The sequence below is a fragment of the Lynx rufus genome, unplaced genomic scaffold (assembly GCF_022079265.1).
Source record: "Lynx rufus isolate CCGP_SWC_20201006 ecotype Redwood Valley unplaced genomic scaffold, mLynRuf1.p SCAF_45, whole genome shotgun sequence".
In the NCBI taxonomy this organism is placed as follows: domain Eukaryota; kingdom Metazoa; phylum Chordata; class Mammalia; order Carnivora; family Felidae; genus Lynx; species Lynx rufus.
The window spans coordinates 603710-873387 of record NW_025814862.1 but is presented as its reverse complement, the minus strand read 5'-3'; the positions used below and the strand labels follow the sequence as shown (position 1 = coordinate 873387).

General features: G+C 51.6%; 6 protein-coding genes and 1 non-coding gene across 18 annotated transcripts; 3 read left to right on the top strand and 4 right to left on the bottom strand.

The window, feature by feature from the left end:
- Positions 1–19286: 19286 nt before the first annotated feature.
- On the bottom strand, positions 19287–78675 carry GNB1L (G protein subunit beta 1 like). Its single transcript, XM_047098263.1, has 7 exons — positions 78605–78675; positions 51706–51851; positions 51107–51232; positions 45295–45457; positions 41080–41178; positions 36027–36242; positions 19287–19716 (listed from the first exon to the last, which is right to left on the bottom strand). Exons 2-7 carry the CDS (start codon positions 51828–51830, stop codon positions 19399–19401), a joined length of 1047 nt encoding a protein of 348 aa, XP_046954219.1. The 5' UTR covers positions 51831–51851; positions 78605–78675; the 3' UTR covers positions 19287–19398.
- Positions 63528–63600, top strand: TRNAK-UUU (transfer RNA lysine (anticodon UUU)). The gene has a single exon. It is a non-coding gene; the product is annotated as a tRNA-Lys (tRNA).
- On the bottom strand, positions 74089–78692 carry RTL10 (retrotransposon Gag like 10). The gene is given in 6 exon segments (XM_053722207.1): positions 74089–75293; positions 75295–75331; positions 75334–75466; positions 75469–75777; positions 75779–76479; positions 78605–78692. Coding segments are annotated over 5 exon segments (1200 nt in total). The 5' UTR covers positions 76241–76479; positions 78605–78692; the 3' UTR covers positions 74089–75034.
- Positions 78693–100793: 22101 nt separating this feature from the next.
- TXNRD2 (thioredoxin reductase 2) lies at positions 100794–152513 on the bottom strand. Of its 8 annotated transcripts, none has more exons than XM_047098276.1 (18): positions 152315–152513; positions 148181–148249; positions 140746–140802; positions 140256–140400; positions 139568–139642; positions 137653–137731; positions 137033–137095; positions 132415–132485; positions 123190–123209; positions 122308–122399; positions 119857–120031; positions 109785–109921; positions 106480–106575; positions 106075–106167; positions 104415–104486; positions 104140–104237; positions 102168–102389; positions 100794–101070 (listed from the first exon to the last, which is right to left on the bottom strand). In XM_047098276.1, the coding sequence occupies exons 1-17, from the start codon at positions 152421–152423 to the stop codon at positions 102266–102268; spliced, it is 1575 nt and encodes a 524-aa protein (XP_046954232.1). In that variant the 5' UTR covers positions 152424–152513; the 3' UTR covers positions 100794–101070; positions 102168–102265. The 8 variants fall into 8 exon arrangements, with proteins under 8 accessions (XP_046954232.1, XP_046954231.1, XP_046954233.1 ...); XM_047098275.1 differs by having other exon boundaries at positions 102181–102389; XM_047098277.1 differs by having other exon boundaries at positions 102181–102389; positions 148181–148246.
- COMT (catechol-O-methyltransferase) lies at positions 152447–172636 on the top strand. 2 transcript variants are annotated; one of them, XM_047098285.1, is made up of 5 exons: positions 152447–152530; positions 166626–166905; positions 167675–167868; positions 168227–168358; positions 171787–172636. In XM_047098285.1, the coding sequence occupies exons 2-5, from the start codon at positions 166626–166628 to the stop codon at positions 171985–171987; spliced, it is 807 nt and encodes a 268-aa protein (XP_046954241.1). In that variant the 5' UTR covers positions 152447–152530; the 3' UTR covers positions 171988–172636. The 2 variants fall into 2 exon arrangements, with proteins under 2 accessions (XP_046954241.1, XP_046954240.1); XM_047098284.1 differs by lacking the exon at positions 152447–152530 and adding an exon at positions 153880–154399.
- Positions 172637–173469: 833 nt separating this feature from the next.
- ARVCF (ARVCF delta catenin family member) lies at positions 173470–223560 on the bottom strand. The gene is made up of 18 exons (XM_047098274.1): positions 223376–223560; positions 217864–217917; positions 194919–195146; positions 185621–185779; positions 184919–185442; positions 183388–183887; positions 182538–182721; positions 181588–181705; positions 180984–181155; positions 179152–179223; positions 177650–177777; positions 177181–177331; positions 176696–176894; positions 176496–176607; positions 176287–176377; positions 175916–175969; positions 175431–175516; positions 173470–174262 (listed from the first exon to the last, which is right to left on the bottom strand). Exons 3-18 carry the CDS (start codon positions 195126–195128, stop codon positions 174236–174238), a joined length of 2787 nt encoding a protein of 928 aa, XP_046954230.1. The 5' UTR covers positions 195129–195146; positions 217864–217917; positions 223376–223560; the 3' UTR covers positions 173470–174235.
- A 16811-nt stretch (positions 223561–240371) lies between these two features.
- TANGO2 (transport and golgi organization 2 homolog) lies at positions 240372–264774 on the top strand. Of its 4 annotated transcripts, none has more exons than XM_047098246.1 (9): positions 240372–240463; positions 249187–249275; positions 253001–253120; positions 253662–253776; positions 257284–257354; positions 260075–260116; positions 260459–260612; positions 262081–262185; positions 263734–264774. In XM_047098246.1, exons 1-9 carry the CDS (start codon positions 240408–240410, stop codon positions 263852–263854), a joined length of 873 nt encoding a protein of 290 aa, XP_046954202.1. In that variant the 5' UTR covers positions 240372–240407; the 3' UTR covers positions 263855–264774. The 4 variants fall into 4 exon arrangements, with proteins under 4 accessions (XP_046954202.1, XP_046954203.1, XP_046954201.1 ...); XM_047098245.1 differs by lacking the exon at positions 260075–260116 and adding an exon at positions 244873–245535 and having other exon boundaries at positions 240380–240463; XM_047098247.1 differs by lacking the exon at positions 260075–260116.
- The last annotated feature ends 4904 nt before the right edge of the window (positions 264775–269678 follow it).

Genomic DNA, 269678 nt, shown 5'->3' with positions numbered 1-269678 from the left:
GCCCCGAGGGCCACGGGGTCCGCGCCCGCCAGTGCCAAAGCGCCCGGTCAGCGGCGGAAGGAAGTGATATTTATTGTTCTCCGCGAGACCGTGTCGCCCCCCCCTCCCCGGCCCGGCCGGCAGTTGCAGTGTAGACGATCCGAGAGCCCGTCTGCAGGCGGTGTAGATACGTGTAGATATTTGTAGATACTGTAGATACCGCGCCGGCGCCGACTTGATAAAGGTTTCGCCTCTTTTGGAAGCTGCCTGCGTGTCCATTTATTTGCGTCCAGTTAGATCGCACGGGGATGTCGGGGGGAGCGAGTCCGGTCGATACAGGGACTTCGGGGTCTCCCCAGCTGCAGTCCCCACGGGCCGATGCTCCAGGCCCCACAGCTCCAGTCCCCACAGTCCCCACTGTGTCCCTACAGTGCCCTGCGAGCGCTTTCTCCCGGCTGGTTTCCAGAGCCTCTTCTCGGCCACGCCCCTCTCCGTCCTCTCCCCGCCCCCTCTGCTGTGGCCCCAACCGGGTTCGCTCCCAGGGTCTCCTCCCGGCTCTGCCAGCCAGTTCCCCGCCCCCACTGCCACCTCGCAGCTTCATCCCACCCGCCCCCAGGCTGAAAGTACCGGGGCTCCGCCCCAGTCCCAGGTGTACATAGGGTCTTTTTACTTAACTCTGGCATGCAGTCGTCGCTGCTCTAGGATTTAGGCAGGCACTCCTCGCCTGTTTTCAGGACCAATGCCTGTACTGGGTGCTTTTCCACGGAAGCTGGAAATAACCATCACGACAGGACACTGCCAGTTGGGGGCTGGGAAGGGGAGAAGCTCTGACTCTGATAGCAGAAAGACAAAAACAGGCAGTTCTGCTGTTCTAGCATTTCCCCTGGCTGGACCTAGCCCAGGCCTGCGTTTTCCCCTGTTTATTGACTTTGTTCCCTGTGAATGTCCCCACGGAGTGACCTGGACAGGGGGTACAATGACAGTGGTCATGAGTCATCTTGAAACCTGTCTGTGAAGCATTTTCCCCAGGCCAGGTGGTGACGGACCTCTCCCCATTAACTCAACACCAGGGATGGGGCCAGAGGAACCCTTTGATCCCTCCCTTCCTGAGTCCAGGCAGGAAAAGCTGACAACCGGTCAACGTCAAGGCTGCTAACTTGGACACATGATGGACGGGAAATGCAAGTGGCTGAGGTTCTATCCCCCTTCTGTGTCAGTCTCAGTATGTTTGTGGCAATTGCTGCAACCTGGTGCCACCTCTCCCCAGCACAGCCAGGCATTTCCCAGTGTCCGTCCTAGACTGGATGGTTTCTTCCAGGATGTGTTCACCCATCTGATGATATGAAGTGACTGAAGTCTTAGCAATTGGACGTTAGAAAGTGTTTCCATGAGGCAGGTCTACAAAGGGTAACCAAGGCTGCTGAGGAATGAGCTCTGGAGCCAGGGTCCCCCAAAGCTTCAAAGGTCATCTAGTGCCAGGGTGTGAAGACGCAGCATATGATTGAATGGGCTCTGTGGATGCAGCTTCAGGGACTCCTAAGGACAGCTCTGGACACCCATCCCTGATGGACACTCTGCTGTCACCTGCTGCAGACCTCCCTCTGGGTGAGCCGCATGCACCACTGGGCTCCCCACTCATGCAGCCTGCTTCATATTAGTGCCACAAATGTGCCCTGCATCCCTTCTTGTCCTGGGAGGCCTGCAGGAGTGATGGGCTATGCCCAGCAGAGCTGGTCTCTCTGCATACTTTCAAACACTCAGGCCATGGTGAGGGGCAGGGGGTGAGAACCACAGTTGGAGAGATCTCCACTTTGGTTTCATTTAAAGCTAAAATGAGAAGAAGCTTCCCTCTGAACCAATGATGGTGCGGCCTGCAGATGAGAGGTTGAAGCTGAGCATATGGGCCTCTGGTGCAGCCGGCCAGCCTCCTGCATGTGGACCCCCTCCCATGATCATCACCTACTCAAGACGGAAAGCTGCACTGCTGTCCGACACGGTGGCTGCTAACCATAGTGGGCCACTTACATGTTAATGAACAAAAATAGAATAAGATTAAACATTTGGTTCCTCACTGGCTGCATTCCGAGTGCTGGACAGCACATGTGCTGCAGGTCAGCTCGCTGGATGCTGCAGATGAGGGCTGCCCTGCGCTGGGGAATAGCCCCCCACAGGCAAGGTTTTCTGCCCTCTGCCCCCATAGATGAGTTTGCCTGCCTTAAGAACTTCTCATAAATGGGATCGTGCAGCGGGGCGCCGGGTGCTCCCTGGTGTGGCAGGGCTGGCCCACACTGCTGCCCACCTGTCAGTTCTTACTGCTCACCAGTGTCCAGTCTCCTGTGAAGGGCACTCGGTTGTTTTAGGATGATGGGTGCTGTGATGTCCAGCACTGCGTGGGGGTTGGGGGGGGAGGGCTGTTCCTCCAGGCGGTCCTACAGTGTGTAGGTCCTGTACAGTGTGTACAGGCGGTCCTACATGCAACACCTCAGTAGGTGGCCATCACCCATCTTCCATCCTGGGGAGAGGGCGAGGGAAGGGTGGCTCAGGTCACCCAGCTTCTGCTGGGGGCTGCGCATTTCAGAGCCCCTCTTGGTCACTCATTCCTGGAACAAGTGCCTGGTGAGTGCTGCCAATGTTGTCACTTCTGACTGCCGTGTGGGGCTGACACTCCCATGGGCAGCTACCCCAGACAGTCCCTGACTTCCCTGTGAAGCTACTGTCCTGGCAGCTTCTGTGTCCCTCGCTTTGGGCTCCTCTGTGAGCACACCTGGCCTGCCCCTTCCATGAGCTGCTGTGCTGCACTGTGTGGGTCTCGGGTCCCATCTGATCTGCTTCCTCATGGGCTCGTGCCTCAGTGTCTTCCTCTAGGTTCACCAGTTGGCCCAGAGGTTCCGTTCTGCTCCCTTCACTTGTCTCCAGGTGTCCAGCTGCCAACTCAGGATGAGAAGAACTTGGATTAGAAGGGACCTCAGAAATCTGGTCCAGGGACCCCAGACTCCTCAACCCTCAAAAAACAATGGATGTGCAATGGATGAAACAGGTGAACTCTTGACTAAGTAGAGGAGGGCTGGGGCCTGTCCACTGCCTTCTGCACTCCTTTGGGTCCCACATAAGGGGTCTAGGGGACCCAAAGACCCTGGAGTGTGGTGGGATGACACCCCCAGCAGCCCAGCTCACTGTTTTTAGAGGAGAAAGACCAGGGGCGCTGGGTGGCTCAGTTGGTTGGACGTCCGACTCTTGATTTCAGCTCAGGTCATGGTCTGCATTGGGCTCTGCTCTGAATGTAGAGCCTGCTTGGGATTCTCTCTCTCTGTCTCTCTGTCTCTCTGTCTCTCTCTTTCCCCCTCCCTCTGCCCTTCTTTTCCCCACTTCTCTCTCTCTCTGCCTATAATAAATAGATAAAATAAAAATAAAATAAAATAAAATAAAATAAAATAAAATAAAATAAAATAAAATAAAATAAAATAAAATATAAAATAAAAAATAGAGGAGGAAGACCAGACCACAGCCATAGGTAGGATCTGCTGTCCTGCTTTCCTCCAGCGCTGGAGCCTCTGTCTTTGACATAAACCTTCCAGATTCCTAGGAAGGCTGGAAATGTGTGTGGGATACCCCAATACAAACGACTAGCATTTTTACAGGACTTACCAAGTGTCAGGCACCCTGGCAAGCCCTGTGGTTGCCACCTCCTCACAAGCACTCTAACAACCCCACAGCCCATGGGGTCTTATCCACAGGCTCATGGCTGGTGCAGGGATGTTCTGGAATGGGACCCTCCCCCAGTACTACCACTAAGTAAAGCTGGCCAACATCACATGCCTTTATGGGGACAAAAAGAAAGTGCCCAAACAAGCGTGTCGGGTGAGTCATAGGGCACAGGCAGATGTGGACACAGGTCTCTGATGACAAATAACCTGAAGGGGCTGGTTACACAGGGAAGCATTTGGGGTGCGGAGGCAGAACACTGAGGTTGTGGCATGGATGAGGGGAGTGTGTTTGGCGGCACCTCAAGCCTGGAGTTGCAGAGGCAGAGGAAGCCTGGTTGTGGGGCTTCAGCCACCCCTTCCCTCTGGCTGGGGGACGTCCGAAGAGTGTGTGGGACCTGTGTGGTGACAGTTGGGTGAATGTGAGGCACTGATCTCCAGGTGTGCTGCAGATCAAAGCGCCTGAGCACTAGAGAATTCCATGGGGCCACAGCTGCCAGGGGCAGCGCCGGCAGAGCCAGGGGAGCCATGTGCAGGCAGACAGAGGGAGGGCAGGGGCCCAAGGAGCTTCTTCCTGGGCCAAAGGAATGATTCCAGTGGCCCAACCTGGAGCTGGGTGTAAGGGAGAGCACACCTCCCAGGTTCTGCAGCCTCTGTGCCTCAGTTTCCCCTTACTGCTGGGGTGCTGACCCTTGCCCTGTGGGAGTGGTATGAATGGTGGAGGTCCATGTGAGCAGTGGGGACCGTCCTCTCCTCCTCCGTGTGGGTTCCAGTGAGGCTGTACAGTTTCACAGGTGCCGGGGGGCAGGACCGGGCATCTATTTGGGCACATCTGATGCCTCTGCACAAACCCGATTCCCATATGCCTCCCTATCAACCTCCCTCACCCCCAAGGCCACCTCTGTATTGTGACATGGGCACAGCCGGGGAGCAGGCCAGGGGACATGGCCCCACAGCCTGGTGGTGGCACCCGGCCCTGGGAGCGGAGGATGGGACTGTTTCCTGGTCTACCCCACACATTTTCTGTATTGAAAAAAACACACAAATCTTGCCTTTGATTCAATTCCCTTCCCTGCTTGTCGTACTACTTCAAACCAGATGGGTTCACAAGATGAACCTTTGGAGTCTCGGCGCCGCTGTTTAACTGCTGCCAGGTCTGTGTGTGGGGAAGAGCAGAACCAAAGGTATTTTATGAAAAGCAACCCACATGGGGGAGAAGCTTAGGTTTTAATAGCAGTAATTAAGTTATCTTCTTAATTATAAAGAGGAATGGCATTGCTGACATCCTTTATCTATCAGCTTTCAATTGCATAAAGTAAGTACTTAATCCTCCGCTTCCAGTGGCTGCCACCCGTGTCTTCCCCCTCCGCTCACAGAGAAGGCCGGCCCAGCTCTTGCTGCAGAGACCTGTGGTGGGGACACGTGAGGGTCTAGGCCCACCACTCTTGCTCACACCGCCAAGGAGAAGGCCTTCCGATCACACCGTGACCGCCTTAGACTGAAACACGTCCTGACTTCAGAGATGCTGAAGTTTTCAGTCTAAGGGGGTCACAGTCTGATCAGAAGAACTTCTGGTGGGCCTTACAGTTGCTGGGGGCCTGGACTTGAGGGACATTCTTTCAGCCACATACTTGTGACTTTCGGGGCCAGGGCCTGGAGCAGCTCTGGGTACTGCATCTCAGGTCACTGGGAAGACAGCAAAGCCCCACCCTGGGAGACTGGGCTCCTGGGGCTCCAGTCTCCGAGCCCTTCCCACAGTGGCCCTGGCCTTCCAGGATGGATGCCCCCGCGCCCACCCCTGCACACACCTGTCTTCTTAACTTCCTCCTCACTCCATCTGTGTCCCCATCTCTGAACCTACCTTTCATCTCAGAACATGTTTTCTAGATTCTTCCACAGGATGGCTTCTTTTGTGACCTCATCACACAGTGAAGGTGGTAATGGCAGCCAGGGCTGATGGAGGCCAAGTTAAGGAAGAGGCCATAGCTCGTGGGCTCCCCACGGCTGTTTGGCTGCATGTGGCTGCAGCTTGGATCTTTTCCCGTTGGGCAGTACATGCGCTGGAGGACGCGGTAGGCTCTTCACTGCAGGGCTGCCCTCTCCGAGTCCTCCCTCATGGTAAGGTAGGCTTGAGTCACTGGCTGGGACACAGGCCCTTCCCTGTGTCTGCTAAGGCTGCCCAGCCTGGCCGGCTCCTGCATGGTCTGCAGGTGGGGCTCAGAGCTGCAGAACGGCTGGCTGCAGTGTGTCCTCTGCCATTCATCTACAAAGGGCACTAGTAGGTCAGCTCTTCCAACGTGGCAGTGGGGACCAGGAGCGCGTGTGTGTGGTGACAGGCAGCAACAAAATAAGGAAGCAGCAACTTCCATGCAAAGAATCCGTCTTTTGATAACGTAAGTAAAGTCTTAAAAGGACTGAGAAAAACAAGCAGTTTAATTAAGATGCCGCTGGCCAGCTTGGCCCTTCTCCTGGAAGAAACTACAGGGCACAGAACTGCAGAGACCAGGAGCTGTCAGGCTATACACCTGGCCTGAGGGCATCTTGGCTAAGGTGGGGAGTGGGCTGCAGGGAGCTGCCAGCTGCCAGCTGATCGCGGAGGTGGACACTCATATACACACATTCCCCACACACCTGTCACCCAGCAGCCTGGCTCTGTGAGGGAGCAGGCACTCTGGGCTTTTGAGGCAAAGTCACCATCCCCACAGGCGGAGCTGAAGAGAGGCCACTGGACCCCAAGCGTGCCTGCTGTCATCTCCACTGAGAAGGACTGGGCAGCTCTGCTGGGCAGCGAGGGGCAGTGGGCCTCACTTTCCCCAGCGCCCCATGGAGGCTTCTATAGCGGGCCCTTGTAGTCCTTGGTGTTTTTGGTCATGTCTCACCCTCTCGGCACCGATGATCAAGCCCTCCTCCCCTTTGGGTGGACAGCCAGGAGGGTCCGTTAGAGGCAGGGCCCAAGGCAACAGTCAGCAGGCACCCTCTTCTGGAGACCTGGACTCCCAGAAGCTATTGCAGGACTGTCCCCAGAGCCGCAGCTGCCGCTGGCCTCTTCACTTGCCATTGTCATTTCCCTGCCACTTACCAGTCCTGCTCCTTGAACAGGTGAGCTGCTGGCGGGAGAGGACTCCACCAGGAAGAGGACTGGTTTCAGTCCTGTGTGGACCAGGACACACGAGGGGGCTGAGGTGCCTGCTGTGTGCTGATGAGGCCATTTGGCTCCTCAAAGACTGCCCCCTGCTCCCCCACCCCCCACCCCCCTGCACACTGCCACTGGGTTTCCCTCCAGTTTCCAGCTACTTCCCATGCAGGTGTCTCATTCCAGTGAGATTTAAGTTTCCAGAAGACAGAGATCCTATTACACATACACCTGGGAAATAATTTATGATGAATTAAAAATTTGGATTAAACCACAGAGAGAGACCACTTTGTGCTCATAAGGACACACACACACACACACACACACGGAGAGAGAAAATAACAAGGGTTGGTAAAGATGTGGAGAAATTGGAACCCTTGTGTACTGCTGGTGGGAATGTAAAATGCTGCAGCCTCTGGAGAAAACAGGATGGAGATCCCTCAAAAAGTTAAACTGAGAACTACCATAGGACCTGGCATTCCCACTCTGGGTCTGTGTCCCAAAGAAGTGAAGCAGGGGCTTACGCAGGTACTTGTACACCCATGTCCACAGCAGAATCAGTCACAGTAGCCAAGAGGTGGAAGCAAACATAGTGTCATCAACTAATCAATGGATAAACGGTGGACTGATAAATGGATAAACCTGTGGGATGGCCATACAGTGGGACATTATTGGGTCATAAAAAGGAAGGAAATAGTGACCTGTACTACAAAGCGAATGAACCTTGAGGACATTATGCTCAGTGAAATAAACCAGACACAAAAGGACAAATACTGTATGAACCCACATAAATGAGGTCCCTGAGTCAGATCTATGGAAACAGAAAGTATTGGTGTGTGTGGGGGGGGGGCGGTGCAAGGGGCTGGGGGAGGAGAGAATGAGGAGTTAGTGTCTGATGGGGAGAGAGCTGCAGTTTGGGCAGATGACAAACTTCTGGAGGTGGATGGTGGGGTGGCTGCACATGAATATACTTAATGCCACTGAACTGTACACATGAAATGGTTAAAATGGCATATTTATATTTAAAAAAATGTTTTTTTACTGTTTATTTTTGAGAGACAGAGAGAAAGAGTATGAGAAGGGGAGGGGCAGAGAGAGGGAGACACAGGATCTGAAGCAGGCTCCAGGCTCCGAGCTGTCAGTACAGAGCCCCACGAGGGCTTGAACCCATGAACCATGAGATCATGACCTGAGCTGAAGTCGGACACTTAACCGACAGGTGTCCCAAATTTATATTTTTTAATGTATACTTATATGTGTTTAACAATTAAAGAAACCCTGGATTATCCATAATCTACAAAAGCCACTCTGTTCACCTTGGATTGACCAAGTCCTAACCTGTCTCTAAAGTGGTTTTTAATGTGGAAATTTCATCCTGAAGGGGCATTCGGCAATGTCTGGAGACACTTTTGATGGCCATACTGGGTGGGTGGATGCCAGGCATGCTGTTCAGCACCCTGTGGTGCACAGGAAGGCCCCAACACAGAATGATTGGGCCCAGATGTCACAGAGTCTGGACCAGCTAACAGCCACAGCCCCAAGTAGTTTGAGCCCCACATCCTGCCTGGCAATTAGCTGGACGGCAGTCAGACGAGTGAGCACCCCTCCTACTGGGAGCCACTCTCTTGGTGCTACCTCCCTAGGCTGAGTCCACCCCAGGCTCTCTCCATAAGCCTCACTGGTGCCCAGGGACCCAGACTCACCTATGAGGCAGGCAGTTCATCTCCCAACCTGAGCGGTGGGTCCTGCACCCTGGGGGAGCTGGTGACAGCTCCGGGTGTGGGGTTGACAGCCCCGGGAGATGCCTCTCCCAAGTGCCTGTGCCCTGGCCAGTGCAGCTATCTCTTGTGTCTCTCTCACAGGGACATTGTCTCATTTTGTTTGTGGGGGTCCATAGCTTCAGTTAGGGACCCCAAGTCTTCAGGAGGGTGGGCAAGGCCATTTAGCTCTGGGAGAGCCCAGCACCACCAGCCCTCTCTCTTTCAGGGGAGGCAACAGTGTGGTGTGAGGTGGGGAGTGGAGTCACATGTTCACACTTCCACATGTTAAAGTGGGTGCCACACAGCATATGTTGAGATGCAGTTTCTGCTCTAAGAGCTCCCATGTTCCCACGGGGAGGGACAGATGGAGGCCACCATGCTGGCCAGGTCCTCTGGGGGGGATGGGGGTGGCCAGTCGACTCTATGGAGCAGGGCTGAGGGGCTCAGGACAGGCTCCACAAAGACCACCTCAGGGGTAAGTCCAGTTGCCTGCCGTGCTCAGGAGCCCAGTCCCCCAGGCGTGAGGGTCACTCTGGGAGAAAGGAACCGTTTCTTGGGGGGACAGCCATTAGACCCCAAACACAGAATTGCGGGTGACCAGAAGGGAGGCACCACACTGTAGGATTCCGTCTATACTCATTCTGAAAGAGGCGAGGCTACAGGGTGAGAGAGCAGACCCATGGGTGCCAGGGCTGTGGTGGGGGCCAGCAAAGGGGCAGGAGGGTATTACTGAGGCGGGGAGGGAGTGGAACTTGTGTTACAGTTCAACACAACCATCTTCAACAGAGAGTGAATGTTACTGAGTGTAAGTTCTCCTCTGACATGAGAACCTGCTGTCCCTTCCTTGCCCCTTTCTTCCGTTTTGAGCCCATTCTGGGGTTTGTTCTTTCCCCTCTCACCCCCTCTCCACTCTCCTCCCTCTTTCCCCCTATAACTGAGCTGAGCGGTGTGTGGGGAATGGCTGTAGGATTTGTTCTTCCTGATTAGCAAATCTAATCTCGTTCTTTTACTTCTCCAATGAGGGAAGGGGGACGTTGAGTTCGCGTGTTATGGGTAGGAAATGCGTGTGCTGCTGTGGGCTTCGTCCCCATGGCTGCGGACTTGGGCAGAATCCCAAGAATCCCCCCACCCGTCTGCACATCAGATACCTGATGTCTGTCTCGTCTACAAGGAGAAGGTCATGTGTTTCATGCAGAACTTTGTCCACTCCCATCTGATGGGATCAGGAGATTAGGAGGTCACTCCTAAGTTCTTCATGAGCAGCTGCAAACTCCAGGTGTCCAGAGCTCACCTCAGATCCCGGGAGCCCTGGCTCCAAGAGGTGCCAAGTGCCTGCTTCGACACTACAGGCCCAGTGGCCACCAGCAAGGTCTCAGTTTAACGTTGAAGCCGGGTGCTGGCTCCCTGGGGTTTGCTGTGTTTCCTTCATCATGGCCTTTGTTTGAGATTTCCAAAATAGAAAAAAATATCAATGGTTTGATAAATTCTCAAGATTTATAAACTGTATGTTGTATAATAAAGAATTCTCACTATAGTACACCCTAACTTGGGTGATATATTAAAACATGTCAGGTATACAGATATAACAGAATAAAATTTCCCCGACATTTATACATTGGTTGGAAATGCATCAAAAACACTTGTAAATATTTAACAAAAGTGACAAGCCTAACATATAGATCTGAAAATGTCTTAACATCTTACGAAAGATACACACACCATATGAGATTCACAAAAGCTTGTGCTAAAAGCACTGAACTATGTTTAGTTTCTCTTTGGATTGTTTCTTATTCTTCCTTAGGTGTGTTCTCAGCAACCCCAGGGCTCAGACTACCCACTGGGTCAGCGGGCTGTTTGGCTCCAGGCTGGGCACCACAGGAAGGCCCAGTGCTGTCACTGAGTGAGTCTGGCCTACCCTGTAACAAAACTTCTCCACAGGTTGAGGAACTCTTAATGACAGCCCCGCCCTTCATATTTATTTTCAGCTTCTGACCCTTAGCTTCTCTCCCTGAGATGAAGGATTCTTTGGTTTCATGTGGATGGGAGGTCCAGATCTGCTGTCCATTTATTTGGAGATCTAGCCTGGTGTTTTGGGATGGGTAACCTTCTTCATGAGCAGTTCATCACACCCTGCAGGGTGGAGTGAGGGGTGCTCCGTATGCATGGCTCGGTGCTCCCACCTGGTGATGGTAGGGGGCCCAGGTCCTGTCCTGGGCTCCTTCCCCCTAGTCCTCGGGTCTCAGTTGTCTGTGCTCACTCTTTCTTGCTACCCAAAGAGAAACAAGGACAAGCCTCATTTTGTAAAGGATGAAGACATTTTGGCTTTCTTCCCTCATGAGGTGGGGTCTTGTGTCCCTTTTCGGATACCAGGGCTGGGCAAAGAAGGCTCCTTGCTGGTCTGCTGGATAAGCTCTTGGAGGCCCCATGTAAGAAGCCTGGCTCCCCTGAGACTGCCAGGCTGAGAGGCCATGCAGAAGCGTTCACATCGACAGTGTCCTCTGTGCCCAGTCCTCTCTGGTCTCTACTGCCCTGCTGAGCCCTTCCCAAATTCCTGGCCCCTGGATTCCATGAGTACAGATGACTGCTGGACACTGCTGAGTTTGGGCTGGTTTATTAATGGCACATCTTTTTTTTTTTTATGTTTATTTATTTTTGAGAGAGGGTGCACACGCACAAGTTGGGGAGGGGCAGAGACAGAGGGAGACACAGAATCCGAAGCAGGCTCCAGGCCCTGCGCTGTTAGCACATAGCCCGATGGGGCTCAAACCCACGAACTGTGAGATAATGACCTGAGCCAAAGTTGGACAGTCAACTGACTGAGTCACCTAGGCGCCCCTTAACATTCCACATCTTAAAAAAACAATAAAAATATAACATTTTGTCTCAGTCCGTTCAGGCTGCTATGGCTTATAAACAACAGAAATTCATTTCTCACAGTTCTGGAGGCCAGAAGTCCACAATCAGGGCAGATCCAGTGTGTGGCGAGAGACCACTTCCTGTGTCCTTGAGTGGCAGAAGGGCAGAGGGAGCTCTCTGGGCACTAATCCCATTCACAAAGGCTCCACCTGTGACCTAAGCACCTCCTGCTGCCATCACCTGGAGGGTTGGTTTCAGCCTAGGAACTTGGAGGGGGACACAGACATTCAGACCATAGCAGTGTTCAGACACACTTGGCCTACTTAACTGTTACAATATTCTTCTGGTCTACTTCACGTTAACTTTTCTTGTTTTCGTGTCAGTGAGAATTCTTGGCCTATCACAATCTTACCAGTTTGAACAGATGACTGTTGACTATCTGCTTGATGCATCCCAGACCTGTGTGGGAGCCCCCCTTGGTCTCTCGTGCTGCTCTTGGCACCTCTGACCACATCCGGGCCTTGTGGCTGTGGCAGGATTCCCCACGTCTGCCCTGTGCCACAGAAGCAGCTATTCTTTAAAGAATGTTTGGGGGCCAGCAAACATGAATACTTTTGGCTTTGTGGGGCCAAGGTCCCAGACGCTGTTGCCCAAGGGTGTCTGTCAATGACACACAAGGTGTACTTTCCTGACCCTGCTCCAAGATCCGAGAGCCCAAGTCGGGTGTCAGGTGTGCACATGGAATGGCTCTAGGCACTCCCCCCTTGGCAGGGATATTTCATTTAAAACATTTCATTTAAAGGCCATGAGCACCTGTTTCAGTTTAGCACACAATATAGGTACACCCTACTTCCTATGGTTTGTGGCTCTGTCTCCCACTCAGATGTTTTCCTGCATGGATTTCCTCAGCGCGGTTTCGGAACTTCCTTTGTAGAACTGACAATCCTATACGTGGTGGGCATGTTTCCGGGTGGGCTGGGTGTATGTCTGCCCCACTCAATAGCAGCCTCCTGGCTCCCGGGATCTTGTTCAGCTCTGTCCAGCCCAGGTGCTTCCTTCCTGCCTGGCTCCTAAGGGAGGTGCCAGACAAGCTGGTGAGCTTGGCCTGGGGAAGCTGAGTCTAGGCAGGGTGCGTGTGAAACCGGGGGGCAGTGATGCTGTAGGAGAGGGGAGTGGGCTGGACATGGGGCGGCTGCGCCGCTGGAGCTGTGGGGCGTGGTGGGGAGCAGCGGTTCGCCTGCGCTGGAGCACAGGTGCACGGCACACTCAGCTTTAAGGTGTTCGTCTGTGCCAGCTCGTCTTTGACACCAGGCTTTCCCATGAAGTTATAGCTAGTTGAGTATCAAGCGTTTCTAAAGAACCCCCTGAAGGAATGTTTTTTCCTTTGTGCAAATAGTCCTTTTGTGCAGAGGGTGTTCTGTGGCTTCTTGGCACAGACACAGGTGGGTAACACCTGATTGAACATCAGTCACTCGGGAGTGTAAAGACACGCACTGCACGTCAGCACAAAGCCAGACTGCCGAGCGAGTGCAGCGAGGTCTCCCTGGACACTGTGCCACAGCAAGCCCTTCCTCGGGTAATCCTGTGTGTGTGTGCCTTGTCCAGCTCTCTGGGGCTCACCGCCCCCCACCAGACGTGGAGGCTGGTTTGCGTACTTCCAAAGCACATGGCTGTTCGACGTTACCCCATCTATGAAACTCAGGGAGCGCAGGAAAAGATGATGAATTCTCAACGACTGACCGTGGTCCTTGCCAGGTCTGCTGTTAGCTTCCTGCTTGTCCGAGAGGGACCTGGCCTGTGGTGGATGCTGGGTAAGCGCTGCCCACCTGCTGGGTGGGAATGGCTGTGAACCCTTCTTACAGGGTTACCAGAGGTCTGGAGGGGGATCTGCAGAAGGTTCCTGAGGCAGATTCAGATGCACATACCGGGCCACCCACTTGCCCGAGCTGGCTGGCCAGAATGGCACAGCTGCTTTGCCTTTCAGGGCAGGTGGCCTTGAGGTGGGACCTGCTGCAGTCCCAGCCTTCCAGAGGTGCCCTCTGCCCTGGAGGTGGTGGCAAGGGGATGCTTGGACTCCCCAAAAGAACATTCAGATCACACCCTGGGCCCATGAAAGTCACAGCACAGAATACCCCAAGGCCACGCCTGCTGGCCGTGAAGGAGCCTCAGGCCTTGGGCATCAGGCATCTAGCACAAACTTGTGGATTCTGCTAATAACCAGGAGGGCTGGAAGAGGACCCGGTCCCACTGATACCTAACTACAGTCTGTGAGGTTCCCACCAGAGGCCCCGGCTATCCTGTGCCCGCACTCCTGACCCATGGAAGCTGTGCCAAGGACAGGACAACAGAACACACTGAGCAGAGGGGTGCCTGGTTAAGCGTCCGACTCTTGGTTTTGGCTCAGGTCATGATCTCACGGTTTCATGAGCTCGAGCCCCGCACTGGGCTCTGTGCGGATAGTGCTGCGGAGCCTGCTTGGGATTTTCTCTCTCTCCCTCTCTCCCACTTGCGCCGTCTCTGTCTCTCTCAAAATAAATAAATAAAACTTAAAAAAAAAAAAAAAAGGACACACTGACCAGAGCTGCACACAAGAAACGTCTATAGCTTCTCCCAAATGAGTTTTCTCCGATTGTGTGCAGCTTCTCCACTAAGAGAGTATTAACGAAGACTTCTTTGAGACACTAGTGAGCCCCTCTCAGTGGCTGGGTTGGGCTGGAAAAGGTCTTCCTGAGGGTGAGGGTGACTGAGGACACATGATGAGTGATGCTTGTCTAGTGACATTCCCTTGGGGAACCACAGGTCTCTGCCTGGCTGCATTTCCTGTCCCCTGGGCACCCGCGCCATGGTCTTCCTCATCTTTCTGGATGATAACATCGATGTCGGTGATGAAGAAGCACCAGTTGGGCCACTGTGGACTGTGCTAAATCAAAGTGACCTCTGAATGAAACAGTGCTTAAGTGGAAGTCCTGAAAAATGTTGCTCTGCTAGGAAAGGCACTTTGGAAATGGGGAGAAAATCACAGGGATGATTTCGAAGAGCCACCCAGATGCCACGGACAGACGTGGCTGGGTGTGCGGAGATGCTGGTGGGCTGGGAAGGGTCTTGATGAAAGCAACTTACATGAAGGAACACAGGCATGGCCTGGCCCCCAAGGTACCATGTGGACACGCAGACATGGCCTGTCAGCAAATGTGGTTGTACTGGCCTGCAGGCAGGTGACCGGAAGGGAGTAGGGCTTCCCACATGGCCTGGGGTGAAGGCCAGGAGGCCCAGCCCAAGCCCTGCTCTCATTCTTTTGTCTGTTTAATAGGTTGAGGAACACCATTGGTAACTGGACTTCCAAGGACAGGTTTTATTGGCCAACACGAGGCATGTGGAAACATCTTTAAGGAAAAGCAGGCCTTTTGTACTGTGGTAAAACGGAAAGTGGAGAAAACTCTGTCACAGGGTGTGAGAGACCTCCTATGGGCCTCTGCCCGAGGCCATGCCCAGATCAGTTTTGAGGTGTCACCCCAGGGTGCCTCATGCAGACATCCTGCACAGCCTGAGGGAGATCTGGGGATGGGCTGGACCTTGGCAGACTGTAGTTTCCACCCAAGCCCAGTTCCTCAGGGTCCATCCAGGCTCCTCTTCATGGCTGGCAGGACTGCACGTAGTGATGCACCACAGTTTGCTTCTCTGTCCCTTCATCTGTCAATACATTTGGGGTGTTTCTAGTTTGGGGCTGTTATGAATAAAGCTGCTATGATCATCCATGCAAAGGAAAAGAAGCCACTCCCAGAACATTAAGGTCCCTAAGTTAACAGTAAAGGGACTGGCCATGAGAATGCACACACCCTTCTGGTAAAGCACAACTGTGGATCTACACAGAGGCTCCTCCTCATCGAGCACCTGCCTGTCATTGCGGGAGAGCTGCAGGGACGCCGCTGTGCCCACTCTGTAGCCCACCCTGGGATGGTCAGGGAGATCAGCTTAAGTGCTTCCAGCAAGGGGGCCGCACAGCTGTTGGAAGACAGCAGTGCTCCTGCACACCTGGGTCCCGTGGCGCAGCCAGCCACCGACACCAGGTCAGGTCTGAGGAGGGACATGACAAGGACTATCTGGGACTTTGCAAACATGAAGCATCTTCTCCAGGCTGGGCGTCAGAGTGGGGCCCCTGTTTTTGATGATGCTGCGGGGAGTCTGAGACTGGTCAGGTCTGTGGTGATTTGCTAACGTCCTCAGATCCTGTTGTACAAAACCTCGGGCCCCATGGTGGGCCGAGAGGAGAGCCACGCTGGTTCAGACACCAGCGTTTCTAATACAGTTGGTGCCACTGCGGTTCCAGGTGGCTCAGCTGAATGGACAAAAGTCCTGGCCACCAGTCTTTCCCTATAACATCCATAAAGCCTGGCTGGCCTCAGAACATGCTTGCCTATCCACAAGACCCCATGAGACACACAGGGCCTGCAGGGCTGTCACAGCCCAATTTGGCCCCCATAAGTAGAGATTTGGCCACAAGACGTCCCCGGACACTGCTCACCAGCATGTGACCCCGGTGGGACAGCCCAGAGCCCAGTGCACGGTCAGTTGCCTGTGATCCTCTATGCACCTCTGCTGGTGCCTTTAACAGGAAGGTGAGGGCCAGGTATGGACGCCAGGTCTGCGTCTGCCAACACCTCCTCTCTACCATCTCCAGGGGCAAGACACAGGCAGTCAACACACACAGCGCACCTCAGACATTCTGGAAGTATCTCTGGCTTTAATAAACCTCATGCTGACTTGCACTACCCTGTCCCTTTGTCTGGAACACACACCTCCATGGCTGTTTTTGTAAATATGGTGATTCTGCCAAGAGACAGAGTCCCCAAGATTCCTGATGAACTGATGACACAGGCATATACAAGGGGCAGGGACACCATTTCCTTGGCCATTGGGCTCACAGCCTCTTGAGGTTGTACCAGCTCCAGGCCTGATGCCTCAGGGCCAGAGCTGAGGCAGGGTGGACGGCACCCCCACACAGGCTTCCCAGCCATGGCAGTGGGTTCTGGCAGGGCTGCCTGAAGGGCATGCAGAGTAACTGAAGGGGCTCGCCTCTCCCTTCCCCTGCTGTACAGGCATGCCCCTCCCTCCCGGCAACTGCCTGCAGCGCAGCCCATTCCCAAAAGTGCTGGTGAGGGTGGGATGTTGACACCACTCTGTGCGTTCACAGCTTTGCTTTAGCAAGGAGGCTAGGTGCGTTCCGAGACTCATCCAACAATCCTTTGCTGTTTAGCATCAGCCTGTGGCTGCCTGGCCGTGGGCAGGATTAGCAAAGGTTCATTTTTCAGAATGACCACCCACAACCCAGTGTCCCACTGCCTGTGGTCATGTCACCAGATGGGTGCTTCTTGCAGAGAGAAAGAGAAGGGAGGTGAGCAGCAGCACTGAGCAGCCCACGGCTGCTGTTCTAGAACGTCCTTGGTATGTGGGAGTCATGGCAGGGCTGTGGCTCAGCCAACCTCCATGGTCTCTGACCTGACAGCCTCCCTGTGAGGAGCACCCCGAATGTGGCTCACTCGGCAGTTCCCCTCATGTCTGGTGAGGTTCAAGTGCCTGCAGCCTAAACAGAGCCTCTCCTTCGGATATTCATGATGTGGAAATCCCTCTAGATGGGTCCCCCAACATCTGGTAGCCTGGCCACAGGACACTCTGGGGCCAGCGTGGTCCCTCCCAAAGGTGCCAGAGGACAGCACCTCTGTCCAACAGGGCCCATGTGGGTAAGCCAGTCCCCAGGCAGGGCTGTCAGTGAGCTCCAACAGTGTGCCGTCCCCTCGGGAGTAGCCGTAGGTCACTGGGGAGGCTGGGCAGAAGATTCGAAGTATACGTGGTCAGCAGTGCAGTGCGATCTTTCCTCACAAGGCCTGGGTCTGTGATGGAGGGGCTGTGCCTCTGTTTTGGTGGCCTGGGTCAGACATCTGTCTGCTAGATCCAGAACGCTTCCGCTCAAGCAGACCAAGCCAGATTTGAGTAGGCTTCCCATCAGCTCCACTTCCAGGGCCCCAAGGCCACCAGCCCACACCTGCACCTCTGTGAGTCTGGCTGCTGGTGGCTGCAGTGGTCCCGCTGCCCACCACACAACCACACCTACCATGTCTTGGGTCATGAAGTGCCACCACTAGGCCTTGCCACTCTGAGATCCACGGACTCCACTGCATTTAGAGATCCTTGCTCTGTGGCAGTGGCTCCAACTGACCTGCAGAGAAGAGAGACCACAGAGCTCTTCAAGGACGCTGGGCTCCCCTTGTGGATGTATTCCTCCAAGACATGGGGAAAGGCACATGCTCCAGCCCCTCTTGTGGAGGGTGAGCAGGTCTCAGTGGTAAGTGCCCTAGAGCACCCCAATCCCCCTGAGCCCTCAGGTCATTCCCTCTGCAGTACACGGAGGTTGTTCTGGCATTTCAACTGCACTTAGCAAACCTGCCTTGTGGTCCATGTTTCAACCAAGCAACCAAACCCTGGGGTCCTTTCTAACTCCTCAGGCTGCAGTGAGTCCAGACCCTCTGTTAGTGGCCCTGTTTCAATGGGTTTGGCCTCATGCATCTCATATTCCTGCCACCTGGATCCCACACGTGTTCTCCAGATTTCTGTCTGCATGAGGGTCTTCTGGAGCACTGCCACTTCATCACGGGCCACACTTTGTACCTCACCCTTTGGGGCCTCCTGGGGCCTGAGTTTAGTTATAAGGCAAGCTGTGAGGTGGGGGAGCTGGTCCTGAGTATCCCACATGGACCCTGACCCAGGGGAAGCCCTTCCACGTCCTTTAGGTAAAGAAGGACTGACCTCTTCAGGCAGGGACCAAAGGGGGCTTTTCTGGCAAAACAGCCAGTGCAACAAAGGGGTTTGAGGCCCCCAGCTTTCCTACCTGCCCACAACCTCCATCCCAATTTCCAGGGCCAACTTCCTTCCCAATCAATAGCCCAGCTTTGACGGCTGGGCCCAGCCATGCATGGAAGGAGACTGGGTGCACTGCCTACTTTGGTTGCTAATTCCCAGTTGCCCTGAGTGCACGGCACTGGCTGGGACTGTGTCATTGATGGCTGTGTCAGCCATACTTAATTCTGCTATGCTTTTCACCCTGAAGCTGCCCTTGCCATCCTTGGTCTTCCCCTCTTTGGGGTGGGACATCCTCCCATGGGTCCTGCGTTTGGCCTGGCCCTGAACCATGAGCTCTCTCTGCCCAGAGTTACCTTTGCCATCAGCCGTGGCCACCCTGCTTCTGCCGTGTTCTCTTGAAGGGTCTGGTCACTTCTTTCTACTAGTTCTGGCTTCAGCCCTGTGCATCAGAAGCTCCTGGCCATCCTTGGGTATAAGGAGCCACATGGAGTCAGCAGGACCTGGGGACCACATTCGGTACCCCCCACTGGACAGGGGTCAACTGTCCTGCCCATTGGAAAGTCTGAGGATGGCTCTCAGAGCTAACTCTAAGGGGGAAGAAGGGTGTCACCTTGGAGAATTTGTACTTTGAACCTGCAGGTTTGCAACCGGAAGTTTATTATAAAATAGTATCCCCAGGTTGGCCTCTCACCTGGACCACAGATGCCCAGGTGTCTGGCCCGGTTACTCTTTGTAAACTGCAGTCACTGTCAGACAGAGGCTGTATTTCACAAAAGGAAACATAAGCCGGGGCGTCTGGGTGGCTCAGTTGGTTGAGTGTCTGACTTAGGCTCAAGTTATGATCTCACGGTTCGTGGGTTCAAGCCCTGTGTTGGGTTCTGTGCTGGCAGCTCAGAGCCTGGAGCCTGCTTCGGATCCTGTGTCTCCCTCTCTCTCTCTCTCTCTCAAAAATAAAGACATTTAAAAAAATTAAAAAAAAAAAAAAAAAAAAGGAAACCCAAGCCTTGTGAAGAAAATGAGGACTCCAAGGACTGGACACCTCTCGTAACTGGAGGAAGATAACTGTGACTGGTTGTCCTCAAGGGTCCTGATGCACGGTTACTACATGCCTGGGTCAGGCCAAGGCATGGGCTCCCACCTCCGTGTCCTCCACATGTCCTGACAAGGGAGTGGATGAGTCACTGCTAATCGGGTAGAGTGACCAGATGCTGATGCGCTGATCCCCGGACCCTGCAGCAAGCAAGCCATTGGCAGCGAAGGCCACACAGTGGACAGTAGCACTGTGGAAGGACAGTACAGCCAGTGGCTTCATTGTCCGCCAGTGAAACACACGGACACGATGGTCCCAGCCTGCAGTGGCCAGGATCTTGCGGTCTGGCCGGATCTTGACATCAGCAATCCCGGGATTGGTGAGTTCATGAGTTTTGCATACCTACAAGATCAAGAGCAGCAGAGAGAACCATGAAGTGGCTTTAGACTTGTCACAGGGGCTCCCACCTGTGGACATCCCCGGTCTGGCAGCTGGAACAAGGAGGGAAATGCAGGCTGCCAAGATGATTGCATGTTCCTATAAACTTACCCCCTACCTCCCAGGAGCTAGGCACAGACCTCCTGAGGGGAGCAGCCTGACCACTGCCCTTGGCTGAACCCTTGGGTTATGAGAGGAGACTTCAGCCCCTTCCCTCAGAGAGCCCTTGAGGCCCCACAGAGCTACTCTGCTTCCCTTTCTATCAGGCCCTCAGGAAAGACCTCAGTGGGCTGGGTCCTGGAGTCCTTCATCACAGAAATACACTGCACTCTAATGAAATGCAAGAGGCATTTCCTGCTTGATAGAAGAATAAAGTCTGCATTTCTCCCTTCTAGGGAAACCTCACACCGACCCCAAAGCAAGAGGAGTACAAGAAACAAACTCCATCTTCAGCAAGAGGGGTTGAAGAGCCACCAAGAAGGGGAGCCAGTGGGTGCAGGTAGGAGGAGTGGGGGACAACAGGAAGGTGCAGGTCACAGGAGCACCTGCAGAGCCTGCCACACTGGCCATGGCTGAAACCTTAGTCCCTAGCCTGGTTCTGAGAAGGGGGCAGGCAAAACAAAACAAGGAGTTGCACAGACGCATTCTATCTGTGTTGAGCCATTGGAAGCCAACCGCTCTCTGGGGGCTGAGCGCTCCCACAGTCAGTGCTGTGTGATGACCCCTCCTCGACACGTGCCTCCTGCAACAGGTAGGGATCCAGAGCTGCCTTTGTGGTCACAGGACCACTTGTGGTTATACAGCACTATCTCATGCATGGCAAGGCAATCTGGCATCTCTGTCCCACACACTAAATGACAAAGGCACTCTGCCATCATTGTGACAATGCACAATGGCCACTTTCTTCTACTGATCCCATGATTGGTCTAGCCCTGTGCACCACAAGCTTTTGCTGCCCTGAAGTTTGCCGTCTCACCAGCACACCCTTTTCTCCTAATTCACTTCCTAATGGGGCCATAGCAGTCTTGGTTAAGAATTCCTCATCTCTGCAAAGATAAAACTAGGGAAAAGGAGGAAAGAAACATTTTAAAACAAATGGTAGGGGCACTTGGGTGGCTCAGTAGGTTGAGTGTCCAACTCTTGGTTTCAGCTCAGGTCATGATCTCACAGTTTGTGAGTTCCAGCCCTGTGTTGGGCTCTGTGCTGACAGCATGGAGCCTGCTTGGGATTCTGTCTCTCTCTCTCTCTGCCCCTCCCCACTTGCTCTCTATCTCTCAAAATACATACATACATACATACATACATACATACATACATACATACAAATGGTAATATTCCTTGGAAGCAAACAAATATTGCCACCAAGCATTTTTGCCATAATTTAACAAAACAAAACTTCATGAAGCAATCACCTCTATAAAAGAAGAACCCAAAGTAGCAAACACAGAGGGAGGAAAGCTGAACTGACAGAGCACAGGAAAGAAGTGGAAGAAAGAACTCAAAGAAATGAAGGGGAATGGGAACAGCAGAAGGAGACTGGAACTAGATAGGAAGAGCAGGAAAGATACAAAGTGAGCAAAATGAAAGAGAAACAAAAAGTTACAACAGACTGGAGAGAAAACAGCAGATGTAGAAGACAGGTGGAGATGCTCTAACACTCAATGATTTAGAAAATCAATTCTAATTTCTAGAAACTGAAGTCTTACAATCCAAATCCAAAGACAGGCTTCAGGATGGTCAATGTTAAGATATGCCTTAGGAAAATCACCAGACTGAGGGGGGAAAAATAAAAGCCCTTTGGTGGTCAGGCAAAAAGATCAAGTTGACTGTGAGGTAAGGTTTAGGCTGTCCTCAGAATGTTCCATGGCCACATCTGTGGCAATAGACAGAGAAGGCTGTGAGGGCAGGCACGGTCCAAGAATTTTATATCTAGCCAGACTGCTGTTCAAGTATAAAAACAATAGACAAGCATTTTTGAACATGTAAGGACTCAAAGAATATGTTCCCATAAGCTCTTCTTGAAGGACTGGAAGATTAACTCTAGTCTCATAAGAGATAACCAGAGAACTTTAACAGATGATCTGGCAGAGAGTATGGAATCTACTTACCAGTGGGATTAGGTCTAAAACAATATGTGGATTATGGCTATAGAACTGGTTATGCAACTAACTGAAATATGGGAGGATACTGAGAGAGATGGAATTTTTGTTAAATTCATTGATTTGTTCATCTTTTGTCATTTGGGGCCTAAGATAAAATAGTCAACCTCATACTTGACAGATTATCTGACAACCCACTGTAAGTAATGACAAAAACAACATTACTTCCTTCTCCACCCTTGACACTAGGTGCCATGATTTCCTAGAACTTGCCCTTGTATTTCTCCATACAAATATACTCAACAGATTTATAACTGGATTCCAAAGTTAAATCCAAATCTGTGCTATGTGTAAGAGAGACACCAAAAGAATGACTGGCAAAGATATACCAGGAGAGTGCACACAAGAGAAACAGGGGTACAGTGTCAGTAACAGGAAAGGTTGAATTCAGAGCCAAAAGCATGAAGACAGACTATATACCATACTTATCAATGATAAAGGGTACAATTCACAATGAAGAGCTATGACTATCTCTTTAAGAGATAAATAGGCATATCATTTATGAAGCAAGAACAATAGGAATGTGGCTTTGATGGAGTAATAACTGGTACCAGACCAGTCCTCATGCTATAAACAACTATCAAACTGGACAAAATATACCAAGCAACTGTGTCTAGGCAGTGGACAATAGGTGGGGAAGGGCAGCTGATGAGGTGGGCCTCTCAAAAACCCTAGCAGCAATCTGCCCAGGGAAATGTCCCAGCCATGAAATCTAGGTGGTGCACCTCTGTGCACATGAAGCTGAGGAGGCAGAGATCACAGAGTGGGGCAGCTGGAGCAGCTAAATCTGTGGGGTGAGCCAGCAGCATGGAGGGAACTGGGGGAGGGACGGAAGGCCATGTCTGGTTTCCCTATCCATCCTCGTGTGGAAGGCTGGGCTGTGCAAGCTCAGGACAGCACACAAGTTCACCAGACAGTGGCTGCAGCAGGGTTAAATAGAATAGTTATAAGAGATTCGACAGTGATCTCCAGTGCATCCAGCCACAGTGCAAACACTGCCTGACATCCCAAGACCAACTGAGATGACACAATGGTCTTACTTCAGGAATGAGGAACATACCTTTGGGTAAGGCCTACCCTGGACCTACTGTAACAATGCTAGAGACAGAGCTCTACATGGTCTGAAGGGGAGGCAGAGTTTGGAAGGTGAGTTCCACCACTTCGGAGGAGCCTGGGAAGGACCTTGGGCTTTCCACATATCTGCCCTGACAGAGCATAATGCCAAACCTACATAAGTTCAAGGTCAACAGCCAGTAACTGAATTGCCTGCAATAACAAAAGTAAACACTCTTCAGCGCAAAAGACTAGACTGTATTACAATGTCTAGCATGCAAACAAAAAATTATTAGACATGCGAAGAAGCAGGAATATATGACTCATGGTCAACTGGAAAAAAAACACTAAATAGAAACTGACCCAGAATGACACAGATATTAGACATATCAAAGACTTTAAAGCAGCTGTTTAAATGTTTTTTAAAAAATGAAAGAAAATGCATTCAAATAATTACTAAAAATAATTGTCTTGATGAGTGAATAGACAGGAATTATTAGCAGAAAATGGGAGATTATATGGGGTGCCTGGGTGGCTCAGTAGGTTGAGCGTCTGACTCTTGATTTCAACCCAGGTCATGGTCCCAGGGTCGTGGATCGAGCTGTGTATCAGCTCCACACTGAATGTGGCGTGCTTAAGATCCTTTCTCTCTCTCTCCCTCTCTCTCTCCCCTCTCCTCTGCTTACACTCTCTCTCTCAAAGAAAGAAAGAAAGAAAGAAAGAAAGAAAGAAAGAGAGAGAAAAAAAGGAAATGCAGATTATAAAAAAGAACCAACCCAGAACAACCAACAATATTTTAAAGGAGACGAACAAAGTTGGAGACTTAACGTTACCTGACTTTAGGACTTACTCTAAAGCTACAGTAGTCAAGATAGTGTGGTTATTGATGAAAGAGACAGATTAAGGGAACAGAATAGAGAGTCCAGAAATAGACCCACATAGAGTCAACTTGTCTTTGACAAAGGAGCAAAGGAAACATAATGAAGGAAAAGACAGTCTTTTTAACAAGCAGTGCTGGAACAACTGGACATCCATGTACAAAAATATGAATATAGACGAATACCTTACATCCCTAATTCACAAAAAATAACTTAAAATGGATCACAGCTCTGAATATGAAACACAAGACTATAAACATCCTAAAAGATAACAGGAGAAAAACCTAGATGATCTTGGGTTTGGCAATGACATTTTAGATGCAACACCAAAGGTACGATCCATGAAAGAAAGAATTGAGAAGCTGAGCTTCACTAAAATTAAAATTTTTCTGCTCTGTGAAAGACAATGGCAAGAGAATGAAAAGACAAACCACAGAATGGGAGAAGATATTTGCAAAAGATGTATCTGATAAAGGACTGTTATCTAAAATATACGACGAACTCTTAAGACTCAACATTAAGAAAACAAACAACCTGATTAAAAAATGGGCCAAACACCTTAACAGACACTTCACCAAGGAAGACATAAACATGGCAAATAAGCATAAGAAAAGTGCTTCTGTCATACATTCTCAGGGAAATGCAAATCAGAACAACGACTAGGTTAACATTGTATGTCAATTATACTTCAATAATAAAAATTAAAAAAACCAACATCAGTGAGATACCCACTACACATTTGTTAGAATGGCCAAAATCCAGAACACTGACAACACCAAATGCTGACAAGGATGTGGAGCAACAGGAACTCTCATCCACTGCTGGTGGGAATGCAAAACTCTACAGCCACTTTGGAAGACAGCTTGGTGGTATCTTACAAAACTAAACACAATCTTGCCACATGATCTAGAAATTGGACACTTTGGTATTTACCCAAAGAAGCTGAAAATTTATATCCATACAGAAAACTGCACATGGGTGTTTATAGCAGCTTTATTCATAATTGCTAAAACTGGGAAGCAACCAACATGTCCTTTAATAGGTGAATAGATAAATAAATGGTGGTGCCTCCAGACAATGGAATACTATTCAGTGCTAAGAAGAAATGAGTGGGGTACCTGGGTGGCTCAGTCAGTTAAGTGTCTGACTTCAGCTCAGGTCATGATCTTGCAGTTCATGAGTCTGAGCCCCGTGTTGGGCTCTGTGCTAACAGCTCAGAACCTGGAGCCTGCTTCAGATTCTGTGTCTCCCTCCCTCTCTCTCTCTTTCTCTCTGCCCCTCCCCCACTCATTCTCTGTCTCTCAAAGAAAAAAAAAAACATTAAAAAGAAATGAGCTATTGGGGCGCCTGGGTGGTTCAGTCAGTTAAGTGTCTGACTTCGGCTCAGATCATGGTCTCACAGTCTCCAGGTTCGAGCCCCACGTTGGGCTCTGTGCTGACAGCTCAGAGCCTGGAGCCTACCTCAGATTCTGCGTCTCCCTGTCTCTGTCCTCCCTGGCTCACACTCTGTCTCTCTCTCTCTCAAAAATAAACATTAAAAAATATGAGCTATCAAACCATAAAAAGACATGGAGCTATCAAACCATAAAAAGAATCTTAAATGCGTATTACTCAGTGAAATAAGCCAATCTGACCCCGCCATGATGTTCTGGAAAAGACAAAATCAAAGAGACAATAAAAAAAATCAGTAGTTGTCAGGGGTTAGTGAGGGAGGAAGAATGAACGGGCAGAGCACAGAGGATTTTCAGGGCAGTGAAAATACTGTGTGTGATACTATAATGGTGGACACATGTCATTATACACTCATCCAAACCCACAGAATGCACACCACCAAGAGTGAACTTATGTGAACTGTGGACTCTGGGTGATAACATGTCAATGTGGGTCCACCAGTTATTTACTTTTTTTAATCTTTAAAAAAAATTTTTTTTACCATTTATCTATTTCTGAGAGCGAAAGAGAGAGAGAGCGCACACAAGCAGGAGAGGGGCAGAGAGAGAGGGAGACAAAGAATTCGAAGCAGGCTCCAGGCTCTAAGCTTGTCAGCACAGAGTCCGATGTGGGGCTTGAACCCACGAACCGTGAGATCATGACATGAGCCAAAGTCGGATGCTCAACCAACTGAGCCACCCAGGCACCCCTCATGTGGGTCCACCAGTTATAATAGCTCTCCTGCTCTGGTGGGCTGTGGATAACAGGGGAGAGGCTATACATATGTGGGGGGACAAGGGGCATATGGGATATGTCTATACCGTCCTCTCAATTTTGCTGTGAACCTAAAACTGTTCTAAAAAAAAGCCTTTTGTTGGGGCACCTGGGTGGCTCAGTAGGTTGAGCGACTATCTTTGGCTCAGGTCATGATCTCAGTTTGTGAGTTCAAGCTCCGTGTTGGGCTCTGTGCTGACAGCTCAGAGCCTGGAGCCTGCTTCTGATTCTGTGTCTCCCTCTCTCTCTGCCCCTTCCCCACTCATGCTCTGTCTCTCTCTCAGAAATAAATAAACATTAAAAAAAATTTTTTTAAAGCCTTTTGTTAAAAAAATAAAGAAGAACTATAATAGAAAATGTAGAACTGAGAATCTCAATCGTTGAAATGTAAAATTTGTAGAATAGGTTTAACAGCAGACTGCAAATCATTAAAAATTAGTCAGTAAAGCAGAGGACAAATCAATCAACATTATTCAACCCGAAGAGAGAAGAGTGAATGAAGAAAACTCAACAGAGCTTCAGGAGCCTATGGGGTGATATCCAACTGTCCAACTGTCGAACTTATGAAAGCCCCTACATCGTCAAACTCTGAAAACTACAGATGAAAAAAATCTTGAAAGCCGCCGTGGAGTGAGACACGTGGTGCATCTGGGAATAATGATAAGATATGATGAATTCTCATCAGAAACTATGAACACCAGATGACAACAGAACACCTTCTTAAAATTAATAAATTAAATTAAATTTTATTTTTTAAGTGGACTTCACACCCAGCATGGAGCCCAGCACGGGGCTTAAACTCATGGTCCTGAGATCAACACCTGAGCTGAGATCAAGAGCTGGATTCTTAACTGACTGAGCCACCCAAGTGTCCCAGTACAACAGCTTTAAAGTGCAAGAAGAAAAACAAAAGCATCATCCCTAGGTCCTATAGGCAGAATTCTTTTTATTTTATTTACTTACTTACTTATTTATTTTAATTAATTTATTTATTTTTAACGTTTATTTACTTTTGAAAGTGAGACAGAGCGTAAGCAGGGGAAGACCAGAGAAAGAGGGAGACACAGAATCTGAAGCAGGCTCTAGGCTCTGAGCTGTCAGCACAGAGCCCGATGTGGGGCTTAAACTCACGGAACCGTGATATCATGACCTGAGCCGAAGTCGGACGCTTAACCGACTGAGCCACCCAGGCGCCCCCAGAATTCTTTTTTAAAAAAGAGGGTGAAATAGACATTATATGTATTATATACTACATACTCTTACAATAAAGTAAGCTAGAGAAGAGAAAATATTAATAAAATCACAAGGAAAAGAAAACACATTTATAGAACTACACTGTATTTATTAAAAAATCTGCATATAAATGGACCTGCACAGTTAAAATCTCTTGTTCAAGGGTCAACTGTACTATGCTTTTTTTTTTTAAGTTTATTTATTTTGAGAGAGAGAGAGAGAGAGAGAGAGAGTGCGACTGGGGGAGGAACAAAGAGACAGAGAGAGAGAGAGACAGACAGACAGACAGAATCCCAAGCAGGCTCCACATAGTCAGTGCAGACCCAGATGCAGGGCTCAAACTCATGAACCGTGAGATCACGACCTGAGCCGAAATCAAGTCAGACGCTTAACCAACTGAGCCACTAGGGTGCCCCTATACTATTTTTATTTCCTCTAAGTTCTAATAAATAAAAACTGATGATTTAGCACAAAACCAATAACACTGTAAAGTGGAGTTTAGACGGTGTATAGAAGTAAAATGTATAACAGCGGCAGAAGAAAGGGTGGGAAGGTGGTAACTGGTATCCTAGCATGGGGTTATGACGCACATAGGGGGAGTGTGGCAACATTAAGCAAGATTGGGAATGTCAATGATGCATACTATGGGCCTGCAAGGGCCTCAGAAGAAAATGGCAAAAGCTATAGCAAAGAAACCAAGAGAGAAAATAAAATGGAAAACTGAAATATGAATACTTGATTAACACACAAGAAGGCAGGAAAGGGGTAAAAGAGGGTCAAAACAGAAGTGACGAGTGGAAAACAAGTATCAAGACGGCAGCCTTAATGCTGGACACATCAATAATTATATTAAGTGCAAACAGACTAAGTGCTCCAATTAGAAGGCAGAGATTGTCAGAAAGGATTAAAAAGCAAGACTAAGAAAGATGCTTTTTAAATATAAAGAGATGGACATTGGTTGAAAATAAGGGAGATGTGGGAAATGTGCCTTGAAAAGAGGAAACAGGAGAAAATTAATGCCACTTTATTAGCATCAGACCAAGCCGACCTCAAGACACCTGAAACTAATGTAACATTCATTGTGTGTCAACTATGCTTCAATTAAACAACGACAAAAAAAGACATGACAAGAGCTACAGAAGGATATTTCATGATGACCAATCAGCAGGATGTGGGAACCATCGTAAATGCGTGTAATGACAGCGCTTCAAAATTCATGAAGTAAAACAGACAGAACCAGAGAAATAGGCACATTCACAGCCACACTCAATGATTCAAAGACCTTGCTCAGTAACTAGCAGAAAACTGGACAAAAAGATCAGTAGGGATATGGAAGACTTAAATGCTACCAACTACCTTGACCGAGGTCACGCTGACGGAACACCCCACCCACCAACTGCAGAACACACGCGTTCACCAAGATGTAGCATGTGCTGGGCCAAACACAAGCCTCAATAAATATCGAAATGTTGACATCATGCAAGTTCCTTCACTGACAGCAGAATTAAGCTAGATGAAAGATATCTACAAAATCAACAAATATTGGCAAATTAAATAATTTACTTCTAAGGAATAACTGGATCAAAGAAGAAATCACAAGAGAAAATAGAAAGTATTTTGAACTGAATGGGGCACCTGGGTGGCTCAGTCAGTTGAGTGTCTGACTCTTGATTTCGGCTCAGGTCATGATCTTGAAATCTGTGGATTAGAGCTGCACGTTGGACTCCATGCTGACAGCACAGAGCCTGCTTAGGTTTCTCTCACCCCTTCTGTTTCTCCCCAACTTGCGCATGCGCTCTCTCTCCCTCTCAAAATAAATAAATGAACCAAAAAAAAAAAAAAAAAAAAAAAGAAAAGAGAAGAAAAGAAAGAATTTTGAACTGCATAAAAATGAAGATACAGAAATCAAAGTTTGTGGGACAAGACCCACAAAGGCTGGTGAGCTGGCTGGGAGCTGGCTTCCCCACAACCCAGTGAAGGGCCAGTACAAACCCACAGAAGCACCTAGAACTGTAGGCACCATCAGTGTGCAGATTCACACACTCAGAAGCTCCCAGTAAATGTTTCCTAACAGGTGGCTGTATCAGCTTCTGGAAGAAGTACCTGAGGAGTGAGACTGCCTGGACAACATTTACGGTTATGAAACAGCAGCGATGAAATGCATTCCATGTGCAAAACCAGCTCTGTGAGAGAGATACCTACATCTGAAGAAAAGTTGAAGGCAAAAGATTAAAAAAAAAAAAAAATCTACAGGGGCACCTGGGTGGCTCAGTTAGTGGAACATCCGACTTTGGCTCAGGCCATGATCCCACAGTGTGTGAGTTCAAGCCCTGCATCGGGCTCTCTGCTCTCAGTGCAGAGCCTACTTCAGATCCTCTGTCCCCGTCTCTCTCTGCCCATCCCCCGCTCACACACGCTCTCTTTCAAAAATAATTGTTTAAAAAATAATTTAAAAAATTTTAAAAGCTATAAAAAGAAGTAGTAAAGTCAGAAGAAATCTGGTATGAACCATATTAATAGTTGGCAAAATAGGCTTTTAGGCAAAAATCCTTTTCAGAGATAATGAGGTCACTAAAGTATAAAGCTTCATTTCCCTAGGAAGATGACCACTCTAAATCTGTATGTTCCTAAGCCAGCTTCAAAATGCAGAAGCAAACATGTCTAGGATGCAGGAAAAATTACGGAGATGTGCCTCAGCATGAGGGTCTCCCTGCCGCTTCCAGAGGTGCCCAGTCCCGGGTGCCAGGACTGCCTCAGTGTGTGCAGGTACAGCTGCGCGTCTAGCAACGAGAGGCACTTCCTTCTCACATGTGGAATACTTATGTCAACTGGACCGGCCTCCACATTTCAAAGAGCTGATATCATTCAGACCTTATTCTCTGAACACACAGCATTAAGTTAGGAATTGAAAAATAAAAAAATAACTAGGGGGAAATATCAAACATTTGGAAACATAAATCTGATCAGCTCAGCAGTCAGAGAACAAATAAATATCGGGTCCACCCAAAAGTGAGCACTGATGAAGATGGTGACATCTCCCAACATGGGACACAGCTAGAGGGTCACCGACAGACTTCAGCTGCTGTGGGGAATGGATGGCAGAGAATGAGTGGGCTCCATACCCAGTTCAAGTCAGAGAAACAGACCAAGCTCAGAGAACACCGGATGAAAAAAGGGAAAGATCAGAGCAGAAATGAAACAGAAAAAGACTTTTAAAAATCAACAAAGAGGAGTGCCTGGAAGGCTCAGTCGGTTAACCATCCGACTTCAGCTCAGGTCATGATCTCATGGTTGGTGAGTTTGAGCCCCGCATCGGGCTCTCTGCAGTCAGCACAGAGCCTGAAGCCTGTTTCAGATTCTGTGTCTCCCTCTCTCTCTGCCCCTGCCCTGCTTCATGCTCTGCCTCTCTCAAAAATAAACACTTAAAAAAATTAAAAAGAATTAAAAGGAAAACAAGTAAAGATCAACAAAGATAAGATTGATAAAGGATAAAAATGGAACAGTTTTATAAATATAGCAGAAATCTAAACAATCGTTACAAATAAAAAAGGCAGTATGAAAATACCTTGGAGGTTTTTATGCTCATAGACAAATTAGTTCAAGAAGAAAATCAAGCCTTCCTTGCAAAGAAAATGCCTGCCCCAGTGGGACAGGCCAAGAGTGACCCATGGCCACTCACAAAACTGACCTCCTGCCAACTTATCCAGAGATCAGGAGAGGAGGGGACGCCTGGCTCCAGACTCTAGGGCTCCTGATACCCCGACACCATAAGCAGAGTGGGGTAACAAGAGAGGGGGTGAAACTTAGTCTACTGAGAGACAGACAGATGGTCCTGAACAACTCCGGCCCAGCACCACAGTGCGGAAATGGTCATGCTATGTAGTGGGTTATTTTAGCACTATGTAGTTGTTTTAATATTATAAAAACCAAAAACATGCAATATATTAAATTAACTGACTTGAGAAGAAAAGCCTTGAGTCTGACAGCTCAACATCCATTCACAATCCAGATTCTTTCCCCGCTAGGAGTAGAATGAGGATCTGATATGACGGGAACCTGCTAAAATCCCACAGCAAATGGGGTGTGCCATCCAACCCATGGCATGGCCAGGATCCTTGCCACAGTCCCAGCCTCTACTTGGGATGTCCTGGGTTCCTAGCCAGTGCCATCAGCACATGGGCAGCTCTGCAGTGACCTGTCCAGGGACCTCCATGCCCACCCCGCATCTCCTGGTCAAGGGCCCCCTCCTGCTCTTCCAGGGCTCTGTCCAGTGCCTGGTTCTACAGTTCACGGACCGCAATTGCCAAGCCTGGCCTGCACTGGAGGACTGTGGGAGCCGAAGCCTCTGTGCAGGTGTGAGAAGGCAAATGCTATGTGTGCCCGCACGTGAGGGTGTGCATCTTCCTGAACCTCTCTCCATTCTCAAGGACCAGACAGGGTGGCTGGGAATGAGGACTGATGACCATCACTGTCCCTCATACTTTGCTCTTCTGTGGACTTTGCCTTAAGCCAGTGGTTAGCCAGGGGATTCCTGGGCTCAGAGCCATGGACTCCCTGGAACCCACCTGGGGCCCTGCTTCCAGATTTCCTCCTTCATAGTCCATCTTCATGTGAATTTGTTAACAGGGGGAGTATTTCACAGAGAGATAAGGGCTGCTTTCAAGTTTGCTCTCTGCTGATGAACACCGAGAGTCCAGGACAAATGGAAGAGGAATGTGAGTTTCCAGAGAGGCCCCTGAACTGGGGTTCTTACACATTGGGAGCTGGGTGCAGGGCAGAGAACACCTTCCATGCCAGTGTCGCCACCTAGAAGGGGCTAAGACACCCAGTGCTGCCCACGGGGGCAGGAGTGACTCTGGCCCTGAGGCAGAAGCACAAGGCAGGCTCCCCTGGCAGGAATGAAGAGAAGCAACTGCAAAAGCTTTGATGGGGACCTAAACCAAATGAGGCCAGTCCCTGTCCCAGGCTTGTATTCCAGAGGAGGAGGAGGAAGAGGAGGAGGGCGGCCCAACAGGGACTGTTTGTGGTGATGGTGGCCAGAGCTTTGTTGGTTCTGCTATGTTCCTGAGATGCATATGGTGGGTTGGGTTGTGGCCACAATTTTCTTGGTCTTGGGGCCCTCCAGTCTCCTTCCTACCTGTCCCACATGACCTGCTATTGATACTTTTGAGGAGAAGAAGGTCAGGGAGAAAGAGGGCAATGGCCACACAGCAGGACGGGAGGATGCCTGGCCAACCAGCTGCCGGTGCAATGCGGGGAAAGTGTGGTTGGTCTGATTCCTGGCCCAGGCTGCCTGGGGTTGGTGGGGGGGGGGGGGCTTAATATTACTTAAAGGCCTAAAAATACTGCTGGCTGTAAATCAGTCCCTGCTTCAAGGCCATGGGCCCTGCCCAAGTGTGGGAGGAAGGAGCAGGTCTGCACACCACCTGTGTCTGACGACAGCCAAGGCCCAATCCCCTGGAGGCTGGAGGGAAAGCCACCTCTGGAAGGCAGGCGAGTGGCCCAGTGTCACCACGTGCTCCTGAGGCCATAGTGTCTGGATGAGAGTGGCTGAAGGCCCTTGGTCACTGCTGTGGCCCCTGGCCGCACCCATCCTGGATGAGGACCCTCTGGGAAGGATCCGTGGCCACTAGTGGCTCTCATAGCACATGACCTCAGGTGCCAGGAATGCGCACGCAGCAAAGCCGCCATCTGGTTCCCATTACCCACGCTCTGCTGCGGGAAACCTCATCTGCGTCTTTGCTCCCAGCGCCCGCCGGGGAGAGATTGATTTGGGCTCATTAGAGAGTCCAACAGCAGGCTGTGAGGTGAGGCACATCTGTGCCCACGTGGCTCAAGGACTAGGGCGGGCGGCCACATCGCAGGGCCAGCACGGTGTGCCGAGGGCCCTGGGGCGAGGATGCCTGTGGATGCCCGTGGGTGCTGGCCCCTGATACTTCTTCCTCAGAGGCCTGTGCGTCACAACCTGAAAATTTCCAGGGCCTCTGGGGCCAACTCTGAAACTGATGTGCAGTTGTTTCTGGGTGAGGCAGCCGTTTTTAGTGACTGTGCTCAGCAGGAGAAGCACTGTCCTCCTCCTTTGATGTGTACTACTGAGTGAGCCCCCCTAGCCTGGCGTAACACCATCATGTAACCACCACGTCCATTCCACAATGCATGGCTCCCCTTCTGCTTTAACTTTCAAATTCATTAATAATCCCCTGTGCTTCAACTTTTCAATTCATCAGTATAATAAAAGTTCATCTCTGGACTGGAACATGCACCATAAATTTAAGTCTTAAGTTCCAGCAGCTGTTTCCCGAAAAAGCCAGCAGAAACCAGGCAGATCTGGGCCAGGTCAGCAGAAGGGGACCCTTCCAGAGGTCCAGGGGCTTGGGGCGGGGTTCTCAGGGAAGCCACTTGAGTCTTCAGCTCTTTGCAAGGTCAAGGCTCATGAAGTTCAAGCCACAACAGGATGGAGCACTGGACCCCACAGTGGGAAGGTGGGGGCACTGCCTGGTCCCCACCAGGCTCGAGAGGCAGAGAGAAGGGTATGAGGGAGAACTCCACTGCCCACCTGGCTGGGCTTGACACCCAGCAAGGTGACCTCCACTGCTGAGGACATGAAGACCCAGAACCAGAGTGGCTCTGCCCCATTCTTAAAGATGACAGCCGGGGTGCCTGAGTGTCTCAGTCGGTTAACTAACTCTGGATTTTGGCTCAGGTGGTAATCTCACGGTTCATGAATTTGAGCCCTGAGTTGGACTCTGTGTTGACAGTGTGGAGCCTACTTGGGATTCTCTCTCTCTCTCTCTCTCTCTCTCTCTCTCTATCTCTCTCTGCCCTCTGTGCACTCACACGCTCCTCTCACTCTCAAACTTTAAAAAAAAAAAAAAGATGACAGTCATCATGAAGCCATCATGAAGACATTCATTCCCATCCCCACCCAAGTCCACAATTTCAATGCCTTGGGACCCTTCTACCAGGATGGAGGCATGAGAAACTTGGTCCTTGACAGCCAGCTCGGGCCCCATTTGGAGGCTTGTCTAACCCTGCTTCCTGCAGGGCCTCCGTGGACTCTCTGAGACAACATAAGGACAGAGGACAGATGGGTAGCAGGCTTTACAACAAGTCAGCCATGTGCTGACACAAGCCGGTCTGCTGGAGAGGAGTAATGCCAAGGAAGCATGAATGTGTGCCCTGTCCCCAAATGTGACATATGACCCCCCCTTTCCCCTCTCTCTGGGCTCTGGCTGGCTGTTCCCCATCCTCGGGTCCCTGCTCAGGTCCCACCTGGAGAGATACCAGGACAGCATGTACAGTTCCAGCCCTGCTGCTCCTAGCTCTGATTTTCACCTCTGTTCTCTGATGGGACCACTCTTTTTAGGATGCCAGTTCCAACTCCAGCTTGGACATGAAAGGCCCCTCCCAGGTCCCACTCTGCTTGACTTCAGTGTTCCATCCTCGGGTCTCTCTATTATGGAGAATGGCCATTACCATTCTCTCTAGCACCCTCTCACCTCGCTCGTTCTCAGTTTCCCTTTCCCTCAGGACTTCTCACCCACCATGTGAAACCCCTGCCCCTGCTGTCCTCACTCTGTCCTGCCTTTGGGATGATCTGGTGGCCATGTCCCGCCCCTGGGTTGCACCCAGGACCCATGATACCTGCTAGGCACTGCAGTCTTGTGCCCTGATTTTCCTCAGGGGCCCACCCCTCTGCCCCAACTCATGTGCCTCAGGGGCTCGTTGGCCACTGCCCAGGGCCTCTTCCTCTGGCTGTGGGGGCCTGGGCTGGGCAAGTGTGAGGTGAGGCAGGCTTGCCAGGCTGTGGACAAGGCTCTCCCATCTGGAGAGGGGCCCTAAGGAATGCCTTCATCCTCGGCCTCCTGTCTCCACCAAGCTACTGCAGAAGAGGACAAACATGATCTCTAGTACTCTAGTGATAGCACCCAGGTGAGGCCAGGAGCCAAGCCTGCTGCTGCTTCTGCTGGCAGTCTCCCTGAGCGCCACACATCTCCCATGCAGGGCTCTGTTCCGCCACCAGACCTGGGTTTACGTCACTGCCCTTCCATGCAGCTTCCACTCGCAGCCCCCCGGGACCTGCCTTAGTGTGAGGCTTCCCGCCCGCCCTCCCCCCCATTCTACCCCCCAGGTTCCAAACAGGGCTGAGCGTGCAGGCTGGGCCACCACATGCTGAGCACCAGCCACAGGCCCAGACCTGGTCTCCCGGTGCTCCACGAGTCATGTGGGAAGGGAAAGTCCAGTGAGACATTATGGGAAGGTTTTCAGCACCGCCCCGCTCCGCCTTGAGGCCTCACACCCCTTCCTGGCTGTGGCCTCTGGCCGTGAGGAATGGCTTCCCTGGGGTTGGCTTACAGACTGCCCCGGGGGCGTGACTCCGTGGATTTCTCCACACTGGGTCGGTTTTTGTTGATTAATCAGTTCCTTACTGACCGAATTCCTCTGAGTTTTTGCAAATGGGCTTGCCTACTCCTGGACTCTACATGCCTTTTCTCTAGATGGACAAGACGTGACTGCTGTTAACCCAAGGTCTGAGAGAAACCCAAACCATGTGAACGGTTCACAAACGCCCACGCCCCCTTCTTCCTGCACCGGCCCCGCGGACAGGCTGGCCTGCACCCCGCCTCGCAGTGATTAATTAGCCAGGGATCTGCAACAACTCCTCTTCATGCCTAAATATTGTTTCAGCCTATCAGACTGTTAGTGCAAAGCAGGATAAATGACACTTCGGGTCTGGCGCACTGACCTGCAGGGCCTGCTGCTCATCCAGGCTCCAGACAGCCAGCGCCTTCTCCGCAGAGCCTGAGACGCCCCTGGCCTTTTGGGAGTCAAAGTCAAAGCCCATGACGGGCTCTGTGTGGCAGGCGACACGACTGCACACCTTCCGCTCAGAGACGTCCCACAGGGCCACTGATCCGTCCTCATAGCCGGCCAGGAGGAGTGGGCGGGGACTGGACTCGGCCTGCGGGGACAGCACAGCAGTCAGCTCCCAAAAGGTCCTGGTATGTTTTGGGGGAGAAGGGGCTCCAGAGATGGGTGAGCTCCCCCACTGGGCCTTGGGGGTGGCCCAGCCGGGGAGCTGTTTCCCGTGTTCCCCACACCGGCAGTAACAGTTCGGAGGTTCTGCATGCCACCCTGATGGCCAGCACCATCGGCACAAAGCTGGCATGGGCCGGTGCTGGGGCACCCCGAGGACTCACCCTGGGGGAGGGGGGGGGACAGAGCCTGGGATAGCCCAGCACGGCCCCCGCCTCACACTGCCATGCCACTGCTCGCCAGCCCGGGTGCTGCCGCTTCTTCATGTCTCCTTTCTGCAGGCTGAGACTTGTGGCCACCCCTTCGTGAGGCGGTCACCTGTCTAGAACTGCCAGCCAAAGGAAATCGTGAGCTCCATCTCAATGAAAAATGAACTTTCTGTGCTTTGTCAACGTCGCCGCGGAAGCCCCCCACCCCCCAGGCCTGGTGAGTCGCCAGGGCGCTGACTGGTGTGAGCCGAGCTCTGCCGGCCCTGAGCTATTGTGATAAATGAGGACGCGGGTCAGAGGGCTCCGCACCCTGGGCAGACGCCTCGTTTATCTAGCCTCGGCAACAACTCCAGGGGAGCACCGCGGGACTCCATGTCACCCCAGCACTGAGAGCGGCAGTCCCATGCTTGGTGCCCAGTCTCCAGCACAGGCGCCCAGGTTGCTCCTGGGACAAAGCACACGCCAGCTGATGCCTTTTGCTCTTCACTCATCTCTGCATTTCCTGCTAAGCTGCCTGGGGTTGGTGTCACTCAAGTGTCAGAAATAACTGAGCACATCCCCTCCCCAGTGAATTTTCCAAGGGCCAGGAGCTCAACTGAGCCTTAGGGAACTCTGACTAGGCTTGGCCCCCAGCCCCTGGATGGTCAGTGGTGAGGATGGGGCCTTAGGGGCTGGTCAGAGAGAGGCTGCCTCCTGCATCACCTGCAACCTCCAGGATGGTCTACTGCAGGTCTCAAGGCTGGTGGTGAGCAGAGTGCCTGGGCCTCACTGGTCATGGGCCGACAAGGCCATGGAGGCCCTCCTTGTCCACCTGCTGGAGCTCCTTGTTACTGAGCTGCACGGGTGCTTCTATCTGCCCAGAGGGGCTCTGGGCCTGGATGCTGTACGCACCACACAGAGTGCCTCTCCACATTTAGGAGTGCTCAGAAAGGACAGGCTTGTGCAGCTAAGTAAGGTAACTGGGGTTAGCCAGAAGGCACGAGGACTTGTGTCTAACGAGTGGATACTACAACCTCAACACACGGAAACAAGGCTTTCTCCGTGTATCAGAAGGGGAAACTGAGGCTTCAGGGTGTGCTGTATGTCACTGGGGCCCTGGTTAGTGATGGGAGCCAGGGGGAGTCTGACACAGCCACTAAGACTTGCACACAGCACAGTGAATCCTCCCAGGCCGGAGCTAGTCTGGAGGACACCTCCTACATTTCCTCGGAAATAGCTTATACATTTTTTCTGATGATAATACATGTTCATACAAACAAAAACAGAAAGGCTTCCTAGTTTCACTTAGCCTGGGGCAGCCTGTGCTCCTCCCTGGGGCCTCTTGCATGGTGACTGCCTCCTGGCAGGCCCGACTGGGCAAGCAGTCAGGATATGGGCCCTGTGACCATGAACCCTGTGTGTGCACAGCATCTGGTGATGCCTGCCATGCAGGGGCCAAGGCTGGGAGCAGCTAAGCGTGGTCACTGGTTCCGTCTAACCTCCCGTGCAAAGCCATGACAGTGTTGGTGTACTTTCCCTGTAGTTTTAAAATGGAGAAAAGCTCCATTTTGTTATCTTTCAAGTCAACTGATTGGAACTTAGTTGTGAGGTATAAAATTGTTTACACCACTTTTCTCCAAGGATGGACAGACTACTTTAAGAAGCGGTCAGGCCCTCTGCTCTGGCATCCCCCTTTCAGGTAGCTGTACCTCCCCAGGCAGGGCCTCCCCTCATGAGCAGCCATATATATCTGGACTCAAGGAAGGGTGACAGCCAGGTGAGAACAGCCCAATGCTCTGCATGCCAACCAGGAACTCATGCCAACCTCCTAGACCAGATCTGCTGGACCCCACCCCACAGGCCAGGTCTGAGGAACTTACCTGGGGCCCACTTGGGTTTGTTCCCCTCAGGGCAGTGATCTGTCTTGTTGCCTGCTTTCCATCCACCCTGCTTCAGCCCAGTCTGCTCCTCCCCCAGGGATCTGCCACCCTCTGATCCCCTGGGTACATTCTTCCCTCATCTGGGGCTCCTCCCAGTGCCAACACATTGGCTTTGGTCTGTCTCTGTAGCTCAAGTCCACATGATGCCTGTGGTTTCTGGGTTCTGAGCATCCCAGCTAGTTCAGGGGCAGCATGCTACTCACCCACCTATCAAGGTACCACAGGGGGTCCAGATCAGAAGCCAGACTGACCTGCAGCGACTCACCTTGTTGTTGCCAAGGGTGACCAAATGCTGAGCTCCAGCCCTGATGGCTGCCGCCCCCCACCTGTGCTGCAGGGCCCCTGTGGTCCCCAGGGACAGACACCACAGGCAGGACAGTGGTCTCATGTCCTCCGGCCTTTGGTGACAGGTTGCTCTCCACAGGACGAGGACCTGAAGTTTCTAAAAGGACTTGCTTTGTGTCCTGTCCTATCCTGTGCTGACTGGGTGGGACTCCAGTGGGCTGGGCAGGCCATGCCTACAGTACCTCCTGGGACCAGTCCTGTGGGAAGCTCCCAGCTCACTGGAGGGATCCCTAGGCCCAGGGGTCGGGAGCCTCTTAGAGCTACTGTGATGGATATTCCTGATCTTTTGTATGATGATCATCCTAACAATGCAAGTCAACAGCTTTAAAAAGCAAAACAAGGGGCGCCTGTGTGGCGCAGTCGGTTAAGCATCCGACTTCAGCCAGGTCACGATCTCGCGGTCCGTGAGTTCGAGCCCCGCGTCAGGCTCTGGGCTGATGGCTCAGAGCCTGGAGCCTGTTTCCCATTCTGTGTCTCCCTCTCTCTCTGCCCCTCCCCCGTTCATGCTCTGTCTCTCTCTGTCCCAAAAATAAATAAACGTTGAAAAAAAAATAAAATAAAATAAAAAGCAAAACAAGAATACATCTGAATGTTTCAGTGAAAAATACGTCAGGCCATTCTGCCACACTCAGATTAATAAATTACAACCTGGGCCTTCAGGTTTGGAGAGGGGAAAAAAAAAGGACCTTTCAAATTAGTGTTGACTTTTTTTTTTTTTTTTTAAAAACAGAATGCCCTGCGTTGGATCTGTATCAACTAACAAAAACTCGATTTGTCCTTCTGTCAACTATATTAATTACCTTAACAAGTTTGTACATCCCATTTCTACACATTTTTCTGCTGGAATTTTTACATGATTACACAATGGCAGTGCTTCCAGGGCGCGGAATATGAGCGGATGCAGCCGGGATGTCCTCCCTAGGACCTGTGAGCACCACGCCAAGGCCCAAGGCGTCACGGCCTCGGGGTGTTCCCCGCCATATACCAGCTGGGGCCAGGAGCTCTGTCATTCAGGCAGGCCTCTTGGAGCCCCCACAAACTCAGCTCCCCGTGGGCTTCTTTCTGAGAGATACAGCAGCAGCAGGACACCACAGGATCAGCTTGTCAGAGATTTCCAACTGGAAACAAATTCCAACTGGAATGTTCTCAGATAAGAAATTGCAAGGGGAAACCAATGGCAAGAAAGAGCAGGTCCCTGGAGGGTCAAAAAGCTTGAGGCAGGGTCTCTGGGGTGCCTGGCCCCCTGGGTCCTGTTGGTCCCACAGACACCTCCAAACTGCCCAACCCCATCTTATGAAAAGTTCAAATGAGCAGTGAGGCAGGAAATCACCTCCTCCTGATCTCAGGCAGGCTCAGGGTGGCTTCTCAGAAGGTGCTGCTGAACTGAACAGAGCTGGGAAAGTGCCTATAAACTGCACTCCCAGGCAAGCACTGGTCAGTGACCTATTCACCACGGTTTCTACCATGGCCAAGATACTGCCTGGGTTCTTTCCAAGTGAGCACACCAGACCATTTGCTTTGCTGCCCCAAACACTAGCAGCCGTGAGGAGCAGAAACACACACTTTGAGTCACTACTGACCCCTGTGGGGGAGAGGAGGCTGTGCCTTGAGAAGAAATGAGGCCTCTGGTAGAGGTAAGTGGGTGGCCCCAGGAGGAATCCTCCCAGGCCTCAGGCTTGGAGCTCAAGCCAAAACCAGCACTCAGGCTTGCGACCCACTCCCCAGCCCCAGGCTTCGGCTGCCAGCCCCAGGAGATGCCTCCGGACTCTCTCTAATCAGAATAGTCAAGAAACAAGGAAATGGCTTAGACAATCAGAAACGCCAAGTGTGGCTGCAGGCAAAGACAACGTGTTAAGCCCACTCTTGCCTCTATGAGGCAAAGAAGTAACACAAAGTAATCCCAAGCAGAGCAGGGGCCAGGCAGGCTTGCAGGGTTAGCCAGCACTTCCCTCCTAACCCCGTGCACAGTTGCAGGGCTGCGGACTGGTGTGCAGAGAGGAGCGGAGCTTAGCTGACCCAGCTGTCCCTCCTCACCGCATGGGCAGGGGGGCACCCTGTGGAGGACAGCACAAGTTAGGCCTGTCCTGGGCAGTTTGCACGAGTAGCAGCAGCGGCAGGAGGACAACAGGAGCTGGCTGGGATACCGAGGCTGCGGAAGGCAGTGTGTACACGTATTCCCAGGGGGCTAATTGTCCTTTGGTTTGACGATAAACCAAATCCTGAATGGGGCATGATTCACGGCCCGGAAGGCGTGGCTGGCAGGGCGTGGTTGGCGTGCGCTGGGCCTTACCTGCCACAGCTCCAGGCACATGGGCATGCCCGGCTTGGCATCTGCCTCCGGCTTCAGGGTGCACACTGACGTCTTGGATGGCATCTCCAGAATCTGAACCTGACAGTAAGAAAACAAGTTGATTTGGGCCGGCGCCAAGTCGAGCTTGTGCTATACAAACAAGAGACTTTTAAGGCGATTAGCCAAGGCTGCTGCGAGTTTCTGTCTGCTCCCCGTAGGAACCTGGGAGCCGAGCCTCCTAATTAGGCCGCACAGGCTCGTGGGCTTGGGCACTGCCGGGTGTTGCAAAACTCACGCGTCATTCCTGAGTGACCGGCATGTCCCTCTAACCAGCATCACCACCTGGCAGCCGCCTCCGGCCTCTCCCAATTTTACCTTTTCACTGAGTGGGAGGCTTGCTCGGCACTGACTTAGTTTGCCCATTCGCCTGATCTCTGCTTCCTTCTCTTTCCTGGTGTGGGTTTTCATGTGAACAACTCTGAACCATCACAGGAGCATCAAACGGTTTACAGAAGTTCCCTGTGTAGGGAACATGTGGAGACCACCAGTAAGCCTAGGAAATGAACATGGTGTGCACCAGTGGGAACTCTATTTGGAGCCTGGCCGTTCCCAGCACCCCTCACCTCTATACTGGGCATCACAGTGGTGTTTTGTGTCACCAGGCCCTCCTGCGCCTGGGCTGGAAGGTATGCCTTTTTGGTCCACATAGCCAGGTCATACTCAGGCCCTGGCTCACCATTGACCTGACATGGGCCAGACTCTGCCCCACACTATCTGGAGGGGACAACTGCAGCCACAAGGAGCAGGCTTGGGTGCTAGAGTACCACAGACCAGAATTGGGTCCCCAGCCATCTGCATCCCTAGTGTCTCACCTCCCTCATCCACCACACAGGGACAATGACGCCCCCTCCTGTGGTGCTTGGAAGTGGAGGGGATTCTGTGCAACGTAGGTCCACCACTCCATGGTGGGGAGGCTCCACTGTACAGATAATGTCACGACAACGTGCAGTCATCACGGAGTCACACATAATCCCTTGTCAACAAGAGGATATCCTCCGGTTTGCAGATGAAGAATCTGAGGTGCAGAGGGGTTAGGGATGTTGAAAGGACAGGTGGCCTGCTCTCTGATGCCTAGTGAACTGGAGGTGTGTGGGTCTGGGCTGGGCTGCTTCACTAAGCCACAAGGGAGAATGAGCCCAGGGTCTGGGATTAAGTCACGAGTATGAATTCCAGATCTGCTACATGCATGCTGGGTCCATGCAAGGGGACACCGCAGGCAGTGGTACCAGAAAGCCAGTGGTACAGCCTGGTCCTCTCAGCTGCAGGCCCATGTGGGGGCGCCACCCCCACAGGCTGAGGCTGTGGGTACCTTTTGGGCAGGGCTCTCGCCAGAGGCCCACACTGTATCCTAACATACAGGTTCCCCCACCCTCTGCAGGATCAGTGTTGCGCCTGCAGGATCGGTGTCCATGCCAGCCACTGTAGCCCTCACTGCCCACAAAAGAGACACAAAAGTCTCTAAGTGATGTGAGAGGTTATTACTGTCGTGAAGTAAGAGGATGCTAGAAGGAGACCCCTGGAACAGCAAAGATGCTCAAGGAGAAGCTCTAGCAAAATGGAAACAAATACAAGAAAGAAGTTGCACGGGGTGCCTGGGTGGCTCAGCCAGTTAAATGTCCAACTCTGGATTTCAGCTCAGGGCATGATCTCACAGTTTGTAGGTTCAAGCTCTGTGTTAGGGTCTGCACGGACAGTTTCAGGGCCTGCTTGGGATTCTCTCTCTCCCCGTCTCTGTCTGCACCTCCCCAGCTCTCTCTCTCTCTCTCTCTCTCAAAATAAATGGAGGAAGCAGAAGTCACCGGACGCACAGCCTGCACAGGCCTGCACTCTGGATGGCCTGGCATAAGAGCCCACAGGTACAGTGAGGGATGGCCTATCCCAATTTGTGGGCCCAGGAAGACTCCTCTGGTGGCAGAGTGGAGGGGCATGAAGATAAGGGGATCAGGTAGCGGTGAGTCACCCAGCAAGCCTGCTCTAAGAGGAAAGGGAGAAAACCAGGATAGCCCTGAAGCCTGAGCTAGGTGCTGTGGAAGGAAGTGTGAGTGGCAGAACCCACAGCCACATCCCGGGTGCAGGGGAGCAAGGAGCCCAGGACCTGAGGACCAGGGCAGGCCCAGGGGCCTCCGTGATTCTGAAGTGGAGCTCTGGGCTCTGGCAAAAGCCTGGATGCCTGTGCCCAGAGCCTCCTACAGACACCAGTGTGCTTTCCATCTGGCACTCAACTGCAACTTTTATTTCCAGAAGGTAAAATGTTTGGTTTGGGCAAGTGTGGCCACCCAGACGGCCAAGCGGGGTGGGAGCACGTCCTCCCCAGGCATTGTCTGGGCATAGGCCAATGATGCTTTTCCAGACAGATTCAGTCCAGGCAGATTCCACGTGGGAACATGGAAAACAACCATTTTCCCAGAATATACGAGGTCCCCAAACTGGCTGTTCCTGAAAAACATAGATGCCTCCCGCACGGACAAATGGAGAACCAGCAAGTCAGTTAAAAACAGCATCAAGCTGGGGCGCCTGGGTGGCTCAGTCGGTTGAGCGTCCGACTTCGGCTCAGGTCATGATCTCACGGTCCGTGAGTTCAAGCCCCGCATCAGGATCTGTACTGACAGGTCAGAGCCTGGAGCCTGCTTCAGATTCTGTCTCCTGCTTTCTGCCCCTCCCCCGCTCATGCTGTGTCTCTCTGTCAAAAATAAATAAAACTTAAAAACAAAAACAAAAACAGCATCCAGCAGGAGATGTGGGGTCTCGGGGGCCAGGCCCGGGAGAGGGACAAGCAGCCAGGAAGACTTGGGGTGGCTGAGAAGTGGAGGACAGCCTAGGGCACCCCCCACCTGAGCAGGAAGGGCTGGCTCAGCCCGGGCTGGGTTCTGAAGTGCGCAGCACATGAGCAAGGCTTGGCGCTGCCTGGCCCCGGCTGTCCGGGAGGAAGCACAGCCCTCTCTTTTCACATTAATAAAACTTTTAACAGGTTTTTGGCAAATTGGCAAGAAAAGTGTATGTAGCTCCTAATTGGTGATTTAAACGCAATCATGAACAAATAAATGCCTGTTCCTATCTCATTATTTATGAACTGAATCTGCTTTAAGACAAACGAGTCTTCTTGGGTGGGGGCCAAACCTCACTGTGTGCACGCGGCCTCGGGTCCCTGCGCAGCGCTGCCTGCTGCACTGCCTCTTGGGGCCAGCAGGGGACAAGGAGCCAGGAGGCTCCCTCCCCTTGTACGTGTGCACACCCCAGCCCTCCCTGCCCATACTCAGAGCCCCTGACCCCCTACACTCGGCCCAGCCCTTGAGCAGCCATGCCCCGACACTCACCAGGCCTGTCTGGTTGCTGCTTCTGGGTTTTTTCTTCAATTTCCTTTCAGCTCCCCAAAAGCTGGCACCTCCACCCATACCCACATCTTCCACCTTACCCTCCCACCCTTGCGTCCCACCATCTGTTCCCATGTCCTGGGCATTGCTTCCCATGGTGGGCTCTGCCTCTCCTGCCTCTGGGGGTGTGGACATGCTGTCTAGCCTGCCCAGCTCCCTGTCACCAACTACTGCTAGCTGTTCTGGCCGGAGCCCCATATGATGGTGACTTCCGAGGCTCCATCACGCCCACCCGAAGCCCCATTCCCTGAGTTCCTCTGCTCACCTGTGCCCTCTATACTGAGCTTACTGCCCTGGTACCAGTCTTTGCCCCCAGCATCCCACATCTGACTGAGGTCTCTCATGCCAGGACCCAGTTCAGCTCCCCAGAAGGCCGCCCTCCCCTGCTGCCCTGGCTCCGACGCCCAGACTTCCATAAGGCCTCAGTTTCTCTCCCACCACCTCCTGCTGGCCTGCCTGGGACATCCCCCCATGTGTGTCTCCTCCTAAGTCCTCTGAGGACATGTCTGAGCAGTCTCTCCCCTGACATTCGCCCATCCCGTGCCATATGGTACTGGGTGCTGGGGCCTCCCTTCCTGACTCTCACCACTGGACACCTCACAGGAGGCCAGGTCAAGGCCCCTGGAGCTGTGATCCAGCAGACAGACCTAGACCCACCACTCTGTGGGGTTCTGTGGTGGGCACAGGGTTCCTGTAACAGGTGCTTAGGATGAGCATATGTGTTTAGGGAAACCAAGTGCCAGCAGCTTGTGGAGCCAGGGGCACCACATGGGCTGGTGCTCACCTCGTCACTGCCTCTCCCCGGCATGGCCAGCATCCAGTGCCTCTGACCCCTGGCCAGGACGGTGCTCCTGCAGAAGCCCATGCTCTCCAGGCGCATGGAGTCCACGACAGCGTTTCTGCCCTCCGCCAGGTCCCATAGGCACAGCTTCAGGTCCCGGCCCTGACTGCCAGACCAAGAGGAGACAGAACATGAGCCTCCCAGGTGAGCAGACTGGGTGTCCCACCTGGACGAGCATGCCAGGGCCAGCCTGACGCTGAAGGCAGGCAGGGGACACTTTCCAGAGAGGGACCTAGAAGGCCTCAATTATCTGGCTGGGTAACTGCAGCCAAGGAAGGGCTTTGCATCCAAGATGCCTGATGCCTCACACATTCATGGGTCATCCCAGGGGTGCACTATGAACCCAGGCCCAGGGAACCTCATGGCCCCTGCCCCAAGCCCAGCCTCCCGCGCCCTTTCTGCCACTCCCTATGCTGCCAAAGCATGAGTTCACCCTCTTCCTTCTGTTTGTGAATGAACTTTGACAACCCAGCAATCCCACCCTCACGAATTCTCCCAAGTGAATTTAAAACCTATATTCACATAAAAGCCCATACACAAATGTTTACAGAAGCTCTGTTCATAACTGCCTGAGCCAAACCAGAAACAACCTTTCAACAGGAGACTGAGAAACCAGTGACGCATCCACACCACAGAATTCCACTCAGCAACAGACAGGGACAAACTGGGGCGCATGCAACCACCTGTAGGAACATCTGCTAAGTGAGGGGAGCCAGAGCTTAAAGGCCACCTTGTGTACGATTCCCTTGGTGGGGCGTTCTCTGTGTGTGTGGTGGGGGGGAGCATGATGGCATGTGGAGGACTAGGGGTACCACCTACAGGGGGTGCACAGAGGCCCTGCAGCGTGCTGACCGCCCTGTGTGGCCCTGGGGTGGCCCTACGTGATTGTGGGCATCGTCAAGCCCACAGGACGAGTCCACAAAGAGCAGACTTCGGTATGTACACATTTAGAAAACAGCCAGGGTGTCAGGGTCCCAAGACAAACTGCAGACTATGACAAATGTGTGACACAATGTGACCAAGGGGAAGGGCACCCAGGAGCCGACCTGCGGGATGTTGGAGAAGCATGTCGACTCGATACTGAAAAGTTAAAGGAGAAACACCTTTACAAAGACACAGGACTCTAGTTGTCAGTCTGTATCCTAACCCTCAAACAGCTCAGCCTTGGCACACAGCAGGGCTGCCCACCTGTGCTTGAGGCCTTCACAGCCACTGGTGGGTGACTCCCAAGCCCACCACCTTCTACAATTACAAGGTGCTATCCCACAGGAAGAACGGACTTTCGCCTCCCCATTGCTCTGGACTTACACATTCCTGTGTTACTCAGTGGGTTGTCATCTACACTTCTCATTATTTATTTTTGTGCTAAACCATCCCAGATCGGCCAATGGGACCCCCTTCAAGCTGGCTCAGAGTCCTTCTGACACGTGTCCATCAGCAAGATATTCCAGACCTAGTATCATTTCTCCAAGGGACCCTCATTCCTTTCAGTGCAGAGAGATATTTGCAAACCAAGATCTGGATGCTGGTGTTGTTCACTGTTGTGAGGTGCTGCCGCCACCAGGCCCTCTCAGCAGACAGAGCCAGGAAATACACACACACACAGCTCACTCACACGCGCAAACACCTCCCCACACACACAGACTCACACAGGCGAACATATTTCACACACGTACCTCACACATGCAAATACCTCATATACACACTCACACATGCAAAATACCTCATACACACACTCACACATGTGAAATACCTCATACACACACTCACACATGCAAACATACCTCACATACACACAGACTCACACACGCAAACATACCTCACACACACTCACACATGCAAACATATCTCACACAGACTCACACATGCAAACATACCTCACATACACACAGACTCACACACGCAAACATACCTCACACACACTCACACATGCAAACATATCTCACACAGACTCATACATGCAAACATACCTCACACACACATACACAGATTCACACATGCAAACATACCACACACATGCAAATACCTCACGTGCACACACACACACGCAAACATACCTCACACAGACTCACATATGCAAACATACCACATACACACACACACGCAAACATACCTCACACACACACACACACACCTCACACACACTCAGACTCACACAGACTCACACACGCAAACATACCTCACACACACACATGCAAACATACCTCACACACACACTCACACACACAAACATACCTCACACCCACCCACAGACTCACACACAAATGTACCACACACACACAGACTCGCACACGCAAACATACCTCAGACACACACACATACACACACACACAAACATACCACACACACACACAGTCACACATGCAAACATACCACACACACACACACACACACACACACAAACATACCACACATACAGACTCACACGTGCAAACATACCTCACACACACAAACACGCACACTCACACATGCAAACATACACACACAAGAATTTCTGTATCTATCTTTGTGTATATATTTTCAAAATGCCACAAGTTCATGCTGATGCCCTGAGGCTTCTTCCTCCCCACCTCCTCCTTCTCAGGTTTGTGACTTCCTTCTCTGACCCATGAAAAATCTGCCTCCCATTTTTCCTCAAGATATTTACTGCCACGCTCCCCCAACAAGCTTGCTTGCATGATGCAGCCAGTCTCCCAACCTCCCCAGCCACTCTGAGACCTCGCCCCCATCACCCTGGTTCTCTGGCCACTGGGCATGCCACTCCAACATCCCTGCCTGGAAGCCACTCCCCACTACCTACTTCCTCAACTGCCCACGTCACTGAACTTGGAGGGGAAATAAGGGCAGGGAGGACAAGACCACCGGGTATCCAGATGGAAACAAAGAATGCTCATCCCTACCGACAGGAAATTCCAAATGAAGTGTGGGCAAAAAGAAACAAGGGTGAAGCTCCAGCCATAAGGGAAAGATGGCAAATTTGATTCCATTTCAATGGCTAACTTCTGCTCATTAAAAACACCATTAAGTGAGTGCAAACTGTAAGCCACCATGTGGAGAAGTAACTGGTGATATAAAAATATCAACCATATCCAGAATATAAAAAGAACTCTCAGTAAGAAAAAGGTAGTCAATCCAATAAAGAAATGTGCATTTAAGGAAGACTTTGTCCCAGTGGCTAACGAACGCAGAAGAGGGCTGGCTCATTAAGTGGTCAGGAAAATGCAAATGAGGCCACACCAGAAGCTCCCAGGCCCCAGGGGGCAGTGGAAGGGTGGGATCACCTACTGCACTGGGGACAGCCTGCCACCTTCTGAGCAGCCCAACATGTGCACACCCTGTGGCCCGGACAGCCCACCTCTGGATATAGGGTCCCACCTGCAGACACGGCACACCTGGCACCAGGAGACCCAGATGGGACTCTTTCTTTTTAAGATTTTTTTTCTTCTCTTCTCTTTTCTTTTTTTTTTTTAAGTAGGCTCCATGCCCAGCATGGAGCCCAATGAGGGGCTTGTGCTCACACAACCCTGAGATCAAGACCTAAGCTGAGATCAAGAGTTGGACGCTTAACTGCCACCCAGGCACCCCAGATAGGAGCCTTCCTAAGTGTCATTCTCAGCCCCAAGTGGACAACCGAGATCTCTACTGACAGTAGAATGGTAAACAATCCACATCCAGTGGAATACCACACAGGAAAAACCCACACAATGCACTGTGTAGCATGATGGTGGATCTCACAACATAAAGCTGAATAGAAGAAGTCATATACAGAGGAAGCTGTTCTGTATGGCTCCATTTTTTTAAGTAGAGAAAAAATTAGACATGACGACTCCATGCATTTTGGAAATGCACATTCAGATGATACAGTGAGAATAAGGTGCAAGGAGCTGCCTCCCGAGGCCAGGAGCGGGGCAGACATCATGCCCGGCAGTGTTGTGTTTCCTGACTGGAGTGGTTACCCAGGTGTCCACTCTGTAATAACACAACGGTCTGTAAACATGTTATGTGCACTTTTCTCTAAGTATGCACAATTCGCAATGAAAAAGGGAGGAAACAAATCCACCCAGGTGGCTGTCACTGGCACAGGTGTGCTCTCAGGCACGCAGGCGGCAACTAACTCTCAGCCTGGCTCCCAGCTTTCTGTCCTCTGGCCTCCCCTTGACATGAAAGTGTACCTTCCTTTCTCAAGGGCCACTTTAGAGAGACTTGGCTCCAAACACAGCTGGGTGCACGGCCTCTAGTGCAACGTAAATGCACCTGGGCATTCCAAGTACCTGCACAGTCTGTGCTGTGGACCTCCTGACCCATGGGCCCCCTGCCCAGAGCAGGACCACCGCCGTGCCATCCAGGTTGGAAGGGGAGGTACCATCAACATTTATTCCCCACACAGCATCAGGCCAGCTCAGGGAGCAGAACTCAGGGCCAGGAGTTCCCTGAGAACAGCCCAAGGTATCTGGGCCCTGGAGGAGCAGGAGACCCCAAAGGGTCTAAGGCCTCAGCTGAAAACTCAAGAGGAATGTTTACAAATAGGAACTTCCAGTGCAAGTGGGGTATTTGGACGCAACATCTATTCTGAGGATCAGGGAAAGACCACAACTGTATGGAGGGCCTTCCCTACCAACTGGAGATGGGGGCCAGCTTGGCCAGGGAGGGGGCAAGGTGCCGCAACGGCCCTGCAAGCACATACATCCGGGGCCACTGCCCTTCCGGATACCTCCAGTCTGTCAGGCACCTGCAAGCCACCTTCAGGGTGGTGGGAACGGCATGTCTGGCACAAAAGTGCTTTGAAGATGGGTGGGGGCCTGACAGGCCTCCTCCTCTGGGGACTGGGAACCATGGTACCCAGATGTCTGGGCTCCAAATCTAGAGAAGGAACACAGACCTGCCCTGGAGGGCATTCAGGAAAGTTTCACTTAAACTTGATAGACATAAACTCATTCTCTTACCCACCTGCCCCTTCCTGCTGCCTCTTGGCCCACCTCTCACCTGGAGTCCCCAAGCTGGTACCTCCACAAAGCTGTGGTGGCAGTGCCAGAACACAGCCCCTCTGGGCTCTGCTGCCCGGCCTCCATCCCTCACAGCCCCCATGACACGCACAGGCTGGGCCTGCAGTGGCTTTGGCACACGCAGTTTCTTCTACCAGGAGTGCCAGACCCCACCTCGCTCTCGCCATCCCATCTCACCCTGCACTGGTCAGCCCAAATGCCATGGACCTGGGTGCCTGTGTGGCACTGTCAGTGCCCCTAGGGGTGGCCACACTCAGGGTTTGGAGCACAGCCCCAGTCAGTGGGTAGGCATTAGGTTTAGGCTTTGCACCACCCTGGTGACCAGTCCTAGCCACCTCGTGGGAAGGTGGCCACCCATCAAAGCAGCCGCTGTGACACCAGAGCCCTGGGGAAGGGAAGCTGAGGCTCCTCTAAGGAGATGCCTTGGGCTCAGCCATTGAGCCCCCAGCTCTTGCCCCTGGAGAGGCCTGCTCAGGCCAGGGAGGTGTGGGGCTGTAGACAGAGCTGCTTTCTGTGTTCATCATCTCAGTGGGCCTGGATAGCGCAGTGGTCACAGACGCTGCAGTGATGGGCACCCAGCCCACCTACAGTCTCAGGGCAGACCAAGGGCAGAGGTCACACTGCTCCGCACTGGGAGGGGCTGCCTGGCAGCTGGGGGAAACCCCAAGAGCCTCCACTGGCAAGCTCTTGGCCCCTGGTGAAAGCCACAGCTTAACTCCTTTGGGACTGCACTCACCGCCACCAAGACCCACCTGAGGAGCTGGTGCCCTTGGGGCAATGAATGCAGCCAGGTTACACACTGGCCCCGATGGCCGTCCAGGGTAGCAACCGCCCTCCGTGTCTGCAGGCTCCAGATGTGCACCAGCCCACTCAGGGATCTGTTCTGACAAGTGCAAGCACAGACTCAGGAAGAGGCGTCAGCGGAGGACATTCCCAGCATGCTCTGTAGGGCTGGCCTGGAAACCACCCAGCTGGTGGACCAGACGTTCCGTTGTTGGGTTTTCGTTTAGGTGATGGCTGTACATGTGAACTAAGGGTAAAAGTGGCACAGTGCTCTTTTTCCAAGGATGGTGGGCAGAGAGTCCCTCAGGCAGAGTCTACTTCTCTGGAGAGGAATGGGGGAGCTCCATCGTCACTGTAAACTGGATGGTGTCTATAACAGAGAGGGCATGTTCCTACCTCCTCCGAGGGGGGCGGGCCCAAGGGACAGCTTGTCGAGTAGGCTCTGAAAGGGCAGTCTGAGCCCTTCACTAGGACCCCCAACTGAGTGCCGGGCTCGTTGCTAGCCCACCACCTTCTGAATTCATCCCGGGCTAACCCCTGGGGTTAGGTTGGGACCGCAGCTACTCACCCTGAGAGGAGGAGCGGCTGCCCCTGCCCTTCGGCTCCTCCGAAGAAATGCAGCGCATGTACTGCCGACTGGGTACCTCGGAGGACAAACCGCGGGTCTGGCGGTGGGAGCGGCGAGGCTGCCATACTGGAAGGAGGTGCAGTTACCTGGGGACCAAGGGAGGGTGTAAGTGACACACCTGTCATCCTTCAGGAAGGTAGTCAGTAGGAGCCCCCCTGGATGCTGCCCACCCCCTTCAGCCTGTCTTCCATCCTGCCTACTGGCCTCTACACTCAAATGGCATCACCGTGGCCCCAACCTATACTGTCTCTGGGTGGGCACCATGGCACCCACACCCTTTTGAGGCCACTCTTACCCTCAGTGTCCTGCGTAGAGCCAGCCACTGGCCTCCAGGCCTCCCTGTCCACCCACCGGCTGTAACCTCTGGCTCCCTGGACCCCACTGGCTGCAGCAGCACTGCTCTAGCCAGGGAAGACTCCTCCTCACTTGGGCTCTCCACACACCCAGTCTCATCTCTGGACCTAGCTGAATCCTGCAAATTCAGTCTCCCTTCTCCCTCACGAGGCCCATCTCCTCTCCTCCCTGCAACGGGGCAAAGACATGCCGGGACATGCTGCCCACCTAGGCCCCGCAGCAAGCTTGTGAGAACAGGGGCCACGTTGGTCTGCTCCCCCCAGACCACAGGCCTGGCCAAGCACATAGCAGCTGCTCAGCAAGTGTATACTGAAGGGATGAACCAATGGACAGACAAGAGGTGTGTGGGGTCCCTGGGCAAGCAGGACCCAAAGATGGAGAGGGCCCTCTCCCTCACGTGTGCTAAAATATACCACCTGCTGGGTCCTGAAGGCCTGCACAACCACCCTTCGAGAAGGCAGCACCCCATTTACTGTTGGTGAAACTAGGGCAGAGACTGATCTGGTGAGCTGCCCCAGGCCACTCAGACCCAGGCCTGAAATGGCATGCTGCCACAAAGGGGCAGAGTGGTTTGGGCACTGGTGTGTGGGCAAGGGGCAAGAGACTGAGTCACCTTGCCACTCCCCTGGAGGACTGATATCACAGATGAGTGACCCTTCCTCAAATCACTGGTCCTATGTTTAAAGCCTGCTGGGGCCCACCCACCTGAAAGAAGAAGCCTCCCTGTGTCCACGCCTGAGCCTGCCCCAGTGATGGTACAGGGGTGGTTGCTGGACCAGAAGTGACCTGCCCCAATGACCAAGGGGCAGGTCCCAGGCCAGGCTGAAGGTTGAAAGGGAAAGGCCAGGAGCAGACCGCTGGGGAACTGTAGTAACTTCATCAGGAGGGCCTCTCCTGCTGGGCTCTGAGACACTTCCCAACCTGCCCATCAGGGAGGAGGCCACCCGACCACTGCAGCAGCCACAGCCACAGCCACAGCCACCAGAGGAATTGGGGCAGGGAAAAGGACAAGAGCAGAGAAGACAGCATTCCTCCAGGAGGGGGCTCTGGCCTATGCCAGAGGTTAGAGAGGGTTCTAGGCCAAGGACGGAAGAGGCCCATGCAGGAGAGGGCTGCAGGCTGAGGACAGGCAAATGCGCAGGCGCAGAGGCAAGAGAGGCATGGGTTTCTCCAGCAGATCAGTCCAGGCACTGCTTCATCCACACCCTTAACAGCGAAGCCCTGTGTACCTCCCCTCCTTGAAACCATCCCAGACCCTTTCGTTCTCTCTCTCCCGTCAGAATAGAGCCAGGAGTAGCTTGATTAAGCAAAAGGTTCAAAACACCTAAGAAATGCCACCGTCAAGGCAGCTGGGGACTTGCAAACCAGGGGGCTCCAAGTCACCAAGGCAGCACAAGGCGGTCAGTGACCCGAGCCTCTGGAGACCACAGGAACCTGGGAAACGCTGCATAGACCCGGCAGGAGGCCATTGCCAGCACCAGGCTGGCTGAGGCCTGGCCCATGTGAGGGCTGGAAGTAGGGCTGGGGGCTGAGATCCTAATGACCCAGAGCAGAGACTACAGGGCCAGGGCCAAGAAGGGGCAGATGCTTACCCTTAATGGTGAGAGACCCCAGGAAGCCACTCTACAGCTCCATCCTGCCTTCATCGAGGGGTTTCAAAGAGAAGGAAGGGGTCCCTCGGAATGTGCCTTACAAATAGCCAAATCCTTGTTTGTTTGTTTGTTTGTTTGTTTGTTTCTTTCTTTCTTTCTTTCTTTTTTAGGGTTTTCACTCTAAAAGCCCCTCTCACCTTTGGCTGAAAACCAAATGACTCTTCTCAAACATAAGGACAGCCTCCTGTGGGCAGAAGAACCTGACCCCACACTGCTCCACAACCCATGGCCCCTGCTCTGCTGTGGGACAGGTAAGCTGCCTGGAGATGCTTCTGGGCTGGGGCTACAAACCCTGCTAGGCTACCCTCAAGCAGGTGGGCTTGGGACAAGTTCTGAGGAGCAGCTATTGGATCCTCAGAAGCTACTGACTGTCTGTGCTATGCCTGCTCTGCAAGAATAGCTGATCAGCTCCAGGATCTCAGATTTGGAAAAACCCAAGAATAGAGAACCCCGCTAATGCACATCAACCCACCAGAAAAGCCCTGGTCCCTAGGGACTAGGGAGTGGGGAGCATTCCACCCCACAGTCCAGGCCTTGGAGTCCTACAGGCCACTTCTGTGCAGGTTCCCACGGTACAGTCCCGACTTGCACACACACCATGTTCAAGCGCGTGCTTGCGTACATGCACAGGAGGCACACACATTCACATCCACTCACATATACATACACACGCATGCACATGCATGCACATACTCACACACACATTCATAGACAGCACGGGGGCCTTGGGCAGTGCCAGCCGAAGCCCAGCCCACACTTGCCACCTGCCTGCAGCCTGATGGGAGTTTCCAGAACCTCACCAGCACAAGGCTCAGTCTGAGGTGATGAAATCAAGTTCTCCTCTATTGTTTCCTCAGAACTGCAGGGAACAAACCCGTCACGTTGTTACAACAACCAAAATGTTCAGGCCAAAATGATGCATCGGCAATTAAGGGCTCCATCATTTCAAGCAATTAAAATAAATGCTTTATTTGAAAACTAATTAATTCTAGCTACATATTTTTCCCATGACAATATCCTATGATTACTTGATTTATGACATCTAATTATTCTTTATTAATCTAATTGAGAATAATCGCGTTATCCTATCTTCCCTGGCACTGGGCCGCCCGGAGCGGAGGCCACAGCCCCTTGTGCAACACCAGTGCGTGATACCAGCCGCCCGCCGCTGCTTCGTTTCCCTGTTCTGTCACTTGTCTTTTCCTCCCAGAGGGCAAAGGAACATGAAACTTAATCCACTGAGCACAACTTCAGATTCTGCCTGCTCCTCAAGATGTCAAAGAGAGACACATTCTTTTCAAAATTAATAAGAAAGACAATCTGACACAATTTGCGCAACTCTGACAGCCTTTCCAACTGATGTTATGAACCCCCCACTCCCCCACCCCCCTGAAAGCCCCTCAGGCCCTTGGCCCATGGATGGAGGATGACAGCGCCCCCCTACATCCCATCTTAGAAGCAGCAGTCTGGCAGGGTTTACATAGGGTCATCCACACAGAGAGGGGCCCCAGACCCTCCCTCCTGGTGTGGACAGCAGCAGGGGCAGGGGCGGGAGCAGGGTCCCATGTGGAAAGGCATCAGGGCTACATTTGGAACTTACCGTCCCACAAAGCCATGTGTACCTTGGGCAGGTGCAGCAGCCACAGGGACCCAAGGACGCCCCTCCTGGGGGGGTGTGCGCAGGAGAACACACACAACCAATCAGTGACTGGCAAACACAGAAGAGGCAGGGCCAGGGGAGAAGCTGGTACCCAAAGACCACGGGTCCCTACCTCTGTGTGCCCCACAGCCTAACCTGCAAACAGGTCCCACTCAGTCACAGAATCCTTTCCTTTTACTGCCCCAGAGCCACTGGTCCCAGAAGAAGCTTGGAATCAAAACCAGCATGAAGTGAGCCCAAGCAGGGGAGCCACCACCCAGAGATAGATACCCATGCACTGCTCTTGCCTGTCCCTGCCAACCGGGTCCTGCCTGCTTGGGAGTATAAGGACAGACTACACAGGATGTTGGGAGTGCCTCAAAGAGGACCCCAAGTCCTCTCACACGTGTGCCTAGAACAGCTCCAGCAGCCCCAAGAGGCACTAAGAATTCCATAACCAGCACAGACTAGGGAAGCACTACTACCTGGCAGGATAGATGCCCACAAAACAACTAAAAATGCTAATAAAATAAAAAACCAAAATCTTCAGTACATCACTAAGCTGGTAAAAACAAACAACAACAACAACAACAGAAAAAGTTTAGAACCTTCACAGGCCCAACACTTCAGTGGAATTAAACCTAGTGAGGTCTGTGGAGCCCCCAGTTGGTGCCTGCCCTGAGGGCATTTGCTACATTAGTGACCCAGAATTCTGGTTCTCAAGCAAGGCCTCTGAATCCATGAAAGACAATGCTAGGGCTCTCCCAAAGTGGGCAATCTCACAGGAGTATCTCCATAAAGATGAGACCCCCACAAGGCTGAATTCTCAGTGTTAGACTGAACCAGAGGTAAACCTACAACCAGAGTTGCCAGAATAATGCCAGCTCCCAGGGTTTAGTCCTAATTTACACCACCTTGGGAGGTCCTCAAAACTTCAGTCTGTAAATGTCTCTCAGAAGGAGCCCACCTTCAACACCGGCCTGAATGAATTCATAGATAAAGCCCTATGAAATGCAAGTAATCAAAACTCATAGAAACAAAAAAGGAAAAATTGCACCATGAGTGAGAGCCATGAGAAACAACAAGAGGCAGAACTAGACCTCTAGTGCACAAAGCATTCAGGCATATAAAACAGGGATATTTAATGCTCTTAAAGAAATAAAAAGAGGGAGCTAAAACTCCAAGTTGAGAGCATAAAATCACCACTCAGATTTGAAAAAAGATCCAGGCAGGTGAAAGGTTGTTGGGAAACAGGAGATCTACATTGTGCCAAGGTATTACACTACAGATTATTTACTGATCACAGAAGGAGAATGTTCCTTAACAATGGAGACATCTGGCTGTCACCACCTTCACCATGAGATCGAAGCTGGCACCGCCAATTGTAAACAAACCAGCATCACTTATCTCCTGAGGTGATGCCAGAAGACACGGCACCATCCCTGTACATCTGTGCCAACAACCTGCAGAAAACAATCAGATACATCTAGATTATGGGATACTGGGCAAGATAACTAGCTCCGACTTATCATAAAGGTCAAGATCAAGAGAAAAAACAAGAGCAAAAAGCAGGGTGAGTGTTCTAAATTGAGAGACTAGAGGCATCGTGACCAAATCTAACAGGTGAACCTTGATTAGACTCTAGATCAAAAAAGGTGGGGGCTATCAAGGACATTTTGGTGACAAATGGGAAAATGAGAATATGGACTACAGATAATATGGAATTATTGTTAATTTTCTTGGGCAGCAGGACAGTGGTATTTTATGGAGAAGAACGTCCTTATTCTCAGGCAATGGTGTTGCAAGGGTGAAACATGATGTCTGCACATTGTTTTCAAATGTGGCAACATGTTAACAAGTGGTGAACACAAGTGAAGAGTATGCAAGTATTTACTCTGCTACACTTGCAGCTCTTCTGTAGGTTTACAATTATAAAAGCACTCTAGATGAGGGGAAGGAAGATAAATCTGCCCTGGACTCATAACCAGAATAAGGAACACATAGATCAAGAAGAAAGCAAACAGCAAAAAGGAAAATAAGTGAAAGAATTTGAATAGATATTTCATAAGAAACATAAATGGCTAATAAACATATGAAAGAGATGTTTAACCTAATCTTGGAAATGCTTGTCAAAACCAGTGTGATAGAATTACACTCCTAGCAGATTAGCAAAAAATTAAACAATCTGTCAAATGTTGACTACAATGTGGGACAACCAGAAACCTTTACCATGCTACCGGCAGCATAAATTGAAAGAATCACTTTGGAAAACAATCTGGGATTAGTTTGCACACGTTATGATGCAACAGTCCCCTTTCTTAGATAAACACACTAAAGAAATTCTCACATGTGTACAAGGAGAGATTTGTAGAAGAATGTTCATAGCAATATTATGCATGCTAATAAAAACTAGAAACAACTCAAATGGCCCTCAACTGCAGAACAGGATAGAATTGATATATTCATACAATAGACTATTCCACAAAATTGAAACTGTATAAACTCCAGTCTCACATGGATGAAACTCAAAATCCTAATTCTCATCAAGAGACATTAAGGGTGTAAAAAATGAGGCTATAGACAGGGAGAAAATATTCATGACACATATATCTGATGAACAACCATACTCAGATTATAAAGTTAATAAGCAAAAGTTAAAGTGATTCTAAAAGGCTAAAATTAGAGATGGACAAAGGTATTTCAGGCAAAAGAAACTAAAAAAAGCAGGAGTTGAAATACAGATGTCAACAAAGTTGAATTTTAGCTGAAAAGCATTAGAATTGACAAACCCAGATACTTTCCAATACTGAAAGCTGCAATTCACAATGAATATATGATAGCTGTGAATATCTATGCGCTAAACAACAGAAACACTACCTTTATAAAACAGAAACTACAGGAAATGTAAAGAGTCACAGAAAAAACTCATCAATAATTGGAAAACATGATATACTACTACTCTCAGTACAAGTCATTATCAAGTGGATGATACTAAGTAAGGAGATAGAAGACTCCATGAGGTAAATATTATGGATCCATATGGAACTTTACACTCTGCTAACAGAGACTACATCTTCTTCTTAAGTGCACATGAACATGTGTAAAAATTGTATATTGGGTCACAAAGAAAATACCAGTAATTTCCATTAAAAAGAAATATTATAAACATATACTATAACCACAGCACAAACTAGAAATTAACAAAATAAAAACTAAAGTGTCCTCCCAACTAAAAATTTAAAACCATTTATTAAACGTGGGGCGCCTGGGTGGCTCAGTCGGTTGAGCATCTGACTTTGGCTCAGGTCATGATCTCGCAGTTCGTGAGTTCGAGCCTCGTGTCGGGCTCTGTGCTGACAGCTCAGAGCCTGGAGCCTGCTTCTGATTCTGTGTCCCCCTCTCTCTCCACCCCTCCCCTGCTTGTGCTCTGTCTCTCTCTGTCTTTCAAAAATGAATAAACAAAAATTTTTTTAAACATTTATTAAACAATAGATTTTAGGTAAAAGGGGAAGTACTTAATCCACAAATTTTAAAAATGACAATGAAAAACACTGTAAACCAGAATTCGTGAGATATATTTAAAGCTTGACCAGAGGGAAAGTAGAGACCAGTATAACTTAGGAATATCATGCAAAAATAGTAAAATATTAGCAAACAAAATATAACATCAAATTAAAGAAATAATACATGATGACCAAGTGGAATTTATCCTTGAAATGCAAGGTTAGCTCAATTAGAAAATCCATTAATGTCATACAACGTATTAATAAATCAGTGAGAAAAATCATATAATTATCTCCATAGATGCAAAAAAAAAAGCCTTTGACAGTATTCAATACCCATTTAAAAAAAATTTTTTTTAACATTTATTTTTATTTTTGAGACAGAGAGAGACAGAGCATGAACGGGGGAGGGTCAGAGAGAGGGAGACACAGAATCTGAAACAGGCTCCAGGCTCTGAGCTGTCAGCACAGAGCCTGACGCGGGGCTCGAACTCATGGACCACGAGATCACGACCTGAGCCGAAGTCGGCCGCCCAACCAACTGAGCCACCCAGGCACCCCTCAATACCCATTTTTTACTAAAACACCTAACCAAATAGAAACTGACTAAAAATGACTAAAATACACACACACACACACACACACACACACAAAATCCCCTCCTTAGTTCTACAGACATTACTTTATGAAGGAATACTGGAGGTATTTCCTCTAAGATCAGAATACCCAACATCTATACTACTATTCAACACTGCACTGGAGGTTTAAACCAATGCAATTAAATAAGAAAAATCAATTAAAGGCATATGACTTAGAAAAGAAAACATTAAATTATTTTCCAGATAACATGATGATATACATGAAAACCTCAGATAATCAAACATAAAATAGAGTCAAACATTAAAAAAAAAAAAAACTTTAGTATGGTAGCAGGAAAAAAAACTCACAAGGAGAACTCAATAGCTTCCTTATGCCCAAACAGTAACCTGTTAAAGAAAAGTCCATTCATAATACCAACTTAGAAGATAAAATACCTAATAAACTTAAAATTTTTTCCATGTCAAAAGAGATAAAATTCTAATATTTCTAAAATATACAGAAATCTTTGGGGCACCTGAGGGCTCAGTTGGGTAAGTGTCGAACTCTTGATTTCAGCTCAGGTGATGATTTCAAGGTCATGAGATCAAGCCGAGTCGGGCTCCATGCTAGGTGTAGAGCCTGCTTCAGATTCTCTCTCCCTATAACCCTCCCTTGCTCTCTCAAAAAATAAAATAAGATAAAATACATAGAAATCTTCAAAATTAAGTAAAGTCCAAAGACCAAATAGGCAAAAGACATGAATTCACATACACAAGAAATGAAAATGGCCCTTAAACATATAAAAAGATGCTTAACATCACTCATGCAGAAATGTAAATTGAAACTACTTTGACAGATTCTGGCCAGGATGCATAAGCTCACTATAGCCTTTCTCTCTCTGGCTGACCGCAACTATAAAAACTCCAGACAAAATATGAGGAGCAATTACCTAAAAATTTTGAAAAGTGAACAATAGCAGACAGACTTTGGAGGCAAAACTTTGGAGAAGTGACCTGTATGGGGATGAGTTTTCTGTTTTTATTATTATGTCTTGAGGCACTGCCTTGAGGATAGGCCCAGCTTGCATAGCTGCCATGCAGCAGTGGCTAAAACTTAGACTAACAACTTTACAAAGAGTTTAAAGAATGTGAGAGGAAATCCCTGATGGTTTGTTTTCTCTCTCAGCACTGCCCCAAGAATGGGCCCCAGACATAGAACTGTGTGGGAGAAATGACTCTGAGAGAAACTTCTGTCTTTTTGGCCAGAGAGAGAATCCTGCAGGATGGAGTGTGAGTGGGGGGCAGGGGAGGGAGGGAGAATTGCAGAGAGGAAAGAGCTAAAGAAAAAGGTCTCTCAATTCTGTGAATGAACCCACAAAAGTCCCAGGCTCACTGCTGAGATTCATAAGCCTGGGACGGACCCAAAGGAACATCTCAAAAGGTTTGAAAATTGAAAAGAGATTAAAACCATAGCCCACAAAGGGCAAGACAGAATTGTGTGGCAATTCTAACTGGATTGACTGCCTGCTAATATAAAACTCAACATTCTCCAGAGGGCCCAAAGTAATACTCAACCAGGACATGTCTAGGATACAATACAAAATTATTCAACATATCAGGAACTAGGAAATGAGACCAGTTCTCATGGGAAAAGACAACTTATAGATGCCTACCTTGAGACGATTCAGATGTTGGGAGTATCATTAAGGATTCTAAAGCAACTTTTAGGATTATGCTCCATACAGCAAAGGTAAACACACTTGAAATGAACAGAAGTAAAGTTCTCAACAGAGAAATAGAATTTTTTTAGGGCCAATTTTTTTAGGGCACCTGGGTGGCTCAGTCAGTTAAGCGTCCAGCTCTTGATTTCAGCTCAGGTCATGATCTCACGGTGTGTGGGACTGATCCCTGTGCTGGGCTCCACACTGACAGAGCAGAGCCTGCTTGGGATTCTCTCTCTCCTCTCTCTCTGCCCCTCCCCTGGCTTGCATGCACGCTCTCTCCCTCTCTTAAATTAATAAATAAACATTTTTAAAAAGGTAGTTTTTTTTTAAAGGAAATGTCAAAACCAAATAATACAATAATCTGAAACAAAAAAATTCAATATGGAATGGGAGATGACAAAGGAAAGAGCCAATGAACATGAAGATTAATAGAAATTATCCAATAAGAAGACAGAAAAGAAAACGATTGAAATAAACGATTAGAGCCTCAGTGACTTGTGAAATAACTGTAAAAGGTCTGACATTTGTGTCACTGAAGTCTTAGAAGAAGAGAAAGAAATGGAGCAGGAAAATTACTTGAATAAATCACTGCCTGAAATTTTACAAATTTGAGAAAAGACAAAAATTTATAGATCTAAGGACTCAATGAACCATAAGCAGGATAAAAACTACATTCAAACACATCATAATTAAACTGTTGAAAATAATAAAGAAAAATAACTCAACATTGATGACACATACATAGGGAAATAATAATCTGAATTAGTGTGGATTTCTCATCAGTAACCACAGAAGCCAGGAGACGGTGGGGTGTCTTTAAAGTATTAAAAGGAAAAAAAAAAACCCTCTATATCCAGTAAATTCTCTTTTGGGAATGAAGGCAAAAATATTCTCAGATGAAGGAAAACAAAGAGAATTTCTCACCAGCAGATATAGCCTAAAAGAAATACTAAATGAGGTTCTACAGCTCAAAAATAATGAGAACCAGAAAGAAATATGGGCCTTCAAGAAGGCAGAGGAAGACAAACAGTAAATATCTGGGTAAATATAAAAGCAAAATTTCACCCCTTAAGTGAACATGTATATTACTAAAATAACACTGTCTGGTGGGGTTTTCAGTATGACAGCTATCACATGAAGGCAGGAGAGTAAGAGGACCTATATGATTGTAAGGCTTTGATATTTTACTTGAAATGAAAAAAAAAATTAACTCTAAGAAGACTGTGAAAGGTTGAGAATGTACGCTGCAATCTCCAGAGCAACCATTAAAAACACAGTATATAATACAAAGAGATACAGCCAAAAGCCAATAGAAAAATTTAAACAAGAGTATTTGAAAATATTTAAATAATTCATAAGGAAACAGGAAACAGGGAGAGGGGAACCAAAAAACTAGAGGAAAAAGAGAAAATAACAAAACGGTAGACCAAAATAGAATCATATCAATGATTATAATAAATATAAATGCTCTCAACGTGTTAATTATAAGATCCAACAATGATAAGCTATTTAAAAAAAGATCCAACTATAAGTTATCTGGCAGAAACCCACCTTAAATATAAAAACACAGATTAAAAGTAAAAAGATGAAAGAGAATTACTATATGTACAATAAGAGAAAGTTGGTTGGAGAAAATATATTAATATCATGGAAAGTAGACCTCAGAGAAAGGAATATTATCAGGGATAAGGATACATAAAAATAAAAGGTATCAATTCATCAAGAAGATATTAAGAGTGCTAAATATGTACTCAGTTAATGACAGAATTTCAAAATGCATGAAGGAAAAACTGATGCAACTGAAAGTAGAAATAAACAAATATGTAATTATAGCTGGAGACTTAAACACGTCCTTAGTAATTAGCTGAATAAGTGGCCAAAAAGTCATACAGAACCCTGACTAATACTATCTACCTACGTGACCTAGTTGACATTAAGAGAACACTCTATCTAACAGAAAAACACATTCTTCACAAATGCACATGCAATATTCATCAAGATAGACCATATCCCAGATCATAAAACAAAACCTTAAAAAATGAAGAAGAAACAAAAGCATACAAAATATATTCTCTAACGTTATGGAATTAAGCTGGAAATCAATAGTGGAAAGGTAAATGGAAAATCTCCACATATTTGGAAAATGAATAATACACTTTTAAATAACCAATTGGTCCAAGAAGTAGTCAAGAGAAATTAGAAAGTATTTTACATGCAATAAAAATGAAAACCAAAATAATCAAAATTTGTAGGATGCAGCTAAAGTAAGGCATGGAGGAAAATTTATAGCATTAAATGTCTACATATGGGGTGCCTGGCTGGCTCAGTTGGTAGAGCATGAGACTTTTGACCTCAGGGTCATGAGTTCAAGCCCCATGCTGGGTGTAGAGATCACTTTATAAAAACGCCCACATTAGAAAGAAAGAAAGGTCTCAAATCAATGACCCAGTGTGCACCTTAAGAAACTAGAGAAAGAGGCTCAAAATAAGCCCCAAAGCAAACCAAAGGAAGAAAATAATAAGGATAGAGCAGAAACGAATACAACAGAGAATAGTAAAGCAACAGAGAAAAATCAACAAAATCAGAGATTGGCTCTTCATTTTATTTATTTAATTTTATTTTAGAGAGACAGAGAGAGCACATGAGTGGGGGAGAGGGGCTCATTCCCTCTGGAGAGAGAGAGAATCTTAAGTAGGCTCCAATGCTCAGTACGAAGTCCAACTCAGGGCTCAATCCCACAACCTTGGGATCATGACTTGAGCTGAAATCAAGGGTCAGATGCTCAACCAACTGAGCCACCCAGGTGCCCTGAGATTGATTCTTTAAAAAAGATTCATAAAATTGATAAATCTCTATCTAGACTGACAACCACAAAAAAGGGGGAAAGAAACAAACTATCCTCATGAAAGAAGGATTATCACTCGAGACCGACACACCACCAACATTAAAAGGGCAGTAAGGAAATGCTATTAACAACTCAATGCACAAAAACTCAACAACTTAGATGAAATGGAACTTAGGGCCACAAACTACTAAAATGGCTACAATAAAGAAGAAAATCTGACAAAACCAAGTGCTGACAGGAATGTGGAATAGAATTCTCATATATTGTTTGTAAGGATGTAAAGTGGTACCAGCATTCTGGAAAAGTTAGGTAGTTTCTTACAAAATAAAATATACATGTATCATATTCCTGGCAATCCTACCCCTAGGTGTTTACAGAAATGAAAACTTATGTGCAAAGAAAAGCCTGCACATGAATGTTTATAGCAGCTCTGTTCATACTGCCCCAGAGGTCCAACCATGGGTGAACAAAATACTCTTGAGCAATAATAAGGAACAAACTATTGAAAAACACAACTAAACGGATGGCTCTCCAGAGAATTATGGTGAGTGAAAGGTTACATATGGCATGAGCCTAGTTATATGGCATTCCAGAAAAGGCCCAACAAGGTAGAGAGCACAGATGGGCAGTGGCTAGGGGCCAGGGGTGGGGAGACAGGCTGACTACCGAGGGGGAGCAGGAGGAAAGTTCTGAGGTAATGGATCAGTTTCCATGCCAGGATTGTGGACATGCTGGTGTGCGCAGGTGTTACGACTCACTGTAAGTACATTTCATAATAATGATCATATTAATAACAGATACTTAGGAGTTCAATCTGATATAATAAAAGGACTGAAGAAATAGACAAACAGGAGAGAGCAGACAAATCTTGCATGCAGGAAAATTCCAAATAATTTGTATGGATATTCCGCCCTCAAGGATGTGGAACAGAATTCCCACCCCTGACGCAGGGGCTGCGCATACTGACTGCCTTCCTAAGAGGACAGTCTGCAAAGGGAGAGAAAAGAATAACTTTAACAGAAAGGAAACCTGACAACCACTACCTCGGCCAGGTGACCAAGGTCAACATCAACAGTGATGTCATTTTGACAACATGTACCATTAATATGTGATGAGACAGCACTTTACCTTTGAGGTCTGGCTCCCAGAAACCCACAACCCGTCTAACTGTGAGAAAAACACATGACATATCCTAGCTGAGGAACACTCTACAAAAGACCCAACTGGTACCCCACAAAATTGTCAAGGCAATAATAAAAATAAGGAAAGTCTAAGAAACTGTCACAGGCCAGAGGAGACTAAGGACACATGACAACTAAATGTAATGTACTGTCCTGGATAGGATCCTGGGACAGAAACAGGACATTAGGTAAAAAACTCAAAATATCTGAATAAATTGGGACTTAAGTCCATAATGATGTAGCAATATTGGGTCATTACTGTGACAAATGTACCATGCTAATAATGTAAGATGTTAATAAGATGAGAACAGGGCTCAAGCATGCACTAGGTCACTGCTCTTGGCCATTTTCTGGAACATTATTTTTTTTTTAATATATTTGACAATATTGTGCTGTTTTTTCTTGAGCTACAATTGATTTGATTTACCACTAACATGCTATGAAAACCATTTCCTGCTTAGACTTTTCTGGCTTATAGCCAATTTCTATCTAATTCTACTCAGGTGACTCTAAACAGATTTAATGCCAATTTTTAAGTGTTTATCCCATTTAAAATAATACGCCATCTTATTATGGTGCCCTAATAGATTTAAATTCATTTAGTGTCCCTAATATAAGGTAGGCAGTATTCAGTTAGGGAAATTAGCCGATGACTGTTACCAGCAGCAGCAGCAGCAGCAGCACCATAGTTCCATAGTTACTTCTAGAAGCAGAGTAGCATGCCAGGGAAAGAAGGCAGCTCTCCACCAGGCTGACCAACTCATTCTCTCCTTGAAGTACACAGCCATCCTAGTGGGAAGCTTCTGAATTGGCTGGTCCTTCAGGCTGCAGGAACAGAGACCCACTCACTTTATACTTCCCAGGCTACACCTGGAACCAGAAAGATGCTCTCTGGACAGGCCCATCCTGAGTGCTGCCTTGTCACCCTCCCACCTTCCTGATCAGGACAGACTATAGCAAGAATCCCAGAACTGGCCCCTCGAAGCCACATCACAGACACAGTGACCTGGGCGGTCTAGGCCAGGTCACTGGGAAACTTCCCAGGGCTGCTGCTTCATACCAGGGAAGTGGGGTTCTGACCACTGCCATCCACAGTCTTTGAAATGCAGGGAGTCCCAGGGGAGTCAGCAGGTCCACATAAGGGCATCAGAAGCCAGCCTACAACTTAGGATAACCCCTCTGCAAGTGGTCACCCTATTGTTGAGTCTCCTGGGGGTCAATATCTCTCCACGGCGTTGGCTCACCACTCAAGCCAGGGGTGGGGGCAGCCCAATGAAGGATGCCCAGGCCCCAGAGGGGTGATCCTGCCATAAAGAAGGCCAAGGGCATAGTCCCTTCCAGAGAGCCCAGACCTGCCCATGTCAGCTTTAGGAAAGCATGTCCAGAGGAGACAAGGGAAGGAGCAATTCTACTGGGATAGTAAGATTTCTATCCCATTACATACAGCTCATGGCCACAAAGAACTGGACACACTCCCTGGGCCAAAGAAAGCATGCTGCACCTCCCTGCTTGGGCCCCATGGGCTGCCAGGCACAGGCCCAGCCTAGAAGGGACCTGGGTGGGTTGGGCCAGCCCCGGCACCAACCCAGCCTGCGCCCACAGCAACCCTCCCCGGCCCCGAGCCAGGGAAGCAGGTTTGCTGGGGTAACTCAAACTTCACAAAGAAACCATTTCTGGAATGGGGCTCCGTTTGGCTATTCGGAGTCAAAGGCGCACTTCATAGCTTCTTTCCAAACCCTATGCATTGTCAGGGCCCTTTCCCCTTTGAAGCCTCGGTGAGTGATTGAAGCGTCTACTTTCTGAGGGGCAGATAGCACCGGGCTGGTAATCTGACTCTAAGCCTGGGGATAAAGGTAGTTTGTTTCCTCTCAGCCCGTCTGTCAACACCTCCTCAGTAATTAGCCCTAATTATTACCAAGGGCCAGCCTCCCATTCGGTTATTAAATCAGAAATAGTATCGTGGCCGGGCATCTGTCAACGCCCGACTGGCGACCTTGGATTCATTGAATCCTCTGTCAGTATCCGTGGCTTCAAAGATGCAGATCCTGGGGAGGGGTTCCGGGGACGCAGTGCGGCCAGCCCTGCCTGGGAGGGAGGGTTGAGGGGAGGGAGGACACGGCCACGAATAGCCCTGGCCTCGGAGTCCAGGGGGAGGTGGGAGCCAGGCACCATCCCTGCACCCTCCTTCTCCCTGGGCAGCAAGTGCACACCGCAAACATGGCCATCTCCACCTCCCCAGGCGACTGAGGGAACACTGTGTGTATGGTGTGGGGGTAGGGGGGTGTAAGGCATGCCCTCCAGCAGCCCTTCCCCTAGGGGACCAAAAGCCAGTCCCAGGCCTGCTTGCCTCTGGCATAGCCATCTCCCAGGAGCAGCAGGTGGTGGTGGCCTGAGGCCCGGCAGGGTCCTGTGCTGGCTTTTTTCTTGAATGCACAGGTAAAACAGCCAAGCCCTGGGGCCAGGAACCCCTTCTGAGCTTCAAGTACAGCCAGGACATCTCCCCATGGACCAGAAAGTCCACAAACAAGATCTGGGGGACAGCTGTAGAAACAGGCTTCTGTGGTAGAGTCAAGGGTGCTGCACTCCTGAAGGCCTGGGGAGATACACTGACAGCCACCTCCATCCTTTGCCTGAAGCTTCTCGTTCTGTCCAAAAGCAGCAAGTCACTTGCTCCATAACTGGAAACCTTCTGCTCCCACAGAGCTCAGGCATTCCCGGCTCCTCGGAGGGGGAAGATTTACCCCCTCAGGCAGGAGTGTGCCAGGCCCCATGGGAGCTCCTTGCCTGCAGTTAACCACAGCAGTGTCCCACACTGTGTCTGGACATTCACCACTCCCCTCCCCCCAGGTCCGCAAGCACCCCTTCTGGAAGGGCCCCACCGCGTTTGGAGGGGAAGGCAACAGAAGCCAAGTTACAGCCACATCCCGTGGGACCTGGCTCCTCTGCTGGGGTCAAGGCCCACGTGGTATGATGGGTGACCAGGTAGAGGTGAGCATGACCCTCCCACCAGCGTGCATGTTCTCCCCTGCCACAGCACAGCCAAGTCCCTGCTGGGTGCTCTGCCAGTGCTCCCACACTGGCAGGGCCAGGCTGGGCTGGCTGGGGCAGCAGGAGTGAGCTTTATGGACAAAGGCACAGTGATATCTGACAGACTAGCAGCTGCAGCATATGAGGTGTGAACGACCAGTGTGCCCCAAGGCCAGCAGAGGCTTCCTGAGGCCGGGCCACTGAGGCCAGCAGTTGCACACTTCTCCTTGGGACCGAGAGACAGGCCAATCATGCTGGACCGAAAGGTAACGCCAGGGAGGGTGGCTGCGGGGCTGCAGGGCAGGCAGGCTGGGCAGGCAAGGCCGCTCCATAAACAGGCACCTCAAGCTGCAGCTGAGGATGCCTGTCACCCCCAGGAGCAAGTCCAGGGAGCTTGGCAAGATAGCAGGAAGGAAGTCCTACTCGGAAGCATTTTCAGCCAGCCTGCCCCCATGAACTTACAGGCAGGGGTGGGAACTCAGCCAACAAAAGGCCAGCAGCATTTTTGTCCGTGGTGAACACACGGAAAAGCTTGTTGTTTTACAGGAAGTGTGACCATTCCCATGCACCAGTGCCAGCCTCTGGGGCCCACTTCCACCAAGAGATCTGGTCCGCAGCAGCAAGCTGCCCAGGGCTGACAACAGCACCCAGACAACGCTCATCCTTAGGCATGGAATGGGGGCCAACCCCCATGGGCTTATGCCCAGGCAGCTCCTCTGAACCTGATTCCACTTGAAGAGGGGGTCCCTAAACACAATGGTGGTAATGCATTTTCTGACAGGGATCCATGTGTTTGCTCCTATGACAGAGGCTACCTCAGGCAGGGGGTCCCCCCCCCCACAACTCACAGATGTGCAAATAACATGCCTACAGATGCACCGCATGCTCAGAATGGGCTGTAGGGTTCTGTGCACATACACGTGTCTACGTGCACACATTCACAGGGAAGGGAAGGACAGGGAAGGACCGGGGACAGTGAATGCAGTCCTGAGGGGCCTGCTGCCTCTAAGCTCATGTGAGGCAGAAATTCTCTCCATTACACAGGTGGCAAAATGAGACTTGCCAAAGTTCAGCATCTTGTGCGGGCCAGAGGGGGATGGGATGCAGGACACAATGACAGGGACCAGGAGGCCACAGTGGGCATTGTGAAGTAGACACCTAGAGCAGGGTGGAAGCACAGGGGCAGAGCTGTACTGGCCCTGGGCTACCCTCCTGGCCACCACTATGCATGGCTCCCATTTGCACTCTGATTTTCAGGGGAGGAACATAGGGTCTTGGTGGTGGAAAGGCTGCCATCTCCCAGGGGGCAGCACCCTGGATTGGATACCTGGCCAACTCCATGCTTCCTGGCTTCCCCTACCCTGTAGGTCCTCACAGGCTGCCCACCTCCCTACTCGTGGCCTTCAGAAAACCTTGGCTATGGTGCAAAAGTGTCAAGGTGAACAACACTGTGCACTCAGGACTTCATGTGGCACTCCCAGTGGCCAGGAGGCATCCCTGCGCTGACCACACAGCACCTGCACTTCGCCACCTGTGTGGCAGAGTGTGGGCTGTCAGCCCAGGCCCCCTGTTGCTCAGGCACATAGAGGGAGTGCAGCCCAGGATACTCCTCTCCACTGTCTGGTGGCCCCACCTGGCAAGTGGATGAGCACCCATCACACACAGGCCCCAACCCTGGCTGTGCACCCCTGAGGCCAGGAGAGAAGGAATGGGCTGCCAAGGGCACCCTGCAGGACAGGGGCTCTTCCCAGGCTGTCAACACCCTTGTAACAGAGATCATGTCACCCATCTACAAATGAGGAAAGCACAGCCCGAAGAGAAAGTGAGCTCAAGACTCCCGCCGTCCAGGACAGCATGCTTAGCCAGGCAGTCCACCAACATGACGCCCCCGGCTTAAGAAATGACCACTGCTGGAGCCAAGCAAGGAACACACCACCTCTGTGTTTACGATAATATGTGTTTTTAAAATTAGACAAGACAATTTAAAGAACAGGGTGGGGAGGTAGTGGGAATGTTTCTCTACCAAATAATGAAGACTCACTATAAAACTAGATAATTGGTGGGGGACAGACTGGACCAGAGAGCCAGGTATGTATGAGAAAGATGGCACCTTGGACACATTGGGCCAGCACGGCATCCTGAACCTGATGCTGGCAGGTCCGTGCCCCGTGGGAAAAGGTAAGATGGGATCCTCTACTGGTTAGGGCAGAATAGGTCACACTGTGGAAAACCCCAAACTCAGAAGCTCCACACATCAGATTACATGTCCAGCACAGGTGGGAGGAGGAGCCCTGCTCATCACTGGCCATCTGATGGTCACAGCAGAGCCACGCCATTAGTTACAAGCTAACTCAAGAGTCGATGTAAAAGGTAAAACATTAAAACTGGGAAGTATAGGGTAATGTCTCTGTACCTTCAGGTACACAAAGATTTCTGAAAGAAGAAGAAAAAGTTCCCAGACGTTACTGGGCATATCCTGCTGCCGTGGCCTGGAAGGGCTCTGCACCTCAGCACTCAGCGATGCTCAAAGGGTGCTCACCACAACACTGTCTGCAATAGCAAAAATGAAAAACAAGAAATCCATCTTGGCCATTATTATGGGCAAACAGTGCTTCCCCCCCCCCACCCCCAAATTCACACTGAAGTTCTGACCACCACTACCTCAGAGGGTGACTCTATTAGGAGACAGGGTCTTCAAAGACGTAATTAAGGTTAAATGAGGTCATATGGGTGGCCTCTAATCCCATATGACTAGTGTCCTTATAAGATGGAGTTAGAGCACAGACGGACAACCATTTGAGGACACAAGGATAAGATGGCCATCATAAGTCAAGGGGACAGACCTCAGGAGAAACAACCCTGCCAACACCTTGATCTTGGGCTTCCAGCCTCCAGAACCGTGAGGAATACATTCTGTAGTTTAAGCCATGCAGCCTTAGTAAACAGGCATCTTCCCGTGGGTATTGACAAAGGCTGGCCCTACTTCGGTGATGGCTGCACCACTGAGCGTCCTGTTCATCTTCTCCATGCTGACGGCCCCACCTCACAGGGGGATTAGCTGCTTATCCCTCAAACTTAGGTGTGGTTTGGCAGCTTCCTTTGGGCATGGGAATGGAAAAGGAGGGACAAGTATCACTTGTGGTTCGCTGTGGTCTTTCCCTTGCCTTGGTGGTTTTGGAAAAATGTGTCCAGTGAGCTCCTGTCAACATGGTTCCTTTGTAACAGGCAGAGGGCACCCCAGCTGATCTGTGACAGGTAAGTGGTGAGATGTGGGAGGTTTTTACTGCAGCACAATCTGGCCCATCCTGATTGTTATGACAGGACAACAGCTCTATTTACCTTGTTCCTCACTATAGGACCATGGGGCTGTTTGCAGTTCTGCTGTTAATGCAGTGACTGCCCACTAGGCAGTCAACAGGGCTCAGATCACTGCGTGGGTTTTATCTCAATCCTCCCACTACCCTATGAGGTCAGGTGACAGCAAGGACCATGAGTTTGCAAGCGGAGCTCAAGTCCATGCTCTGAAGCCCTACACCAAGGAATAAACAACAGCCATCTGTGTGTAGGCAAGTGATCAGGGTCTGCACGCTTAGAAATGTTATGTGGGTGAATTGTAGTATTGTAGTATTTGACATTCTCACCAACAAGAAAAAGCCTATTTCTCCATGTCTTCAACAATTCTGGATATCTAGAACTTTTAAAGTCCTGGATCACAGGCAGAAAAAAAAATCACCATACTTCCCTGTAGTACTTTTATGATTTTTCAAATACTGAAATCTTTAGTCCATCTGGAGTAGAGCCTGGCAGAGTGAGGTGGGTATCCAGTTTTACCATTTTCCAGATGGCTAACCAGTTGTTCCAACTCCTTTTAGTGAATAATCCATTTCAGCCCCATTAATTTGAAACAATACCTTTAAGCATGAACTAAATTCCTGCATTTATTTGGCTTTATTTCAAAGTTCTCTATTCTTCTCTCTTCGTCCATCCACACCAAATTTCAAGTAACTTCATTGCTGCAGCTTTATAAAAAGTTCTGTATCTCATAGGACCTTATCCTTAATACTTCTGGTGTTAAAGTTTTCCTTGGAGACATGTATGTTAAAAACCCTTCCACAGAGCTCACAAATATCCATCTTTAGGAAATAAAATCTCCAGGTATTTCCAAGGCAAGTAAAGGACAGACCTGATGATCTGGTAGGTAGACCCAAGCACATCAGCTGGACCCTGAGCATATCTAGCAAACACTTTCAGACTGTCCTGCACCCAGGAGCACCTTCCTCCATCTCCCATGTGAGAGCCAGGAGTGGCAAATGGCCCAAGGATCCTCCTCTCATCATGCATGGCAGGGCCTTCTCCTTCTCCCCGCTCAGAATGGGAAAGGAGCTAGGTCACTGCATATGGCCAAAGACGGCACAGCATTGGCTGGCAGTGAAACTATCACTTTGCAATACCATATGCACTGCCTATCTACAAGGCCAGGCCAGAGCCCTCCCACCCTCTCCTGATCCCACCCTCACGTGGCCATTGCCACTGAGACCCTGACCTCCTTTCTTTTCCTTTGTGGCAAGGGCTCAACCACAACAGGAGACATTTTCCAAATTAAAACATAGGTCACCTACGCTCTCCACACATCCTCTTGGGCCTGCCTTGGGAGAGGTGGCCCTCAGGAGAGGTATGCCAGACTATAAACCAAGCTTGCAGAAGCTGTCTGGGGCCCAAGGGAGAAAAGGTCCACAGGGCCAGAGGGGCCAAAGGAAAATGGCAATCTTGAGCTGACGGGATTCATTTCAGGTCCACTAAATGTAGATGAGAAAGGTGGCCTGTGCAGATGCCAGCAATAGTGCGGGTGTCAACTAAGTGATTCGGCCATCATCCCAGAGAGCAACTCCAGGTTCTACTGTCAGAGGCATCTTACCAGCTCAAACAATATCGCCAACAATATCAGACCCATTGGCAGGCCAGGGAGTGGGAAGCAGTCTGACCTGGGTCTACAAAAGGAGGGTCCAGACATGAGCAATAGTAGAGGGGCAGCAGTGTATCTGGGGCTGGGCTACAATGTGCAGGGATTTCCCACACTTGATCAGAACCAGGCTGCACAGTCATTTCTTCTGTGGGCTTGCTTGTTTGCTTTTCAGGTTGTATCAGCTTCCCACCTATTTCTAAGATTTTCCACTGTTTTATTTACAAGCCAACTGTGCCTTAAAATAGCTCACGCTTAAAACCATGTGAACCCAGAGCCTTTTAAAGTGATAATTACTAAATAATCCCAATGGTGTCTATTTTACTTAAAAATTTTTACCAGATGTTTGCTTACTACTGTTTTTTCTCTAAAATAGTTTTAGTAGCAGTTCATGCTTCCACTTTATTTGTTCTTCCTACTTTCCTGGAAAAGTGTTGTTTCCAGCTGTAAAACTAAAGGGGCTTGACACTCTTGCCTAATTGTTCATCAGAGTAGGTGCACTGTACCCATCCTGTGTTAAACTTGGCTTGAGGGAGCTTCTGAGCTCAGTTCTCATTATTAGAAAACCCATCCTGTGCAGAACAGATCTTTCTTCATTCCAATCCTCTGGCCCCTTGGCCTCACAGCTCTGGTCTGCTTCCTGCTCCTTCACTCCAGCTCTAGGAAGTCAGTTTTCAAGGCCACATTCCACCTGCCAAGACTCCCATTCCCACCTATTCAGCCCAACTCCTTCCTTCAACCAGATCCTTCGATTTTCAAAGCCCCACCCACCAGAAACCTGCAACACTGAACCTAGAGTGCTCATGGCTAGGGCCTAGCCTGTTCTCAACAGAACAGACAACAGTGCTTCTGCCAACAAAATAAGGGCTCTGCTCATCAGCTACCACCACACCACAGGATCAGCCATGGATTTAACATGTTTAATGAGCACCAGTTGTGTACCAGGGACACAAAGCTGATTAGGATGGAGCTCCTGCCCTAGAGGCTCACAATCTACCCAAAGATACAAGTCATTTATAGTGTTATGGCTTAAGTGTTGAGTCAGCAATGCCCAACAGTGGGCAGGGAGGCAGGGAATGCTGAATAGCAGAAAGTGGGAAGGCAACAATGGGCAAAGGCACTGAGACACAGAAATTCATGCCAACTTCTGAGAACACCAGGTGTTAACTACAATGTTAATATACAGAAGGGGGAAATGCTTGGAACTTAGTTAAGACTGGCAAGGAGGCTTGTATCCCATCTCCCTAGCTGTCCCAGGCTCCTGGTATACCCATAGGGAAGCATCTTTCTCTGCCATCCCACTAGTACTAAATGATCAAAGTGGCCACTTCCTCCATGCAGCCTTCCTTAAATTCTAGCCCAGAGGACAAAGGTCACAGAGAGCCAAGATGGGGAAGGGGGCCTAAGAACAGATACCATCCAGGGACAGATCTAAACAGGGCTGGCATGGCAGACCCAGTCCAGTCTAGCCAACACTGAATGAGGGATCTGGGGAGGGGGTGGTTATGAAGACATACAGATATCTGAATGGGGACTGCTGTATGGAACTCTGTCCAACTAATGGCAATGCAGCTGGCAATGCATAGGGAGGCAGCCTCTGGGTGACTGGAGAAGTCAGAGAATGAGGAGCACATGGTAGAGCCCAATATTCTGCTACAAGAGGAGGTGGGATGGTGAGGACAAGGGGGCTGTCTGTGTTCAGACAGGGCAGAGCCCAAACAGGTGCACCTCCAATAAAGCAATAAAACAAGTGGCCCAGCAATAAAGCAAGTGGATAAGGCAATACCTGGCACACTATGGCTACAGTCATCTGGCAATGCCACTCTGTCCTGCTGGGGCACTGTGGGGCTTTTCAGCTATGCAGGCCACTTCATCACAAGGGGCACTACTGAATCTGCCTGGACTGTGTTCAGAATCCAGGGCTGTGGGGTAGGGAGCAAGAGAAACTGCTAGCTCTCTTGGGGTCTCTGGGGTGTCTGCAACCTGCTGAGGGGTACTTAAGGATGCCTTCTGGTCTTCCTCTGTCTTAGAAACTTCCTCCTTTGTCTTCTGGGTTTCTGGACCCTGGCGGAACTGGATCTGGTTTCTGGGTAGGCGGGTTACAGATCCTGAAAGTGCAGGGACAGGTGTGGGGACCGCCTACCCTGGATGGGATGAGGCTGGCCTCACACGACCAGCATCAGCCCTGCATGCGGAACTAGACAAGGTGAGGGACTCCACAGACCCAAGGCTGCTCTCTCCTTGGCCAGCTGCTACTCAGGGAGACCATTTCTGGATGTGGAGTTGGAAGTATAAACAGCAAAGGTGGCCACAGCAACCGGGACAGCACCCACGTTGAATGCCAGGACCTCCGAATACTTAGCTAAGTACTGCCTCACCACAGGCAGCTGCAGGGCCACTGGTGACTGGCTTGAGGCAGGGGCCAGGGGGCAAGGCGTTGCAGCATGGTACTCAGCAAAACTGTTCAGGTCTTGAATGACATCCTCGAGATCCTGGCAGAAGAGCTCATAATCGTCAGGAAGGGGCAGGTCCCCGACGAGGTAGGGGGGGTGCTCATGCCCGGGCTTGGCCGGTCGGGTGCCCAAGGATCTCACAGACGTGACTGAGGTTGTCCTGACAGTTCTCAAAGCAAAACGACATGTAATCACCCAATTGAGCCCAAAATCGGTCCACAAGCCATGGGGAGTCATCAAAGGTGCCTGGGTCCAAGCTTGGCACCTAGTAGAAGTCCACGCTGAGGGGCCATGGGCTGGGCATGCACAGAGCCAGGGGTCCTCTTTCTGTGGGCTTACCACCAGGAGCACTGCTGGCTGTGCTCTTCTGCTCCATGGTCGTATGCACGCATACGGGGTCCCCACAGCAGGGCCGCTCAATCCAGGGATCCACTAGGGGGGCATATGTGACCCCAAGAGAGACCTGGTCCATCTGCTGCCAAGGGTGTGTGTTGGCATAACTGGCTGCTGCTGGGATGGGATTGCAAGGGCCGTGCCGATGGCGCCAGCAACAGGGCATGCTGGGAGCAGAGGGGAGCTGCCACACCAACTAGAAGAGGAAGGGGGAAGAAAGGAAGAGATGGTGCAGCGGGGAGGGTGGGCAGGACACAGCAGGACAGAGATGGGCTGAAGAGGTGTCTGGCAAACCCAGATGTTCCAGGCAAGTGCTGAGGGTCAGAGGAGCTGACAGCTGTGGCCTCAGGAGAGCTGAGAAGAGCTGATGGGACAGTCAGATGCAGGCCACCATCCAAGGCAATCCTGTCCAAAAACAAGGTGGGGAAGAGCGGGAACTAGGCCCAACCATCTCCACCATGCAGCAAAAGGAGGCAATACGCAGGCAAACCCCAGGTACCCCACTAGGAGCTGTGACTGGAAGGAGGGCCCAAGAGGCAGGCCTGAGAGGCCTGAGAAGGTGGGCAAATGCCACCTGTGATGTTTCATGGGCAAGGTGTGATGGCAGATGCTATCAGTCCCAGGAGAAGGAAAAGGGGCCAGATCAGAAGCCCCTGGGCTTCCTTGGACAGCCTGGCTGGCTGTCAGGGATTTTCAGAAGAACAACAAAAGCAACCTTTAACTGAGTGCTCTATCTATGGCAAACACTGACCCCTTGATGAGGCTGATACTCTTATCGTACCAGAGGCAAAGTGGTGAGTGAAGTCACTTGTCTGCAGCCACACACCAATCAGTAAGTGACCGAGGCAGGTGAACCTGGCTCTAAAGACCATATGATTAACCACCACACATCACCATGCTGGTTATGAACTACGTTTCAATCCACTGAGAAGGAGCCCCCAGTCACCCCAAACACTGTGAGCGTTAAGTAAGCAGACCAGGTCACAAGATTCTTTTACATCAAAGCACTAAGAGCTTGGAAGGGGCTACCTGCATGCCAGACAGAAGCCTGGGGTCCCACTATTCTCTGGTGCCCACCAGCCTCTCTACCCATGCTTTCCAGACTTACCTCACCACTCAGAGTCCAGCGTGCTGACAACACCACCCTCATCCTAAACACCACCTCCCTGTCCTCATCCTCGTCAACAGCACAGGATCCAATCCCTCAAGTTTAATCTCACTCGCTGTGTCTTCTTTCACCACCTCAAAGTCACTCCAGTAAAGGGCCTGGAGGGCAGTGGTCATCAACCCTGAGCAGTCCAAAGAGCCCAGAAGTGGGAAAGGAGGCTGCAACCATTACCAAGTACAGTTCCCTTCCAATGCCAGGAGCCCTCTCTCAGGGCTCTCCCACTGCCTAACCTGACAGTGGCCACTTCCCAAGTATCTCTGCAAAGGGAGGTCCACTCACAGCTGCCACAGAACACACTCTGCAACCCCTCCACACATATCCCAATGTTCCATCTGCTCACATCCAGGGGCACCACGGTCTGCACACACCTTTGTGCACAGTTGCCTATGTGTTTATCTACCCCTGCCCCCATCAGAGTGAGTTCCTCCAGGGAGACACAGCTCTGCTGATCTTTCTGCTGAGCACCTCCCAGGGTGGCCTGCAGCATCTGAAGCTGCTAGGGCCACCAGCACCTACTTCTGCCACCTAAGTATCCAGGAACCTCTCAGGTATGGCCCCCACTCTGGGGGATGATTCTTCCACCTGAAAGCCTTCCCATCCTAACAGAGAAAAACAATATAACAGAGCCTGCCAGCAGCAGTGGCTCAAGTGGCAGCACACAAATGCAATCCACTCGGGACTCCAGTCCAGTTCCTCATCAAGCTCTGAAAACCAATGACGGTGAACGCCAGTGACCACGAACCACACTCCAAGCTCCTGCTACCAATCTAAGGTTAAGTGCCAGGCTGCGCACAAAAACCACATCCCATGCCCAATACACAGTGCACTACCCAAGTCTCTGCCCTGGCTTCCTCCCAGTCCCAAACTCCTACCCCGGGTCAGAACCCTAGCTGTCCCCTGCCTGCTCATCAGCATGCCTGTGTACCCCTGTAGCATCAGGGTGAAGGCTCCCCTGCGCCAACCAGCCAGCCCTGCTTGGCCGTGAACCTTCTTAAGCTTGGGTCTCTTAACACTTTTGAGAACCTTAGCCCTCCCAAAGCTATTAGTTTGTTGACCCCTCTTCCTTCTCTCCCCACCCTAACACTGAGGAATTTGGGCCCTTCTGGACTGCACAGCGCTTTACTCAAGGAACAGGTACCGGGACGCACACGCATTTGCCTCTGCAAAGCCAAAAGCCAGCACCTACAACGCTGGAGCGTTCTCGGCTCCTAGGAGACCAGGGACCCCGGGGGTAGAACAACTTGCCCAAAGCTTCGCAGCAAGTGGAGGGCAGACCACTGCACCATCCCCTTCTTAAACGCCATGCAGGAAACCGCGGGGATATGAGCTCACAAGTCCCACTGCAAAAAGAAGCCGACCGACCTGAGGCTCCACGAGGCGTCTGCGAAGAGGGTCCACGGATCTGCGACCGGAGACTACGGACCCGTCTCCCTCCCAGGGCGAGACTCCCAAGTGCCACCTAGAAAGCGCAGAACAAGATCGGCGGCCGTGAGGTGAGAAAGGGCGCGGGGGACACCTTCGAACACAGCTGGAACCACCAGAAAATGACTCCAGGCTCTCCCCCGCCCACGGCGCGGACCGAGAAACTGAGGCCCGCCTTTCCGAAGGGCAACAGGGACCCAGTCCGAGGGCTCCGAGCGCCTCTCTGCTGACAGGAAGTTGGGAAGGACGGAGGGGCGGGGCCCCCGCCGGGCACTCGGGTTCCCGCCGCCCCACTGACCCTCCGTCCAAAGTCTGCGACACCCGCGCCAGCAGGGGCTAAGTTCCAAGCCTAACCACTTCGCGCAGCCACGCCCCCAGCGTGCGCGTAGCCGCCCCATACGTCCCCGCGCCGGTACCCGGCGCGTCCCACTCTAGTCTCCCTGTAGGGCTGCGCCTGCGCTGTGAGCCTTGAGGCCCATAGCTGCGCAGGCGCTCTCAGGCCCTGCCAGCGCGGCAGTGAGGCGCGGGGGGTGATGGGAGCGCGCTCAGACCCGCGATGCCGCGCCAAGTGCTTGGAGCAGACCCGGCTGCGCGGGCAGGCGTGGGGTGGCCAGGGCCGGCGGTGTTCAGCGGGCCCGCGCGAAACGCACTGGGGCTGAGGAATGGATAGCAGGAGGGAGGGACGGGGCACCCAACTGGCTCTCCCAGGGATGTTGGAGCCGTTGCCACTGCCCTCAAATCAGCTGGGCCCTGGGGCGCTACCGAACGTCTGGAGGGTTGCTGGGAACAGAGCCCACCAGGGAGGGTTTGGCCATAGAGGGCCTTCGGCGCTTTGGTGGAAAGTGTCTCTCACCACCCAGCGCCCCATGCTTGAAAGTGGGGCCTGGTTCTGCCTACGTTCTGTGCGGGAGCCAGAGGGCAAAGGCTGGGCTGGCCGTGAGAACGCCCCACCTGGGTGCCTAGAGGCTGGTAAACCGGGGCCTGTAGGTTTTCTAGGGGGTGTGTTTGTGCTGCCCTACCCGGGTGGAGGCTAGACTGAGGGACAATGAGGGCAGGCTGCCAAGGCCAAGTTTGCTCCCCAGGAGTGGCATGCTCATTCAGCACCCAGAGACTTTGGGAAAGTGAGCAGAGGTTGGGTGCTCCTCATGTGCACCACCCCACGCTTCCTCTTCCAGTGCTTACGGTGCTTACGGTGCCTAGACAAGAGGTGGGAGAGGGTAGCTGCCCCTCGGATACCTAATGCCCTGTGAGCCAAGGACCTGGATGCAGGCCAGGAGTTATTGGAGCCATCAGCAGCCGAATCCCCTGGAAAGAGATGTTTCTCAAGGCGAACACATGCCTAAGAGACCAGCTCCCTTTCTGCCCTGGTCTAGTGACTCCTTTCATGAAACTATCTCTGAAATGTTATCTGCATTTACACCCAAACTCACTCTCTTTGATCTTTGAAACGCGAATCAAAGATCACATTGTACCTTTACTTGGGTCTGTGGGGCTTCCAGCCACCTCAGCCAAAAATAATAAAAGTGGCACCCAGCCAGGAAACGCCTCCTTGAAGTGTGAATGAAACTTGTATTTTTCGGTTGTATCTTTCCTAATTGACCTGATAATTTAAACTTCCTGCCTCAAAGGAGAGGGGGAGTTCCCGACAATTTGGCTTACCTCAGGCACTAGGCAGCTAAGGCCAACTCCAGGCTGGTCAGCAGAGAGCAGGCAGTATGCTCGTGTCAAAAACTAATCCAACTGGGCCAGGCCATCAGAAACCACTTTTTTTTGGTTCCAATTGCTTTTTTTTATTCAGGCCATGTTCTATGTATATATTTTTTTAATTGTAATAAAATATACATGTCATAAAATTTACCCTTTTAAAACCATTTCTAGATGTACAATTTGGTGGCATTAAGTATATTCACGCTGTGTGCAACCTTCACCACCACCCATCTCCAGAACTTGTGCATCACCCCAAACAGAAACTGTACCCATTAAACACTAGCTCCCCACCACTACTCCTGCCCCAGACTCTGGTAACCTCTATTCCACTTCGTCTATGTTAATTTGCTTATTCTAGGTACCTCATAAGTGGAACCATACATTATCATTTCATTTAGAATGTTTAAGACGTTCATGTCATAGCACCTGTCAGAATTTCTGTTCCTTTTTAAGGCTCAGTAATATTCAATAATATGTATACATCACATTTTGTTTATCCATTCAACTGTTGATGGCCACTTGGGTTGCTTCAGTCTTTAGGCTTTTGTGACTAATACTGCTATTAACATGGGTGTACAAGTACCTATTAGAGTCCTGCTTTCAGTTCTTTAGCTATATATCTAGGAGTGGAATGGCTGAATCATGGTAATACTATGTTTTTAACTTTTTTAAGAAACTGCCAAACTTTTCCAGAGCATCTGCATTATCTTATGTTCCTACCAGCAATGCACAAGTTTTCCAATTTTTCCACATCCTCACAAACACTTATTCTTTTCTGGGTTTGTTTGTTTGTTGTTGTTCAAAAATAGCCATCCTAATGGGTATGAAGTGGTATCACATGGTTTTAATTTTAGTGACTAGTGACTCCCAGCATCTTTTCATTTGGTTATTGACCATTTGTAGATCTTCTTAGGATAAATGTCTGTTCAAGTCCTTTGCCTGTTGGGTTTTTTGTTTTGTTGTTGTTGAGTTGTAGGTGTTCTTTACATATTTTATATATTAATCCCTTATAAGATATATGATTTGTGAATATTTCTCCCATTCTGTGGCTTATCTTTTCACTCTCTTGGTTTCCTTTGAGACACAAAATTTTTAAATTTTGATAAAGTCAAATTACCCATTTTTTTCTCTTTTTCTTTTGGTGTCATATATAAATCATTGCCAAATACAATGTTGTGGAAATTTCTGCCTGTTTTTTCCTAAGAGTTTCATAGTTTTATCCCTTATGCTTACATCTTTGATCCATTTGAGTTATTTTATATATAAATTGATATAAGATAAAAGTCCATCTTCTTGTTTGCATGTGCATATCCAGTTTTCCCAGTACCATTTGTTGAAAAGACTGTCCTTTTCCCATTGAATAGTCTTGTAACTCTTGTCAAAAATCAACTGATAACATAAGCAATAGTTTATTTCTGGGATCTCTATTTTATTCCATTGATGTCTATGTTTGTCTTTATGTCAGTCTTAAAAAAAATTTTTTTTAGGAGCGCCTAGGTGCCTCAGTCAGTTAAGCGCCAGACTTTGGCTCAGGACACGATCTTGCGGTTCGTGGGTTCTAGCCCCACGTTGGGCTGAGCCGGGAGCCTGCTTCAGATTCTGTCTCTCAAAAATAAACAAATGTTAAAATTTTTTAAAAAATATTTATTTATTTTTGAGAGAGAGAGACAGAGCACGAGCAGGGGAGGGGCAGAGAGAGAGACACACACAGAAACTGAAGCAGGCTCCAGGCTCTGCACTGTCAGCACAGAACCTTGATGCAGGGCTCCAACTCACAGATTGCGAGATCATGACCTGAGCCAAATTCGGATGCTTAACCGACTGAGCCACCCAGGTGCCCCAAAATGGAATTGAGGGACACCTGGACCAGTCAGTTAAGTGTCCAACTCTTTTTTTTTAATTTTTTAATGCTTATTTATTTTTGAGAGAGAGAGAGAGAACGGGAGAGGGGCAGAGAGAGACAGAAACACAGATTCTGAATCAGACTCCAGGCTCTGAGCTGTCAGCACAAAGCCCAAGGTGGGGCTTGAACTCATGAACCTTAAGATCATGACCTGAGCCAAAGTCCAAAGCCCAAACAACTGAGCCACCCAGGCGCCCCTCTTTATGTCAGTCTTGACTACTGTAGCTTCATGACAAGTTTTTAAATCAGGAAGTGTGAATCCTCCAATTTCATTCTTTTTTTCCCAACATTATTTTGGTTATTGGGGATCTTGAGATTCCAAAAATTTGTATTTTGAGGATCAGTTTTTCTATTTCTAGAAAAAAAGACACTTGAGATTTTGATAGAGATTGCATTTAGTCTCTATTTCACTTTGTATACTATAGATATTTCAGTAATATTAAATCTTCCAGTCTGTAAGTATGGGATGTCTTTCCACTTATTTAGGTCTTCTATAATGTCTTCCAGTGATGTTTTGTAGGTTTTAGTGTGCAAGTCTTTTGCTTCTTTGGTTAAATTTATTCTCTTAGGGGCGCCTGGGTGGCGCAGTCGGTTAAGCGTCCGACTTCAGCCAGGTCACGATCTCGCGGTCCGTGGGTTCGAGCCCCGCATCGGGCTCTGGGCTGATGGCTCAGAGCCTGGAGCCTGTTTCCGATTCTGTGTCTCCCTCTCTCTCTGCCCCTCCCCCGTTCATGCTCTGTCTCTCTCTGTCCCAAAAATAAATAAACGTTGAAAAAAAAAATTTAAATTTATTCTCATATTTTATTCTGCTTGATGTTACTATAAGTAGGATTGTTTTCTTAATTTCCTCTTCAGATTGTTTGTGGTCAGTGTATAGAGATACAGCCTATTTTTGTGTATTGATTTTGTATCCTGCAACTTTGAGAGTGCATTTATTAAGTCTAGCAGTGTTTTTGTGGAATCTTTAGAGTTTTCTAAATAGAAGATCATATCATCTGTGAACAGAAATAATTTCAATTCTTCCTTTACAATTTGAATTCCTTTATTTCTCTTTCCTGCCTTATTGCTCTGGTTAGGACTTCTAGCACTAAGTTGAATACAAGTGGCAAGAACAGGCATCCTTGCCTTGTTCCTGATCTTAGAGGAAAAGCTTTCTGTTTTGACCATTGAGTGTGATGTTGGCTGTGGGTTTTTTGCATATGGCTTTATCATGTTGAGGAAGTGTCCTTCTATTCCTAGTTTTATTGAATGTTATATCATGGAAAAGTATTGAGTTTTGTCAAATGCTTGTCCTATATCAATTGAGATGACCATGTTTCTTTCTTTCTTTCTATTGATACAATATACTACATTGATCTTGAAATATATATATATATATATATATATATATATATATATATATACATATATATTAATGACTTTAACTTCTCTGTGGGCTGGGTTCTTAACAGGACCAATTGCTGCCTTTTCACCCACACAATGAGGTGAGCTAACTTTGCTGAACCCACCAAGTGGGCAACATGTGAACTCAAGGTTTCATTGGATGATGAGGCAGGAGTCAGTCCATTTCACAGATGGGGAAGCTAGGCTTCATGAAGGCCAAGACTTACTTGAGGGATGGTACACTTGAGAGTCCCTATCCAACTAGCAGCCCCTCTTTGGAAATGCACCCCCTTGTGTTGGGTGCTGGATGTGAATGTTTGAATTAGGAAGCCCCAAAGCAGTGGTCAGGCAAGGGGCATTGGAACAAGGACTTTGGCTGTAAAGTGTTGAGGGTTGATGTTGGCACTACATCCCCAGACCAGGAAGGCAACAAGGAAGCAGGGACCAGCTACCTGAGAAAGGTGATGCCAGCTGTCTGAGGACTGTCAGCCTCTGAAGCCTATCTGTGCTCCTGGCACCTGGACCTTCATCAGGGGCCTTTACCTAGAGCCTGCTGATAGATGTGTGAGCCCAGAAACAGGAATGCCAGTGTCTCTCTATTCAGCCATCACCTTTCTCATTTCATTCTACCAACATTTTCCCTAAAAATATAGAGCTGAGTCCTTTGGTGCCTTCTCAAAGGTCCCACTTTCCAGAGAAGGGTCTCTTTCCTGTCCTGTTGGTAGGGCTGTGCCCTAAGTGATTAGCACAGATGCCTCAGAGACCCTTCCAACTTAGCCAGGCAGCTGGGCACCTGAGCCTGGTGCCCCTGGGGTTCCTTGTGCTTCATTGTTATGGACTGAATATTTGTCTCCTCCTAAGATTCACATGTTGAAATCCTAACACCCAATGTGATGGTATTAGGAGATGTGGCTTTTGGAGCCCCCATGAATGAGATTAATGCCCTTATAAAAGAGGCCCTACACAGCTCCCTCACTCCTTCTGCCATTTGAGGGTCCAGGGAGAAGTCAGCTGTCTATAAACAAGAAAGTGGGTCCTCACCAGACATCAAATCTGCTAGTGCTTTGATCTTGGATTTCCCATCCAGAACTGTGAGAAATTAATTTCTGTGGTTTATAAACCACCCAGTCTATGGTATTCTCTTAGAGCAGCCTGAACTAAAACAAGCTTTTGGAACCCATTGTTGTCTTTGTCAATTTCTTTTTTTTTTCTTTAAAGTTTATTTATTTGAGAGAGAGAGAGAGACAGCATGAGTGGGAGAGGGGCTGAGAGAGAGGTAGAGAGAGAGAATCCCAAGCAAGCTCCACACTGTCAGGGCAGAACCTGACAGGGGGCCCAAATCCGAAACCATGAGATCATGACCTGAGCTGAAACAAACAGTTGAATGCTTAACCAACTAAGCCACCCAGGTGCCCCTATCCATTTCTTTACATTCCCTCTCCTCTCTCTCTCTCTCTCTCCCTCCCTCCCTCCCTCCCTCTCTCTCTTTTTAATGTTTATTTATTTTTGACAGGGGAAGGAGGGGTGCAGAGAGAGAGGGAGACAGAAGCAGGCACTGCACTATCAATGCAAAGTCTGGTGTGGGGCTAGAAATCAAGAACTGTGAGATCACGACCTGAGCTGAAGTCAGATGTTCAACCAACTGAGCTACCCAGGTGCCCCTCTTTCTCTTTCTTTTTAAATTGAGGTAAGATTTACTTCAATAAAATATACAGATTTGAAAAGCACAGTCACACAAATTTTGCACAGTAAGCTACCACCACACACAATTAAGCTATGGAACATTCTGTTACCCAGAAAGTGCTTCCATTCCTCATAGACATTGTTCTGACTTCTACTGCTTAGCTTTATTTTGCCTGTTCTGGAAGGTTTTTTTGGTTGTTGTTTTGTTTGTTTGTTTGTTTGTTTGTTTTTTAAGTAGGTTTCATGCCCAGAGTGGAGCCCAACATGGGCCTCAAACTCATGACCCTAGGATCAAGACCTGAGTTGAGATCAAAAGTTTAATGCTAAATGAGCCACCCAGGCACCCTCCCCCCCCCCCCCATTCTGGAACTTCTTACATATGGAATCCTATAGCATGGACTCTGTGTCTGACCTAGTATTCGTAAGATTCATCTATGTTATGGTTGCATGTGTCTCACATTTTTTTATTGCTGTATGGCATGCTATTGCAGGACTATGCAATTTGTTCAGTCATTCTCATGTTAATGGACATTCACATGGTTTCTAGTTTGGAGCTATCATGAATAAAGCATGAGCATTCTTGAATAAGTTCTTTTTGTGGACATAGGGTTTCATTTCATTTGGGGGCGATATCTAGGAGTGGACTTTATAAGAAGCTGTCAAAAGTTTTCCAAAGTATCTGAAACATTTTTAAAAATTTTTTTAAATGTTTATTTATTTTTGAGAGAGAGAGAGAGCAAGTGTGAGTTGGGGAGGGGCAGAGAGAGGGAGACAGAGAATCCGAAACAGGTTCCACGCTGCTCATGAGGCTCAAACTCATGAACCGTGAGATCACGTCCTGAGCCAAAGTTGGACACTCAACTGACTGAGTCACCCAGGCACCCCCCCCCCCACCGACAAATATCTGGAACTTTTCACTTCCTCTAGCAATGCGTGACAATTTCAATTGCTCCACATCCTCATCAACATGTGGTATTGTCAGTCTTTTTAATTGTAATCATTCTGGCAGGAATGGAGTGGTATTTCATTGTGGTTTTGATTTCTCTGATAACTAATGATGTCCATGCTTTTATGTGGTTGCTTGTCATCTTCTATTAATTTATAAGAGTTTTTCATGCATTCTGAATTTAAAAATGTTTGTCAGATATGTGTATTATATATATGTTTTCTCAGTCTGTCACTTGCCTATTCATTTTCTTAAAGGTATCCTTTGAAAAGCAGAAATTTCCCATCTTGGCAGCTAGTGCTTTTTGTACCCTAAAAACTTAGCTACCCTAACATCATGAAGTTTCTTCCTATGTGTACTTCTGGAAGTTCTATTCTTTTAGCTTTTACATGTGAATCTGTGGGTATTTTGAATCAATTTTTGTGTATGATGTGAGTTACAAGTTGAAATTCATTTTTATCCATATGGGCATTCCATTTCCTAGCACCATTTGTTAAACAAAACAAAAGAAAACAAAACTATCCTCTTCCCAACTACATTACCTTGGCACTTTTCCAATTACTACATTTGTGTGGTTCTACTTCTGGACCCTCTACTCTGTTCTGCTGATCTTTGTCCTTAGGCAAGAAACACACTCTCTTACTTATTGTATTAGCTTTAGAGTAAGACTTGAAATCAGATAGTTAAGTCCTCCAATTATTTGTTCCCTTTGCAAAACTATTTTAACTATTGTAGTTCTTTTAAGACTTCCATGCAAGTTTTAGAATCAACTTGTCAATTTCTGTGAAAAATCAGCTTCTCAATTTCTAATGAGATTTTTTATTAGGATTGTGTTGAATCTGTAAGTAAATTTGGAGATAGGGAACTTCTTAACGATATGAAGTTTCCAATTCACGAACAGATTATATCTCTTTGCTTGTTTACGTCTTCATTAATTTCTTTCAGGAATTGTTACAGTTTTCAGTGCACAGTTTTGCATGTATTTTGTTAAATTTATCCCTAAGCATTTTATGGCTTTTCATGCTATTGTAAATAGTACTTTAACATTTTTTCAATGTCTAGTTTTTCTTTGCTAGTATGCAAAAAACTGAAATTGACATGTTATCTTGAGCTCTTGCTAAATTCACTTATTAGTTCTAGTAGTTTTATAATTTCCTTAGGATTTTCTATGTATGTGACCCTGTCATCTACAAAGAAAAACAATTGTGCTTCTTTTTTATGTATATGACACTTGCATATTTACATCTATATATAATGTGTATATGCATACACACATATATGTACATATACCTCTCTGATTTTTTTTCTTTGTTGCAGTGGCCAGGACTTTCAGTAAAAAAGTTCAGTAAAAGTGGTAAGAGTAGGCCTCCTTAACCTATTCTTAATCTTAGAAGGAAAATGTTTGGTCTTTGACCATCAAGTCTGGTGTCAGCTGCAGCTGTTTATCATAGATGCCTTTTTATCAGGTTGAGGGTGTTTCCTTTCAGTCCTAATTTTCAGAGTTTTGTTTTCTCATAAACAAGTGTTGAATTTAGTAAAATGCTTTTACTCCATCTGTTGCTATGATCACAGTATTTTTCTTTTTTTTTCTGTTAATGGATAAATTACATTGATGGTGTGTCGAATGCAAAACCACTTTGCATTCCTAGGATAGATCTCACTTGGCAATAACGAATTCTTTGTATGTATTGCTGGGTTCAGCTTGCTCATATTTTGTTGAGGACCTTTGCATCTAAGTTCTTGAGGGATACTGATTTGTAATTTCCTTTTCTTAGAATGTCTTTGTCAGGTTTTGATATCAGGGTAACACTGGCCTCATAAAATGATGGGAAGTGTTTCTTCCTCCTCTATTTGCTGAAATAATTGGTGTGATGTTGGCATTATTATTATCTTCCTTAAATGTTTGACAAAATTCATCAGTGAAACTCTCTGGGCCTGGAGTTTTCTGTATGGAATAGTTTGTAATGAAGAATTTAATTCTTTTAATAGATGTGGAGCTTTTAATATTTTATACTTCTTCCTGTGTAAGTTAAGGAATCTGTCCATTTTTAAATTGCCCAATTTAGCAAATTAAATTTGTTCATAATATTGCCTTATTTTTAATGCCTATAGACTCTGTAACAATGCTTATTCTCTCATCCCTGGTATTGGTATTTTTTTTTCAAATAATCAACATTTTATTTTATTGATTATCATTTGTTTTCTATGTTGATTTTCACTTTTATATTTATTATTTCCATCCTCTTTCCTGTGATCTGAATTTGCTCTTCTGCTGCTACTGCTTTCTTTAGGAGGTTGCATGAGTCAGGGATCATGAACTCAAGTATTTTTTTATTTTTTATTTAAAAATTTTTTTTTAATGTTTTTATTTATTTTTGAAGGAGAGAGAGACAGAGCATGAGCAGGGGAGGAGCGGAGAGAGAGGGAGACACAGAATTTGAAGCAGGCTCCAGGCTCTAAGCTGTCAGCCCAGAGCCTGATGCAGGGCTCAAACTCACGAACTGTGAGATCATGACCTGAGCCAAAGTCGGATGCTCAACCAACTGAGCCACCCAGGCACCCCTCAAGTATTTTTTTAAACACAAGTAGTTTTCTTTTTTACACAAGTATTTTTTCTTTTTAACACAAATTCTAAAGCTATACATTTGCCTCTAATGACTTCATTAGCTGCATCCCAGAAACAACGTGTTATTTTTTTTTTTTAACGTTTATTTTTGAGACAGAGAGAGATGAGCATGAACAGGGGAGGGTCAGATATAGGGAGACACGGAATCTGAAACAGGCTCCAGGCTCTGAGCTGTCAGCACAGAGCCCGACGCGGGGCTTGAACTCACTAACTGTGAGATCATAACCTGAGCCAAAGTCAGCCACTTAACCAACTGAGCCACCCAGGCACCCCACTGTGTTATGTTTTTATCATTAGTTCAAAATATTTTCCAATTTCTCTTGTGAGTTCTTTGGTCCTCAGATTACTTAAAGTATGTTGTTTAATTTCTAAATATTTGAGGGATTTTCAAGATATCTTTTTTGTGATTTTTTAAATGTGGTTTTGTCTCAGTGTGTGGTCTACTTGGTGAAAATTCCATGTTTGCTTGCAAAGAATGTGAAGAATAAAACAAATATGAAGAATGATGGTGGGAATCTGGTATAATCACTTCAGAAAAACTCTTTAGCATTCTTATAATGTTTTTATTGTTGCTGTTGTTCTTTGAGAGAATGGGAGAAAGAGACAGAGAGAGAGTGAAGGGGAGAGAGGCAGAGGGAGAGAGAGAATTTTAAGCAGGCTCATGCTCAGCATGGAGCCCTATGCAGGGCTTGACCCCACGACCCTGGGATCATGACCTGAGCCAAAATCAAGAGTCAGACACTCAAATGACTGAGCCACCCAGGTGCCCCAGCATTCTTATAATATTAAACATATACCTACCATATGACCTAGCCATTTCACTCCTAAATTCATATCCAAGAGATATGAAAACATATATCCACACAAAAAGCTGTCCATTAACATTCATTGCAGCTTCACTAATAACAGCCAAAAATGACCCAAATGTCCACCAATAGGTAAATGGATGAACAAAATGTGGTACATCTATACTACAGAACACAGTCTCCAAGAAAAAAGGAACCAGCTGCTGATACACAACTGAGTGAGAGAAATCAGAGCAGAGGAACATATACTGTATGAATCCATTAATAGAAAATGCAAACTAACCAATAGTGACAGAAAGCTGATCGGTGGTGGCCTGGAGCAGGAAGTAAAGGGACAGAAAAGGTGGAAAGGGGCATAAAGAAATATTTTGTGAGGAGTGGAAGTTTCTATATCTTCATTGTTGGGGTGGCTTCCTGAGTATATACATCTGACAAAACATATGAAATTGTACCCTTTAAATGGGTGCAATTTATTATATTTAAATTATATCTTTAAAATGTTATTAAAATTTTTAATAAAGCTACCCATTAGAGTATAGAAGCCAATAAAGTGGCTTTCTCTTTAAAAAAAGACTGTCTTGGGGCGCCTGGGTGGCGCAGTCGGTTAAGCGTCCGACTTCAGCCAGGTCACGATCTCGCGGTCCGTGAGTTCGAGCCCCGCGTCAGGCTCTGGGCTGACGGCTCAGAGCCTGGAGCCTGTTTCTGATTCTGTGTCTCCCTCTCTCTCTGCCCCTCCCCCGTTCATGCTCTGTCTCTCTCTGTCCCGAAAATAAATAAACGTTGAAAAAAAAATTAAAAAAAAAAAAGACTGTCTATTCCATAGTTATTGAGCATGTGTTCTATAAATGTCAAGTAGTTTTAAGTGGTTGATAATGTTGTTCAACTCTTCTGAAATATTTCTAGTTGTGGTGTCAATTGCTGAGAAACAGTTAAAATCTCTAATTATGATTATGGATTTGTCCATTTCTCATTTTAATTTTGAATTCTGTTATACATATTTATGCATACATATGCATACAGGTTGCATAGGTTGCATACATATTTATGATTGTTATGCTTTCTGATGAATTGAGTCTTTTATTATTATGAATAACCACATCTGTCTTTGGTGAAATTCCTTCTCTTGCAGTCTATCTTGTTTGATATTAATATTGCCACATCAGCTTTCTAATGCTTGACTTTTGGATTGTGTATCTCTTTTCCATCTGTTTATTCTCAGCCTGGATGTTTCTTTCTACATACAGATATCTCTTGTAGAAAACATAAAGGTAGATTTTGTTTTTTAAAATCAAGTATGGTAATCCTTGCCTTTTACTTGGAGAGTTTAATCCCTCCATTTATATAATGATTGATATTAATTAGGTTTGGTGAGTTTTAGGCCTACCATTTTCCTATTTGTTCTCTATTTGTCCCATCTCTTCTTTCTTTCCTTCTTTTTTTTCTGTTCTTCATTTTCTGTCTCCTTTTTAGTTTATTAAGTTTTTCTTAGTATTTCATTTTAACTACTCTATTGGCTTTTTATTTTTATTTTTGAGAGAGAGAGAGAGCACTTGTTCCTGTGTGCACGAATAGGGGAGGGGCAGAGGAGGAGGGAGAAATTGAATCTTAAGCAGGCTCCACACTCAGCATGGAACCCGATGCAGGGGCTCTATTTCACAAACCATGATATCATGACCTGAGCCAAAATCAAGAGTTGGACACCTAACAGACTGAGCCACCCAGGCACCCTTATTGGCTTTTTAGTTGTACTTCTTTGTATTGTATTTCCTGGTTGCTCTAGGAGTTTACAATATGCATCTTTAATTTACTGTAGTCTACTTAGAGTTAATATTGTACCACTTCACATTAAGTATAAGAAATTGCAACTGTATAAGTCCATTTGCAACCATCTTTTTGCTGTTATCATGTTTTTCATTCATATAAACCCAATTGCACATTGTTACAATCCTTGTTTTAAGTAATCAGTGTCTTTTAAAGAAAATAAGAAAAGGAAAAAAATAGCATTTTAGATTTACCTACATATTCACCATATCCGGTACTCTTTTTTGCTTTCTGTCATTATAAGCTTCCATCTGGTGTAATTTCCCTTCATCCTGAAGAACTTCCTGTTGCATTTGTTGCAGTGTGAGTCAGCTGAGGAATTATTTCAGCTGTCATTTAAATGTCTTCATTTCTCCCTCATTTTTGAATATTTTTACTGCACATAGATTTTCTGGGTTGGCTTTTTTTTTCTGCACATAAATTTTGTTCCATTGCTTCTGATCTACATTTTTTTTCTGACATAAAGTCAGATGTGTGATGTGTCCTTATCCCTCTGGCTTCTTTCAAGATTTTCTCTTTATCTTTGATTTTCAAGAGTTTGACCATGATGTGCCTTGGTGTGTTTTCTTCATGTTTATACTGCTTGAGATTTGCTGAGATTGTTGCATCTGTAAGTTGATCCAAAATTCATTACATTTTAGGTTATTGCTTCTTCAGATTTTTTTCTGCCCCATTCTCTCTCTTTTCTCCTTCTAAGCCACCGTTATATTAGACTTTCTAATATGGTCTCTCTGGTCCATATTATTTCTGTTGTCACTCTCTATTCTTTTGATTAGAGAATTCTTTCTCTGTCTTCAAGCTCATTGACCCTTTCTTCTGTCATCTCCAATCTGTTCTTAAGGTCAGTTAAAGTCCATCCAGTTGCATTTCATTTGTTGTACTTTTCAGCTCTAGTGTTTCCATTTGGTTCTCTTTACCAAGAGATCTCTGCTTAGATCCCCTGTATTCATTCATTGTGACCACTTTTTCCTTTGAGTACTTAAACATATTTACAATAACTGTTTTACATTTTAATTCAACATCTGAATCATCTTGGGGCTGTTTTCAATTGATTGCTTTTTTTCTTGGCTGGGAATCACATTTTCATGTTTCTTGCCCATCTAGTAATTTTTTATTGCATTCTGGACATTACAAATGGCAGTTGGTAGGGGCTTTGGATTGTTTTCTTCTGAAGCATATTGACATTGTTTTTGTTCCATTTTGAACTTTTGAAAGCTTAGTTTTATATTTGTTAGGATAGATCTGTTGCACTTCTGCCCTTAGTCCTAATTTCACAAACCCTTTCATCCTGGAACATAATTTTTTTCTCCTAAGGCATGGACTTCCTGAGGTTTCTATGGAGAGCCTGTGGTGTTTGCACAGTCTCTGTAGCTTGGCAGATCTTGAGATCCACACACTCTCTCCTTTGTAGTAGGCAATAGCTGAAATCTATGCTCAGCTGTTATCTTTCTACTGGACCCCTTGAGTCTCATTCATACATATGCAGTCCAGGACTTAACCGAGGATTTGAGGGGAGTTTATATGCACATTTTTTATGGATTTTCTTCCTCATTTCGAGATTCTCTGGCTGATCCAAACTCTGTTCTCTGGAACATCAAGCCAATAGGGTTATGGCTTTCTGCTCATATTTCAGTCACTGATGCTATGCCTCGGAGAAGGCCCTCAAGGGAAAAGCAGTATAAATATGGACCTCACCCAGTGCATTTCTCTCCTTTCAAAGGTTGGATTCCCTCTAGTTTCTGCCACTTTTATTTATTTGTTGCTTAGTGCCTTGAGATAGTTATCTTTTCTATTTTGTCTAGAGTTGATCATTATTAACTATAGCAAGTAAGCCCTATATAAATTTACCAGTCACTACTCAGGCCAGCCCCTCCTTACATTTATATTATAGGCACCAATCCTGCTGTGCCTGCTTTTGTGGGCACATGGTGCCTGATGAAATGCTTGGAGAAAATCTGGTGTTCTGTTTATCTCTTGCAGTCCTGGAATGTCAGAACCAGGAGGAGGTAAGCTGAAGTAAGTTGGGTCAGGTTCTAAGCCATAACCTCTTTCCCATGGATGCATAGTGTGTGTGAAGCACATGTCCTCAGATCTTACAGAGCAGGGCATTGTGGAAATTTTGGTATTGAAAATATAACATAAATATTTCATGCTAATGTTCATTTGACAGCCGTGCTCTGAGCACCTATTATGTGCAAGGCTTTGTGCTAGGAACAAAGATGTGAATAAGGGAGGCTTCTTAGGGGTGAGAGAGAAACAGCATTTCATGGGAGCCCTAAGCAGGCCCCTTGCCAGGTGTTAGGGAAGACTTTCTGCACTGAATCTTAACTAAGGAGGGGAAATTAGCCATGACAGAGGGTGGTGGCCCGGTTTGGGGCTGGGGGAACAGCATGGGCAAAGACTTAAGGGCCAGATGTGTGTTGTGGGAGAGGGTACAAGGCAGGAGTAAGATGAGCCACCCAACTCATTGAGTGCCTCCACTGCCGCCATTTGTACTTAGTAGCAGCCCCCCCGAGGGTGGGATGGGGGTCCGGGCTTGTTTGAGCTGGTGAAGGCAGGACTCACTCACACTGTGCCAGGGCCTCCTAGTAAGCCTCCCTCCTTGATGTGCCTGGGCATCAGGGAGCTGACAGGTAAGCATCTTTTGAGGGAAATAAGGTGCTGGATGGGACCCTGACTTGCAAAGAACAGGCCGACATGAACAACACACTCCATTTATACACCATCTCCCCTGCCAAAGACTTTGAAAATCAAATACTCCCCAAGCTATGGAAACCCAACCACTGGCTGATTGTTAAGACTTTATTATTATAATCACCCAGCCCAATTCCAGCCACCAAGGGCAGAACAATGAGCCATTGAAGCCGCACGGAGGTCTTGCCTTCTATCCACTCTCTCCCACGGCAGGGACTGGGCGCTGAGGCCTCCATGAGGAGGATGGCAGCATGCCTGTGTCCTGGCTGCACCATTGCACCCCATGGGGACTTCTGGGGGGTCTAGGCATCGGTCTCACTCATCAAGTGGGAGGCCCCAAGAAAACACATCTGGACGTTACTTTGATCTCCTCACATTCTGTCCCATATCTTGACCCTGGTAGCTTAGGAGCTAATTACATCTGCTTTGGGAAATTTATGGGTATGAAAATTCCTCAAAGATGCTAAAGACCACGAGGCACCATTAGCTGTTCTCACCACACGTGGCCTGCATGCCTCACTAATAAAATTATAAAAAGGGAGACTATGGGGTGCCCTCTGCTGGGGTGCTCACACCCATGTGCCTGGTGTCCAGTGCCTGAGAGCCCTGGCTGGGTAAGTGGCCAGTAGTGAAGGCAGGGAGCTGGGCCCACTTGGCTCTTGACACCCAGCTGCTGTGTAACAAGGTCACACCGTCTCTTGTTTATGGTCCCACTTTCTTCCCAAGCATTTGGTGTTATTTGATCATGAGTTATAAGCCAGATATCCTGATTTTATTAGGAAAAAAAAAAAAAAGCCCTTAATTTTGTGGAACTGCAAGGCCGGATCACTGTCCTGTGAAACTCTAGAGGCCAGAACCTCAGCAGTCTTGAGCTGGGCCTGCCTTGCCAGTCTTTTCTGCTGTCGCTGCTGGCTTTGCATTTCCTGCCTGGGAAGAGGCCGGAGCAGGACCAGCCAGGCAGCAGAGGGCTTGGCTGTTTCCTGAGCTCCCCTGAGTTTATCAGAGTTCAATTTTTACCCTTGAGTGCCCAGCTCTCTGCACTGTCCCAGAAGGTCAGCCCCAAACATGGTAGGCACATGGGAGGGGGTCCTCGTGCTGCCCATTCAGATGGCGCTGGGATGGCTGCTGGGACCCTGGCTTGGATTTCGGGATTAGGGAAACCCAAGCACCGTAAACCACGTTGGGGCTGGGATTAGACGGGCTCAGCTCTAAGATGCTTTGCTGGGCCCCATGGGCTGACGCAACGGCCTCTTCACTGCCCTTGAAGGCACAGGTGCTTGGCCGGGAACCAGGCCATGCAGGGCTCCCAGAGCCCTCGGGTGGAGGGACCAGTAACCTGAGAGCTTAGCAGTGGCTGGGCTGCGCAGCAAGGGCTGGTGGATGGGGGAGGAGTGGGCACAGGCAAGAAAGGGTGGCGAGTCCGACCTGCTCAGAGGGATTCTTCAGGGAAGTGCAAGAAGCAGCATGTGTAAAATGGTCCCCAAGTCCTGTGTCCTCCCTCCCAGGGCTGTCCCAGAGATCCAGAGCATCAACTGGAGCAAGTATGGCCCCCTGGTGGACCCTGGCTACTTGGCAGTGGGTGGCACATCTATTGTCACTCTTGCTCCCTGAACATCAGTCATGTTGCTAGCCTAAGGTGGGTGCTGTCTGTGGCCCTTGGGAGCCCAGGGAGTCTGCTGCATGTCCTTGGCCTTTGGCGAACTTTTGCCATCATGGTGGGATCTGGAAACAGGAAGTAGTGACACCAGTCACAGCTGCTGGGTGGGGAGGCTGGCCCTTCAGCCTAAGGTGAGGCCCAAGGAGTGCTGGGTGTGGGTCCTCCAGCAGAGAGGGGTGGGGGGGGGAGCACGGGCACCAGCCCCTCCACACTCACAGGTGTGACCTGGCCTGTATGCGTGAACTGCTGTCTCTTTCAGTTCTCTCAATTATCTATCTTGACAGTTCTTGCCTGTTGAAGAATCTTAAGAGACTAGCCTCGTTATCTCCACAGCTTGTGGCTGGGTTTTCCCCAAAGTTACCTGTGCAGCTCCCTCCTTCACCAGCCTGTTTGAGGGGGCACCCAGCAGCTTGCCCACCCCATCAGCCTGCCCAGTCGGAGCTGGGATGCCTAGCCTGGGCCGTGGGCAGCACAGAGCTGGTGTCTGCATAACTTTGGGGGAAGCACCCCACCCCCACACCTGTGAAAAAGCCCGGTAGAGAAGCCACTCACATGGAGCGTCAAGTACGTCCCTCAGCTTGGGTGTGCAGAGGGGCCTGGGGTGGGCAGAGCCTGTGTCCCATTCCTCCGCCCCTCCCTGACCCAGGAGGGCAGCATCCAAGGCGTATCTGTTTATTTATTGATACCCCTGCCTGGTACAGGATGACCTAAGGCAGTTCCTAGGAACACTCGGCATCCAGCAAGAAAGCCCAGGTCTAAGATGGTGGCAGAGGAAGAAACAAGGGTGGGGCATAAAGTGCTGCCCCCATGAGGCCTGTCGTCTGACTCTGAGCTTCCTCTACAAGGCAGCTGCTTGGCACTAGCATCAAGGGAAACCTGATGAGGATGGGGAGGAGGAAGGCCAAGGGAGGGAAGATGGGGGAAGGAGAGGAGGGTAAGGAGAAGGGGGAGATAGAAGCAGACCTCCAGCCCAAAGACTGTAGGGGCTACTTTCTCAGCCCAGAGTGCTTGTGACCCCACCAAGAGGGCTTGGGGCTGTGGCAGATCCTGGAACAGCAGCAGGAGCAACCTCTGGTGGCTCCCTACACTGGGTGGCCTGTCAGCTGAGGGTCAGGGCCATGGGTGGGCAGGCAATTGGGGTCCCTCATGGCATAAGGCTAAAGGCTGGCAAGGCTCAGTCCTGCAGGTGGCTCCAGGGGAGAGACACCTGGTCTTGCGTTGGGATGACTACACCCCTTGCCCTGTCCCTGATTCTGGCCTCTGTGCCAGTACGGCTTGGCCTGAGGTGAGGGAAAAGCCACTGACCCCACGTAAGGCTGGAGTCCACAGCCTGTGAGTTTGGGGCCAGGAGTGAGCATCTTCCTCTGAGGCTGGGGGGCTGCTCCCTAAGAGCCAGGCCCAGCTTAGGCCCCAGAGGTTGCCACGTATGCAAGCATCCTCACCATGTGGATCAAGAATTGCTTCACACAGAGAACACCCTACTGCTGCTTGCTCACCTGGGGTCGGGGGTGGGGGTGGGGGTGGGGAGGGGTTGGCTCCCGACCTGTCTCTGGCCGTGACTAGCCCACTGCATCTCCTGTGTACGCCCTGACCAGGACCCAAGGGTGAGCCAAGTGGGAACAGTGGGCACTGACAAGGAAGAAGGTAGGTAGATGGAAAGGGGCACTCAGGGGGCCCAGGGTGGAGAGGGGTGGGGGTGGTGGTTCCCAAAGGGACACAGAGATGAGTGGGAAAAGTCTGGGGCCTGGGATGCTTGGCTGCATCTGAGTGGGCCAGCTTGGGGAGATAGAAATGGCCCCTAGCAGCCCGGCCCCCACCCTGGCCTGGACCCCGATTATTAGTCCAGCATAGAGGAACCTCTTGTAATGTACTTGTAAGAACTAGATGCCTACATGGGTGCTTCCCGTGAGTGATATGAGTGTGGGGCCATGAGCCCTGCAAGGGAGCCCCCTGAATGGGCCAGGCGCCCTGAACAGGGTCTGGAGGGCTCAGTGACATGGCCTGGTGGCGCAAGTCTCTGGAGATGACACAGCTTGTGATGAGCATACTGGCCCTTGACTTGGGCATCCTTTTTTGCAGGGTTCTGGACTGCCTGCTCAGCAGCAGGTCCTCACAGCTCAGTATGAGCCAGGGCCGAGGGTCTCAGTCCTGCCCCCAGGGCCTGCTTCAGGCTGGGGAGTGGGCCAGGGCCCAGGGCACTGGTCACACCTTTGAGCTGCTGCCTGAGCCAAGTGAGGGACCCCAGGGACCTCAGGGGCAAGCCTGAACCCAAGGCCACTGGCACAGACACTGAGCTGCAGGTGCCAGCCGACGCCAAGCTGTTTCTCAAGGGGCAACTCCACCAGTGAGGGCCCCTGGCCCCTGGCCCCTGGTCACTTCCTCAGCCAGGCCTCCCCAGTCATGTGAAAACATGGCTGAGGCATGTGTAGGGACAGCATCTCCCACTAGCTACCCAGCAAGGCAGGGAGTCCCAGCAGGGCTGTGGAATATTGGGGGTCATCAGCAACTGTGGAGGGTTTAGAGGGCCTGCAGGCTGAGCATCTGGGCTACCTTCTGTGGGCTGATGCCCACTCCATCAGCTCCGCTGATGATATCCGCCTCAGACCCAGCCTGCCCCTCCCTTGCTGAGTCCTTTAGGTCCTTGATAATAACTTGTCATCCCTTCTCTGTGTACCCACCTTCCTGGGGCCCTCAGGACCATTGTGGACAGTACCTCATGGGGCTAGGGGAAGGAGGGGGGTAGTAGGTGACCAGAGGGTGACCTGCCCCCCTTCATGGCAGAGGGTGAGGCAGGGAAGGTATAGCTTGGCCTCTGAGCAACAGCGATCCCCCCCCACCCCACCACCACAACCCCTACATCATTGTGAAATCTGGAGCCATAGACAGAAGTGTGCAGGACAGCACCGGGGATAATTACAGGTTACACCAAACAATCTGAGAAATTAAAATTATATTTTCATTGCACCATAAAAACATGCAAAGATGGAGGGAAGGCGGCCCTGGAGCCAAGTGGACAGCACCTGGCCAGTCCTGCTCTGGCTCCTTGGGAGGAGGGGAGCAGGGCAGGGCTGGGCCCAGGGAGGGGGCCTTGGGTTACACAGTGAGTCTGGAGCCAGGTGGTCCCTGGGACACGCAGAACAGAAACCACTGTGGCCCAACACATCTGTCCTGTTCCCCATGCTCTTGCTCAGACTTGAGACCCAAGTATGTGACCTGCCTGAGTGCTGGGCAGGGGACCTTGAGCTGTCATCCCTAGGGCCCACCAGGGCAGTAGGAGCATGTGGGACATTCAGGGTGCTGAACCCCATGGCCAGGCAGGCATATACTGAAGCAGCATATGGCCTGGAAGGTGGCCCAGGTGATGGCAGTTGTCAGGGCTGGGCCTTTTGTGGCAGACTTTTGCATGGAATGCCCATTGGCTTTGTGAATTGGGCCAGGCCTCTGCCCACAGTTTGCCAGGAAGGTGTGAGTCCCCATACAGGGGGAGCCAGTGGGCCTGAGGCCTCCTGGACAGGGGCTGTGGAGCCTCAAGGCCACATAGGACGCATCCCTCAAGAGGTGTCCTGAGTCCCCGCATGACTAGACAATGAGGCTGGCAGGGCGCAGCACCGCAGATGCTTCTTTCCTTCCTAGAGGAAGACACAAGCTGGGTGAACTGGCCAGACACAGTGTGGAGACAGTGGCTGTTACAGACACAGCAAGTGTGCTGGAGCAAGGTCTGTTCTAGGGCAAAGGGTGCCTGGAGAAAACCGCTGGTGGTGGGGGACTGTGGGGTCAAGGACACGGGGCTGGCGCTCTGGCTGACTGGTGGCATGAGCAGGGAGGTGGAAAGTCCTCGCCCCAGAGACTGCCTGGTGTGTGCTGATGGCTCCCACACAGGCTACATCATTTCTACCATCATGAAAAACAACGAAGCCACTTCAAGGTCCTTGTTTGCCCCATGGCAGGGGCCCAGCCCAACTCCAAGGGGGCCCTCCTGACACCCCCAGCAGCTCAGCTACGTTAGCTGACCTCCCTCTGCAGACCTCACCCTTTGCCTCCAAGGCAGGGGAACGCCTCACCCCCAGTGCACATGGGAGCTTTCCCTGCACCTTCCAAGGCAGGGGCGCGCCGCCAACCGTGCGTTAAATGGGACACGGCTGATCTCTTGCCGCACTTGTTAAGAGTGCGCTGGCCCAGCCCTGCACTCGGCATCTTAATTGGGCGTCTGAGAGCTCCTGCACACGCTTCACACCAAGCAGGCGAGTGTCTGAGGCTCCCGTAGGCCCATTAGGTGCAAAGACATTCCTTTGTTCGCTGACAAGCAGGGTCCCATCCAGGGCTCCCGGGCGGGTAGACTAAGTGATGTTTTCTTAAGGAAGACACAAGATTAACCACCGCTAAAGCCCCAGCACAATGCAGGGCCCTGCCCGTCACTGTCAGCACTGTCTCTCTGCAGTGACTGACAGGTGCGGCCGGGTGCCGAAGGGCGCTCCCTCGACCCATCAAGCCTCAATGTGCAGGATTAGCCTGAGCACAGCAGACAAGCTGGCTGGGAGGGCCACAATGGAAACGTAATGAGATGCCTGACGTTCAGGGGACAGAAAGCCTCCAACACCCCTGCCAACTCCTGTCACTGGGCCACACCACTGGCAGGTTGCTCTGGAACAAAGCCAGTGGCTTCCCACCCCTCAAGGGCCTGCCTTGCTGTGAGATGCACAGAGACCCAGCAGAGGGCCCTGGGAGGGACAGCCATGCTCCCTGTGCCTGGGAGAAAGGGTCAGGGTCTTCTGAGGCGTGGCTGTGGGGTTCGGGGTGGGGGGGTATGGGGTGTACGTGTGACAGGCTGGGCAGCCAGGCCCCACCCCCACCTGGGTCATCCTGGGGGAGGGGTGCATCAGGGACAGCACAGGTGGAGCATATGTCAGGGAAACACCCTCTTTATTTACATTCCAGAGACACCAGGGGGGCTCGGACATGGACAGCCCACAGGGTGGGTTTCTGTGCACATCATCATCTTCTGGCATCAAGGGCCTGGCGGGGCTGGCCCAGGCAGGAGGGTGTGTGAGGTCAGGGGCTGACAACCCTTGGAGCCATCCCTGCAGGGCACACAGGGGGTCGGTCCAGACGCCACCCACGCTGACTACCTCAGGGGCTCTCCAGGCAGAGGTGAGGCTTGCCCAGGCTCGGCCTTCTACGTCCTGCAAGAATGGGGGGTCAGCAAGGGGTAGTCAGGCCATCCCTGCATTTGTCTGGCCACGTCTCCGGTGCCCATACACAGGGACCCTCTGGGGACAGAGGAGAAACAGGCCCCAGGGAGAACCCCTACCCCCACACCCCCCTCCCCGGATTGATGCGTCACAGGGACACCGTACTGTCAAAAAATATTTTGAAATGATAAAAATTTATGGCAGGCTCTTAACATAACAGCTCTGTTAGGTGTGATATTCTGGTAGGCGTTTCCTCAGGATACCCTTTGTTTGTATCAGGGCAGCCCTGGCTGGGGGGCTGTGGGCCTGCGCCCGAATCCATGGGACCCTCAGCTGCCACTCAGCCCTTGGGCCTGCCTGAGGGCATCTTGTGGAGTGTTCCCCATTCAGTCTATAGTCTGCATCAGCTCTCAGGAGCTGAACCCCAGGAGGGGCTGACAGCCACAGCAGACACCCCAGGCCAGGCCGTGGAAGCTTCGAGGATGCTCTCACATCGACAGCTGAAAAGGCGCTGACCACATGCAACCTTTTAGCAGGGGTCAGGGAGGGTCTCACTAATTTCTTCCTCCTCAGAAGAGGGCTGGGATGAACATACCCCGAGGCTTCCGGCTGCCACCTTCCCAGCCTGACTTTGAAAAGCCCTAACAGAACCAGATGTGCGGTGACTGCCGTGCTCAAGGCAGCATCTCCACCTTCTGGGCAACAGGGAAACAAGCCGGCACTGCTCTGCGCCGAGCAAAGCTGGAGGGAGGCACGTTCCTCCTGCCCGGCAGCCCACTGAGCTCAGCCGGGGATGCTTTCCACACCCAATGTCCCTCCTGTGGTGTGAGCCCAGCCTCAAGACATTTCCTGCATCTGGGGAGCAGTGGCAGTCAGGCCAGTGTCCAGGGGTGCCCTGTGGAGGGTGAGGCCCTCAAATGGCCTCCTTCCCAGCCCTGTTTCTTCAGCCACTGTGGCCTGGGCACAGGGCTCACATGTCTGAAGCGGCACGGCAGGCATAGCCTCCCATGTACCCGGAGAGAACAGTTTGGCGCCCTACCCCCGCCCCCCCCCCCCACTACTGTTCCATCCTTAAACACAGAGCCTACCTGAGCTACATACCTGGATCTGAGCCTCAAAAGAGCCTGGTTGTGGGGGCGGCAGGCACGCCGTGTGCCCTTGGCCTGGCAGGGATGGCTGCCTACCCTCAGCAGCCTGTCACAGTAGGGTCCAGGCCCGAGCGCTTGGAGATGCGCAGCTTGGCTACCTCCTCAGCGCAGGTGGGGTGGATGCCCACCGTCCGCATCACCTGCTCGTAGGAGGCCCCGCACCTGCACACAGGGGGACGGAGGGACTCAGGCAATGAGTCAGCACAAGGAGGCATGTCCACAGCATCCCGTCCCTCTGAAGATGTCACCCAGGGGAGGGCCTCAGAAGTCACAGTCTCCTCGCTGCTCCCCAGTCCTGGCCCCCACCCTGTCTTCCCCAGCCAGTGGCCAGGAACGGCTGCCAACACCCACATGTCTCCCAGCAAATGCCAAGCGGCTCCACGTCAGGCCCACCTCCTACCTCCCCCCTCCCTCCCTCACTCCATCCTGGCCTCCTGCTGCTCCCAGCCCACCGGGCACAATCCCAGCTTGGCCCATGGCTCCAGCCGGTTCTTCTGTGGGCCTGCTCCCTCTCCCTGCCAAGGTGAGGCTTGACCTGCCTGCTCCGGCGAGCCTGAGCCCACTTACTACCGTAGCCTGCACCGGCCCAGCCCCCTGCCCGGTCCTGCTCACCTTGCTCTTCTGGTCAGCACTCTTCTCACACACATGCCCCCCTGCACCCTCAGCAGCGACCACCCCCCAGGCACAGCGACCACCTCCTCGGAGGCACAGGAAGTGTGGACTCCCCACAGGGCGCTTCCACTCTCCACAGACAAGGCTGAGACAAGCAACCCTCTTCTGTCTCTGCACGTGTTAGAATATCTGACATGAACAAGTGTGTGCATTTCAAATGTGAACCGAAGGCTCCCAGTGGGAATGTCCAGTTCACACCCTCCTCTTGATGGTGTCTGAACATGAACACTCCACCAATTTGCTCAAACCTTCAGCATCTCCACTTGCAAATGCTAGAAAACAATCACCACTGGACTGGACGGTGTCAAACCTTCACTGGCCAAAATGGTTTCTTGGTATTTTAATTATATTAAAAATTCCAAATGAGACACAGCTTTTTCTACTTTTTCTACTAATTTCCTTTTCCTGTGACTTGCCCATTTATGTTCTTGATCTTCCTATTGGCTCTGTCCTATAATTATTATTGTTACCAGGTGCCTGGCCCACCCAGTGGCTTCAATACCCCCAGGGCATCTGTACTAAACCCTCACAGCCCCATCAGCATTCCTGGGTATGGGCCCTGCCGCTCTAGCTCCTGTCCTTTCCTACTTCCTACTTCCTACCTGCCCCCCCCCCCCCCCCCCCCGCCTCAAGCTCCAAGGCTGGGTCCTGGCCACAGCCACAAGCCCCAAGCACATATGGGGCTCCAGGTGGCCCAGGAAGCCCTTCCTGGTTTCCTCACTGCCGCTTCACCTTTCTACCCTCCTGCCTCTGACAGCCCCACACCCCACTGCCCCAGACAACTCACCTCCACCCAGAGACTCCATCAGCAAAGGCTCCAGGCAAGCCTGGGGACCTGGGACCCTACAAAGCACAGCTTGTGTCCAAGGCCCAGCTCTGGAAAACACATGCTGGCCCTGGGGCAGCTCTCGTCAACCTCGCTCATTACTGACTGGGTGCTTTGCCATGTGAAGAAGGGCCCCAACCCTGCTCATTCTGAGTAGAAAAGACCCAAACTGTGACCAACCCCCAACCACCACCCTGGGTGATCAGGGACATGGGCCTCTCCCTTTGCTCCCCAGGTGGCCCGGCTGCCTCATGTAACACGACGTGCCACATCTGAGGAGACGCTCTGCTGAAAACACGTACATGCTACATAAAAGCAACACCAACATGGCAGACTCCCAACTGCAGAGCCACCAACATTCGGAGGGACACCAGTCTGGGCATTGCACAACGGCTGACATTTCTCTAGACTTACTTGATCCCCAGAGCAAATCCTTGAGTGACTTCACCTGCATTGGGGCCGAGGAAGTGCAGGCCCAGCACCAGCTGTGGGGGCTTCCGCAGGCACACCATCTGAAAGCCACACTGTCAACTGCCAGCCTGGCTGGAGACAGGACCCCGGGGCTGCACGCACGGCCCTGCCTTGGGGGCACGGGTGGTTGCATGGAGCTTCTCCACCCGTGGGTGCCAGCTCTTTCCCTGCCTCTCACCTCCTGGCATGCCCCAGTCCAGGCCCATGAGGACACTTACCTTTATGTAACACTGGGATGCATCCCGTTCTGCCACTGTGAACTCCAGTGGTTTATAATATGCATGATAAACCTAAGTGACAAGATAATGATTCCTGGAGTCAGTAGCCTCATAGGCATTTTACAGGTCCAGTGAACTGCGTGGACGTGGTGGGAACCCAGAACTGCCCACTTGGCTTGCAGGTTGTGGTCTGGGGCAAGGACATGGCTCAGCTGGCCATGGATAGCACCCCTCTCTCTCCCACACAAAGGTAGACTGTGGCTGGAGCCACACTGTCTGCAGGACAGACCCTCTTCAATCCAGGCCCAAGACCCCTAAAGATCACAGTAGCAAAGTGGGCACCAGATTGGCTAAGTGCAGTCCACTGTGACAAGTCACAGTCCGAGGCTCAACATAGGACACGGTGCCCCCAGGAGTACACACCAGGTGGATGTTGCAGAGTGGACGGGGTGACTGTGGACATTGGAAGGGGATGTCCAGCCCACCCAGTGGCTCTCTGGCCTCCTGAGGGCACTCTGGTGCTTGCTGGGCCCTCACTTCAGCAAAGAGGGAGAGGCAGATGTAGGGAGGCCCCCGGGCCACACTGGAGCTGTCGGACAAAGGCTTTCAGCACCCGAGAAGGGTTCGACAGCGTGTTCGGGGCTGCGGCCGAGTAAAAAATGAGCGGGGCGCTCACATGTGCTGCACAGCCATTATTAATTAATGGAACTTCAGAGAATATTGTTCTAACTAAGACAGAATTGAAAAGAAAACAAACAAAGGGTATTTGGCCATTCAACATTGTGAAACATAAAACAACATTATAGAATGCCATGAACATATGTCCCCATGTACTTGTGATGAATCAAACAAAAATAGCAAATACAGTGCTGGGGGGAAGGCCGGCCTGTCAGGCATGGCCCGTTGATGGAGGGGACCGGGGCGCTGGGGCAAGGGGCAGGCCCTGGAACCCAGTGACTCATTCCCGAAGGACACCAGGCCCACAGTGGTGGCCACACGGGGTCTGGTTTCTCCTGGTCCGTCTGCAAGCTGCTGCAGTAGCAAGATGAAGCCACACGGAAGGCTCTCAGCATGCACAGCCTGGCAGGTTTCAAAGGCTCCTGCATCCTGCTGAGCCACCTGGGGCACCTCCTGGGGCCACCCCAGGCCACAGCAGGCCAGCTGAACAGATTCCAGAAGCAGCCTTCTTCTAGGGTGAGTACCTAAGTCTGGGCTATTGGGGGCCTGTGAGCTCTGGACGAATCTCAGATAAGGAACCGAGGCAGGGGTGGCAGGAAGGTGGAGGTACCCGAGGGCAGGGCCAGGTGGGGCAGGGTGGAGGTGGAGAGCAGCAGCTGGAGGGCAGGAAAAGGTCAGAGGGTAAGAGAAGCCTTTCCAGGTGGAGGGAGACACATGCCCCTGTGAGGGGGACCACAACCCAAACGTGCCTTCGTTTCTGGGGCTGTCCTCCAGCAATCCGCCCTACATATCCCTTCATACCATATCTCAGCCATCACTCGGGGCCCCCCTGCCCTACCCTGCCAAACTTCAGGCCCTGGAAAGCAGGGAGGCCAATACTGTTGCTGGCTCACCAGGCCTCTGTCGGGGAGAGGCCGTCATCAGGGCATGAGCGCCACACAGGCATGATGTCCTGGCCCCCCTCTATCCTCGGGGACCTTACCTCCACATGCTCTTCTCCGTGGCGAGCCATGGCCTCCTCCTCTGACAGCCCCACGCAGCCATACTCCAGCGGGGTGAAGACTGTGGTGGGCACCTGGAAAGCAGGTCTTAAGTGACCTATACCCTTGGGGACCCAAAACTGAAGATGCCTGCCATGGGACACAAGAACAGCAAGTGCAGGCTAGGTCCTCAGATGTGCTGGCTGGCGGCTCATAAGAAGGCAGGTGGACACCCTCATTTGTTCCTGGGCCACACCTTCAGAGCTAAAGCTCACATGCGTGCACACGTGGAGGCACATGTGCATGCACTCCCACAGATATACGTGCACACACACCCCATACCCCCGGAAAGAACTGCGGCCATCTCCAGGCTGGACTTAGCATGCTAAAGGGCGGTGGGTACTCACGTTGCTGTAATCCATCACATCTAAGGACTGACCGTACAGGCGCCGGGCCAAGAGTTTTCCTGCCATTATAGCTGTGGGTGTCAGCTCGGGCCGCCCCTGATGTAAGGAGGGAGACTGGGGTCACTTTGGCATGTCTGAGGGAGTCTGTGCAGTACCCTCACCACCACCCATGCCTTCCTAGAGAAGCTTGCCCCTTTCAGAAACCTCCAAAGGCTGTTTGCCTCTGGGCCCCAGGGCTCCTGGGGGTTGGCTTGTTCTCTGGCTTGCTTCCCTCTGTTCTGCTCTAAGAACACACCTGTAGTTATCACCCCCTTCCCTGGAAAAGCAGGTAAGCTGCCCATGCACCCAGCTGTGCTGCCCACACTCGTGCACAGCTTCTCTCCGAACTCCTTCTTCATGTTGGTAGCCTTGGAGAGCTGCCCTCATGACAAAGCTCAAAGGAGATCCCGCTACTGTTCAACCATTCACGTTAACTGGGATTCAGGCTAAAATGGGCCCTGGAAGCATTTCGTGTGCTCCTGACAAGCAGCTTGGCTTGCATGTCACAGTCCATTACAGATCCCAAGTCAGAATGCTGTGCTGCTGGAGGCCCCTCCGTCCCAGGGTGTGTCCTGCCTGGGGAGCAGGAGGTGGCACAGCCCCCAGTGTTCCTGCACGCGTCAGCCTGGGACCGGCTGCCAATCACTTCTGTAGCAGCAGGAAATGCAGATGTTGTTTGACATTCCAGAAATGAATAGAGATCCACAGAGATAAACTTGTGAAAGCAGCCCGTGCATTCCACCGGGCCTGACTAACTGCGGAAACGTCCATGCGCACAGCACACAATATCACACTAGACAATGGCCGCCCCACCCGCCTGCTGGACTCTTCCCCGCTGGATGCCAGACCACTGGGGTGTTAACTCTTTTGACTGCCCAGAATGACCTTTCCAACTGAGTAGATTTAATATTTCAGTAGATACTGCCTTTGTGTGCACTATGTATTTCTGGCAACACAATCTGAAATACTATGGTTTCTGCTATGTCGGCATGAGCCCTGTTGCACATGGATCTCACTCGGCTCCTGGGTGCACAGAAAGCATGGTCTAATACACAAGGCACTCTCCCAGGACCATGAGTGCTATCTTAGGGTGCAGCACACAGGATGAACACAGAAGGTGCCACCAGAGAATGCCATGTCCCAACCACCAGAGATCACACGAGCAACAACGCTGCCCAGTCATGTGGGCATGTGAAGCCACTCACTTCCGTCTACCCCAGCAGCCTGACTAGATGGTCAGAGATGACCTGGTTGTGAGGAGTGGCTGCAGCTCTTGACCGCATGCTCCAGCAAGCTGTCCCCGGGGTCCCACCTCCATCTGGTAGTCTGCTCCCCACGAACCATTTCATGAGTCTGGGTTCACAGGCAGCTTCAAGTGGCAGCCTCTTGGCTCACAAGTCAGCACTGGCCACAGCTAGTGGATGACCCTTCTGGTACCATGGGAACGCCAGGGGCCAAGTTGTCTTAGAAGGAGGGGTCTATATGGGGTCAGGTGTCTTCATGAAAGACTATGTCAGATGGGTAGGCTGGTCCTTCAGGAACAAAGGGAAGGCCCAGCCTTGCATGGCCTCCCACCCTGGTCTCTGTGCCAAGCTCTCCAGAAGACCTGCCCATTGTGAGTTATGGAAGAGGCTGAAGTTGGGATGGTCCTGCAGCACTGGGGATAGCTGCCACCTATACCCCCTCAACTCTGGGATGTTCCACCCAGGGGCCCACTTGTAGATACTGGTTCCCCCACCCCCAAGCATTTCCCAAAGTGGGTTCTGGGGTATGCATGGGCAGGGTGGTGCCTACACTCTCGGATGGGCACAAGCGTCCTCACTGAGCTCCCTGGGTCCTCTAGCTGGCTCTGTTCCTCCCTCAGGTGTCCCTGGACTGCTGCACTAAGCATCTTCTGACATCTACCTGAAATGGTTCACTTATTTACTTGTCATCTATGACCCCAACCAGAATGTCACTTCTATGAGGGCTAGGACTTTTGTCTGTTCTTGCAGTGGCCACAGAACTCAGAAAAGTGGCTGTGCCAGAACACATCACGATGGGTTAATAGCATCCCCCACGTGCGTGTCTGCCTGGAACCTCAGAATGGGACCTTGTTTGGAAATGAGGCTCTTTGCAAATATAAGTTAAGAATTGAGATCATTTAGGATTGGTCACTTAGGGTGGACCCAAAATCAATGAGAGGGTCCTAAGAAGAAAGAAACAACAGACAGACACACACACACACACACACACACACACACACACACACCCCACACACACACCACATACCACACACACACACACACACACACACACACACACACACACACATATGAAGATGGGCAGAAGGAGAACAGAGTGCTGTAGCTCCAAGTTGGGACTTCCCAGGGCCATCAGAAGATGGAAGGGATGAGGACTCGTCTTCCCCTACAGGCTTTGGGGAGAGCAGAGCCCTGCCCATACCTTGATTGCAGACTTTTGGCCTCCAGAATGTGAGAGAATACATTTTTGTTGATCTAAGCCACCCAGTTTGTGGTGATTTGTAATGGCAGCCACAGGAAACTAACACGTCAATGGTGCTGGCAGGTCTGGCTGCCAAGAGGCCTGCTGGGGTCTGGGGTCCTGGAGCATCTAACTCTCAGGCTTGGCCAGGGCCCCGCCTGAGCCACCTTCCTTAGAACATGCTGCACATATGCAGGACAGGTCGACTACTCCTGAGGCTTTGGGAACATGGGGATCCCACAACAGACCAGCCACAGGCCATGAAGAAGGGAGGGGCGCTGACAAGATGTCTCCCAGGCTAGGGGTGGGGCTTCCACCAGAGACTCACAAGGGGAGCAGCAAGCAGGCGGTGAGCTGGGGCTGCGTCCATGTGCTCTGCCCCCATCTGACAGCCCAACTGGGGAGGGTACTGACCCACCCACAGTTCAGAGGGCAAACTGAGGTGAGGAGGTCAAGCCTGGTACTGTGGGGCCAGGACAGCCCCAAGGCTCTGTATTACCAGCCCATCTTTGGGGAAGTTGAGGCCCTGTGTGTGAACAGATGCCCCTCCCTCAGAGGTTCACAACAGGAATCTGCTTTCAGTTTTGAAAGCTTTCCTATCCCCTCTCCACAGAAAGGAGGAGCATTCGAGCAAGCAGAGGCTGATGCCCAATCCTTCCCAGAACTTGAGTCTAATGGCACCTGGGGTTTGGTCCAGAGCTTCTGGGAGCCTCATAGGCCCCTGAGGCCCAGTGGGGTGGGGGCATGGGGTGGTGAGGCCAGGTGGCAGGTGCAGGCTGTACCTCTGCTACGTCTCCGATGGCATAAATGTGGGGGACAGAGGTGGCTTCCTGAGCATCAACCAGAATCTTCTGACTGTTGGGGTTGGTGTTTATTCCAGCATTCTCCAAATTCAGACTTCTGGTTTCTGGAATTCGACCTGAAGGAAATAAAGAGCAAGGCTGAAAGACTTTCAGCAGTTCTGACTGAGACTCCTTGGTTTATTCAGAATACTTCTCAGAATGCCCATTTGGAATCGGTAAAACATGGAGCACAATAGTGTCGAGGGGCTCCTGGCCTCTGTGAGCCTCACACGCGCACACACACACATGCACATACACAGTGCACATATGCACATACCTCACCTTTATTTGCACAAAGAAGCAACGAGAAGATGAAGAAGGACTAGAAGAAACAGAAAGGAAGGAAACAGGGTAGAGAAAGCAGAGATGGAGACAAGACTTCTCTGAATATAGCCTGTGATACAATTTTGGTTTTTTAATCATATACACAGTTTATATATTCAAACAACAAAAAATAAAAAATGGAAGAAAAGTCCCTGTAACTTGTAAACAACTTGAAACCAATGGGCCTAATTGGATAGGCAGTTGATAACCAAGCACAAAGATAATTTGCTCAAGAGACTATGGCAACGCATATTTCCACTGTATGTCCTAAGAGGATTATATTCTAACAATAAATAAACCTGGAAACAGATCTGATGTGCCATTCAAAGTGGTTAAAACCCCATAACGTCAAATTTAAATGTGGAATTTACTCATTCCATTTTCTTTTTTTAAATACCAAGTTCCTATGGCTCTGACCACAGAAAAAGTCTAGAAGCAGCGACAACCCAAGAATGATGCATGCCCCAGCCCTGTACGGTGATCTCAACCCTTCCCTACTGCAGAGCCCAAGCTCCAGGGAGGTAGCCTACTTCAGGCCTGGACATCTTATAGCATGGCACAGTATGAACAAAGGTCACTCTAGCCATGGTTGCAGAGACAACATGACAGGGCCACGCAGCCTCTGAAGGCATTGTGCCCTGAGCGGAAGACATGGAATATACACAACCCAGGTCTCTCCCAGAAGCCGTGGCTCCTGTCATATGCATGCATTTTCCAGTGAGGCTGAGGTGCACATGTGTCTCAGTCTTTGTGGAGCGTGTCTGTGGGCCCCAAGTGAGCTGAAAACCTCCTGTGTCCCCATATGGCCCTTCCTGGGGTAGGGCACCCTCCCTTCCACTCTCTGTGACCCCAGGGTTCCCCACCCTCCCACAGGGTGCTCTTCCCACAAGTTCATACTAGGGACAGGATGGTGCTTTGTGGTGGATTTATGCTTTTCCATCCTGCCACCAGACTGTGTTTGCATGAATAGGCTATGGCCTCCTGTCCCCAGAGTCTGGCAGCAGGATGTCCCCCAGAGCAGGCGGCGAGAATGCACAAACTTATGTCCTGCTAAGGGTCTCAGGGCAGGTCCCACCAACCCTCTCTGGCAGCCAGCACATGTGCTGAGTGAGTGGGGCTAGAGGCCAGGCCTTGGATGCTACAAGCCTCAGCTCCTCTTCTCGTGTGCCTGTGATGACTGCCCAGCATACATCCCCAGCTTTGAGACCTCTAGAGCTGAGCACGGAGATGGGCAGCAAGGCAGAGCCCAAACCACACATCATCCCTGTCCTCAAGTGCAGTCATTTTGGCTAATCCTAACGAGCAAGTCTTGGGTGCAAAGGCCAGTGGGGCAGGGGACGGCGGCACAGCAGCCTCCCTGCCAGCCTTCATATGCTTACAGCCCTGGGCCTTGTCACAGCCAAGCTGCCAGCAGAGCCCCCTTTCTCCCCTAACTCAGACAAGGTGGCCTTGCTAAGCCAGGAGGTAGCAAATGCAGCTCTTCCCGCCAGGCTCTAGGAGGACAGCGGCGGCCCCCTGGAGCTCCCTGAGGCTCAGCGTGTCTCCCGAAGGCAATGATAAACAGTTTCAGAGGTACAATTCCCACCGCTTGTGGTGGCTCAGACACACGAGAGGTCGGGTAGTGGGTGGTGCCAATCTGAACATCTGGAAGACCAAGTTCTGTGAAAGGGAAACCTTAAGTCTCCAGCTGCTCTCCCAGAGTGAGAAGTCAAAACACACAAACTCAACTAAGCCGTGCTTCTCAAGTTCATGGGGAGCCGGCTCCAGCTTCTTCATTCTGCTTGGCCACAGGAATCAGGTGCTAGGCGGGCTGACACCCATTACCCAGCATACCAGACACAGGCGACGTGACGCAAGGCCCTAGAGGTCCCTGATGGCATCCATACCGGCACTAGTCATGTGAATGGAGACCGGTGAGCATGTAGAGTGCAACATGCCATGCTGGCCAGTGTCCTGTCCTGCATAAGGCAGCGTGGGGGCCCAGGCCTGACTCCCGAGTAGGGGATCCAGCTGGCATCTGGGAGCTCTTGTGCATCTAGGACTGGAATGTGCTGTGCCTCAGTGAGGAAGGAGTTGGGCCCAGTGGGGAGGCCTGGTGGGGGTCTGCTGGATGGGCTGAGGGGCTCTGCAGGTAGGGGACTCATAGCTCAGCTCTCAGGCTCCTCCCCAGACCTTCAGTTGTGGGGAACAGGGCATACAGCAGCTCACCAGGCCCATGACCTCTAGGTGATGGCTCCAGGCTGAGGCTGGAGCATGTGAGGGCAAAGCTGGCTGCCTGCAGACCACCCTGCTCTAAGGCTAGCCATGCTGCACTCCTGCCTGGCCGGTCATGGGAGGTCAGGAATGTTTCCTCCTGTGCCTTATGGTAACCATGGTAACCACACACCTCCCAGATGCCAGCCTAATCACATCCAAGATCTCAAGAATATAAAGATAAATTTAAAAGGAGTAACAAGAGTGGAGTAGACAGAAGGAATATGCCCAACTTGTGGGAGGCACTCCACTGATGCTTCTGGGAATGAACAGTGAAGGAAGAGAGTGGTTGCACCAAACAGAAATGGCCCAAAAAGGGCAGCCGTTGGTACATTGGGTTTTGGAAGCTGTGCTGACTGGGCCTGTGTGGGGTGAGACCTGGGGTTGGCAGGGGGCCCAGCTCCACCCAGGCACCCCATTCTGTGGGCCATGCCCCTGAGCTATGTGGTAGGCCCTGTCAGCCTCATGGGGCCACAGCCAGGACATGGGCCTCACTGAGCAAACAATGTGGACAAGGGTCATGGAGGAGGGAGGGACATCCCATATGACCCTCTGAAGTTCTGTTCCCTTGTGCTCAGAGCCATCATGTCTCCCCAAAGGGGGTAGGGGCCCAGTCAGATGGTGTGCGGACCCCACATAGCTCAGGCCTGGAGCCCTCAAGGAAGTCAGAGGTGCTGGGGTAGGGACCCAGTGGCCAGCCATGCAAGCAGGGCAGCACTGGCCCCATGGACAATGCCCAGTCCAGGTCAGACTTAAATGACCAGAAGCCAGACTCAGGCACCGTGCAAAGTCTTCTCCCTGACCATTTCCCTCTTAGGCAAAAATAAAGGTAGCACTCCTGAGGCGATCTGGGGAGAGAAGGGAGCCCCCACGGCATCCCCCCATCTGTATCACCCTGTGTGTCATGCATGGTGCTTTCCCCCCCGCCCCCAGGAGGCCATGCGTTCTATGACCAATGGGATCCCTTGCTCCCTGGGGCCTCAGCTCTTTGGCACCTGGCTCGGGTTTGCCGAGCACTGCTGAGTGGCTCCCCTGGATTGACTCCCACATCTCTGCTCCCTGGACACCACTGGGATGGAGACGGCGGTCTGTCCAAACGTTGGTTTAGTTCCTTGGGACAGGTCCTTAGAGGAAGGCTGACCAGCCAGGTGGGGCCTCCTCGGAGCAGGGCAGGGAGCTGTGCCTGGACAGATGGCTCCTTCTTGGGCTTGCTCCTTCACTCCCACTGCTGTTTTAACTTTCGCTTCTTTGATTACCAGTACATTTGCCAGTAAAGTTAAGTACTTTTGGCCACGTATTTACTAGCTGTATTTCCTTTTACGAACTGCCAGTTCCTTGCCTTTTTTCCATTCATTTATACATATCTCCATAACTTCATTGCCTTGTAAGTAAGACCTTCTCATGTGATACACGAATGCCACTGCATCATATTTACCACAATCAGGGCATTAAGATTCCAGATGCAAACATGTTCTCATTTCCTCCTCAGAGGCAATGTGCGAATAAATATGTGGATGGGCCCTTGAAGCTGCCTCCTTCACCAGGCCCAGCTTTGCCCACTGGCTTGAGTCCCTCTAGGGTACCACGTGAGCCCTGGTGTCACCAAGGTAAGATAGTGCCTCCCTCCCTGTGCCCAGCATCCAGGGCACCCCAGGGTGCTGAAGTGGTGGAAGAAGCTGCATTCAGCCTGAGAGCTCTCAGTGCAGCTGGACCAGGCCAGCCCTCCCCTCATTGCACTGGAGTCCCACCAGCTGCTGCTGCTGGCCCGGGGGAGGCAGCTAGGCCACGATGCTCACCCAGCCAGCTGGAGAAGGCCGGAGAAGGCTGAAGGTCGAAAACCCCCCAGACGGCGCCTGTTGGTCATTACTACCTGCTCAGCTGGGCACAGGGATGCAGACAACCGGACACATGCGGTTTCATGCGTGTCTTTCACCCCGTTATGGGAAAACGGGCATTCCCTCCAATTTCACGCCTGCCTGGAGCACACGTTCCGACGAGTGAAGGGCAATCCGTGTAATGAGGTAAGATTTAAGTGGCAGCAGGAGTATGACAGCGCGAATGAGGGGCTCTGATCAGACAGGCGCAGCCAGCGTGTAAAGGAAGCAGCCTGAAGCTCAGTGCCAAGAGGATGGGGGACCAGCGGCTTCACACGGGCTCATGGAGAACCAACCCTCCTGGGGGGCACATACGTGGCCCCCACAGTCAGCCACCCCCATGGGCTGGGCCTGCGCAGCACCCTGGACCAGACACAGAATGCGGAACTCACACCTTTGGCACCTCTAGTCAGATCCCTTGAAACCTACCTTTTAAAAATTTATTATGTCTCTTGTCATCTTTGAGATTTTAGGGAAAAGGATAATGATGGCAAAGAGCTCCTTTTATTTTCTGGAATAGCCCTTTTTACATGAGCCCCAGAACCCTAGCCACAACCTAAAGCACCCCAAGGGCAGGGCAGAGCATCGATCCTGCTGGTCTGGGGCCCAGGCAGGGCTCAATGTTTGCTGAATGAAATTAGTGAGCCTTTGTACGACCTGAGGACCTTATCATGACTTGAGGCTAGTGGCTCACTATGACCACTGAGCACCTGCCACTCCCCCCTGGCCATCCTGATGACACCTGTCATCAACCCCCCTACATGTGGGTTTTTCCTTTTCAAGCTTGCATGCAGCACTGACAGCATATAAAATAAGCTCACATGGGCCCCTAAACCAGTCAGCCCTAGAACTTGGTGGAGCGTCCAGCTCAGGTTCAGCTGCAGCCTGGTCCACTGGAACCCCCAGGAAGGAACATGTTCCCTGGCAGGTGGTAACTATTGCTGTAACAATTACAAATGTCAATATAACCTTCCTGCTGGTTGTTCCCAGTAGCACTTAGACTTAGATAGTGCACATTAATGCATATAAACGAGGTTCACTTATGTTTAGAAACATTTTCACCAGGGCTTTCTTTTCTTTTTTCTTTTTTTAAAGAAATTGGTTTCCACCAAGTTCTAACCATAAATATTGAATTTGACTTGGTAAAAAGACTCTGCTGGATGACCATGAGCATGAAGGTAGGCCAGCCTGGGTCTGATGGCTGTGGAAGTTGGGGTGACCCTGGACGCACGGAGGAGCCAGCTCGCAAGCCTGGCATAGCTCTTGGCCCCTGGCTGTGCAGGGCATCCCACACAGAGGGCAGGGGGACAGTCTGTGAGCCAGAGCGGAGATAAATGACAGTCACTGACCATATGGTGCACCGTCTGGGGCCACATGGTGTGGTGGGGAAGCCTGTGGCCTCAGGCCCAGGAAGAGCTCCATGACTGTCTTCTCCTCCAAGAAAACAAACCACATACACAAGCAGATTGGGTTCTCTCTTCATGTTGCTAATTAAACTTGACGTTTACACTAAAATAAAAAGGTGTTAGAGTATCAGAGGCTCACAAGCAGAGCAATGCTTCCCTTAAGGCCTTGAGAGCAGAGAAGGGTGGGCTCATCACAGGTAGTTAGGCCCATCACAGACAGGCCACTACGGAGTACCCACTGGGAAGAACATGGCCACATGCAGTTTCCTACAGCCACAGCAGATGCAGGTCACCCCCAAAGAACAGGCCTGCTGGCCTTGGATTGGGCTTCTCTCAACAAGGTTGCACCTGTGTTCAGCCTGCCAGCCCCTCTCCAACATCCAAGTGCCAGCCATGGAGAGCCTGGGCCCCACTCACAGCTTTCAGGAGGCACTGGGGCCTGGACTGTCCCATCCATCTTGCTGGACTCAGAGCACTCCCACCCATGAATTCCTAGAGTCTGCGGGAGAGGGGTGGGGGCGCTTGCTTCTGTTTTGCCTCCAGCTCCCAGTGCTGCCCCTCAGCCCTAAGGGGTGGGGGTGGGGGTGGGGTGGATAGCCCAGAGGACTTGAATGGGGCATATCTGTGGCACGAGAGAGCCATCGGCTGAGGTTGAACGTGACTAACTAAGCAAATGACCTCATGTAAACCAGAGCAAGCAGTTCCCAGGGTAGAGAGGGGAGCCCCAGGCTGCAGCCCCTCCTGGGCAAATGCATTCCACTCCCTGGACACTACAGGCCCCCAGTGTTGTCTCCACAGACGCCACCACCTCCCTGGCCGTGGTCTATGTGCACATTCTGTTCAGGTGGACTGTACATGAAGTGGGGTCCTCAGTATGGTGGTTGGATTAGAAGTGGGAAAGCCAGGCCCGCAGTGCCTGCTGGCTCCCTTTATGCCATGTTAGAGGCTCAGAAGTCATCCTTAGGCTTTACACACAGGTGGACGACACCAGCTCTCCTGCTAAGACAAAGTCCGAAGAAGAAGAAATGGCTGATTCCTAACAGATCAACTGGGCTCCTGAGGCAGGGCCAGGACAGCCCTTCCTGGCACTTCGGACAGTGGGAACACCAGCTGTCTGGGCTTTCTGATCACGCGCAGGACTCCTGTGGTTCAGGAAAGGATGCGCCAGAGTCTCTACCTTTCCCTCAAGGGAAGGATAGAAAGCCTTCTGAGATGCTGAGGGGTACGCAACAGCTTTAACTGCTGGTTCTCCTAAGCTTCACTCCAGAGGCCCTCTGCCCATCCTCTGAAGCAAAGTCTAAGCTAAGCTAAGGATGAGCTCCAGCTCAGAGGTGTTTACACACCCAGGTGTCCACTCGGATGCCCTGTCCTGCTCCTGCTCCCCCAGACAGCTGAGGATTCAGGCCACAACTGGTTAACTGCACAGGGTGAATTCGAGCCCGCGGCGCAGTGCAGGCTGACTGTCTTCACTCAGCACCGTAATCGGCACATCTGCAGACAGGAAATCCTCCTTGCTGCGAGTTCCCAGTCTATTATCTGAGACACCTGGTGTGGGTGGGTGATTCAGAGACAAACAATGAGCTGGCCCCCTGCACAGCAATTAACTGCTTTAACTGCTAATGTATTTAATCCACCACGTGGAGATCAAGGCTGGGCCGAGGAAGAGGCTTGGAGTCCTCTTTGGCTTGTAGACTGCAGGGCCCACTTCTCCATCCCTATGGATGCTGTCCTCACCGGCCGCGACCAAGGCACCAGGCACAAGGGCAGCTCAACGCAACGGAAGCTCGTCCCAGCCCTCAGTGTGTCCACAGGGCACGAGGGGCATCCTTCTTTCCTGCTTTTACCCAGCTTGTGTGCACACAGCGCTCTCTGCTGAGGCAGAACTATGGTCCAGGAGCCATTTGTGGTACCAGCCCTTCAGCCCCCAGGGTGTTTTATTTTAACGTCCTGGATTGGATCATCTTTTATTGTAAGCAGAAATAATGCTTGGATAAAGGCTTATGGGGTAAACCAGCAGAAAACATTCCCAGTTGTTAAACTGGGAAGTGGCTCCTGATTGTTTACAAAACCTGGCCCGGGAGCGAGCAGCAAAGTCAGCACATGCCCGTACAGCCCCAGAAGGCGTGCCAGAAACCGCCGCCACCACAGCGCCGCTTCGGGAAGCAAGGTCAAAGGCCAAGGACTGTGAAAAGCTTCCACCCCCAGCATCAATCACGTTGGGCAGACTGTCTGGGGGATGCTCTTTTTGAAAATACAAAAAATAAAATGGACTCCTGGCGGGGGAGAGTAGGTTTGCGCGCCAGGGGCCCTGCTTGTTGCCCACCAGGGACCCTCCAAGCTTGGAGGAACTTGCAGCCTTCTGAGGGCATGGCCCCTTGCCCTCTGAGCTGCTGCCGTCAGTGTGGGCTTTGCTGATGGCATATGGGCACAGGCCTTTGCCTCTGTCCAAAGGTGAGAGAAGGGACATATTTTTGGGGGGGGGGGAGGCCCAAAGCATTATCAGGGGAAAAACTTGCCACCTCACCTTTTAGAATGGAGTTTAAGATAAATGTCAATTTAGGGGCGCCTGGCTGGCTCAGTTGGTTAAGCGCCCAACTCTTGGTATCTGCTCAGGTCATGATCTCACAGTTCTAGGAGATTGAGCCCTGCGTCAGGCTCCATGCTGACAGCACAAAGCCTGCATGGGATTCTCTTTCTCTCTCTCTCAAAATAAGTAAATAAACTTAAAAAAAAGATAAATATCAATTTACACTTCTGGATCTGAATAGTTATATAACCTTTCACAGTGTTCAACAAAATAAACCTAAGTAGGTTTTACTTAGTAAAAGTAAATTTAGTTTTATGATTTGAACAAGAATATTTCCTGTGGCCATTTGCTAAATTTTGGACAAGAGGCACTAAATTTACTACAAGGCATTTTCTTGCTTCTTAAATCTGCTTGTGTTGACCACACACAAGCGAAGGGTTCTGACTCCTCCAGAGTTTATCTTATTGTCTGATTCCAAGTGTTCTGAGAACTCAGAAAACCAGAGAGGCTTCTCAGATGTACATCGCTGTGTGGTGCAGCCCTGTTCTTCCCGGCGGCTCACTGCAGGGGATGTGGGAACCAGGCCGACCATGTCTTGACAAACGCTGATGGGACAGCCCCTCGGAGTCCTCAGTAAACATTCGATTAACTGACATGGAAGCAGATGATGAGACAGATAGCTACTCAGGTTCTGAGCTCATAGCGGAGGGAGAGCTGACCAGGCCCAGTGCAGAGAGACCCTGAGAACTAAACACCTCGAGAAAGGAAGACCTCAATTGTTTTTTTCACATGCAAGTTGACAGAAGGCTTAGGACAACGAGATTCCAACCCTAGAAGACAGGTATCAGGTGGGCATGATGTCCAAGCAGGTGTACTGCACCCAGTCCCACACGCCCTCACTAACGAGAACCTGTCAGCCCTCAGCGACCACAGCCCACTCACAGCACCACCGTGCCCCAGTCACAAGCAGGCTCATGGTGGGCACAATGGCTGAGCTCTCTGTTCTTCCTGCCTGGCTCCCGGCCAGGGTGCCTGTCCTCAAAGTGCACGTCCCTCCCTCAGACTAGCCCAGGCCCAGGCCCTGGGCCCGTATCAACCCCGCTGCATCCCTACTCTCCATCCTGCCCCTCAGGGGTGGCTTTGGGATGCAGGAGGATTCAGCCTGGGAAGGAGTATGTCTGGCCATGTCACCAATGGTCTAATTTTGCCCAGCCATGCTTGCTCAGCCTTTACCCCCACAAAAAGCTGGACCCATGCCTCTCAGAGAATAGGAGAATGAGAATATAACCACTTGTGGGTGAGGTGGCAGCCAGCCCATGCAAGGCGGAGAAAGGCCCAAGGCCTCTGCCCTATCACTGATGCCATCTTTGGAAATCTGCAAAGTATGACATCCACAAAGACCAGTAAGACCCCTACTCCTGAGGAGTTCAAAGCAACCCACAGGGAGGTAAAGCAAGCAATCCCACGGGCTATTATCATGGCCCAAGAGGTGGGCTGCAATGACTGGCCCACCTGAGAGCCAGCAGAACGAGGGGAGCCCTGGAGGCAGCAGGAAGGGGAGGTGGCGCTGCTGGTCTCCATGTACGGCTCACTTCTGTATGTGCACATGTGGCTCAGTGCACCCTTACCTATGGCCCACAGGACAGTGCTGAAGGTGCCCATGTTCTCCTTGCCAGAGGTGAGGTCCTCCCAGGTGACCTGGAGCTGGCCGTCTGGAAGTTTCTGCACTCTTGACGGGGTACAGTGCTTCAGGAACCTGGTGCCTTGAGAGGCCATGTACGCTGTGACCAAGGAAGACATTTGCTGCAAAGCACAAGAAAACATGCTGTGAGGACCAGGTAGCAGTGAGAATGTCCACTACTGAGGACTGTAGGAAGAAAGGACTTGGTCTCCTGCCTGCTTGAAAAGGCCCTAGAAGAGCCCAATAAAGGTTCTTCCAAAGGAGAAGGTGCAGTGCCCCTCCTCACACAGAGGAACTGAGGAACTGAGGGCTGAGCCGGGAGTGCATCTGATGCTCCCTGGTTCCAAATCCAAGGGCCTGAGGCCCTTTGGTTAGGATGCACTTGACCTTTAGACTCCTTTCTAGATGCTAAGTCTTTACTAAAAGCAATGACAGAGAAGCACCCCCTTCTCCTGGGGGGCTCTGGCCTGCCTAAACCAGATCGCACTTGGCTCTAGACTCGCCACCCCTCTGCCCCTGCCAAATGCTGTCACCTCCTCTACCATTGGGGGAACTGGGACACTAGGTGGGCACCTCTACTCCCCACTAAGAGGTACAAGGTAGCAGGTATGGTGGGGCCATGGGGCTGGCTGGGGTGTCTGCAGAGAGGGCTCCCTCCTCCCAGCCCAGAAGGCTCTGCACCGACTGGCTGCAGATGGGGGCCTGGTTCCTGGTGCCACTGTGGGGGCTTGTGCAGGCCAGAGCTCCAGTCAGACTTAGCTTTTTCTTTTAGGAAAAATTAAAGCCACTGTTTAAATCCTCTGGTGTCTGTTCATTTAGAGACACACACGATGAAGAGGCCTGCCTGTTCAGGATTGTCACACCAGTCACAAGGAGTGTAGGCTGTTGATCCCTCTGGATGCCTGACAAGCCTGAAGTCTCTGTCACAGTCTGAGGGAGAACTACTGAGTCAAATTGAGCCACATGGCAAGACCACTGGCCCTAGGCCTGCTACCAGGCCTTCACATCCTTCTCTGAGGCAGAGCAGGGCCTGGGTCACCTGGCCTCACCACTGTGTCCCAGGGCATCCCTTCTCATCATTCTCCAGCTTCTGCCCAGGCTCAGTGCTAAGGCCAGTCCTTTGAGTGGTCCTCATCCCTACATGCCCCTTGTCCGCATCTGCATCCTGCAGTGCGGCCTCCTGTGGCTCCTGTTTGCTGCCCGGCACACTCTACCCATAGCCCAAGACACAGAGACCTTCCCTGGATGCTACAGCCCTGTTGCAGGTGCTCAGTGCAGAGGCACTGAGTGAAGTAAAATAGAGTGGCTGGCACAGGACAGAGGGACAGGTCTCTGTGTCTGCTGGGGGGGTGGGGCTGGAGACTGGACACGGCAGGCTCACTGCTTCCCTCTGTGGGAACTCGCCAGCCCCGAGAGCCCAGAGTGCAGATGGACGGGGGTCTGTCTTCTTCTCAGGGACATGGGGGAAGGACATATGACATCTTGGCAGTGATAGCCCCAGACTTGGGTTTTAATGGATGACTTTCCCTTGAAGAGTTTTTAGTTAAACACACACACACACACACCAAACCATGTGCTTCTAATACGGATGCATCTATAGTCAGTGCTGGTATCTGCGTCTCGCCATTAGCAAGGGTGTCTATGCCCCAGATCTGGATCAGGACAACCTGCACTCTTTAGACCCCGCAGGGTGGCCCTCTGAGCTCCTGCCTGGCAGCTCAGGAGTGGCCGACTGACAGGAAGACTGCGTGTGGTGTTGGCCCTGCACAGTGGACAGGACATCAAACTGGTAGGCCCTGAAAGACTGTGTGGATGCTCCAAGTGCTCGGGGTGGACCACTGGCCAGGAAAACCACCAAACGCTCATCCTGATTCATGAGTTACATTTTTTTAGTCTATGGTGGGTGACTGGGAATGCTGCCAGGAGCTTTCATCTCCTGAGGTGGTCACCCAGGACCTCACCAGTCTAGCAACTGCTTCCCCACCTAGTATTGACCCTGGGGAGGCAGCACCGCATTTAGACACCAGAAGGGCTCGGCAAGGGAGACAGAGGACAGTGCTTCAGCCAACACTCGCCTTCTCATTAATGGAGAGATGGGAAGGGGTGACTCAACCTCGCAGTCTGTGAGGCTGGCCCGGGGTGCCCTTAGGTCCAGTGGGAGGCTGCAACATGTTCAATGTGCCTGTTCCATGTGCCTGTTCCATGTTCCTTTCCACACTTGGGTGGGTGTTTTATATTTCAGGGACAATCTCCTTATTCAACTCAAGGGCCAGTTTCTAAAGACTGAGACCTCATTCCCAGCCCATATCTGCACATGTCTGGGCTGGGGCAGCTGGCCGAGGATATGCAGTCCCCTGGGGAGAGCACAAGGTGGGAGTGGGGGCACACAGAGCCATACCTGGTCAAAGCCCCGGAGGGGGATGCTTCTCATCATGACAGTGGTGTCCAGTCCGAGCCCAGTGAGGAAGCCAGCACACTCTAGGGCCACATCTGCCAGAGGCTGAGGAATGCTAATGGATCATGACATCAGGAGCCAAGTGGAGAGACCCCAGTGCCATGGCCAGCCACCCACTCCCCCACCAATCCCCAGTCAGCCTGAAGGAGCCACAAAGACCCCCTCCCATACCCCCATCCCACAAATGCACACCCAAGGTGAGGTGGGGCCTCTGGAGGTGCAGTGACAGCACTGTGGGCACCCTCCAGCACCCAGTGCCCTGGCAGCTTCTGCCTCCATGGGGCATTTGTGCAGGCTCCCTGGAGTTTAATCTCAGCCTTTAGGGACAGGCTCCCCCTCCAAGGGGTCTGAGTAGTGACAGCAAGGAAGAGTTTCCTACATGAAAGACACGAAACAGCCGCTTTCGACCCGTATTCCCAGCTAGCAGCCCCAGCTTTCATCTTCCATCAGATAGCCCCTCTCCTGACCTCAGATCCTCCCATGGCTCCTCTCTTGACCCTCTCTGGTTTTACTGCTCCCTCTGAAGGAACGGGCCTGGCTGGGGCTTCTCTCAAGGGAGCACCACCTGCCTCACGGCTGTGTCCAGCTGCCCCGACTGGCTCAGCCGTCTCAGTGTGTGGCTCAGGAAATGTCTCCAGGAAGCCCTAGCCTCAAAGGTCAGGCTCAAATTGTCCCCTGAGTACAGGTAATCTGCCCTGAGTGGCCCTATAAGAGCCGGGATCCAGGCGGCAGAGTGTAGGCTTTGGCATAAGGGAGAGCAGTGCGGGAGGGGCCGTAGGGAGTGTGAGCATAGCCGGTTGTCACCTGCACACCAGCAAAGGATACAGCTGGCTCCGACCACCAACCTGTTAGAGGAACGGACACACAGAGAAAGAATGGTGAGTCCCGCACATGGCCCACCATGACACATGAGCAGCTGTCTGAGTGGGGCGCCCGCAGTGGGGATGGGGCCCTCAGCTTTCGTGCAAGGGGCCTGGTCAGCTGATGTGTCACTGCTGATGAGTCAGCTGAGGCTAACTGTTCAAACAGGTTGTCCCAAGGTACAAAACCCACTTTCCAGAGGCTCCGACTGTGAAATAAAGGACAAACACTATGTCACTAAATCGGGAAATTGCCTGGTGGTGAAGGATGTGAGTGGTCAGTGACAAAACAGCACATCCTGTGCAAGGTCCTGGGAGTGGGATCAATACAGAGTCTGTGGACATGGTAAGAAAAATCTCATTAGAAGTGGAATGGTTTTCCTTCTGTCCTAATGTAAATTCTGCCATGGGGTCCCTCTGGACCTCCTGTGGCCAGGATGGAAATGGAGATGCTTTGCAGGACAGGGAGGACACCAGACAGTGGGGAAGCTTCTGGGAAAGCATCAGTTATAGTCAGAACATTCTTGGACCATGGAAGGCCAGGCTGGAAAGGTCCACACATGCCTGCCCAGTGCCACCACACACAGGCCAGGGCCAGGAGAGCCAGCTCCCCTGAGCAAGGATGAGGGCACCTGAAGGCAGAGAGGGACACAGAGACTGAGCAGAGTCATTTAAAATATTTGCCCTAATAGGAGCATCTAGGTGGCTTAGTTGGTTGAATATCTGATACTTGATTTTGGCTCAGGTCATGATCATGCAGTTTCACGGTTTCGAGCCCCATGTTGGGCTCTGCACTGATGTTGCAGAGCCTGCTTGGGATTTTCTCTCTCTTTCCCCCCCACACCCCGACTCCCAGCTCACACTCTCTCAGTCTCTCTCTCATAATAAGCTTAAAAAAATTATTAAAAAATAAAATAAAATATTTGCCCTAGTAGAATAAATCCTCTCCTGTTATTCAGCTCCACTCTGCATGCATGAACACACATGCACACAAGCACACATCCACACATGTGCACAGAACCTAACACAGAATGAATATTCCCAGCCCGGGTGGTAACATGTGGGTGGGCTTGTCAGATCACCCCTTCAGCCTTTGAACAAGAGGAGGTGATGTAAGGATGGATAAGCCCAATGTCAGCGCTAATCCCAGCAAGTACTAATGATATAATTCCATTTCAAAAAGCAGCGTATCCCATGGAATATTGCTGAAGGTGCCCTGCGGGGAACAATCGGCACACGGCTTCGTCTCAGGAGCTGGGGATAGAACTGTGCTGGATTCATATTTGAAGTGAGTGAACAGAGCTCCGTATGTGAAAAAGTTGAGAGGGACATGGCCCCGCGGCTGGCCAGAAGCACGGAGATGCATTCAGAGCCCCATCCGAGCCTGCCAATGTTTAAGAAATAGACATGTTGGAGTGCACGTGTGTCCACGTGTGTACATAGCCACGTATATGTGTAATACGTATGTCTCTGTATAGGTACATTTTCAAAATTATGTAACCTAACTTCTTTTGTGCTCGATATATGCAGTGAAAGGTATAAGCCTTTCTTTAAGATAGGAAATTACAAGTTACTTAAAATACAAGCAGAATTTAACTGCTTTGAACATCCTGCCTTAAATGCAAGAATGAAGTTGGGTAAAAGCATCAATGCCAAACATGCAGTGAACTTTGCTCCCTGCTTCTGGTGGTGGCGATGGCGCAGGCCAACCGCCTCCCAGCCAGGCAGGCCATACAGGCACTAGGGGAGGCCCTCCATTGGACAGCGGGGCTGTCCCTGCCTGTCTTGGAGCCTTCTTGCCTCTGTAAAGTGGACCCTCCAGCGGGAGACAGCTGGCTGCCGGGTGCAGCGTACAGGACAACCCCAGGCCCTCTTATCACATTGCCAAGGACACGGCAGTGTAGTCTCCTGATTCTGGCAAAAAACTGTTTTGTTTCTGCAGCCTCCGGGTAACTCCCCAACCTCCTGCACTATATGGATGGGGAGCTGGATGGGGAGGTAGGGTGGGCGGTCATGTAGGTGCTGAGCAGCCAGCTCTTCCCATGGAGCCACCTAAATGCTCTGGGTCTCCTACTCCCACCTCAAAGTCACGGTGCCCACCCCTCAGGCCACCAGCTTTGAATTGCCGATGAAGGACACATCTGGAAGACAGCAGGCACCAGCTCAGCCATTCCTAAGTGGGTGTCCTTAACTGCATGTGTATAGTTGAAATCTCATAAACAAGCAAGCATCCTGCTCTCTTGAAGGTAATTTTGGGTCTCTTCTTGTCTTTGTGAGTATTGGTTTTCACTCCATCCCTGTGCCCAATTTATCAAATAATCATTATTCTTTGCAGAAAGCAGGATCCAAGAACTCTCTTCAAATGAGCTAAAGTAGGAAAATGCCAGAGCAAAAACAGACAGACACCGGAGCCTCCAGGTCACGAGGGGTGGGGGGGCTGCCAGAAGACAGGGGCACTGTTTTGTTTTTATTGGTAGCTTTGAAACTGCAGACAAGTTCCACTGGCTGCTAAGGGACTCTTGGCCAGGAAGGGGGCCTGGGAACCATGAGGTCAGCTGCCAAGGCACGATGACCACTGCTGGCCCTGGCCAGCCACAGGAGGACAGGGGTGCTGCCAGAAGAAGTCAGGACCAGCTTGTTGGATCTGGGGGAAGGGCCCGAGTGAGCCTCTGAGGCCTGGAAACACTCACCTTGTCACTACAGTAAGAGACCCAGACACAAGGGTATCAGTCCACATGGGAAATCACTACCCTGCATCCTGGGAGCCCCTGATTCAATTTTACGTGTGTTCTGGGCAGCTCTGCTCTCTGTGCCCTTCGGTGTGCAAACATTTCATGTGAAGGTATAACTACTGTGGGATTAGCCTAATCACAGGGCAGGCTTTCTTGTTCAAAATCTGAATGGGGGAGGAAGCAGAAACAAAAGCCTTAATTCAGACCCATGAAGCCCCAGCTTAAAGAGCCCTCCACCTGCCTCTCGAGTTTGAAGGCCCCTGATCCGCTCCCCAAAGGGAACACCCACACAAAGTGAGGCCCTCACGGCAGGCACCTGGCTCCTTGGCGGCCCCACCAGTGCAGGAAATGCCAAACGAGCTGTGAGCTCAGGTGCCCCGGGGAGGCAGCAAGGAGGGTGGGGGGCCCCAAGGCCCCCTCCCCAGTGGGGGCTGGCTCTGGGCTTGCCTGGGATCTGCCAGACCCATCCCACCCCTCAGGGCCTGACACTGGGCCCCCCTCCGCCTAGCCAGAGCCTCTGTGTTCTGGCCTCATAACAGATGCCACCTGGAGGAGTTGTCTTCCTCAGCCCCTAAGCCCGGCATGTCTTAGACATGCCAGGGAGATGGTCAGTGGGGCTTTACAGGCTGGTAGCCAAGTGTCAGGCAGATAGCTGGTCTCCCTTTTGCTGGACACAAGGCTGTCACACCAAATGAACGTGGAGATTAAGCAGGAAATGAGAAAATTCGCAGGAGTGAGTTTTCCTAACCAAATGGCTGTGGTTCTTCACAAGATAAATTTTATATTCTTCCCTTTTGCGCTTAGGGAGAGAGAAAAATGATCACAAAACCTAGTCAGATTCCAGACTTAAAATAAGGGTCACAAAAAAAAAAAAAAACCAAAAAAAAAAACAAACCTCTTAGGACCAACTCTGACAGGCAGTGTTAAATCAGCTTGAGTTACAAAAACACTCTGCCTCACAGAGCAGTAGGGTCCGAGGACAGAGAGGGCCAGGCTGTGCAGCTGTGGGAGAGCGGACAGTCCTGGGCTGGCGAGTGGGAACAGCCGGGTCCAGTCTGTGACCTGGAAATAGCAACTCAGTTGTGTGCCAGGCCAACGTGGGAGAAGAGCCGCCCCTAGGTGACTCCAGTCTCATTCAAGTCCTCTTATGTCAGAGAAAGGTGACAGTACTTAAGTCACCCCAAAGCTCCCCGCTCAGAGCCCACCTATGCACAGAGCTGGCCTTGTAGACATGGCGTGAACCCCAGGTGTGAGTGCTGACCAGCTGGGCCAGGGAGCCAAGGGGGTCTGGAGCAGAGTGACCTCAATTCCTCACCTTTAGGCTGCCTGAATAGTCACAGCGTGCACAGGACCTGAGGATCCTGGCCTGGGCAGACTGGGCAGCTGGGCCCAAGTCCCAGCCAGGATGCCTGGGTCCAAAAGGCCTGAAAGAGGAGGTGACCCTCCAGGTGAGTGAACCAAGGTCACCGGGCTGTATGATCAAAGGCGGAGCCAAGCTGCCTGGGTGCACAAGGATCCAGATACCCCAGTGCCTGCCTCCTTGAAAGCATTGTGGTGAGTCGGCCTCCCTTTCTCCCTTCCACCCTCCCTCCACCTGCCAGAGGGTTGCTGGGCTGGACAGCTGGGGCAGGGAGAGTTGCATGCCATCTCCAAGCTTCCCCATGCAGGGCAGCGCACACCCTGCACCCCCATTTCCTCCACTGGTGGTGGATAGTTTCTTGAAGTGGCCATCATCCCTCTGAGCATTCCTTCCGAAGGGGCTCCTGCTACCTGCCTAGGGGACCCTGTTCTTCTCCCAGAATCCTCCTCACTTCCTGCTCCTCCTCAACCTGCCCTGGATTTACCCAGAAAAATGAAGAAACAAGAACAATGGAAAAGCCAAACAAGCCAGACACAAAGCTGGCATTCGGGTAGCCTAGGCTGAGTGGATGCCTCAGGTGGGGGTGTGGTTCTGAGGGTCTGGGCAGCCGGGGTGCATCTCCCCCCTGGCCTCACAGTCACAGGGTCCTGCTCATGGACTTGGGAGCTCACACTGCATATGCTAGAGTTTTCTACACGTGATCTGTTACCTCTGGGGTAATCCAGCTGTGTAGTGAAGGGTGTTTAATTCTTTCCACCAACTGGGCTTGGGCTTCATCATCCCCTCTCTACCATCTATCCAGCCTTAGGTTCCCCAGACCTGGATTCGAGCAAAGGAGGATAGGGGCACTCTTCAAATGTCTGTGAGCCTACAACTCCTCTATGGCCACTGGGGTTCATGCCTTGAGGGGGCAAAGACGTGGAGCAACCATAGGACACAGGCCTCACGAAGGGCTACTTGCCACTGTGCCCCACTCCGATACATCCTGAAAGGTCTCAGATGCTGCCTGTGCCCCGTCATGGGGAGGGACGAAGGGAAGAAGGCCCTGTGCATGCTGTAGAACCCATAAGGGACGTGGGGCCGGACGTGCCCACCCAGAGGCCTGTGGGGATGGCACCCGCTGCAGGCGGAGCCCAGGCTCTCTGGGCACCCTCCACCACCGGCTGGGCCTCCCGATGGGACCAAGCAGAAATGCCCAGCCCGGCTGTGGGAGGCACTACAGGGCTGGGGGGCAGCCCTCAGGTCCATATTAATTTCAGCTCCATTTTAAAAGCAAGTTAAAATAAACACAGGGAATATTTATAAGGCAAATAAATCTGGCAGAAACAGCCCCTCCAAGTGTGAGCAGAGGCCTCCCCCTCAGCCCCAGCCCAAGCTGATAAAATACAGAAATGCTACTGTAGACCCTCCGGGCTTATTTTGACTGCAGCAGAGGAATGTAGCATGTAAACACTGACTCCCATATCACACTGTTACAACTTGCATTAACAGCACCGGACAAAAGCCGCATTTTCACAGAAGCATCGTACAGGGATATATCTCCAGCTTAATTTTTAAAAAAAACCATTTCCTCACATAAATCATGCTCAGAACGAAACGGGTGACTGATACATTGCAAACACTTTTTTCTTAAACAATAACATACCTAGATTCCTTCTAAACGAAAGAGCTTTTTTAAAAAAAAAAAAAATCTTCTAAATGTTTTTTTTCTGAAGAAAATAAACACAGCACTTTCTTTCCTGACCAAAATATCTGGGGTGGTGTCTTCCCAGCGGAGCAGGCCACTGCCCCGGCACTCGGTCACAGAGGAGGGGCCCACAGCTTGGGCCACCAGGCTGAGCACCGGCGGCACCCACCATGCCTGCGCCTCCCGCCCTCCCCAGCCCTGAGTGATGGCCTAGGCCAGCCTCTCCACACACCCAGCCTCCATGACCAGTGGCTAGGGAGAGAATCACTAGAAACCGACCCCTTCCTGGGCACTGAAGACACCACTTTTAAAATGTAATGGGAAAAGAGCAAACAAAAGAAAACAACAGAATATGCAGGAACTAATTTGACAAAAGACTGGGATTCAGAAAATGCTGGCCTTTGGTCATGGGCCGAGACAACTGAAGCGCATGGCAGCCTCAAACAGGACACAAGTTTCCGTGCAGGGAGCTGGCCTCCCAGGCACTTGCACATTCAAGGCTGAACCACGGGTCCAGCGGACCACTGTGGACAGGCTGGCAAACCAGGTCTACATTCCACCCAGAGGAATCAATGCGAAAGAAAACTAAGAAGATCTGAAGCCAACGCCAGGCACTTGCACCAGTGATACAGGAAAGTGGGAGCCAGGAGCCAGAGCAGGACCGGGATTCCACTCGGGGATGGAGCTTTCAGCCCGGCTCAAGGGTGAGTGGTCAGCGACACGGGAACCCTAGAAGCCTGTTCTCTACCACTCCACACCACACACCACTCCATTCCACTCCACATACCATACCACCCACATCTCTCCACTCCATTCCACTCCACACCACACCCCTCTACACCTCACACCAGTCCCCTCCACGTACCATTCCACACGCCTCCACTCCACACCACACAACCACTCCATACCATTCCACCTACCACACCACACCATATCCCTCCACTCCATTCCACACCACACCGCTCCACGCCACACACCATTTAAGACCACACCCCTCCACTCCACACCCCTCCACACCACACCCTCTACTCCACACCATACCATTCCACACCACACTCCTCCACTCCACTCCACACCACACCACACCACACCATACCATATCACAGATGAACTGCAAATACCTCAAGGTCGCAAAGGAAAATCTGACCTGTGGAAGGCCTAAAGGAAAATACAGGGGCTCTTTTTCAAAAACAATCTTGGGGGTGGAGCAGGCCTTCCTGAACATGCAATAAATCTAAAAGCCATTAAGTGTAAAAAGAGATCTAAGGTACGTAAAAAAAAAAAAAAAAAAAAAAGTTAAAAAAAAACCATTTGTACATCACACAAGTTAAGCGACATGACAAGCTGAGAAAATCTGCAGTATAAACGACATGGGATCACAGCCTTAATACGCAAACCAGCTGGAAGATAAGAAACAGATAAGAAAAAAGGAAAACCGGATAGAAAGTGGGCCAAGGACCAAGCTGACAACACACACACACACACACACACACACTCTTTCTCTCTCTCTCTCTCTCTCTCTCTCTCTCTCTCTCTCTCACACACACACACACGCACACACTCTCTCTCTCACACACATTCACAGACACACTCAGTTTTTTTTTAATTTTTTAAAAATGTTTATTTTTGAGAGAGACAGAGACAGAATGCGAGTGGGTAAGAGGCAGAGAGAGAGGGAGACACAGAATCCGAAGCAGGCTCCAGGCTCCCAGCTGTAGCACAGGGCCCAACGCGGGGCTCGAACTCACGAGCTGTGACATCATGACCTGAGCCGAAGTTGGACACTCAACCAACTGAGCCACCCAGGCGCCCCAACACACTCAGTTTTAAATGGCTAATAAATATGTGAAATGATGACTAATAATAGCAAATCCAAATAAAATCAGGCCATGTTTAACCAATTGGCTGATGATAAAAGAAAAGATAACTCAGAAATTTCGGCATAGAGGAAAAAAATGATCAACGTGACAACATGAAAACTACAAACTTCTGTATGAAAAAATACCCCCAAGTAGAAAGACAAACCACAGCTGGGGGAACTGGTAGAAGGTGATGGACAGAGGGATGCAAACCTGCATGAGCTTGACCACAGTCACTGGGAGGGACCACACAGGCCTTGGGCACAAACAAGTGGTGCTCACCCCAAAGGAGCAGGGGGAGAGGTTCCCTTCTGTTTTACAGCTCATGAAAAAGCTGAAGTCCCAGGCAGGGCGAAGGGGGACAGCAGGCAGAAGCGCACCTGTAACCTGGTGAAGCCCACCAGGAGGGAGGGCCTGCTAGCAGCATGGGTGAAGGTGTGAAGGGCACCTACCCCTGCACCTGGGTTCTCTACCTGTAGGAAACACCCCTGACAGGTGTATATAACATGCAAGAAGCATTATGACAGTAATAAGATGCACGTCAAAGGTTTTCACTGCAGCATTTCATGATGATGACAAAAAGAGACTAGGGAGATGCTCATGAGTCATGAAAAGATAAACTACATCACATCCATTCAAGGGAATCAAGCCCCGGCTGCGAACAGAGATGCCTCATGAAGAGTGAAACAGTAACAAGCAGAGCACACCCGTGCCTACACACATACACTTGCACACACACGCCCACTTACCCTCGCACTTTTCCTCGCTTTTCCACCCCGTATGTATGTATGTATGTATGTATGTATGTATGTATGTATGTATGTATATTCTCAAAACCAAGTCCCAAGGCCACCGAGCGCCTGCTGACGACCAAGCCTCTGCTGCCCTCTGGTGGCCTTTCCAGTCCCTGCAAGCATGAAGTCCCCCACCCCCCCAACTACTACCCCCAACGCCGCTCACAAGAGTTGTCTGGACCTGAAACGCCCCCCTAACAGCCTGCTCTGTGGGTACAGGAAGTGCATTTAGTGCATTATCACCTGCTCAGGAAGTGTAAAACCACTCACACACTTCAAGTCTTATTTCCACAATTGGGCTATGGTTTCTGAGAACTTTGGAGCCTTTGCTGGATTTCAGGGAAGCCCAAGGTGTAAACCAGAGGAAAGGGGATGTTTAATCAAGGCCCAAGGAGAGGTCAATGGCTTTCCCTAATGACCTGGCCTTACCTTCTCCTCCTTGAATATCCTTCCTCTGTGATGTCCTTAACGGGACCCACTGATACCCTGGGGCTCCAAGAACCCTATTTGAAAACCACTGCCCTAGACAGTTGGCTAATGCATTTTGTAATACTTGTGTCATCACTTCTAAGACAGTCACAGTATGCAGTATGTCAACAGCCCCACCAAGGGGCACAAGAACCATGTTCCCTTTCCTTCTTTCCAGTAGATAAGAAAGAATGCACTAGAGAGACAGGACTAACATATGGTTCTAAATGGCCCTGATGTTTGCAACTGTGAACAAGAGGATTTCCACTAAGGCCCATGCCAGGTCTTACGTTTTTCCAGGGGACTCCTTCAGCCAGAAGATGTCATCACTTGTAATTCCATATTCCAAGGCGCCTTCGATCTACCCAGAAAAAAAAGGATCAGTGTGAGAAGAGCATCACCTAGCCTGTTCCTAGAGACTTCCCCCAAAGAGGATGACCATTTTGTAGACGCAACTCAACCAGAACCACCCCGGCTCACACATGGGTGCACTTCCTTGCTCCACAGACTTTTCTTCAGGTTTAGCCTCTAGGGACAGGTGACCAGGCTATCTATATCTGACTCAGTGTGCCATCCACTACTGGGCAAAGCACCCCAGCACACCTTGGCTGTATGAGGTGGCTGGGGAGCTGGGGTATGGCTCTCCCTGCTCTCCAGGGCCTTCCCCTTGATCCAGACCCGGGCTGAGAGGAGGGCAGGTGAGGAGCAGAGTGAGTCAGGGCATGAAGGGACAGGCTGGCTCCAAAGGCACAAGGCTGAAGGCTGGATGCTATTGGGCACTCTTGAGGGAGCCTGGGAATTGTACAGACTCTCCTGAATCCCAGAGGAGCCCAAGAGGGACTGCCAAGCAGACTGGGGAGACACAAGGACCAGCGTCCTCTCAGCAGCCCATGAGAGTAAGAAGAGTAAGATGTGCTGGTGGAGAGGAAGCAGACTGCAAACAGTTTATGATTCCAATTGGCAATAAAAATAAAGTCAGGAATTTCTCGGGGTTGTGCAAAGAAAACTGAAAGGTCTGGAAATCAAAGGGCCTAAAACATAAGCAAGTCTTGGCAGGCACCCAGGGAGGGTGTGGTGGAGGTGGGTGATGGGAGGGTGGAGTGGCCACTGAGCTGACTTCCCCTGCACCGGACAGCTCCTGCTCTATCCTCCTCTGAGCGAATGGAGACATGGTGGCTGCCCAGCTGAGGTCCAGCATGGTGGGCCCAGGCCTGTTGCCTCTGCAGGGCACCCTGGCACATATGCAGGTTTGCCTGAGATGACTGCCCAGCTCCTGGGAGCTGACTGTGGCCTTCAGGGGCTTTAAGCAGAACTAATGTGGGCTTGGCTGATGGGTGTGGGGGTCACTAAGGGTCACCCACCTTTCCCGTCTGTTGTAGCTACCTTGTACAATAGCACCCTGCCACCCTACAGAGCCACATAATCTGCCCGAGGGCCACCTCTGTGCACAAGCCACCTGTCCCCTCTGGAGGCTGCTCTTGAGGGCCTGACAGCTGGAAGGGAGGCATGGTAGCCTCTGAGGACTGGAGGTGTACATTTCCCTCTGTGCCCCCTCTGTTCCCCATTTCCAGAGAAAGCATAGAACTAAAAGTAGAGGCTTAGGATTTAAGCATCTGAGGAGAAACAGAACCACTCCCTTGTTCCTCCTCCATCTGTGCTCTGTCCTAACTAGGAGGCAGAAGCAGCCTCCATGCCCGGGAAATCCACTGGCCTCATTAACTTCACCACAGCCCATGTGGAGGCTCAGGGCTTGTGCCACCTGGTTCCCAGGTTCCCCTGTGAGACCCATGTGGTTGTGACCTCAGCCAAACCGCTTCCTGCTTCCCATCCCCCTCTCCACTAGCTCCACCTTCCTTGTGGGGGTGAGGGCAGAGAAGCACCCTCAAGTAAGACGGGGCCAGGAGGGGATGCTGGCAAAAAATGGTGGACTGAGGACCTCCCAAAGTTCACCCCTCCATAAAAACAGCCAGAACTTGGGGCGCCTGGGTGGCTCAGTCGGTTAAGCGGCCGACTTCGGCTCAGGTCATGATCTCGCGGTCCGTGAGTTCGAGCCCCGCGTCGGGCTCTGTGCGGGCTCTGTGCTGACAGCTCAGAGCCTCGAGCCTGTTTCGGATTCTGTGTCTCCCTCCCTCTGACCCTCCCCCGCTCATGCTCTGTCTCTCTCTGTCTCAAAAATAAACGTTAAAAAAAAAATTAAAAAAAAAACAGCCAGAACTAAAAAAAAATAAATTAAAAAAAAAAAAGTAAAATTCAACTTTTTGAGAACCACTGAAATTAACCAAAGGCTTGTGGCAACATAGGGCACTTTAAAAAGAAATTTTTTTTTAACATTTATTTATTTTGAGACAATGCGAGAGACGGAGTGCAAGCAGCGGAGGGGCAGACAGAGGGAGACACAGAATCAGAAGCAGGCTCCAGGCTCTGAGCTATCAGCCCAGAGCCCAATGCGGGGCTCAAACTCACGAACCGTGAGATCATGACCTGATCTGAAGTCAGACGCTTAACCGACTGACCCACTCAGGCGCCCCAACACAGGGAACATTTAGTCAAGAAAAATGGCTGAGACTTGGTAAGAACAGTGAGTTTGGTGGAGCTTTAACTGACGCTAGCCCCATCTCTCAGCTCAGCAGCAACCTTGAGAAATGAAGAGTGACTTTATTTATTTTTTTTTTTAATTTTTTTTTTCAATGTTTATTTATTTTTGGGACAGAGAGAGACAGAGCATGAACAGGGGAGGGGCAGAGAGAGAGGGAGATACAGACTCGGAAGCAGGCTCCAGGCTCTGAGCCATCAGCCCAGAGCCTGACGCGGGGCTTGAACTCACGGACCGCGAGATCGCGACCTGGCTGAAGTCGGCCGCTTAACCGACTGCACCACCCAGGCGCCCCGAAGAGTGACTTTAAAAACGTACTGGAGAGCAGAACAGAGCCAGAGGCCTTCCAAAGCTCCTTCCCAGAGTCATTGTTGGACCTGGCTGGGGCTTCCCCAGAAGACCCCACTCAAGAGGCTTATCTTCCACCTCTCTTGACCTTGCCCAGGGTCGAAAGCTCTCTCTGAGGAGGATCTTCCCAGTGATGTAATGTCACAGCTGCCTGAGGTGATGGATAACAGCTGAAGCAAACAACATACTACCCAAAAGTTTAAAAGGAAAAGCCAAGGAATGAGACGTCCATTAGAGCTTTGAAAAGGTCCCACGTATTCCTGGGGACCTAGAAGGCCAGGTGTAGGCACTGGGCTGTGCACACACCAGGGAAAGGCCTGAGACAGCCTGAACTCTCACCTCTGGCTGGCCTTGAGGCCCAGCACAAGTAGGTAGTGAGGGCTAAGGCAGAGTTTCTGGTACCTGGCTAAATGTCAAAAGCATGCCCCCAAATGCCTACAAACCCCTCAGCAAAGACTGTGTGTTTTCTCCAGGTGTTTAAGGAAACCTCTGTCTAGTTACTAGCTGACCACTAAGCTAACTGAGCAGAGACGTTAGTGGCCTCCCATGACAAAGGATATAGATTTTACAAAATCAGTTCAGAAAACCACCTGACAAACAATAGCAATAAACAAAATCCTACAGTGGAGAGAGATTCTGACTTCCAGAGTTAACACATTATTTTATTTGAAATATTCATTTTTCAATAAAAAAATTACAAAATGTGAAGAAACAAGAAAGTATAGTATGACCTTTACATGTTATTGGTGGGGGGATGTAAAATGGTGTAGCTGCTTTGGAAAACAGTCTGGTGGTTCCTCAAAAAGTAAAAACTGACCATCGACTCCATTCCTAGGTATATAGCCAAGAGAAGTGAAAACTTAAGTCCACAGAAAAACTTGTACATAAATGTTCACAGCAGCATTATTCACAACTCAAAGTGGAAACAATTCAGATGTCCATCAGTGGACAAGTGGATAAACAAAATATGTCTACCCACACAATGGATCATTACTCAGGCATAAAGAGAAATGAAGTTTTAACACATGCTACAATGTGGAATCTTGGAAACATTCTGCTGAGTGCAGGAAGCAGGTCACAAAGGCCACATGTCTGATTCCATTTATGTGAAATGTCCAGAGTGGGCAAATCCATAGGGACAGAAAGCAGACTAGTGGTTGCCAGGGGTTGGGGAGGCAGGGAATGGGCAGTGACTGCTAATGGTACAAGGTTTCATTTTGGGGGTGAAAATGTTCTGGAATTAGGTAGTGGAGACTGACGGCTGCACAACTGTGAATATACTAAAACTCCCTGAATCGTACCCTTTAAAAGGGTGCATTTTATGGTGTATAAATTTTAGGTCAATTAAAAGCAAGATTTGGGGTAGGGGAAGGAAGAAAAGGCTAAAGTCCTGGATGTTCCAACATTTTGAGGCTGAAGAGAAAAGGAAGAATCAGCAAAGCAAGACAAAGAAGACCAGGTGCGGTGGTGTCTCAGAGCCACCGGAAGAGTGAAGTGACAGTTGTTCTTAGGATTCAGCAGTACTGGGTCCCTGCTGACCTGCTTCTGTAGAATGGACATGAGAAAGAATTAGAAACAGGGATGCCTGGGTGGCTTAGTCGGTTCAGTTGATTAAGCGTCTGACTCTTGGTTTCAGCTCAGGTCATGATCTCGCAGTTCACGGGTTCAAGCCCTCCATCAGGCTCTGCAATGGCAGCACGGAGGCTGCTTGGGATTCTCTCTCCCTCTCTCTCTCTGTCCCTCCTCTGCTCACGTGTGTGCACACCCTCTCTCCCTCTCAAAACAAATAAACTTTAAAACTGAAAAAAAAAAAAAGAAAGAAAGAAAAAGTGACCACAGTGAATATAGAAAAACTAATTTCTTTAAGAAAAGAAAGAATGGGGATGCTGCTGGTGTGGGAAGCATGAGCTGAGAGACCATGAACGTGCCCAGGGTGGCAGGGAAGGCTGTGTGCTGGGGACACTCACGTGGGTGGGGTACCTTGGCCGCCCTCCAGTAGCAATGACGATATGCTCCGCGGAAAGCAAAGTCTGAGAAGAAATCAAGGAAGTCGTGGTCACACAGATGTACTGTGGCACACAGATGCAGAGGGCTCGACTGCCCACAGGTACCCCTGGCAGAGACCCACACTTTCTAATTACAGTTGTTGCCCTGCAGTGTGGACCCTCCAGCCAGGAGCTCAGAGGTCTCTTGGAGCTGGGAGCCTGTCAAGAGTACTCAAGCCAGGAGGGGGTGCGACAGAAGAGGGCAGGGAGACATTGTAACTCCAAACACCCCCCCCACCCCCAGTTTACAGAGCACCCTGCAGGTGTCTCATCTCCTCCAATCCCCACAAAATTCTGCAAGGGTGTGACCACCCACCCTATCGCCCAGCACAGCAGGCAGCCTAGCACAACATGCATCTCAGTGGTCTGTTTCATTGTTTATGGAGAGTGACAACCAGCCTCAGAGAGATCTGCTGTCAATTCCAGCAGCACTTATTACTGCGAACATCACTGGGGTTGAATGAAGCTGGAGTTGGCACCCCAGGTCTTTGGAAGGGTCAGGACTGCCTGAGAGGAGTCACTCAGGAGAGCTGGGCACTCACCTCTTTCCCACCTTTAGTGACACCGCAAATCGTGTGCTCATTGACAAAGCTGGCCTTGATGTTAAAGTACTTGACTTTTCTGCAAAATAAAAATAAGATTGTCAAATATTTCCTCTGTAAATTAAGTGTCACTTACGGGATTAAACAGGGAGCAGATGGGTAAAAGCCTAGCTCGGACCCACAGCCCCCTGCCCACAGCTCAGGTGGGGCAGACAGCACTGGGAAGCATGAAGGGGGAGAAGGGTAGCTGTCGTCTCCCCAAGGGTCCCCTGGACCATAGATCCCTGGAACTGCTGGACAGAAGCCAGCATGGTTCTGAGAGCCCAAGTACAGCCCTGGTGTGTGTGATGACAGAAGTGGCTGAGCCTCCCTAGGGTCCATCCTTGTCACCTGGGCACTTTCCGGCAGGGAACAGAGGCCCCCATGTGCACCCAGTTATCCCCGCCATCCAAATGACCAACCTCCTGCTGACAAGGAAGGGTGCCCACTAGGAAGACATTACTCTTACACTCTTACATCCCTCTAGGGGATAGTGAGGCTGGAAAACAGGTCTGATGAGGACATAAGGGTGGTCAGGTGCATGGTGTGTAGAAATGATCCACATCTTCTAATAATGAAGGCCACCCTGTAGTGGTGGGTTCTTGGCACATTTGGGAAGGCTTTATCACCTCCTGGACTTTATGTCCTCCCCACAACCAAGCCCCATGCCTCCATATGCTGCCTGAGCTGTAGGAAGCAAGTCCTCACTCACCCCCACAGCTCAGCAATAGCCATAGGATACAGACAGAAGTTCTGCACCGGCTTCCATCTGTGGGCACCTCTAGAGCTGCCCTGGGGTCAGGCCTGTTTGGCACTTGCCTGGTTGCTGCCCAGGGCCAGCAGGATGGATGGCAGAGCCCTATGCTTCCAGCAAACCGCACTGGCGGATACTGAGCCCCACACAGAGGAAAAACAACAGGATACAGCTCAGCTCCCTGGTGGGGGGGATCACTGGGGACGCCCAGGGTGGGCAGGTGGGCCAGCTTCTCCAGCTCAGGTGTCCTGGGTTTCATGGGTACAAAATAGCTGCCTACTGTACAGGCCCAGAGGACTCCTTGGAGCCAAGCAAATAGAGTTCAGATGAGAGCCACCAGACCTCTGAGGGAACACTGTCCCCTCCATGACCTGCATGGGCACAGGGAAGAGCTACAGGGCCAGGAGCAAAGCCTAGCCAGAGTCAAGTGCAGTTTGGGGCACCTCTCCGTCTGGTAGTGGCTCCTCAGGGAGGATCCTTTGGTGGAAGAAATCTCGGCATCTTGGTTGGGGGACCCCAAAGGGCTGATGGGACTTTGTCCCAGGCTAGAATGATCATGTTAGACATATGCTTCAGCACGCAACAGCAGGTGCCTTCATGTACGCCTAGAAAGCCAGGAGGTGGGTGGTAAGGTGTGGGGTTCAGGGTGTGGGAGCCTTGGAGATGAGAGGTGAGTTGTGGACTTCACAGAGTGGGGCCTGGGCAACATGGGGCTCATGGGGCTCCTTCCACATAACAGTGGTCCACCCTGACAGGAGAAAGGTCACCTGCCTCGAGGAAGGTGCTGGCGTCTGGGATGGCCCTCTCTATGCTCCCACACTCTGGCCATTGTTCTCCCTAGCCCCAGCTCCGAGCATGCCTCCTCCTTGGTGCAGCCCTGGGCTCCAGCTATCCTGCCAACATGCCCCCCACTCCCTGCTACTCCAGGTTCTGCAGGTGCCAGCTTGCAGGGTGGCCTTCTGCTCACAGGGCACTCACCCCATCTGCTTCTCGTGTGTGCACCCCCACCCCATGGGCAGGGACTTCTCGTCTTATCACTGCTGAGCCTTTGAGGAGTTAAGTGCTTGACAAGGTATGAAATGACCCAGAGAGGGCCAGGAGGGCCTGAGGAGGCCTCAGTACCTATCCTGAAGCTGGACCCGGTGCCCCCAGTTCAGGGATTTCACATAATTCTGAACAGCTTCTGCCATTTTCCTCCTATTAACACACAACAAGAGATGTTAAAAACCACAATAGAAGCAATAACTATAGAGTCCCACAACAGACGATCAGATGCAAATAGTGGGTTAGCAGAAATACTAAGAAACAAAGTGATTCTAAAGGTGGGAAATGTGACATCTATCCCCATGGCCACTGTCTCTGTCCTGGGTTTGGAGCTGTGGGACTTTGGACTCAGGGAAAACAGGGGCTTTGGGCCACAGCCACCAGGACACAGCAGTGGCCCTGAGTCTAGGTCATCTGAGAACCACAGAGGGGCCTATGTGCAGCTCAGAGCAGACCAGGTGCCACCTGTGGAACCTGAATCAGTTTCTCACCCTGCACCAGTGGTCTTTGGGGCCAGATCAACCTTTGTGAGGGTGTCCTGTGCACCATAGGGCCTTTAGCAGCACCCCATAGGTGCAGCAGCCCCCCCCCACCAGTGATGATAACCAAAAATGTCTCTAGACTTTGCCAAATGTCAAGGGGTGGGGCACAGAGCTGTTCCCAGTGAGGGCCCCTCTCTGATAGCACGCTTCCGTGAGGGTTAATGGAGCAGTCAACCTCCCCCATGAGCAGCGGACAAGCACTGGGAGTGGGCAGGGCTCCTCACCAGTCATGCAGGACCGGCTGGGCCACATCCCAGCCGTAGTGGGGAGCGTCGCGGATCATACCCCCCAGCAGCGCTGCCTGGTGTATCAGCTTCTTGGGGATGCAGCCAACGTTCACACATGTGCCGCCTAGGCCCCACCTGGTGCCTGGCATGTTGGGAAGAGCATGTTTAGATTTGTATTCAGGGGACTAGAAGTCTCTCCTGTTCTACAGTTGTGTAGGATTCCTTGAAGTCATTGTTTGCAACTCAGACACGCTCCAGGTGAACACTGCCCTGTGAATTTACTCTCTACGATTATAGTCAGATTCATTTTTAAATAAGAACGAGGAACTTTACATTAATGGTGACTTACTGGAGAAACAGGACCTGTGCCAGAGATGCCAACTAGCAGTGGGTGACTGGCTCTAGGCTCAGCCACCCTCCGTGCATGAACCAGGCACCCTTCCTCCCTCTTCCCCAGGACACACGGCTCCCATCCAGGGCTACCTACCTCGGGGGGAAGGCTCCACATAGTCTACCACGGCCACCTTCATTCCCAGCTGAGCGGCTGGAAAGACAAAAAGAGCGAGCAGATGGGCAGCTGCTTCGGGGCTGGGGCTGGGGACCCTAGGGGCCCATGACCACCAGAAAACGGCAGGGAAAGACCAGGACCAGCAACTTCCCACCAGCTCCACACCCAGATCTCCCCACCTGTCAGCTGCCACACAGCTGTGCTGCCCATAAATGCGAACCCTCGGGCCTCTTCTTGACTGCAGCCTTCACACCACCCACCCTAGTGCCAGGACCCAGTGGGATGCCCACCCTTCCTCATATGCCCACCACAGCCCTCCCTTGTCTTCTGCCGCACCTGGCTCCAGGCCCAGACATTCAGCATGAGCCTGGTGCCCACCCAGAGCATACTTACACGCATCACAGGAGTATCCACCTCCTGGGAGAGGCCCCAGACTCGGAGCTTCCCCTGGCTCTCTCCCCAGACCTACCCAGTAGACTCATTCATCTCCTCTCTTCTCCACTGGACACCATGGGAGGCTTCTACCCAAGGTCTACCCTTGTAGCTATTTGCTACCTCATTCTCAGGGTGAGAAAATGGAAGGTCAAATGGCAGGTCCGGGATCAGCCAGGCCCCAAAGTGGGAGGGAGACCTGGGCTCCAACTGCACCTTCTGTCTGGAGTCTCCTGGCTTTCCCCACTGGCTGTGAGCAGATTCCTCCCAGGGCCACCAATCCTAGGTTCTGACCCTGTTACCAATTAGCCAGGGATAATTGAAGGGCTTCCCCTTGGCTTACTTGGGGAATTGCATCGCCAGCCTGGGCACTGGACTTGACTGAGGGCATGCCCGACTTAAACATCGTGACTCATGAGTGTTTCACATACTACAGAATGTACTCAATTCATGGCTATCAACCAAGATCAGAACAAAGTTTTAGAAGCCTTCATGTAAAAACCCATTTTGCTCAACTGATCAGTGATGCGATCGCAGTGCTTGTTTTAAAAACAAGGGGGACTCTTTGCCTGCTTCAGATTCTGTGTCTCCCTCTCTCTCTGCCCCTTCCCTTCTTGTGCTCTGTTTCTCTCTCAAAAATAACTAAACATTAAAAAAAAAATTAAAAACAAGGGGGACTCTTCAAACATGCCTACGTCTGTCTCCCCCATCCGACACAATGGAGCAACAGGGACCGGATGTACCCTCCCATCCAAGACAACCAAAACTCCAGACGGAATACATAAAATAAGGGTTTCAAGAAACCAAACATTACTCTCCCAAGAAGAGTGATTCTTGGAAGATAGGAAACAAATGAGGTGAGCCTCACAGTTGGAGAGTCTTCAGGATGCAGCACAGGCAGAGCCCACCAGATTCAATGGCTGAGGAGAGAGGCTGGGAGCCTGGGGAGACTGAGGCAGCCAGAGCTTCTGGGACAGAGAACCAGAGAGGAGAGAGCTGCACAGAACCCCAGACATCTGATCAGTGCATGTGTGTGAGGAATTTACCTGAGGCCAGGAAAGAATCATCCAGAAAGACCAGAGAAGACAGTGATCATGCAGGGCTGGGAATACTGCCTGTTCCCAGAAGGTAAACTGGACAAAACACATGATTCCTGGGGAGCTGTGAAAGTATTAAGGTCAGATCCCAGTCACTGGAAATGATTGGGCACAGCTCTGGACCTGCCTAATAAATTTAAAAAAAAATTTTTTTTTTAATTTTTTTAAATGTTTTATTTATTTGAGAGAGAGAGACTGAATGGGGGAAGGGCAGACAGAGAGGGAGACGCAGAATCCACAGCAGGCTCCAGGCTCTGAGCTGTCAGCACAGAGCCTGACACGGGGCTCGAACTCACAGACCATGAGATCATGACCTGAGCCTAAGTCAGAAGCTTAACCGACTGAGCCACCTAAAATTTTTTTAATGTTTATTTATTTATTTTTGAGAGAGAGAAAGAGCACAAGCAGGGGAAGGGTCAGAGAGAGAGGGAGACACAGAATCCAAAGCAGGCTCCAGGCTCAGCACTGTCAGCTCAGAGTCCGATGCGGGTCTTGAACTCACAAACTGCAAGATCATGACCTGAGCTGAAGTCGGACGCTTAACTGACTGAGCCACCCAGGTGTCCCTCGCCTAATAAATCTTAAGTGGAAGATGCAAAGGAATCAAACTCCAGAACATGCTCAAAACTGTATCTAGGAATCTAAAAATATCTAGAAGCCAGCAAGGGAAATTCAATAGAAAACCATCAGGCATGCAAAGGAGCAGGAAAATACAAGCTGTAAGAGAGAAAAGATCAGTTAATGGAAACCGACCAAAAACTGACACAGTTGTCAGAATTAGAAAAAAAGTAAAATGAGTATTGTAACTGTATTCCCCATGTTCAAAAAGTTAAGGAGCAACACGGAAGATATACAAAAGGACCCAGGTCGGATTTATAGAGATGAAGATTACAATAAAAGAGATAAAAAATATATTGAGTGGGATTAATGGTAGATTAGACTTTGCAGACTCTTTTATTAGTGAACTTGGAAACACAGGAATAGAAACTCTCCAAAGTGAAGAGAGCACCCAGGAGCTGAGGGGCAACTTTGAACAGCCTAATATATGTGTGATTAAAGTCTCCCATAGTGAAGGAGAGGAGGAAGAACAGGAAAATTACCTGGAGAAATAATGATTGAAAATTCTCACAACTTGATGAGAATTATAAATCCATGGACCCAAGAAGCTAAGTGAAGTCTAGCAGAAAAATAATTGAGAACTACACCAGGGCACACCCTCATTAAATTGCTCAAAACCAATGAAAAGAGAAAATCCTGAAAACCACCAGAGGAAAAAAGACACACAATGAAAGAACACAGAGATAAAGAGGCAGCAGATGACATCAGAAACAATACAAGTGGCTCAGTTGGTTGAGTGTCCCACTCTTGATTTGGCTCAGGTCATGATCCCAGGGTCATGGGATTGAGCACTGTGTCAGGCTGAGCATGGGGCCTGTTTGTGTTTGTGTCCTCTCTCTCTCTCTTTCTAATAACAAACAAAAAGAAATAATGCAAGTGAGAAGCCAGAAGGACAATGTCTCTAAAGTACTAAAAGAAAAAACAAACAAAAACTCTATCTTCCTTGAATTCTCCACCCAGAGAAAATACCTTTAAAAACTAAAGGCAAGATAAAGATGTCTTCAGATATACAAAAGCTTGAAGAATTAATTACTCTTAGAGCCACATCACAAGAAATGTTCACTGACATCCTTAGGGTAGAAGCAAAATGATGGCAGATGGAAACTCGGATCTGTACAAAGGAAAGAGTACACCAGAAATGGTGACTACACGGGCAGATCTGTAAGATTTTTTTCCTCATTAGTTTAATCTTTTTTGAAGGTAATGGTTTAAACAAAAAAATAGCAATGTGTTATGGGGCTTATAACATGTAAAAGTAAAACATATGACCACATAGGATAAAGGCTCGGAAGGGAGTAAGGGAAGCATGTTACCATACTAAGGTTTTCGTACTACATGTGAAGTGGGACAATATCACTTGCAGGCAGACTGTGACAAGTTCAAGGTGTCTACTACAAACCCCAAAGCAGCTACCTCGCACCCTATGTATACATGAACTCAAAATGGACCAAAGGCCTAAGTGTCAGAGCTGAAAATGTACAAGTCTTAGAGGAAAACACAGGCATACACCTTTGTGAGCTTGGGTAAGACCACTGTTTCTCAAATACCAAAAGCATAGCAACAAAATAAATAAGAAATAAACTGGACTTGCATCAAAATTAAAAATGTGCTGCAAGAAAGTGAAAAGATAATCCATGGAATGGAAAAAAGTATTGGCAAATCATATACCTGATAAGGGTCTAGTAACCATAATATATTTATGTATGAATATGTAACATAGGAGGCACCTGGGTGGCTCAGTAGGTTCAGCGTCTGACTTTGGCTCAGGTCATAATCTCACAGTTCATGGATTCAAGCCCCACGTAAGGCTCTGTGCTGACAACTCAGACCCCAGAGCCTGCTACGGATTCTGTGCCTCCCTCTCTCTCTGCTCCTCCCCTGCTCATACTCTGTCTCTCAAAAAATAAATAATAAACATTAAAAAAATTGTTTTAAGAATAAAATCTTTAAAAAAAAAAGTGGGCAAAACTTGTGAATAGACATTTACTCATAGATATGCAAATAGACAATAAACACATGAAAAGATGATCCATGTCATTAATCGTTAGGAAAACACAGACGAACCACAAGGAGGTACCATTTGAGCACCTACTTAGGAGACTATAATAAAAAAGATAACACATGCTAGAGAGGATGTGGAGAAATCTGAACCTTCCTGCATTGCTGGTGGGAATATAAAATGATACAGCCACTTTGGAAAATAGTCTGGCATTTCCTCAAAAGGTCAAACCACACAACTCCGCAATTCTACTCCTAGGTATCTACCCAAGAGACAGGAAAACAGATCCACACAAAAATATGCACACAAATGTTCCCAGTACCATTATTCACAAAAGCCAAAAAAGTAGAAACAACCCAAATGTCCAGCAATGGACAAGTGGATAATAAAATGTGATCTGTCCATGCAGTGGAATGGTATTTAGCCACTGAAAGGAATACGGCATTAGCATATGCTGTGTGGTGGATGAGTGCTGAAAACATTATGGTAAGTGGAAGATACAAAGACAAAAGACCACATATTTATATGAAATATCCAGAATAGGCAAATACACACAAACAGAAGGTGGATTAGTGGTTGCGTGGGGCTGAGGACTGGCTGCTAATGGATACAGAATAATTTTGGAGGGTGGTGAAAATTTCTATGATTGATATAGTGATAGTTGTAAAACTCTGTGAATATACTAAAAATTACTGAATTGTGCATTTTTGTGTTTTTTAAGTAGGCTTCCCACCCAACACAGAGTCCAAAGCAGGGCTTAAACTCATGACCCTGAGATCAAGGCCTGAGCTGAGATCAAGAGTCGGATGTTTAACTGACTGAGCCACCAAGGCGCCCCTGAATTATGCAATTTAAATGAATGAATAGTATGGTATATGACTTAATCTCAAAAAGCTGTTAGAAAACATATGAAACACTTCATGATAGATCTGATGAAAGATGTGGAGGCCTGTGCGTTGAAGACTACGAAAGACTGTGGCAATAAATGAAAAAATACCTAAAGAAGAGATATACTACATGACCTACCTGTTCTACTTTTAGGCATTTATCTCAGAGAATTGAAAACATGCATCCACACCAAGACACAAACCCAAATGTTCACAGCAGCACCATTCACAATAGCCCCAAACTGCAAATACCCCAAATGTCCACCTATAGGTGACTGGCCCAACATCATGTGGTGCATGCAAACAACAGAATACTAATCAGTAATAAAAAGGAATGAACTCTAGATGCACACAGCATCACAGATCAATCTCAAAATAATTATGCTATGTGAAAAAAAGCCAGAGAAGTAAGAATACATGCTGCATGATCTCATCTTGTATAACAAGATTTTAGAAAATGCAAACTAATCTGTAGTAAGAGAAAGCAGATCATTGGCTGTCTGGGGATGCAGCAGAGAGGGAGCAGCAGGAAGGGGTTCCCAAGGTTTGAGGAAACTCTGGGGTTTGTTATGAGCTGAGTCACGTCCCGTCAAAATTCATGTTGGAGTCCAAACCTCCAGAACCTTGGCATGTGACCTTATTTGAAGACAAGGTCTTTATAGAGGTTAGAATTGAGACCATAGGGTGGGCCCTACCTACTCCAATCTGACTGGTGTCCATATAAAAAGATGAGATTAGGACATAGACACATGGAGGAAAGACCATGTGAGGACACAGAGAAATGACAGCCATCTATAAGCCAAGGACAGAGGACTCAGAAGAAACAACCCTGCTGGCACCTTCATCTCAGACTTCCAGGCTCCAGTGAGGAAATACATTTCTGCTGCTTAAGCCATGCAGCCTGTGGTTCTTTGTGACGGCAACCCCAGCAAGCTAATACGGGGGGGACGGACATGTTCACTAGCTTGACTGCGGTACTTGGCTTCACAGGTGTGTACGTATGTCAAAGCATCAAGTTGTCCACTGTAAATATGTACAGTTTAAGTCAATTATATTTCAGTAGAGCTATAGAAAAGCACAATCATCCACAGGGAGAGATGCCACTGTTGAGAAAGGCAAAGACAGACCTGGGAAGTGTTGTGGGTTAACAGAGATGTGCCTCTACAGATAAGACACTAGAGTGGACACGACATCCAGGGCTTTCTTCTGCTATAAGACACACCACTGGGACAACTGTCTGTATGCTCTGTTTCTTGGGGTGGCTCTGTGGTTCAATGGGATGAGGACCTCGTGTCCCTCTGTGGGCCCCCAAATCAGCTGGGAGACTTCCAAGGTTCCTGCCCTCCACTGCAGGCCAGCACCCTCCTCTGCCCCTCAGAGCAAGAGCAGTGGACAGCAGATTTCCTTTATGCCAACTGTGATTCTAAAACCCAGGATCTGATATCAGAGAGCTGTAATTAAATGGTCAGGGTGGCTGCTCAACTCTTCATGTTTTGGGCACCATTTCTCTCTTGTCTTCCCCTCTCCCTCATCCACATCTGTCTCACCTGCCTCCTTATCATTTAGACAGACAAGCAGACTGCCAGGCACTCCTAAAGCAGAGAGCAGAGCCCCCAGTGAAATGGTGGCCATCTGTTCCGCATCCAGATTAGTGGTAAACTGCAACACGAGGTCTCTGGATGCCTCTGGGTCCAGCCCTTTCACTCAACACATCTTTACTGAGCACCCCGGGGTGCCCAAACCCATCTGGTTAGACACGGACAGCAGAACAAACCATGATCTCTGTGGGACAGTGCCAGGGCTAAGAACGAGGACAGTGGAGCCGGGAGCAGGGACCAGATGTGTGTGGAAGGGGGTAATTCTACCCTTGGCAGCAAAGACTGAAGGAAGATGAGTGAGCCCCACAGCTAACCAGGCTGGTGAAGACCAGGCCAGACCAGGCCAGGCAGACAGCCAGGGTGAGGCGCAAGGCCAGAAAGACCTTCGGGAAGCAGTGAGGCAGCCAGGGGCTGTAGCAGAAGAGTGAGCAAGGGTGTGGGTGGTGGGAGACATGTCAGATGGGTGGGGACAGCTCCCATGAGGCCTTGGGCTGCAGCCCAAGAGGGCAGGCTCAGACCTGGGTGTCATCCTGGCTGCTGGGAGTTGCACAGACAACTCGGGAGCGGCAGGGAGCAGGGCAAAATGATGAGGCTCTTGGGGTGACCCTGCAGGATGTAGGACCCCAGAGACCAGCAGGCCAGCTACAGAGATAATGCATTCTGTGCATGGCCACTCAAGGTGCATCTCCACCTAGCTACGAGAACAATGCAGCCCTCTCCAGGCGTCCCTGAAAGCTTGGAGCCCCCACCACACTGGCAGGATACAGGGCACTGGACACATACCTTCCTTGGCACAAGCCAAGCCGCCAGATCCCCCGCCAATCACCAGGAGATTGTAGTCCTGCCTCCCTGCTGGAGAAAGGAGAGGTGAGAAGAAGGGTCAGGACAAGTCTGGGATATGGATCCCATAAGATACGATGTGATTTCCAAAGGGCAAACAGCTCTGCCCAGTTAAATGTGGTATGAGATCTGTTTTATAGGATTGGAGCCCCCATCCTGTGATGGTCTGGGGTGATAATGCATCACACATCGAGGCAGAAGGCAACGATGGTATCCATCATCAGCACAAATCCTGAAACCAAGCAATGCCAGGTGAGGTTGGTGAAAGGTGTATAATTGCCTTTGCAACAACAATCAGGTCAAGAAGAAGTTGCTCTGAACTTCACGCTCCAGAACTGCTCTGCTCTGCTTCAGAACTGCTCTGAACTTACACGTCACCCAACATTCTAAGTCAGACACGGGATTAAAACACTCTTCTTGGGGGGCACCTGGGTGGCTCAGTCAGTTGAGCGTCCAACTTCAGCTTAGGTCATGATCTTGTGATTTGTGAGTTCAAGCCCCACGTTGGGATCTGTGTTGTCAGCTTGTCAGCACAGAGCCCACTTTGGATCCTCTGTCTGCCTCTCTCTCTGCCCCTCCCCTGCTCACACTCTCTCAAAAATAAAAATTACCCCAAAAATTACAAAAACGAAAAATAAGAACACTTTTCTTGAGTGTGTCTTTCGGCTGTAACAGTCACCTTTTGTTCTGAGTGAGGAAAAATATAAAAAGCAATCCCTGCATCGGGCAGCACACCCTGGCCTCTCAAAGTGCCTAGTGCACTGTGGGCCTTGGGGGAGAAGTGACTCTAAAATGCCTTTTGGGCTTACCATGGCGTCACCTTGGAGGCAACACACAGCCCACTCCCACGCCCGGCACAGAGGGCCGCTCACATCTTTCCTGCCCTGCGGAAGACATTATCTGCCCCTCTTATGCAAACTGCTGGCATGGAAAGCAAGCAAGGGACAGTCAGAAGTGGGGGTCATGGTGAGCAAAGGAGTGAGTCGGGGGTAGGTGAGAGTAGGTGTGTCCTTAGGTGTGGCCGGCTGGTCAAAGCTCTGACACAGGGCCCAAGATGGAGAGGCCCGGCACCAGGCACTGGCCTACTCCCTATAGAGAAAGGAAGAAATAACAGAAAATTATTAGTATGTTGAAAGGCAGAGGAGGTCAGACTGCTTTCAGAATGTCTAGTGCTGGCCACTGCTCCTGGGTGAAGCACAGGATCCTGTGATCAAATAAGGGTCTGCCACCCAAGGCCAGTGCAGCTGGTCACACTGGAACCTGAGAAGTGAAAACACTGCACCTGCCTTTGTGGCCACCTTGACCTTTCTGGTGGGCAAGGCTGTAGAGAATACTCCTGAGGACTGCATCCCTCAGGGACCCTGGCTTTGTAGATGTCCCACAGACAGGGGTCTAGAACCTATGCTTTGCAAGGACACAGGAGCTCAGTTGAGCCTAGAGGAGGCCCTGGCTTGCAGCTGGTGAAGTTAGGGGAGTCACCACCAGGAGCTTGTGTCCAGGTGCTTGGATGGTGCCCTGCTACCAGACTGTCCTGTGGAGACGCTCCACTGCACCCACCCCAAAGCCAGGCCCACCCCGGGTTCTGTCCAGCAGGTGGCATTTGAGGGCACCTGTAATGTGTGAGAGGGGCACATGGGATCGAAGGGAGCCACAACTTGGTTCAAACAGCCAGTCCACAGTGAACCTAACTCCAAATTCAACTCAAGGGCTCTAAAGAGGTCTAAACTTTGTCAGTTATTCTGGTGGCTTTGATATGAGCCCAAAGAGCTGAGGACAGACTGCTGGCTGGAGACAAGCTACTGCTGGGCTGCGATGAGCACACGCCTGCTGGGCAGGGCAGCGTCTCTCCAGCTGCCCCGTGGTGAACAGGGGGAGGGGAAACACTAAGATTTTCCCCAGGAGAACACCCCTACCTTCCATTGCAGGTGCTGGTGCTGGTCCTTCCTGCTGACAGAACAGGTCCCTGCAAGCTCCTGGTGTCCCCAGCCCCACACTGTGTCCCCTTTGCCTGCTATCAGCCAGAGGGCAGGGCAACCAACTGGCTGTGTAGATTGCGGGCTTATCCTTGTTTTGCTCTCCCTGCCTGCTGTGCACACCCAGGAGCCTCTCAGTCTGATAAACCTGTGAAAGAGGTCAGCAGTGGAACTTTCTGTAAGTGTAGGAAATCTTCCTTTAAACATGTAGGAGGGTTGGGATACCCTGCCAGGGGGAAGGACCCTCAAGGGCCTGTAGGGCGGATGAGGTGGGTACTGCTCTGTGGGGGTTACCTGGAACACACCTGTGCACTCTGGTGCCCTGGACAGTCTCATAGCCTTCCTTTCCCCACTGCACATTCAGGGCTCAGCCCCAGAAAGGTCTGTCTCCAATTTGTTCTGAGTCCATTGTCCTTTAATTTTCTGTTCCCCCTCTGAACCAGAGGCCTGGCCCCCAGCAAGTTTGACAAGGCTGAATGAATGGTGCACTGCTCTGGGAGGGCAAGCAGAGGCTTTCCTGTGTGTCCACAGGCACACTGACCACTTCAGGGGACCACCTTGGGAGTCCCTTTGTGACTATTCCCTGCATCGTGCATCCTTCCTGGTAACAGGTGTTAGGGGACAGGTGACAGCAGTGTCATTCTGGTTCCTGTTCAGGGGTGGCATGGGCCACCCCCAAGCCTGGGATGGGGCAGGTGCCTTCCTGCTCTCAGACAGAAAGCTGCAGTTGAGATGGAGGAGGAGGCTCAAAATTAGCTCTGGGCATCCTTGTTGGGGGTTGGCACTGTGCCCAGGTCCTGTCAGCTCCTCATCACTGCAGCTAAGCTCTAGCTTTGGGGCTTCCTTCCCCTTGCTGCCCAAGGGTCATGGAGGCAGAATCTTTTCTGTTGCCCAGGTAGAAACAAAAAACTCCACTCCAAGGCCACCCCATTCTGCCCTAAGGCCAAGGTTACAGTGGCCAGAAGGGGCCCTGGGCTCGTGGCAGCAGCAGCAGCAGCTCCTATTTATGCATCTTTTACTCTCACCAAGTGGGGTGAGGGCCCCACTGCACAGCTGCGTTTAATCCTCATGAACATCCCACCTTACTCATGCAGCAAGGAGTCTTTCAAAGATGGGGTATCCTGGCCAAAGTCCCAGGGGTCAGCAAAGCCACTCTAAGAGCAACTCCATCTCCCCACCTCCCAGGCCTCTGCAGGGCCACTTGATCCCCTAGGCTCCCTAAGGCCACACAACTTTGCCCATCTACACATGCTGTCAGCTTCATTCCACTGCTGGCAAGCACCCTGCTGCTCTTCCTCCCACAGCCACCACCTCTGAAGGAGGCCTCATCCCTTCCTTTCACAGGCCCCTCAATGCTGGTTCCCCATGGGGAGTCATCCAGGGACAAGGTCTAGGAGTCGGTCACTGTGCAGGCATGTGGTGGGGAGATGTCACCACATGTGGGACTGGCCATGCCACCATGGCAGATGTGGTGGCACTGTGGCCTGCTCTGGGGACCCTGACCTGCAGGCTGGGTGCCAACCCTCCTGTAAGCCCCAGCACGCAGCCCCTACTCTGGAGCCTGGGGCCATCCCTTATGCCTGGTGTACGGTTAATAACCTGGTTTGGTTAATGATCCTTGGGGGCTCCAGGAGGACTGGCCAGGGATTGTCTCCTCCCCAGGGCACCTGCACAGCACTGTAAGCAGTGAGCCCATCAGTTTGGAAGTCTCCCGTCAATGATTCTAAGCAGTGCAAATACTGAGCACCTGCTGTGTGTGGCCACTAGCGACTCAGGGAGGAGGTGGCCAAGTCTGACTAATGGGGTGTGCAGGTGATGGCGCCTGGTAACTCAGGAGGTGAGTCACAACCACCATAATCACCAGGACTATATACTTGGCTGGGGGTGGGGCTGCAAGCACAGATCATTTCACCCAGCAGAACCTCCAGCGGCGTCCCGCAGCTGTTTCCCCATCTGGAAGGGGGATTGGAGAGCCTGGAAGCCTGCAGACTCCTGTCCCAGCCCAGAATGCTGCCCGCGGGGACACCCCCACGTGGGCAAACCCTGGAGGACGCCCCCCTCCTGGACGACCCCCGCCTGGCGCAGAGAGCCCGCCCCGCCCTACCTGCGGCTCCCCGTGCCGAGCCCCGCACCCCGCCCGCCGTGGCCTGTGTCCGCCACCGGAAGCGCCCGCCGGGTCCCCGCAGCGCAGCCGCCATCGCCATCACCGCCATAGCCACGCGGGGCCTCTCGGGCGCCCGGGGCTGTCCGCGGCGCTGCCTGCGCCGGCCTGGGGCGGGTCCGCCTGGCCAAGGACGCCGCCGCCGCCGCCGAAGGCGAAGTGAGTAAGCTGGCGGACCGCGGGGATCCGGCCTTGGGTGGGGTTCTACGGACCCGGGACAGATCTGACATGGGGTGGGTGGGGTCTCCGGACCTCTGGTGGATCTGATCTGGGGTGGGGAGGGGGGCTCTTCTTCGACCTGGGGCGGACCTCATCTGCGGTGTGTGTGGGGGGGGTGGTCTCCGGACCTGGGGTGCATCTGATCTGGGGTCTGTTCTGGGGTGAGGAACTCCGGATGCGGGGTGGGAAATTAGGATGCCTGTGAGAAAGGATCCGACCTTGGGTGGGAATCTCTGGACGGAAGGGACTGTGATACCAGACTGGGTTGAGGGAGTAGCAGATCTGTGTTGGAACGGGAAGATCCGACTTGGGGATAGGGTTCTAGACAAGGATAGGGGATCCGGCCTTCTATAGGGATCTAGACCTCAAGATGGGGCTATCTCCCGGGGGGAGTGCTTTGACTTGATGGGCTTGCAGAGGTCACACTTGATCTTTGAGCTGGGATCAGACGCTTGGGAGTGGGAGATTTGTGGGTGTCAAGGCCTGGAGGAGCTCAGTGACAAGTTTCCCCCTGGAGGCCTAATGGGCTGACCCCTGGGGTACCTCCAGGCTTTTCCTTTCAGGGAAATGGCTGCCATGAGGGAAAGGAAATGACTGGAGCCCAACACTCCAGCAAGGGCTAGGTGAGGGTGGTGTGGCCCCATCCCCATGTGAGAATGTTGAGAAAGAGGAAGTCACTCCAGAATGGACCTGTTATACCAGCCTTTCAGTTTTTAAAGTCAGGGACTTTTCTTGACCAATTGCCTGGGACTGAGCTTCCCTGACTGCCTACTGCCTGCTGCCTCCCAACTCCCAGAGGTGCTCTGAGGAGCAGTGTCGGGCCTAGTGGGGAGAGAAGTGCCATAGACGAACACAGCTGGTCACTAGTTACAGCAGTAAGGACAGATTTTATTCAGTAACTACCCACAGTAGGGGAAAGAGCTGAGCTCCATTCAGATTTGTTCAGAGGCACTGGGCCTTTCAAAGGAAGAGTGAATGAGTGGGGGAGGGGGATGGCAGGAGTGAGTCAGGGAAGTGAGAAGTTACGAAAAGTGGGAAGAGGAAGCTGGTCTGTGTAACACCCATTTGGATGTGCTAAGTCATGCTTATGAAAGCTCCCACAGCAACTTGGAGATGGAGCCCTATCCTCAGGTGTTTGCTGGAACAGTCACTTCTTTGGGAAGCCTGGAGTTTTCTCTGGCATGCACCTTAAGGGGGCTAAGGTCATGCTAAGGATGCAACTTTGAGCTGTTAGATGCTATTTAGTGTTTGTTCAAGTCTTTATAGGCCAAGGTTGAGGCCTAGTTGAGAAGAAGGCTCAGAGGAGCCTGGATAGAGTTTGGTCAAGGAAAGAGTCTTTGGCAGGTCTCTCCCTCTTGTTAAAGGAAAGAAGAGATGTTCTTTCTGCTGAATAATATAAGCCCATTTCCATTTGATCACCTTTTGTTGAACCATCTGTTGGAACTTGCTAGTAGAGGGTACTTGCTGGATGGTGCCAGTGATCAGGCATTTAATGAGGGGCATTTCTATGGGAACAGAAAGAAAAGCAAAGATTAAGGGTTGGAACTGACCGTAAACCTGATTTTTGAGTCCCACAGATGGCCAGTTGGGAAGAGTTTAGACATTGACCCCTAACATCTCTAGGTTGTGGAGTGAGGACCATTGTGGAAATCCGGTGGATTTCCCAGTTTGCAGTTTTGAGTGTTTATGGTCATATAGTATAGACATCAGTGTCACAGTCAAGATTATTTCTCCAAGCAGAGCATGGAAGATGTGGGAATTCCCATGGACTTCTGAGTGGCCCATGCAGCTGCAGCTCCAGGAATGAAGGTGCACATACATGATTTGTTGTGTGATGAGCTCTTTGAGAGTTATATCAAATTGTCTTCCTGCTTCAGCATGCGGGACTCTTTCAGATCCTGGAGGAAAAAGGGCAGCAACAGGACAACTGGATTCCCAGGAAGGGTCTGGGCAGTCAGGTTTTAGTTCTCAGTGATGCCAAGTCAGGAGGGAAGGGAGAAAAATTGGAAACATCAATTTGGAGAATTGTAGTGAGATGCTGAAGGAATCTAGAAGAGCTGAGGGTTGGGTAAGGGCTGACAAAATATGTAAGATGGAAGAATGCAGTCCAGTTCATAGGTAGTATAGTAAAACCTCAAACACAATAAACAGGATTAGAATCTGATAACCCACAAGTTTGTATTATTCTTTTCCATTGAGATATAACATTTCCCTCTGCAGCCACTTCCCTTTTTGATCAAAGATAATCACACAAAGATTATTTTTGTTTACAAAATAATTCTGGTCTTGTTAAATTTGGCCTGATTATTTACATAAGTGCAGCAAAAATGGCAATTGACCACATAGGCCTTGTTAAGTTTGCTTTGTGGAACTTTTTATGGGGAATCTCAGATTGGCATTTTAAAAGCCTTTCAAGGCTAGGAAGCCAAAACAAGAACTCACTATCAGTTCACCTGTAGATTTGGGTGAGTTCCTCTCTACTCAAGGTCCCCCAAGTACCTTAGGGTTCCTGGGTCTGCCAGGAAGGGATGTTCCTTACTCACCTTGGGAGTAAGGCTAGGATCTTCTGTAAGCCAAGTACAAGCCTGGTTTTTTCAAGAGGGCTTTGTAAGCACTGCCTCCTTGTAAAATCAACTGTAGTTCTCAAAACTGTCTGGTCATGTCTGATTCCACGCGTCATTTTCAAATATGACATTCCTTGGTTATATAATCAGCCTTTTCAAGTTATGTCCTATCACAAAGAGGACAGGTTCTTACTGAATCTATGCAAATAACTATATTGCCATGAAAATAAGAATACTTAATAATAGTTCCCAATTTTTGGAGAAACGGAGAAAAAGATAAATGCTTTGGTTTTGTTTACAAAACTATTAACTTGCTGGAGTGTTACGACTCACAGGTAGCTTAAGAGAAAAAAGAAGGGGCGCCTGGGTGTTTCAGGCAACTGCCTGAATGTAGAGTGTATGACTCTTGATTTCAGCTCAGGTCATGATCTCACGGTTCGTGAGTTTCAGCCCTGTGTTGGGCTCTGTGCAGACTGTGCGGAGCCTACTTAGGATTCTGTCTCTCTCTCTCCCTCTTTCAACCCCTCCCCTGCTTGCTCATGCACACGCACCCATGCACTCAGTCTCTCTCTCTCTCTCTCAGAATAAATACACTTAAAAAAAAAAGTGGGTTTTTTTTGAACTCGGAAAATAGAATACTAAAGAGCCAAGAATATTCCAGACTAAAGTCATACAAAATTATAATCATCCTTTATCAGTTTATTCTGTTCCATGTAGTTAATTCTTGTCCTGCTTGATCTTGGTTAGTTTCATGAGCCCATCAGTTTCTCCACTAGAGCTCTGGAAAGCCTTACTCAGTCCCATAACATTTCAGAGTTACTGAAGCAAGGCCATCAGAAGTCTGTACCCCAGGTACCTGTCATATTCCTTACCATGGATCTTGGAGACAGTCCCTTCCGGTTGAAGACAAACCACTCTGGCCTGTAGCTGATCGCAAATGCTTTTGCAGAAGCAGCAGAGCGAAACAAAAACTATCTGTGGGTGACAAAGACTTAAATAGCCAGGGGTTAAAGAGTTGATGAGAATCCCTTGTAAAAACACCACCACTGGGGCACCTGGGTGGCTCAGTCAGTTGAGCTTCCAACTCTTGATTTCTGCTCAGACTATTATCCCAGGGCTTGAGCCTTGGGACTCTTTCTCTCTCCTTCCCACTGCTCCTCTCCCCTGCTCACGTGCCCACCCTCTAAAAAAATTTTAAAAAAAAATTTTTTTTTAAGTTTATTTTTGAGAGACAGAGCATGAGCGGGGGAGGGGCAGAGAGAGAGGGAGACACCCAATCTGAAGCAGGCTCTAGGCTCTGTCTGAGCTGTCAGCACAGAGCCTGATATGGGGCTTGAACTCACAAACTATGAGATCATGACCTGAGCTGAAGTCAGATGCTTAACCAACTGAGCCACCCAGGTACCCCTCTCTAAAAAAATTTTTTAAATAAATAAATAAATAAATAAATAAATAAATAAATAAATAAATAAATAAATAAAATAAGTAAAAAACACAACTGATAATAAAACTTGGTCATTTCTATAACATCCATACCATATTTACTGGAATTATGACTGATAATATCATACCAGGACATTTCCTGGTCTCTGAGGGTGCTGGCAAATTTATAGGAACTTTATATGATTTCTGACATCCTTATATTAATAACATCTATTCATAAAAACATCATTTTTGGAAGGTTGAGCCACATGTTTTATCTGACAGTGCCTTTCAGGAAATCCAACAGGTCAATTAAAATTAATTAGTTTGGGGCGCCTGGGTGGCTCAGTCGGTTAAGCATCTGACTTCCACTCAGGTCACCATCTCGCAGTCCGTGAGTTCGAGCCCCACGTCGGGCTCTGGGCTGATGGCTCAGAGCCTGGAGCCTGCTTCCGATTCCGTGTCTCCCTCTCTCTCTGCACCTCCCCCGTTCATGCTCTGTCTCTCTCTGTCTCAAAAATAAATAAATGTTAAAAAAAAATTAAAAAAAAATTAATTAGTTTAACATGTCTTTTTTACAAGGTGAAAGAACAGATCCTTTGAGATCTTCCAGAGACCCTCTAGGAAAACCCAAAGCGAGCTTGAAATCAAGAAGATCACTTAGAATTTGATTTGGGGAAAGTAGAGTTGTCAAAAATGTCAAAAGGTTTGCATGCTTGACTAAATAGGATCCCAGGTCACTATGAAACAATATTTGGTTATTTACTTAACCAAAGTGTCAATAAAAGAATCAAAAAGTAAATATTGGAGATAACATGATTGTAAAAACAAAAACAAAACCAAAACAAAACTTGGCTCTTTGGATAGTGAGAAGACCAGGTTCTCTTAAGTAATCAAGAACATGGTAATAACACAAAACACAAGAAATTATTTTGATAAGATAGAGGATCTTTATTTCCTCAAAAGGTAAAGATTGGTAAAGATTACTCAAAGGGTAAAGAAAAAGCCTTTTACAATTTCTCATTAAAAGCAGACCAGTGATTCAAGAAGTTTTGTTGCTTTAGCAGAAAGAAAACCAAACTCTAGTTTTGCATGAGGATGTTATTGATAGTAAAGCTCATTTCAAAAACTATATATGAATCCATTTAATCTTAGCCAGCTTGGATCTCATAACATAAAATTCTTTTTACCACAAATTTTATACAACTTTCTATATCCATTCAGGTTTTTGTCCTATACTTTCCCCTTTTGAAAATGTAACTCCAGGACAAAATCACTATCCTTTCCTTAACAAAAACAAATTATACATTCTTTGCATACTTTTCATGTGAAACACATCCTATTTTTCTCACATTCTTTGTTTACAAAGTTGTTTCCCTTCACTCTTATTGTTTCTAGTAGTTGTTTTATTTTCATATGATTATAATTTTTAGCCATTTGCAACATTTATTTTATAGATAAAGCAAGGAAGTAGATAATTGTGAATTGTCAGCCATACACTGGTATTCTGTAACAGATTAACAAATTTTATGAATATGCCATTTTGTAATCTGTAGAGGTATATACTCTGAATAGTACAAATTTTTTTAACGTGGCAAGAAGAACATACTTATTAACAGACCCAAATATCATTAGCCTTCTGTACCATATAAAAACAAGAAGTCAAGAGTATAAAACTTAAACTATAATTAGTAATGAATGTTCCAGCACTTTATCTTATGTAAAAATTATTTAGATAGTCAAAGAATATGTATTATGTAACCTAACTTGGCAAAACTCTAAGGCTACAAATTACCAGAAAGATTTTGGAGACAGTTTTTAGGCAGATACATATATATGTGCGTGTATGTATATATATTTTTTAGCAATATATATATACATATTTTTTTAAAGTAACGTCTTAGCCATGTGTGTACATATATATATATGTGTGTGTGCGTATATATATATATATATATATATATATAACTTTAGCCATATGTTGTATATATGTATGTATATATATATATATATATATATATATATTTTTTTTTTTTTTTTAAGCAATCTCTGTCCCCAGCATGGGGCTTGAACTCATGACTCCAAGATCAAGAGTCACATGCTCTACCAAATGAGTCAGCCAGGTGCTCCTAGGCAGATATATTATAAAGCACAATAATTGTTAAAATAAAGTTTGTCAGAATAGGGACTTAGTTTGATGAAAATCAGATTTATCATTTGTACAATCCTAAACCTTGAGTAGATAGAATATTAGCTTATTTGACTAGGAAACCAAGTAGAGTAAAAATGTATGTTTGTGAGACACCTGACTGGATCAGTTGGTGACTCTTGATCTCGGTGTTGGGGGTTCGAGCCCCATGCTGCATATAGAGATTACTTAAAAATAAAATCTTAAAAAAATATATATGTTTGCATTCCATTTAATATTGATAACACTAAAGATACACCTGTTTCATTAAATCAACAATATTAAGCCAGTCTTCTGTCATAGATTACTCAAATTATGTTAACCTGAGAAACAGTTGAGTTGGTTCTTATATTTCTGAGAGTTTTGGGGAAGATTTAGTTTATATAAGTACTTATTTTTCTCTAAGCGAATTAGGATAGAACTACTTTAAGGGATTTTATAAATTAATTTGGTAATATCACCTGGAGGTAGAGAAATACCATACATACATACACACATGTATGGACGTACATACATACTTACATACATAAACATACAGATTCAAATAGAGATCTCATGGTTTTCATTTAAACCTTTTAGCCATGCATCAGGCATAAATACAATTATACCAAACTCACTAGTTTATATAAGAGTTGGACCTTATGTTTCTGGCAGATAGAGCAGGTTAGTTACCTGTTCAATAGGAAGGCTAAAGCTTTTCACCAGTGTTCACGGAGGAGGCCTTTAAGATCTTTTTGCCCTGATATATAATCTTATGGAGGCCATGTTTGTTTCCAGTTTGCTTTTTTTTTTTCAACCCCAGTGAGTTACTTTGTAACTCAGCAAGCCCTGTGAGTTACTCAGTGAGTTACTCAGCAAGCCCTGAGTCCTTTGAGAGCCCCCAGTGGGGCAGGGGGTCTACATGCCAGTAACTATGGGAGCTGAGGGGCTGGAGGGAAGGGGAAGGTATGGCAGGGTGGACTGGGAGGAGGAGGGAGGGGCTTGCAGGGGTCATATCAGAGGATGTAAGGTTGCTGGAGGGGGAGCAAAGGTGGTAAGCTAGGAAGAAGAGTGGATGGAAGGGAGAGGTCTCAGAGGAGCCACTAGGGGAGATCAGCAGTTTCCACGGAAGCCATTGAAGTTCCAAATTATCCTTAGTAAAGTCATGCCAACAGGAAAGGAAGCAGACAGAATTAGCACCATGGTGGCATATTGTTAGCAGGAGTGCAAGAAGGGGGTTTCAGGGGGCACCTGGGTGGCTCAGTCAGTTAAGCGTCCCAACTCTTGATTTCGGCTCAGGTCATAATCTCATGGTTTGCCCCACATCGGGCTCTGCGCTGTCAGCAGAGCCTGCTTGGGATTCTCTCCTCCTCTCTGCCCCTCCCTCTGCTCACGTGCATGCTGTCTCTCTCAAAATAAATAAATAAACGTTAAAAAAAAAAAAAAGAAGAAGAAGGGGGTTTCAATCTACTGAGAAGCTCCTATAGGAGGAGCAGGATCAACCAGAGAGACAAAAAGGCCTCCCCAGAAGCCAGGAAGGACTTCCAGCCCAGGAGCTACCTTCTGGAAGCTCCTCCCACCCACCCTCCAGAGTATATTCAGAATCATAGAATCAAAACCTGTCCTCACTGCTGTAATGGACATTTGTTGGGAGCACTGGATCAGGAGTCCGAATCGCTACCAGACTAGTGAGCAGTGAGCAGCAGACCAGAGATGGGACAAAGGTCCCTGTGGGTGCTGCCATCCAACCTTTGAAGAGTGAAATGGGGAGTCCGTGTTCAGCTTGTACCCAGGGGCAGGGCTGAAACCACACAGTTGCTGGGGCTTGCTGATAGTGCCCATGAGCTGCCAGAACTTCCCCAGATCCCAGGCAGAACGGGATCTTGGGCTCTGTCCTGTAGGGCTGGCCTTGTGGCAAGTGGCCAAGTATGGCTTGGCCATAATAAGGAAGGTTGGGGGGTGGGTGTTATTTTTGACATCTGGGGAAAGAGGTCTAAGAGAGGGACGCTGCATATACACTGTAGGCCCGTTGGAAGGAAGTACACAGGGCAAGTGGACTCTGCTGTGATAGGAAGACCCCTTCCCCTGCCTCCAAGGACCCCGAGTGTACAGGCAGGCGTCCCTCCCTGGTGTCTATGCAGCTCCCCACCCGCTACACTCCCCCCCCCCCCCGGGGGGCAGACAGCTGGAGGGTGGAGACAGACTCCTGAGTGCCTGGGTGCCCCAGGGAGATGAGAGCAACAGTTGTTTTTCTGGATCTTGCTTCCTTACTGGGGAATGGCACGTCTCTATTCCTTTTTTGGAACAGGGAGGGCCACAAACAGGGTTGCCGGTTTTGTCTTCCACTGTTTTCTTTGGACTGTAGTAAAACATACAGAAGTCAAAATTTGCCATTTTAACCTTTTCAATGCTACAGTTACACAATTCAGCGGCATTAACTACATTCATCTTGTGTACCCGTCGTCGCCATTTCCAGAACTTTTTCATCCCCCCCAACACAAACCCTTTACTCATTCAACAGTTCCCCCTCCCCCACCCTAGCCCCCAGCAGCTTCTATTCTACTTTCTGTCTCTATGGATTTGCCTTTTCTACTTATTTCATGAAGTGGAATCACACAGTGTCTATCCTTTTCTGTCTTTTTTTTTTTTTTTTACATGATGTCTTCCGAGGTTCATCCATCCATGTAGCAGCATGAATAATTGTCTCATTCATTTTAATGACGAAGTACTAGTCCATTGTACGGACACACCACATTTTGTTTATCCATTCGTCTGTTGATAGATGGGCTGTTTTGAATAATGCCTCTATGAATATTGGTATGCAAATATCGGTTCAAATCCCTGCTTTCGGTTCTTTTGCGTATGTACCCAGGAGTTGAATAGGTGGTCATATGGTAGTTCTATATTTAACTTTTTGAGGAACCACCAAACTGTTTTCCACAGCAGCTGCACCATTTTACATTGCTGTCAGCAGTGCACAAGTGTTCCAGTTTTCCCACATCCTCACCAACGTTTGTTGTTTTACACACACACACACACACATATCTTTAAAAAAATTTTTTTTAACATTCATTTATTTTTGAGAGACAAAGTGAGACAGAGCATGAGTGGGGAAGGGGCAGAGAGAGGGGGGTACACGGTATCCAAAGCTGGCCCCAGGCTCTGTGCTGACAGCTCAGAGGGCTCAAACTCACAGACTGTGAGATCATGACCTGAGCCGAAGTCAGACGCTTAACCGACTGAGCCACCCAGGCGCCCCCATATGTATATATTTTTAGAGGGAGAGTGAGAGAGCACATGCAAGTGGGAGAGGAGCAGGGGGAGGGAGAGAGAGAATCCCAAGCAGACTCCACACTCAGCGCAGAGCCTGACACAGGGCTCAATCCCAGGACCATGAGATCATGACCTGAGCTGAAATCAAGAGTCGGATGCTTAACTGACTGAACCACCGAGGTGCTCCTGTTATTTTCCGTTAAAAAAAAAGAAGAAGTTTTTTTTTTTTTAAATAGCTCTCCTGGGGTGCCAGATTGGCACAGTCGGTTAAGTGTCTGACTCTTGATCGCAGCTCAGATCATGATCTCACAGTTCATGAGTTCAAGCCTTGTTTCGGGCTCAGCGCTGATGGCACAGAGCCTACTTGAAATGCTGTCTCTCCTCTCTGCCCCTCTCCCGCTTGTGTGTGCACATTCTGTCTCTTTCCCCAAGTAAATAAATAAACTTAAAAAAAAAAGATAAAAAACAATAGAAAAGAAAATAGCCATCCCAATGGGTAGTATGAAGTAGTATCTCATGTGGTTTCGATTTGCATTGCCATGAATAATGATGTTGGGTATCTTTCCATATGCTTACTGGTCATTTGTGGATCTTTGGAGAAATGTCTATTCAAGACCTTTGTCCATTTTCTAATTGGGTTGTTTGTCTTTTTGTTGTTGCATTGTAGGAATTCATGATTTGCAAATATTTCCTCCCATTCTATGGGTTGTCCTTTGGTTCTCTTGATAGTGTCCTTTGATGCTTTTAATTTTAATGAAATTCAATTTTTTTTCTTTTGTTACCTGTGTTTTTGAAGCCATATCTAAGAATCCATTGCCAAATCCATGGTCATGAAGATTTACTCCTATATTTTCTTCTAAGACTTTTATAGTTTTAGCTCTGAAAGTCAAGTCTTTGATTTTCAGTTAATTTTTGTGGTGTGTGGTAAGAGTCCAACTTCATTCTTTTGTAGGGGAATTTATTTGTCCCAGAACCATTTGTTAGAAAGACTGTTCTTTCCCATTGAGTGATCCTGGCACTCTTGTTACCAAATCATTTGATCATGGCACCTGAGTGGCTCAATCAGTTATGCTTCCAACTCTTGATTTCAGCTAAGGTCATGATCTGTCAGTTGTGAGATTGATCCCTTCATCGGCCTCTGTGCTAGGCCTGAAGCCTGCTTAAGATTCTCTCTCCCTCTCCCTCTGCCCCTCCCCAACTCATGCTCTTGCTCTCTCTTACAAAGGAAAGGAATGGAAAAGAAAGGGAAGGGAAGGGAAGGGAAGAAGGAAATAATTTGATTATAGATATGAGTGTCTGTTTCTCGCCTCAGTTCTGTTCTGTCTATATGTTTATCTTATGCTAGTACCACACTGTCTTAATTACTGTAGCTCTGTAATAAGTTTGAAATTAGGAAGTATGAGTCCTCCAACTTTATTCTTTCTCACAATTGTTTTGGCTATTCAGATTCCAAATGATCTTTCGAATGGATTTTTCTATTCTTGCGAAAAATGCCATTGGAATTTTGATAGGAATTGCATTGTTTCTGTAGATGACTTTGGGTGGTATTGACATCTTAACAATACCAAATCTTGCAGTCCATGAACATGGGATGTATTTTTGTTATGTCTTCATTTCTTTCATGCCCTCATGATACTAAATGTATCATCTATGGAGGCCTTATAAAGCTTCTTCAGTGAAACACTGAAGCCCATGAGCAGCTTTTCTTTGCCCACCACTGCCCTGAGGTCAACAGCCATGAGAGACAGGAATCCCAGGATCCTGCATTGAAGTTTTGCCTCCAGCCCTCAATGTAGTCAAGAAAGCATGTATGAAACTGTGCTCAGTGAGCCACTTCAGAACTTACTTTATGGCCTGTTTGAACATACATAAAACAGAGAGGATCTGAGCATGCCATTTGGCTTCCATACCCTGGCCTTTTGGCCAGGGTTGAGTTTCCTTTATCCTCCTGATGATCCCTCCTCCCCTTGTGGTGGTTTAAAGTCCCATCATTGTGCTTTCTGTTTGCATGTCTGTTAGGTAACCAGGACTCAAGGTCAAAGCCGAGCCTCCCTTCAGGTGTGGCCCCTCCCTGTGCCCTCCTGTCAGCCCTGAGGAACACAGTGCTGTGCAAAGTTATGAACAGACAGACCTAGAGATTAGAGACTTAAAAGCCAAATTTTTAACAGAATTCAAGTATTATGGAGATTGAAATTTATAGTTTATGACTCCAGGGTCCAGCAAGTAATTGATTATTTAAGTGGAATATTACTTCTTATTTTTGATATATATTTCCAACCTTTATTGGATATTTTTTTAAATACAGAGAATAAAACAACATGACACATTATATCATCACCCAAACACTACTATGAGTATTAATAGGAATGCTAACAAACACAGATGTGTGGTTAGGAAATCCTAAGCAGTGGAAAGTTCTGGCTCCTTCAGGCTGCATGGGCCTCCCCTCATCGGTCCCTGTCATCTGTCCCCTAGAAAAGAGAAACTCTGCCCTTATCCACTGTACCCACCCCCCACCCCGTGTCCCCTCATCTGCCTCCTGGGTTATGGTGCATGCTGCCCTGCGGGAGCCCTTTCCCAGGGTGGCCCCTGGAGCTATGGCAGACAGAATACCCGATTCACACTTTCTGGCATGGTGGGACCCAGGGCACACTGCAGGCAGGGGCACCCCACTGTGGTGCCAAGACTTGCCATACCTGCTCTGGACTTTGGGCCTTCTGGTGTAATCTGTGTATTTGCCCTCTTGGCCCCTTTTTCTCTTTGGATCATCTTTTTCTCATTGATTTGTATGTGTTCTTTGTAACTCGCTCTTGGTCTTCTATGTCATTTCCAAATTTATAGTTATTTTCCTGGGGAAATATGGCTTAAGCAAAGTGGTTCATTCATTTCTCCTGCTTTTCATAAGGGACAGATGCACATCCTGTCATAACTTGCAGGGCAGTGCTGATGAGGACCAGGGAGACTCTCCCTGGTGTCCCTGGCCGGGTGACACTGCAGGGGACCTCTCACTACCTCTTTGGGGCCTTTTGCTCTCAGAGGATGGAAAAGTGAAGTGCTGCCCTAGTGGGCAGGGCTGGCCTTTGGGAAGGGGCACAGATATCTGGACCCTGGTCATTTTTAGGCTACAGTTTCTGTTGGTGTTTATCTAAAGGCAAACAGATTCTGCACAAATGTTATCTGTCTTGCTGCTGAGCTCAGAGAAGGAGCACACAGACCCCTCAATCGGCATGGAGGGCAGGAGCTGGCTATGAGAGTGGCTCTGAAGGTCAGGGTAGCACTGGGAGCAGAAGAGCAAGTGTGGGCCAAGGAACCGGGGCCACTGCATGTGCATACTCCAACCTGTTGCCAATACATCCACTCTGCCTTGTGTAAATAGGCCACATGGCCTATACCACCGGCATCTGGGTGTCTACACTCACCTGGGGCAGAGTCTCAGCTTCCTGTTCATCCTCTGCCCTGTTCTCCAAGCCACCACTGTCTCCTCATGGTCCAAGGTGTGGGGGTTTGGAGCCCTCAACGGTCCTCAAAGTGCTCTTCCCACTGAGGCCCTCAGTCTGCCTGCTCTCCCTGATGTGCCTTTCCAAATGGGAGCTTCTGGGAGTGCAGAGTCCTGTATGGTGGTGGCTGTGGTTCAGCAAGCCTTTCCTGTGAATAATCTGTGGCAACCATGGGCCCCAACAGAGGCTTCCGTGTTCCTCTTTATTTTGTCCTTAACCATTTTATAAGGGGTCTGGCCTGAAATCTCAGCATCTACCCTGAATATCTTGAACTCTGCTCTGTGCTAATGAGGAACCCAGGGCTGAGTGGCTCAGCCTTGTCTGTGTCTCCAGGGCCCCACCTGACTGGGTCCCGAGCTACCTGCCTAAAGGGTGGCTTGCCAGGGGAGGTTGTGCCACACTTGTTGTTAGTTGTCTGATAGAGCTGGCATGTCTCGCTTACCTATGGTATAGGCGGCAGGACTGGCCTTCATTCTGGGACAGACACATGACATGTGGCCATCCCTGAGGGGAGTGGTGAGTGAGTCTATGCCCTGAGTGCCTGGCCTGGGGACCGCCTGTGTTCTTACCTGAGAACTCACTTAAAGGGCCACACAAACCTCCTGAACTGTTCCTGGTGTGAGCACCCAAGGGAGCTGCACACAGGACAGAGCCTCCCCTGTGCCCACCTCTGTCAGAGCAGCAGCTGACCCAGGCTGTCTGGGAAAGCACCCAAGGAGGAGAGCTGTGATCAGCAGGTCCCCAGGCAGGATGGCCAGACATACCTACTCTGTGCACCTGATGGCACAGCCCTGGGGGCAGGAAGCTGTTTGGGGGCAGAAAGGTCTGCATTCCCCTGATGTTGAGATGAGCCAGGCAACTGGGACTCATAGCTAGCTTCTTGAACCCTGGGCCCCCATCAGCATTGGCAGTACCCCCAAACTGAGGAGAGTGTGAGGAAGCCAGGAGGGGCAGGTCTGCAGTTGACGCCAGGGTGGTTTGAGCTCCAGAGCTGGCTGCAGGGCTTCCAGGCTAGCCACAAGGCACTGAAGCCCGCTGCCTCCTGCCTGGCTCTCTGCCCTGCCCCTTCTCCCCCCTCTTTCTCACTCCACCCTGTCCCTACCCCTTCTCAGATGCTGGAGGCCCCACCCCTGCTGTTGGCCGCCTTCTCATTGGGCCTGGTGCTGCTGGTGCTGCTGCTGTGCCACTCCTACTCGGGCTTTCTCCTTATCTGCTGGAATGAGTTCGTCCTGCAGCCCCTCTACAACCTGTTCATGGGCGATACCAAGGAGCAGCGCATCCTGCGTCATGTGCTGCAGCATGCGGTGGCCGGGGACCCACAAAGTGTGCTGGAGGCCATCGATACCTACTGTTTACAGAAGGAGTGGGCTATGAATGTGGGTGACAAGAAAGGTAGGCAAGCCCAGCCTGCAGGTAGCAGGCCTGGGAATGGAGACCCCCGATGGAGGAGCGCAGCCTGTAAAGGAGAGGCCTGTTATCACCCTGTTTCTGGATGCTGGGGTAGTGGCTTGTCTGGAGCCTGGAGGCTGGAGCTGATCCCACCCACCTTCCTTGGCCAGGGGCAAAGGCTGTGCAGAGACCCCAACACCCACATCGCTGTCCTCGTGGGGAAGGAGGGACGTTTGATAAACTGCCTGGGACCCTTCCTTGCCCCATACCTACTCACCTACGAGTTGGTGGTAGGCCTGACACTGGCATGCCGTCTGATGGAGCTGGGTGAAGGTGCAAGGCAGGCAGTGGGTTCCTGGCTGTCCCTGCTGGTCATGAGGGTGTACAGAGCTCCTTGGACTCTGCCCAGCGCAGGCACCAGGGCCCCCTCCTGACCTTTGGACTCCAGCCTGGGGCACAGGCATGTGCTGTGCTGCACTCCTGGGAGTTGGGCCCTCATGGGCAGGGTGGGGTGAGGGCTTCTACAGAGGGCAGCTCTCGTCTAGGACGAGTTGGGGTCAGCCAAGAATCATCTGAAAGAGAGGGACCAGAGTGTGCTGAGACCCAGAGGCCTGAGGGACCCTGGGAGTTTGGAGAGTGTGTTTAGTGGGACAAGGGGAACAGGGAAGGCAGGCATCTGTAGGAATTGATGCTCAGTTTGGAATGAGCAGGTCCAAGACCAGGAGTGGGTCACTTCCCTCTGCCTGTGCTCACCCTCTCATCTGCCCCGCAGGCCAGATCTTGGATGCAGTGGTGCGGGAGCAGCGCCCATCGGTGCTGCTAGAGCTGGGGGCCTACTGCGGCTACTCAGCCGTGCGCATGGCCCGCCTGCTGGAGCCCGGGGCCCGACTGCTCACCATTGAGCTCAACCCTGACTACGCCGCCATCACCCAGCAGATGCTGGACTTTGCAGGCCTGCAGGACAGGGTGTGTTGCTGCCCCAGGGTGATAAATGTGGACACTGAGACACCAGGGGTCAGGTGCAAGGGGGGAGGGGAAGGGTTTGGGTCGCCCCAATGCAGTTCAAGGCCACATTTATCCTGTTGTGCCTGGCCTCATGGCACCTCCTAGGCCAGGCTTCACGGAACCCCCAGCAGCTCTGTGAGGGAGGTCTTGCCACCCCACTCCACAGAGCAGGAAACTCCCAGGCTGTCCTTGGAGGGAGGGGGGTAGAGTGGAGACTTATCTTCCCAGAACCCCAGAGAAGACTGGTAAGGACACTTGAGTGTCCAGGAAGGGTAGCCTGTCCCATTTGGGTGTGGACACCAACAGAGTGCCGTTCCAGGTAACCGTTGTGGTCGGGCCATCCCAGGACATCATCCCCCAGCTGAAGAAGAAATACGATGTGGACATGCTAGACATGGTCTTCCTTGACCACTGGAAGGACCGGTACCTGCCAGACACTCTTCTCCTGGAGGTGAGCTCTGCACCCACCTGGTCCACATGGGCCTCAGTGTTGGTGGCTGGTGCAGGGGCCGCCCCAGGTGGCCCTGGTGGCACAGGTGATTTGGGCAGACCCACCTGAGGTCACGGAGCATGGAGGGCCAGAGGAAGCCCCAGGGGTGGTGTGGAGATGGGAGGAAGGTGATTCTGGGCAAAAAGCCTCGGCTAGGCCCGCTAGGTAGCCTGTGCAGGGGCGGCAGGGAGGGGCGAACACTAACAGGGCATTTCCTGCCCATTTTCCCCAAAGGCTCCTTATTGTGCATCCCCCTGCACCCCTATCTCACCATCCTCATACCCCATCCCATACCAGCCCTTAACGCTGCTGCTTGGCCAGCCCCAAAGTGGTGACCAGGGAGGCTGCCTCATCCCCAGGTAGGACCCTGGATGGGCTATTAATGAGCTGACCCACGAAGCTTAATATTGATGACTGCTACCTTGTCTGTCCCAACTGGGCAGTCAAGATCACACTTAGTGGCTACTTGGCCCTCCACTGAGAACTGGGGAGGTTTTGCCCCACCACGGCCTCCCCACCTGGAGGCCAGCATGGAAGGGTCCCATGTTGTCTGTGTCATGCTAACCCATCTCAGCTCGCACAGGGGCTGGTCACTCGGCCCAGGGAAGAGAGGCCATGAGCATGGTATGCATGGCCATTGGAGCCACGGCTGAAGGCTGGGCAGGACCTTGCACACAGTGAGTGGTTCTGGAGCAGGCATGGAGGGCCAGGTGCCTGGACGCAGCAGGAAGGAACCAGCCCTGGCCTGGGGTCTATGAGGGCACAGGATGTTCTGGGAATGTGGGCCAGAGCCATGTGTGGAGGGCCTTGAATGCCACACAAAGTGGGGACATGAGGGGCTTTAAGCAGGTGAGAACAAGGTTAGATCTATCCTCAGGAAAGATCCCTGTTGGGGATAGTGGGGAGAGATGGCTATAGAGTGGGTGGTGCAGAGACCTGGAAACCTCAGGGAAGGGCTGAGAGTGGGGAGGGGATCCATGGCCTAGAAGTTGGACCAGTCACCTGCATTGGCTGAGATAGGTGGTCAGTGGAGGGATGTCAAGAAGACCCAAGGCCCAGGAACCAGGCAGCTGTGGGGAGCACAGCTGCCTGGTGGAGGCCCAGCTCCAGGCCAGGGGCGTGAACCTGGAAATCTGGTGTGGAGGGCAGAGGCCAGGCAGCCAACCCAGCTGGGCCTGCACAGGGATTGGGGAAGGGATTTCAGCAGCTTTGGTGTATGTGATAATTACAAGGGCCTGCATTTATAGAAAAGTAGCAAATATTGCCATTTAGAAACTAGGAAACTAATAGTTTTCTCAGTGCTGCTTGTTCAAAGCTGGTAATTATCTCAAAAGAAAAGAAGTCATGAATTGGGAATGAATACTTTTTTAAACACACATTCCGAAGCCCTGCAGCTGGGCTCTGCAGGCCCTTGGTTTATGCTGGGTCAGCCTGGGGCTGCTGGCTGCTCTGAGGAGGCCCCACTGCCATGTCACACGGGCTCTCCACAGGGCAGCTTGAGTGTCCTCACAACATGGCGGCTGGCTTTCCCCACAGCCAGGAATGGGTGACAGAGACGGAAGGAACAATAAGGGAGCCATCGTGCCTTGTATAACCGTCTCTGAAGGCATACACTGCCACTTCTGCCTCCTTCTCTTTGTTACAAGACAGTCACTAAGCCTGGCACACACCCAGTGGAAAAGGAACCACAGAGTTTAAAAGCACCTCAAGTACAGGCTACCTGGTCCTCTGAGGGCTGTTTCCTCCCAGCAGGGGTTAGCACAACAGGTTTGCTCAGACGGGGTGGGCTTCTCCAGGGGGTCTATGTCCTCCATCAGGAGGCGTGATGTGTGGTGAAAGGTGGGGTAAGTGCTGCCATTCTCTCCCTTCTGACCAGTTTCTTCAAGGATGGGTAGGCCCCAGCACCCTCCAAACACGTCCAAAGCTTCTTCCTTTCATTCCTTCTTTCATGGTCAGCTCGGTTTTTAGTGTCTGATGACTTGTCCCAGCTGGGGCCAGCAGTGCCTACTGAAGTCAGCTCCCGAGCAGCTCGACCCCACATATGAGGCTCAGAGCCCTACTCCTGGCTCACCTTGTCCATTTCCTGCCGGAGACCTCAGCTCCCCTTCTAGGGCCTGGGCCGGGGTGCCTTCTCCCGGATAGCTGTTTTAGGTTTTTCTGGCCAGGATTGCTAGGGAGTTTTCTTTTTAGAAGAGAAAACGCTCCATGCCTCACAGTGGTACTTTCTGTTTAAATTCTGGCTCATGGATTGTCCCTAGCCTCACTGACCTCACAGCTGTGTTTTCCACTCTGGCCAGAGGACCCTTGGCTTCCCCCACAGCCCACAGGCTGAAAGTGACTGTGGTCACCACCAGAACTGAGACCCTTGTAAGACTCTGTCCTAGGGCACATCCCTGGAGGTGTACAGAGTTAAATCCCCATGTTTTTAAATCACTTAGAGATGCCCATTGTGTGTGGTCCTGCTAGCAATTTGAGACACTCCTGGGGTCACTTTGATTTTGCTTCTGATGTTTGGCATTGCTTTTTTTTTTTTTTTTTTTAATTTTATGATCGTGTGAAAAAGAAGCTCCATGCTTCCAAAGTTAAATCTAGGACAAGGCAACTGGTGTGACCCATTGCCCTGGTCTGACCCTCTTCCACAGGCAACCATTTCCTCTCAAAGTTTTTTTCTATTGTTTCCTATATTCTAGGCAGCCCCACCCCCAGCTCACCATCCTGGCTGGGTCCAGCTGCTGCTTCTTCCTTCTGTAGAGCCCAGGCCCAGGCATTGGCAGAGATAGGGTGTTCAAATGCCAGAGTTTGGGGGTGTCCAGGGCAAACCCCCAAGAGGCAGGCTTCTTGGTGGGGATGTCTGCCCTGCCTCCACCCCCATCCCTCCAGGGTCACCCTCGTCAGGCATTAGGACCTCCAGTGACAGCTCACAGCAGCCCGTGCACTGGGCACCAGGCATCTCACCTGGAAGAACCATGTGTTCCTGGCACTGGGTGACTGAGGGCCCCACTAGCCTTGAATCAGTCCTGTGGCCTGAATCCTGGCTCCACTGCCTCCTCCATTTACTCATCCAGCTAGCATTATTAGCCACTGTGCATGCCCCATGTTGTTTTAGGGGCTGGGGATGCAGGACCTAACAAAGAGCAAAAGATTCGCCCTCACAGAGCCACATTCTGGAGGCAGGATTTGTGCTCAGCACAGCCCTTTCTTGGAGTGGCTGCTGCCAGGGAGGAGATGGAAGGCAGTGGGGAGACCCTCATGCCAGGAGCTGACTCCAGGCCAGACAGAGGCCAGTGTGTGGAGCCTCCACCTGGCCAAAAGCACCTAACCTCCCCATTTGTGGTTGGTTTGATGGGCACCTGTCACCCTCACCCCTTCCCACCATCTGTCCCCTGCAGGAGTGTGGCCTGCTACGGAAGGGGACAGTGTTGCTGGCCGACAACGTCATCTGCCCAGGAACACCAGAATTCCTGGCATATGTGCGCAACTGCAGCCGCTTTGAGTGCACACACTTCACCTCGTACCTGGAGTACTCGACAGCAGTGGATGGCCTCGAGAAGGCTGTCTACATGGGCCTGGATGGCCCAGCACAGCCTTGACCACCCACCCTGCTCCAGGCTCCCTTGCCAAGCTTGGTTATGAAAAGCACAACAGATGTACTCCCGCCAACCCTGCTTTTGCAGTTCTGGGGTCTGTCCTCAATGTAGCACACTTGAGGCTTGTGAGGCCAAAGCCTGCCTACACTGGACCCTCTGCACGGCGACTCTGGGCTGTCACCACTGGTCCACCCTAAGTGCAGCCAGCTTACCATGCAAAATCACTGCAATACATCTGGAAAGTACGTTTGTAAATACCAATCAGGACAGGTGGTGCCTGTGATGGTGTCACTCACTCCCACCAGCATTTTCGATCAACTAGGTTTCTTACATCGACAGGTCCTCAGGCACTGACATATTCACCAGACATTGGAAGTGGGGGGGGGGGGGAAGTTGGGAACATTTGGAAACTGTTGGGCTGTGCACTCAGTCTGTCCTTCAGGTCTGCCATCACCAGGTGGCAGCAATGCCTCAGTGATGGCACTGTGCCCAACAACTCCTATCCACTTGTGATTCCTGCATTCTTTCACCTTCTTGTAAAGAATGAAACACAACTTTACTAACATCAGCTCAGTGTTAATAATCCTATATGTCAGTATCACATTTAAAAGATGCTAAAAGAGAAATTAAAAATCTAAATATTTAAATAAAAGAGATCAACTTAGTGCTTCTTTTTAACTGCTGCCCTGCTCCTTCTTTCCTGTGGTGCCATCAACTCTGGCACCACACCCAGTGTTCCCCTTCACTAGATGCTAATGCTGGCCTGGAGGCTCATGTGGCCAGGCTGAGGGTACCTGTTGCATCCCCATGGGAATGTCCGTAGGCTGAGGTGAGCCCCCATCTGGAGACTGTCCCGGGAAACTGGAACAGGGCACTTGGTCAGCCTGTGTGTCCATTTCTGACCAAGCAGATACTAGGGAAAGGTAGACATGGGGCCCCACCACAGTGCAGGGTGTAGTCTCTGGCACCTGGCCCCTTGGGGTCCCTGGGTGGCAGTGAGTAGAAGCAACTTGCCCAGTCCTTCCTGGCCTTGTTTATGGAAGAGTGGGCTCAGACCAACTCTGGCATTTATAGATTGCCCAGCTAGCAAGTAATGAAGTAGAATTAGTTTGCATCTCTCTAAATCCACAGCTGCCTAAACCAACCCTGGCCCTCTGGCTCCCTCAGAGGCTCCTTAGGGATTCCCCTACCCACCCCCCCCCCCCCAACCCCATCCTGGCTGAGCCCGCCTGCATGTAGACGAACCTCTGGCCAGGACACCACCCTGGGACCCAGGTCCCAGTTAACCACCCAGGAGCAAGCCCTCTCCTCTGAGCGTGTAGAAAGGGGATCACAGGAGCCTGGGAGTTCATGTGTGGAAACACTCCTGGGGCCTAGGAGCTGAGCCCCCTATGGACACCACCTCTACCCATTTCCCACCTGACAATCAGGGAGGAGCAAAAGATGTGAGCCATAGAAGATAGAAAGTTCCTTTGTTGCTTTTTTTAATTTTTAAATTTTCTTACAAAAATTTAGGTGTTTACCAATACAGTCTTATTTTGGTTTTGTTTTTAATGCTTTTTGTCAGTGTTCTTCTTCTGTTTTTAAGTCACAAACAGCAGGCACTAGGCAGCAGTCCCCCGCTGCTGCCGAAGGTCAGTCCCAGAGGTGTGACTCAGGGCTCCGGCAAACAGGAGTGGCAGCCATGGCCTGGGCCAGAGTCGCTCAGAGAAGGCTCCTGCCACACTGGGCTCCATGTATCCGAGGGCAGGGTGGGGGCAAGCACAGCCTGACACCCACCTCACTGCCTCCAGAGCCTCTCTGCACGGCCAGCCCCTGCCCGTGTTCTGTCTGCCATGCAGGGTGAGACTCAGAGCCCAGTGGATCCCCTCCATCTTCCAGAGTTAAACTCCTTCCCTGAGCCCCCCTCCCTGCTAGACTCCTCTGGGGCCTTGCACATACAAGAGCACACTCTTTTACATCACCAGCCCCAAAACAAAGCCTGGTGCCTTGTCCTGCCACCTCCCTGGGCCCCACCCTGGCAGCTCCACTGGCCTTCTCTCTCTCACTCACACACAGCACCATGTCAGTAAACAGCTAACTCAGCCTAAGGAGTTAGGAGGTGGGGCAGGAAGGGAGGTGTGTCCAGAATGTCCGGCCCTGGCTCCCAGGCGAGAGGCGCTGCCAACCCCTGGCGCCAGGGGGCTCCAAGCTCCACAGCAGGGTCTGTGAGGGCCGGCCCTGGAGTTCCCTTCTTCCCAAGATCAGATCCCTAAGAACAAATGGCTGGGCCCGAGCCCTAAGGAGGGAGAGGGGGAAGGTTGAGCAGGGTGGCCTGGTGGCTAGGTGGACCCCTCCACAGGCTATGCCAATGAAAATGTGGATAAAGGCGGCTGCTATGAGTGGTGCAGGCTGACCCCAAGAGTCTGGGCATCAGGGCCAATCTGACTTGCTGGTCCAGGGAGGGCACTGTGCTTACGGCATTTAAATGTGGGGGAACCATCCCTGCTCTCTGGCCTTATCTCCTCTGGGTCCTTGATGACCTGGGCTGGGACTGAAGACCCAGGGAAGCATGTCCCTCTCCGACCTCAGCCTGTCCATAAAATGGGCATTTAAGCCTGATGAGTTTGAAGTCAGGGTCCCACCAGGGAGCACGAAGGGAAAGAACATGCAGCCAGCAGAGATTAACAAGAAGCCCCTGCCCAGAGGACGGGAAACAGTTGAATGAAAAACCAGACAAGAGAACGTACCAGGCATGCAAGCTAGACCCAGGAGTCAACGGGCTGAGGCTTAGCGTCCCCCACGGCGTCCACCAGCCTGACCGCAGGCCTGCTGGGCCCAGGCGGAGCCTTCCTGCTGGGGTCGGGCTGCAGCGGACGGGCAGTGGGCAGGAGGGCGTTAGAGGCAGAATACAGCATGTTAGTCAGTGCTGACAGGTTGGGGCTGGGCCGCTCAGCGGGTAAGGCCAGAGACAGGGTGCACAGGAAGGGGAAGCTGAGCTAGTGTGGCTCACATAGATGCGGAGTGACACGTGGACACACACAGGCCTGTGCCCAAAGCCAGGGGATTGTCACAGAGTGGACTGGGAGGTGTTGTCATGGAGGCAGGACCATGGTGGGCCCTCACCCACTGCCCACTCACACACACAGGCAGAGAAAGATGAAGAAGACACACTTGCTCAGACTCCCCTGGCTCTGTGCGTTGTTCTGGGCAGCGTCCCTGTCCCGTGCCCCCTCTCTCCCAGTGCATGTGAGCTTCAAGTCACCTGTACCCATAGACTGACTCTGCTGGTAATGTTCCTGAGGCGGGAGGGCCGGTCCTCAGGCTTGATCTCCCAGCCCAACTGCCTTTCAGATGAGCTCCACCCCAGGCTGACTGGGCAGCCTAAACTCAGCACCTCGCCGGCGCCCCTCTCAGGCAAGCCCTAGCTATGCCACATCTCTAGGCACCTGCCCACAGCCACTTACTTTCAACGGTTCCTTCTCAGAGGCCTCCCCCGCAGGGTCACTGCCTCGAGCCCTCAGCTCCCTCCGGTCCACAGTAGAGTATCCATCTTGGGGTGGGGACATGAGGGGAACTCTGAGGGGCAGGCACCACAGGAGCAGATCTCCCTCTCAGCCCAGATGCAGGGGGGCCCACCTACCCTGCCCCAGCACTGTGTGGGAGGACTAGGTCAGGTCTTCTCACGACCCCTCCCATGATGGTGGCTCAGAACACACCAGCCTCCACCCAGTCCCCCGCAGCTGGCAGGCCAGACCCCAGCTAGGCACTGACCCCTCCCTGGCTGTCCACCCCCCTCACCAGCACCGCTAAACCAGATCTCTTCCAACCAGCACCTCCTTGGAAGACCTCTCCAGCACCAAACACACAAGACAAAACCACCTGGCCCATCTCAGCACCTCTCCCCTCCTCCTCCCCAGAAAACAAGACGCCCTGCATTATCTGCACTCACCTGGGCCAAGTGCCTCCATGGGGATCACGTCCCGGCTGCCCAGTTTCTCACCATCTGCAAGGCACAAGCCAGGTGGCTGGGGATACAGTGCAGTGGGGATACCAGAACAGACAGACCCCCAGCACAGCTGGCCTCAGGGACTCTTCATCACTAACTTCTTTGCACCATTCTGCCAGGCCTCTGTCATTGACAGCACCACCCCGGCTTAACATCAATGTGGACACCATGGGTGTAGAGGTGGTAGGAGGCTGCAAGCCAGGAAAGCTCCCTCCACACCTAGCCCTCACCTGCCTTGTCACTATCAGTGCCCCTGGGTAGAGGAGCATCTCATACCTTAGGGATAGGTTTCCATGCCCCCACTCGGTACTCACCAAGGCTCCTGTCCACCAGTGGCAGCGTGCTGTCATCAAAGCCTCCAGGACTTGGTGCTCCTTTGGGTCCCTTGGCAGTAGCAGTGGCTGACTGTGTATGAGAAGAGGTACACAAAACAGACAGGATAGGGTGCAGGGTTAGGGGCACTCCTGTGGGGGACCTGGCCTGGAGAAGTGAAAGAGGGAAAGAAAGGCCAGGCAGGCCACACCTGGAAGCGCGCCTTGGTCCAGCCATCTTTCTGTAGGGCACCACGCAGCTCCTTGTAGCTCCATACAGTCTGTAGCACGTGGGATGCGGCCTTCGCCTCACGTACTGATTGGCTGCAGCCAGGTCCAGGGCGGGGTCAGCAACCGGCCACGCCCCCCTCCCACTGGGACCCCACCCTCCCCAGGCCAGGCCCTCAACCACCTGGTAGCGCCAAGTGCCACCAGCGCTGGAATGCCTCGGGCCTGTAATAGTGAGCGTGCGTTGTCCAGGCTGTCGGACACGATCTCGTGGATGGTGTTGAGCACAGCCACCACCGTGTCCTCCTCCAGGCGGGCACCAGGTCGCACCGGAGCCTGTGCATTGCGCACGTTCCGCACCAGCTCCGCCATGGCATAGCTCCCTGAAGGACAGGGGCAAGTGTTAGGACACGCCTCTGCTCACCCCAGCGGGAAGGAAGGGGATTCAGACGCGGCCTCCACCAGGAGAGCCCAGGAAGCTGCAACGTCACCTGCCGTGTACAGGGGATAGGCTCTGAGACCATTCAGGAAGACATGAGCTCCAGAATGACAGGGGCAGGGCCGGGCCCTTGACCTCCCCACCCTGCCAGTCCCTCTGCCCCTGCCCATGGGACCCCAGAGCAGACCACCGGGCTCTGTATCCCGGCTCAGCCCCACCAGTGTTCTCACCAATGAGGTCCTTGTTGCGCCGGTCCAGCGAGAGGTTGCGCAGGGCAATGGCAACAGCGCGCACCACCTTGTCAGTCTCGGACTGCAGCAGCTCCACGAGCACCGGAAGCCCACGCTCCTTGCGCACCGTGGCGCGGATGTACGTGGCCCACTGTGGCAGTGGAGCAGGTAGGGTGCTCAGCACACTCAGGCATGCCTACATGCCAGGGCACTCTCCCACCTGAACCCTGGCTGTTCCCTCTGGCTGGACCCTCCACCCTGGCATGACAAAGTCCTACCCAAGCAACTCAATTCTACCTCCAGCTTGCATCCTTTGTGCCCCAAACCACCCGGAACCTTGAACCTCCTGGACCTCGGGGAGACATGGTGTCCCCTACTCTCCCTCCCAACCTGGACAAAGTCAGAGGCAGGCACCAACAGGATACCTAAGATTTTCTCTGTCCCCTCCCTACCAGGCTTGGCCTCTCACCATCCAGTTGCCAGCGCTGAGGTTCTGCAGGGCGCCAGCGGCAGCCTCCAGGGTGTTAAAGTTCCGGCTCTCCGTGAGGAGGGAGAGGTAGAGACGTACCACCTCGGGCTGATACAGCAGCTCAAAGCCTGGGCACAGAGCACCCACCACCCACAGTCACCCACACCTGCCCCCATTATCCCCTCTCCTCCCAGGGTGAGAGTCAGCTGGGGCCAGGGATGGGTGTGGTGCAGTGAGGGAAAATTTAACATCAATGCATTCACTCTTTATGGGCCACCCAAAGGAGAAGGCATTCCCATTTCATGGAAGAACAGAAGCTCAGTGAGACGCAGTGGGTCTAAGTGAGGTCACTGTTCCTTTGCCCCTGGTGCAAAAGAAATGGTCTAGACCTGCCTGGCAGCCAGAGCATCCAGGAGGTCAGGGGTAGGGAGGGAGGTGGCAGCCAGGGTGGCTGCCCTAGCAACGGAACTCAAACTCCCTAATAGCAGAGCCAGCCCTCCCATGTAGATAGGCTGTACAACTAAGAGGAGGAGCCCTAGCAACAAGACCCACCCTCCCTAGCAACAGGGCCCTGTTCCCTCCTATGTAACTAAAGCTCTGTCCAGTGGCCATCCCTAGCAACAGGGCCTGCCTTCTCTGTCTACAACCTGCTCAACCACTCCGGGCTGCAGCAGAGTTGCCCCAAGGCACTCAGAGAGGAGGGCCTGAGCAGCCTTTCAGCTGGCCTGTACCCAAACATTACTCCCTCTCCCGGGTCCTCCCACCTGACATTTCATCACCCCCTCCACATTCCTCATGCCTCCTTGGTCCCTCTACTCCAGCCTCCCTGGGATTCCTCTTCCCCAAATGCTCCAAGAACGTCCCCCATGCAACATGTTACCCCTCAGGGTGTTTGCAGGAGCTGGTCCCACTGCCTGTGATGCTTTCCCCTAGACCTCCCATGGCCGGGGTCTTCCACCCTGCTTGGGGGTGTCTGGGTTTGCAGGGTGGGCTGTGGCTTGGGACTCACTAGGGCAGATCTCTCTTACTCAGGCTGGATTCCCAGTGCCAGCACACAGGGCTCCAGACAGGGGATAAGAAAGACAAACTGCTCTGCCCCCTGTGTGATCAGCCTCTGTACTAGATATGACTATACACCCCAACTCCCAAACCACCCTGAGTGAATGTGAGCTCCTCAGCTGATACTGGAAGGTCCTGCCCACCTGGTCTCTGCCCTTCACCGAAGGCCTCACTCTAGCCCCTCTCGTCTTTCACATGCTGTGTGACGTTGCAATCACCTGGCCTCTCTGTGCCTGTTCCCCCCACTGCCTGAAGTGACCCACGGAACTGACCCTGATTCTGAACCCTTAGCAGGTGCCCAGGAACTGGATGGTCCTCTGGGGAACCTCATACCTGTGGTCCTATTTTCCATCAGATCCCCAAGGCCCTTCAAGCCTGTTTAGTAGCACAAAGCTTCACTACCTGGATAGGCCTGTGCCTGAACTCTGCCTCTACACACTCACCTTTGGCAGCCTCAGTTCGCTTGGGTAGGTCTAGCGTGTCAAAGTTCCGGTCCATCTCACCATCCTTCTTCCCTGGAACAGAGTAGGGGGAGGTGAAGCAGACTCTGCAGAGAATGGGTGTGCATCAGGAGGGCTGGACACAGCACTTTCCTTCCTGAAGCAAACCCAAGAGCGCCCCCAAGAGGCCTTGGCAATGGAACACTATTCTGTGTTTAGGTAGGCAGGGAGGGCCGGAGAAGGGCAGTGGTGGCAGTGGGGACTGTGGATGTCCCAGCCTTGCCCCCAGAAGCCAGAACTCATCTCCTTCAGATGCTGGGAGAAGCACTGCAGACCACCCAAAGGCCTTGCAGCTGCCAGGAGCTAGGAGCCCAGGCTGGGTGGCAGGTAGGTACAAAGCTGAGGATTGGCAAGGACAGGATGTGCCTGGTTGAACAGTAAAGCAAAGCTGGGGCCAAGAGTCCCAGCCACAAGGAAATGCCCACCCGGGGGCAGAACCTGGTCCCAGGCTCTGCTGGCTAAGAGAGACCTTGGCCCACAGGCTGAACCCCTACAGCAGCCCCACCTAACACTTGTCAGCCTCAGCCTGCACACCTCCATGAATGAGCTCGCTATCTCCCACTCACCCTCATCTCAGATGAGGGAGCTGCTTCTCCTCTGAAAAGCAGCAGAACAGAGTTCAGATATCTGGGATCCCAGCCTCATGGGGCCTCTCTGTCTCCCTCTAAGCCATATATTGCCTCATTCCCAGGGACAGACTTTGTTCACTGTTACCCCTGGGGACGAATATACCCAGGCCCTGCCCCCTCTTTGGCTCTTCCTGCTCCAGCTCCAGCTCCAGCCCTGCAGACATAGCTGAGTCTGAAGTTATAGAGGAACAGCCTGTTGGCCTCCCAAAAGGTCCAGGGCTAACATTCCTGCCATTGTCATGCCTACACAGTTGTCATGGAAATGGCTGCTTGGAGAAGGGACTGGGGATGGGGCAGGGCCCTGAGACTGGACTGCCCTGCAGTTGTCATGGAGATAACTACCTAAACAATAGGGCAGGGGGCACCTCCCTGGTGCCCACTGCACCCACCAGGCCTGGACAGCAGGACAAACAGGGACTCACCTTGATGGAACCACTCCTCTGGGCAGCCGGAGGAAGCACAGGAGAGAGGAGACGAGCCTGAGTGGGCAGCAACCCCCCCACACCCTCCCAGGAGGCCTCAACTTCCCACTGAATACCCTGGGTTGAGTAGATGGGTCATGGAATCCTACCACAATTACTTTGGAGGGCTGAGTGCCAGCAAATGGGATAAGAAAGGGAGGCCTGGAATCAGAACAGGTCCACATGATGGGGAGGAGTGGGTGAAGGCAGTGTACAGATGTCACCCGGCAGGTGCCAGGGAATGCAGATCCTGGAACCTGTACCTAGCAAATGCTGGTCAGGATGGTGTGAAGGCAGGGTGGGGTGCTGCCCTCAGGGCATCTCAGGGTCTTCAGGTGCTCTGTGAATGCCAGGAGGCAGCATCGTCTTTGGTACTTCCCAAACATGAACCCATAGAACCCTTCTCAGAGCTGAGGGACCGAGTCTAGGCAGCAGCAGGGACACCACACAGGTTCACTCCTGTCCTCCCCTGGGGGACCCACAGTGCAGATGAGGGAACGCCGGCCTGTCAGCTGGATGACCCAGGGGGCTGGGCCCAGCCTCCGAGGCTCCCGGCTTCCCCACCTGCCCATCAGGAGCTGACCAGGTGGTCTCTGGCTTCCGTGCCTGCCATGGGTATGGAAGAACTTTCAGCCTGGGGTTGCATGGGGAGTCCTAGAATGGTACCCCAGTCCCTCCCACACACCTTTGGCCTTCTTGCCACCGAAACAGCCAGCGTCATCCCGCTTCCGGCGCTGGGAGCCTGCAGTACCGCCTGGGGGCCCAGGCTCAGCCTCCTGGTACCTGTCGGCCCCAGGCACCTCCTTGTGCACATGGTAGGACAGGTTCCGCATGATACACACACAGTTCTCCACCGACTGTGGGGAGAGGAGAGTTGATGGAGCAGGGCCAGGTGGGCACGGAGACTGCTAACCTTCCTGGCAAAGACTGGCCACAGCCAGTGTGCACAGAAGGAACCAGGGATGCAAAGATGGGAAGGCCTAAGCTAGGGGGCCCATGTGGGTAAGAACTCCCAGAGAAGGGCTGAGGAAGAAAAAAGGTGGAAAACACACTGTGTGTAGGACCTCATCCGGGGCTTCAGGAATGTCCACTTCAGTGTGGCCACTATGAGATGGTCCATGCCCAGGGCGCTGCCCCAGACCGGTATGCCTACTCCCCCTGTACTGCCCAGATAGTTTAGGGCCCCCTGGGTCCGGTTCCTGCTCCATCTCCCAGAACCCTTTGTAGGAAGCTATGAGACTGCCCCTGCCCGGGACCTGCTAGAGCTCTCCCTGGCAGGCTCCACCCACCTTGTTGTCCGTGTCCTTCCTGCCCACAGCTGACTGCAAGGCGTGCAGCAGGGCGTCTACCAGCCCTTCACATTCCCGGAGGCGGCGCCGGGCCTCTGCACCATCCGAACTCACGTTCCTGGGTGGCCAAGAGCAAGCCCTGTGACCCCTGGCTCCCATGGCAAATTCCCAGCCCTCACCTGGCTTTGGGGTCTTGTCTTCATCTGTAAAACAGGCTCTGACACCACCCTGTTGGGGCTACTGACAGTGCCCTGACCACTGAGACCCCAGGAAGGAGCCCCAGCCTGGCATCTGTATGGCACAGAGGGCCTTCTCTGATGACCGGTTGAATTGGAAATGGGCAGAAGTGGCTCCAGAGGTGTGAGTCCATTTGCAGGCAATTATGGGCTTTCCCTACCCCAGGGGCAGTTCTGGGCTCCACCTTACCCTGAGGTGAAGACCCCATAGGGCCACGGGGGTACATCCTGATGGACAGGCAGGACAGTGGGGAGCCAGCGCTGCCTGTGGGGACTCCACAGGGAATCCCAGGGTGGGAGGGTGAGGGCAGAGGTTGCAAGGAGGTAGAATGAGGCCTCTGAGGCCACCTGAAGATGAGGGTCCTGGCTCCCCCTACCCTGGCTGTCACGGTGATAGGAGAGTGTATCAAAACTGAGCAGGGCTGGGGCCATGGGGTACTACATGACAGCGTAGCAGACCTTGTCCAGAGGCTGCCCTTGGTGATGAGTACAGCCTCATCAGGCCCCATTCTCAGGACTCAGGCAGGAACTGTGGTATGGCTGTGAAGCTCCTAAGACTTGGGTGGCTAGTTCTCTTCCACACTTTATAGGACATGAGAACATGGCTATTCCCAGTTTTGCATGTAGGCTCTGGTGCCTGGCTCCCACCTCCTTGACCGGGAATAGCCCTGGGTAACCTCATAGGGAATGCCTAAGCCCAGCCCCCACCCACACCTCAAGCAGCCTGATGTGTTCTTGAAGACTGTTGTCCACTCGGCATCTCTTGGCTTGGAATCCTCGTTGGGCTCACGTTCCCAGCCCGAGTGGGGCACAATGACCTCATGGGTTAGTGTCTGCAGGCCGTGATCAATGATGACCATCTTCAGGGGCTCATAGGATGACAGGTTCCAGAGTGTACCTGCAGGATGCCATCAAGCAGCCAGTGCTGACCACACAGGCAGTGACCTCCCTACCTCCCCATGTGACCTTGCTCAGGACCTGCCCCATCCTTCGTCAGCCCTACATCAGACTAGAAGATAGGAAGTGACAAAAGCCATGAGGAGTGTTGGGTGCCTACCCTGGCCCAGGCAAGATGTGCACAGGCACTCAATAATAGCTACTGGCTGGGAGGAAGCACCAGAGGGGCTGGGACACAGAGGAAGGGCTGGCAAGGAGCCTGTGGCTAGACACACAGATACTTTCTCTTCCTCCATCCATTCTCAACCTCATGGGTGGATGGGACTACTGCTCCATTGGCTCTACCCAAAGTGGTCATGTGACCCTATCTGGCCAATTGGGTCCCATGAGGCACAATCACTCACCACTGCCCCACTGGAGGGTGGGACCAAGACGCTGGACCTGGAGAGTACAGGGACATGGGGGCAAGTGGAGAGGGGTCCTGCCTGAGGGGCAGCAAAGTCCAGAGATAGAGACACTGGGGACCACTCAGTCTGAGCCTGATGCCTACCCCCCAGCAGCTGGGACTCCTGACTAAATGGGTGGTGTGGGGGGGGGGGTGTCTTTTTCTGGCCAAGCCTCGCTCTCCTCCTCCCTGAGGGATGTGGGGAAGCCAGGTACCACTCACCTGTGACGAGCTCTCGAACCTCATTGTCCCGGGCAGCCCGCAGTAGGCGCACCAGGGCAGGCACACCGCCACAGTCGCGGATGGCAGCCTTGTTGTCTGTATCTCGGCCATAGGAAAGGTTTCGCAGTGCTCCACAGGCCCGCCGCCGCACCTCTGCCCTTGGGTGGTCCAGCAGAGCGACGAGCAGAGGCAGGCCCCGCAGCTGCCGCACACGTCGCTTGATGCCCTCGTTCTCAAAGCACAGGTGTTGCAGATAGGCAGCCGCGTTGGCTTTCACGGGATCCACGGGGTGCCGCAGCATGGCCAGTACCTCTGGCAGCTCAGGGTCCCGCCAGCGTGGCTCCTTACGGGCGCTGTCCACTGAGGGTGACCGCCGTACCACCCGGTCCAGGCTACCCAGGCTGCCCCGTTCTGGCTGGGCCAGGGGTGCTGTCGCAGCTGGAAACGGGGGCCGCTCCTCCATCAGCTCACCGCCATCATCTGCCACATCCTCATAGGCCCTGTGCAGGCAGGCAGGGCACATGAACATCTCAGCACTGTCACAAGATGCCTGCTCCAGAGTGGCATCACTATACTTTCTCCAGGGGACCATGAACCCATTAAGGGCAGGGATAGGCCAATAACCTCGGTATTTGACCCCAAGCACCGAGTGGGTGCTGAGAGTCATGACCTAGGCCAGCAAGAACAGACTCCCAGACAATGATGGAGCCAAACACCAGCCAATGGTTACCAAGGCTTGCATCAGGGAGCTCACTCACTCTCATCACCATGCAGTGTTCCCCAATTCTGAGCTAAATGCGTTTCTATGAAACATCTGTGTCCATGACTGGGAGTCCTGCCTTTCCATGAGGCCCATCTCTGCGATGCAGGATCTGCCAGGATCTGCAGGTAGGAGGTGACCCTCCCCTGCACACAGCCATCCTGGTGGGACTCTATGAGGGGCATTCAGGCCACCAGTCCCCCAGAGCATAAGATGTCTCTGTGGGTTGTCATCATCAAACCCACTTCCTAGGGCAGAGATTAAGGCTAGGAGGGGTCAGGTGTCTTGTCTGCGGTCACACAGCACAATCCATATGAAGGCTGTGATCACGTTCCCACTCTACAGATAGAGGAACTGAGGGCAGAGATGACAGAACCAGAGCCTGTGCTGGGAAGAGCTGGGTGGCTTAGGTTCTGGCTGCTTTTGTAGGGGAAACTGAGGCCCAGGGAAAGGCTGGAGCCTCAAACTCAGAAAAATGTGCTAAGCCTCTTGTGCTCATGTCTTCATGGTTATCTGACTAGAACAGGGCTAGCAGGCACTGGGCACTGTCACTAACCTCCCTAATGTCCTAGACCCACAGGGAGGGTACCAACTGCAACTCCACCATCCCAGAGGCTGCCCTATTGCTGTCTTTGAAAAGAGCTCAGTCCAATTCAAACTAACATGTGTAACTTAGCCCTGGCAGCTACACTTCCTGTGGAGGATTCTCTGGTGGGGGAGTGGAAGGCAGACTTCCTGGAGGCAGTCAGTGGCCGGACACAGGGTGCTCACCTGGTGCGAAAGCCACGCCCACACTCAGGCCTCCTCCTAGTGGCAGTGCCATAGTCAGGCTCCAGCTCCGGGCCACCCTCGTCATCGGCAGCCAGGCTGCGTGTGTCATCCTCCAAACCATATGGTTCCGCCTGAAAGCGCTCGGGCTGGGAGCGGCCGGCTGGCGGCACAGGCTCAGGGCCTGCAGGGAAGGCCTCACGTCGGCCAGGCAGTGTGAAGCAACCATCCACAGGGCCTGGGCCAAGGGGGCCACGTGGGGGCCGCACACCCAGCCCACGGGATAGACTGCCGTAGCTGGGGACATCACGGGGCTCAGTGCCGTCGGTAAAGCTGCCCCCACTGCTGAGGTAGGCACGGGAAAGCGTGGCTGCTGGGCCACCCCCACGTAGCAGGAAGTGTCGGTCCAGGGGGCCATCTGCGAAGGGGCCTAGCGGGGGGCCGCCGTCCAGCAGGGGGAGGCCATCTGGGCCTACAGGCACTTGGCGCACTGTTCTCGTGGTCACCGTCTTGACCGTCTTGGTGACCTGGTGGGTAAGTGGGTGGCCAATGGGCTGGGCAGCCTGAGAGGCCTGGACACTGCCCCAGCAGGGCCAGGGTGGCCTAGATCTTCCACCTGAGCAATAGGTGGCCCCTGGGAGGCCACTCTATAAACGGAACTATGGCTACACAGCCTACTTGCCCATTGCCTGGGCCCCGCCATACCTTGGTCTCAGTGCGCCGGGTAGTACCATCTTCTGATGTGACAATGGACACGTGAGAAGTAGGTGTACCAGGGTCCTCCTCTACCGTCACAGTCTCCTCCAGCACCTCGGGCGCCTCTGGCATTGTGGCCAGCGAGGCCTGGCTGCCCGGGCTCTGTTCCTGGGCAAGACGGGGCTGTCAGTGTGAGGAGCCACAGTTCACCCGGCCCTGGAGTGCAGATGCTTGTACTGGCCTAGATGCCAGGAGTGCCTTCATCCTACCCCTGGAACCCATGGACCCTAAGGTCTGTCTCAGAAACAGCTAGTGAAGACAGCAGCTCCAGTCTTGTCTCTGAACACCATGGGTGCCCTGGGGGCTGACCTTCCCCAATGCTGGGGCCTCCTTGGGCTGAGTTGGCAGATGAAGCCCCTGACCCCAGTAGTGCAGTCTTGGGCAGCCCTGTCTGAGCTGCAAGGTTCCTGGCTGCTACAGGTTCCTGGTGGGGCAAGGAAGTTGGTGGGATCTGCACGTTGCTCTCCTGACATGGCTCACTAGCCCTGGCTGGGCCCTCCCAGTATCCTGGGCGTCCTCCCTGACCCACCCCAGAAGCCTCCAGTGCAGAGGCCTTGGGATAGCAGTTTCAGCACTGCTCACTGACTCCTCGTGGCCACGCCCAGGCTCCCACTGTTCCCAAGGCCAGCTAGACGCCCTCGCAGGACAGAAATACCCAGTTCCCAGAATGCCCAAAATACCCTTGCTCCTTCCGGCCTGGACACTCGTTGGGTGTTGAGTGGGCACAGCCTGGCCCTACCTCATTTGGCCCAATGGTTGGTGCCCCCCCTCGAAATGCAGAGTGTTCTATCAGAGCCCAGAGATGGTAAATTCAGGCCGGGTGTACCTAGTTGGTCCCTGACAGGAATCCTGGTCCCCTCCCCACATACCTCTCCCCAAGTCTCTCCAACCTCAGTCACCCACCTCATTCTCAACCTGCAGCCCCCCCTTGCCTTCCTCTCTTCAGGGGCTGACCATGGTAGAATTACAGGCAAGATGGCTCTGGACAAGGCCCTCTTAAGGCCCATATGCCTATGGCCCGACTTGCCAGTGGAGAAACTGAGGCTCAAGGAGGACAGGCCAGTCCATAGCAGAGCTGAGCAGACTCCTGCTGTGCTGATTGGCAAAGGGGCCTGAGAGCCAAAGTCTATCTACCCCTGGGCCTCTGACTACATGGGTCCTCCACACCATGCCAATGTCCTAGGATAGCATCTGGCCAGGATGGGTAGGGGCTGAAACCCAAGCTGCAGTGGGCAGGCAAGTGGGGGCACATTCCTGGGCAGCCAGGGCCAGGTCAGCAGGAGGACAGGACCTGTTCTGTGGCTCAGATACTGTGCCTTGAAGGATCAGTCCCCCATCTGGGCCCCAGGCCTCTGAGGCCTACACAGAAATGGAGCTGAGGCCCAGGGAAGGGCATACTCATATCTGCCTGCCACCAGACCCCTACTCTGTTCCTGGCCCTGGGCCTGAGCAGTGTGTAAGGCTAAGTGTCCACAGCTGCCCTAGGGTCTGCCTCCCTAGGTCCTCAGGGTGTGAAGTCTCCTCAGGTTAGTGTCCTGACCTGAAAAAAAATGCTTAACTGAACATAGTTGTTGAGGTTCTGGGCCCCTGAAAACTCTTCAGGGGTCCAGAGAGATGCCTGGACCATGTCAGAACAGGTGTATCCCCTGGGTTCTGGTGACACAGGAAGGAAGAAATCACAGAATGCAGCCTCTTCTCCCAGAAGCAGGACCTCGGAGGACAACAATATGTGATTTTATAAAAAGGAAAATTGAGGCCTGACAGAAGGGAGAGGATTGACCAGGACTTCACAAACCTGGGGAATTTCAGGTATCCACAAAAAAGGCAAACTTTGCAAGGCCTTTTAGCTACACCTCACCCCTTGTGGGCCACAGCCTTGGTTGCCACTCAGTGTTGCAGGTAGAATGACCATTGGGGACCTGGCCAGGAAGGAGGAACATGTTCCCTGGGAAAGAGAATAAACTGAGACCCTAAATAGGGACATGCTGGTGAGCTGCCAGGCAAGGTGGCCTGGCCTCTTCTCTGAGGGCATTGGGAGATAGTTCTGGAGCAGATTCAGGGACAGCCTGTCACTGCTGAGGCCTCGGCTACCCCACCTGTATTTGGCAACTATGGGATCAAATGTGTGGCAGGCACTGAGCTCTCTCTGCCAGGCTCTGGGAGCCAGGCGTGGAGGGGTCTAGGACCACACGTTGGTGGCTGCAAGTGAAGGGGAGGGGTTCAGAGCAAGACTGACAGGAGGGGACCAGAGCACTGTCAGGAGGGCATGGGCCCTGAGTAGACTTGCATACATTTGCATAATTAACACTCTCAGAGAAGAGCCTCCTACTCCCTGGTTAGGGGGTGAGTGTGAGGAGGGAGGAGGAGGAGTAAGCAAACCTCAGACCTCAATGCTACTCTGAGGCTCAGTTTATTCTCACTCTAGTCTATGGTGAGGGTCTGACACAGTGCAGTGGGGGGACAAAGGGATGCAGGTCTAGGAGAGCCAAGTTCACCCCCCCACCCCCCACCAATGAGGCCTGGCAACCCTGCAGCATCGCCTACTAATACCCAACCCAGGCAGCCCGGTAGTGGGATCCTGAGGCCCCAAGAGCCCCACTGGCAAATGACCTCAGGGAGCTAAAAATGGGTGATGACTTCACCCAGACGGGCGGGCAGGCAGGAGCGTGAGTCAGCCTGTGATCACAGGAAGGCCTGGCCCCCGTTACACACTCCTGGGCACACATGCAGATAAGGACCTAGATACACATGCATGTACCTGGTTCCTCCAACAGGGACGTATGCACATATACATACGTATGTATGAGCACCCAGCCCAGTGCACAGACCCAAGCACATCAACCCTAACAGCCCCCAGTGCACAGTGCCCACTGCCTCCGGAGGGACTTGCACATATGAACACATCCCATCACCTCCTCCTACCTCCTATCTCTGTGTCCAACTCCCTAGACATCCACTCAACCACTCACTATGGGAGTTTCAGAGCTGACAGCAGAGTGGGGAACCAAAAGCCTACAGTAGGGAAAGGCCCAAGGTCAACCTGATGCTCAGGCCTCTATAACATCTTTGGGGTAGTGACATGGGATGGACTGATGACCAGCACACAGTTAGCACTCAATAGAGGCAGTTGCCCAGGGTGAATGCATCCCCTCAACTGGCTTCAAGACACTGGTCTAAGGCTGCAGGTCCACCTACAGCATACCCCAGGGACCCCTGGCCCTGCACCTGAGGTTCCCCCCTGCACCCCAGACACGGGCACCAGCCTGGACACACCACCCTTAGCCCTTCTCCATATCCCAAATCTTGCCAAATCCTGTCGACTGTCTCTTGTCACCTTTCCCCAGCCCTAACTTCATTCTTGCCCCTCTTCCTGGGACCACTGACCTGCCTCCCATTACCTACCTCCAGGGCCCAAACTATCCCCTGGCACTCCCATCCATGGTCTACCTCGTCCATGGCCCACAGGTCTGGCCCAGAGTGGGGCTCCTGTCCAGACCTGGGGTTTCCCATGGGCTCCCTTAAACTTGTGGGAGGGGCGTGGCCCAAGACTCCAAGCCCAGAGCCAGAGTGGCCAGTACTCAGAAAGGTAAACCCACAACTAGTCACCACTGCTCTCGAGAGGGTCCCCAGAGGCATGGAGCTGGGCATAGCAAGAGGGCCCTAGGCTCTGTCACACACCTGGAGCTCAGCTTCCTCATCTGGAAGTGGGAAGTACCTAGGGTATCAAGGCCATGGGACAAGGGGGATAGTGCCAGTCCCACCTTTGTGGCCTGATCTAAGGAATGTGGGGAGTAGGAAACAATGTGGGACAATGTGTAGAGGGGCAGCCACCTGGGCAAAAGCCCACAACAACCTCTGAGGTACATGTGGGAATGGCAGAGAGAAGGAACAGGGATACAAGCCAAGTTATAATGGTGGAGTCTGGACTGGGGTCGCAGAGGCTCACCAACTGCACTTGATAGATGAGAACTCATGGTATATATCATGAAAAACAAACCTCAGTGCAGGTGCCCCACCCTGTCCATGGTTTCACCTGCACACAGGGAATGCGTTAAGGTGGGATGCCATACCTGGTTCCCACAATCCCCAGTCCTGGCTCACAGAGGGCGCAAGACAGCTGGTACTGAATAAATGAATGAATGAATGAATGAACGAACGAGTGGGAAGAGTAAAGGAATGAAGGTGTCCCCCTGCCCCCTCCACCCCCAGCACAGTCATCACGGATAGAGTCCAAGACAATCCAGGCTGGGTCTCTCACCAGAGAGTGAGCCCTTGGCTACCACAGATGTCCTCTCTTGATGCCCACAGCCTCTGCCCAGCCCTGGCAGGTGGGGAGCTCACACCTCCACAGCAGCAGTCCACCTGCCAGGGCTTGCAGTCTACACTGAGTTGCCAAGAGGCCAGGGGGCAGTTGGTGCCCAGCAGACACCACTGGTTGCAGCGTTGCAGGGGATAGCAGGGCTGGCTTCACCCATCGCAGTTTCTCCAAGCCCAGCCCACATCCAACAGCTACACAATGGCCCCAACTCCCCCCAGCTGACCCCTACATCTCTGGGACAGTCACTGGCCAGACCCTAGGGGCCATACCAGAGATGCACAGCAAGCAGAAACCCAGCTGCCAAAGGTAGGCAGGAGTGATCTACCCCCTAATCACAAAGGGCCTGGGGCAGTTGCTCCTCCAGTCAGCCTCCGTTTCCCTGCCTGTTACTGGACCACAAACCCTCTGGGTACAAGGTGCGGGTAGCCCACACGCCTCCTTCCAGCTCCATCCCAGTACTGGGAGGCTGACTGACCGGGTTTCCCTCAGAGACCCCCTCCCGCCTCCGCACGTGGGCAGGGCCCTCCTCCACTCCTCCCCTCACGTGCGCTGCCGAGGCAGACAGGGCTTCCATTAAAGCTCCGGAAGCTCCTTCTCAGGTCCCCAGAGTCAGAGCCCGCGCTGGGAGTGTGAAGGGGAGGGGAGGCCCACCAAGCTCCCCAGGGAGCAGGAGGCCTAGCCCGGCTGCTCTCTCTTGACTCGGCATCTCTCCTGCACGGAGCGGCTGCTCAGGAAGTCTCCCACCCACTACCTAAGACCTAGGCACCTGTCCTGGGCGCTGCCTTACGGTGCACCCACCCCGATCCCTGCCTTCTTCTTGGCGCGGAGTCGCACCGCCTGGGGTCCTTGCACCGGATCCCCAGAGACCTCGTGGCCCCACCCCGCGCCTTGCACACCCCCCCCCCCCACCCCCGGGCATCGCGCTCACTCCACCGCCCCTCCCGCCCCGGGCCGAACGGCGGCGCCGGTCCGAGGCACAGACAATAGCCGCCTTCGGCCGGCAGCTCCACGGAACAAAAGCAGGTCCTCCCGGGAAGGCCGGCGCCCCGCCCTCCGCCGCCGGGCCCCAGGGATGGTGCCCCCAAGCCTGGGACCGAGTTCCCTCCAACCTGTCTGAGTTCGGCCGGCATCGGGCCGGGCTCGGCGGGGGGGTGGGGGGCTCGGGTCGTTAAGGGCGGCGGCGGCGGCGGCGGCGGCGGCGGCGGCAGCGGCGGCGGCAGCTGAACCGGGATCGGCTCCGGCGCCTCGGCCGCTCGGGCTCGGGCTCGGCGGACTCGCTCCCCGCGGGGGCGGATCTGGCGGCGGTCACGGCTAGCAGCCAATGGAGCGGGGCCGCGCCCAGGCGGGGCGGGGCGGGGCGGGGGTCGGTGGGGCGGGGCGAGGTCCCGCCCCCTACCCCCGCAGAGCGCGGCTCTGCCGCCAGGGCAGGGCCAGGGTTGCCCCTAACTCTGCGGCAGCGCGTCTGGGCTCCTCGTTCCTCTCCTCCCCACCGTTGGGGTGACATTTTCCCGCCGAGTGACTTTGGCCAAGTCCTGCTTCCCAGGACTCATTTTGCCTCCAGTATAAGAGTTCAAGGGCCCCTCCCCGTGTAGAATTGGGGAAACAATTCTGGCAGAGCAGGGGCCAATGCAGCCATCCTCAATAGTACAAGCTGCTCTAACTTCGATGAGTTGCCCCCTGCTGTGAAATGAGGGCTGATCAGACAGTTGTTACAACGATGTCAGCACCACAAGGCCTCTCGGGACTTCCAGATCTGGTCCAGGCCCTTGCCCAAAACCCCATGACGGACCCCCACAGAGCTCAGTTGGGGCCTGCCAAATGGACCTGCACTGATCCACTTGTCTTGGGTTCTCCCCATCAAGATACAGAGGCCCCCCACTCTCTGATAGGTGTCAGAGCAGATCAAATGGGAGTGGGGAGGTGCTCAATTGTTAGGTGACCCTGGGTGAAAGCTCTTGAGGCCAAACTAGCTTCAGACACTCTCTCTTCCATGCCTTTGATCCACTGGGAAGTGGTGGGTGGGGAGTGGTATCAGAGGGTCTGGTTTAATCAGAGCTTCTCCAAACCAGGGTGCACTCCAGCCTAGCGTGAAGGTACGGCCACACCCTGGGGAGTCTGGCTGTCCTGGATGGAAACACAGACACAGAAGGCTGGTTTGGGCTGGGGCTCTCCTGGGTCATACCCTACAAAGGCAAGCCAATGACTCTTATATCATGAATAAGGGCACTAGGCTCTGAGATGAATAACAGCAAGGGCAAGCCCAAGGAGGTCCATGGGTCTGGCAAGAGAGAAGGGCAGGGCCTGGGCTTCCTGCCCCCTCCCGCTTCTCCCTAGACCCCACTCAGAAAACCCAGCCAGTCCCCCAGGGGCCACTCTTCTTCCTGGACATGTCATGTACATAGGCCATGCAGCCAGCATACTCAAGCACTCTGGGTATCCACTGCATGTGGATCTGAGCCTCAGTTTTCCCACCTGCACAGGGATGAGTTGCCCTGACCACTGGCCCCTGTATCCTCCATCCATGGCAACCTCACATGGAGCCACCTGGGATAGGAGCAGCAGCAGGAGGAACTGGACCACTCCCCTGAGGAACTTACATTTGAGCTGCTTCGGCCTTCTCCCAAATTTCACCAGCTGCTAGTGCCCCAGCCACATACCTACCTTGGCCTAACCCAGGGCTGGCAAGGTTACTAAAGGTGTTCTCCCATGAGGAGAGGCCAGTAAGGGCTGGTGAGGGCTGGTGAGGGCCAGCCCTGCTCCAGCCAGCTGTTTGGTGGGGTGGAGCTCTTCCTACTGGAGGATTAAGGGCAGGTGGCCATGACAGTGGCACAATCTGGGGAGCATGGTAGTAGCCCTTAGCCTCTCAACCCCTGAGCTCCAGCTACCTGTCCTGCCACTGGCCCTGAGCTTCACAGATTCCAGCTTTGACCCTGAAGACCAGCTCCAGGAAGCCCTGGGCTCAGCAGGTAGGTCACTGGGCATCTCTTGCTGAGACAAATCTGGGAAGCAGTTTTGGCATCAAGGCTGCCAGGCCTAGCCAGCGGATACGGCCCCACCTCCCCCAATGTCCCCATCAGCCCTGCCAGTCCAGCCACAGCCCTGGGAACACATGCTCTCTCCGATCTCACCCTGAGAAAACCATCTCTTCCCAAGAGACAGAAAACCAAAGGCTGGCCGGGAAGGCAGTGGGTGGGGAGGGGTCGGGAGGGGTGGTGGCCTGAGGTCTTTAGTTCACAGCCCCAAGGAAGCCAGGGCAGCTCCAGGCTATGGGAACATCTTTCTGTGGGGGCATCAACCCTCTGGGCTGGAGGCTAAAGACCTTTCCGGCCTAGGAGGACTAGATAGAGAGCCTGGCGCCTGAAGGATGGCCTCAAGGTCACTGACTGCCACTGTCCCCATGTGCCCCAGCTGGGCTGCTCTGCTCCCCAACCACATCTGGGGGTACAGGCCTCACCCTTTGGAGTGCCTGAGATCCAGGGGGTGGAGGGGGTGGCTCTTGCACCTAGCCCCATCCTGCCTCAGGCCTGGCTTCCTATGGACTGGCTCTGTGGCCCACCTCAGCACCAGGGGCTTGGAAAGACAGCTCCCCAATGGTGGGGGCTGCTGGTGGGTCTGGGCCCTCTGGAGACATGTCTGACTGTATGCCACGCTGAGCTGTGTATGTGGATTGCCCACAGACAAATGAGAACATCAAGGCTCTTGGGGTTAAGATCATTCGCCAGGTCCCCCAACCTGACATAGGCTGTTGCTTCTGAGCCCTCCATGCCCTAGCTAGGCAAAGCTAGCCCAAATGGGTCAGTCTCAATCGAGACCAATACCTTGCTCCCTTTCTGTCCAGCCACAGAGGTCCAGGCTGCCCCAAGCTGCCAGCAGCCTATCTGGTTCCCTGGAGCTGGGGCCCAGTGACCAGAGCATGTACTGGGGGACACACTGTGAGGAGGTGTGGCTGCCAGGTTTTGGAAGGCAATGGTGCTATGCCTGCTCATGGAAGTGAGCCAGGGAAACTGAGAACACTACTGGCAGGATCCTCTAGGGTCATTCTGAGAAACCCTGAAGACTCAGTAGGCCATGACACCCCAGGCCTCTGGGACAGGTAGTGAGAAGGGGCAACAGTGGAAGTCCTGTAGGGTGGACTCCTACCCAGGGAGCCACCAGGGACAGCTCTGCCCTGCCTATCACCTGCTTTGTGCCTCAGTCAATAATATGAACTGAAAAGTAACAATATGAACTGAAAAATCACACCAAACTCCAGGTATCCCACATTTTCTCATTCTGCCCCTACCACTCCATAAGCCGGTGCTCTTCCTGCCCCATCTGCAGATCAGGCACTGGGATACAGTGGTGGAAGGAGGAGTCCTGGCCATCTGACTCCTGACTTTAAAGTTCTCAGGGCCTGGCCTCAGAGCAGACAAGGCTCCATGCATCTTGGGGCTGAGTTGGGGCCTGAGCCCAGTCTAAGGGCAATGGCTGGTGGGGAAATTGAGCATTCTAGGTCACCCTCTGAGCTGCAGTCAGAGCCTGGGGCCTTGCTCGAGCCTTACCCTAGGGCTGACTCACTGATGTATGTGACGAAGGAGAATACCATGGCAAGGAGACTCCAGGACTGGCAAAACCCTCAGGGTCACCAGGGTGACCACTGAGCTGCTCAGAACAGACCTTGCCCAGCTGCCTGGGCTCTGAGGACTCACTTGAGTGGAGGGTGCCATTCTGAGGATTGGGCTGTGTCCTGCCCATTCATCACTTGGTGTCCTACACACCCAAGTGAGACTTCCAGCCCCCCTTGGGGTCCCATTTTCCTCCCCTCCTCGGAAGTCCCAGGAAGTCTTGCAATAAATCATTCAATTCAATGCTGGCTTGTGGTCCACCAAGGCCCCTTGATTGTTTCCCAACTTGGCCATTTTCACCCTTCCTGACTCACTGGGGTGTTACCTGCAGGACCAGCTGTTGCCAAGCCATCGGCAGGGGCTGCCCACTGCCCACACCACCACTGCCCACACCAGGCTGCTGGGCGCGCTCCAGCTGCAAGGCAACATGGCGCCTCTCCTGCTCCAGAGCTCGCGTCAGTCTCTCAAAGCGGGCCTCCTGCTCCTTCACTGAGGCCAGGATGCTGGCAGCTGAGTGCACGTTGCAGTCCTCCATGACCAGGATGCCGGCAGGCTGCAGGCAAAGCAGAGCATGGTCAAGGTGGGGCTGGGGTGGAGGCCTAGAGAGGCCATCATAGGCCCCCTGCCCACTGCACACATAGATCATAGGACTCACTCCCAGACCAGAGCATCCAGCTCTCCAGAGAGAAGCTGCATTGATTAAATTCTAAATTAAAAGCCGTTAATCCGAGGCTGGCCAGAAGCAGCAGGCTCCCTCCCTGCAGAGTGTAGGGCTCTCAGCCGGGAGCCCCTGCTTCCTGCCAGGTTCAGCAGAACCTGAGGTTCTGGGTATCCCAGAGTCCTCTGGGAAGGGAAGGGTAGGAAGAGCTGGTGTGACGACCTCTCAGACTTCCCAGGCCCTCTGCTGTCCATAGCACATGCCAGTTCATCCCAACCTCATGGGGCTAGCACAGACCCACCTCACTGAGGCAGATGCTCTGTGGCCCAAAGAAATTGGGAAACCCATCCACAGCCACACAGCTGGTGTGGCAGAGCTGCTGTACCAGTGGGCAGGGAGACAGAAGCCATTCCATGGCCTCCTGGTGGGTCAGATACTGAGGCAGGTGAGGAGATGACACTGGTCTACAGACCAGCAGTCGGGCCTCCACTCACAGCCACACTGGCTGGGAACGAGAGTGGCATTTACCCACATGGCAGAGTAAAATTCAAGTTTAGCCTGGTTAGATTCTGCACCCGGAAGTGGCCCAGGTGTCTCACGCCTGATCTGGAGGGAGGTTGAGGGCAGGGTCCCAGGCATCTGAGGCCCAGTCTGTGGGGAAGGTCAGGCCTGCCTGGGGCCCTGCCCACTGCTGTTCCTGAGGGCCCCAGGATGGTGGGTGGGGGTGGCAGGGACTTGGCAGCTGCAACAACAAGCCAGCACTTTCCTCGCTGCTTGCTCCCTGGCTGCCCAGCATATTTGTTTTTCATGAACAAAAAGAAGCAGGGGAAGCATGTGGAGCACAGACCCAGGGGCATGGCAGCAGGCAGGGTGCAGGCCATGCAGCCATACCACTAGGCACTGTGGTGCAGTACCCAGTCCTGCTCGGGGCCTCCTCCTGGCCCGGCCCACCCCAACCAGTTGAAGCTGACTCTGCCAGCCCCTGTGCCCCTGCACAACATAGGGCCTGAGCTTAGAGACATGGCACAGTGGGTAGCACCCCTGGAGGGCCAGCTCTGCTGCTCACTGGCCCAGGTGGAGCCAGCTTTAAGAACAGAATCCTAGAAAGGAGGGGGGTCAGTGCTGGGCCTGATCACTGGTACCAGCTGAGCGAGGGACAGGGTTGGGGGGCACGGGTGTACCTCGAGGTGAAAAGACACCATAGAGCCCAACCCACTGTGAAGCTGGGGAAACCAAGGCCCATTGAAGGCAAGAGATCAACATAGGTCCCAGAAGCTGAGCTTCATTTCTCCAACACCTGTCACGCAAATAAAACCATCAGTGTGACCTAGCAGAGGGGCAGTGAAATCAGCATGGCCAGCTAGAAGAGGCAGTAGCTGACAAGGGGGCAGGGGAGGAGCCTGGGGGGATGAGGGGAGTGAGTTATAGACTGGGTCCTCTGGCCAGGAGGGAATGGAGGACAAACAGCATGGTATGTCCATGGCTGTGGGCACACAGCCTTCTGTGCACATCCACTGCTGCCTAGGCACGGGTCCCAGACACACATGGCCCCATGCAGTGTCACGTAGGCACTAGGACTTGTGCATGGATAGACTGAACCTGGTAGCCCCAGGTGGGCATGGGTGGGGTTGTCCTCCCTGGAGGGCAGCACAAGGTGGGACAGGAGGTGGAGCCAGGTCACTCAAGCCCTTGGTTGCAGCATGGGTCTCAAGGCTCTGGGAGGTGATGATCAGGAAATCTATGGGCCTCATATCTAGGAGGTGACTTCCCTTCCTCCTTATGCCGAGACATGGGTTCCTGACTGACCTCAGGCTCCCCTTTCCTGCTCCCAGCAGGACCAGGCTAGGGCTACAGACCCTGGGGATAGCAGCTGAGGGGGCAACACTGGCCTCCAGCTTTCCTGCCCCGGCCCTCCAGCATATCCCAACTCTGAGGTCCAAGGAGTCTCTGCAAGGGGGATCTACTTACTTTGACTGCCCCCACCCACCCAGCTAGGACCCAGAAATCTAAGACTATGGTGAGAAGGTGGCCAAACCCACACTGACCTTTCCACTGCCCAGTTCTCTCAGCTGGAGCTAAATGACTGTGTGCCTCCCAGGAGACACCCCGAAATGCCAGCCAGCTTGGAGGAAGAGTGCCCTGCAGCCGTCCACAAAGAGCAGAGCCCCTGCTCTGGGGCCCATGCCCTCCACCCCAGCCCGAGGGTGTACCCCTCTGTCTGCCTGTGGGCAGGGATGCTGGGCATGGAGTCCCCTCCTCACCTGCCTTAAGTGTAGCCCTGGGGTATCCAAGAGGCATGGTGCTGGCGGGGGACATCCAGGAAGCAGGGAAGACGTAAGCCTACTTTTGTGACATGGTGGCCTTCCTGGGTCTGAGGTGCATGGCCTGTGCATAGGAGCATGTGTAGGTACAGGTGAGCCAGGCCAGCATCCCAGAGAGCAGCTTTTCGGATGGTAACTCAAATGCTATTTTTATATTAAAACAATAAATATGTGATGACATGGAAGCAAATTGTACATGAATTTTTAAGATCAACCATGAGACTGGGGCACCTGGGTGGCTCAGTCAGTTAAGCATCTGACTCTTGATCTTGGCTCAGGTCATGATCTCATGGTTTCATGAGTTTGAGTCCTACATCAGCTTTGTGCTGACAGCATGGAGCCTGCCTAGGATTCTCTCTCCTCTCTCTCTGCCCCTCCCCCACTCATGCTGTGCCCCCTGCCAAAATAAGTAAATGTTCAGAAATAAAAAAAAAGATCAACTATGAGATTTTTAAATATACTTTTTAGTTTATATACTTACATTTTGAGAGACAGAGAGAGGGAGAGAGCGAGCAGGCAAGTGAGCACAGGGGGAGAGGCAGAGAGAGAGAATCCCAATCAGGCTCTGCACTGGCAGTGCAGAGCCAGACACAGGGCTCAAACCCATGAACTATGAGATCATAACCTGAGCTGACACCGAGTCTGACACTAAACTTACTGAGCCACCCAGGCGCCCCATTGGACCATGAGACTTTAAAGACATTTTCCCCAGAGGGGTGTTGGGGCAGGGCCCAATCCTGGGGAGGGGTGGGCACCAGACTGGGAGGGCCTAGGGCAGGCAGGGAAGCACCACACTTGTGGGGTCTCAGCTTACCCTTGCTCTCCTCTCTGGCCAGTGTCATCACAGCTTCTATTCACCTGGCAAGGGTCCCACACTGTCCATCAGGTCAACCCCTCACAATCCCCACCCAGACCCCCACCGCTGGTTTGGCAGTCCTTGGTGGAGGCTGCTTCTCAGCATGCCCAACCACCTGTGGAGTTGACTTAGCAAGAAGACAGGAATGAGCATGCAGTGCAGAGCCAACCTCACCTGTCCCGGGCAGGAGTGAAGGTGGTGAACCTGGGGAAAGCCTGCCCTCACCTGGACACTCCAGGAGTGACTACAGGTGGGTGGACTGCTGAGTGGATAGAGGGATGGAAGGACAGGAGGCTGGACGGAAGGAGAAATGCATGAATGAGTGAACAAATGTGTGGATAGGAGGGTGAGTGGGTGGTTGTGTAAGAGGATGGCAGTGGATGGAGAGGGCTGGTTATGTGAAAGGATGGCACTGGATGGAGAGATGGCTGGACAGTCAGATAGGCAGATGAATGGGTACAAGGTCATCGGGGGGTTGATAGATGGGTGGATGAATGGGTACAAGGGGTGGTTGGGTAGATAGTCAGATGGGTGGATGAATGGGTAGGCAGGTGGGTAAGAGCAAGGCTCTGAAACACTACTGGGTAGAGGGAGCCTGGACCCTGAACACTCTGGGACACGACTGTGGCTAGCACTTGCTCCATCAGGAAAGCAAAGCACGATTAGAGGAACTACGGGGAGATGCTGATCATTCCCCGGAAACCTAAACCCACATTTGATGTCTTCCTGCTGACCCAGACATTCCTCCTCATAAGGAGTCCAGCCAAACCCTGCTCCAGAAAATCAAATTATGGGGCCTGAGTCCAATCTGGGTTGAGGAATTAGAGGAATTTCCTAAGGGTCAGGACGGCAGGGGGAGGCAGGCAGGAGGCCTGGGCGCCAGTCCCGACCCCTTGCCGGCCATCTGTCGGCACACTGCCAGCTGTCCCCCAAGAGGGGAGAAAGGGGACTGGCCACTGGTTGAACCTCATTCTGCCCCACTTGCCCCCCCTCCCAGATAGGGAGGAAATGGTGCAAGCAGAAGCAGAATCCAGGCCTGGTAGTGTCAAAGCCCCTTTGCCTGGGAGGGCATCATTTCCCCTACCCTCAACACTGCCAGCATGGAGACTAGCTCCCAACACTGCTGGCCAGGCCTCATGGGGAGCCCATTTTTACCCTGTCACCCCTACTGTGGTCAGATGGTACCCACAGCTGCGGGGATAGCTTCTGGCCAGCACACAAGGATGGGCACTGAGCCAAGGCTGGAGCCTGGGCCGTGGGGTTCACACAGGGCGGAGTCCATGTCTGCCTGTCCCACGCAGGACTACAGTGTTGCTCCCAAGTCAGTGTAGGGCCTGGGCTGTCTGGGCAGGAGGAGGGTATTCTTAACCTCAAAGCAGTGGAAGAAATTGCCAAGGAAAGACAAACCAGCTTGACTTTGTGAAAACGAACCATTACTGTACATCCCCCCCTTCCCCCAAAAAAAGGGCCACGTTGGGGCGCCTGGGTGGCTCAGTCGGTTAAGTGGCCGACTTCGGCTCAGGTCATGATCTCGCAGTCCGTGAGTTCGAGCCCCGCGTCAGGCTCTGTGCTGACAGCTCAGAGCCTGGAGCCTGTTTCAGATTCTGTGTCTCCCTCTCTCTGACCCTCCCCCGTTCATGCTCTGTCTCTCTCTGTCTCAAAAATAAATAAAGCATTAAAAAAAAAAATTTAAAAAAAAAAAAAAAGGGCCACGTATTGTGGTTATGGTTTTTTGGTTTTGGTTTTTAAAGTTGACACCATTTACAGTAACATATGCAGTGAGCATTTCAGACAAAAGACAGATGATAACTTGCTTCTAGACCTCGACTTCATCACAGTGGAAGCTGGTGAGGGGCACGTGGGGACATGTCACACTAGCCCCTCTATCTCTGTGCATTTACAACCTTCCATAACAGAAAGTGGGAGAAAAAATATAAAGACAACCAAAAGACAATCAACACCTTAGGATTAGGTCTTTGTAACATCCAGCAGTAAAGTGACACCCTTCATCTATAAGGTACTCTTGCAAGTCAATAAGGAAAAACCAAAACCTCAACTCCAAGCGAGTAAAGGCTATAAACAAGGGATGTGGCCAGAGATATAAGATGCAGAGCAATGAACATGGACACCATCAAGCGTGCACGCACCCTGAGAAAAGACTGGAAGGAAAGGCCTTTCAGGTCACTGGGGCACTCTGGGCGGCAAAGTTCTGTACCCACCAGTGTTGCCAGTGCTCTGTGAGGACCCGAGTTACTGCTACAGTTGAAGGTAAGGAAGAGACGGAAAAGCAGCCACCTGCCCTAGCAGGCCGGCAAGTGAACAAGGAAGCCTGGGAATTCAGCTCCCCAGGGGCCTGAGCAGTACCCCTTGCAGACCAAGGGAAGCAGAGGGATTTTCAGGGAGCTGATAGAGCCATAATTGGATTTAGCCTGGAAATTAGATTTCCCCAGCAGAGGAGGTACCCCTGTTGCAAGTGACCAGATGCCATGGTGGGGGTGAGGGTTGGAGAGATGGCCCCTTAGTGACCTCCTGCCCCCAGGCTATCCACACAGGCACCCAGCTGCACCCATCTGATGATCATATGGAGGACAACTCACATGTGCAGGGAGAACAGTCTGGGGAGGGAGGGCTCTTCCCCTGTGCCAATGGGGCACCCTAGGCCAAGTGCAGGCCAGGTCCAAGGCAGCACTGCTTAGCTCCAGGACAAGGGGGATGCTGAGCAGGTAGTCAAAAGGACAAGGGGGCTGTGGCAGTACTTGACGCAGGAGGCTCAGGGACACATCAGGCAGGGATACCTGTAAGGGCCCAGAGAGCTTGAAGTCTGGGAGCTGAGAGCCTGGGACTAGGAGTGACTGGGTGACTGTGGGCTGGACATGGCAGAGGCAGGCCTCACCTGGATGCTAGTGCAGGGAGAGGCAGGTGAGTATCCCAGCTGCTTTTCCTCGGTGGGAGGCCTGAGCACAAGGGGCCACCATGAGAGGCACCTAAAGGGGTGGCCTGAGATTCCCACTGGGGCAGGTCTCAGATACTTGCTCCATGTGCCAGCTATGGCACACCCCAAGTCTCCTTGGTTCCCTGGGAAGTGCCTGTCAGAACTCATGGAATGGAGATGGATAGCTCTCCCCCAGGCCCCAGGCTGGCATTCAGGGAAGTCCCCTTGCAGTCCCTCCTGTACCTGACCCAGATTCCAGCTGCAGCCATAGCCCAAGGGTGATGCCCTGCAGGTTCCAAGTGTGGGTATGGGCAGCAAGGATCCACCTCCTCTGGGGTCTCTGTTACAGCCAGTCCAGGAGCACCCCAAGGGCCCAAGTCCCCAGGGCTGGGGAGCCATGGGGCTCTAAATGGAGAGGGTGGGGACTGGCAGTCCCACTGCCCTCTCTGCTTGCACCAGTAGCCACCCACTCCACCTTGGTCATGAATGGGGAAACTGGGTGGGGGGCAATGGAATGGTCAAGCGCCAGGGTATCCTACTGTGTGGAAGCTGGCTAGTTGGCTGCTTCCAACACCAATGCCACCAAGGGAACTTGAGTGGCTCCCCCATCTCTTCCAGCAGAGACTCATACTCACACCCTCCCCAACACACACTCTATCTCAAGGACAGCAGAGCAGCATTCTGGGGCAGTGATGAGGGTTCAGGCTCAGAGTGCCACCCTACCACACTCTGGGGTGTGCAAAAGACCAAGGCATTCCTGAGGAGGGGGCTGAGGCTCACGGCTAGGCTGGGACCAAATGCAGACAGATCCGATTGGCACCAGAGCCTGGGAGCCCAGTCCCTACTGAGGGGCCAAGGGGCCCATGAAATATGCTGATAGCCCCACTGAGATATAGCTGGGCAGCTGTCCAGCCAGGTCAAGGGCCACAGTGAGGCAGATAAAGCAGTCACCCACACTGGCTACCAGCCTGTGTATACCAGGAACGCCCTTCCCCGCCCCCCCCACAAGATGGTGGACCCCCTTCTTCCTGGCCCCCTCTATCACCATGGCAACACCCAGGCTTCTCTGTGAGGGACAGAGCCTCTTTGTGGTGGCACAAAGCCCCTTTGAGGGGCAGTGGAGGTGCAGCCCCCAGGACCCTGTGGCCAATAAGCCTTTGGGGGGGGTGTGGTGAGGCAGGGCCCCTCAGCCCGGCTATCCCCCTCTTGCGTTGCAGAGCCAAGGAAGCTAGTATGGGAGAGCCTGGTGATTAGCAGCTGGAATGAAACCCCCTGCCGCAGTGCCACCTGCCCCAGCTGCCCACAGAAGAGTTCTTGGGATAAGCCCCACAGCTCTCTGCTAGAGTCTGGGGGATTTTCCATGTCTTCCTCATCATTTTGACAAGGAACACGTTCTGCCTAGATAAGTGGCTATGGGGAAACTCCTGCCTGATGGGAAACCAGGCTCAAGACCCAATGGAGACTGGGCACGGGAAGTGCTTGGTGGGCAGACAAGTCAGATGACAGCAAGTCTGGAAGCAGGTCTGCTGAGGGGGCTGCGCATGGCATCCCAGCTCATGGTCCCTCGCTTCTCTCACCTGGCTTCCCCTCCTATAGGGGGTGCCTATCTTTGCCTGCTGGCCCGGGGAGAATGCAACTGGCCCAGTTCTGTGGCCTAGCGCAGGCCTGCTGCAGAAACAACCTCAGGACAGACTTGTGTAAGAGGGAAACTGGCTATAACATAGTTTGCTCTAGGGTAGGGGAAATGAGGCCCTGAGGGCAATGTGGGCCTGGTGACAGGGACCCAGCACAGAGCACTCCTGCCCACACTCCAGTGAGGAGGTTGCCTTGTCAGGGCCCCATCCCACAGAGAGGGAGGTTCACCCTACCGGGCTCCCAGCAGTGGAACCCCTCCCCACCCCAGCCTGTAGGTCCTTGCCACCCTGACGGCTGCTGACCAGGCACTTGGCAGTGCCCCTGCATGCTGGGCACCCTGCCCGGCAGCCCTCCCCAAGCAACCTCAATCTGACCCACTGCAGCTTTGCTAACTAAGCCACTGGGGTGGGGGATCATGGCCCTGGGGCAGCAGCTGGGGGTAGAGCTGGCCCCAGGAGAGATCAATCCCTTTGTGGGCAGCTCTACGCGGGTCCCAGAGAGGCTGCCAAGGGACCAACCCTGACATGGCAGTGTCCACTGAGTCAATAAGCACCCCCTCCACCCCCACCTCTCCCTCCCTGTCTGGTTTCCCTGTCACATTCCTGCTAGCTGCTTGCGGGCACCAATGTGCCTGCATTGGACAATCATTAGCAATAGCAGGTCAGTTTTCTCCACAGCCCTGGGAGGGATGGGGGTGGTGGGGCCTATAGAGAGGGGAGCTCCCAATAAAGCCCAGCCCAGGTTCTCACTATCCTTGCTGCTGGGGCCTGGGCTTAGCAGGATCCTCCTCAGCCTCCTAAAGGAGGTTCCAGGGGAAGAGTGAGATGTGTGCAAAAGTTGGTCCCTCATTTATTCCCTCATTAGGAACACTGGAGACCCTAGCAGGGAGACTCTGCCGGGCCTTTCCAGTACAGTGCCTGGGACAGGACCAACAAACACCAAGGTGGCAGGAAGACCCTCCAGGAAGACCCGAGAGGATGGCTTCAGCCATGGCCACCTGGTTCTAGATGGTTCAGAGGTGAGTGTGGGTGAAAGAGTAGAGCACGCCCTGCAGAGGGAGGTTCCAGGCCCTTCCAGCCTTGCTCCTGGCCCCACAGCATCAAAGGGCCAAGTCCCCTCTAGTCTGTTTCTGCCCAGGGTCAACAAGCATGTGACCATGGCCAGCGCAGGCCTCTCCTGGGGCCCCCAGGAACATCCCTTCCCTCCCAGAAACGTAGCTGGCTACCAGCCTTGCTGCTCCTAACCCCCTCTCCAGGCTGGGAGCCAGCTCAGCTGCTCCTGAAGCTAGGGAGTGCCCATGGCAACAGGTCCAGACACCACCAACCTCCAGCCAGCAGCAAACTCCCGCCTTTTATATGCAAATGACCCAGTGGGAAAGGGCAGGGGGCTCCACTCCACCAGCCCCAGCACAGACTTCAGGCCCTGCACGTCCTTTCTGGCTCCCCTACCCACCCACACATACCAAGAGAGCCTGCTAGGGGCTGGACTTGTCTGTGTGTCCTACCCCTGCCCAAAGGAGGTGGGAACACTGCAGAAGGCAGCTTACAGTTTGGGGGCCTCCTAAAACTCACCTGCGGGCACATGTGAGCAGCCACCCACAGAAGCATGAACACCCCCCCCCCCCCCCCCACCAAGGATGCACGATACACCCACAGGCACATTTACACCCACCTATGCTGTGTGGTGGCTGCTAAGCTCACTATAGCTGCTCTGTGGGGCCTCACCTGCCCCACCGGAAAATGGGTGGTGGGTAGCCTGAAAGTCCTGACAGGTCCTAACTGGGGGAGGGGAAAGTAGGACTAGCACTCCTTAGCCATTGTGGCTCATGCTAAGGGTCAGCATCCTACACAGACCCCGTTACTGTCCGGAACACCTGCAAGGCTGCTGCCCCCCATTCAGACCTCTGAAGCCAGGCCTGTCTGTGGCACCACAATCTGCAAATGGCCCCATCTCCGGTCCACACCGACATCTCTCTGTAGCAGGTGAGGGTGGCCGGGCCACAGACCCTGGACAGAAGCACCCAGTCAGCACAGAACTGCCTACAGCACACCAGCACCCCGGGGCAAATCCTACTGCCTTTGAAGGACCTGAGAAGAGTTGCTTTTCACTAAATTACATTTAGCATATTTATTAGCACAAGTATTAGGGAATAGCTGATACATGTCCTCAAAAGGTCAAAGAGAGTGTTGAACTGATGAATTGGGAACACACCATAATGAAAAGGAGCAATCTGAAATGATGACCCAATGGAGATTTTAAACAAACAACAGCAGACAGGACACGGCAGCAAATCCGCAGAGTGAGGTAGCAGAAAGCATACTCGGGGCAGTCCTTCCAAAGCAGCAGAAAATGACAAAAAGTTGATGAAAGAGGGAAGACAGGAGATGTAGAAAATAGATCCCAGGGCTAAACTTCCACAGAACAGGAATTCCCTGAGGCAGGAAGAGTGGATCGGCACCCCACAACATTGCCAGAAGCGGGGCTTTCTGTCCAGAAAACAAGCTAAGAAAAGTGTGGATATGCCTATTTCTGGCATTTTACAATTCACTCTTGGTAGGCTGATGTTTCCCCCAGTCTCCTAAACGTTTGATATCGGCTCTGCAGTATGGGAAGGAGGCCCACCCCGCCTGATCTGCTGGCTGTGCAAACGTTCCCAGTACCCAGGCGCACTGAAGTCTGGGTTCACATTCTCCACCAGGCTGTCCACATCCTGGCAGGGCTGGACATCGTCCATCCCCAGATGTCAGCTGCACATCGTCTTGCCCACTCACCATCTCTTGTGTTGCAGACACTTTTACAACCAGGAATAGCTGACAGCTTTGTTAAACAAGATGCCTGGCCTCCTTAAATCAAGATCTTTAAAAAAGTTAACCTAGCTCTGAAATTCCTTAAGGAAACTTCATAGTGAAATTCCTGGATTTTCAGAGTCATGATTTGCCATTCACATGATCCATCTTTCCCTGGGAGGGAACAAACATGGCTCACTGGGAGCTCACCAGATTGCCCAGAGAAGTCCAGGCTATTTCAACTGGGGGGTCACCCTACCATAGGCAGAAGCTCCAGGCAACATCCCTTGGGGTACAAGGGCTGCTGAGAGGTTGAACTGTATTTTCCAGCAATGCCCTGATATGCCATGTGCCTTAAGATGACTAGCTGTTCCTAGCAGTCCTTTGTTAGCTGCCTGTGGGGAGTATTTTTACTGTCTCAGGATATCTGTGCATCTGTGGACTGATGAGTATAAGAGATTAGGTATTAAAAAAAAAGAGAGAGAGAGAGAGAGACACTAGATATGAATCCATGAAACACAAAGTTCAGCCAAGCCAAACAACAACAACAACAACAACAACAACAAAAACCCAAACGATACACACAGATGCCTGTACACACACAAACATGAAAGTTAAGTATACGATGGATGTGTTCATTAACTAGAAGGTAGGAACGTTTTCACAATATATTTGTATATCCAATCCTTACAATGTACATTTCAAACAGCTTACAAGTTTATCAATTATACTCAGTGAAACTGAAAAAAAATGAAGTAAAACAAAGGAACATTTTAGCTATTTTAATTTTACAAATTCAGTTGCTTAAAAATAAACTTGAGGGGTGCCTGGGTGGCTCGGCTGGTTAAGCATCTGACTTCGGCTTAGGTCATGATCTCATGGTTCATGAGTTCGAGCCCCGCATCAGGCTCCGTGCTCACAGCTCAGAGCCTGGAGCCTGCTTTGGATTCTGTGTCTCCCTCTCTCTCTGCCCCTCCCCTGCTTGCTCTCTCTCTCTCAAAAATAAATAAACATTAAAAAATTTTTTTAAATAAAAATTTAAAAAAGTAAACTTGAAAAATGTAAAAAAAAATTCCCAACAACACCCATCTCTTGTGTTCCATATGCCTTTTCTTTTATATTTTAAAATAAAAAAGATTATAACAGAGTACTATGAACAATTGCACACCAACAAATTGTATAACCTAAATGAACAAATTCCTACAAACACACAATCTACCAAAACTGACCCATGAAGAAACAAAACCTGAGCAGACCTGTAACTAGCAGGGAGACTGAATCAGTATTCAAAATCCTCTCAAAAGAGAAAGGCCCAGGACCAGATGGCTTCACTGGTGAATTCTACCAAATATTCAAAGAGGAGTTAACATTAATATTCAAACTGTCCCCCAAAATTGACAAGAAATGAGCAGTTACTAACCCATTCTACAAGGCTGGAATTATTACCCTGATACCAAGCCATAAAAAAAAAATTATAGACCGGGGCACCTGGGTCGCTTAGTCGGTTGAGCATCCAACTTTGGCTCAGGTCATGATCTCACAGTTCATGAGTTCGAGCCCTGCATCAGGCTCACTGCTGTCAGCAGAGAGCCTGCTGTGGATCTTCTGCCCCCCTTTCTCTCTGCCCCTCCCCCCCCTCAAAAATACACATTAAAAAATTATGGACCAATATCCCTTATGAATATTGACGCAAAAATCTTCAACAAAACACCAACATACTGAATTCAGCAGTATATATATTTTTAAATATTTATATATTTTTGAAAGAGAGAGAGAGAGGACAAGCACGTGTGCACGCACACACTGGGGAGAGGCAGAGAGAAAGGTAGAGAAAGAATCCCAAACAAAATCTGTGCTGTCAGCACAGAGTCCAACATGGGACTCAAACTCATGAACCATGACATTATGACCTGAGACGAAATCAAGAGTCAGATGCTTAACTGACTTAATTGCCCGGGCACCCCATGAATTCAGAAGTATATTAGGATTATACATCATGATCAAGTAGGATTTATTCCTAAATGCAAGGATGGCTTACCATATGAAAATCAATCAACATAATACCCTGTATATTAACAAAATAATGGGGGAAAATGGTCATTTCACTGGGGAATAAAAGACAAAATTCAACACTCTTTTATGATATAAACACAAAACAAACTTGGAATAGAAAGAAACTACCTTCATATGATAAAGGCCATACATAAAATGTTACATCATACTACGTATGCTACACATCATATTGTCACCACAGCTTACATCATACTCAATAATGAAAGACTTAAAGCTTTTCTCTTAACATCAAGAAGGCAGGGATGCTGCTTTTGTCATTTCTGTCCAAGTCTTCTATTAAATATCTTGTATCAAGAACTACCCTACGACCCAGCAATTGCACTACTAGGTATTTATCCAAGGGATACAGGTATGCTGTTTTGAAGGGGCACATGCACTCCAATGTTTATAGCAGCACTATCACAATAGCCAAAGTATGAAAAGAGCCCTAATGTCCACTGATGGATGAATGGATAAAGAAGATGTGGTATATATATATATAGATAGATAGATATAGATGTGGTATATATAGATATAGATATAGATATAGATATAGATGTGGTATATATATATATATAGATAGATATAGATGTGGTATATATATATATGTAGATAGATATAGATGTGGTATATATATATATATAGATAGATAGATATAGATGTGGTATATATATATATATATATATATATATATATATATATATGGATCTATCTATCTATATAATGGAGTATTACTCGGCAATCAAAACGAATGAAATCTTGCCATTCGCAACTACGTGGATGGAACTAGAGGGTATTATGCTAAGCGAAATTAGTCAGAGAAAGACACATATCATATGACTTCACTCGTAAGAGGGCTTTAAGATACAAAACAGATGAACTTAAGGGAAGAGAAGCAAAAATAATATAAAAACAGGGAGGGGGACAAAAACATAAGAGACTCTTAAATATGGAGAACAAATAGAGGGTTACTGGAGGGGTTGTGGGAGGGGGGATGGGCTAAATGGATAAGGGGCATTAAGGAATCTACTCCTGAAATCATTGTTGCACTATATGCTAACTTTTTTAATTTAAAAAATGAATTAAATTTTAAAAAAAGAGGAAAAAAATCTTAGATCAGTAGGCAGGAAAAAGAAATAAAAGGTATCCAAATTGGAAAGGAAGAAGTGAAATAATCTGTTTATAGACAACATCATTCATGTAGAAAATCCTCAAGATTATACACACATATACACACACACACACACACTCAGAACTGATAAACAAGTTCAGTGAAGTTATAGGGTACAAAATAAAAAAACAGAAATCACTAACAATGAGCAATTTAAAAAGGAAATTCAGAAAATGATTTTAGTTACAATAACATCAAGAAGAACAAACTACATAGGGATAAACTTAACAAAGGTGAAGAAGGACTTGTACACTGCAAAGTATATAACCTTCCTGAAAGAAATTAAAGATGACATACATAAATGGAAAGATATCTCATGCTTCTGCAATGGATGACTTGGTATTGTTAAGATGTCAATATCACCCAAAGTAATCTACAGATTTAATTCTGTCCCTATCAAAATCCCAATGGCATTTTTTACAGAAATAGAAAACTCCATCCTAGAAGCCATATGGAATCTCAAAGGGCCGAACAGCCAAAATAGTCATAAAAAAGAACAAAGTTGGAGGTCTCACACTTTCTGATTTCAAAATTTATTACAAAGCTATAGTAACCGAACTGTGTGGTCATAGCATGAAGGCAGACAAAGACCAGTGGAATAGAAAAGAAATAAATCCTCACATATATATGGTCAACTGATTTTTACAAGGATGCAGGAAGGAACTGTCTTTTCAATGAATGGTGCTGAGAAAACTGGATATCCACATGGAAAAGAATGAAGTTGAACCCTTATCTTACAACATATGCAAAAATTAACTCAAAATGCATCAAAGATCTAAACGTAAGACCTAAAACTATAAAACTCTTAGAAGAAAACACAGGGGAAAAGATTTGTGATGTTGGATTTGGCAATGATTTCTTGGATATGACATCAAAAGCATAGGCAACAAAAGTAAAAATAGATAAATCGAACTATATCAAAATTTAAAACTTCTGTTCAACTGACACAATCAACAGAGTAAAAAAGCAATATAGAGAATGGGAGATTTTCAAATCATGTATCTGATAAGGGATTAATATCCAAAATACATAAATAACTCCTACAACTCAACAACAAAAAACAAATAACCCAATTTTAAAAATGGGCAAAGGATGTGAACATTTCTCCAAAGAAAAATATATAAATGGTGAAGAAGTACATGAAAAGATGCCCAATCTTACTAATGTTAGAGAAATGCAAATCAAAAGCACAGTGAAATGTCACCTTACACTCATTAGATGGCTACTCTCAAAAACACAAAATAACAAGTTTTGGTAAGGATGTGGAGAAATTGGAGCTCTTGCACAGTTAGTGGGATGTAAAATGGTGTAGCCACTATGAAAATCAATACAGTGGTTCCTCAAAAACTTAAAAATAGAATTACTGTACGATCAACCAATTCCACTTCTGGTTATATATCCAAAAGAACTGAGAGCATGGTCTTGAAGACATATTATACACCCATGTTCACAACAGCATTATTCATAAGAGCCGAAAGGTGAAGCAACTCAAGTGCCTACCAATAGATGAATAGAAAAACAAAATGTGACACAGACTAATGGATCATGGACCATTATTATCAATGGAATGTTATTCCACCTTTAAAAGAAAGGAAATTTTGACACATGCTACAACATGATAAATCTTGAGAACATCATACTAAGTGAAATAATCCACTCATAAAAAGACAAATACTGTATTATTCCACTTTTAGGAGGCATCTAAAGTAGTCAAATTTATAGAAAGACAAAGTGGAATGGTGGTTCCAGGGACTAGGGGGAGGAGGTAATGGGTCCACCAATGTTCATTAATGGAAACAGAGTGTGAATTTTGCAAGATAAAAAAGTTCTGGAGATTGGTTGCACAACAATGTGAATATACCTACTGATACTGAACAATACATCTAAGAATAGTTACAATGGTCAATTTTGTGTGTATTTTATCAAATAAACATTTAAAAAGAGCCATCTTGTGTAATAACTTAGAATATGCAAAACATTCTTTTATTTTTTTTATTTTATTTTATTTTTTTTTTTCCCAACGTTTATTTATTTTTGGGACAGAGAGAGACAGAGCATGAACGGGGGAGGGGCAGAGAGAGAGGGAGACACAGAATCGGAAACAGGCTCCAGGCTCCGAGCCATCAGCCCAGAGCCCGACGCGGGGCTCGAACTCACGGACCGCGAGATCGTGACCTGGCTGAAGTCGGACGCTTAACCGACTGCGCCACCCAGGCGCCCCGCAAAACATTCTTTTAAATAAATAGATAAAAGATAAAAATTCAAGCATACATAGAGTTGACTATTTAGAAACAATGAAAAACTTATAAAGACATTATACACAAAAATGTATGGATTATAGAATGATGGTGGTCAGGGTTTGAGGGGTAGAGGAAATGGGGAAATGCAGGTCAAAGGTTATACACTTTCAGTTATAAGATGAGTAAGTTCTAGGGATCTAATGTACAGCATGGTGACTATAGTTAACAACACTGTATCGTATACTTAGAAGTTGCTATGAGAGAAGTCATTGGTTAATGCTCTCACCATAACAACAAAACAATGGTAATTATATGGGATGAAGGATGTGTCAACTAACTTTATTATGTTTACCACAAAACGTTTACCATTTTGCAATACACACGTGTACCAAATCATCACACTGTATGCCTTAAATTACACAATATTATATGCCAATTATATCTTGACAAAGCTGGGAAAAAAATAGCCAAAGCTATACTCAGAGGTAAATTCATAGTTTTAAATACTTTCATTAGAATACAATAAAGAATGACTATGAATACGAGTACACCAGAGCATAATGAAGAAACACTAAAACATCCTTTGCAGCAAGTTTCCTAAGTTTTCTCTCTGCCTATTTCTAAAGCTCCCCAAGGTATAATACCCAGACAATTTCTAACAGAGAGAATCAACAACATAACTGATTCCAAAATAAAGAATACTCAAATGTGGTTTAAAAAAAAAAAAAAAAAAAAAAAGAATGAAGGGGCGCCTGGGTGGCTCAGTTGGTTAAATATCTGACTCTTGATTTCAGCTTAGATCATGATCTCACAGTCATAGGATCTAGCCCAGCATAGGGCTCTGTGCTGGGTGTGGAGTCTACTTAAGATTCTCTCTCTCCCTCTGCCCCTGTCCCCCACTTGCTCTCTCTTTCTCTCTCTCTCAAATAAAAAGTTGAAAAAATTTTTTAAAAATTTAAAAAGAAGGAATATGAATAAAGTCCTCAAACCAAGATTCCCATTGAAAAGACCAATGCAACTCTGACCACCTTTTACATGCCAGAAACAGAAATTTCTAATGTATAGAGTTCAGAGAGAACAGGACCTAAAGAAGATACAGAAAATTAACCTGTAAGCCTAGGATCACACTGTAAAGTTCTGTCACCAGCTCTTAGGCCCCTGCACACACAAAACAGACACAATAAATCTAAACCTTCCCCTGCTGCCACAAATGGTACCAAAGGTGAGGGGGTGGGCAGTGGGGACACAGACCACCTTGGCCTCTGCTGGATTACAGGCCAGAGCGGAGTGGCAGCCACCATGGCACCTGGCAAGCAGCAGATTTCTGTTGCAAGAAGGAAGCAAGGATGAGCGGCTGGAAAACAGTATCCACACCAACAGAGTACTGTGGCTCCCGTGCAGGGGCTGTACTGAGGAATCACAGCACGTGCTCTATGCTGAGGCCAATTTTTGCAAGAAACTGGAGAAATGTCAGGAGAAGGACTGCCTCAGGCCCCTGAAGGCTCAAGAGAATGCTGCCTTGCTGAGGGCATCTCTACATCTAGAATGATGCAGAGAGTGAGTACATAGACCCTCACTCAGGCAGACCCTGCTGAGTCTGGAGGTGGGTGTGGCAAGAAGCAGGGCTGCTGCTGTCACAGGGACCAGGTATGGCTTTTATCCTGAAGGCAACAGGGGGCTCTCATGTGAGGGAGAAACCAGACAAATATTTGCTGAAGGAGTCAATAAGAAAACCAGGCCCAGCTCAAAAGCTTTCCCTGCCTCCCAACCAGCTTCAAGGAAGGGATAGCTGACACTCCTCCACTCTCACCCAGCCCCCTCCTCCCACCCAAGGCAGCTGTTCTCAGACCAGGGGTCTTGTCTGAGGTTCACTCCTCCTGCTCATCGACTGTGGGGGTTGCTCTAAGCAAGCAGAGCAGGACAGCTGGAGTCATGGAAGGGGGACAGAGTTACCAGGAGCAAGGGGGACGTGCCTGCCTGCGTGCTAGGCCCAGGCTTCCCACAGGGCACGAGGCTTCTGCCTGTTACAGATGGCCGCCTTCCCTGCACCATGCCCCTGGGGAATCGCCCACCCCCACCCCTGGCAACACTACACCTCTGGATGTATTGGCCCCATAAAGACAAGAGCCTGCAAGCAGGAAGGCTTAATTAAAAATTAACCAATGCCCTTGTTTCAAAGGTTTGGCAAATAAATGTCTGGAATTATTTCTTCAAATACAAATACTGAGATAGTCTCATTATAACCAATAGCTCCCTACAGATAGGCAAATGCCAGAGAACTGTCACCAAGAAGACTGGAAAGGGGAGGATGCGCTTGCCTGGAGCAGGCCTGGGAGCAAAGCCCAGCTCTGCTTGCTGAGCCTCAGTTTCCCCATCATAATCCCCCACCCCCTTGCTGGGAGGCCTAAAAGAGAAGATGGTTTTGGTCCCACACAAGTCCCTGCCTCAGTTGTGGTCCTAGCCATGGCCTGCCCACCCTGGGACTCTGGACAGATCACCTGCCACCCTGGGTGACAATGAGCCTGCCACTAACCCTGGACAGATGGCAGGTGAGGCTGATAGTCTGTGCCCATTGAGGGGGCAGGGAGCAAAATGGGGAACTTTGGTGCCATAGTCATTTGGCTTCTGTGGTTCAGTCTTGTGGCCTCTCCCAGCCCTTCACGCACACCCAAGGGAGCCTGGGCCAGCAGGATCCAGGAGGCACCTCCCTTGCCTTGATCTTGGGCCTGGGGTGTGGGAGGTGAACAAAGATGCTGTTTTGTGAAGGGTGGGCCTTGCTGGGGCTGAGACCCCTTTATCTACACCATCCCAGACTCCTCAGTGGCCCAGGCCTCACTTTCCCCATCTATATACTTGGTGCCCCCCACCCCTAGGCACTGTGGCTCAGATCCCATGGGCAGCAATGGCCCATGGGGGTGCCAGCATCTCCCTCCAGGGCAGAAAGTGAAGGCCCTGGGAGCATGGGATGGCAGCATCTCTGCAGCCTCATTATCTTGCAAAATGCAGAGAGCAGCAAGTACATTCAGACGAATGAATGGCCTAATTAGGATTTCACAGAGAGTGAAAATATTTTGAAAAGAAAAAGTTTAACTAAAGGCATATTCAAAATACCAAACTCATCAACTGCTAACATCAACCTGGCAAGATGTGCCATGGGGGTGGGGTACTTCTATCTCCCCACCTGATAGTGGGCAGTCTTCCTATGAGTGAGATAAGCTGGGGGTTGGGGGGCTGGGTAAATGCAGGGCCAGGGTAAATGCTACTGTGGGCTTGCAGAGACTGGCCAGGAGAGCCAGCACAGCACCATCTTGCCTGGTGGCCTGGGCGATGTAGGCCTCAGTAGGCTGGCCCTGCCGCACTGACCATACCACCAGCCATGAATCACCCTGTACGAGGGATGGCACAGCCAGAAGTTGGCGCAGCGCTCATACCATAACTGCAGCAGACCACCAGCTGTGCCAAGTTCTTCACAAGGCCAATAGGGTGAGCAGAGCCAGGGTATGAACCCAAGTCCCACCACATAGAATGTTCTTCCTTCTGCCCTGCCTGAGAAGAATAGGTTGTTGGAGTGGGAAGGGGCTTGGGGCTCCCCTGGGGATTTGCCCACCTGGATATGACCCATGAGTCTAATCACAAAGGCCCTCAGATGCCTGGCTGAGAGTCACAAAGGAGAGACAGCAGCCGGTCTGCACCAGGCTCTCCAGCCACACCAACAAGGGCCCAGCAAAGGCTCTACAAGGGCGGGAACCTCTTCTCAGTAAACAAGAGTGCTCAGAGGAGGGACAGGCTCTCTTGCAAAGGCTCCGAGCCATGGGGAGACCAGCGTAGGACATGCCACAGATACACACGCCATGGGGAGACCAGCGTAGGACATGCCACAGATACACACAGGGAGGGCCGACTGTCTCCAAAGAGTGCCAGGCTAAGGTGACTCCCACAGAAGTCACAGGGAGAGGGACCTGACAGAGTGGTTCCAACACACACATGTAGGGTAAACGTGCAGAATAACCATGACTTTTGAGGACAAAAGACTGATTGAGGGGAAGCTCTGGCCTGATCTTAATCTTTAACTAGGCAGTGGGTGTCGGCTAAGGGCTGGGAGCTTACCACAGACACCGTAAACCTGAACACATTACACGATGCTTCCAATTTTCAGTGACAGAAAATGTTAGCCAAGAAATGGTTCAGATACAAGTGAAAAACAAAGTTAAATCCTCACCTTCTGTTTCTATCAAAATAAATTCTAGATGAATGAAATCTTGAGTGTAAAATGTTAAACTACCTCAGGGTAAGATAAGGGTGTATTTACCTCATTAGGTGCTCAGGAAGGACAATGGGATAACTGAAAAGGGAAAACATTCAATGGATTTCACCACAAAATATGAAAGATCTCTGAAGATGAAAAACTGTCCTAAACAAAAATTGAAAGATGGAGAAAGAATGTGCAGTAGGCCAACAGATGAGGGATGAATTCATACTTTAATAATAAAGACTCCTATCAATGGCTGAGATACACATCAAAACGCCAAAAAACCCCAGCATGGGGCAGGTGGTCACAGGAGCATAGCCATGCTCAGCACAGCTGCGTGGAGGCCAATGACAAGGTCACTGAGGGGCAAGGCCAGGCTGGGGGTGGTTTCCCAGAGGTGGTATTGGTGCTGGCATGGCTGCAATGGAGGGCACCCATGTACCCCAGGTATCAGCATCACTCCCTTACTGCCTTCTGGCTCCCCCTTCTCGGGGAGCCCTGCTACTCTCTTCACTACCTGGCAATTCTACAGGTGGTCACTTTCTCTGTAGCTGCTTCCTCAGCCAGGCTGGGGGCTTCCCAGGGGCATGTCTGTGCCTGATGTGGTCACAAAACCCAGTGTCTGATATAGAGCTCAGCACAGGGGTGCTGAATGGCTGAAGGCAAGTATGGGAGATACATGGGTGCTTGCCATCGATTGCTGTCTCAATTTAGTCCCAAGGCCTCCCCATCCCTATCTCCCTTTTGATGTGGGCAGGGCTGCACCCCAGGGCCTACAGAACAGGGAGCCCCTAGCCAGGGCCCAGGTTCTGCTTCCCAGTTTGTGAAACGGTTTCAGCCCAGAGCAGAGATGGCACAAACGCCACTACTATCCCTCCAGTGCCCATGGCAGACATGACTAATCAATTACTATGGCAGACAAGAATAATCAATCACCACATTCAAGAAGAGCAGGACAGAAACAAAAGAGAGGAAAAGGCAGAGAGAAGCACGGAGAAGACAAGAGAAAAACTGGGAGAAGACCAGGAGGAGGTGGCAGGGATACACAGGGACAGAAAACAAGCAAGCAGTGCTAGGAAAGCGGGCAAAAGCAGCAGGCAGGATAAGGGAGACCCTGTGACCAGAGCTATCATTTGGTGTTTGGCTGGTCTGCAGACCTGAGGCCTGGTGGCCTACCAGGAGTTAAGGGGGGCAGGGGCCAGCCCCCTGTCAACCTTGCCCCTAGAAACCATGTCACTCATGCCACAAAGCAATGCCAGGTTCTGAGCCAGGATGCAGCCTGGGCCTCTTCATCCCAATCCAGAGGTCCCCATGTGGCCCAACAGCCCACGACTGAGATGCCTGGCCTGACCTTGATCTGCCCAGGTGGTACACCACCAAATGGCAGCTTCCCACACCCACGGTCATGTGGAACAAGGAAGAAGGAGCCAGGCCCTGTCCCTCCCTGTTCTATAGCCCTTGGCATAGAACACTGAGGTGTCTAGAGGCCTGGGGTCTCCCAAGTTTGTCGCCTCTGCCTTCTCCCCACCACTTGAGTATGTCACTGGCTGGGCCAGGCTGTCCCCGCTGGATACACAGTACCACTGAGAATTCACAGGACTGGGTTGACCAAGCCTCCCATGGAGACATCACCCAGTGGGGCAGGAGCAGATGCCCAGGCTGGGGACTGGGCACCCATACTGGTGGAACAAGAGCGACCAGAGGCATTTTTATGAGGCATCTCTGTAAATACAGCCACCACAGCAAACCCTGAAAGACCAGGGTTCGAACAGGACATACCTTCCCACCATTCAGAAGGACCTGGGGGACACAGGGACCACACAGCCTCCCAACTCTGCCATACTTCCCAAGCACCATACCCTAGTCTTGCTGGAGGAGTGACTACCAGATGAACCCACAAACACAGATAACATCCAAGGACACGGGCCAGCACGTGACGGCCTGTCCCCAGCTGGTAGCTCTAGTCTCCCCTGGGCAGCAGGGACCACCTGAGCTAAGAGCCAAGCCTGTTGGGCTATGCCAATACCAGACATGGCTATAGCAGGCATCCAAGTCAAGGTAAGTGAGGATCAGATCCAGCCAATGTCCTGGTTGGTCCACCCCACTGCAGGCTCACCCCTCAAGCCAAATATCAACCTGGTGGCTGCTGACCACACTCAGGCCATCCATGAGTCCAAGCACTGGGAGGCCCCCATGCCCACCCCTGTCTAGCGTTGGGGCTGTGCCCACCCAAGTGAGGCTGACCAGAAGAATACACCACCCTGGGTCATAGTCCATCCCTCAGTCAACCACACCTGCCAGGCCCACTAGGACACTCTGCTGTCCTATGCAAAGAGGGGGATATCCCCAGGCTAAGCCTTGGTTGCTTACCTATCTGGAGGGGAGATTAGCATGTCCCAACATCCATGCTGATGTCTCCAGATCCTGCAGGAAAACCAGAGGATACCTTGTGAAGCCAACCTGTTGGGCTAAGTCCCTTCTAGATGAAGCCAGACCCCTGGTGGGGGCACTGTCATCCCTGACCCCGAGGTCATCCTGTGGCGCTCCTGATGTGTACCCACACGTTCATGCACATTCTCTTATCCCCACTCACCTGGACTACCGCTACCACAGTCCCTTGTAAATATTTCTAATGCTGTTGACTAGCTCCTTCAACACTGATTGTTCAACTCTAGAATGATAATAACGTCTTCCCCATTCCAGAAAGCTGGGTGTGTCTTGTTGTGATAAACAGCACAGCAAGGAGAACTTCTGCACCAGGATCTCACTGGCCCTACCGAGTCGAACCCAACACCCGCCTAGTCCTGCTCTCCCCACCTGGACCCCACTCCTGCCCTGTGTAGCAGGCCACCTGCCTCTCCTGATGCTCCTTGGGGCCAGCCCAGAACTCATGTCCCTGTGAGAAAGGCAGCCTAACTTCAAGATCCCAGGACCCAGGGGCCAGAGCTATAGCTAGGAGTACCTCACATGCAGGAGCTGTAGCCCCGTGGGCTTCCTGTCTCAGCCCATGACTCAGGAGACACATTCCCTGTCATTTTATCTAGGCCTGGGGACGATGCCAGAGAGTGTGTTATAAAAATGAAAAAACAGGGTGGTGGGGCACCTGGCTGGCTCAGTTGGTAGAGCATGCAACTCTGAATCTTGGGGTTGCTAAGTTTGAGCCCTACGCTGATTGTAGGGTTTTAAAACAAAACCCAAATCTTTAAAACAAAAACCAAAAACCAAAACCAGGGTGGCACAGAGAGGAGCGGAGGTCTGAGAAAGTCATCCCTGGGGGGTCAGGGGTGATAGAAGCTCTCTCCCCTGGGCTCTACAGTGTTTTCCAGATTGTTCCGAGCCTCTAATTTCCTCTTGTGGACATGGGCTATTTGGGGGCCCTGCGAGTGGGTGTCCTTGCCTCACAGTAGCCCCTTCATCATGAGGAGGGGTTCTGAGTCACAGTGGGATCAATGGAGGAACAGGATGCATCGGTTCAGAGGCAGGAAAGAACGGTGGCCTGAGCCAGGGAGCCAGGCATGTTTGCACGTACGCCTGTATCTGTGCACACTCACTCTTGTGTGTGCCTGGAAGGGCAATCTGGGAGGGAGCCTGCCCCCCTGCTGCATCCACCCTGCCTGCAGCAGAGGACCTACTGTTCCTACGCTGAGGTCCGAGGCTCAGGGAGCAGCTTTGCTTGGAGTGTGACATTTCTGGGACACTTCTGCTTTTGGTTTAAATGTTTATATAGGTTTTGTCCCACGGAGCACCACATGCCTTCCTTAGTCCTGATAACTGCTGGCCTGGCCTCTTGTTCAGTGCTGGCCTTGTGCAAAGCTTCACGAGGTGCTGCCAAGTGCCTCATCTTACTCTTGCCAAGTGCCCTGGATTGGCTCAACACCCCATTTTACAGATGGGGAAACTCGGTCTAGGATTTGAACTCAGATCTTCCTACTCCCTGCACCCCCACATCAACTGGGGATATTTGGCTACAAGAAGAACATGTTCCCTCCCGTGGGGCTCTGGCCAGGCTCAGAGCTCCATAAATACAGAGGAGAGCCAGTATTAGACACCAGTGGGGGGTAGGGGAGGGCATTTGCAGGGCTGCTGTTGGGGGGAGGGCACTAAAGGTTTCCTGCAGGAGGGTAGGGGGAATGGGAGGGTCTGGAGGATGTAGAGTGGTGGCAGCTTTGGAAGGCCCCAGGTCCCTGGGGTGCCCCTGTCACAGGACACTACATAGGTGGGGGCAGGGCAGAGCCCTGAGGGAGTGGACATACGTGACATACGAAAATAGAATCAGTGATGGGATTTGTGATGAGAGCGCAGGGGGTACCTGTCTTGAGAATCCTTTCTTAGAGCCCTCTCAGGGCTGACTTGCAGGCTTTGGGGTCACTCATCTGGCCAAGGACACCTGAACAAGGGAGCCTGGGGCTGAGGGGGCCACCAAACCTGCCCCTTATCGGGCTCCATCCTCAAATGGGGAGGGTCCTGAGAAATGGAGCAGTTCCATCTGCCTATAGTAACCTGGGCCTCCTTTTGCCATGGGCCTCCTCACACTGGTGCCTCAGAAATCTGTCCAGTCTGCCCCCAGTCTTGGGAAGGTCTGCTGCATCTCAGGTGGGGGCAAGAGCCCAGGACACAAGGGGCTGCCAAACAGCCAGTCCTGCAAAGCCATGGACTTGTCGTGTGTCCGTAGCATGAGGCAGCTCCATGAGCACAAATGGAATCCAGAGGAGAGACAGGGCCCAGGCTGGGTGGGTGGGGCAGGCAACTCAGGGCTGTGGCAGGTGCTGAGGAACCCGCGTGGGGGGTCAGGCAGGTCTGCCTAGGAACCTGCTCTGCACTCAAGCCTCATGCCCTCCTCCACCATGAGAAATCCCAATGTGCTCTTCCAGGCCCCTGGCCACTTTGGATACAATGTGAAAAGGCACCCACTTCTGTTGCACCTTCTTTCACAAATGAACAGAAGAAGTGCAGCCTCATCCTGACTGGCTGGCTCAGAATCCTCACCTGGGTGGTGGCAGGGTCAGCTAAGGAGGCCCTTGGGGCACAGGCCTGAAGAAGGCCTCACTCAGGGCCTTTCGTTGTCCTTGCCCAAGCCCCATTCAGTCCCTGCATCTCCTCTTGCCTGCACCAAAGGTGATGAGGGGCTCTGGTGGTTACTGAGGGGCCTCGCCCCAGGGATCCTTGCTCCTCTCCAGCTTGTACCCTGGACAGGCAGACTGGAGAAAGCAGAGCTCTGGCCCTACCAGGTGCCTCAGGGAGGGGTCCCAGCACAGAGGGAGGCTGGGTGGAGCCAGTCTTGCCTGCCATGGTGGTCCCTGGTGCCCTCTGGTGGCCGTATTCAGCTAGTTGTGGCTTTGCTAGAGGCTGTTGGCTCTTCAGGATCCACTGAAGCAGTGGGAAGGGCCTGTGCCTGACACACAGTAGGGGAAAGGAGGAGGGAAAGATGTGGATGAATGAAATGGGTGTCCATCAGCTCAGGGCCTGACCTGTGAAATAAGCTGAGATGTGCAGCTGTCCCAGTCAGGAAAGCCCAATATGGGATCCCTGACCCCATGTTCCCTCTGTTTATTCCCTGATTCTGGGTCTTCTGCTGAGCAGCCCAAAGCAGCATCGTGGTCTTGATGGAGGCTGATGTCAATAAAACAGATGCCTTCCCCTGACTTGAGCCGCCACTGAGAAGTTCCCAGAACCCCTTTTGACCCCCCTGGCAGTCCTCAGGGCTTGCCTCTAGGACAAGCTTGACCCCCACTTCCTCCCACTGCTGAGGCTAGGCCAGGTCACAGGGCAGATGCTAGGGGCTGGCTAGAGCTCTAGCATGCCTAGTGTCCTTGCTTCCCAGCTGTGTGTAACTCTTGGCTCCTCTGGAAGGTGTAGGATCCTACTGCTCATGCCCCTCAGGCCTGGCCCCTGGGGAGAAGGGAGTGCAGTATATCTACCTTGAATCCTTATGCAGCATAAATAGGGATGGAAGTACAGTCCTGCCTTTACAGAGCCTCAGAGATGCAGAGACCCCTGGAACTGGGAAGAGACCTGAGGGGCCACCTCTGGAGGGGGTGCCATGCAACCCCAATATGGCATGGTGGGGGGCTAACTTAGCAGGACTGAGGACTGGCCCAGTTTATCTGGGAGGGTCTTGGTCAGCAAGTATTTGCGTCTGTAGAAAAGACTATAAAGAAGATCAGGGCAGGGCTGGCTTGGCTGTGACCTTCCTAGGCCAGCACCAGACACCTGAGCATAGTGAGTGCTCTGTGCCCAACCCCGTGCTGGGTGCTAATGGACCATAGACTTGAGGGAGCAGGGGACAGACATGGCACTGTGGGTGGGACAGGGCAAGGCTGGGGGAAAGCATGCATTCTTTTTTTTTTTTTTTTAACATTTATTCATTATTGGGAGACAGAGAGAGACAGAGCACGGGCATGGGAGGGGCAGAGAGAGGGGGAGACACAGAATCTGAAGCATGCTCCAGGCTCTGAGCTGTCAGCAGAGAGCCCGACGCGGGGCTCGAACCCATGAGCAATGAGACCATGACCTGAGCCAAAGTCTGACGCCTAGCTGACTGAGCCACCCAGGTGCCCCAGAAAGCATGCATTCTTGATTCACAGCCCCGCTTGCTATGGCAAGACTCAAGGACTGGATCACCTGCTCAGGAACTACTGGCCATGGGCCCAGTATACTGCCTAGAGGCTCTGACTGTCTCCTGTGTCCAGAACTGTCCCAAGTCCAGAGATACAGTGAGCACAGGACAGGCAGGACTTGCTCTGGACCAGCAGACCTCTGGTGGTGGCCCACATCTCTAGTGGTCGGGGCAGAGGGAGGGGATGGAGGCTGTCAGTCTACCTTTGCTGCATGTCTTCATGGGAGGAGATTGCCCTCTAAGCCTTAGTTAGTTGCCCAAGCCCCTGGGCTTATAAATCCTGACTTGGTGTGTGCCCTGCACAGTGATGCAGGTGACAACAGGAAGGGGTGTGAGAGACGGGTGATCACCTGAGGTTACATGAAGAGCCTAGCCCAAAGGATGAAACCCTGTTGGGGTGATACTTTTCCATGTTTCTAAACATGATTGGGTCTAAAGGGAAAACAAAGTCCCTGAGCAATGTTTTCAGTGATAACGCTACACATAGGTTAGAAACGGTGACACGTTGTAAGTACCCAACGTTTAATTAAAGATTAAAATGGTAAGGCTCGGGATATCAGGCTGCCTTCCCTGGGGGAACACCTCGGCAAACCTAGGCTGAGTACCACCCCAAGTGGGGAGGACGCACCTCTGCCACGGGCCCGGTATCCCACAGAGGGGACTCAGGGGTGTCAGGAACGGGGGATCCCCGGTCGGGGCGGCCCCGGTTCAGGGCACCAGGCAGGAACCCCGGGTGGCATCCCCTCCCTCGTCCTCTAGGCGGCGGGAGCACCAGGAGCGGGGACATCCCCTTGGCCCCGCCGTGCCCTCGCGCGTTCCGGTGGCGCGCCGCCCCGGGAAAGTTCCTCCGGCCCCGCCGTCCCTCTGACCGCTGGAAAGTTTCCGTGGCTACGGGACCCCAGCCGCAAGGCACCTGGCGTCGCGCAGGGCAGTAAAGGCTGCGGGTTCCGGCCGAGTCTCCACGGGGACGCGCGGTGCGGGATGCCCTGGCCCAGTCGGCAGGGCCCCGAGACCGCGCACAAAGGGACCCGCCCCCGTAGTTCAGGGTCTCGCGCACCGCAGCGCCGCAAGGTGCAGGTGGGGCGGGGCCCGGCTTCTACCCCGGCAGCTACACCCGGCCAGACGTCGATTCCCGGTTCAGGACCCCATCTCGACCCAGCCCCTGATAGACCGCAGTTGCGAACCCGTCCCGGACCTCTGGCCTCGTCCCAATCCGGGCCCCGACCTCCGGACCCCGCCCCCCCCCCCCCCCCGGCCCGAGCCTACCTGGAGCGCGGCGTGGGCGGCCCCGCAGCGTGGCCCCCGCCCCCAGACGGGCGTCCCCAGGTCTCTCGGCGCACGGGGCGCGGCGTCCCCAGGGCGAGGCGCGGTTAGCGGTCCGCGGGGGCTCAACTTGGACGGGTGCAGGGGCGGACCCCTCCTGGGCCCAGCGTGCAGCCCCAGGGCCAGCCCTTCCCACCCCTCGCGCGGCCCGTGCGCAAAGCGGGTCTGGCCAGCGACGCGACCCTCCGCCCCGCCCCCTCCGAACGCGAATTTTCCGATTGGTCGGGAGACCCAGCGCGGCCCGGCAACCGGCGTCAATTGGACGGGCGCTGGGAGACGCCGGCTTGCCATTGGGTTCCCGGGGTGTCCGTCCCGGCCACGACCGGCCCCTTCGTGGAGGGGCCGAGGCCCGGGCACCTGCCGGGACCGCTGCGGCGGCCGCCGGATCCTCGGGGCCGCCCACTCTCGGCCGCCTTCCAGGATGTCCCCGTGCCGTCCGCCCCGAGCGGGGATTGGCAGACCCCGTGCTCCTTTCTCGGTTTCCAGTCTCGCCGGAACCGTCCCTAGTTCGCTAGGGTCCTTTCTCCGGCTCCTGCTGTTCGCCGGGAGCAGCGCGCCGCGCCCTCCTCTCAATATCTGATGGTATTCTTTACGCAAGCCGCGCGCGAGAGAGTTCCACTGACTTCCCATTTTTACAGATGGGAAATTGAAGCTCAGAAAGGTTCTCACTTGCTTTAGGTCACCTGGCTCAAATCTAGTCCGTCACACTCTAGGGCCTATGGGTTCTCAGAGCAGAGATACGGGTCTGAACTTGGCTCAGCGAGGCAGGATGGAAGCCGTGTTTCTGAGGCAGAAAGGGCCTTTCGGTGAACCAGAGGTTTTCCTCCACCAGGTCTGAATCCACGGACACTTTGACTCAGCCCACCCTGCAGGACTGCCACAGGAGTGCCCTCCCTAACCTCCTCCATCAATCACAGCTCAGGGCCTGGGGGTGGGGAGGAGTTGTTATACCCCCCACCCACACAAACACTTCCTGGTGTCCCATTTTCTCCACCCTACTTGGGGTCTTGGAGGAACACTGTGGGGTACAGCCACCTGAGTAGAGTTTAGCACAAGGTGCATTTTTTTCTGCCAGATAGAGAGCAGCCACCTGTTCCCTGCAGTGACACGAGGCACACATATAACAACAAATGGGACCATAATCCTTGGCCAGCTCCTCTTAACTTTATGGTGTGAGGAGGAACCAATGGGGTCGCTGCCCATTGGGATTATTTCAGGGAGTTCATGATATGATGGCCCCTTGGCCAGTGACTCTGGTGCATGCTTAGTTCTAAGCCTTTCCAGCCCTGGTCACACCTGGAAATCACCAGATTTTCAGCCCACCATATTCCCCACGTCCACCCAGGGAAGTGGACACCCAGGGAGTCACAGGCCCATGACAGTGCTAATGGAGAGACCAGACATGTATGTCTTATCCACCCACATCAGGAAGCCAGAGTGTTCACCCAATAGTTGCTTGATCAGAAGAAAGAAAGTGAAGTGATGTAGGGCCAGAACTCACCACTGGTACCAACATTGGGTCCCTCCTGTGGTACCTGGCACACACAGTAAATCCACCTTAACAGCCTTTTAGAGCCCGGCAGCCACAACCAATCAATTAAAGTTGACGCTTGAGGTGAGAGACATTTGACACTCTGGCATACTGATGTTACTTGTGGCTCTGAGCAGGTAGAATGAAGTGTCCTTCTCTGGAACACAGGGGGCCCTAAGAGCAAGGTAGCTCTTATCTTATGGAGCTGCACCACTGATGACATTCTGACCCAGCTGCTTTGTGGGCTTGGGGGTTCTCTTCCTTCCATTAGGAGTGGATTTCATTAGTCCAGCTGTCCTACAAATCTCCCCAGGGGCATTGGACCCTGGTCCTCCTGGAGCTCTATTCTCATAGTGAGCTTGTAGTCCAGCACCATCCCTTTCCCACACACTTGCTGATGGTGGCAGGAGGGGCTGGACAGGCCTTTGAGAGAGCAAAGGGGAGAATTGTGCTCCAAAACTGGCCTAAGTGAGGACTGCCTCCCTGCCTCCCACTCCAGGCAGGATTCTGTACCCCAAGCTGGATTACCAGCCATATACAGGGGAGCAGAGTAGACAGTGTCAGTGCTAAGAGGACTCAAGGCTACTCTCTGGCAGTGGGCCCACCATGACCCAGGCTGCAAGTAGGGGTAACAGTCCAAAAGCAGGATAGATAGCCCCAAGTGCTTGACCACTGCCACAGGGACCAGTAACCCAGTCTCCTCCCTCTCTCCCAACCCCTCCACCCAGCTGGTGGGCATCTGCTTAGGGACATCCCTGGGACATGTGAGGAAAGCTATAGAGGGAAAAAGGTTTCAGCTGGAGGTCAGGAAGAACTTCTCAACAGTGACAAATGTTCAGAGACTGAAAGGGTGACCAAACAAGGTAGTGAGCTCCCCATCTAAGGATGTGTGTCACCTGAGGTGTGGTGGCAGTGAACTCTTTCCAGTCCTGAGACCCCAGGGTTCAGCTTCCAACCCCAACCCATCCTATCTGGTCTTATCTGCTCCCTGGCACCAAATGTTGTCCAGACTGGAGTCAGGGGTGACAAAGAATATCACAGTGCCTGCCATAGCTCCATCTAGATGGGGAGAGTATAGCTGGAGGTGGGGCTGGCCCAGAGCCATATGCTTCCGTGGCAGACCAGGATTTGAACCTCTGTACAACCCATGCATGACCACATCCCCTTTTTCTGGCAATGGGAAGGCACCATTCTGTGTCCCACTCCTCTGAGGTATGTGGTCCAGTGTTTAGGAAAGACCGGTCTGCAGCTGCTGCCCTGTCTCCCCGGGCATGGTCACACATGCCTAAGCCCCAAGTCTTGCTTGTCTAACACTACCATCTCTTGGGTGGGCTGCGAGGTCTGGCTGCCTTGAGGGAAATCACTGGCACCAGCCCAGAAGGATTCTCCTGCTGGATGGTGGGAAGGAGGACCATGCATCACGCTGGGTTTGCTGCCTGCTGGCCATGAGTCTTTGGACGTCTGGAGTCCTCAGTAAAGGGCTGTAAAGGGCTTCTGTTTGGTTCCAGGAGGAACACAGAAAAGATGGCCAGAGAGTTGGGCTGGAATGGGCCTTTCGGTGTGTCAGACAGGTTTGGGTTCAATTCTTGCTTTTGCTGATCACCAGCCAGGCCCTTTCCTTCTCTAAACCCCAGTTTTCCACAGGGCATCAGTGCTCTGAGTCAGGATCAGTACAGTAGGTCTTCACACAGGACTGGGAAGCTAATCCAGCCAATGACACTTGCCATCTTTTTTTTTTTTTTTTTTTTTTTTTTACCTTAAGTGAGGTAACTGCACCGATCTTCAGTGTTTGCATCTGTAAAAAAGGGGGAAGGACAGCTGTGGATTGAGACCCTGGTGTAGCACATTGTTATTATCCTTTTTTTAAAAAAAGATTTTACTTTGTTTATTTTTTTAAAGTTTGCTTATTTTGAGAGAAACAGAGACAGCATGAGTGGGGCAGGGGCAGAGAGAGAGTGAGAATCCCAAGCAGGCTCATCCCTGTCAGTGCAGAGCCCTAGGCTGAGCTCGAACTCATGAAACTGTGAGGTCATGACCTGAGCCGAAATCAAGAGTCTGACGCTCAACTGACTGAGCCACCCAGGTGCCCAAAAGATTTTATTTAGTAATCTCTACACCCATCATGGGGCTCAAAGGTACAATCTCAAAGGTACAAAGGTCAAGTGTTGCATGCTCCACTGACTGAGCCAGCCAGGTGTCCATTATTATCCTTAATGTAACTGTCATCCTTGTCATAGTTTGCTGAGCACCCACTTTGGAGTAGGCCCTGGTCCCTGGGCCTCTCACTCTCCACTCCCCCCGCCCCGCACTCAGGCTCCAGACACAGCCCAGAGGTCAAAGAAGGCAGAGAGTCCAGTGAATGCCTCTGTCCTGTTGGGAGGGCCCCCAGTCAGTGCCCCTTCCCACCTCTTGCTCACTTGCTCACGCATTACAGCTCAGGGTGGGCCAACTCTTCATCCTGGGGCCTGGACCTGTAGATCGGCCTCCGGGTGGGCTCAGAGACCACAGTGGCTTGGGTGGGTCTGGAGAGCCTGGTCCGGGGTTTGTCCTGAGTGTGGAAGGGATTGCAGTAGGGAGGGAGGCCAAAGGCCAGAGTGGCAGAGGCTGGACAAAACTGAGGGCCATAAAGAAAAGGGAGGGGTGGCCAGGTCCAGAGCCACGAACCCGCCTGAGGGGTGGGTCCGGAAGTGGGCATCCTCCTATAGCTTCCAGCGAAGGCCGCCAGGTAGGTAGGTGACCTACGGCCCCTGGAGCTCAGGCCGCGTCCTAATGGGCCCCCGAAGGCATGCTCTCGGGCCGCTGCAAGTGGCGCGACCTCCTGAGGGCGTCCTCCAAGCTGGGGCGCCCGGAAGGCTGGGAAAGCCGCGGAGGCCCGGAGGCCACCACACGCCCACGCAGCCCGGAGGCTTGGCGCAGCCCTGGGGGCGGGGCGCCGGGGGGGCTGCAGACCGCGAACGACAGCGCGCGCAGCCAACGGTGGTCCGGGTCGCGGTATGTCGCCCCGCCCCTAACGGCGCAGCCCAATGGCGGGCGCTCAGAGGGCGGGGGGGCGGGGCCTGGGCAGCGGCGGCGGCGGCGCGCGGGCGCGGCACCCGGAAGTCTGTGGCGGCGGAGGCGGTGAGTGCGTGGCTGGCGGCCCGGGCCTGCGGACTCCGCTCCCTGCAGGGCCGGCCCGGGATCGGGGGCGCGGGGCTCCGGGGACGCCGGTAGGGAGGAGAGGGGCAGGGCCTCACCTCCCCGCCCTGCCTGTTTCCCCTTCCCGAGGCGTGGAATGGAAATCCAACGCCGGGTCCTGAGAGACTAAACCGAGCCGGAGGAAGCGCCCCATGCGTTAGTGGAAGGCGTTTCTTTCTAGTGATCCCCGCCAGAATGGGAAGCCGGGTCCACTGGCAAGGCAGGGCCGGTCTCGCTGCAGGGAAGCAGAGACTGGCTGGGCTGGGAGCTGCGTGGTCGCTGCAGGGTGGGTGGGCTACGCCCTCAGACAGCTCTGAAGCCCTGAGTCACGGTGCCACCTCCATGTGGCCTGCTGCGGGGCAGCCAGGTGACAGCTGATGTATGTCTGAGTAGGCAGCAAGTGCTGGGTCATCCCTGCGCTTGGACACGCCTTTTCTGGGGTGGAGGAGTTGGTCAGACCATCTCCCAGGGCTTCGGGGGTGGGGGCTGGGCAGGGCTGCACCCAGGGCAGGGGCTAGCCCTGGTGCTGGGCTTTCAGACCCCCTTCCCTGACTGCAGCGTGTCAGGTGCTTCATGGCCTACCCCTGGGCCACAGCTTTAGACAGAGTCTTCTGCCCTTGGACCAATCCCTGAGCCTCAGCCCTTTTCCTCCAGCAGGGAGATCACATGCTGGGCTCAGGCCTGGCCTGGCGTCCTGCTCCTGACCTGCTGACTGCTGTTTTGCTGCTGCTGTTTAGGCTCAGAGCTTTCTTCCGTGAGGCAGATGTGATGTGATGACAGCTATAAGGGGTGCCTACAGCTGGTAGCACTTTGGAATGCTTTCTCAAACTTGCTTGTTAATCCTCTGGGCAACTTTTTTGGGCAAATCTTCATTGATTGGATGCTGTCCACAGCGAAGAAAACTCAGGCTGAGGGGCAGATGGTGTTTCCAAGGTCACACAGAGCCAGGGCCAGGTTCCAGTGCCTCTGTTCCACCTGGGCCACTGTCTCAGGATCCTGCCTGCTTTGGGTGACCTGTCTGGTGGCCTGGAGGCAGGAGGACACAGTAGAGCCTCTGTCCCCTCCTCTCCAGGATCATAGTGCTCCCGTGTGGTGGGTGGGCTACCCTGGTGCCCCCCCCCCATCTGGCCTTTGATCATTAGCCCCATTCCTGTGGCTTCATGATACTGGCGTGTCCACAGACTGCAGGCCACTCTGACTGGGTTGCTGCCACTGCCTGCTTGGATATGTGGTGACAACAGCCTTCCCTGAATGAAGGAAACTGGCCATCATCTCTGCCCTGGCTGCCCAGTCCCTGAGCTGTTGTTACTGCTCTATGCTTCTTTTGTGACCTCATTTTGTGGGCTTTTAGTTATGTTTCACTGTGGATGTAATTGTGCAATGTCTTGGGGTCTCGTTCTTGTGTCTGGCTTCTGCACCAGAGGGCGAGCTCTCTGAAGGCATCCTTGGTGCCTGCCCATGGAGGCTATTTCTCAGCCTGCTAATTCTGAGGATTTCTGTGGAGAAGTGAGGGGCCTCCAGAGTATGTCTGGAGTTAAATGGCCTATGGCAGAGAGGCTGGAAGGGCTTTTAGAAGTGGTGCCACACTTGTCATTGACACACCAGATGTGTGAGAACTGAGTCCATCCTTTGGTGACATGTCTGTTCGTGAGGGCAGCACCATGGAATCTGTTGGTCCAGACCATGGGGGTTGGGTGATGGGTTCCATGAAAACAAGGTTGCCTCAGGACACTGAGCTGCCTTTCCAGGTTATCAGTGCAGCCTTTTTTTTTTTTTTTTTTTAATCTCTCTCAACTTTTCTTTTTTAGATTTGCAAAAATGATATATATACACCTAAAAGTAAAAAAAGCCGTCCACCATCTCTTGGTGGCTACTGACACTCAGGGTACATGTGTGAAAGATTTCAGGACCACACTAATTTTAAGTGCTTGCTTTCACCCTCTTTGGATCTTTTGAGGGGTTAGTGGGAATACTCCTTTGTCCTTTATTAAGCATGGGGGCAGTGGGGCCACTGTGAGGCTGGGCTGGCCCCTGGCTTGTGGGGAAGCCAGGAAGGGTTAAGGTACAGGGGCTGTCCTGTGTCCAGGGCTTTCTGTAATATTCATTGTTCCCCTCATGTGTGTCACTCCTTTGAAATGCAGGGACAGTGACACTTGGTGTGGGGTTGAATTAGTGCTCCCTAAGCATCGTGGAGATCTTAGGAGAGAGTATCCCTGTGGAAAATTTGTCATGGTGAAATGCCACTCAACCAGAACGACAAAGCATAGATTGTAGAGTCTCAGTTGCTGAGCTGAGCTGGGCTGGCATGCTGGTGGGGGGGGGGAGGGGGGGCATGTTGCAGTGGGCCGCTGCTCAGAATATTTACAGACGTCAGGGCTTTCTCAGCCAAGGCCCCCAGAACAGCAACACTGTGTTCCCATGTGTGTTTACCTCCTCTGCTGGCAGCTGCTGGGAAGACATTACGCATCATGCGAAAAGAGCAGTGGATGCTTTCCAGCTCTGGCCCTGGGGGCTGCCACAGTGATAGCCTGGGCCGCATGGGGCGAGGATGAGGTGTCTGGCTCCTCAGCCCTGCCGTGTGAAGCCGGAGGGCCCCTGTCCTCTGCATGCTCTAAAGAAAAACACTCAGGCTGTTTAGCCTTAAAAATTATCCCAAAACGTGTAAAGTGCTTGGCAGAGTGAAATGGGGCTGCAGATTCTTGGGTCCAGGTAACCTCTGTGCAAAGCCTTAACGTGTGCAGCCAGCCTGGTAGGAGACTGATGTGATGTGAATCGGAAGCCTCAGTTTTCCGAGTGTCTAGGCCCCCTCGGCTCTGTTGAGGCCAGAATACCTTCCCATTCATTCATGTGCATTCCTGTCATCCTTTGCTGCATTCTGGCCTAGCATGTCGTCCAGAGGCCTGTTGGCCTTTTTTTTTTTTTTTAATTTTTTTTTAACGTTTATTTATTTTTGAGACAGAGAGAGACAGAGCATGAATGGGGGAGGGTCAGAGAGAGGGAGACACAGAATCCGAAACAGGCTCCAGGCTCCGAGCTGTCAGCTCAGAGCCCGACGCGGGGCTTGAACTCACGGACCCCGAGATCATGACCTGAGCCGAAGTCGGCCGCCCAACCGACTGAGCCACCCAGGCGCCCCCTGTTGGCCTTTTTAATTGACAAAGGAAAGTGATCCCACGGAGGGCTTAGGCTCCCCTCCTCTGGCACCCCGGTTGTCAGGTGTGGCTTTGCTCTCTGCTCAGGTGGGTTGTGTGTCATGCGGAACTCACAGCAGCTCAGCTGCAATGGGTCCTGCTTTGAAGGGTTTGAGCCAGGGCTGGGTCCACTCTTGCCCAGTCTCTCATAAACAAACAGCCTCTTCTTCAGCCTTTCCGGAATTCCTCCCCACGCCAGCCTGCCTGTAAGAGTGCATATGCTTTAAATGAGCACCTCCATGGGTTGTACAGTGGGCCCAGCCATACCATTAGCATCCATGTCAAGAAGCTATGCCAGTACCCCAATGTCCCCTGTGTCCCCTCTTGTCCCCCAGACCAGGTGGCCCTGCCCTGACTTCTGTCCTAATGGATGAGTCTTGCTTATTTCTGGTTTCTGTACAAGTGCTGAGAAGTGTGCTGTCTGCCATGGGGCTCGCTTGTGTCACTTCCTGGACACTGGCACACGCACAGTGCCAGGTGTGGTAAGCAGGGGTGGGGCATGGCCCAGTACAATTTGTTAGAGTTAGAAAATTCAGTGACTAGCCAAGAGGGAGACTTGTCCTCCAGACAGATACCAGAGCATGTGCCAAAGCTGAGAGGCCTCATGAATGACAGGGCCCTGCAGAGACCTGGGACTGGGTGTCTGGGTATGGCTGAGGTAGGAAGCCCAGCATGGACCCGATGGACGCCCAGTAGCTGGGAGGCAAGGGGGTCCGTACCGCACAGCACCCACCAGAGCAGACCACAGGCTGACCTGAGAACTAAGCCAAAATACAACCATACAAGGAAGCCCAGGGAAACGGGCTCTAACTTGGGGACAGGGAGGGTTGCTGCTCTGTAGTAGGAGTGGGAAAACTTGTGGTAAAGTAACACACTGTTTCCGAATAGGCAGTGCCACAGGCAAGGCTATGAGGCAGGGCAGTACGGGGAGAAAATACTTGCAGCTCCTGGAGCAGACAGGTTGTGAGCCTGCCCACACCACGTGTACCTCACTACAGATTGCGCAATAAAAGCCCAGGATCCTGTACCCAAATTGGTGATTTGTGGACAAAGGCGTGCAGGTGGCTGTAAGATGCACAACCCCTGGGATTTGCCAGTGAAACCATGGTGAGGGTGTTTCCTGCCACCCTGAGGAGGGCTGCCATGGCAGGTTGTGGTGCTGGTCAGGACACTCCCCTTGGACAGCAGATGGTACCTGTGCCGGATATTTGGAGGGAGTTGGGCTCACCTAAGAGCATCATCCTCTCACTGGCCATTCTGCCTCCTGGGTCTCTGTACCCTCTTCAACCCATTTGCAGAGCATGTGCACACGGCTCCCCTGTGGCATTCTGCAGGGGGTAGAAACTTGATGGGACCGAAACACCGGGCAGAGCCAAGAGGTAGAGTGAAGGCACATGTCCCCTGGGAAAGCTGTGCAGCAGCTAACAGGCTGGGGGTCATTGCCCCTCAGTGAGGACAGGTCTGCACGGCCAGTCAGCAGGAAGACAGGACGTCAGGGTAACCCCACAATGACACCCATACTTTGCTGAGAAAGATCTGGAAGCATATAGCTGACCAGATATGGGCCTCTTATAGAATGTGTATGCTTGGGGGCGCCTGGGTGGCGCAGTCGGTTAAGCATCCGACTTCAGCCAGGTCACGATCTCGCGGTCCGTGAGTTCGAGCCCCGCGTCAGGCTCTGGGCTGATGGCTCAGAGCCTGGAGCCTGTTTCCGATTCTGTGTCTCCCTCTCTCTCTGCCCCTCCCCCGTTCATGCTCTGTCTCTCTCTGTCCCAAAAATAAATAAAAACGTTGAAAAAAAAAAAAAAAAAAAAAGAATGTGTATGCTTGGAAACTTTCCAGATGAGAGTGTGCTCCTGGGTAACCTGGCTGTGGGAACCACAATCATAGACTCCGCTGGTCCATGGGAGCTGCTGGTTGTGGCTGCAGGGGGCATGGAGCCTTGGGCTGGGGATGGATGAGAGGGCAGCAGATGTAGGAGGACAGGTGGGACAGGAGGAAGGGAAGGGAGCAAGCCTTGGTGCAAACGCTGGAGGAGAGGATGCTGGTCGGTGTGGGGTGAGTGGCTGGCACAGTGTGTGATGCCCATTAGCCCCCAGGCAGTGTGGGGCTGGCGGCTGTGTGGCATCAGGAATACATAAGAGGGAGATGGGCGACCCAGCAGTACTGAGGTCTGTCCCATCCCCGTGCCAGGTCCTTCCCCGTCTGGGCTGGCAGTGACAGTGAGGTCCTATCAGTGTGGCCCTAGGCCCCTCTTGCCTACTCTCCCAGTGAGCCTCCATGAGGTTGCTGACCTGCCCTCCCTGGCCAGGGAAATAGATCTTCACCATTGGTCAGTCCAGGTGCCAGACCTTGTCCCCACATAGCCCTCACCTGAGCCATTGCAGCCATCACTACATCTCTTGGCATGTGGCCCTGGCCCATCTTTGGCCAGGCTATCTGCCTACCTGCTTGAGTTGTTTTCTTGTCATGCTCTTGTTAGATGCCACGTGGAGTGAGGTTTGGGGCTTGACTCAGCTGAGGAGCCTGGTTCTTCTGAAAGAGGGAGTTTACCTGGCTGAACTTGGCCATTAGGATAGTGCTGTTGGTTTCCCTGGGAGGCAGGGGAGGAAGAAGGAGGCCTCAGCTGGAGAAGGCAGGTTTCAGAGGCAGCAGGTGAGCAGGCAGAATGGAGCATGCAGAGAACTCTCAAAACCCTTATCAGCAGATGGGCTGGGAGTGCCTGGAAAGCTTCCGTGCTTTGCAGCCAGCACCGTGTGCTAAGAATAACTGGTGCCGAACTCATGACCCATTCTTCCGGTTTTGCAGAATTCTCAAGTGGTTAGGGCAGAGGAAAGCAGGAGTTATGACCTGGGAAGACTTCCTCTAGGTTTTTCAGAGAGAAAGGGGAAGCCCTTGGCTTTGGTTTGAAGTAAACTTCTTGCTTTTGCCTCACACCTCGTAGGTCCTTCAGGCTGGGGCTCAGGTGTGCTGAGGGGCTCCAGGGGTGTGCAGAGAGCGCAGGCCTGTGCTGCACAGGTGCTTACCTTGGATCCGCCCAGGCTCCCAGTGGAAGATGGGGCAGAGGTGCACCCTCAGGCTGTCACCCCAGGGGACATGGTGCTTCCTTCCACAGGGCTGTTTCTAGGCAGGCCAAGGACACAGCAGGAGGCCGAGGCTGAATGGGTAGGTGTGAGGCGGGCGGTGGGTGTGCTGCTCTCAGTACAGCCTCATGCGCCTGCTTGGCCTGAGTCACAGTCCCTGGGCTGGGGGCCTTTGTCGGATGGCATTAGAGAACGTACTTCCAGAGCTGCAGCCTTTCTGTTTGCTGCAGGACTTTATGCTGAGCCCTATTTAATGCCAGAAAAGTCCTGGGTAGTTTTGTACAACAGAGTTGTCTTGGCCATGCTCACAGATTTTTATGTGAAATCTTGGTTATGACAAAGATTGCCTGGTTGCTGTGTGCAGTGAGGAGAGTCTGTGTGAGCTGTGGAATGTGGCGTCGCTAGGAACCCGTGGTGAGGATGCTCCAGAGGCATGGAGCTTGAGCAACTGACTGCTGATGCCACCTCCTCGCCAGTGGGGCCCAGCCCCGTGGTTTTCTTTACAGAACAGTCCAGGCCATAGTAAGTGTCTCTTCCAGTGCACACAATTAGCATGAAATGATTTGTTCCCACCCCCGCCAGCCACTGTGCCATGCAGGTATCTTGGACACTTGTCAGGACAGTTGGCCACCTGACAAGCTTCACTCTCTAGCCCCATTGCTCATGTGGCTTCCCCTGCATGGCCTGGGCCACTGTCTGGGATCTTCCATCCCTGTGGGCAGCTCTGAGGCCTGGCTGTACCCTTGAGTGAGACAGCAGCCCCAGTGGGACCGTGTGTGGACATGATGACTTTTTTTGTCACCGATCACTAGCTTTCCCAGGGGCTTCTCAGGCCCTGGGGTGGGTCGACCACTGGGAGAATGGTGAGGCCACCAGGGCCACTGCAGTGGGCATGCCGGTTTCTGAGCATTTCTGTGATGTGGCTGGGTGGAGGGGGTTGTGGATGTGCCAGGGCAGTGGGGATGTGCAGTGCTGGGGGTGTCTGGACTTCTGGGGGCCTTCCTGGGAACATGTGCAGGGTCAGGAGGCCCACTTGATTCCAGCACCCCACATGTGCCTGCTCCTTCCCTCTGAGTACAGCATCAGATGGCTACCCCAAGGTTGCCAAGGCACATGGGCAAGGCTCCTAATCGGACCCCCCCAGCACCCTCCTGCCTGTCTCTTCCTCCAGCTGTGGGCTGGCCCTGGCTCTCTGGGGTGAGCCTTGGCTTATGGGCTTCCATGGGCATCCATGAAGTCTTGGGCTTGCATGCCTCATAGAGGTGGGGACCAGTGGGGTGAGGATGTCATTGAGCCCAGGCATGCTTCTGCCTAGGACACCACCCTCCCTTACACATTTTACCAGCTCTGGTGTCCTTTGAGGGTAAGCTCCCCAAAACAAGCAGAGAAACCACCTAGCATGGATGAGCCCCAGCCCCACCTGGCATGGTGGGGTCTATTGAAGCCCTTCCCCCTCCCTTTCCCACGGTGCCAGCCTCAGAACTGTGGAAAGTGGAGAGCAGTGTTTTCTTAGTGTCCCAAGCTGCCAGGCAGGCAGGCATACAGCAACGGGGGCAGGATACTGTTTGCCACTGTTGGCGGTTCCAGCCTCCCGCCTATCCTGTGTTCAGCCCGTGGTGGCTGTCTCCAGAGCTTGCTCTGGGAGCCCGGAAAGTCAGCCCTGAAGGTGGCCCAACAAACAGAGTGTCAGGTAGCATTTCATCAGGGCCTGGGTGGGGGCGTGCTGGGAAAAGGGCCTTGCACCCATGGGACCTGCCCAGGTGAAGGAGGGTGCTGGCATGGTGGGAAGTGAAGCCGCGAAAGGGTGGGGCCGGTGGGCAGCGGGCCTGGCTTGAGTGGGGGGTGAGGGATTGGAGAGAAAGGCAGTTCCTGATGGTCCCCTCCCCAGGGGCTGGCTTTCCTCTGGTCCTTCCCTCCCAATGACCACGTCTTCATCGAGGCCGCAGCCCTGGGCATTGTGCCCACAACTCTGGCGCCAGGCTGCCTGGAGACTCATCAGTGGCCTTTCCTCCAACCGCAGAGCCCTCCCCACTACCGCTGTCTGGAGGGCTGGTCTGCCACCCACACAGGCTGGCTAGGATGGTGAGGTCCTACAGCCAAGTTGGAGGGCTCTGCTTCTGGTTTGTGAGCTTCAGTAGCCAGAGCTGCTCCCAGCCAATGGCCTTGCTCAGTAACCGGTCACACAGCCCAGAGAGGTGCACAGCAGGCCAAGGCCAACATGATGACCTCTTCTGACAACCCAGAGCTGCATGTCCCTGGTGGGGCAGCATGTCCCTGGGGGAGCAGCCCTCAGAACAGCCCTCTGTCTTGGGGCTTCGGGTAGGTGGGATTTCAGAAGTGATGGGCTGGCAGGGTTTCCCCCACTGACCATGGTTGGTCTGGTTGCCATAGACAGTGCCAGTTGGCCTCCTCACCTGGAGAATTCTCATTTGTGGGAGAGAACCAGCTCCCTGGGGGTGAGAAGGCCTACGTCTTCGGTGCTGGGCTATAGCCATGTGGCAGGTGGGACACTTAGGGCCCCAGGAGGTGCCACATGCTTCCTACCTCCCTGTACTGCGTTCTGGACAAGTTGGTCTGTCTCATTAGCTGTGTCTAATCTGCTAATTTAGAACCCACCGCTGAGGTGGGTTGTTGTTTTTTTTAAGTTTATTTATTTTGAGAGAGACAGAGAGAGAGAGACAGAGAGTGCACAGGGGAGGGACAGAAAGAGGGAGAGAGAGAATCCCAAGCAGGCTCTGCGCTGTCAGCACAGAGCCTGATGAGGGGCTTAAACTCACAAATGGTGAGATCATGCCCTGAGCCAAAGTCAAGAGTTAGGCACTTAACCGACTGAGCCACCCGGGTGCCCCCATTGCTGAGTTTTAATTCATGGTTACTATAGCTTCTGATTCTCAAAGTCCTCTCCAGTGCTTTGTGAACCTCCTGATTTACTCTGTCTCATGTACTTTTGCTGCAAATATTCTCAAGCTTTTTCTGCAGTCAGAGCATGGTTGGTTTACTAGACATGTGGGGATCACTTTCTGCTGGCTCTTACTTATGGTGCTTTGTTTCATTATGTGGTTCTTTCTGACTGTCCTTCTCTTTGTCCTTGAAATGATTTGTGAGCCTTCTTGGAGGTCTAGCATGAAGATGAGAACTTTGGCTTGCCAGGTGCCTGAGGGCACTTACCCGTGCAGGAGCCACTCAAACCAAGTCTTGGCATGAGGATCCCTGGACCCCCAGTGTGGACTGGCTGTGCTCATGTGGCTTCTCAGGGATTCTCTCCACTTCTGTGTGCTGTCCCTGTGGCCCCTTGGGGTGGCGGTGGATATAGTCCATCCTTACCCTAGGAGCATTGCCTTTCAGGGGCCCAGCTTCACCCTGACGGGGTGGAGGGAGGGGGTGGGTTTCCTACTTCATTCCCATCTTGGGGCAGCCCTGGGCCTTGTCTTTGGTCTCACTTAGCTCCGTGGTCACCAGAGTCTGGTTTGCCCAGATGGACCAGTGCCTCAGGACAGGAATCATAGCCAGGGTACTCTGCTTTCTTTCCTCTCTGGGTCTTCATGTTCTCTGAGATATTGCCTAAATCCTGCATGACTTTGTTAGTTCTTGGCTGCTTTTAAGATTTTTACATATTGTTTTAAGCATTTTGAGTTGTTTTTGCTACAAGGGTCAGTCCCAACAGCCTGCCCACCAGTATTGATATCAGGTGACCCTAGGATGATGGCCCTAGTGGGCACTACCAGGGCACCCAGGGGTGGAAACCCAGCCTGCTCCTGTCAACTCGGGGCCCTCTTCCACATCAGGCACTGCCTTTGGCTCTGTCCTGTGGGGGCCAGTGGCCAGCAGCCCATCTCACATAGCTGTTCATCTCCCAGCATCCTGCACTTCTGCAGTGGCACTGGTCACCATGGTGACATCTCACCTGCACAGCCAAGGGCTTTGCTGAAGATAGGGATTGTTCCCCTGAGGCATCACCAATGTCCGTACCTTTGGGGACAGGGAGGAACTTGGGGCTGAGTTGTGGGGGTCCCTCGAGGGCCTGTGGGAGCCAGTGGTGGCTAGCAGAGTGGATCCTTTCTCCCTGACTCCCTCCCCTCACTTCCCATCCCTGCCAGACCAGTAAGCAGAAATGAATGGAGAGGTAGGGACATGGTGTCATCCACACGAAGACCTACAGGTGGCTCTGAGCTGTGGTTGTGTCCATAGTGCCAGCCTCAGGCTTTGGCCCCTCCTTGGCTGTTCTGTGTTCTGTCACCAGCTCCCTTGCCACCTGTCCACCCACCCTCCTACTCTTGGGTGCTGCCACAGCTTCGATGGCAGGATTGGTGTGGTGGGAACTTCCTTCTGTGAGTCCTGAAACAGAAAATGTTTTACTTCACAGACCCAAGAACTGGGAACAATTGCACGGGCATCAGAGAGGGGCTCTAAGCTCTCTTCAGTTCCTACCCACCCCCACGGCTGGGGTAGGCTTTTCTTGGAACTGTTGTGTATGGATGGAAGGGACCCTAGCTTGGGGCAGTGAGCTGGAGCCATCCTTGGCCTACTCCTGCTGCTCCCATGCCTGGGGGGCGGACTGTGCCTGTGTCCCTCACAGCAGGCTGGTCCCCTCCCCTGTGTGGCTGCTCCAAGGCTTGGGGGCAGAGGGGCAGGAGAGGCAGAGTGTTCATGGTTTGTGTTGAAACCTGGAGCGAGGATGGGCAGTGTCTGGGCATCTCATTCCACCTTCTCTATGAGCTGGGGACCAACTCATAGACCTTCTTTACAGATGTGATCCCTCTCCCACCCAGGGCAGAGCCCAGACCTTGCTCTAGTAGGCACTGTGTGCTTAATACTCTTGGGGGACAGGCTACTGCACAGACCCTCCCCAATTCTAGGGCACCCCAGGCTAACGTGCCTGGAGCTCAGTTGCCTCCTCTAGACACACACATGCACACAGTCACACACACACATGCAGACGTGCAGAAGCACACATGTGCACACATACACAGACATGTCCTTATACTTACACATGTGCACAGACCTTCAGGCCTCACATACATGCACGTACTTGCCCGTGAGGTTCTTTTGGGGGCATCTTTTTGGTCAGGGCATCTATGCAGCCTCTTTGCTATCCATTTCATGGCTGTAGGAGCTGGCTCTGCCCTGGAGTGGTGCCCTGGCTCATGCACACATACAGGACTAGAGACCCTCAAAGTCACCTCATCCCAGGTCAGTGGCCTCAGGATCTCATCTCTGTTCTCAACTTCGTTTGGGAAAAGACCTGCTGGTGCTAGAGGTCCCCAGGCACAGGGCCTGTGTGTGCAAAGGTATGCACTGAGTCCCCACTCCCCAGCACCTGGATGCATGTCCATATCACCAGCACATGTGCTTTGCCTCTTGTCTGCACCTGCTTACATGGGGTGTGCAGGGTCCTCTGGGTCCTCTGGGTCCCCTGGCTCTGTATGTGCTGTCATGAGGGCATGTGCTGAGGGCCTGCTGTGGTCACTGCTGCAGAGCATCCCCAGGCCGGTTAGATATGATACAGCCCTGCCTTGAGGGGCTGGGGGGCTGGAATTGGTGCCATTTCCAGGGGCTAGGATGGATCAATCTGGGTGGTGGGCATGGAGCAAACCACAAAGCCACTCAGGTGTGGTGTGGGAGGGTACCCACCTGCTGCCCCCGCCTCCCCCCCCCCCCACATGGTTCTTGTTCTTGCTGCCATGGCCACTCTCCTGTGGTGTGTCAAGGGCCAGTGAGCATTGTAGGCATCAGGGGACAGTCTGGCCTGTGCTGATATGTGTGAACATTTAAGGAGATGGTTATGTAGTGCTGGTGAGTGTCACAGTGTCTGGCACGTGGTTCTGCCATGTCGGTGAGGGTCAGGGATATCACAGAGGTGGTTCTGTTCTGGGCCAGGGAGCATTGCAGATTCGGGAGGGGGCAGTGTTCTGTTGTCTCCATTTATTCAATGCATTTTTTTTCCTTTTTTCGCAGACTGTGTGGCCCCGTGTGAACAAAGCTGCTCTCAGGGACCCATGTGCATCATCTTCTTTAAGTTTGATCCTCGCCCTGTTTCCAAAAATGCTTACAGGTAACCCCCTTGCTCTGTGTCTGCTGTCCTCTCTTTGGCATAGTGCCTGGGTAGGGACTGGCTCTACAGCCTGGGCCTGTCCTGTCCAACAGTGGTCACTCAGTGTGGGGCACAGCAGAGAATACCCCTTGCTGGTAGGAGCTCTGAACTGACGTGCAGAGGTGCTAAGACTTTGCTAACAGTCACTGTGCAGGTAGGACAGAGGAGCAATGGGGGCCAGGTGGGAGTGCAGTTCTGTGGTCTCTGTAGGGGCACCAGGGGCAACAGAGCTGGCATGATGATGACTAAGAGCCCAGTTTGGACTGGCTGGTCTGTGTTGCCAGTGGGAAGTGTGGGTGCTGGTGCTAACACGTAGGGTCTGTCAGTCCTGAGCTGGGGAATGAGGATGGGGGGGGTGGGGAAGCTGGGGGACCAGCAGAGGAGGTGGGGAACTGAGGCCAGAGAGGGGCGAGACGTGATCCAGTTCTCCCTGCTCCTCCCCATGACTCTGGGCTCTGGATGGTGCCTCTCCATCTCCCAGGTCACCCCAGTGGGAATCCATCCAAGTTTATCCAGGCTGAGGCTGAGAGGTAGCCTACAGCCAAAAGTGACATTCAAAACTGATCACTAGTACAATTGCCTGGGAAGTGTTCATTGTTTTAAAATCTGTACCAGGAATTATTTGAACAATTTTGACTAACTTCTCAGATTTGAGTCACCATGCAGAATTACACAGACACCATGCTGCCTAACTGTGCTGAATGAAACTCATTCCAGGCCAGGGGCTGGGGAATGAAGAGTGTCCAGTGTTTCCTTCATGCAGAGGAGTGGACAGAGGGGCCAGGCCAGAGTCCTGGAGCTGACCCTGATTAGCCCCCAGCAGCATGAGCTGTATGAGTCAGGATGCAGTGGGTGGGATCCAGGTGCAGTGATTTAAGCAGGGAAGTGTAACAGACAGAATTATTAACTGTAACAGGATTGGAATACCCTGGGCAGAGCCCTGTCCTCGCCCCCAGGCTGAGATTCAGACCTTGCTGGGGGCACAGCCATGGCACACTAGATAACAAAGAAATCTCTGGGGTGCCACGGGCAGCAGAACTTGCTAGGAGTCTGCCCTCTGGGGTGCTGGCAACTGTTGCAAGAGGATGCTGGGGGAAGGCGCTGGCCACTGGGTGCATGCGGGAAGCCACAAGTGTATCCGGACTGATCTTAGGGAAGCCACACATGTTGCGGGAATGTCCCGAGGAAGCACATTGCATCCAGGTAAAGAAACCTCTCCACCTGCGGTGTCTCTCCAGTGCCCTCTACTGATAAAACCTAATATGATACTAGCCACAAAGTTCAGCTCCTTTATCATGAGGAGAAAATGAAGGGCAAATTTGGGGCTGAGACATAATAAATGGATAACTGACACAATCTACCCCCTTGCTACTGAGGTTTCATGTGTGCCCTTCTATGCTCACATGAACTCTTACACACTGATAAAATGACTCTCCTTCCACCTGACAAATGCAGAATTTCTCACACATTTCGATAGCAGTCTGACAGTTACTGAGTCTGTTGCTGGCTATATCATTACTTCTAGATTTAGGGGCAGCCTCACTAGATATGCTGTTTCCGAAGGTTACCTCCAATCTCCTGCAAGTGTGGGAGGAGGAAGGAGGTCTCTTGCTTTTGCTCAGGACCTGTGCATCACTGCTAAGACCTCTCCTCATAGTGATTCATGGGTTGTGATTCAAGATGGCCTCAGTGTTTCTTTCCAGTGTATTTCAAAGCTCTAAGCCAAAAACTATATATGCCACCTCTGGTGACTGACCAAATACACTTGGTGTTTTCCCTGTTGCGGGAGGGCAATAGGGGCTTCTGGTGGCTGGTCCTGTTTTTGCTGTGGGGCTGTCTGGCCCATGAGAATGGGTGGGCTGCAGGCCCTTGGTATCTGCGCTTCTGTACGTTTGTAATGTGAGAAAAGGATGGGAGGAGCAAGGAGGAGGCTGCCTCGGAAGGTACACTGCAGCAGGGCCAGTGAAGAGACACCTGGTGAGCTAAGCCTAGGCTCATCAGAGATTACAGAGGGGCTCCCGGTGCCTGCAGTGAAATGGGGAGCAGGCCAGGCTCTGGGGCCATCAGCGTGGTGGGGAGATCCTGGCTATGCAGTGCTGCCAGGAGCCATCTGGGCCAGCAGGGCCTGCCCCATTGCCCCTTACTTGGGCTCCCTCCTGCTTTAGCCATCCCTGTCCTGGCCTGGGATGCACCAGCCTCTGCCTGCCGCCTTAACATCCGCTGCTGTGTCTTCATCTTACACCCATCTACTAACTGGCAGGAATGGGAGTGTGTGCTGTTCTAACCATTTACAAGTGTCCAGCACAGTGGCATTAAGCACATTCACATTATTGTGCAAGCATCCCCACCGTCCATCTCCAGAACTCTTCATTGTCCCCAAATGAAACTCTGTCTCCACTGAACACTAACTTTCCATTGTTCCCACCAGCTCCTAACAACCACAGTTCTAATTTCTGTCTCTATGACCTGGACTATTCTGGGGACCTCGTTAGTGGAATCATAATATTTTTTTGTGACTGGCTTGTTTGACGTGGCATAGTGTCCTCAAGGTCCATCCCTGGTGTAGTATTGTCAGAATTTCCTTCCTTCTTACGGGTGAGTAACAGCCCATTGTATGCATGGACTGTATTTTTATACATTCATCCGTTGATGGACACTTGGACTATTTTCACTTCTTGGCTGTAATGCTGCCGTGAAGATTAGCATTCAAGTGTCTGTTCGAGTCCTGCTTTCCACTTTTTTTGTGTATGTACCCAGAAGCAGAATTGCTGGATCATATGGCAAGTCTGTATTTGACTTTCTGAAGAACTGCCAAATTGATTACCTCAAGTATCTTTGATGGCCATGCAATAGGCTTCCCAAGCCATGTCAGCCCGTGTCCTGTTTGGTGGCAGAGTTATGTCTTCACAGTGTGTCATCATTTTTTTTTTTTTTTAATTTTTTTTTTTCAACGTTTATTTATTTTTGGGACAGAGAGAGACAGAGCATGAACGGGGGAGGGGCAGAGAGAGAGGGAGACACAGAATCGGAAACAGGCTCCAGGCTCTGAGCCATCAGCCCAGAGCCCGACGCGGGGCTCGAACTCACGGACCGCGAGATCGTGACCTGGCTGAAGTCGGACGCTTAACCGACTGCGCCACCCAGGCGCCCCTCACAGTGTGTCATCATTGAGTGCTGTCCAGACCAAGTCCTTTTGCGCCAAGCCAGACAAGCCAGGTGCTAGTGCCCCCATCTGCTTGGACTCTACTGCCCATAAAGCTGGTACACAGGGCTGGGACCCATTGAAGACCCTGTGCTCCATGTGCTCTCTTGGGCGCCCTCAATGTCATCACGTGTTCAGTAGCCTCTTGACCCTCAGTGTAATGGGAAGTACCTGTTTTTATTTGTGGGTTAAGCTCATCCCTGAAGTCAGTGTTGCTCCAAGGTCAGATGATTGTAGAGGGGACTTTTTTTTTTTTATATTTATTTCTTTATTTATTTTGAGGGAAAGTGTGCATGAGGGGGAGAGAGGGGGGAGAGAGAAGCAGGATCCATGTTGTCAGTGCAGAGCCCAGCATGGGGCTCGATCTTATGAACTGGGAGATCATGACCTGAGCTGAAATCAGATGTTCAACTGACTGAGCCACTCAGGTGCCCCAAAGGGGACTTTCATAGCTGGAATGGTGGCCATCATTGCCATATAAAGTTGACCTTTAAACAACATGGATTTGAACTGTGTAGGTCTACTTACATGCAGATTTTTTAAAGTACAATACTGTAAATGTATTTTCTGTTCCTTATAATTATTTTTAAGATTCTTAATTGAAAAAAATTTGTTTAATGTTTATTTATTTTTGAGAGAGACAGAGCATGAGTGGGGGAGGGGCAGAGAGAGAGACGGAGACACAGAATCCGAAACAGGCTCCAGGCTCTGAGCTGTCAGCACAGAGCCTGACGCGGAGCTTGAACTCACAAACTGTGAGATCATGACCTGAGCCAAAGTCGGATACTTAACCTACTGAGCCACCCAGGTGCCCTTAAGATTTTATTATTATTTTTTTTTAAAGTAATCTCTACACCCAATGTGGGACTCGAACTTATTACCCCTAGATCAAGAGTCGTGTGCTCCTTTATTTTCGGTAGCTTACTTTATACTAAGAATATGGTATGTAATACACATAGCATATAAAATATGTGTGAATCAACTGTTTACGTAATTGGTGAGGTTTGTGGTGAACAGTAGGCCAGTAGTAGTCAAGTTTTGGTGGAGTCGAAAGTTATATGTGGATTTTTGACTGTGCAGGGAGGGAAGTTGATGCCTCTAACCCCTGTGTTCAGCGGTCAACTGCATATATAAATATTAACTTAAACGTTTCCTCTCTGCCCTACAGAAAAGACTGAAACATCCTCACTTTTGATGCTGTGGGCAGTGTCATCCATGGCTCTGCCGTTGCCAGATGCTGATCTCATAGGAATGTGTTTTCTGGCTTCCCAGAAGTCAGTCTCTGGAAGACGAGCCTGTCCCTGTCATGCCCTCCTAGGACTGACCCAGTGATGTTGCCACTTTGCTGGCCTGTTGTGAAAGATGTGGCTCCTGAAGCATCTCTTCTTCTCTTGGGCCTCATTCAAGCACCATATCCTGTTTTCCCACAAGAGAAAGTGTGGCCCATTGCACAGCATGTATCTTGTGATCTGTCTGCCCAGATGTAGCAGTTATAGTCTGTTGCTGAGTGGCACTCAGGGGGCCCGGGAAGGGAGGGGGGAGCCAGCGCAGCACGTGCTCAGGGAGTGAATGTGAGCATGGCACCTTCTGCAGAATATCTCCAGGCCTGATACTGGGCTGGGCCCTGGTGTCATGGATCCCATGGTCTACACCTCCCATCCGCCATGTCACTGCATCTCGCTGTTGGGGATGCCCATCCCTCCAGAGGTGGCAGCCGTCCCCATGTCAATTTCTACTGGTCCCTCCCCTCCAGGCACTTCCCTGGCATGACCCTCCAAGAGCCCTTGGGCCTTCCTGTCTGTCTTCTTGGTGCTGAGCTGGCCCTGGAAAGGTGGGCTCCTTGAGTGTCACTCTCTCCTGGGGTCACCCCTGGCATGATGCATCATGACCCCTGCCCAGGGGTGTGATTCCCCTGGGTGGTCCCAGCCTCTGCCTTCCATGCCTGTTGTTACCTGCCACTTAGAACCTCCATTTTTTGGTGACAGTTACCCAGTGTGAGGACCGTCTGAGTGCTTGTTGGTTCTGCTTGTTTTTAATTTTAGTACCAATATCTGCAGCACTCCAGCAGGGAGCATAACAGATAAGAAATTATGTTAGCAGCCTATAAGATGCTGACTTAGAAGTTTTGTGTGGGCTGCAGCCTTGCCCCAGGGTCCCAAGTGACCTTACTCCATAGAGGCAGCTGTATTCCCATGGGATTCCAGTTATTTCCCTGATTGTAAAGGGGTATGTCCTCTTTCAAAAAAAAGTCATACCCTACAAGCTATACAAAGTAAAATGGGAGCTCCCATAACCCTTGTGGCAGGCTGATGGCCACCAAGATTTCTGCCCCTGCATACATACCTGTGTCATCTGTTCCCGTAGTTGTGTGTGGGACCATGGGGCTAAATGTGAAGGGATTTTGCCAATGTAATACAAGTCCCTAATCAGTTGACTTGGAGTTCATCAAACGAGAGTGATCCTGGATGGGCCTGACCCAGTCAGGAGAGCCCCCAAGTGGGACCAGGCCCCTCCTGAAGAGGTTAGCTGCCATGCTTGGTGGGGCCCATGGCTGGGAACTGGGGGTGGCCTCCAGGAGTTGAGTGTGACCCCAGCCAAGGATGGGAATTCTCCAGTAACCTCAGGAACGTAAGGAGGATGCCAAGCCTCAGTGAGACCCTGCCAGTTGGCACCTCGAGTGCCACTTCAGAGGGCCCTGAGCAGAGTACCCAGCACAGCCTGGCCTGCACTCCTGACTACAGACTAAGATAAGAAGTAGGTGTTGCTCTAAGCCGCAATGTTTGGCAATTTGTTAGGCCACATAGAAAACCAGTACACTCCTGATCAGATAACACCATCCTGGCTATCACCTAACCACCATCTTTATCAAAATGTTTGTTTAGACTCCAGAGCTAATTCCCTTTATTGGCTCCAGACTGTAGGGGCTGCTGGGTGAGCTGTCACATCCTTCTGGGGGCTTCCATGTCACTGCTGGTGACATCACTAGGCCATGGGCCCATGCAACTGCTACCTGACACTAAACTGTCCCCAAATGGTGCACAGACTCACCCCCTGCCACCAGATGGTGCATAGGCCCACCCCAGATGGTATACTGACTCAGCTTCTAGAGGTGCACAACTCACCCCCCAGATGGTACACACCCCTCCCCCAGATGGTGCACTGACTCACCCCCCAGATGGTGCACAGACACCCCCCCTTCAAGATGGTGAGCCGACTCCATCATCCCAGGTGGTGCACACTAACCCCAGATGATACACAGACTCATCCCCCCAGATGGTGTGTAGGCTCACTCCCCCAGATAGTGCGCAGACTTACCCCCTCAGGTGGGACACAGACCCACACCCAGGTGATGCACAGACACCCTCAGTAGCAGGGTGAGGAGTGCCCATTGGTGATGAATAATTAGCAGTTTCAGTTATTAGAACAAAACAAGGCCATGGGTGACTTGCTGTCCTCAGAGCCCCTGACTGTGGTTGGCCTGTGCCCTGCCCCTGCGTGCTATGGCACAGATAGACTTTTATTGGTATTGAAGTACCCAGAAGTGGTGAGTGAGGGAATACTTTCTCTTACTTGGAGCCTTGATGTGGGTACTCATCACACCCACATGTTTCCGAATTAGGTATTTAATGAAATCCCCAGCAAACCACTAGAAATTCAGCTAAATAGCGACTCTTGCGACAAAAATAACCCAGCAGTTAATATTTCTAGTTAATAACAAATGCATGTCACTGCTCCATGTTTAAAAATAGGAATTGAGAATCATAGGACAGAAGGTTCTGCTCAGTCAGCTTTTTTTTTTTTTTCCCCTCAATTTTTCCTTTTCTGGAGACTTACGTAAGAATCAGAACCAGAAGCCAACATCACCAGTCTTAATTCAGGTGCTGCCTTCCTGGCCTCCCAGCCTCCTGGCCTCTGCAGCCCCCTCTCCCCACAGGTATCGGGATGAGTGAGCAGAGGAGGGGTGCTGGGTATCTGAAGGAGAACACTGTTTCCTGACCACATGAAACAACCTCCACCCACAGGGGTTGGTGGGATGCCCGGCCCACAGAAGCAACCTGTGGGAGCAGTGCCAGCCAGGTCGGATCTGAAATTCAGTCCCAGAAGAAAGGGACAGAGTAGATGTGGCAGGAGGCAGGGGTCTGGGCCCAGCTGGCTTCTCCCTAAGGCTGACTGCCTCAGCCGGGGGCTGGGGTCTGGCATGTGGAGCAACAGAAGATTGTTCTATGGGTGGCTGGGGTTCGTATCAGGGACAGTGACCTCCCCCGCCGCAGGGGCCTATCCCTGAGACCTGGACCACTGTGTCCGGATAGAGAGCTATCGCAGGCCAGACAGGTGTCTTTAAGGTGGTGAGACTCCCAGGGCAGACCCAGAGGGTTTGATGGCCATCCATAGTCCTTGGCCATGTTGGTGCTTGTGGAGGTGCAGAGTTGGGTGCTCACCCTCTGTGCACAGGATGAAGGCACATCTGTGGTCCTGGGCTGCGGTGCCAGTGCCAGTTTCACTTTCAGTTTTATGAACTTCTTTGTTAACTCACATTTCACCACAAGCAAATGTTCATAAAAATCTAAGATTAAAATCAAAAATTATTTTTGGAAACTTTTTAGGATCTGACCACATATTAACCCCAGCATGGCCACAGGCTGCCAAGCCATAGCTCCTGGCTCCACGTCCTCTGTGCACCTGCCCATGGTGTTCAGGACCCTTTGGCAGTCACTTCCTAGACCCAGAGGTCTCATGGATGTAGCAGGGGTGGACCCCTTCCATTCAGTCACTGTCTATGGCCTTATTATATTTAAAATGGCAAAGCCGATTAGAAACTTTGTTTTCTCACCTTGAAACTAGAACTCTTTTGAAAACACGGACATCTTTTCTACTTGCCCACAAAATACTTGTTTGATTCATAATGCCAAAATGTAGAGAAACGCAGAAATCCTTACGTTATGCGCTTCCTTTCCCTAAACACCCCAGAACACAGGACAGCAGCTTCCAGAGTTCCTGCACTTGGCTGCCGGCTACACGCTTCCCCAGGGCCCTTCTGAGAGGCATGCTTACACTTCCAGGAACTTCACGGGCTCACTGGGGGTGGCCTCAGGGGAAGGAACACATGGACAGAGGGGGAGTACCTCTGCCACCTGAGCACCTGGGACATGCTTGGTGCCAGCTGCTCAGAGCCCTCCCCCGCACAGGCCCTGATCTTGTGGCCCTTTTTGGGTGGGTAGGAATATGCAGGGTGGGATGGGATACGTACCTTCACCCAGCATCTGCTTGTTTCTTTGGCAGGGCCCTGGGGCACAGTCTTGGCCAGAGGCTCCCTAGGAAACAGCCCTGTCTGGTGCCGTCACTGACCTCTGTCTCCTGAGGGTTCCTGTCCTTGCTAGGACTTGCCTATGTTGCTACTGAGGCGAATTCTTTGTTAACAGGAGAAATAAAACATGGCTTTTCTGTTTTCCCCTGAGACCCTTAGTCATCCTTTCTCTTTCAGGCTCATCCTGGCGGCCAACAGGGATGAATTTTACCACAGACCATCCAAGTTAGCAGACTTCTGGGGGAACAACAATGAGGTCCTCAGTGGTGAGTTTTTCCTCTCAGGGGGGTGGCCACAACATGGCAGAAAGTAGGCGCCCCCAAGTGGTTTTATCTGTTCCTGGTGCTGCTTCTGAGTATAAATGTGGAATGAGTAAGTGGACACTCATGGGGCAAGCTCCCAGTTTGGGGTCTGAGGCCAGCATTGGGGCAAGCAGCCCCAGAACTGTTTACCCAGCACTGTCCACATGGTTTCATGTGTTGTGGATTCCCACAAAAGTAGCTGGAAGGATCAGTTGGTTTTATTTGGATTCATCTTTTCACTGTGGGCATATGGTTGGGTTTGTATGAAATGCAGGTTCACACTCGATCACTCTATGAAGCATCATAGTTGTGTGTGTGTGCTTGTATGACTGCGCTTATGCCTGCATGTTTTTGTTTTTTGTTTTTAAAATTTTTTAATGTTTTTTCATTTTTGAGAGAGAAAGAGTGTGTGTGTGCAAGCGGGATAGGGGCAGAGATTGAGGGAGACACAGAATTTGAAGCAGGCTCCAGGCTCCGAGCTGTCAGCACAGAGCCTGATATGAGGCTCAAACTCACGAACCACGAGATCATGACCTGAGCCGAGGTAGGACGCTTAACTGACTGAGCCACCCGTGCCCCACACCTGCACTCATTTCTGTTTACACACCAGCACCCCTTGCTCCAGAACTGGCCTGAATTTGGGGAGTAGAGGCTTGGTTGGGGCATATTCAGATGGGAACTGCCTGAGGAGTTGTCATGGAGGTAACTGTCATGTCTCCTGCCAGTCCAGGTGGCAGCCTCCCTGAGCCCCTTAGAGAGAGTGCAGTTCCTGCCCATGGGGCGGGCAGGGGTCTACTTAGAAAGATGTGGACAGGTGTTGGCCGGGCCAGGGGTCCATCTGTCTGTGAGCCAGGCATCAGGGAAGCACAAGAGAGCCTGGCAGAGCTGACAGGGATGCTCAGGTGCCCAGTGGGCTGAGTTGGGTGGCCTCAGAGGCCTGGGGAAGCTGTGTGTGCCCTGCTTTGCCTGCGGTAGCTAAAAGCTCGACCGGGAGCACTTGGGTTGGCTCATTTGGTTAAGCATCCGACTCTTTGGCTCAGGTCATGATCTCATGGTTCATGAATTTGAGCCCTACAATGGGCTCATGGCTGACAACCCAAAGCCTGCTTGGGATTCTCTGTCTCTTTCTCTCTCTCAAAATAAGTAAATAAACATTAAAAAAAAAAAAACTTGAAAAGTTTTAAAAACCTTAAAAAATTTTTTAAAAGCTTGACTGTGGAACTTCCATGGAAGGCCTCCTGTGTAGACTGGTCAGGTGGTTGTGTGAGGAAAACCCTGCCCAGGCTGGATTGTCCTGGTGCCATGAGGGAGGACAGGAGTGGGGAGACTAAGGCAGGGCAGTGTTGTGGACAGGAAGTCTGGCAGGTGGTGGGGAAAGTTGTTGTGAGTCTGTGAAGGAGGCTCCACTCACTGAGTGCAAGAGGGAGAAGAGGCTGGGGTTCTGGACTGTGTCTTGGCCTCATCAGAAGCTGCACAGGAGACATGTGAACTGAGGGGTGGGCTGGGACTGGCAAGGAGACCCCTGTATGTAAGCTTTAGGCACCACAGGACAGTAATCTGGGTGAAGGGGGTGGCTTGTGTGTGGGGTCCTCAGCTGGGCCAACCACGGCTCTCCCAGAAGTGAAGGGGCAGGCCTGAGGGGCTATGTGATGAGGTTCTGAGGGGAACCTGCGGGCCTGGCCAGTACCATGCTGGCCATTCCTGGGCTAGGATGGAATGGGAGGGGGTCATGGGGATGGGGCAGGCTGTGCATGTCGCTGTTGCAGGGCATGATTGGGAGGCTGTAGTGGGGCGGGGGGGGATGAGGGGGACGAGGCCCTGATGGCACTTTTTTTTTAATGCTTATTTATTTATCTTGAGAGAGAGAGAGAAAGAGCACATGCACGCGCGTATGGAAGGGGCAGAGAGAAAGGGAGAAAGAGAGTCCCAACCAGGCTCCAGGCTCAATATGGAACCCAACACGGGGCTGTATCTCACTACCCTGGGATCATGACCTGATCCGAAATCGAGATTCAGACGCTTAACCAACTGAGCCGCTCAGGTGCCCCATCTTACATTTTTGTACATGGTATGAGGTAGGGTTTGAGGTTCCTATCTCCTACTACATCTCCCCAGTTCTTCTAGTCTTATTTATTGAATAGATACTCTTTCACCTGTTGCATTCCTAGGGCAACTTGGTCGCACACATGTGTGTGGGTCTATTCTAGACTCTCTTATGTCCCATTGATCTGTTCCTCTGTCTTGATGCCGATGCCACACTGTCTTGATTACTGCAGCTTTTTAAGCAAGTTTTGAAATTAGGCAGGATTAAGTCCTCTGGCTTTGTTCTATCTCAGAACTTCTTTATCCATCCTGACTTCTTTGTGTATGCACATAAATTTTAGAGTCAGTGTAGTAATTTCTATAAAACAGAAAGCTTGCTGGAATTTGAATTTCAGTTCTGTTGACTCTTTTAGTCATTTGGAGAGAACTGTCATCTTACCAATATTGAGTCTTTGGTTGAAGAACAGGACATATTTTTCTCTCTTAATTAGAGCTGCTTGACTTCTCTCAGCGCTGCTCTGTGGTTTTTAGTCTTTAGGTGTTACACATTTTTCTTTAAATGTTTTCCTACTTTTTGGTTTGGTTTGGTTTAGTGCTATTGTAAATGGTATTATTACATTTTCATTTTCTGATTTTGCTACTGTTTACTTACTAGTTCTCGTAGATTTTTAAAAATTAATTTATTATTTTTTTTTTGTAATCTCTACACCCAAAGTAGAGCTTGAATTCAGGACCCTGAGATGAAGAGTCATAAGCTCTTCCAACTGAGCCAGCCAGGCGCCCCCTACATATATCTATATCTATATCTATATCTATATCTATATCTATATTATATCTATATCTATATATCTATTTCTATATCACGTATATCTGTACATCTATATCTATATCTATCTATGTAAATATAAATATAAATTTTTTTTTGGTTGAGGGGGTAGATTCCTTTTGGATTTTGTTCATATGTTATCCTGCTGTCTATAAACAGACAGTTTTACTTCTTCCTTTCTGATCTTTATATTTCTTATTTCTTTTATTGTTATAACTTATTATTATAAAAATGACATTTTAATGACTTAGTTGCTTTTACCCCAATCTTCAACTAAAATGATCCTCTAGTCTAGTAAGATGCTTTCCTGTGGCTTTAAGGGCCTCACTGACCCTGTGGCAAGGCCCCTTGGAGTACTAACCATGGCCTGGGCCTATGGGGTGGGGATGAAGCTCACAGGTGGGCCTGGATATACCCCGGACTCCTAGTGAAGTACCCACCCTAAGGACCTGTGTGTCCTACTGGGAGAGGACAGCCAGTGGCCCTGCACCTGATCCAGGGTGGGGGATTGGGGCATGGTGCTGTTTCTAGGACAGAGCTGGCACCGTGCTCCCAGCCCAATGCCGGTCCAGGCACCAGCATGCATTCTGCATGTGCCAGGTTTTACTGCAAGCTTTCAGGGACTCCTGTGGGCATCAGATGTCATCCTAGGGGGCAGGGTCTCTCTCATGTGCCCTGTGGGCTTTGGGGCTGTCTTGCAATGAGGAGTTCAAGCCCCTGTCCCATAGCTAGGACTGCTGGACTGATTATGTGTCTTCCTAGGACATAAGGACAGGGCCGTGGTAAGTGCTACTGGTGGTGACACCGTCATCTGTCACAGGACTTGACATGGAGGAAGGCAAGGAAGGAGGCACGTGGCTGGGCATTAGCACACGGGGGAAGCTGGCCGCGCTCACCAACTACCTGCAACCACGGCAGGACCGGGATGCCCGGGGCCGAGGTACCATGGGGCAGTGGTGGAGCGGGCAGGGCAGGGGGTGGGCTTTCCTTGGGCACATGTAGACGCAAGAGGTAGAAGAAGGGGAAGAGGGGTGTTTCTGGTCCTAAGGCCCACTGGCTGCCATTACTGTGGGAACCACCTGCTGCCCAGCCCATGTAGCACCCACCTGCACATATAGGGTTTGCCCCTCTCAGGGAACACTCTCCACACTTGTGCCCCAACCAAAGTGTCACTTCTGACTGTCATCATTGTTCCCCACCTGTCAAATGTTTGCAGAGCAATACGCCCTTGGAAGACACACATTGTTCCCATGGAAGATTTTTTTCCCTCATGCTGTACTTCATTAGGGGGTATAATTGAAGAAAAAAAAATTAAAACCCAACAAAAACAGAGTTCTTGATGCAGACCTCCTTAGCTGCTAGGTCAACGAGATATGGCTGGCATGGTGGTGTTTAGCTCGTACCAGCCCCATGTCAGTCTCCCCATGAAGAGGGACTCAGCCCTGCTGCCTTGGCCACGTGTGTCTGTCCCCTACCCACAGGTGAACTTGTGACCCACTTTCTGACTACAGACATGGACAGCTTGTCCTACTTGAAGAAGGTCTCTGCGGAGGGCCACCTGTACAACGGCTTTAACCTCATAGCAGCTGACCTGAGGTGGGTCTGCTGGGAGGGGGATGGCAACCCACTGGGTGCTGCCACAGAGCTGGGTCATGGGCTTGACAGGAAGTGGGGTTCCCACCCTGCCACTAAGCTTGGGGTACTGTGGTGGCCTCCCCAGGGACATTGCTCCTGTTGGACATGGTGAGGGTCCCGAGGACCAACCGACTATCATGGGGACTCAACGAACAGAGCTCGGGCTTTCTGTGGTGCCGTGAGGGCCACCAGCTCCTGCACGACAGCTGTAGCATGACTCCAGTGGGCATCTCCAGGCATGAGGTCTCCCCATGTCTGTGGCGAAGGAGTCCCCTGTTTTGGCGCTGCCCTTCACATGCCCTGCTCTCTGGTGGCAGAAGCGTCCCAGGCTAGAGAAGGAAGGTCCAAGCACCGCTGACTGGTGTGGAGCCCGGCAGCACGGTGTGGTCGGGTGCTGCTGAGCGCTGGAGCCTCACGGCGGCTTCTCCAGGGAGGCGTGTCTGAGCCTGCAGCACAGCTCATTTCAGGTTCTGCAAGGCACTCAATGGATAGCTCCCTTGGCCTGTCTGGAGTTGTCAAGGGGCAACAAAGCTGTCCCAGCTGCCCACGGGCCCTGTCACCAGAGGACATGGACACTCGCCTGTACAGGCGTTTGGGGCAAGTCTTTCCCTACTTGGAGTCAGACAAGTAGGCAAGGAGCAGAGGCAGGTGGAAGGGTCCCCAAGGAAGCACGGGCCTGGAGCCTCAGGGGTGCCTGTGCTGGCTGAGAGTTAGGAGTCTGGCTGCTGGAACCCAGCAGAGGGCCTGGGCCATGTGGGGAAGTGGCATTTGGGGATGTTGCCAGGTCCACGTGAGGCACACAGAGGTGCAGCAGCCAGCAGTTACCTGCGTAGCTGTTTGGGGGATGTGCTGAGCCCTTCATGTGCAACACTTGGCACGTCCTCACAGCCACCACCCTGTGTACACCTGATATGGCTGAGCTCCAACAGGAAGCTGACATGGCTAAGACCCCTGCTGGAGTGACGTAGGGCTGGGGTCTTGTGGTGCTTCTCTGGGCACCTGGCTGGGGGGTCCAGGTGCCTCTGGAGACAGTAGTCACATCCCATCAGGTGGGCACCAGGTTGGGAAGAAGCACTGCACGCACGGCCGTGGTGCCACTGGACACCAGCCAGTAGCATCTGTGTTTCTGAGCCGCCAGTGGCTGCAGCCTGGCTTCTCAGAGTGTGTTTATCTCTGTGACTCCCATGCCTGGACCCTGGCCACAACCCTGTATTAGCTCAGACACCAGCTACCCTGCTCTGGACCTCCACAGGGCTGCCTGTAGCCCAGGGCCTATTGGTCAGCAGCATTTGCTGAGCGTCAGTTGAGAAGTGGGCACTGCCTGTGGTCCACTTCCCACTGCGGACACTGAGCTTTGTGGTGAAGTAATTGTTGGTGTTTGGTACAGGTTAGCAGGAGTCATGCGGGACCCATGTCCCTGGCGGGGGGATCCCAGAGCCCATGCCCAGGGCTGGCGGTCAGATGGCGGGCAGAAGCGGGGGATGGCTGGGGTTGCATGTTAGGTGCCAGTCTCCCGCCTGGCCCTGTCTACAAGCGTGCAGACAAATGTGCAGACAGAAGAGTAGACGCTATTGACAGTCTTGGTGTATAAGGCAGATCACGTCAGGTGGAGGAGTGGTAATGTCACAGCCACGAAGGATGGCCAATGTGGAGAGGCCCTGGCTGGGTGTTCCCACCTCTGATGCCCCAGGGCCCACGTGCATTTCTCTGAGTAGGCCTCGCAGAGCTGCTGGAGGATTCAGACATTTGTGGGAACAGCCCGACAAGGTGGGTAGGGTGTCCTGTGCTCCCTTCCACAGGACTTGTACTTCAGAGATGTGGCCCAGGAACTGTAGGCGTTTTGTGTATTTTGCCCTTCGGTGAAGTGGGCATCCATCTCTCACATTCTCCCTCCCTGCTGCCCTCTCCTTGTGTGCCCCTGCTGCCAATGCCCCAGAGGTCAGTGGAGGTCGTCAGTTTCCATCAGGGTAGGTGGTCAGTGCCCCATGGTTTGCCAATGACCAGATGCCTGTCCTGAGCCTGTTTCCTTCTACAAGGAGCCCTAGGCCCACTGTGCCTTAATTGTCCACTGCATGTGGACACACACCTGCTGCGTGGATAGTCGCATTGATGTAGAGGCTGAAGTGTCCATGGGAGGAGGTGGGTGCTGGCACGGACACTTGTTCCCTTGCCCTCCATGCTCCCCCTGTACAGGGACCACTTTGCCTATCTGTCGTTCTGTGTACATCTGATCCAGTCTGGGAGACCAGTAGCCCAGCAGGACTTGGTGCTCAGCAGCCATGTCAAGTGGCTGGGTGATGAGGGCCCTGTGCTCTGAGTGGATGCATGCATGGGCAGGTGGCTCCTATAGGTAGGACTTGGGCCCATCAGTGCCTGAACAGCTCTCCTGGCTCCTGGGGCCACAGGGTTGGACCATATCTCCCTAGACACAGCCCTCAAGGACAGGTGGCAGTCAGGGGAACCCAGCGGGTTATTCCCAAGGGCCAGGTGTGTAGGGCAGAGGCCAGAGGGAGTCAGCGGTAACCAAGCAGCCCTGGCGATAGGTGCCGGGAAGAAGTCAGGGCTGAGAAGAAAAGAATCCCATCATCATCATAGCTGGTCCCTAACCAGGCATGGGGAGAGTTGGTGTCCAATCCATGGGTCTTCATGCTTTCTAGGTTTTTGCCTACAAACAAAATTCCTGAAGTCATTAGCCAGATATCTTAAGAAATGAGCCAGCGGCTGTGGGAGGAAAAAGATGAGCAGAATGTGAAGCCATGTGGGGCCAGAGTGGGCATTGCTGGTGGAACTCCCCGGCAGCCCCACCTGGTCTTTGCGATTGTTCATCTTGAAGGCTCAGGTCCCATGTGTGGTGGTCTCCGTGCCTCCAGGAGGGCGGCTCACAGGCCAGGAAGAGTCCTTCTCCAGTTTGCAGAGAAGGCAATTCTAAGTCTTAGTAGGAAGATTTGCTATGGTATTTAGTAGGAGTGGGAACATTTTCAGCTCTGAGCACTTTGAACTATTTTTAAATGTACATGCAGTGCATGAAAGTAGGCAAATGTGATCTTTGATGCTTTGTTCTGAAGCCTCTGTTACCCTGGGGCATCCCTCTCTGTCTGGAGGTATCCAGAGATGAGCTGTGTGGGTGGTGACTGGTGTTTATGGGTACAGAGCAGTTATCGACACATGAGCCTGCAAGTACCCATGCCACGGGAGCATTCAATGAGGCAGGAGGGTCTTTTAGATGCTGTCCCTCCCAGGCTGCTCCCAAGCCATTGGTCCCTGCAGTGAGCCGGGAGTCAGGAGCCAGGAGACTCAAAGCGCCTACCTGAGAGGCCCCTGAGAGGCTGGAGCCCTGACTAGCTCCTGCCCTGGCTATGGCGAGCCATTGTCCCTGTGCTGGGAATGGGGCCATGGGGATTGCCAGGCAGTGAGAGATCAGAACCCCCCATGGCTCCCTTCTGACCCTCTCTCTCCTCCTGTCTACAGCACAGAGAAGGGAGATGTTGTTTGCTACTATGGAAACCGGGGGGAGCCTGAGCCTGTCGTCCTGGCACCAGGTAAGCCTGCTCTGGTGGGTAGTGACAAAGTGGGGGCTGCTTCTATAGGGACACCTGTATACTTTTCAGAGCCTGGGTCCCTGTCACATTTCTCTCCTGGGACTATGCTCTTCTGCTGTTTGTGTATCTTATGGCCCCAGAGTCCACATGTCAGGCTGCCTACAGCCAAGGCCACCTGCCCACAGCTTAAGCCTTCCCTAGCACTGAGTTCTTGACTGCCAGAGAGAATCAAAAACTAAGAGGCAAAAAAGGACACAGGCCCCTCTTACCTTTCTTACACAGGCCCCTCTTACAACTCTATGCATTGGCCCAGAGGCCTTTGTGGAAGCATCTGGAAAGCACCCCTGTGATGCCCTCCCTCAGTTTATCAGTAGTTGAGATTCTGTGACTGGAGATGCTTGTTTTCTGCTCAAGAAAGGAAGGATGGGATAGAGGGAGGGAGGGAAATCATTTCAAATACATCATGTTGTTTCCTTGAGCTTGACCTTGCCTGATCCGTGTCACTTTTTTTGAATAGCAGCTTTGTTGGGGGGCCTGGGTAGCTCAGTCTGTTGGGCATCCGACTTCAGCTCAGGTCATGATCTCATGTTCCATGAGTTCGAGCTCCGCGTCAGGCACTGTGCTGACAGATCAGAGCCTGGAGCCTGCTTCAGATTCTGTGTTTCCTTCTCTCTCTGCCCCCGCTCACACCCTGTTCCCCCGCCCTCAAAACATAAATAAACATCAAAAAAAAATGTAAATAGAAGCTTTGTTGAGATATAATTCATGTATCATACAATTTACTCATTTTAACTGTACCATTCAGTAGGTTTGAGTCTATTCTCAAAGGTGTGCAATTATCACACCTGCTGTTGAACTGCTATTGAATTCTGTCACATTTTCATCACCCTAAAGGGAAACCCCCATCCCCATTAGCATTTACCCCCCACTCTTCCTACCCCTCAGCCCTAGGGAGACGCAGAATCCAAAGCAGGCTCCAGGCTCTGAGCTGTCAGCACAGAGCCCAATGCGGGGCTCGAACTCACTAACTGTGAGATCATGACCTGAGCTGATGTCAGATGCTCAACCGACTGAGCCACCCAGGCACCCCTCTTTCTTTCTTTCTTTCTTTCTTTCTTTCTTTCTTTCTTTCTTTCTTTCTTTCTTTCTTTCTTTTTTAAGTTTATTTATATTTTGAGAGAGAGAGAGAGACAGAGAATGCCAAGTAGGCTCCACACTGTCAGTGTTGAGCCTCATGTGGGGCCCAGACTCACAGACTACGAGATCATGACCTGGGCCAAAGTTGGGTGTTTAACCGACTAAGCCACCCAGGCGTCCCCCACTAAGCTACTTTCTGTCTCTGTAGATCTGCTTGTTTTAGATATTTCATATAAATGCAATCATACAATATGTGGCCTTTTGTGACTGGCTTCTTTCATACCATCATGTTTTCAATGTCCATCCATGTTGTAGCATGAATTAAGGCTTCATTCCTTTTTACAGCTGAATAATAATTCCGTTGCCCAGATATTCTATATGTTGTTTCTCCATTCATCTGGTTGATGGACACTCAGGTTGCTTTCACCTTTTGGCTGTTGTGGGTAATGCTGCCGTGAACACTTGTTACAAGTTTTTGTGGGGACCCGTGTTTTCATCTTTCTTATTTTTATACCTAGGAATGGAATTTCTGGGTGGTAAGGCCCCTGTGTAGCCTCTTTTGGGAGCTGCCAAACTGTTTTCCAAAGTAGCTGCATCATTTATGTTCTCCTTAGCAGCATGTGAGTTTCCGATTTTTCCACATCCTCACCAACAGTTGTTATTGTCTTTTTTTTTTTTAATGTTTATTTTTGAGAGAAAGACAGAGCATGAGTGGGGGAGGAACAGAGGGAGAGGGAGACAGAGGATCTGAAGCAGGCTCCACGCTGACAGCAGAGAGCCTGATGTGGGGCTTGAGCTCATGAACTGTGAGATCACTACCTGAGCCGAAGTCAGATGCTCAACTGACTGAGCCACCCAGGTGCCCCGTCTGTCTTTTTGATTATAGCCACCCTAGTGGATGTGAAGTATCTTATGGTGGTTTCGATTTGTGTTTCTCTGATGGCAAATGATACTGAGCCTCTTTTCGTGTACTTATAATTCATTTATCTGTCTTCTTTAGTCCTTTGCCCATTTTTTAAAATTGGGTTCTTTGTATTTTTATTATTGAGTTGTTCTTTTTTTTATTTTTAATTTTTTTTGCATTAAAAAAAAAACTAGTTGCTCTTGATGGATAAAGCACAATGATAACCCAGCCTGGTGGCCCAGCAGAGCCAGGGCTGTCTTCCTTGGAGGTGGCTATGGCCACCTCAGACTTAGTTGAGATCCTCACCTGAAAGCTTGTGGCTCCGTGTCCTCAGTGCATCTTTCAGGGTGCATGACTCCGAGTTCACCTGCCACTGCTGCCTGCGGCTCCAGGGGCCTCTTCACTTCAAGGCCGTGCCTCTCCTTTTTTTGACATGAGAAACCCTTTTCTTTCTTGTCACACATTCTTTTAACCCACTGAGAACTTGTTCGGAGAAAGTAGTGCTGAGACTCTATGGCTCCCCCTTCAGGGTCCTGGCCAGTATAGAGTAGAGGTGGGCCCTGCCCACTCTCACTGAGTGAGGCTCTTGTGATGTTAGCAGGCTCCCTAACCGCTGACATATCCAGCACGTACCCCTCTGGCCTCAGGTTGCTGATTCTCCCACCCTTGACCTTCTCAGGTGGATCCATACCTTGCAGCTTTTTCCAGCTTAGAGATGGCGGTGAGATGGGGAGATGGTTCCTTCTTGAGTATCCCCTTGCCTGTGCCCAGTCGGAATTTAGGTTGTCTATTCCCTATTATTCTGCCTATCAAGGCCACTTGACACCTGTGCCTCAAGGTCTCCTGTGAATGCCCTGCTGTGTTGAGTTCTCCACTCCTTGCCACACAGACGGGTCAGAAATACACATAGAGAAGGTGCTAGAGTATGGGGTGGCCTGGCCTCAGTACCCCCGGACCATACTCTTGGCCCCTTGCCCAGGGTGGGTAGGTGGGTGGGTGGGAGTTTACCCTGAATTCAGACAGTGAGGTCTCTGCACCGGCTGGAGTGTCCCCCTTTCTGCAGGGACCTATGGACTAAGCAATGCACTGCTGGAGACACCCTGGAGGAAGCTGTGCTTTGGAAAGCAGCTCTTCCTGGAGGCCGTGGAGCGGAGCCAGGAGCTGCCCAAGGATGCCCTCATCGCCCAGCTCCTGCACGTGCTCAACAATGATGAGGCGTGAGTGGGCAGGTCCAGCTGGGGCAATCAGAGCATCCCTCTTCTGCCCTAGCCCTGGACATAGAGTCAGGCAGGCTCTCCTGTCCTGGGAGGCTCATGGAAGGGACTGGGACACGTTCCTCACCCTGGGGTAGCCTGTACGGACACACTGTTCTTTGCTCCTCTCCTACCTGCTCCCCTCCTGGGCCACTGCACTTGGAAGCTCAGTGCTCTCAGAGGCTTGATGCAGGCCTTTGTGGGACAGAGAGTAGCTGGAGGTTCCCCGCGTCCGCACACAGCTACTGGGAGATTGTAGAAAGCTCCCCAGTAGTTCGCAAACCACAGAAACAAGCAGACGACCTAGGAGTATGTCATGAAGTTAACTGTCCTTTCAACATGCTGTCCTATCAGTGCTGTGGCACAGACATGCCTGTCCCAGGAATTGCCTGGGGGAAAGTTGCCCCTGACCTGACTTCCTTCAGGCACTTCAGTGGCCTCTGCACAGGGCACCTGCCCTAGGGACACCACCCTCTGGTGTGTCTTGACCATCAGCTGGGGGTCAGAGGTGCTGGCAAGCTACCTTCCTTCCATTCAGTAATGTGGCCCATACTCAGGCCAGGCCACTATCCTGCCCAGATGCCCCGTAGCCCCTCAGAGGAGCCTCCACGGGCTGCCTCCCACTCTTCTCTCCTGGGACCCTCCTGGCCCCTTGCTTACTCTCCCTCTCTTCTCCAAACCACGAACCACGGCTCCTTCTGCTTCAGCACAGCCGCCCCTCAGGAAAGTCCTACTTGGGCTGGCCTAGCATCCTATGCTCAGCTGCAAGTCCACGTGGCCCTTGGTCACTGTCTGCCATCCCCTCTGGCCTGAAATGGGGTCCTGGCTGCCTGGATTGACAGCTGTGGTCCCAGCACCAGCTTCAGTGGCTGGTAAGCCACAGGGCTTGAATGGGCTCCTGTCACATGGAGGGATGCCCGTGGGGTACCTCTTGGAGTAGGCAGGGAGTGTGTGGGGCCAGTGACTCCCTCAGCCAGGCCCCCACCCCTAGCACCCCAACCACTCAAACCTCACCAAGACAGGAAGGTGAGTTTGCTCCGGGAGATGGCTTCTGTCCTTCCTGTGGGTGGCCCTGTACAGCTCTGACTAGATGGACCCCTGCCATTTGCAGATTCATCAGAGCCTTCCCCAGTGCTCAGCTCACAGGTGCTCATGTCCCTGGGTCCTAGGGAAGGCTCCTGGTGGTTCTGGAAGGGGGACTGGCCCGGCAATCACTATCTGGCAGCCGGGGCTCAATGATGGAGTCCTGAATAAAAAATTGGACTGAGATTTGAGGCCTTCAGTAGGAGAGTGCACAGAACAGCCCTCATGGATTCCCCAACCACTTCGTGAAGCTGGTGGGCTCCTTAGGCACCGCAGGCTTTGAGGACATCAGGAGGAGCTGCAGGTTGGGTGGGTGGAGGCAATGGTGACCTCTCCTCTTTCCTTCCAGGCAGCTGCCAGATCCAGCTATTGAGGACCAGGGCAGGGAGTATGTGCAGCCCTTTCTGAGCAAGTACGCCGCTGTGTGTGTGCGCTGCCCAGGCTATGGCACCAGGTACGAGGGGCTGCTGGGTGTGTTCAGTCCTGTCCCATGAGGAACCCGGCCTTCCCTCAACTCTATGGATCCCAGAGCCTCTGCCCTGTCTAAAAGCAGGTGCTATTTCAGCTTGGGGGGTTGTGGGGCCAGCAGATACCACATTAGTTAATGTTAGCATGAAATGCCTGCTGGCTCCCATGGGTGCTGCAAGAATGGTTCCTGGGCTGTTTCCTGCTCCCTACACAGCCATAGGGGAGCTGGGATGGCTACGGGCACTCTTGGGTTGGCAAATCCCTGTGGGCGCAGAGGTCCCACTGCCCGGCACTTCCCCTCGCTCGCCCTATGTCCTTGAGCCTGTCACATTCCCTGTGTGACCAGGGCAGGGATTATTAGGTCATCTCAGCCTGGGGACATCACCTAATGGAAGGGCAACTACTAGTCTCAGCTGCAAGGAGAGAATGCCTGGGAGGGAGGAGCTGTTGGCATCAGTGTCTCCTGTGCCAACAAGTTCCTTCCCTGTCTCTCCCTCCTGGGCAGAGGAAGATTGGCTCCGTGTGTGTCAGGGAGGCCCAGTCCACCCATGTGGTTCTGCCCAGGGTAGCCCACATGCTATACTTGGACCTGCCTGGGAAGTACAGAAGAGGGTAGGCTTCTGGACCAGCCAGGATGCTCCAGGAGTGCGCACCTGGCCCACCTGGCCTATAGGCCGACTGTAGCCGTGTGCACAGCCACATCTGCCTGGACTTGGCTTACACCAGGCCCCGTGGGTACCAGCCTCCTTCCAGGCTGGAAGCTTGCTGTGACTATGATGGATAGGCCAAGCTCTTGGGGGCCCACAGCCGTAAGGACTCAGGGATGGGGTGCTTGGGTGGTGGCAAGTGCTGAGTGATGCCAGGGTGATGTCACATGTACTCTGAGTGCATGGTGATGTTGCAAGTATGCTTGGTGTTCGGGTTCAGGTCAGCCCAAGTCTTCCATCCTCTAGGAAACGACAACTTCAAGCCCTCTAGCTGGGGGATAGGATGGTAGGCAGGGTCAGGGTGGTGTCAATGTCCAGCACTGATGCTCCAGCACCCGAGTGTTATAGACTTGAATGGTGGTCTTTCCATTGGGCAGGCTTTTCCCTTGGCAAGTGGCAGGGCATCAGTTTTTTTCAAGCTTGTCCTCTGTCATAGACTTATTTTCTTATTTTCCTGCTCACGTGTACTCATGTGCATGAGGCAGAGTGCCAGGTCTGCTCCCTGGCTGAGTGTGTGGCTGCTGGGTCCAGCTGCAGCTGGACCAGTCTTTAGCATGTGTGTGCCCATCCTGGGTGTTGGCCTGTGCTCGGCTGCTCAGGGACCTGGTGCCTGCCCTCTGTCAGGGGGAGACAGGTGCTGACTAAGTGAGGTATGGCCTTGGGGAGGGCTGGCAGGAGGAGAGAAGGTGCACTGAGCATTTGGGATGGGTAGTGGGGAAGGAGGACAGGAGAGAGTTCCCGGTGACCGAGGCCTCATTTGGGGCTCTGACAGGCAGGCAGGAGGCTGAGGGCAGAGGGCTAAACGTGGGCCCCTTGCTCTCTTTCAGAACCAACACAGTCATCCTCGTGGACGCGGACGGGCATGTGACCTTCACAGAACGAAGCATGCTGGACAAGGACCCCTCCTGCTGGGAGACCAGCACCCACGAGTTCAAGCTGCAGAGCTAACCCTTCCCCCTGGATGTGGCCACTGGGCTCCAGGAAGGCCCTGCCTCAAGGGCTAGTATGGATAGGAACTATCACATGTACTGCCTGTGACTTGGCCAGCATCCCCCAGGACCAGGGTCCTCTGGTGTTTGTGTGACCTGTCTGTGTTGTCATGTCCCGCTCAGGGTCCACCCTCATGCCAGTGGGAGTGACAGAGTCACATGGCCAGGTCTGAGGGGGGCTCAGGTGTGCTACGCATGTGTGAAGGCACCTGGGCCTACCCCCTGCCCAAGCACAGAGGCACATACTCAAGGCACATGTTTCCACGCATACCTGCAGGTGCATGGTCACACACACACACGCACATGCACATATGAGCAACAGAGAGGTACACACACACACTCCCAGGCATACCCACACATGCGTGCCACACAGGCAGAGGTGTGCCTCTCACATCCACATGTGCTTCTGGCTAGTGGGTCTTTGCTTTGACCAAAACAACAGGAGTAGACTGTTGTTTAAGAGTGGCTCCTCTCCTGGGTGTAGTCCACTTCTGGACAACCAGACTTGCTCTTAGAGAGGAGAGGCCCCATTTGGAATGAGAAATGAGAACAACTCCAGAAGAACCTGCTTTCATAACAGAAGCACCGCCTGGTTGGTTGTCCTTTGTGCTCTGGGGGATCTCCTATGTGCATGGGGTGGTCCTGTGGGGGAGGGGAGCGGTCTTGCATGCACCAGGGGTTCTGTGTATGCTGAAACACCTTGCCAGGCTCTCAGGCACCTACTTGCCTGCCCACTGGGGTCATGGGTCCTGAGCAGGCCCATCTCAGCGATGGGACACAGCCAACCCTTTCTATTTCCCTTCTCCTTGGGGAGTCGGACTTCATAGGAATCTGTCCTTGAACATGAGACCTTGATAATAAAACTCTGAGGTGTGGTGAGTCCGTGCATTTCAGATCCTTGTGTGATGGGGGGACAGCTGTGCAGGGGATCAGTGGGGTTGCTCTCCTGGCCTGCAGGAGCTGCCAAGACATTTTCTTCAGAAGGAGCCTCTTCCCACTTTCTTCTTTTGCTCATGGGTTCCTGAGCATCATGATGGAAACCTGAGGGTCCGTTGACCTGTCCATCCATCTGTCCTTGGGCAGAGGCTGGGGTCTGAGAGAGCTTGTGTGTATGGGACACGGTAGGTACCAGATACAGGGCCTCCTGAGCTGGGCTGAGGAACCAGGGACTCATCTGGGTGAAGAGGAACCTCCTGAGAGTATAGTGTGATCAAGCCTGCACTTGGGGTGGACTGTGGAGGCCAGGGGATGGTAGGAAGGAGTGGGTTTCAGGGCAAGAGGACAAGTGGAGTGTCTCTTAACCCCAGGATCCTGGTTTTGGACAAGCACTTGGGAATTCTTGTCCCTGGCCCCAGCTGAGCATCAAGGAGTCCCACATGTGTCCAGTGCTGAGACCCAGGCTTCCATTGCCTTTGCAGCTGACCCCCAACTTGGCCTTTTCAGAGCCAATGAGAGCTTGGGGTAGGGTGTGGACCTGCACTGGGTCCTACTTGCCTCCTCAACCCTTCCCTCTTACCACCTCAAGCACCCCTCAGGGGCCCAATGTCCTCCTTGGCTCATTTTGAACTCAGAGGAAAAGTGTCTGAGCATGGTCAAGTTTGAATGGGATCCCCAGCAGCAGCATAGCCCATGCCTGCAGGCCCAGGGGTAAACTGGCCCCAAGTCCCACGTTTGCTGGTTGAGCCGTACTGAGCCAGGCTCCTAGCCTGGGTACTGCTGATGCCCTTCGTCTGCCTCAGTGGGCCATGCCACATCATGGACCAGTGCTCCACACCAGCACTCACCCTGGCCAGGCGTGTCGGCCCTCATGGGGCACCACTGGGCTGGTGCAAAGCCATCTGAAGACTTTCCTAGTTGTTTGCCTCTACCCAAGGACAGGGCCTGAATGGGATACTCCTGCCCTCAGCCTGTCCTGAGCTCCCCAAGGGCCTGAGCCCTCTGAAGATAGGGCAGCCCAAGATGTAGTTCTATCATTATGGGTTGAGTTGTGTGCCCCCTGAAAGATCTGTTGGTGTCCTAGTGCCCGTGCCTCAGAATGTGACCTTTATTAGGGTCTTTACAGAAGTAATCAAGATAAAATGAAGTCATTAGGGTGGGCCCTAATCCATTATGACTGATGTCCGTATCAAAAAGGGAAAATTTGGACACAGAGACAGACATGCATGCAGGCAGAATGGCCTATAAAGACGAGCTATGCTGTGTCATGCTAAGAAACTACCAGAAGCAGAGAGAGACCTGGAACAGATCCTTCCCTGGTGCCTTCCAAGGGAGCGTGGCCCTGCTGACACCTTAATCTCAGACTTCTGGCCTCCAGAACTGTGAGACAATAAATTTCTGTGGTTTAAGCCACTTATTTGTGGTACTTTGTTATGGCACTCTAGCAAACTAATACAATTGTGACCTTCGCTCTACAGATGAGGAAATTGAAGCTTGGGGAGATACCATAATAGTGTGTCAGTCCCCTGGCAGGTGGGAAGGCAGAGTCATGAGGCCAGGAAGGAGCAGGATGAGGACAAGGTACATCCTGGGGTGTCTTCCCTTGGGACATGGCCCTCCCATGTTGGTCTCATCTGCTGCCCTGCACCACCCCCATCACCTCACTTACCTTGCCCTTGCCCCTGCCCCCACCCTTGGCCATGCTTTCTGCACAGCTCCTGCCCCGGGGCCTTTGCACTTGCTGTCCCTTCTGGTTGAAGAACTCTTCTGCCCCTATATCCAAACCACACTCTCCCTCACATCGTGCAACTCTTTGGTAAAGTCTTGGGAGGCATCCCATCTAAAGTTGCAATCTGCCTTGCCTTGGTCCCTGCTCTATTTTCTATAGTGGTTAGCACTGTAACATGCTATACATTTTGCTTGATTGTTTCTTGAATGCCTCCCTGTCAGAATGAGAGCTCCAGGAAGGCAAGGCCTTTCCTCTTTTGCCCATCACTGTATCCTCATGCTCAGGCCAAGTAGACATTTGAACCAAGTATGACATTGCTGGCACTTCCCAAACTGCCATTCATTTAGGCCTTGAAGTGAGACCCTTTTGCAGTTAGAAGGGACCCTAGGAAACTATCCCTTCTAGAAGTGCTTTTGACATGCCACACGGAAGGCTTGGACCTGACCTTGGCATAGCTTAGCTAGTCCTCTGTGCTCATCACCAGATGCATCAGATCCCTGAGTCCCCTGTATGGGTCCTCTTTTCCCAGATGGATGGGGAATTCACTGCCTCTTCAGATGCCCCTTCCTAGATGAGCTGCTTCTGCTCTCTAGCTCTGAACAGCCAGTTGAGGTATGTTGGCATGGAGTCTGAGGTGTGGAGCTGACCAATATGGAAGCCAAATCTGTGAGTAAACAAGACCAGTCCAGGAATGCAGCTTGGCCTTGGGGCTTGTCTTGGCAGGTCTGAGCTGCTGGCCTTCTACCTGCAGAGACACCCTCCCATCCCTCTCCCTCCCCCCACAACCCCTCCTCTGCCCCCCACCAACACCTGGTTTTTTGGTCTCATCTGCCAGCAGATAGCATCATCTAGGCTCTTTAGGAGATACCTGGCTCATGGGTGAGTTGGGCTCAGGTGGAAACAGGAACCCAGAGAGAAAAGTTTCCTCCCACAGCTTGGGCTAGAGTTCCAGCTTCTAGGCATCCATCTGAGGATGGAGTCAGATGGAGACTGTGGGAAGCCAGCTGTAGTATGTCTGAGGTCTCAAGGCTGAGGCAACTTGCCAAGCAAATGACAAAGTGTGGAGAGGTTGCTAAGGCTGGATGGTGCCATGCCAATGGTTCCTATGAGCTCTGACCACTGGGCCGGGGCCAGCAGCTTGCCCAGCCACAGGGAAGCTGGCCTCCCTTGGCCAAGTCCAGGAGCCAGAACCTCATGGGGCTCGTTCACATTTTATTGTGAAGTAGCTTGTGCTAACCACTGGAGCAGCCAGGTGAACAGAAAAGGGGTAGGAAGGGACGGATGAGCCTGGGTAGGCCTCTAGCTTCCTCACCTGCAATACTCTCTCTCACCACCTTTTTGTTTTTGTTTTTCAAGTTTATTTTTTAGTAATCTTTACACCCCACATGGGGCTTGAACTCACAACCCTGAGATCAAGAGTCACATGCTCTTCTGACTGAGCCAGTCAGGTGCCCCTTTCCCTACCTTTTAAAATATTTTCATTTTGAAATGATTTCAACTTAACTAAAACCTTGAAAAAACAGAACAAAATATTCCAGTGTCCTTCACCCCAGTCCCCCAACTATTAACACCCTATCACTAGCTCTAGTAATATGATTACGACCAGGAAATTAGTGTTGATATAATACCACCAGCTACCACCTACTTTGAATTTTTTTGTTTTTAATTTGAGAGAGGAGAGAGAGAGAGAGAGAGAGAGAGAGAGAGAGAGAGAGAGAGAAAGGGCAGAGGGAGAGGAAGAGAATCTTAAGCAGGATCCACCCTGGGATCATGACCTGAGCTGAAATCAAGAGTCAAATGCTCAACAGACTGAGCCACCCGGGTGCCCCAGATCTTATTTGAATTTTACCGGTTGTTCCACTTATATCCCTTTCCTGAGTCAGGTTCCAATACAGGGTCATGATCCCACATCACACTTAGTTGTGTCTCCTGTAATCGAAGACAGCTTCTCAGCGTATCTTTGACTTGAATGATCTTGACACGTGAAAAGCACCTGCCAATTTTTTTGTAGAATGTACCTCATTTGGGTCTGATCTTTCTTCATTCAGGTTTTGTCTTTTGGGTAGAAATACCCACAAGTCAGTCATGCATGTCCCTTCAAGAGGCCCACAATATGTCCCTTTGCTGGTGTTGACTTTTGTCTTTATTTTTATTGAGGTTTCATTAGTATACCACAGAAGGTACATTTTAAAAAAATGTTTTATTTATTTTTGAGAGACAGAGAGAGAGAGAGAGAGAGAGAGAGAGAGAGAGAGAAAATGCAAGTGGGGGAGGGGCAGAGAGAGAGGGAGACAGAATCCGAGGCAGGCTCCAGGCTCTGAGCTCTCAGCAGAGAGCCCTACCTGGGGCTTGAACCCACGAACCATGAGATCATGACCTGAGCTGAAATCCTAAACTGAAGTCGGACTTAACGGACTGGGCTACCCAGGAGCCCTTAGAAGGTACATCTTTAAAATGTAAATTTTATGTTTGGAAGTGTATACATTTGCTGGTGATCTCTTTCATTTGGCTAGGTGGTGTCTCAGGTTTTTCTCCACTGCAGTTACTATTTTACCTTTGAAATTAGTGTCTCGGGGAGAAACTTTGCAGCTCCGTAAAACAACAAAAAAAGTCCGTGCCAGTTCTCACACTTTTGCCCGCTATGACTTTTGTCTGCAGGTTTGTGCAGGCTGCCAAAAGGGAGATGTTCTATTTCCATTTATTCACTGGAATTCTGGTCTAAGGATAAACTGTCTCTTCTCCCATTTTACTCATACCCTCCCTTTTCTTAAGTTTCTGAAACGGTGTGTGTTATTACCGAGTGGAAAAATGCCGGACAGTTTAGCATATGTCTGTTTTTGTTTTTGTTTTTCCTAATGATTATGTTTAATGGTTTTAATTGGAGACGTGTAATGCCGGTCTGTGTACTGTGTCGTCCGCATTATCTAACAAAAAATTTTTAACGTCTATTTATCTTTGAGAGAAACAGAGTGAAAGCGGGGGAAGGGCAGAGAGAGAGAGAGAGAGAGAGAGAGAGAGAGAGAGAGAGAGAGAGAGAGAGAGAGAGAGAGACAGAATCCTAAGCGGGGTCCAGGCTCAGAGCTGTCAGCATAGAGGTCCACGCGGGGCTCGAACCCAC

Excerpts from the sequence above, each read along its gene's own strand:
- ARVCF (XM_047098274.1), bottom strand. The coding sequence starts at position 195,128 with ATGGAGGACTGCAACGTGCACTCAGCTGCCAGCATCCTGGCCTCAGTG. Across the intron at positions 183,888-184,918 it reads GGGCGTGGCTTTCGCACCAG|GGCCTATGAGGATGTGGCAG; the intron begins GTGAGCACCCTG and ends CTGCCTGCACAG. Across the intron at positions 181,706-182,537 it reads AACACATCAGGCTGCTTGAG|GAACGTGAGTTCGGATGGTG; the intron begins GTGTGGGTGGGG and ends TTGGCCACCCAG.
- TANGO2 (XM_047098245.1), top strand. The coding sequence starts at position 245,369 with ATGTCACTGCATCTCGCTGTTGGGGATGCCCATCCCTCCAGAGGTGGC. Across the intron at positions 253,777-257,283 it reads CTCATAGCAGCTGACCTGAG|CACAGAGAAGGGAGATGTTG; the intron begins GTGGGTCTGCTG and ends TCCTGTCTACAG. Across the intron at positions 260,613-262,080 it reads GTGCTCAACAATGATGAGGC|GCAGCTGCCAGATCCAGCTA; the intron begins GTGAGTGGGCAG and ends CTTTCCTTCCAG.
- GNB1L (XM_047098263.1), bottom strand. The coding sequence starts at position 51,830 with ATGGCAGCCTCGCCGCTCCCACCGCCAGACCCGCGGTTTGTCCTCCGA. Across the intron at positions 45,458-51,106 it reads CAAGGGCACCAGCTCCTCAG|TCAGGGCCGGGACCTGAAGC; the intron begins GTGGGTCTTGGT and ends TTGGTCTGGCAG. Across the intron at positions 36,243-41,079 it reads TGTGCCTGGAGCTGTGGCAG|GCCGAGTCCAGTCCCCGCCC; the intron begins GTAAGGCCCAGC and ends CTGTCCCCGCAG.
- TXNRD2 (XM_047098276.1), bottom strand. The coding sequence starts at position 152,423 with ATGGCGGTGATGGCGATGGCGGCTGCGCTGCGGGGACCCGGCGGGCGC. Across the intron at positions 106,576-109,784 it reads CCATCGGAGACGTAGCAGAG|GGGCGGCCCGAGCTGACACC; the intron begins GTACAGCCTGCA and ends TCCTTACATCAG. Across the intron at positions 102,390-104,139 it reads GGATTTGCTCTGGGGATCAA|GTGCGGGGCCTCCTACGAGC; the intron begins GTAAGTCTAGAG and ends CCCTGTGTGCAG.
- COMT (XM_047098284.1), top strand. Across the intron at positions 166,906-167,674 it reads GAATGTGGGTGACAAGAAAG|GCCAGATCTTGGATGCAGTG; the intron begins GTAGGCAAGCCC and ends TCTGCCCCGCAG. Across the intron at positions 167,869-168,226 it reads TTGCAGGCCTGCAGGACAGG|GTAACCGTTGTGGTCGGGCC; the intron begins GTGTGTTGCTGC and ends GTGCCGTTCCAG.